Genomic DNA, 285,552 nt, shown 5'->3' on the forward strand with positions numbered 1-285,552 from the left:
CTCCAAAGCCCTGGCCACTAACAGGTATCTTTTCAACCTAAACACTGAAAGGGTATTTCCAGGTTAATAAGTAATAGGAGAAAAGTGTCAAATAGATGAGAAACAACTTCAGCTGTAGAAAGTGCATGACCACAGAAGAATTCCTCTTCTCACCCCCAACTGACACTTTCAGTAGCATTAGCAGCATTGTACAGACTAGCAATACAGCTAGTGCTGAGGTTGTCTCTCACACACCTAGAATGGCAGAGAGACTAAGATTTCAGTACTAGAAATGAAAGCAAATTATGACTATTAAAGTTGGATTTATAAGTGTATACCCTTAATTATACAGCAAGAGCCCTATTAAATATTTACACAGCTAAAGGCCAAAGTAGAAGCACTTCTTATGAACAGTGCTCCTTAGAACCCCCTCTGAAGTCTGAATCAGCCAAAGCCCCCCCTCCCCCCCGGTTGCTTTGATAGATGGACCACAGGTCCATCCTCCTATCACTCTAGAAAATAGGACCTGCTCATGTAGATGAAAAGAAAAAGTTAAAAATAAACAAAAATGGTCACAATGAATTTCACATATCTGGCTGTTCTCAGAAAATGGTAAATATGAAGTATTACAAACCAAAGACGAACACACTTGATGGGACTTAGAAAAAAAAAGATAACAAGACTATATTTTACATGCATTTGGTTTTAGAGGTGCAAGTCAGTCAGCATCCTAGAGCTCATGCAACATCCCAAAATCCAGAAGAGGCTGAAACGCTACTTGTCAACTTTTTCAATTTTGAGAGGAGTAAACCCTAAAGAATGATATGAAATACAGAAAAGTGCAGCCTGATGTACTTTGTGTATGTATTAAAGACACCAATGAAGGCCATAAACCTATTTCTAATTCTCCAAAATTAAACCCCAATGCTTAATATTCAAAGACGCTTTGAGACACTACAGCACACAAGTTTATTAGTGGTGCAAATCTTATAGCTTTCTTCAAGTTTACTTCAGAATTTATAAAACATTTTTTTTGTTTTGGCAAAGAAGGTAAATTTTTCCTGTTGTCCATGAGTGATCAGCATGTAGTAACAGCCTTAGGAAGAAAGCAGGAAAGAATAAAAGGGAGAAAATTATTGAATCTGAGCAAGAACCTACGCCACAATGATCTGCTCTTAGAACAGAGGTTTCATTTCAGCAAGAAGGAAAAGCTGCTGCAGGCTGTGCAGGCAGGAGTACATGAATGTTGAATGAGACAGCTGGGAACTGCTGGAGAGAATCCACTTTTCCTGTGGAGAGTCAGCTACTTCACAAGAACACAGATAAAATGCACAGCACAGCAAACCAGCTACACTGTGAACACAGGCAATTTCTGGGGGGGGGGGGGGGGGGGGAGGGGACAACACTGCCCAGCGGGACAAATACTCCCTACCTACCAGTGGCAATAACCTGCTACAGGACAGCAAAGCCCTTGCTGCTGGGGATGAAAAGGTCTCTTCAAGGCAATAGCAAAGCTTATTTCTGTAAGTGTACAGTGTATTTCATGCCCCCTACCACTTCCATATGCACAACACCAATAAAAAAAGAAAGTATAACAGCATCCATCAAAAATAAACTAGAAACTGTGTGCACACGGAGCAGAGTTGGACATGGAGAAAACAATGCAAACCAAAGCAAAAAATAATTATCAGCCACTGCCAAAGACGCTCTCTGCCTGCTCTTTGAATGCAGATAGAGCAGGAGAGTTTTGCTTTGCTCTTTTATTGTTAGGTTTACAACAGACTGGTACATAGTCTGTAGATCAATGATGGCTGAAAAGCAGCTCCTATGAGGATGCCTGATAATTGCCATTTTCATCAGCAGGACTGCATGCTACTTTTTTTTTTTATTTTAAACATTTTTAGCAAATATTACCTGATTTCCTGTCTTTGGACTTAATGACATGTGCAAAGTCTAAATGCAAAACAGCCAACATGTAGCTATTTTTCAAATGATATGTCTAATGAGCCACTGCAGCAAAGACAGGAGATCATCTCCAATTATCCCCCCCTCCCCCCCCCACCCTCTTCTGTGGCTTAGCAGCACCCCTGCTGGCTCCAGGGAACACCATGATTCTCATTTCTGCACATACCAGAAGATTTGACACTCTCATTGTGCGACTTTCATCCATTATCTGCAGAGCATCAGCCATCCTGATCAGTTAGGCCACTACAGCAAGTGACCACCTTTTCTAAGCAGCAATACGAACTGAAATCAATGACCAAGTTACTAGAGAGGATTTTGCTTCTGGAGACCACCCATAAAAGTGTAGATGTCAGTATACAAAGGAGCAAAAAAAAGGGAGGGGGGAGGGGATAGAAAAGAGAGAGCAAGCTCAACTCCATCTGAAACAGCCCTTTATATTAGCAGCAGTCAAAAATTCAAAAGATTCACAGCTCTGAGGGAAGGCCAATCATGAACTCAGATAATAAAAATAGATGTATTTATATATATTATTAAACCTCACAGAGCAATTACCCATTAAAGAAGCTGCAGCAATCCAGCCCTGGAGAGCATATGCAAACGCAAGAGTTTTGAAATATAGCACAAGGCTCGTGCTTTTCTTTTTCATAAACTCATCAGATGCTCAAAAGGGAAGAGGTAACAAATTACTAACCCTCTCTGAGAAGGGAAATGCAACACTACAGGTTTGGAAGCTGAAAAATTTTTTTTTTTTTTAAATATATTATACTTTTATTATAATTTGCCCATTATCTGTGGTGTTTGCCAATGGTGTACCAGCTTCAGCAGTTACATTCCCTTGAGCAGAGGCATGAGGAGGAATGAACATGAAAAAAAATAAAACAGCATGTTGACAGCTTGGTCACCACTCAATGAAACAACCATTAAAAAAAAAAAAAGAAAAAAAAAAAAACTGATTCGGTAGCCCAAAGTGTGTGCAAATAGAGGTGGGGCGTGTTATGTCTGTGCCTGCGTGCCTTTGGCCTGCTAGCTGGTTCGGTCCAGTCCAGTCCGGCCCACTCCTCTACAGGAATAATCGGGTCAATTGACAGTTCCTGGCACGACTGTAGGGACTTTGCCCAATCCGTGATGCCCATCCTGGCTTTATTGTAGTACCAGTCCAACCTAGAAGAGGCAGTTGGAGAGAGTTAGAGTACAGAAGGCTTAGGTCTGTGATTAGTCAGTCACACATACTACAGACGTGGTACACATGGTGATAAAATTGGCTGTGGTACACTGGCAGTACAGGATTCTTCAGTCACAAAAATTATTACTATATACTAAAAATAAAGTGAAGTTACTCACGTACAGCAGACACGTATTCCACATATGGGTGACATCATCCAACGGAGCCCCAGTATGGAAGCTACTCAGCATTAGGAAGCCTTAGGCAGCATCCCACTACTCCTATGTGCATGTGATCGCACGGGACCAGCAGTATAATATCAAAGCAAAAGAATACAACTCTGAGGGGATGTGAGAATATGTGTCCTGCTGTCCTCAAAGAACACCTGCTACAGGTGAGTAATCTTTGCTTTCTCCGAGGACAAGCAGGACATTGTTTCTCATATATGGGAATCCTTAGCTACCAGAATCACTGAAAACAACAACTCTTCAAGGACAATAGGTGCTTGCAACGGCAAGACCAACCAGAACCAAATAAACTGTAACTATATACAGATTAGATGAAGAGTGCAGCCTGATAAAAGAAAAATGGGCCCAGGAGGGTGGAATTGGATTCTAGACATCGAACAGATTCATAGGACTGTCTAACCAAACCAGCTGTTGCATTGGGTATAGTGCTCAAGGCAGTAATGAGATGTGAATGTGTGGACTGAAGACCATATTGCAGCTCTGCAAAATTTCCTCAATGAAGGCTAATCTCAAGTGGGCTACTGACCCAGCCATGGCTCTAATATTGGTAATAACAAAAGAGAGGGAACAAAGTACAAACTAAAGTCCAAACAAAAAAAAACAGCACCACGGGCCTTTAAAAATTTTGATACAGAAAGTGAAAGTGCCTTGGTGCTTTGTAGCTTTTACTACATGAGACGTGGGGTAAGGAATAATATATTGTAGAGGAATATATTCGAGTTATTCCCCAAGTTTTCCACGTCATCACTGTGACCCCTGACGCAGGTGCTAGTCACCGAAACACGGCCCGTGTCGGGTCTTTTTGTCAAGGCTCATTCATTAAAGAACTGTGTTCCATTTTTAAAGGCCCGTGGTGCTGTTTTTTTTTTTTTTTGGATTTTAATATTGGTAAGCCATAACATGACCCTCCAGAGTTAGCCCCAGACTGGGTGTAAGTGAAATGTTGGACAATCTTTGTTTTCTGATGACTGTCCCCATCCTGTTTGGGTGCACTGTGTTCTAGGCTGCATATTTGGTTTGCTATTCTCTAAACATCTTACGAAAATATAAAATATTATAGAAAATTCTACAGGAATCAGAGAGAAAAGTCTTTTAATTACTCACCCACCAGCACAGCATCAGACATCAGTTTCAAGTTATAACAAACTTACAAAATCTAACATCAGTACCTCTGGTAATTATAAGTAATTAGACTAATTATATATAAAAAAAAGAGAAAAAGAAGAAAGAAAAGTTTGTTCCTCATACAAAGGTCACAGAACAGAGAGAAAAAAGGAAGAATAAATGAAAGAAAGATTCTTAGATATAGAGAATTAGTTTCTATGAAGGTACGAAAAGGGGAGAGCAAACCCCCTCGGGAAAAACAAGCCATTTGGACGGATCTGAAACTCTTTCCAAGCACAACTAGCTTTTCAGTTTCTTTGTCTGCAGCGTGGTTTTATAGGCTGTAGTGAGCATCCACCTGTCCTCTACCCTGGACCAATCATAGGTGCTGCAATTGTAATTGGGACTTTCATATGTGCTGGAAGCTTGCAATTGGTGTCCTTGCCATTCCTCTTTTCAGTAAATTATTTTTGTAACAAGATATACCAGGTAGCTGAGTTGCCAGTTGCCTTAGCAACATTTTCACCATCCGAGCATGTGACCAGCCAGAAATTCCTGCATGTGGCTGATAGGAAAAGAGAGAAGGGGGATGGGAAATAATGCAGCATACCTGAAGTAAAACTTTATAGCTAAAAATTATAGGACAACTGTCTATGGGCTTTAGTCTGCTCCAGATAGGTCAAAGCTTGCATGCACTCCAAGGTGTGCAGTGCACTCTAAACAGGATGGGAATGAGGTTTTGGGAAGCATGTTGGCAGAATGATGACTAATTAAAATGGAAATCCTCTGCATGCACCCTAAGTTCCTTCCTAAGATAGTGCTGAACTACTCTATTATGATGAAACCTTGTGTAAGGTGGATCTGCTACAAGGGCTTGAAGTTCACCGACTGAGCTGAAGTGACCACCACTAAAAAAACAAGACCTTTCAGGTCAGGTCCTTCAGATGACAGGGAATCTAGCAGCTCAAAAGGAGATTTCATCAGCTGCGTGAGGACAACATTGAGGTCCTGTGATACAGTAGGAGGTAGGGGGCTTTGTCAACAGCAAACCTCTCATGAAGTGAATAATTACAGGCTGTACAGAGATAAGCTCCCTCCCATGATAAGCACTGATTGAGCCAAGGGGATCGCTTACAGAGGGGTTTTTTTTTTTTTTTTACATCTCTTAATTAGAAATCTTCAAGAACAAATTAAACTGCCCAATATACAAACAAGTCATATCTGGCCTCTTAGGTACAATGCTAAGCATACCCCTGAGGCTAGTTGGTCTTTAAGCCAGACTCAAAAACATGCATGCATTATTCAAGCAGCTATTGTGTAGGGCTAAAAAGAGGGTCTAGGGCCTTGCCCCTCACACCAGATGGCAAATCTCCTCCACTTAAAAGTATAACACCTCTTAGTGGAATCTTTCTGGATGCCAATGAGACTCTGGAGATACCCTCAGGCAGTTGAAGGTATGCAAATTCTACGCACTTAACATCTAGGCCTTGAAGACCACGGACTGGAGGTTGGTATGCAGAAGAGACCCCTCGTTATGCGTGATGAGAGTCAGAAAATAGTCCAGTCTCCTCGGGTCTTTGGAGGACAACTCCACAAGAGAAGGGAATCAGATCGGACTTGGCCAGTCAAGTACAATGAGGATCATGGTTCCCCGGTTCCATTTGAGTTTCAGCATATAGTTTTCCTTACCAGAGGAACTGGAGATACATGTATATAAAAACCTCCCCCCAATCAAGGAGGAATGCATTCAATGCTAGTTTGTTGTGGGACCTGGGGGACCTCCATTGTTGAGATGAGTGGTGCCCACACTTGGGAAGAGTAGTCTCATGTTGAGAGACTATGCATCATCCTGCTCAGTCTGTCTGCAAGGTTGTTCCGCTTCCCTGTCAGGAATGTCTCTCAGGGCACCATGCTGTGACTGGTGACTCATTGCTACACAAGGGGTAGTATCCTGTACACCCCCCCCCCCCCCCCCGGCTGCTGCTTTTAATTAGATGGGCCACTTCCTCACCAAACAACTTATTTCCACAACAAGGGACATCTGCTAGATGCTCCGACAGCAGATTCAAGATCGGAGACCCTGAGCCAGGAAAACACTGCATTGCAACTCCTAAGGCAGAAATGCGTGAAGAAACAAAGACAGCCTTGCCAAATATTTACTACTACTACTATTTAGCATTTCTATAGCGCTACAAGGCGTATGCAGCGCTGCACAAACATAGAAGAAAGACAGTCCTTGCTCAAAGAGCTTACAATCTAATAGACAAAAAATAAAGTAAGCAAATCAAATAAATTAATGTGTACAGGAAGGAGGAGAGGAGGGTAGGTGGAGGCGAGTGGTTACGAGTCAAAAGCAATGTTAAAGAGGTGGGCTTTCTGTGAAGCATAAGATACTGAAGTCTTTTCAGGTAGAACAAAGTCTGCAAAGGAGAGAGTACTCTGTATTAGAGACTTCGAGTAAATTGTGGAATGAAGTTGATAATCCAATATATGATCGGTTACATTGAGGCCTGAAAAGTTGTTTTGCCAAAGAGTCTAATTTTCTAGCTTCTCCGCCTGGAGGAGCAGAAGCATAAGATCTTACACTACAAGTGTGTTTTAAAGCTGATTCTACAACTGACAAGGTACCAGTTTTCTCAAACCCAGTGCATTTCTGTACCCTATACACTATCAATTTTATCTGGAGAAATTTGAACCATCAGTGGAGTCTCCTAGTTTTTCACCACAGTGTTCTTCATAATTGCATGGAGTGGGACAGCGATGCCTTCTCTAGGAGGAGAGTCAAGATCTAGAACCCGAGTTCTGAATGAGGTTCTTCCTCTGTCTCCAATCTGAAAGGTTTGGCTTGGACCATCTCACAGACAAAGCTAGGAAAATATACATTTTCTGGAGACGACCTATGTCTCTCAGGTGGTAGAGAAGGATCAGATGGGATGCCATATGACTCAGCTGAAAGGTCCTGTGGGTCCTGATCTTTTTCCCGGGAGAGGTCAGAGCAGATTATGCAAAGTACTATTCTTGGGAAGTACATGGAAGAGTGTGTCGACTAAAGTGTTAGCTCTGCATAAGAGGTAGATGAGTCTCCAGGTTAGAAAAAGCCCCTCTGCTGACGATGCATGTGATGGTCGGGTTCATGGTGCCCCTGACAAAATCGACATCGCACCAATGTGACACACTCTCTGATGTATTAATGGGCTGAGGCTGGCACAAGCACCCTGTAAGCCTGTATAGGCTGAATGCAGTAGCCCTGAGCGCTCCTCTTTGAGCATAGTTCAGATTTCCTCCTGTAGAGCAGGCACTGGCACCAGCTCAGAAAATGGTGTGGACGCAGCCTGAAGTAGAGCTTGTGCAGGCACAAAAGATATCAAAGACTCTCGATGAGAAATTAGTTGGAGAGAAGAGCAGTCACTGTGGCATGGATGGTTCCCATGCATTGAGGACATCAGTGCAGGGAATGTGTTGGCAGAGTGCCTGGAGGGAGAACAATGGCAATGCTTCTTAGGTTCTTGATGTGCAGATTCCTTGATGCACGCAGTACTTACAAAGAGGATGTAGAGTCCTTTTTTCTGTCACAGTACCGAGTCTGGTGTTGGATGTTCCTGATATTGATGTTAATGAAGGTTCCACATCAAGTGCTGAATTCCTCATCATGCTTGATGCGGATGCCGACGTCAATGCAGAATCAAAAGGTTTTCAAGCTGGACTCTGTGGGCTTTAAGGGTTCTCATCTGCATTAACAGGCACAATGTGCCAGCAGAAGCTACAACGTGTGTCCCGGTGCTCTGGACCCAAACACTGAACACACCAGTTAAATGGTTCTCTTGCAGTGAGTACACTTCTTAAAGCCAGTTGGCATCCTCGTTGACATGGAGGGAAAATACAGCTGTCACAAGGTCAAAAGGATCTTTGGCTCAGGGAGCTTGAGTAGTTGTGTACATGAAAATGGTCAATGTTTTCCAGGAAAAAAGGGGGGCTCAGAGGCCCCAAAGGGCGAGAAAAAGAAAAGAAAAATGTAAAAAAAAATGAATTGAATAAAGTTAAGAAAAAGAATATGAAGAAAAAATATCCTGAAAATGGGAAGGCACCAAAAGACTAAAGTTTGATGCACTGAGAGATCAGAAAAGCAACCTATTTGCTCCGCGGAAAACAATATATGCTGGTTTTAAAGTGACAGTGCACTTTGGCAGTGTCTGCACCTGGTTCCATGGATGACCTCACACGTGAGATTATTCCTGCTGGTCCTCGGCTAATGTCCACGTCGGGGTTCTGTTGGATGATGTCACCCATATGTGAGGAACCATGCCCTGCTTGCCCTTGGAGAAAATATATTCTCAAGTCATCGGGTTTCTAGAAAAAGCCAACCTCCACCAGTGTTCACAACATGCAGCTTACAGGGAGGTCACCACGTGCATGACATTTTGCAGAAGTGCACAGGCCCCCTAATTCCAGGAGTTGTCACCTGGCAAGGAAAGCAATGGCGATGGAGAGCTCACAACCTGTTCCAGCTTGGAGACCAGGTTCACCATCTCTCCCTCAAGCTCTACACCCCCCCTCCCCATCTACCTTTAACAGGTCACCATCAGCAGCAGTACTGCAGACATGCTGCCTGCAATAAGCCCTAGTGTGCTTGCCACATCCTGTCCCCTCTGAAACAACTTCCTGTCTCTGATGGGGCAGGACGTGGCAGACAGAAGGCAGCATTTGTGCATCACTGCTGCTAATGGCAACCTCTCGTGCTAAAGATTAATTTAAAGGTACATGGGGAGAAAGAATGAAAGGGAGTGTGTGTAAGGATGTAAGGGTGCGTATAGAATTATTTTTCTTAGGATAATGTGTAAAAGGGTGGGCTTGTGAGTGCATGAAGAGAACGTGTTGGCAGGATGTGCATATTGGTGGGTGTGGGAACAGAGAATGTGTGGGCGATGGGGAGGGAATGTGTACCGTGGAGCCTGAAAAGTTACATAAACACACCATTTCAATAACTATATTTTGAAAATGTGCACTGTAGCAAATTCGAAGAGCAACAGCAGTGGAGGTCATGCAAAACCACACAAGGCATGCAGCTAACAGTCAAAGCAAACTTTTACTGAAGATCATAAAAGGACCTGACATGGGCCATGTCTCTCCCTGGTTTTTGTTTTCTTATGTTGCACTGTAATAAGTTACTATATTGCGTAATAGCAAGAAGCAATCACTGGGAAACACAATCGAAAAGTTTTGCACATGACAAAAAAAAACCCCCACAAAAAACAAACAAAAAAAACCCACCACATTTTTGCTTGCAGCATCCCAGTTCTTAGAGGGAACTATGCCCTTCACCCTATTTTTTCTGGTCTGTACCTAAGCCTTACCTTCTCAGCTACCATACTGGGGCACTTCCAATTGTATAAGTAATACTGCAGATTTCCATCCCCAATTCCAAACTTTAGCTTCTCCAGGAACATTTTGTTCTCCATCAGGTCCAGGGCATTAAATACATCAAAACCTTTCTGTCAGAGAGGACCAATAAGCCAACAAATCAGTTATTTCCATACCTTTCCTAGGTGTCACAGTGTGTACTTGTACTGTGGCTGTAGATCCTAGAAAAGTCAGATTGATTCCTTAAGACACTCCCACAGCTGTGAGCATGCCAGAATATTTGATCCCCTGGCTTGGGTCTAAAGAATCGAGGATGAGATTATCTGGAATGGTAAAATTATGTATCATACCTGATAATTTTCTTTCCATTAATCATAGCTGATCAATCCATAGACTGGTGGGTTATGTCCATCTACCAGCAGGTGGAGATAGAGAGCAATCCTTTTGTGGTCATGTGCTGCCGGAAACTCCTCAGTATGTCGATATCCAAGCTCCATCCGCAGGACTCAGCACTTAGAGAATTACACCCACAAAGGGACACTCTGCCCAGCTCACCACCGCCGAAACGGGGGAGGGGAATTAACCCAGCTCATCCCCACACAAGTGGGGGAGGGGAATCCGTCCAGCTCATCCCCGCGGAGCGGGGGAGGGACACCACCCCACCGATGCGGGGGGATCTGGCTTATCCTGCAACCGCAACCGCGGCAGGAGCTGATTGACCCTAACACCGCCAAAGCGGGAGGGAGCGCCGGCAGAATTTATGTCTCAATCCAGCCCCGTAAAACGGAGGGGAGAGGAATGCAGCAGCTCACTGTAACACAAACTCGTCTCAACTCCTGAAGAATCCAATTGAAAAAAACTTGAACACGAAGTCCTCCTGAACAGGAACTGAAGACTAAACTTGAACCTGAAATGCAACCAGAATATAAACAGTACAGATATCTGGGAGGGGCTATGGATTGATCAGCTATGATTAATGGAAAGAAAATTATCAGGTATGATACATAATTTTACCTTCCATATCATCATGCTGATCAATCCATAGACTGGTGGGATGTACCGAAGCAGTACTCACCCAGGGCGGGACATTGAAATCCCTGACCGCAACACTGAAGCTCCAAACCGGGCCTCCGCCCGAGCAGCCACAGTCAAGCGGTAATGCCTGGAGAAGGTATGGGCCGATGCCTAAGTTGCCGCCTTGCATATCTCTTCCAAGGAGACGGACCCGGCCTCTGCCATCGAGGCCGCCTGAGCTCTAGTGGAGTGAGCCTTCAGCTGAATAGGCGGCACCTTCCCCGTGGCCACATAAGCCGCTACAATGGCTTCCTTGACCTATCTTGCCACTGTAGGCTTAGCAGCCTGCAGACCCTTACGATGACCTGCAAACAGGACAAACAGATGATCCGATTTCCGGAAATCATTGGTCACTTCCAAGTATCTGATGATGACTCGTCTCACATCCAGAAATTTGAGAGCACAGTATTCCTCTGGGTAGTCCTCCCTACGAAAGGAAGGGAGACAGAGCTGCTGATTCACATGGAAGCGAGAAACAATCTTGGGCAGGAAGGAAGGCACTGTGCGAATAGTCACTCCTGCCTCAGTGAACTGCAGAAAAGGCTCTCGACATGAGAGTGCCTGGAGCTCGGAAACTCTTCTGGCTGAAGTGATAGCCACCAAAAAGACTGCTTTCAACGTCAGGTCTTTCAGAGATGCCCTCGACAAGGGTTCAAAAGGCGGCTTCTGCAAGGCTCTGAGCACCAGGTTGAGATTCCACGCAGGCACCACTGAGTGCAGAGGAGGGCGCAGGTGATTAACTCCCTTGAGAAAACGTACCACATCTGGCTGCGAAGCCAGGGAAGCACCCTTCAGGCGGCCCCTGAAGCAAGCCAGAGCCGCTACCTGGACTTTAAGGGAACTGAGCGACAGGCCTTTCTCCAGACCTTCTTGCAGGAACGCCAGCACTGAAGAAATTGGAGCAGTGAAGGGAGAAAGTGAGCCTGCTTCACACCACGCTGCAAAGGTACGCCAAACCCTGGCGTAAGCAGTAGAAGTAGAGCGCTTCCTCGCTCTCAGCATAGTGGCGATGACCTTGTCTGAGAAGCCCTTCTTCCTCAGACGCTGCCGCTCAATAGCCAGGCCATAAGACCAAAGGGGGAGGGATCCTCCATCACCACGGGACCCTGATGCAACAGGCCCTGCTCCACTGGCAGCCACAGAGGGTGGTCCACTGAGAGCCTGATCAAGTCCGCATACCAGGGACGTCTGGGCCAGTCTGGACCCACCAGGATTATCCGGCCCGGATGCTTTGCCACCTGGTCTAGTACCCTGCCCAACATGGGCCAGGGCGGGAACACATAGAGAAGCTCCTGTGTCGGCCACTGTTGGAGAAGAGCATCTACTCCCAGAGATCTAGGCTAAGCTGGCCCCAGCGCTTCGTGATGTGCAAGAACGCCTGAGCCGATAACTGCCACTCTCCGGGATCCAAGGTATGGCGACTGAGAAAGTCCGCCTTGACATTCATGACTCCGGCAATGTGGGCCGCCGACAGCTGTTCCAGGTTCGCTTCCGCCCACTGGCATAGATTCATGGCTTCCTTGGCTAGAGGGGCGCTCTTGGTACCTCCCTGGCGGTTGACATAGGCCACAGCCGTGGCATTGTCCGACAGGACCCGTACTGGCTTCAACGCCAGTACCGGGAGGAACTCCAAAAGCGCCAACCGAATGGCTCTGAGTTCCAGGAGGTTGATAGACCACTTTGCCTCTGCAGGAGACCAGAGCCCCTGCGATGTCCTTCCCAAGCAGTGGGCTCCCCAGCCCGTCAAAGAGGCGTCCGTCGTGACGACAATCCACTCCGGGGTCACAAGAGGCATCCCTGCAGACGTCTGTCTTCAGCCACCAGCTCAGCGCCTTGCGCACTGCTGGGTCCAAGGGAAGGCGCACAGCATAATCCTCCGACACCGGAGTCCAGTGCTGCAGCAGAGAGTGTTGTAGTGGTCTCATATGAGCCCTGGCCCAGGGCACTACTTCCATCGTGGCCGTCATAGAGCCCAACAGCTGCACATAGTCCCAAGCCCGAAGCGGAGAGGCTACTAGGAACTGGTCCACCTGAGCCTGAAGTTTGACAATCCGATTGTCCGGCAGGAACATTCTGCCCACTTGGGTGTCGAATCGAACTCCCAGATACTCCAGGGACTGAGTCGGGCGCAGCTGGCTTTTCTCCCAGTTGATGATCCACCCCAGGGAGCTCAAAAGAGCAATCACCCGGTCCACAGCTTTGCCGCACTCTGCATAAGAGGGGGCTCGGATCAACCAGTCGTCCAGATAAGGATGGACTTGTACTCCTTCCTTTCGCAGGAAGGCCGCGATGACCACCATTACTTTGGAGAAGGTCCGCGGAGCAGTAGCCAACCCGAACGGGAGGGCTCTGAACTGGAAGTGTCGGCCCAGGACTGCAAAACGCAGAAAGCGTTGATGAGGAGGCCAGATGGGAATATGCAAGTACGCTTCCTTGATGTCCAAGGATGCCAGGAACTCCCCTGCCTTCACTGCCGCTATAACAGAGCGAAGAGTCTCCATGCGAAAGTGCCGAACTTTCAAGGCCCGATTGACCCCTTTGAGGTCGAGGATAGGCCGTACACAACCTCCTTTCTTTGGTACCACAAAGTAAATGGAGTAACGTCCCTTGCCAAGCTGATTTTCTGGCACCGGAACGACCGCACCCAGGCGGATGAGATTGTACAAGGTCTGCTGCACTGCCACAGCTTTGACCGGAGACTTGCAGGGAGAGAGTACAAACCCGTCTCTTAAGGGTCGGCAGAACTCTAGCTTGTAGCCGTCTCTGATGACTTCCAGCACCCAAGCGTCTGAAGTTACCCTGGTCCACTCGCCCAGAAACGAGGACAGGCATCCTCCAATCTGCACTGGGCCATGGACCAGGACCCCGTCATTGGGTACGAGACCCTGGGGGAGGACCGGAGGGCGCACCTCCGGGACGGCGGTCTCTGCGAAAGGAATGCTGCTTGGGGGAGAAGTTCCTCTTGAAGGAAGAGGGGGCAGAGGAGCCCGACTTGCCCAGGCGGTACCGACGGGCTTCCTGAAACCGTCCTCTGGAGTTACCGGGGCGAGCACTGGCCCGAGCCCTGACCTCTTGTAACCTCTTGCCCCTAGACGTGCCAGATCGGTCATAATTTTGTCCAGCTCGACCCCAAAAAGCAGCTTGCCTTTAAAAGGCAACTTAGCCAGGCGGGACTTAGAGGCGTGGTCAGCAGACCAATGTTTCAGCCAAAGCCACCGCTGCGCAGAGACTGTCTGAGCCATACCTTTAGCCGAGGCTCTCAAGACATCATACAGTAAGTCTGCCAAATAAGCCAAGCCCGATTCCAGGGCCAGCCAATCAGCCCTCAAGGAAGGATCCGAGGGGGAAGCCCGCTGCACAATCGTCAGGCACGCCCTGGCCACATAGGAGCCGCAAACTGAGGCCTGCAAACTTAAGGCAGCCGCCTCGAAGGACGACCTTAAGGCCGCCTCCAATCTTCTGTCTTGGGCGTCCTTTAGGGCCGTGCCACCTTCCACCGGCAACGCCATTTTCTTAGTCACCGCAGTGATTAAAGAATCCACGGTAGGCCAAAGAAAGGCTTCCCGTTCACTTTCAGGCAAAGGATAGAGGCGGGACATAGCCATAGCCACTTTGAGGCTCGCTTCCGGGACATCCCATTGAGCTGAAATTAAGGTGTGCATGGCATCATGCACGTGGAAGGTTCTAGGCGGGCGCTTCGTCCCCAGCATAATGGCGGAGCCAACAGGGGCTGAGGGAGAGACGTCCTCTGGAGAGGAAATCTTCAAAATGCTCATGGCCTGCACTAACAGGTTGGGCAAATCCTCTGAGCGAAAGATCCGCGCTGCAGAGGGGTCATCCGCTCCATCCGAGCGGGAATCCGTCTCCTCCAAGGAATCCCCAAAGGACCGTTGGGAGAACTCAGATACGCTGCCCTCATCTACATCAGAGGAGACAAAGTCCTCTAAGGCCTGGGAATCCACCCGACGGCGTTTACTTCCGGGGGCCTCAACCCCTTTATCGGACAAGGGAGAAGGGGCAGCGTTCTGCATAAGGAAGGCCTGATGCAGCAGCAAAATAAACTCGGGGGAGAAACCCCCCAGACTGTGCACTTCAGCCGCCTGGGCCACAGCCCTAGACGCCCCCTCAACCGGCGCTCGCAAGAGCGGGGGAGAAACATGCTGCGCATCCAAGATGGCGTCCGGCGCGACACTCCGCGAAGGAGCCGCGCGGGAAGAACAGCGCTTAATTTTAGCCGCTTTTTTGCCGTCGCCCAAATCAAGGGCGGCCATGGCATTAACGTCTCCCAGCACAAGGGCGGCCCAAGAAGAAGCCGTCCGAGCAGCGTGGCCGGCCAAGATGGCGGAGGCGAGCAGCGGGGGATGGGCGTTTATGGCGGGAAAAACCGCCGCACCGGAGGAAGACCCGGGACACTGACCGGCCTCCGAACTGACACCCAACAAGGGCGAGTCAGACTTTAAGACCCCCGCTAGAAGCGCATACACGGTCCGGGGAGCGATTCTTCGCGCCCTCGCCCTCCGACGCCATAGGCCACGTGGAGATCAATCGGGGAACCCCCTGCCCGCTATAAAAAGGTAAAAATTACCTGCTTCTCGCTCCGAGCTGTAACGACCTGGTGTCCCAGTGAGTAGCTGCAATAAACGTTTAAATAAACGTCGAAATAAACGCCCTTAAGGACGTTTAAAAATGTTTTTTTTTTTTTTTTTTGGAGCCAGCGGGAGGGGGGAGAAAAGGAGGGACCTGGCGCCACCAGGTTTGCACTTGCTCAAGAAGAGCCCTCAACCCCAGGTACTCAACAAAACCTAAAATTAGGCTTGGAGACCTAGCCAGAGCTGCTGCTGTGTGTGACCACCACCTGCTGAGATAGAGAACATACTGAGGAGTTTCCGGCAGCACATGACCACATATAGGGAGGCAAAAGGATTGCTCTCTATCTCCACCTGCTGGTAGATGGACACAACCCACCAGTCTATGGATTGATCAGCATGATGATATGGAAGGAAATATTTTGGAGGACCAGTCTGCACATAAACAACAAAGATAAGCAGAGACAACCCAAAGGGGGAAGAAAGACTCTGGAAAAAGGTTTAAGTTGTCATGAAGTTTCAATTGGCAATAGGTCGACCCAATACAGCTGTGTTTTGGCAAAATATGCCTATGTCAGGGATCTGAGTAGATGCCAAAGTTGTGTGTATAACAACAATACAACAACATGACCGGAGTACTACAATGACTTTTGGCAGCGTCTGTAGTCCAAAGGAGTGTAAACATCTCAAATGAACATGGGCCAACAGTTTTCAAAAAGGCATAAATACTCAAGTGAACAGACTGCCATCAGGCTAAAAATCTCAAGTGCATGGCACCATGAGTGTAGGTTAAGCTGGACTGAGAAAAGGTGTTCCTAGGGATGTAGACCGATTTGCAAAATCAGTGTGTATTGTTTTCCCCAGGAAATACCTCTTCACAGGTCCTTTTGTATCAGAGCAATTTTCAAGAAGGAAACTATGCACATTTTTTGAAACTTAATTACAAGGTATTGTAGAATTTGCATCTAGGCAGGTTGTTGAAATTACTTCTTCGGCAGTTTTTCCATCTTAAATAGGGAAGCGAGGAGACCAGATATTGGGCAACACCCACAGTAGTACTGGAAGCTATACAGATTATTGCAAAGCTGTGCAATTAGTACACATCCAGCAGTCCTCTTCTCATATCTAAAGTGTGGGGAATGCTCACAGCAAATTATAAAGAAACAAAACTATTCCAGATAAAGAACTATACCCTACAGTCAGTCATGCTCTTTGTTAGAATCTGGGACATATCCTCAAGAGTTTGGGCAGGAATAAATAGACAGACTGGGTAAGCCTACCAGGGTCTGTCTGCAATTATCCACTATGTTATTATCATAGAGTTCAATATGTACAGTCACAAACTCATGACAGCTTTCCCAGGAACATCCCATGACTGTCCCAATTCTCTTTTACCCCTTACTCTTCATTCTGCCCTTCAACCTTCAAAAACAGATCTTAGGGGATAAAGGCTTTTCTCACCAGTTTTGCCAGTATGAGGGCATCGTTCATGAGGTCGATAAGAGGAGTCTTGGTGTGAACGTTATAGAAGGAGTAAGCAGCTTTCAGACTCTTGTGAGTTGGGTGGTTCATGATGGTGGAGGGCAGGGTGTAAAAACTCAGAAAATCAGTCACCTCCCCATCGGGGCTCTAAAGACACAAGTAGAAACACTCAGCTAATACAACCAAAGGAAATGTGTTGCTTAGCTTACACAAGGAGGAAACAGAACAAAAAGGCAGTCATAATAGCACAAGGCCTCTGACAGATCAACTGGTCATCAAGTTGTCAGTTACAATGAGGATCAGTTATATTTAGTACTACTAATACTACAAATCATTTCTACAACTTACTAAAGACTCTCTTCTGTTCTACCACAATGCATTTAATCTATTCTAGAAAATAAACAATTCACAAGTGTATACAAGCAAGCAGAACTCACTCCATAGATTGTGGTCTCAGCTGCGGCTTGTTCACAATCAATTTGCTCACTGAATGGGGAAAGCTTTTGGCAAAAATAAGAAAAGGTACTAGAAGCTGTGCATTATGGCTCCCTGACGACAGCCAGTTAGAGGTGATCAAATGGAAATACAACAAACATTTTATCTGTGTCATAACTAATATATGCAATGCTTTGCCGCCAATCACCGTCATGCTCACATCTCCACACTGAGCCTCACCTCCACTACATAGGTATCGATGATATTCTCCTGAGGGAGGAACCAGTGCTTCACCTCCTCCTGAGTCATGACTGGAGTCAGGTAGAACTGTTTCAAGTACTCTATCAGCAATCTGTGCACAGCTGGCACATGCCTAGTCTCCATAGGTAACAAGCCAGGGGTCTTTGGGGCCTGTGGAAAAGAAATGGGAGATGGGGAAATGCCTTACATTCAATATCTGCTCGTTCACACTCCTGTGCTGGGGATCAATGCAGATTATTCCTGCCATTATTTGACAGAGGACGGTACAATCCTTAGGCTTTCCCCCTACCCCAATGCCTCTTTTACTGACCTCTGGTAGTCTGTATAGTTTCATGGTACGCTGCATTGTCATGTTCCTGCTCAGATGGGAGAACTTCACTTCTATTAGCTTGCGAGGGTTAAGGGACCGATGCCAGTACCTGGGAAAGGAATGGAGAAGCAAGAACTAATTAGGGACCCTTTTACTAAGCCATGTGTCTATGTGCACCAAAATGGAGCTACCGTGTGCCCCTTGTGGTAATTTCATTTTTGGCGCATTGTCTGCTATGAGCACGTGAAAAATATTTTTTTATTTTCTGGCGCACGTCAGCTACGCAGGCCAAGTGGCATTTGGCACACGTAGGTCATTACCGCCCTGTTACCGCGCGAGACTTTACCGCTAGGTCAATGGCTGGCAGTTAAGGTCTCAGATCCAAAATGGACGAACGGCAATTTTGATTTTGCCGCATGTCCATTTTTGGCAAAAAGTTTTAAAAAGGGCTTTTTTACAGGCATGCTGAAAAATGGATTGGTGTGTGCACAAAACCCACGCCTACACTACTGCAATCCATTTTTCAGTGCACCTTACTTAAAGGACCCCTAGGTATCTAGGACTGTGTTTTCTAAACTTCAAGTCAAATACACTAAGTTTCGAGAACCTCCAAACAGCAGAGATTTTGGAATGGACATTCCAAAAACAGAAAATAGAATGACATTTTCTAACTTTGCTGTCTGGTTATTTTATTTTTCTAAACTATGCTGGTCTCAGCTCTGGTTCCGGCTTTTCTCCATCTTCTCTTAACTTGCGTCATTTTTCTCTCCCCTCTTTTTCTTTCTGTCAGCTGTATTCAATTTTTCTGCCTCTTTGTCCAGATTTAATTCATTTTTAGCATCCAGTCATCAATTTCCTTCTTTTTACTGAATCTACCTATAGGTTTCCATCCCCCTCCCTCCTTCCATCCAGTGTCCCACCTTCTCTCTTCCCTCCCACATCTACCGCTGCATCTTTGTTCCCCTGCCACTGCTGCTGCTTCTCCAGACCATCAGCAGAACAGCGAGGCAAACTGAGGCACTTGCAGGGCCATGCATGCACTGTCAGCTCTACCCATCTCCTGCTCCAGAGCAGAAAGTTGATGACAGAGGAACCAGAGGACCAGTAAAGCCAACAGCATGCATGAAGTCTGCAACTTAGGGGTGGCAGCGGGAGGGAGATGAAGGTTTGCTGCCTATCCCAAGAGGTCTCATATACGTCTGTAATAGGAGGTGGCCATGCTATAGAAGCTAAGCAGTGTCCATTGCAGAGTAATTTATCAAGCTTCTTCATATTTAATATAATGCCCATCATTCAACTAATTAAGCCGTTTGCAATTTTAAATATGTACAACATTCTGAATTTATGAGCACATCAGATACATAGAACTCAGTATATAAGGAAGATGACGACAACAACAAATGAAGTCAACATGCAATTAAGAAATACATCCAAAGACGGTCAACCTCCCAGTCCTGCATTCGGCTCCCATAGTAAGAGTAAAGGATGAACTGCATGGTCCATTGAGTGAGAGCCATACCACCACCCCACCTCCATGATTAAACGGGGGCATCACAATCAGGGCAAGTCAGGAATTCACCAACACGTCAATCACATATTGGCAGTTATAAACGATGCAGTCTTGGAAGAGGTTTTCTTTTTTTGTTTATGCAATTTCCAAAATATGTCCTCCAAAACTGAATACTCCAAGTGGGGCCTCACTGACTCGTACAGGGGAACTAACATCTTTTTTTTCCTGCTGCTTATGCCCCTCTATACAGCCTAGCATCCTTCTGGCTTTGGCCGCCACCGTTTCACATTATTTTGCTGACTTGAGAGCCTCAGTAGAGCTGTACCGAATAGCATATTTTGCTATTCGTCCGAATACAAATACCAAACACGAATAATGGGTACTCAGCCTTAACAAAAACCCAAAAACCAAAGAGAGGCCTTTTTTACAGGTGCGCTGAAAAATGGATTGGCGCGAGCTCAAAACCTGCACCTACGCTACTGCAAGCTATTTTTCAGCATGCCTTGGTAAAAGGATCCTTATGGTCCTTGACCATGCAGACTATTGCTACGCACTCTATGCAGGTTGCAAGGAACAAACTCTTAAATAATTACAGACAGCACAAAACACAGTGGCAAGACTCATTAATGGCAAAAACCGTTCATAGCCGTTGCCTTGATTTTCTCTTCTCTCATGCCATCCTCGATCCGTTTCAATCTGGCTTTTGCCCCCTACACTCGACAGAAACGGCACTAAAGTCTGTAATGACCTGTTCCTTGCCAAATCCAAAGGCCACTACTCCATCCTCATCCTCCTCGACCTATCCGCCGCTTTTGATACTGTCAATCACAATTTACTTCTTGCCACACTGTCCTCATTTGGGTTCCAGGGCTCTGTCCTCTCCTGGTTCTCCTCGTATCTCTCCCACAGTACCTTCAGAGTACATTCTCATGGGTTCTTCCTCCACCCCATCCCGCTCTCTGTTGGAGTTCCTCAGGGATCCGTCCTTGGACCCCTCCTTTTTTTCTATCTACACCTCTTCCCTAGGCTCCCTGATCTCATCTCACGGTTTCCAATATCATCTTTATGCTGACGACACCCAGCTTTATCTCTCCACACCAGACATCACTGCGGAAACCCAGGCCAAGGTATCAGCCTGCTTATCTGACATTGCTGCCTGGATGTCCAACCGTCACCTGAAACTGAACATGGCCAAGACCGAGCTTATTGTCTTCCCACCCAAACCCACTTCTCCTCTCCCCTCCACTCTCGATCTCAGTTGATAACACCCTCATCCTCCCCGTCTCATCTGCCCGCAACCTAGGAGTCATCTTCGACTCCTCCCTCTCTGCGCATATTCAGCAGATAGCCAAGACCTGTCACTTCTTCCTCTACAACATTAGCAAAATTCGCCCTTTCCTCTCTGAACACACCACCCAAACTCTCATCCACTCTCTCATTACCTCTCGCCTTGACTACTGCAACCTACTCCTCACTGGCCTCCCACTTAGCCATCTATCCCCCCTTCAGTCCGTTCAGAACTCTGCTGCACGTCTGATCTTCCGCCTGGACCGATATACTCATATCACCCCTCTCCTCAAGTCACTTCACTGGCTTCCGATTAGGTACAACGAAGCAAACACCCACAGAAGGTGAGCTCTCCACAGGAAAACCAACGGTAGGTGAAACAAACAGTGGATCCAATAAAAGTCCTCTCACAATGAGTGTCTTCCCGAACAAGGTCTTTATTAACAGTAGCACAATTGACCCGACACGTGACGCGTTTCGGCCGTGAGGCCTGCGTCAGGGGTTTAGTATTATCTGAAGAAAAAATGCCTTGTGGGTCAGGTGAAAAACCAGCACTAAAACTGCTAAAAGAGGTATACTCGCACACGCCGAGCACCGCTCCTCACACGCATTCGGGCCGAATGCGTGTGAGGAGCGGTGCTCGGCGTGTGCGAGTATACCTCTTTTAGCAGTTTTAGTGCTGGTTTTTCACCTGACCCACAAGGCATTTTTTCTTCAGATAATACTAGACCCCTGACGCAGGCCTCACGGCCGAAACACGTCACGTGTCGGGTCAATTGTGCTACTGTTAATAAAGACCTTGTTCGGGAAGACACTCATTGTGAGAGGACTTTTATTGGATCCACTGTTTGTTTCACCTTCCGATTAGGTACCGCATACAGTTCAAGCTTCTCCTACTAACCTACAAATGCACTCGATCTGCGGCCCCTCCCTACCTCTCTACCCTCATCTCCCCCTACATTCCTACCCGTAACCTCCGCTCTCAAGACAAATCCCTCCTTTCAGTACCCTTCTCCACCACCGCCAACTCCAGGCTCCGCCCTTTCTGCCTCGCCTCACCCCATGCTTGGAATAAACTCCGAGCCCATTCGCCAGGCCCCCACCCTGCCCATCTTCAAATCCTTGCTCAAAGCCCACCTCTTCAATGTTGCCTTCGGCACCTAACCACCATACCTTATTCAGGAAATCTAGACTGCCCCAACTTGACATTTCGTCCTTTAGATTGTAAGCTCCTTTGAGCAGGGACTGTCCTTCTTTGCTAAACTGTACAGTGCTGTGTAACCCTAGTAGCGGTCTAGAAATGTTAAGTAGTAGTAAAAACCACTTTCAAAAATTACATTGGCTACCCATCAAACCACAAATATCCTTCAAGATCTGCACACTGACTTACAGAATAATATTTGGCCTGTCACCGGCATACATGATTGACCTAATAAACCTACCACTGCACAATGCTACCACTAGCGTGAAGTCCTATCTCACCCTCCCCCAAATGTCAATGACAAATACAAAACCACATGCACAACAGGCTTCACCACAACAAAATTTGGAACACCTTATCTAAAGTCCATGAACAACTATTTACAAGTCAGAAAACACCTGAAAGCCTACTTTTACAGATCTTTCCCCAAATAACCAAACATGTCCCATCGCAACACAATGATCCTACACCACTAAACACTCACAAATCACGTGGCAATACACTGTCCTTTCAATCACGCAACATGATTTTCCTTAGGTAACCTACAATCCACTCCTGAACCTTACATAGCCCAACTTACCTAAATAACCTGTTACCCACTGGACCCTTACCAGGCAAACTGTTTTACTTTATAAATAACCTGTAATTCACTTTTGAAGTCTACTATATAACCTGTTTTACTTAAACCAACCTGTAAGACACATTGAGCATACCCAGGTGGGAAAATGTGGGGTACATACAATAAAATAAATAAATAAATAAAAGAATCAACGTGAAATTTGAGATAGAGTGTTTATTTCAGTAGGATTTAGAACAGTAGAGCCACGGACTATTTGTATTCGAATTTAAATCGCTATTTGGTCAAAGAAGAATAATGTATTTGGGGCTGAATTGAACACGAATATTCAGTACAGTCCTAATCTTCAGATACACTCTCCTGAGCCGTGCTTATCTTGCTAAATATAAAAAGAAAATTTCATAGATACTTTCAATTAACAGGTCCATTAAGCACAGGTCCAAAATAAAGTGCTTCTAACTAATAACTTTCATATTCTACAAAGGCTTGTGTGTAAAAGAAGGTCTTTAAGCCAACTTTAAATTTCTTATAAAACTGCAGATCAGAAGGTAAATCATTCCAGAATTATGGAGCAATAACTCCAAACAATGAGCATCTTTCAAACCTCACTACGGTAAATGAAGGGATCCAGGCAGCAGTGAACATTTTAGTGTGTATGGGATTAACAAACTGGCCAAGAAAGTAGGCCGACCAGTAACAGACCTTGCAGAGTAATCAATAGGTAGCCAATGTTCCTCAATCAAAAGTGGGCAAAAATGGTCAAATTTTCTTCATTACACAGTAGAGGAGTGTGGTAGCCGTGTTAGTCCACTCTTAAGGTTATCAATAGAAATCAAACAAAATAAAACATGGAAAAGAAAATAAGATGATACCTTTTTTATTGGACATAACGTAATACATTTCTTGATTAGCTTTCGAAGGTTGCCCTTCTTCGTCAGATCGGAAATAAGCAAATGTGCTAGCTGACAGTGTATATAAGTGAAAACATTCAAGCATTACTATGACAGTCTGACAGGGTGGGAGGATGGGGGTGGGTCGGAGGTATGCATGGGGACATCAAAGCATATCATTGACAGACACCATAAAGCTGTATGTCTCTGTTGATCACCCCACCCCTCACCTATCCACACCCATCCTGTTAGAATATCAATGATATGCTTTGATGTCCCCATGCATACCGCCGACCCACCCCCATCCTCCCACCCTGTCAGACTGTCATAGTAATGCTTGAATGTTTTCACTTATATACACTGTCAGCTAGCACATTTGCTTATTTCCGATCTGACGAAGAAAGGCAACCTTCGAAAGCTAATCAAGAAATGTATTAAGTTATGTCCAATAAAAAAGGTATCTTATTTTCTTTTCCATGTTTTATTTTGTTTGATTTCTATTGATAACTTCATTACACAGCAATTTTACTGCCACATTTTGAATTTGGGATGTATCTGATACAATGCATTAGGAGGATACTCCTGATTTACTTATGACACACGAGTGTAAAAATGTCGAGAGATTCATGGTTAAGGATTCTCTAGTATGAACACATTAATCTCAGCGTATAAACATTTCTTTGCCATGCTGGATATATGCCAAAGATGAAATTTCATCTTACCTAATTTCCTTGAATCCAGCTAGACCAGTGGATCATATTCCCTGACCAGAAGAAAGAGGTACAGAGAAACAAGACAGTTTCCAGTGACATCACCAGTATAAGAAGAGGTGCAGCCTACAACTAGTCAGTATCGCCTCCCCCCCCCCCAACATGATATTCAGCATTTAACTGGTTAGGAATTGCTCCTGGCCAGATAGTGTTTAGCTGGCTAATCGCAAATATTTAGCGTAAGATAACCGTTATCGCCGCTGAATATTCATGTTAGTGCGGAAAAGTTAACCAGCTATATCACGCGATAACCAACGATATTCAGTTGATGGTAAAGGTCCTAGCACTGATGCTCAATAATTTTGTTTGTTTCCAGTAGATGGTAAAGGTCCTGGAAGCTCTCTCAGGCTCCTGAACCAGTGCTTTCTGGTTAAGCTGAGCTAAGTTTCCCTTTGATATTGCTGGAGAGAGGAAATTTGGGAGAATACTTGGTGGTGCTGAGTCCCTTACCTCGGTCTTCCCAGGTATCACTTGAATTCAACAGCTCAGTCTTCAGATTAACAGTGCTTTGTCACTGGAGTACGATACTTCCTATTTTAGTTGGTTATTCCTCTGTCCATTTTCTGCAACTTCTACATCAATCGGAATTGTGGGAGCCTAATGCTACTGATAGTAACGTCTTAGTTTGACCATTACATGATTGGTGCGCATGTAGGATCACCATTACTTTCCCATTCAAATTATTGAAGGTTCTAGAGCTGCATAACCTTAAGAAGCGAATTGCAAAGCCCTACTTTGTTTCTATCTGTTGGTCAACAGACACACAAATTCTGGACTGTATCTGTTGGTACTAAAGGAAATAAAATGATCAGGTAAGACAATTTTTCCATACTGGCCGGTAGACAATTACCTACAACAACAGTGCGCACTCCATTGGAGGGGTAGCATCTTGGGCAGAATATAATGAACGCTCTCTTTCGGAAACTGCAAAGCAGCAACATGGTCCTCTGCAAATCCATGATCAAAGTACATACTTTTCAAAGCACTATTGCTTGGATGCGGCAGCTAAGGAGGAAGCAGACTTTGGAGCTTCAGTTCTCAGAACATGGATGACTGATCTCCTCCCATCTTGAGGGCTGCTTTTCTACATTCCAGAAGTCCTGGACTTGTCTGGTGCACACAAGGAAGAAATTAGATCTTATCTACTAATTTTCTTTCCTTTAGTTCACAGGTTCTCAACCCAGTCCTCACAAGTTATATAGGCCTAATGAGAAGTGGCTATATTATAATGGGCATCGTTGTTTGCCGTTTTTAAACACTATGTAAGCTTTCCTGCATGTTTGCTGTTTGGTACTTAAAGGAACAGCATATGGCAGCTGTTTGTGTCAGTTTGCCCTTAGATAGGGCTTAGCTTTTGTTTTATTCATTTATGCTCCTTTTTCAGGTGAGTCTGTTGCTACATTGTGATAATCAGCTGCTTTTAGCTAGGTTCAAGGGGAAATACAAGGATCATCACAATGTCGTAATTTGTGATGTTTAAGCATGCACTAATCTATGTTTGCAATGTAAGCCACACTAAACCTGAGCTCATGTGGGATAAAAGCGTCATAAATAAATAAACATTGTTTGTATGGTTTAAAAAAACAAAACATAACCCAACTGTGATCAACATTTTTCTAATGTGAAACTATAGAGTTTCTTGTCAAGTTATGTGGGTTACGACTTATTTAATTGGTTTATCTGTCGTTTGTGGAAAATCTTAGATGCTTGGAATGTCCTCCCGCGGGAGGTGGTGGAGATGAAAATGGTAACGGAATTCAAACGTGTGTGGGATAAACATAAAGGAATCCTGTTCGGAAAGAAGGGATCCTCAGGAGCTTAGCGGAGATTGGATGGCAGAAGCGGGGCTGGTGGTTGGGAGGCAGGGTTAGTGCTGGGCAGATTTATATGGTCTGTGCCCTGAAAAAGACAGATATAAATCAAGGTAAGGTATACACAAAAAGTAGCACATATGAGTTATATTGTTGGGCAGACTGGATGGACCGTGCAGGTCTTTTTCTGCCGTCATCTACTATGTTACTATGTGTGTATTTTAAGCCACTATGGGCCTCATTTTCAAAGCACTAGACTTACAAAGTTCCATAGGTTACTATCAGGCTTATTTTCAAAAGAGAAGGGTGCCCATCTTTCGACACAAATCGGGAGATGGGTGTCCTTCTCCCAGGGTCGCCAAATCGGCCTAATCGAAAGCTGATTTTGGGCGTCCTCAACTACTTTCCGTTGCGAGGACAACCAAAAGTTCCCGGGGGTGTGTCGGAAGCGTAGCGAAGGCAGGACTGGGGCGTGGCTAACACATGGGCATCCTCAACCGATAATGGAAAAAAGAAGGGCGTCCCCAATCTCCCCCAGTGGTCACCAACCCCCTTCCCACCCTAAAAAAAAAACAAAAAACAAACTTTTTAAATATTTTTTGCCAGCCTCAAATGCCATACCCAGCTCCATGACAGCAGTATGCAGGTACCTGGAGCAGTTTTAGTGGGTGCAGTGCACTTCAGGCAGGCGGACCCAGGCCCATCCTCCCCCACCTGTTACACTTGTGGTGGTAAATGTGAGCCCTTCAAAACCCACCAGAAGCCCACTGTACCCACATGTAGGTGCCCCCCTTCACCCCTTAGGGCTATGGCAGTGGTGTACAGTTGTGGGGAGTGGGTTTTGGGGGGGGGGGGGTTGGGGGGCTCAGCACACAAGGTAAGGGAGCTATGCACCTGGGAGCAATTTGTGAAGTCCACTGCAATGCCCCCTAGGCTGCCCGGTTGGTGTCCTGGCATGTCAGGGGGACCAGTGCACTACAAATGCTGGCTCCTCCCACGACCAAATGGTTTGTATTTGGTCGTTTCTGAGATGGGCGTCCTCGGTTTCCATTAAGGCCGAAAATCGAGGACAACCATCTCTAAGGTCGACCTAAATTTCGCTATTTTGGCGTCTCCGACCGTATTATCGAAACGAAAGATGGACACCCATCTTGTTTCGATAATACAGGTTTCCCCACCGCTTTGCCGGGACGTCCTCAGGAAAACGTGGGTGCCCTTTTCGGTTATGCCCCTCTATGTAATTGCTTTGAAAATACACCTCTGTCTTTTTAGCTCTTTCAGAACCTTCATGTTTACCCTTTTGATTACACTGCTTAACTATTTACAGGTAGATGTGTCTTTTTACTCAACTCTTCAGCATTTGTTTTGAAGGAATCTGGTGGTGATGTTTTTTTTCTCAGGTTTGTGTTTACATGTTTATATGTTATGTTTATATACAATTTTTCTGTTAGCATGCGTTATATATTTTTTCTTTGGACCATTGTAATCGTTTTTATCTATATATGTTTGTAGACCCTCTGACAAAGGCAAAGCCAGAACTTGGCCAAGTTGGGTCCTTCATCAATAAAAATCTGTTTCCGTGGATCACCTTGTTTTTCGCTACCTCCATCTGTTGGTCGGGGGATAACACCGGTTTGGACTGGTCTAGCTGGAAGATAAGAAATAGGTTTATCTATGGTAACTCCTAGTATTTTAGTTGAAGACTTAATAGGGACCAAGGACTCCTGAAAATGCAGTTACACTGTCCACAATTCCATACTGTGTCTAGGAAGAGTGCCACTGTTAATGGATTATGGAAAATAAAAAGTTTAATCCAAGTTACTAAAATATTCAGTTTATGAAAGATTTCTTCTACTGTTTTAGAATTTCTGGAATTCAAGGTCATTAATAATTGAATATCTGCAGATTTTTAGTGTAAAGCCTAATGACCAGCCAAAAAATATTAAAATATGGTCAATAAAACAATCTTGAGGAACCTCACATACCAATGAATGACTCAAATAAAGATCCTTTCCAATTCACCTTAAAAAAAAAAACTGTTCTCCATATAAGACTAGACACCAACCTAAGGCTAAAATCTCTAATACTTATACTGTACAATCACTAACGTAGTAACGAGTGATCAAGCAAATTAACCGCCAAAAGCAAATCTATAGAAACTAGAAAAAATATCCTTCCCTTTTGTCTAAATTTATCCTCGACAGTGTTGTCACAGTGTTAGATTGAGCATGTCTAGCGAAAAAATGCATTTATATTAAGAAGCTGGACAGCTCATTTGCCACAACTTTGTTGATCATTTTAGACAAAAGGGCAGATTGGAGATCAGGCATTAATTGCAGTCTAAGGAACTTCCCTTCACATCCTTCAAACTTGGGTGAATAAAAGGAGAAATTATGTCTCACTTACTAATTTACTTTCTTTTATTCCCTCCTATGGCACAGACTCCTACCAGCAGATGGAGACTGAGAACCACTAAGTAAACCTGTGTGAGCTGTGCAGTCCCTAAATAGGCAAGCAGATCCTCTAATTAGGAGAAAAATAATAAATGCATCCATTCCCTCTCTGTGCAGACAGCTCTCAGCCCAAACCATAAGCCCTTGTGCTGCTGCCCCTCTCTTGCCTTTTTTTTTTTTTTTTTTTTTTTTAATTAGTTCAAATCTGCAGTGGCATACCAAAAGCGAGGCGGTAGGGGCGGTCTGCCCTGCTCGCTGCAAGGGGGTGCAGGGAGCACCCGTGCGGTTGTCTGCTCCACCAGGTCCCTGCTCCCTCCGACGTTACTTCCTGTTGCGGGGCAGGGAACTGGCAGAACTGAAATCTGCGTGACAGCTCTCAGCACCCCCAGATGATGCGACGGCGGAGGGTGTGCAGCCAACCTAGGAACGCCACTGCAAATTTGTTTTTAAAAGAACAAGTCATATACAAAGAAGTGAAATAACACAAACTATGCAGAGAACTTGGGTTCTTATAGCCACTTGTCATGATCAAACCAATTACGGTTAGTAATTCCTCTAATCAAACCATTCATTTACAACATTTATATCCCACATTATCCCAAGGAGTCTTGAGTTCAATGTGGCTTACAATAATTAGTCGACAGAGAAAACATTGGAAGGTGAACAGAAGTACAAGAGAAATATTGAATATAGAGTATATCTATTATTATTACAGTAGATGAGAACAATGAAAAAATGCGTTATAGCATTACCCCCCCCCCCCAAACCCTTCCCTCCCAAAACCCAAAGAAAAACAACAAACTGATTACGTGGAAATGAAAAACTTCAGTAAACTCTATCCTCCGCCAGGCGTATACAGATGATTCTGAATCATACTCCTTGCCCTCTGTATGAGAGACTATAAATATGGGTTCCATATAGATACATAATTGTGCTCTTTTAACTGAAAGTGCTGCATCTCTCCCCTCCCACAATGCCAGGAGATGAACCCCAGCCTGCTATGACCAAATGGAGGCTACGGTGATACCCAGGAGCCTAAAATGCATTTTTCCCCTACTACAATAAACGTTAGAAGCAGTATCTTCTGTGGCCCGCTCAAGCCTCCCAGCCCCTCCAGTAAATCAAATATTACCAATTCTCCTGTAAAGGAATTGGTATGCAATAAAGTGATACAGACATACTGGTCAGCCATTGCTTTATATGCGAACAGAGGACAATCCCACACTGTGTGATAAAATGTATTCTCTGCCATTGCACCTGACACACATTGGAGAGGCCAATCTTCCTGCCTTAAGCATCTGCACTTGGGTGAAAATGAAGCACCCGGAACGCACACACTCTCAAATCTGCTTTCCAGACCAACTGGGGTATGCCATGAATGGCTCTAGCTATATACCACTGTACCAACGATGTACCCAGGTCAGATTCCTACCTAGCTTTAACCTCACAATAAATTCCTCTTTCCCGTCAAGGGCTGAATTGATTTAAATTGCCCCGATATTGTGAGCCTCTCAGACACCACCAATTAAAAAAAAAATCAATTTTTAACTTGGAGCCCAGCAGCAGTTTCAAAGTATTGGGGTCAAGGGAACCAATGTAGTGTTTTAATTGACAAAAAGCGAATAGAGCTCTCCACTACGGTTCCATCTGTTGTCGGAATGCCTTGAAGTTTATCACTGTCCCCTCTCCTGTGAGCATGTTTGCCAAACTATAGCCCTGAGTTTCCCCAGTGTTGAAATACTATATTTTCCAGACCAGGAGGGAACTGCAGGTTACCCCTAATGGGTAGCTGATTTTTTTTTTTAAACGTTGCAGCAAACAAAGCAAAGGAATCAACCAGTTGAACCATCTAAATTAACACCTCACAGCCCCAAAACGTGAAGTTGAGAAATGAAAACATACAAAACCAATGAAAATGGCAGAAAAAATACACCCGAGATGTGGGCCCTGTGCTGGTCTGGAGGGACTAATAGAAAATAAATTAAGACCTAATTTCTTCCCACAGTATCCCTCCAGACAGGCACAGACAGGCGGGAAGTACTAAAGCAATGATCATTAAGGGTGGGAACCCATGAAGCCCTGCCTCCAAGACTTGGGCCCTAAAACCATATCCTGCCAAGCCTGCACATAGTGACAAGCAAATTTATGCAGCGAGGATAAACTGCCGCTCTACAGAATCTGCCAGCACAAGGGAGCATTCTGTCCAAGCTGCCACATGACCTCTGGTGGAATGAGCTTTAATGAAACAGCAAAAATCAGTCTCTCCTTCAGACAAGAAGCTGATGAGACAGTCTCCTTAATCCTCCTGGCAATAGTGGCTTGGAAGCTGCCTCTCCTTTCCTATGACCACCTATCAGAATCAACAGGGGGTCCAAACGTTGAACACTGAGCTCTCCACCAAGTACATCTGCAGAGCTCTACAAACATCCAGTTGATCCAATTGCCGCTGCTCCATTATGCTCTCCTAAAACTAGCAAATCTACCAACTCATTGACATGAAAGCGTGATACCACTTTGTAGAGAAAGGAAGGCACAGGACACAGACCACCTTCTCCTTAGATGACAGAAAGGGCTCTTTACACAAGATCCAGCAACTCCAAAATCCATTGCTCTGAAGTGACAGCCACCAGAAACACTGTTTTCAAATTAAGAACCTTTTCAGGAGTGATCCAGGAAATTACAGACCAGTAACCTGACATCAGTGCCAGGCAAAAAAGCAGAAACTATTATAAAGAATAAAATTACAGAACACATAGACAAGCATGGTTTAATGGGACAGAGTCGGCATGCGTTTAGCCAAGGGAAGTCTTGCCTCACTAATTTCCTTCATTTCTTTGAAGTGGTAAATAAACATGCAGATAAAGATGAGATGGTTGATGTAGTGTTATCTAGATTTTCATAAAGCTCCTCATGCGAGATTCCTGAGAAAATCAGAGTCATGGGATAGGAGGCAAGGTTCTGGTGTGGATTAAGAATTGGTTACTGGACAGAAAACAGAGGGTAGGGTTAAGTGGTCATTTTCTCAGTGGAGGAAGGTGAACAGTGTAGTGTCACAGGGATCATCAGTACTGGGACCGGTGCTATTTAACATTTATAAATGATATGGAAGTTGGAACGATGAGCAAGGTGATTAAATTTGCAGATGACACAAAACTATTCAAGGTTGTTAAAACACGTGTGGACTGGGAAATATTACAGGAAGACAAAGAATAGGCATCCAAATGGCAGATGAAATTTAATGTGGACAAATGCAAGGTGATACACATTGAAAAGAATAATCTGAATCATAGTTATGAAGAACGTGGTGAAGGCGGTTAGCTTAGCAGAGTTTAAAAAGGGGTTTGACGGTTTCATAAAGGACAAGTCCATAAACCACTACTAAATGGACCCTTGGGAAAAATCCACAATTCCAGGAATAACATGTATAGAATGTTTCTACGTTTGGGAAGCATGCCAGGTGCCCTTGGCCAGGATTGGCCGCTGTCGTGGACAGGATGCTGGGCTCGATGGACCCTTGGTCTTTACCCAGTGTGGCATTACTTATGTACCTGATGCTAGGATCCACCTTGGGGGGGGGGGGGGGGGGGGGAGCGGTGTCAGTGCTCAAGAAAAAGATCTAGGTATCATGGTATATAATATGCTGAAATCTTCTGCTCAATGTGCGGCAGCGGCCAAAAAGGCAAACAGGATCCTAGGAATTGTTAGGAAAGGGATGGTGAATGAGACCGAAAATACTATAATGCCTCTATATCGCTCCATGGTGTGACCTCACCTTGATCACTGCATTCAGTTTTGGTCGTTGTCTCTCAAAAAAGATATAGCGGAATTAGAAAGGTTCAAAGAAGAGAGAAATGACGAAGGGGATGGAACTCCTCTCATATGAGGAAAGGCTAAAGAGGTTATGGCTCTTCAGCTTGGAAGAGAAACCATGCTTCTCTGCAAGGGAACCGTAATTTCTGGACCCGCTTTTGTAGCAAGGGAACAGTTTTTGATTTGAGACCATGTTTCTATGCAGTCATTTTTAGACCTGGACCCTGTTTTTTTTCAGTGAAGGAACTTGTTTGAGCAATGGATGATGGTAAAAGCAATGCTAAAGAAAGTGAACATTAAAGGTGTCGAGCCGAGACCTTGCTTTTCCTGTCAAGGAATCATTTTTGATCAGAGACCGTGGTTTTGCAGAAATGGAACAGTAGTAAGATTCTTGTGCATAGTGAGTTTTTTTTTTTTTTTTTTGGAGTACTGTACATACACCCGTTTGCTCATTTACATTTACAGTACTTTCTTTATTCTTACTCTCATTCTAAGATCCGTTTTGCCTGTGACCTCGGAGTGTGGAGAGTTTCCAGTTTCAGTTGAAGTCTGCTTCACTGTTATTGACTGGAGAAGACAAAGCAGTGTGCTCTGCTTAGTTTTGTATTTCTGTTCACATTGCCTGCTGTAGAAGACAACTCTATTGAGTTTGAACATGCAGTAGATAAGTATGGCTCCCCCGATCAGTTCTGCATTTTTGTTCACACTGCCTCTGTACAATTGCTGAACAGTATTGTATTGTGAAATATACTGCTTTGTATATTTGTGCGCAAATTGACTGCTGTACAAGAAGCACAATCATGCCCTAAACAATCTCTCTTTTCTTTTTGTTGCTGATTAGTGTTAAACAATATTTTAAATACAGATACCCGATGCCTCTTCATGCATAAACTATGTTTTCCATTGTTTTCCGTATTATCAGACAACGGGTTGGTCCCGTTTATGTCAGATAATAGAGATTGATTTAATGGGGATATCCTGAAAATTGGGATATCCTGGGAACAGTGCCTGGCTGGGTGTGCCCTGAGGACTGGGTTGAAAATCCCTGCTCTAGGAATTTCTCCAAATCTTTAGTAGAGGAGTGTGGTAGCCGTGTTAGTCCACTCTTAAGGTTATCAATAGAAATCAAACAAAATAAAACATGGAAAAGAAACTATGATACCTTTTTTATTGGACACAACTTAATACATTTCTTTATTAGCTTTCGAAGGTTGCCCTTCTTCGTCAGATCGGAAATAAGCAAATGTGCTAGCTGACAGTGTATATAAGTGAAAACATTCAAGCATTACTATGACAGTCTGACAGGGTGGGAGGATGGGGGTGGGGTGATCAACAGAGAAATACAGCTTTATGGTTTATAATGGGCTAGGAACCCCAGATCCTTAAATCAAGTTCTTTCTGTTGGGTGTTAAAATATTCAATCATTCTGACTTCAAAGGTCTTACGTTCTTGTATGGTACAGTGACTTCACAGTGAGAATCCTGAAAGGTAACTTTAAAACCATACAAGAACGTAAGACCTTTGAAGTCAGAATGATTGAATATTTTAACACTCAACAGAAAGGACTTAACAAGGATCTGGGGTTCCTAGCCCATTATAAACCATAAAGCTGTATTTCTCTGTTGATCACCCCACCCCTCACCTATCCACACCCATCCTGTTAGAACATCAATGATATGCTTTGATATCCCCATGCATACCTCCAAATCTTTACAAAACCCAGTTATGCTAGATGCCTTGTCCACATCCTTCAACAGCGGATTACATAGCTTAATTGTACCTTGAGTGGAAAAACACATTCTTCTGTTGTGATTTAAATTTGCTATTGATTTGTTTCATCAAGTGTTGATAGTGGCCACCAAGATCAAGCATCCTTAAATCCCATTCAGAGGGCATGTAAGGACATGTTAGCTTCTATCAAGCAGGGACCAAGCCAATGATTTGGCCCAAATGCCTTCTGAGGACGTAACCACACTGGATGGCCCACAGCCTGTACCAATGGCTGTCCTTGGGCGAGTCCGGGCAATGTTCCAGGAGATGGAATGCATCCTTGCATGATACAGTGCAGAGGAATTGAAGGCCTCAATGTCATGCCCGATGAAGCTCCAACCCATCATGGAAACCCATATGACAACTGTTGACTGTTCGATGCCGGTGCATCAAAGGGCATGAGAGCTGGCGCCGGTGAAGATGGTGTTGACTAGTTACTCAGGGGAGGAAGTTTCTTTGGAACTCAGTAGAAGTCCCATCTCTTATTGCTTACACTCAGATCTGGACAGCAGTCCAGTAGACAGACAGGTGTATGCCTATAAATTAAAACCCAATATGGGAAAAAAAATTATGTTTTAACTCAAAACCAGAACAAATCCCCAAGATAATTACTATCAGTTACCGACTTAAGAAACTCTTAGGCATTCAAATCGACTGCGCTCTTTCCCTGGAGGCAGAAGTTAACACCTTAGGCAAAAAAATGTTTCTTCATAATGAGAAAGCTCTGTACCATTTGGAAGTACTCTGAAATCCGTCAATATGCGGTTGGTGCATGCGCTGTTACTATCATCTCTTGATTATTGTAACTTAATATACTTGGGCTACACAAAGACCTTACTTAAGAGACTTCAAACCAATCGGACTAATCTTCGGGCTATCAAAATTTGACTGTCTCCTCTTTTTATATCAAACTAAATTGGAAACCCATTGAGGCGAGAGTGTTTTTCAAACTGGCATGCCTCCTTTTTAAAACACTATAAGGACTGATCCCTAGCTAATTGCTAGCTCATTTCTGCTTCACAACCTCTACCAGAACTAGAAGTTAGGAAGCTGCTAATTTTTTCACTTTTCTCTCATCTATGGGTAAGAAGAGACTAACGCTGTTTTACAAATCTCTTGCCGTTCAAGCAGCCAGACTTTGGAAAGACATTGCCGGAATGTTTTCTCCTTCACAATCATCTCATGTTTCGAAAGAAGAGAAAAACTTTCTTATTTAGGAAATATGTATTATAATTAGATTTCTGCTGATTTCCAAATCAACTATTGTAATTCTCAGAGGAATGTTCTGATCTCTATATCCCTTTAAGATGTTTGTAATCTACTTAGAACTGAAAAGGTGTTAACGGGATACAAGCCCAAATGTAACTTACTGTACTAATTGTTATGCTATGTTACAACTTTTTTTTCTCAGAAAAAGTTATATGTTCTGGTGGGATAGACAGTCGAGGTTTGAACAATTCCGAATCGACTTGCTGGGGTAGGATCCTTACCAAAGAAGAATGATATCATCTCTTGGCTTTAACAACCTTATTATAGAGGAAAAGCTGTGGCCTTAAGAGTGGGTCAAATTATCTCCAATTTTCTTTTTATCCAAAACAGCCTCACAAACGTCATGTGGTTGCACTTTCATTTTGAAGAGAGGAAGTGAAGTCACCATTTAAATCATCACAAAGGCATCTGATGTTTGTCAGCGCCATTTTGAATAATAGAATGCATGGAGTAAAGCAGGAATTTCACAGTCAAGTATAATATGGTGTGGTGTGCTCGTTTTTGTTATAGTGAAAAAAAAATAGTCTGTGGTGGAGCCCCTGATGAAGCCCGAATACCAGAGTTGGGAAGATAGATAAGTGCTTGGCATTAATTCAGCACCACATTCGCGTAACGATTTACCGCCTTTTTGAAGGAATTCACTCAAGGCGATGTACAGTAAGCATAGATCAAACATGAGCAATAGACAATTACAGCAGTAAAAATATTCAAAAACAATACAAAGTATGGCATAGTATACTACTTACAATGTCAACACAATACATAATAGAATATTATAATTGATAGTGAAGAGTTAAGCAAAGATGTAACATATAGATAAGAAAGTAGGAAGAGTTAGAAAGTAAGGTGACTGATTTAAAGAAAGTTGCACATGAGGTTAGAGAGATGGTTAAATATTATTTCAGCTAGGGTAAGAGTGGGTAAACATGTCCTGCTGCAGTATATGCAGCCCGAGTCACTCCTTGTGTGTGTGAGTGAGACTAACAAGTTAGTTACTTCTTCCATTAAAGGCCTGGTTGAAGAGCTAAGCTTTCACCTGCTTCCTCAAGTAGAGATAGATAGTCTTGTGTTAAGTGGAGTCTTTCAGGCAGTGCATTCCAGATTGTGGGGGCTACTCCGGAGAAGGCTCGCTTGCGGGTATCACATCGTGTAATGTCTTTTGAAGAGGGTGTAGTTAGTGAAAGTCCTTGGGTGGACCTTAGTGTCCTTGGCAGTGTGTGGAGGTTCATCCTATTTTTCAGGTACTAGGGGCCATTTCCTTTCAGGGCCTTGAAGATATGACAGTTTTAAATTTAGCCCTGTATTGTACTGGTAGCCAATGAAGTTTTTGCAAAAATGGTGTGATGTGGTCACGTCGCTTGCAACCTTCTATGAATCTTGCTGCTGCATTCTGAATCAACTGGAGCTGGTGCTGGCTCTTTGTAGTCATTGTATAGTGCATTGCAGTAATCCAGTCTTGATGTTATCAAGGCATGTACAACTGGGATAAGATTTACTTTCTCAATGTAAGGAGAGAAGCAGCGTAGCTGTCACAAATAGTTTTTTTTTTTTTTTTTTAGAAAAAAAGGTGCCGGTACTCATTATGGGCGGGATCACATATGGCTCCACCCCTATGATAGCCACAGCCACATTAGCCACACCCCTTATACCAGCCATGGCGCATATAAACAGACATCATTGAAATTATTATACTAGTATAGGAGAAAAAAATAGTGATTTTTTTAATTATAAATAATTTCTGTAAGCTGTTACAGCTCCAATATACCCAGTGCGAAATAAGACAGCAGATGTAAATTCTCAAATTAGACATATTTCAAGCACTAAAATGAAAATAAAAACAAAGGTAGAAAAAATCATTTTACTTTCCTCCTTTCGTCATTATTTCTTGCCCTACATCCATAAGTAAAAGCTCGGTCCTCCTCCTTGGAATTGACTGGAGGAGTTACGTGGATTCTGCTTTTGCCTATTTCCTCCATCCATGTGCAGTTTTTCTCCTCTCTTCCCTTTCCCTCATCTCCATCCATGTGCATCTTCTTTTTTCATCCCTCCCCTCCATCCATGTCCAGCATTTCTCCTCTCTTCCCACCCCTGTATCCATATAAAGCAACAATTCTCTCCTCTCTCCCCGCCAACCCTTCCATCCATCCATTTCCAACATTTCTCCTCTCTCCCCTGCCCTCCCCGCCATATGCATCTCCTTCCTGTCTTCCCTTCCCTCCATCCATGTCCAGCATGTCTCCTCTCTCCCCTGCCCTCTCCTCCCAAGTCCAGTGATTCTCCTGTCCCGTCCTCCCCTGCCATCCATGTCCAGCGATTCTCCTCTCTCCTCTGTCCTCCCATCCATGTCCAGCGATTCTCCTGTCCCCCCTGCCCTCCCCTCCATATCCAGCGATTCTCCTCTCTCCCCTGCCCTCCCCTCCATGTCCAGCGATTCTCTCTTCCCTGCCCTCCCCTCCCATCCATATGCATCTCTTTCCTGTCTTCCCTCCCCTCCATCCATGTCCAGCATGTCTCCTCTCTCCCCTGCCATCCATATCCCCTGCCATCCATGTCCAGCGATTCTCCTCTCTCCCCTGCCCTCCCGTCCATGTCCAGCAATTCTCCTCTGCCCTCCCCTCAAGGTCCAGCGATTCTCCTTTGCCCTCCCCTCAAGGTCCAGCGATTCTCCTCTCTCCCTTGCCCTCCCCTCTCATCCATGTCCGGTGATTCTTCTTCCCCCAGCCTACCAGCCAGCCAGTGAAGCGATAAAGGCTGCCAGCTTCGGACTCGGCAGCACGAACGGTGCAGCGATTGAGAGAGGCTGGCAGCGTCGGAGCTTCCCTCTGCGAGTCCCGCCTATGCGGAAACAAGAAGTTGAAAACGTAGGCGGGACTCGCAGAGGGAAGCTCCGACGCTGCCAGCCTCTCTCAATCACTGCACCGTTCGTGCTGCTGAGTCTGTAAAAAAAATACAAAACCAGTAAGTAGGGGAGTGAGAGGAAGGGTGCAGGACTTGGCGTGGGAAACAAGGTGCCAGTACTCCGTACCGGCACAAGAAAAGCCCTGCAAATAGTAGAAGCAGCTCTTGAAGGTTGCTTGGATTTGGGGAATCAGAGTAGAGTAGTGTTGAATCTAACTGTATTCCAAGGTTCCTGAGGGGCAGTTCGAACTTCCCAAAAGGGATTTTGATGTCAGGTATGTATCCACTTCTGTTAGGGACCTAGAGAAGCTTGGTTTTACTTGGGGTCAGGCAAAGTTTGTTGTGTTTAGCCCAGTCTTGAATGGATGTTAGACAGGTAATCAGTTTAATTCAAGGCGTAGGTTAGTCAGATTCAATGGGTATGAATAGCTGCACATCACCCGCATAGATGTAGAGCTGAATGTCCATTGACCGAATCAGCTCAGCTAGTGGCTTCAGGTAGATATTGAACAGAATAGGTGACAGTATCAATCCTTGTGGTACCCCGCAGGTCAGTGTCCATGGTGGTGATGAGTTGCTGCCAAACATTATGGACTGTTGCCAGTCTGATAGACTGGATCTGAACCAAGCAAGTACTGTTCCATTGATACCTGTTTCTGTCAGTCGTGCTACCGTGATATCATGATCCACATTGTCAAAAGCTGCTGAGAAGTCAAGCTGTACTAACATTGAGGCAAATCCCATCTTGGTTTGTGTAAACGATTGAGTGTTTATTAAGATACTAATTGATATGACGATACTATTTACGAAAATGCACACTAAAACATGGAAGTTTTTTGGACCGAAAGAAACAGACCTGATGTAAGCAGCAAGTTTGTATTAAGCTTCTGTTTTGGTCTCCAAGGTCTTTTCTCCCATAAGAAATAAACACGTAAGTAGTAGTTTGTTGTGTTTTAACACACTACATAATTTTCACTTTCCAGCACTAGATGCTTTTTTCCTATTTGTATTGTTTTTAACTTTGTGTTTGTGTCAGCACAATATTGCTTGTTTTGCTGGCAGTGAATCCCAATGCACCAGAATATACTTGGTTGAGAAGTATTTTGACTTTAGTCATAAAATTCATAAAAACTGTCTGGTTTCTGCCATCTTAGAGTTCAAGAACACTGTTATTAGTGAAACTCTAACAGGTTGCAATAGAAAATTCAGTGGAAACCTAACACTGAAATTTCTCTTCTACTTTATAACCTAATTATAAATGCAAGGCAGGTATCAAAACAAATTCCGCTGTAGAGTGTAAAGACATGCATTCTCTATCCATGGCGCAGTTTTCTCCTGTTTCAGACAGAATGGTACAATCTGTTCTTTCCTGAGACTGGCCAGTCTGCAAAGAATGAGGGCACTTTTGTGAGCCATTCTTGTACATAAAGCAAGGTTTCATGTGCGAAATACAACCTTATAAAGCTGCATGTGCAATATGAAAGTAAAAGTTAAATCCACACAGTCTGTATACTGATAGTTTAAGCTGACGTGAAGAGAGGTATAAAATATAAAACACACATTCCCTGGGGTAAATTTTCAACACCAGAAGCACATGCATACTTTATTTTTGAAAATTCAGCAACAAAACACAGTCATATACTATTTACGCATGCAGTCAGGCCTAACATTATGCTCTCTTACCTACAGGTACCAACAGGTTTGGGCAATACCACACCAGCAGTGTAAACTGCCTGAAATATTCCTTCCATGTGAACTCGTCGTGTGATTTCTCGGATCAAAACTGGCGCCACCCGCTTTGAACGCAATTTCTTGTGAACGCAAAGGAAGTTTATCTCCACCATCATCTTCTCTCTACAAGGAGTGTACACAGAACTTGTCTTTGCCAAATCAGAGAAAAAGAAGCCAAAAAAAACCCAAACAAAAAAAACGTAGATCAGAAATTTAAGACAACGAGATTTCAGGTAGGGCAGAACAGAAAACACAAGATTAGAAGAGAAGGACAAAGGGTGGGGAGTTTGGAAAAAAAAAAAAAAAAACACACCAAAAAGAACAGAAGAGTAGTTCCACACAAAATTTGTAGCATTTTTGAGTTTTAGGCTACAAGTTCATAAAGTCAACAGCTCCTCAGGGATTTTCAGATACCACGACAGAGGTCAATTACAAATTAGAAGCAAAACATCACGAAACTGTTCTAATCTACTCTTCAGCCAGATAGGGAAGATAAGATGTTCATTTTTTAGCTGTCTGATCCCCGCCAGATTCAACTATCTGAATTACATTGATCAGAGAAATCTCCTACATTAGAAAATCCCTGGATTACAGATTTGGACAGATTTTTTGGCCCACTTTTAGCACTAATCCGCACCAGCTATTTGGATTTAAAATTTACTAGGGGATAGACTCAGAAGTTACCTTAGGAAACACTTCTTCACAGAAAGGGTGGTAAATTCATGGAATGGACTCCCGGTGGAAGTGGTGGAGATGAAAACTGTACCTGAATTAAAGAGCTTGGGACAAGAACATAAGATCAAGGGAGTGAAAAGGGAGAGCAGATAGCAGGGATGGGCAGACAGAATAGACCAATATAGTCTGCCTTCTGTTTCCATGGAGGGAAGAACAGGTGAAGGTAGAGGTGGTGGTTTGTGTGTGTGTGTGGAGGGGGGGGTGATAATGGTTCAGGAATAGAGAAGGGTTAGGAGTACAAGGCAGCACAGTCAAGAGAAAGACTTACGGGGGAAAGGCTGAATTTTGGATCAATGTTATGACAACTTCTGATCTATTAAATGGAGACGGTTGTACCTGCTTCAGTATTCATTAAAGAAATTTGAACTTAAATTACATTCAAGGTTAGCTACAATTCAGGAACAGTAGGTTGGGTCTTAAAGATGGTATCAAGGGATATGGAGGACAAAGTGACTTGCTCAAGATCAAAAGAACTATTATTGGAAGAGGAAGGATATGAACCCTGGTTTCCTTGGTTAGTAGCCTGATGCTTTCAGAGCTTTCACTGTCACCCAAGATAAAATTCTGAGCTTTAAGATAAACAGGACATTAACTTCCAGTGAATACCATGCTCAGAAAGGGACAATCAATCAACTTAAGTACCATGAAAGAGTGATGCTCTTCAAAGATGTAATTCTATGATATAGCTCAGTGCAACCAGTGGAGGTTACTGTAGCTGTAAATTTCCTCACAAGCCAATAAAGATAATTATCTGTAGCAGGTATTCTCAGAGGACAGCAGGCTTTATATTCTCACACACAGGTGATGCTGACCGCGTTGCCTGGTCCGGGACTTTTGAGACGCATAAAAGTTGAACTTTGTAGAGCATGAGACATGCTCCACCTTGAATGCCTTTTAGTTATAGTTCTATACTACAGCAAAAAGGTAAAAATAAGGAAGGAGACAACTCCAAGGGGAGGCGAGAGGGATCGTGAAAATATAAGGCCTGCTGTCTTTGGAGAATACCTGCTACAGGTAAGTATTTATCTTCACTTTTTCTGAGGACAAACAGGCCTATTGATTCTCACACGTGAAGAATCCCTAGCATCCAGGCTCAATGAAAACAAACACTGGTCAAGTGGGCCTTGAAACGGCGAGGACAAAACCAGATCAGACTGAAACCATATACATACTGAGTGAACGTGCAGCCTGGAACACAATAAAATGGGGTCCGGTGGGGGGGGGGGGGTAGAGTTGTATTATAGACCCCAAACAGATAACAGATTCTGCAACACTGTCTGTCCAAACTGAGTGTCATGTAGGGTATCCTGCTCAAGGCAGTAATGAGATGTAAATTTCAAGTTTGCAAATTTCTTCAATGGAGGCTGACTGCAAATGGGCTACCGATGCAACAATGGTTCCGACATGAACCATGACGTGACCCTCTAGGGTCAGCCCAGCCTGGGCATAAAGTGAAGGAAATGCAATCCGCAAGCCAATTAGAAATGGTGCGTTTCCCTGATGGTGACCCCCCTTCCTGCTGGGATAAAAAGAAATAAAATTAAAAAATGGGGCGGACTGTCTGTGGGGCCTGGCCTGCTCCATGTAATAGGCCAATGCTCTCTTGCAATCCAGGATGGGCATGAGGTCAGGGAAAGAATGTTGGCAAGATGATTAACTGGTTCAGATGAAACTCTGACACCTCCTTTGGCAAGAACTTAGGGTGTGAGTGGAGGACTACTCTGTTGTGATGGGCCTTAGTATAAGGCACATCCACTACTAAGGCCTGAAGCTCACCGACTCTATGAGCTGAAGAAACTGCCATCAAGAAAATGACCTTCCAGGCCAAGTACTTCAGATGGCAGAAGTCAGTGGCTCGAAAGCAGCTTTCATCAGCTGGGTGAGGACGACGCTGAAGTCCCATGACACTGATGGAGGTTTGACAGGGGGCTTTGATAAAAGCAAACCTCTCATGAAGTGAACAACTAGAGGCTATCCAGAGATGGGCTTCTACATGATAAAGCACTAATTGCACCCTTATAGAGTTGGTCTTAGGACCAAACTTGGAAGGTAGAGAAGGTATTCAAGTAGGGTCTGTGTAGGGCAAGCTAAGGATCTAGGGCACTGCTCTTACACCAGACAGCAAACCTCCTCCATTTGAGAGAATAACACTGCTTAGTGGAATCTTTCCTGGAAGCCAACAAGACCCAAGAGACACCCTCCAAAAGACCCAAGGAAGCAAATTCTATGCTCTGAACAATCAAGCTGTGAGAGCCAGAGCTTGAAGATTTGGATGTAGAAGCAATCCCTCATTCTGAGTTATGAGGGTCAGAAAACACTCCAATCTCCACGGTTCTTCGAAGGATAACTCCAAAAGTTCTGACAAGGCCAGTAAGGCACGATCAGAATCATGGTCCCGCGGTCTTGCTCGGGTTTCAGTAAAGTCTTCCCTACAAGAGGTATTGGAGAATACGCATACAGCAGACCTATCCCTCAACGGAAAAAGGAAGGCATCCAACGCTAGTCTGCCGTGGGCCTGAAACCTGGAACAGAACCGAGGGACTTTGTGACTGATGTAAGTGGCAAACAGATCCACCAAGAAGGTGCCCCATGCTTGGAAGATCTCGTGAACAACAGACTCACCGAGAGACCACTTGTGCAGGTACGTGCCATGCTGGCAAGCCCAATGCCACATTCGGACAGCCTCCAGACACAGAGGGCATGAACCGGTGCCCCCTGCTTGCTGGTGTAAGACATGGCAACCTGATTGTTTGAATGAGAATAATTTGGTGAGACAGCTGATCTCTGAAAACCTTTAGAGCATTCCAGGTCATCTGGAACTCCAAGAGGGCTGTCATCAGCACCTTCTGCAGCCAAGGAATTTGGAATGGAAGTCCGAGAGTCAAGTTGGATTGAATGGTTCACCAGTAAAGGGAACTAACAAGCTCTGGCGACACTCGGATGGCATCTTCCAGACTTCCTGTGGCTCAATACCACTGAAAAGCCAGGGCCCATTGGGCTGATCTCATGTGAAGACATGTAACGAGTGTGACGTACACTGTGGATGCCACGTGGCCCAACCACCTCAACATCTGCCGAGCCATGACCTGTTGAGAGGCTCGAACCTGGGAAGCCAGTGCGACTAAAGTGTCCACTCTCGGCCCTGGAAGGTAAACCCTCTGTGTGTTGAGCAGCGTTCCTAATAATTCCAACTGTCGGGCAGGATGAAGGTGGGACTTGGGGCTTTCAGTGGCCAATCTGGAGGTTTCAGATACTAATTGAGGGTGTATCCTAGACAGACTATTTGGAGAAACCATTGGTCGAAGGTTATAAAGGGGGCCACCTTTCATGAAAAACCTTCAGCCTCTCCCTGACTGGCAAGTTGTCTGGGACAGACCACAATACTATGTTCTGCTGAAGCCAGTCAAAAACCTGTCCCTTGTTTTGGCTGGGGAGCAGCAGGAGTCTTGGGCACAAGCTGTTAACTAGAATGAGCATGCTGGGGCTCAGCCTCAACAGGCTGGCGAGAAGAGGTGGCGTACTTACGCCTCTAATAGGGACCCCTCCTCGACTTGCCAAAAGACCTCCTACCTGAGGAAGCCGATGAAGGCACCCAGCAGGAGAGAGAAGAAATAGTATCTGTGTGCATTTTGATCTGGTCAGCTACCTCCTCAACCTTCTCTCCAAAAAGGTTATCCCCCAGCATGGGGCATCAGTCAACCTCTGCTGAACCTAAGAGTCTGTACGCATTGATAAACTTTGGGTACAGATCCTCGATGTCACATCAAAAGTGTTTTCAGCGCCCCTAGCCAAGAACTTTTGACATGCCTTCTGCTGTTTGTCCAACTGACATAGTAACATAGTATATGACAGCAGATAAAGACCTGAACGGTCCATCTAGTCTGCCCAGTCTGACTCATCTTGCTCCAGTGGGAGTGTGTTAGCCAAGTCTAGCATCTTGCCAAGTTTCATAAGTAAATGTTCGTGAAGAGCTGGTAAGACTGGACATGCAAGATGAGCTTCCTCCCAAAAGAATCCAAGGTTCTAGCTTCTCTGCCTGGGGGCACAGAGGCATAGTCTCTAGAACTCCTGGCTCTTTTCAGGGTGGATTCCACCACCATGGAATTGTGAGGCAACTGAGGCTTATCAAATCCAGGTGTGCTGTAAATCCGGTACATGGTATTGATCTTCTTGGGCAGTACTGGGACCGACAGAGGGGACTCCCAATTCCGAACAAGAACTTCCTGGAGTACCTCGAGCATCTTGGCCCTGGGCATGTCCTCCACTTCCAATGAGGGGAATGTCCACAACCATTTTCTTCACAAAAGAAGAGAATGAAAGGCTTTCTGAAGGAGACTTTCTCCTTTCAAGTGGAAGAGAGTGTTCAGAGGGAATTCCATAGGACTCATCTGAGGAAAAAGTACCACGGATTCTCCTCTGAATCTCATGAGTGCTCCTCCTTGGTGTCAGACAATACTTCCAAGTGGGAGTAAGGACCAAACCTGCCTTGACGTGGAGGAGCCATGTCCTCTAGAATGACATCAAGAAGTTGGCTCCCGCCTTGACTCTGGTGAAGCTTCCTCCACCGACATTGAGGGAGTGCTGGCTTGGGTGGCAGTTGACACTGGGACTGCCCCACAGGCTGAGGTTCAAGCAGGGCTGCAACAGGAGGCAGGGTAGGTGCAAGCACTCCTGATGCCAATGCACACCGTTGCAAAAGGCCATCCAGCAGCTCAGGAAGCAAGGCCTGAATGCATTAATCGAGGGCCGACACCGGGAAAGGCTCGTGTGTTCATTAAGGAGAAGTTGCAGAGCTGTCAGGGATCAATACGGGAGCTGGGTCTTGGCTGCTGGAAGACCAACACATCGGTACTTCTTGTATGGAGGGGGAGCGATTTTCCTGGCGCTGAATACCTCAACACCCCAGAGCTTCTGACACCATGCATCGAAGGCTATTGATGACTATGCTTCTTGACCTTAGCCTGAAGCTCATCAATGAGGCTCCTCGGTGCTGACAAGGATGTCAAACCTGAGTGATGGTGCACAGGGCCCTGCACAGCAGGAGGCTTCGAGGCAGGTAGAGCCCATTTGATGCATCACTGCTCCCATTGTCTATGGATCTAGCAGCAGCCATGCTTACCGACGCTCCCGATGCCTGTGCAATGCCAATGAACAGACTTGGCTCCAAAAATCCTCTGTGGAAACCTGGGTCATCATCTTCATAAGAAGACAGAGTACACAGTTAGCCGGGCAGGTGGAGACCCATTTGATGCATCATTGCTCCCAGTGTCTATGGATCCAGCAGCAGCCATGCTTACTGACGCTCCCGATGCCAACAAACTGACTTGGTTCCAAAACTCCTCTCTGGAAACTTGAGTCATCTTCTTCATAAGAAGACAGAGTACACAGTTAGCCGGTCGGGCCCAATACACTGAAGACACCAAGAATGGGTGTCTTTCCCAAAGATAGTCCAATTGCACTGGGTACAACACTTGAAGCCACTGGTAACTTTCGTGGACATGGACAGAAAAACTTCAGTGGCTAAATCAAACAAAGCGATGGTGCCTAAAAAAGGGACTGGAAAAATAAAGAGGAAAAACCAGGCCAAAGTTAAGGCCTTAAAATGGCCATGTGACGATGAAAAAAAACAAACCAAAAAACCCAAAACATAAGGAAACCTAAAACCATCAAAAAAACAAAGAAAATAAAGGAAAAGGGGTTCCACCAACAGGAACACAATAGAGGAGACAAAAAAAACTGCCAGAAGGCACAAAAAGAAGCTCCTTGGACCGAAGTGTGGAGATAGTGTAAAAAACAAAAAAAAAAAACCATCCCCCCCCCCCCCCACTCAAAAAAAACCCCCACACCCTCTCCTCACCACAGCAGAAAAAGAACTAAGGTGACTGTGATCTCGCAGCAGGCGGGAAGGCACTTGCGCATGTGTGGTGGAGCATGTCTCATGCTCCACAAAGCTCTACTTATGCTTGTCGTAAGTCCTGGACCGGGCGACGTTATTGGCGTCACCCACTTGAGAGATTAAATAGGCCTGCTTGTCCTCAGAAAAATAGTCTTTACTGAGAGTTTATAAACAGATTCACACATCTTCAATCCTGTTGAATGTCTTGTGCTCCTCTTAATCAACATCACAAGATCTGGAACATGCCCAGAAAATCAGCACAAGATAGGTTGGAGGAAGTTGGTGTGGGGGGAGAGGGGGGGGGGGGGGTAAAGAGAACAAAAAATGAAGAACTTGCCTTTAAAAGGTATTAGCATTTTGAGTGATACACAGTACCTTAAGTTGGTAGAGAGGATCTCTATGGGTTGTGGAAAGTTAATGCTTCACTGATAGGTCTTCACAGGTGGTACTTACGTGTCATAGATACGGATGTTGGCCGGTATGGCACTAATAAAGCCCACCAGCTTTTTGCTGGAGATGACTCTCACGCCACAGTGCCACTGGGGCAACCAACCTGGTGGACGTAGAGCCCTAAAATCAAAGAGAGACAGACACACATCAGTAAAAGGTTCTTTTCTTCATCCAGAGGTTCAAAACATGCACCACATTTCTCTTCATTCCCATCCCAAATGGATGTTGCCTCCTCCCATCTGTTGTTCTATTTGCCTCTAAAAACAGTACAAAAGCTGAAGACCAAATATGAACAACTTTAGCCTAATCCAGTGAAACAGACATAAGCAGGATACTCACCACAGGAGAAACTCGGAAGAGTAATCAAACCGGAACATATTATCATCATCCTCTACATAATTCTCATTCAGCAGTGTGTACAGTTCTTTCAACTAGAAACAGACAGGAAACTTTAAGCAATGCAAGAATCACACATCGCTTTTACTGTTTCAGTAACAGGACCTCACTTCAAAGTTTTTGCTCATGGTATAAATTGTCCATATGGGGTTTAAACTGTTGGAATTGCTCTCAGGAAATTTATTTTTAAATTATTCATAATTTTATCCCACAATTATCCAAAAACGAGTTTCGGTTCAATGTGGCTTACACTTAAACAGTTGCTAGAGATTACATTGATTCAATTACATTTACAAGGTTATATGATGTTTTGTTTTACAGTGGTTGGTAAGATAACTTTTAGTGCGTATGGAATACTCAATGGGTTTCTTGAGAAGATATACCTTAGTTCTTTTCTTAAATGAAAAGATGCATTACAGTTAGAGGTTGAGTTGTATATTTTTCCAGAATGATTAGTGCATATTTTACTCACAGAATTTCCTGAACAGGTAAGTCTTAGGTCTTTTCTGAACTGGAGGTAGTTCGCAATTCTTCTTATTACTATGGGAATGGAGTTCCACCATTTTGAGCCCAGGTTGTTAAATCCCAAAGTGTAGGAGGACTTGTACAGTATGTTTTTGCAATTGGGCAGGTGAAGTAGTAGGTAACCTCAGATTCCTGGGTTTGCACGTTTGGTGATAGTTTGATCATGTCTAGCATGTAGTCCAGTGACGTGCCAAACAGTATTTTGAAGATGCTGTACTAGTTTTGAAAAATAGTCTAGCCTTGATCGGGAGCCAGTGTAGCATTATGAATAGTGGGGTTGCTCTATGATTCCCAAACCTGGTCCTGGAGGCACATCAGCCAGTCACGTTTTCAGGATATCCACAATCAATATTTATGAGAGAGATCTGCATGTGCTGTCTCCACTACATGCAAATCTATCTCATGAATATTCATTGTGGGCATCCTTAAAACCTGATTGACTGGGGTGCCTCGAGGCCCAGGTTTGGGAACCACTACTCTATCATATTTCGACTTGCTGAATATCAATCTCGCTGCTGTGTTTTAGACGGTTTTCCTTGCAGCCTACATATGCTGCATTACAGTAGTCTAGTTGGGACAATATCAGCGTCTGTACTATAAGACAGAATGACTGTCTGGGGAATCATTCTCGACAAACATCAGACAAACCAAGTTGCTGCAATTACGTCGAGAAGCTTCAAAACACTATTTTTGTGTTTTGATTGTATAAGATTGTTGATCTATTATCAGATTTTGGTAAGTGGTGATTGATTGATTTATTGCATTTGTATCCCACATTTTCCCACCTATTTGCAGGCTCAATGTGGCTTACACTATGCCGTAATGGCGATTGCCATTTCCGGAATGAGAAATACAAAGTGGTATTGCATTAAATGATGTTCCCAAGACCCACCTTATAGACCTTGGGAGACCAGCTTTGTGAAAAAAAAATATTGTCTGGCCCAGGATTGCGCACCATGTCCTTGAGGGACACAACCCAGTCAGGCTTTCAAGATTTCCACAATGAATTGATTTGCATGTACTGCTTCCATTGTATATCATGAATATTCATTGTGGAAATCTTGAAAACCCAACCAATGTTGCCAATATTGGGATTTTACCATGGAGTTGGGCGATATCTTTATCTTCCCCGCTACCGCAAAAATGGTAGTAGCAGGTAGGGGGTGCTTGGGCTGCTTCCTGGATGTTGGGTGACCCGCGCCAGTGTGAATGGCGATGTGTACAGTGCACTGTGCTGCTGCTGTATGTGTCCCAGCTGCGCTGTCCCTCCGATCTCCGTGCGATCGCCGTGTCCGTGCACAATGCACATATTATAAATTTTTAAAATGCCCATGCGTGCCCCACAGGGAGTGCACACAGTCACAATCACACACTCACATGACAAATAAAAGTAAGAGAAGAAACGCTAGTGCTGCCTGCCCCCTACTGCTGACGTCCCTGGCATTTGCATTGCTATTGGAGACCAGATGAAGCTTGAATTTGAAACTTCCTGGTTTTTTTCGAATTCAACCCTCATTTTAAAGCAATCAATAGTAAAGTGAGGTGGGACAATGACATCACTCAGCTGTTAATCATTCATGCTGTAGTCTTCACTCAAGTCCACTTCCTCACTATTTAAGCTGGCCCATGTTGTGTGCTCAGTATTATGTTAACTTTCTGGCTACTTGTGGGCATGGATTGGGCTGAAAAATTTTTGGACACCTGGCAACCCTGAAACCGGCTGGGCTGTGGTTGCTCACCCCTGGTCTAGCCCCACTGCCATATCACATGATTGTGTTATATGTGCATATTCCCTCTGAAAGGGTGAAGCAACTTATCGTACTGCCATAGACTTCAGCAGCCAATAGCTAGCCTTCCCTTCACTTCTTGCCACTTAGGAGTCCTCTCTGGGACTGTGCTGGCTGGACAGAACCAGGAGTTTGGTTTTGTCTCTATTCAGTTTAAGTTTGACAGTTGTGGCCCAGATTTCCATGAGGACTGAGTCCTTTTTTTGGCCTTATCCAGTATCTCTGTGATGCTGTTGTTGAAAGGCATGTAGCTGGTGACAATATCTGCATATATGAACACATTAAATCCAGTTTCTTGCCAAGTACAGCCATAAGGACACTTAATATTAGCGATATCGAGGAACTCTGAAGGACCCCACATTCAGGGGATCCAGGAGGCTGAAGACTCGGACACACAGGATCTAGTTATTAGAAAATCGGTGAACCAGGCTGCTCCTGCTCCACTTATTCCTATGTTATTGAGCAGGTTCATTAGTACTAGGTCGAAGGCGCTTTACATATCAAATTGTAGTAGTATTATTGATTGGCCTTGGTTTATTATTCTCTGAATTTTGTAATCAGGGTGGTTATGACCGTTTCAGTGCTATAGCATGGCCAGAAGTCTGATTGAGCGCTGTGAACAATTGAGTAGTGTGTTAGGTATTCCATTAATTGTTGTGCTACTAGACCCTCCATTGTTTTGGTCAGCAGTGGAATTGATGTCACTGATCTGTAATTAGTGAGTTCACTGATCCTTCTGGTGGCATCTTTATATGCTGTAGTATTCCACTTTGGCTCTTTTTATGATGTGTTTGCTTATGGCTTCCCTTCATGTGTTTTTGTTCATGTCTCATTTGTTTTTGGACCATTTTCTTTCCAGTTTCCTGCACAGTTTTTCATCTCTAACTGTTCCTCATTGAACCAGGGGCGCAGTTATCGTTTCCTCTTTGTTTTCATTTCCAGTGGTGCTATTTTTTTTGTGTGTTTGTTTACACTTAGTTCATCCCCGTTTCTCAAGAAGTGAATGTTAGTGGGTATTATGTTTGGTCATTCATCATCGTTGACCAGAAGCTATGGTTGTCCACTTTTCCTCTGGTTAGTGCAGTATGTGATGTCCTTGGTTCTCCGTTTTTGTCACTCTCTTTCCACTGAAGTGTGAAAGTGAGTTTGTTATGGTCTGACCACGGCACCTCTGCCCAGTTATGATTCTCTATTACATGGTTAGTTATTGGCTAAGAACCTTAAGCTAGTATGTCTAATTCTTGACCTTTTACATGAGATGAGGTGGCTGGTACCGTTTTGAAGTGCCATTGTTCAGGAAGTTTGTTACAAAACTGGTGTTGGTATGCTGCTTTAGGTGTAGATTGGTATCACCTAGAAGGACATTCGAGAGGTCTGTGCAAATGTTTGATATGAAGTAGACTTGGGCGTTGGACCATCTTCCATGCGGGTGGTAGAAAAGTATACCGCATACTTGATCAGTTAATGTTGAGTGAGATTTTGCATGCCATGATTTCAATCGCAGGGGATATATGTTCAGCTATGGTTTCTAATGTAAAGAAGGATTTATATATTAAGGCAACCCCACCTCCTTTCGTTTTAGTTCTGTTGTGTGCTATTTTATATCCCAGTGGGCATAACTCAAGCAGTACTGGGTCATCTCACATTTGTAGCCACATTTCTTGTGAATAGTATACCTAATGGCTCAATTTCAATCTAGTCTCTAATTATGGTTGACTTGTTCACTGCTAATCTCGCATTTATGTAACATATGTACCCATTCCTTTAGGTTATCAATGTTGATGTTCTTAACAGTCTTTAAATGTCTGTGCGTTCTTTTTTGATGTTGCGACCACTGTGATTGTTATTTGTGCTGATCTTTTTGGTATTAGTTAAGGTGTTTATCTCTTTGTTTTGGTTTTTATAATTTGGTCTTTCCAGCTGCTTGGGGTGGGGGAGAGGGCCCATTGTTATCTTGCTGTGATAAGCATGGGGATTTTGTTCCATTCGTTCTTAGAGGAGCCTTGTAACACCATTATCCATATTATCATGCAGTAGAAAAACCATGACCTAATATTAGCCACAATGGGATGTTGTGGGACTTGCGGCAGAATGATGGGAATTAGGGGTTAACTGCTGAATCCACCAGTGGTCTACCCAAGTTGCTTAGTAAGCTTGACTTTATTCCACAATGGTACAAATTGTGTATTATAAAGACTGAGATAGAGATGGGGCACCGCAAAAGTGGAGGGCAGTGTTTCCTTCTATGTAGTGATTTTGTGGAAGAGCTCTGCTACCTTCACTACTCCTTCTGCTGGTGAAAGACAGACAGAACAAGTATAAAAAAAAAAATCCCACAACCTCCTTGTGACAGGAATCCAATCTATCATATCTTGGGGCCCCGCAGTCAGTTGGAGCTGGACAGAGACCATGAAAAAAGTGCTTGCCTCCCTTTTAGGTAGGATTTCTCTTTCAAGCTGCACTTAAAGATCATAACAGTCCATGAGATGCTATGAATCCTAAATTTACTTTTCAAGGTGTTAAAATTATATCCTGTTCTGTACCCCCCCCCCCATCACTCAGTCCCAGACCCCTGTACTCACCACAGCTCGATCCCCTAAGTCCAAGGCATCCCAGGTAAAGCCTGGTGGAAGAGTGTAAGGCTCTTGGCGGATACTATCCTTGTCAGGCTCAATGGGGCCGTGTGTATTTACTACTTCACCTAGGTAGGACAAAAAAATAAAATAAAGATTTCTCCCCCCAAAATGGGCCAACAGTTACAGCATGCGTTTCAAAACTAGACTCTCTGTGTTCTATTCACTGCACACTATTACTTCGGTCTCCCCATCTGCTGGTAGGAGGGCAACTCGTAGGGAATAGTTTGGCCTTAAGGAAAACATACATATTCAGAGTTGTTTTTATATTGCAGTTAGAAAACTGCCTGTCACCTTAATAATTAGGAATGCTCTAAAGCAGTGACTTCCAAATCTGGTCCTGGAGGCACCCCAGCCAATCATGTCTTCAGGATACCCACAATGAATATTCATTAGAGAGATTTGCATGCAGTGGAGACAGTGCATGGCAAATCTTTCTAATGAATATTCATTATGGGTATCCTGAAAACCTAACTGGCTGGGGTGCCTTTAGGACCAGGTTTGGGAACCACTGCTCTAAAGCTTTCATTAAATTATAAAGCTTTAAATAAAAAAAAAAATTGTATTCACTTCAAAGTGCTCTGTATTAGTTGTCATGCTGGGTTGGGCTCAGGCTCCTGTGAATCACTGCTTCAGACTAACAGGTTTGCAGCACGGGTATATTTTCAATCTTCATAGTTTAGACTCTCAGCAAGAGGATCTGCTCATCACTCCTTCCATGGGGGAGGGGTATAGAAGAAAGCTGACATCAGAGCATGACCCTTTGAACAAAAGTAGTAACATTCTGGAGGGCAGCATACCCAGCTTAGGGACCGGTTGTGTGTCCCAAAATTGGTAACTGCGCTTGGTGGCTTCCTCCATGGTTTTGGCAGGTCCCTGACCTACAGAGAACAGCTCGATGGCCTTCTGTATCTCCTGGATCCTCTCTGCTGGCAAGGCATTTACCTAGAAAAGGGAAAAAAAAAAAGCGAACAATCCAGTTGCAGAAAACCTGCCTGGAGCCCAAAACAAACAGTGAAATGGTGGCATTGTGCTTTCAAGGTGGCATGAGGGTGACCTGCAAAGTACCAATAACAACACTGATCATCTACCTGGTAGACTGGATGGGATATTTTAGTCTTAACCCTCCATTGCCCCAGGTACAAAATAAGTGCCTGTATATATGTAAACCGCTTTGAATGTAGTTGCAAAATGCCACAGAAAGGCAGTATATCAAGTCCCATTTCCCTTTCTCTTTATCTGCTGTCATTGTGTTGCGAGGAAACACGATAGCAAAAAGGGATCTTAACACCTATCTTGTCTGCCCAGGTTTACTCCTAATGCAAGGTCCAAGACCCCAGTTGATATCCAGCTTTCCCTTTACAGAAAAACCAGGCTTTTTTACCCTGAATTAGTCAGCTAGATTATTGGCAGTAGAGCCCAAAGGTGAAGTTGAAAACGAAACTGGCCCTACTCCCCCATCTGACCAAAACGTGCTCTCTCCCAGACTCCTATGATGGTGGTAGCCCCTCCTCACGACCCACCCCCCCACCAGCAGCCCCTTCCTGGGCCTATTGTGTCCTTGGTGGATAGTGGGTGCAGGAAACGTCGCCACTTGCTCCTGCGGACGGCTGGTTCCTCCTTCAAAACAGCTTATGAGGACTGCCGCTGGAGGTCCCGGAAGCCATTCTGGAGGAGGAGCAGCGTATATATTTGTTCCTGCCCCCAAAGAGGCCACTAGACTACTAGGGTTTAGGGTAGGCGGGGGGGGGGGGGGGGGGGGGGGAGTTTTGGTTTCAGCCAAACATGCACTGGCATTTTTGGCCAAAACCTGAACCCAGATTTTGGGTCAGTTTCGGTGCCAAGTCTGAAACTGAAATTTGGGTTGACCTCTAAAATCGGCAGAATCCTATATAATAAAACTCACCCTCAACGTTCTGAGGACACTGACGTCAATGCAGCCAAGCCACTGACGTCACTTCCGTCATGAAGGGTTCGCGGTGGTGAAGCCACCGAAAGCACCAAGTCTCTGGGCCCCGCCCTTGCGTCAAATGTGATAACGTCGAGGGCGGAGTAATGGCATCATGCATCGAGGGCGGAGCAATGGCGTCAGTGGCTTCAGAACCAAGAAGCTCATGAAGGTGCATTCACGAGGTCCGGAGCAATGGCGTCAGTGGCTTCAGAAAGACGAACGGGTAGGAAGGGGGGGGGGGGGGGGGGAGTATTGGGGAGGAAAACCTTGCTAGTGCCCGTTTCATTTGCTCCAGAAATGGGCCTTTTTTTTTTTTTTACTAGTAATCCATAATAAGCCACTTGTCTGATCTACCATTATGTATTCTACTACTATGTTAAGGGAAAGGGCTTTGATTCTCTGCTCCCTGCGTTGCCCTGCTAAGCAAGACCACCATATTGGTAGTAAAATCACATTGCAAGGAAAAGAGCTTTTCCATACATTTGTCAATCTGACAATATATTTTTGTTTCCAAAGATTTTTTTTATAAAATACCCCTCCCACACACACCTTGGAAACTAATAAATATAAACAAATTGCTAGAAAAGTCCACTTTCCTTAAAATGTAATTTACTGCCGATATGATGTTCTTGCTTAGCAAGGCAGTGTAATAGAGGTCAATATACCTACGAATACTAGTGCTAATCATTTCACGCTGTACCATCACACAGGGCCCGCCATTAGTGCTTGATGCCATCCTACATGCAGTACAATGAGCAGAGGAACAGTTTACCTTCACTGGGTGATCCTGTCCAGAATCAAGTTTATCGCTTCCTTTCTCTTTCTTCCGCTTCTGTTTTTTCTTCTTCTTTTTGGCTCCACTCTCATCTCCTGGACTTGTACTATGACGGGGGAAAAAAGAAGAGTTTGCAGTGGGTACCTGGTGTGATTTCAGGAACATATGCAGTCACATGATAGTATCTCCTATGAGACCGTTAGGATAGGAGGCACTAGGTATAATGCAAGCTTCATACACAAAGCTCAAACCATATATTTAATAATTTGATATACTGCCTTACACACTAGTTTTAAAGCGGTTTACAATAACAAAAAAAAAAACCCACACAACAAATAGATAATGACAACTGAAATATCTCAGCCTTGACCAGGCACCTACATGGTTCATGTGCCAGCTGTTCCACTTTAGCTACCAATGTATCTCAAATAATTACCACAGTTCATGAACTAGAAATTAGTGGTGTTGAAGAGGTGCTCAGACAGGACCTGTTGAGATAAGGAACTTCTTCCTGCTGGGGAATTGCCTTAGTTTGAAAAAAGGTAGATTTGGTGCTTTTTTTTTTTTCTTCAAAACAGTTTAGAGTATATGTTAGCATTTAAAACCTTTAACATATCAGTTTAGAACATGGATTCTCAATCCAGTCCTCATACATAAATATGAATGAGAAAATCTACACAAACTACTACCTCCACTATATGCAAATTTACCTAAGACATGTTCATTGTGGACATCTTGGAAACCTGACTGGCCTGGGTATCCTCAGGACTGGGTTTGCAAACCCCTGATTTAAAAGAAACCTGTTTAGAGTTTAACCCTCACCCATCCAGGCTGGATATTTGATTTATAGGCTTTAAGGTCAATTAGGATGATAGAAGGTTTAATTAGGACATCTACAGCAGTCCGTAATTAGCTCAAAAATACGTTTTTAGGTCCTTGAGGAAAACCTAAAAAATAAAAATGAAATAGCATATTACTAGTAATCGTAAGGAACTTTAATTTACCTAGTCCTACTCCAGTAGCAACTTAATTAACAATTCATCAATACTAAGATGCAGGCAGCAGTCCAGCAGCGAGATGGATGCTATCCAGTCTTTTGCACTGTCACATGTTAGATTACTTCTCAGTTGGTGGAGATCATGAGTGTGTACTTGATGCAAAAAGTTCTTAGTACTTCAGGCACAAGTCCAATCCCTGGAGGCTTGAGTACCTGACTTGGGAGGAGATGGGCAGACAGAGATATATGGGGGATACCTTTAGGGACATAGTAGAAAAGTCTTATCTCCAGTCTGGCAACCTCTGTGCTGCCATGGAGGGGAAAAAAAAAAAAAAAAAGAGTCACCTGAAAGGAGAACATCTCCTTGGTGTTGTGGAAAGCGATCCTGTAGCCAGGGCCTATCCTCCAGGAGACACAGTATTCTCTCGCACTAGGATGTCTCTAGGGGCTTCAGGGAAGGGTTAGGATGGCAATTTGTGGATGGAAATTCACTAGGCATATAGACAGCTGAATGTCTGGTGAATGGGGGGATTCACTTGGTCATTTGCCTGACTAGTGTGAAGGTAGCAGACCGCACGTCACCTAGGTAAGATTTTAAACAGTGCTGGGAAGACGCTGGCTGTCTTGGTGCATGCGACTACCAACAACAAAATCTGGGAAGGAGGTTTTGGAAGCCAAAATCCAGAACAATTTTCAGAAGTGGTCCCCATTCCATGCCCAGAACCCAAGAAGCGGGCAGAGCTCTGGAGTCTCAATGCATGAATATAGGATATGATTGTACAGGGTTGAGACCTTTAGATTAGAAATTGGGCACCATTCTGTGGAAAGGGGAGCCTATGCCAAAAAGATGGGCTTCATCTTAACCAGATGGAACCAGGCTGGCACCAACATTTAAAAAGTTAAGCAGCCTATAAACTAGAACCTGTGGGGGGGGGGGGGGGGGGAAGCCAACAGTCGCTCAGGAGAATGTGGTTCAGAGTGGCATATCTTTGATAAATACTATCAACACAGAGAACTTACAGCATCAAGATAGAAAGGTTGCAACAAAGGCAAAGTTACTTGGGAGCCTTTAATGGGAAAACAGAGTAAAAGATGGCATATTATTATCCCTGTCAACTGCTAAGCAGCTTGTAGATACAAAACCCACTCAAATGTCTGCATACAAAAATTAGAAGTCTAAAAAAAATAAGATGGGAAAGAGTATACACTATATGAAGCGGTAGATATAATAGACATCTCAAAGATCTGGTGGAAAGGAGGATAACCAATGAGACACTTAGCAGGATACAAATTATATTGCAGTAATATGAGTGGACCAAATTGGATGGGGGATGCACTATATTGAAGACCTCTTTATAAAGGCAGTTGATAAATTTCAATAAAGAAAAAAATTGAGTCGCGAGAAAAAATTCAGCAGGAAACAGATGGCAAAATAGAATCCTTATGGATAGAAATTTCATTTGTGAAAAGGAAAGAACACTCATAGGGACATCCTACCATTTGCTAAGTCAAAACGGACAGATAACAGAAATTAGGGAAGCTATCAAATTTGGCAACACTATAATAATGGGTTATTTTCATTATCCCAAATATGGTAAAATTATGTATAATCATACCTGATAATTTTCTTTCCATTAATCATAGCTGATCAATCCATAGACTGGTGGGTTGTGTCCATCTACCAGCAGGTGGAGATAGAGAGCAAACTTTTGCCTCCCTATATGTGGTCATGTGCTGCCGGAAACTCCCCAGTATGTCGATATCAAAGCTCCATCCGCAGGACTCAGCACTTAGAGAATTACACCCACGAAGGGACACTCTGCCCAGCTCACCACCGCCGAAACAGGGGAGGGGAATTAACCCAGCTCATCCCCACACAAGTGGGGGAGGGGAATCCGTCCAGCTCATCCCCGCGGAGCGGGGGAGGGACACCACACCCGCCGATGCGGGGGGATCTGGCTTATCCTGCAACCGCAACCGCGGGAGGAGCTGACTGACCCTAACACCGCCGAAGCGGGAGGGGTACAAAGCTGCCCTACAGCCGCACGAAGCGGGAGGGAGTGCCGGCAGAATTTTAAGTCTCAATCCAGCCCCGTAAAACGGAGGGGAGAGGAATGCAGCAGCTCACTGTAACACAAACTCGTCTTAACTCTTGAAAAATCCAAGTGAAAAAACTTGAACACGAAGTCTTTCTGAAGTAACTGAAGACTAAACTTGAACCTGAAATGCAACCAGAATAAAACAGTACAGATATCTGGGAGGGGCTATGGATTGATCAGCTATGATTAATGGAAAGAAAATTATCAGGTATGATTATACATAATTTTACCTTCCATATCATCAAGCTGATCAATCCATAGACTGGTGGGATGTACCGAAGCAGTACTCACCCAGGGCGGGACATTGAAATCCCTGACCTCAACACTGAAGCTCCAAACCGGGCCTCCGCCCGTGCAGCCACAGTCAAACGGTAATGCTTGGAGAATGTATGAGCCGAAGCCCACGTTGCCGCCTTGCATATCTCTTCCAAGGAGACGGATCCGGCCTCTGCCATCGAGGCCGCCTGAGCTCTCGTGGAGTGAGCCTTCAGCTGGATAGGCGGCACCTTCCCCGCGGCCACATAAGCCGCTGCAATGGCTTCCTTGACCCATCTTGCCACTGTAGGCTTAGCAGCCTGCAGACCTTTACGAGGACCTGGAAACAGGACAAACAGATGATCCGATTTCCGGAAATCATTGGTCACTTCCAAGTATCTGATGATGACTCGTCTCACATCCAGATATTTAAGAGCAGAGTACTCCTCTGGGTAGTCCTCCCTACGAAAGGAAGGGAGACAGAGCTGCTGATTCACATGGAAGCGAGAAACAATCTTGGGCAGAAAGGAAGGCACTGTGCGAATAGTCACTCCTGCCTCAGTGAACTGCAGAAAAGGCTCTCGACATGAGAGCGCCTGGAGCTCGGAAACTCTTCTGGCTGAAGTGATAGCCACCAAAAAGACTGCTTTCAACGTCAGGTCTTTCAGAGATGCCCTCGACAAGGGTTCAAAAGGCGGCTTCTGCAATGCTCTTAGCACCAGGTTGAGATTCCACGCAGGCACCACTGAGTGCAGAGGAGGGCGCAGGTGATTAACTCCCTTGAGAAAGCGCACCACATCTGGCTGTGAAGCCAGGGAAGCACCCTTCAGGCGGCCCCTGAAGCAAGCCAGAGCCGCTACCTGGACTTTAAGGGAACTGAGCGACAGGCCTTTCTCCAGACCTTCTTGCAGGAACGCCAACACTGAAGAAATTGGAGCAGTGAAGGGAGAAAGTGAGCCTGCTTCACACCACGCTGCAAAGATACGCCAAACCCTGGCGTAAGCAGTAGAAGTAGAGCGCTTCCTCGCTCTCAGCATAGTGGCGATGACCTTGTCTGAGAAGCCCTTCTTCCTCAGACGCTGCCGCTCAATAGCCAGGCCGTAAGACCAAAGGGGGAGGGATCCTCCATCACCACGGGACCCTGATGTAACAGGCCCTGCTCCACTGGCAGCCGCAGAGGATCGTCGACTGAGAGCCTGATCAAGTCCGCATACCAGGGACGCCTGGGCCAATCCGGACCCACCAGGATTACCCTGCCGGGATGCTTTGCCACCCGGTCTATCACCCTGCCCAACATGGGCCAGGGCGGGAACACATAGAGAAGCTCTTGTGTCGGCACCGGTGCCGGAAAGAATATTTGAAGCGGGGGAGTCAGAGAAACTAAACAAATTCTCTGTAACCTTGGAGGATGTAATGGGTCAGTTCAGCAAGCTGAAGAGTAGTAAATCACCGGGACCTGATGGTATTCATCCCAGAGTATTAATAGAACTAAAAAATGAACTTGCGGAGCTACTGTTAGAAATATGCAATCTGTCCCTAAAATCGAGTGTAATACCGGAAGACTGGAGGGTAGCCAATGTTACTCCGATTTTTAAGAAAGGTTCCAGAGGAGATCCGGGAAATTATAGACCGGTGAGTCTGACGTCGGTGCCGGGCAAGATGGTGGAGGCTATTATTAAGAATAAAATTGCAGAGCATATACAAAAACATGGACTGATGAGACAAAGTCAGCACGGATTTAGTGAAGGGAAGTCTTGCCTCACCAATCTAATGCATTTTTTTGAGGGGGTAAGCAAACATGTGGACAATGGGGAGCCGGTTGATATTGTATATCTGGATTTTCAGAAGGCGTTTGACAAAGTGCCGCACGAAAGACTCCTGAAGAAATTGCAGAGTCATGGAATCGGAGGTAGGGTATTATTATGGATTAAGAACTGGTTGAAAGATAGGAAGCAGAGAGTAGGATTGCGTGGCCAGTATTCTCAGTGGAGGAGGGTAGTTAGTGGGGTCCCGCAGGGGTCTGTGCTGGGTCCGTTGCTTTTTAATGTATTTATAAATGACCTAGAGATGGGAATAACTAGTGAGGTAATTAAATTCGCCGATGACACAAAATTATTCAGGGTCGTCAAGTCGCAGGAGGAATGTGAACGATTACAGGAGGACCTTGCGAGACTGGGAGAATGGGCGTGCAAGTGGCAGATGAAGTTCAATGTTGACAAGTGCAAAGTGATGCATGTGGGTAAGAGGAACCCGAATTATAGCTACGTCTTGCAAGGTTCCGCGTTAGGAGTTACGGATCAAGAAAGGGATCTGGGTGTCGTCGTCGACGATACGCTGAAACCTTCTGCTCAGTGTGCTGCTGCGGCTAGGAAAGCGAATAGAATGTTGGGTGTTATTAGGAAGGGTATGGAGTCCAGGTGTGCGGATGTTATAATGCCGTTGTATCGCTCCATGGTGCGACCGCAGCTGGAGTATTGTGTTCAGTACTGGTCTCCGTATCTCAAAAAAGATATAGTAGAATTGGAAAAGGTACAGCGAAGGGCGACGAAAATGATAGTGGGGATGGGACGACTTTCCTATGAAGAGAGGCTGAGAAGGCTAGGGCTTTTCAGCTTGGAGAAGAGACGGCTGAGGGGAGATATGATAGAAGTGTATAAAATAATGAGTGGAATGGATCGGGTGGATGTGAAGCGACTGTTCACGCTATCCAAAAATACTAGGACTAGAGGGCATGAGTTGAAGCTACAGTGTGGTAAATTTAAAACGAATCGGAGAAAATTTTTCTTCACCCAACGTGTAATTAGACTCTGGAATTCATTGCCGGAGAACGTGGTACGGGCGGTTAGCTTGACGGAGTTTAAAAAGGGGTTAGATAGATTCCTAAAGGACAAGTCCATAGACCGCTATTAAATGGACTGGAAAAATTCCTCATTTTTAGGTATAACTTGTCTGGAATGTTTTTACGTTTGGGGAGCGTGCCAGGTGCCCTTGACCTGGATTGGCCACTGTCGGTGACAGGATGCTGGGCTAGATGGACCTTTGGTCTTTCCCAGTATGGCACTACTTATGTACTTATGTACTTATGGCCACTGTTGGAGAAGAGCATCTACTCCCAGGGATCGAGGGTCCCGTCCTCTGCTGAAAAAAGCGCGGCACTTGGCAATTGGCCGATGACGCCATCAGATCTAGGCTCGGCTGGCCCCAGCGCTTCGTGATGTCCAAGAACGCCTGAGCAGATAGCTGCCACTCTCCGGGCTCCAAGGTATGGCGACTGAGAAAGTCCGCCTTGACATTCATGACTCCGGCAATGTGGGCCGCTGAAAGCTGCTCCAGGTTCGCTTCCGCCCACTGGCAAAGATTCATAGCCTCCTTGGCTAGAGGGGCGCTCTTGGTACCTCCCTGGCGGTTGACATAGGCCACAGCCGTGGCATTGTCCGACAGGACCCGTACAGGCTTCAACACCAGTACCGGGATGAACTCCAAAAGCGCCAACCGAATGGCTCTGAGTTCCAGGAGGTTGATAGACCACTTTGCCTCTGCAGGAGACCAGAGCCCCTGCGCTGTCCTTCCCAAGCAGTGGGCTCCCCAGCCCGACAACGAGGCGTCCGTCGTGACGACAATCCACTCTGGGGTCACCAGAGGCATTCCCGCAGACAACTTGTCTGTCTGCATCCACCAGCTCAGCGCCTTGCGCACTGCTGGGTCCAAGGGAAGGCGCACAGCATAATCCTCCGACATCGGAGTCCAGCGCTGCAGCAAAGAGTGTTGAAGTGGTCTCATATGAGCCCTGGCCCAGGGCACAACTTCCATCGTGGCCGTCATAGAGCCCAACAGCTGCACATAGTCCCAAGCCCGAAGGGGAGAGGCTACTAGGAACTGGTCCACCTGAGCCTGAAGTTTGACAATCCGATTGTCTGGCAGGAACACTCTGCCCACTTGGGTGTCGAATCGAACTCCCAGGTACTCCAGGGACTGAGTCGGGCGCAGCTGGCTCTTCTCCCAGTTGATGATCCATCCCAGGGAGCTCAAAAGAGCAACTACCCGGTCCACAGCTTTGCCGCACTCTGCATAAGAGGGGGCTCGGATCAACCAGTCGTCCAGATAAGGATGGACTTGTACCCCTTCCTTTCGTAGGAAGGCCGCGATGACCACCATTACTTTGGAAAAGGTCCGCGGAGCAGTAGCCAACCCGAAAGGGAGGGCTCTGAACTGGAAGTGTCGTCCCAGGACTGCAAAACGCAGAAAGCGTTGATGAGGAGGCCAGATGGGAATATGTAGGTACGCTTCCTTGATGTCCAAGGATGCCAGGAACTCTCCTGCCTTCACTGCCGCTATAACAGAGCGGAGAGTCTCCATGCGAAAGTGCCGCACTTTCAAGGCCCGATTGACCCCTTTGAGGTCGAGGATAGGCCGTACAGAACCTCCTTTCTTTGGTACCACAAAGTAAATGGAGTAACGTCCCTTGCCAAGCTGACTTTCTGGCACCGGAACGACCGCGCCCAGGCGGATCAGATTGTCCAAGGTCTGCTGCACTGCCACAGCTTTGACCGGAGACTTGCAGGGAGAGAGTACAAACCCGTCTTTTAAGGGTCGGCAGAACTCTAGTTTGTAGCCGTCTCTGATGACTTCCAGCACCCACGCGTCTGAAGTTATTGCGGTCCACTCGCCCAGAAACGAGGACAGCCGTCCTCCAATCTGCACTGGGGCGTGGACCAAGACCCCGTCATTGGGTACGAGACCCTGGGGGAGGACCGGAGGGAGCACCTCCGGGACGGCGGTCTCTGCGAAAGGAATGCTGCTTGGGGGAGAAATTCCTCTTAAAGGAAGAGGGGGCAGAAAAACCCGACCTGCCCGGGTGGTACCGACGGGCTTCCTGAAACCGTCCTCTGGAGGTACCGGGACGAGCACTAGCCCGAGCCCTGACCTCTGGTAACTTCTTGCCCTTAGACGTGCCGAGATCGGTCACGATTTTGTCCAGCTCGACCCCAAAGAGCAGCTTGCCTTTAAAAGGCAATCTAGCCAGGCGGGATTTAGAGGCGTGGTCAGCAGACCAATGTTTCAGCCAAAGCCACCGCCGCGCAGAGACTGTCTGAGCCATGCCTTTAGCTGAGGCTCTCAAGACATCATACAGCAAGTCTGCCAAATAGGCTAAGCCCGATTCCAGGGCCGGCCAATCAGCCCTCAAGGAATGATCCGAGGGGGAAGCCCGCTGTACCATAGTCAGGCACGCCCTGGCCACATAGGAGCCGCAAACTGAGGCCTGCAAATTTAAAGCAGCCGCCTCAAAGGACGACCTTAAGGCCGCCTCCAATCTTCTGTCTTGGGCGTCCTTTAGGGCTGTGCCACCTTCCACCGGCAACACCGTTTTCTTAGTCACCGCAGTGATCAAAGAATCCACGGTAGGCCACAGATAGGCCTCACGTTCACTCACAGCCAAAGGATAGAGGCGGGACATAGCCCTAGCCACTTTAAGGCTCGCTTCTGGGACATCCCATTGAGCCGAGATTAAGGTGTGCATGGCATCATGCACGTGGAAGGTTCTAGGCGGGCGCTTCGTCCCCAGCATAATGGCAGAGCCAACAGGGGCTGAGGGAGAGACGTCCTCCGGAGAGGAAATCTTCAAAGTGTCCATGGCCTGTAACAACAGGTTGGGCAAATCCTCTGGGCTAAAAAGCCGCGCTGCAGAGGGGTCATCCGCTCCATCCGAGCGGGGATCCGTCTCCTCCAAGGAATCCGCAAAGGACCGTTGGGAGACCTCAGACACGCTGCCCTCATCTACATCGGAGGAGACAAATTCCTCCAAGGCCTGGGAATCAACCCGAGGGCGTTTACCTCTGGGAACCTCAACCTCTTTACCAGACGAGGGAGCAGGGGCAGCGTTGTGCATGAGGAAGGCCTGATGCAGCAGCAAAACAAACTCGGGGGAGATACCCCCCAAACTGTGCACTTCCGCAGCCTGGGCAACAGCCCTAGACGCACCCTCAACCGGCGCTCTCAATAGCGGGGGAGAGACATGCTGCGCATCCAAAATGGCGTCCGGCGCGAAACTCCGCGAAGGAGCCGCGCGGAAAGAACGGCTCTTAACTTTAACCGCTTCTGTGCCGTCGCCCAAATTAAGGGCGTTCATGGCATTAATGTCTCCAACCTCAAGGGCGGCCCAAGAAGAAGCCGTCCGAGCCGCGTGGCCGGCCAAGATGGCGGAGGCGAGGAGCGGGGGATGGGCGTTTATGGCGGGAAAAACCGCCACGCCGGAGGAAGGACCGGGACATTCATCGGTCACGAAACCGTCACCCAACAAGGGCGAATCAGGCTTTAAGACCCCCGCATCCCCTCTAGAAGCGCTCAAGCGACCCGGGGAGCGACCCTTTGCGCCCTCGCCCTCCGACGCCATATGCCACGAGGAGAAGAATCGGGGAACCCCCTGCCCGCTATAAAAAGGTAAAAATTACCTGCTGTCCGCTCCGAGTTGTAACGACCTGGTGTCCCAGTGAGTAGCTGCAATAGACGCTTCAATAAACGTCGAGATAAACGCCTTTAAAGACGTTCAAAATTTTTTTTTTTTTTTTTAACAGAGCCAGCGGGAGGGGGGAGAAAAGGAGGGACCTGGCACCACCAGGTTTGCACTTGCTCAAAAGAGCCCTCAACCCCAGGCACTCAACAAAACCTAAAAATTAGGCTTGGAGGCCTAGCCAGAGCTGCTGCTGTGTGTGACCACCACCTGCTGAGATAGAGAACATACTGGGGAGTTTCCGGCAGCACATGACCACATATAGGGAGGCAAAAGTTTGCTCTCTATCTCCACCTGCTGGTAGATGGACACAACCCACCAGTCTATGGATTGATCAGCTTGATGATATGGAATGACTGGTTAAGTGTCTCATCAGGAAATACTAGGGAGTTAAAGTTCCTAGCTCAAAAAAAAATATTTCTTCATGAAGCAGCTGGTTCAGAAACTGACAGGAGGGGGAGCTATTTTAGATATAGTCCTTAATGGCAATAGCGATCATAAAACGAGGAAAATGGTTTTTAAAAAAAGGCAGCTAAAAGGAACAGCTACAAAGGTTAGGACAGAGCTAGATTCAAGACAATGTCTTGCATTTCTATATTTTGTCCCTATAATAAAAGGGAAGACAGAGCTTCCCAAACTGTGGGTTGGGATCCCAAACCTGCGTTTGGAGTCATGACACAGGGGTGGGGGGGCCTCTCCATAAGTGTATTTTTCTGTACCCCTGGGGAATTAAACAATTTTATTTGGCTGGATTATGGGGTGAAAGCCATAAAGAGAGACTAAGCACTGGTAAAGTTTAAATCAGGCATGAATGTTTTAAAATATCTTAGAAGCCAAGACCAGTTGTACTCCATATATTAAAAAACTTGAGAAGGAAGGCCAACATGGTTAAAATGCGAGGTAAAAGGGGCTACTAAAGCCTAAAGAATATCTTTTAAAAAATGGAAAAAGGATCCAAATGAAGAAAACAGAAAGGCAGCATAAGCACTGGCAAGTTAGATGTGAAGCATTGATAAAGACGATTAAACAGAAAACTTGAAAATAAGCTTGCTGTAGAGGCAAAAAGCTCATAGCAAACATTTTTTCCAAGTACATCAGAAGCAGAAAGTCTATGAAGGAGTCAGTTGGAGCATTAGATCATCAAGGACAAGACCATACTGGAGAGACATAGGTGCTCACTTTCAAAGCACTTAGACTTACAAAGTTCCATAAGCTAGTATATAACTTTAAGTTTATGTGCTTTGAAAATGAGCTTCTAAATGAATTTTTTGCCGTGGCCTTTAAAGAACGGTGTTTTTAAAGGTGACAATATGGAAGGACTGAAAGAAACCTCAGTGATCCTGGAAACTGTATTAAGCCAAACATGATAAACTAAGCAATCTGGACCAGATGGTACAAACCCCAGGGTACTCAAAGAACTTGAAAAGAATCTACTGCAATCTATAACCTTTCATTAAAAAAATTGTTCAGGTCATAAAACAAAATTGTTTTTTGTACCTGAAGACTGAAAGGTTCCAAGGGTGATCTGGCAAAAACTATATAAAGAACAAAACGTCTACGGAAAGCAAGACTTAAATGGGACAGAATCAACATGGATTCAGCCAAGGGAAATCTTGCCTCGCCAAATTTGCTACATTTTTTTTGAAAGCATAAACAAACGTGTGGATAAAGTGAGCTAGCTGATGTAATGCATTTAGATTTTCAGAAAGAAGAAAGCTAGTCCCTCATGACAGGCTCCTGAGAAAATTTAAAAAGCCATGGGATAGGAAGCCAATGTGCTGTTGTAGATCAGGAACAGATTAAATGGACAGTTCTCTGGAAGAAAGTGAATAGTGAAGTGCCACAAGGATCTGTACAGGGACTGGAGCTTAACATTTATCACTGATCTGAAAATGGGAACAGGCAAGTTGATCAATTTGCAGATGACAAAACTATTCAAATTGCATGTGAACTGCAAAAAGTTGCCGAGGCCCTTGGAAGGCTGGAAGATTGGGGTTCAAAACAGCAGATGACATTTAAAATGTGGACAAGTGCTAAGTGTTGCACAATGGGAAGAATAAACAAAATTATAGCTACATGATGCTAGCTTCCACATTAGGAGTCATCAAGGAAAAAGATTTAGGCATCATTGTGGACCATACCTTAAAAGTTGTTCTGCTCAGTGTGTGGTAGCAGCCCAAAACACAAACCACGTTGGGAATTATTAAGAAAGGAATACAGAATATCATAATGGCTCTGTCTCCATACTGCATCTTGAGTATTGTGTGCAATTCTGGTCACTACATCTCAAAAACGATTCAGAGGAACTGAAAAGGTATAGAGAAGGGGGGCCCAAAATGACTGCGGGAATGGAACAAGTCTCTCATGAGGAAAGTAAGGTTAGTACTCTTCAGCTGGGAGAAGAGACAACCGAAGGGAGGTTATGATAGAAGTCTATAAAATCCTGAATGACGTGAAACAGGCAATGTGACTCGCTTTTGAAAGAGTAAAAGTACAAAGTTTAGGGGGGCACTCAATGAAATGACATAGTAGCACATTTAAAACAAACAGGAGAAAATGTGTTTTTTATCGAATGTATAGTTAAACTTTGGAACTCATTGCTGGAGACGCAGTAAAAATGTCTGTAGTTGGGTTTTCAAAAGGTTTGGACAAGTTCCTGGAGGAAAAGTCCATAAACCATTATTCATGTAGACCAGAGAAAGCTACTGCTTATTATTCCTGGGGTTAAATAGCATGGAATCTCATTACTTTCTGTGACTCTGCCACATACTTGTAACCCGTACAAGCTACTGCTGGAAATAGGATACTGGACTAGATGGACTCTTGGTCCGATTCAGTAGGGCAACTCTTATGTTCCTATGTCCCACTACACCTCTGCAAATATAGCTCAAAAAATGATCACATACAAGTTTAAGAGATGGAATGTCAATCATACCGTCTCATTCACATAGCAGCATATAAGCAACTGATAAGTTAACTAGAAACTCATTTTTGTGACTTGAGCCAGAGCTAAAGCCAAACTGCGGAAGATCAGAAGGTAAAGATAGGGGTCAGCAAGCTTCTTTTTGACCTGACATCTCTGAACTCCAGCAGCTGTTGCCCCCCCACCACGCCTTGTTTGGAGGCACAGTATTGTTATACTGCTGTTTGGGATCAGTATCTCTACAGTACTTTATATTATGTATTTTAGTCCTCATCTCTAAGGTAGTCTCTCCCCACCCCCATGTCAAAGGCAGTGAAATGCTATCACGGATGATACTTACAGTCAGGGGCGTAGCCAGAAAGCAGATTTTGGGTTGGCCTAGTCAAGAAGTGGGTGGGCACCAAGTGTTCTCCTCCTCCCCCCTCCCTCCCCAATGCAATGAGGACAGTATCAGCAGTTTAGGAAGCTTAGACTGCAAGTGGAAAGCAGTGTTTTCAGCATCAATTGGGGGGGGAAGGGGTCTTCAGCTGGCGAAGCTTGGGATCCCCAGTAGCTAGCACTAAATATGTGCTGCTATTGGGTAGGCCTGATCCCTAAGTGGATGGGCCCCGGCCCACCTGTGGCTACGCCACTGCTTACAGTGTGCATTTGGGAGAAGGCAGCAGCCTGGTATTTTTGCAAATGCATGATCACATGCAGAAGATCAGAAAGAGAAATCCTAAACCCCTTTTGTGCCTACCAGCACAAATCCACTCCACTATGCTGCCCAGTAACTCCTCTCACACTGTACCGAGGGCTTGCAGAGTTAGAGAATGTATATTAGTATTTGGGCACATCGGACAGGCAGAAGAGAGGCTCCAGAGCTGGTTATCTCACTGCTCCTAGAATATTCTTATCACTTTCCCACACTATTCACCCTGTGACCTTACAGGGAATTCTGAGATTTAGAATTAAAATTCTTTCGGAAGACTAACTTTCAGAGGACTACTGGTCAAGCATAAGATGCAAACTAAAGTATTCCCATAAATCTAACCCGTTCCACAGTACTTTGTTTAATGTTCTAATGGGTCCCTTGGATTGCTGTTTGCTGCCTACCAAACCAAGTATGCTATGATAGTCTCCTAGGAAATGAGATGGGAAGGAGCTGATTAAAGTCACCTGGAATAGCAAAAGACACCTTGGTCAAGTCAGCTTTATCCCCAATTCCAGAATTAACAGAACTTGGGTCTATCGATTCATATCACTATAAGCTACCTACTGAAACATTCTGACAATGTGATGGAGAAAGGGACAGTGAGAAGTGGACCTAGGCTCTCCAAGGACAAAACGAGAAGACTTCAAATACTCAAACATTTTTTTTTTATTGATGATAGAAGACTAGACACAGCCTGTGTTTGAGCCAAAGGTCTGCCTCAGGAGTCTTTATGCTTTATCTAGGGAATGAAACTATCCAATGGGTATTAAGCAAACAAGCCATTTTGAAAAATCCTCAGCAAGACGCAGTCCTGCTGTCAAAGTGTATGTCATGGTCCACTGTTGACCTGGGAATTGAACCCAGGTCTCTTTTGCACAAGTCTTCTACTCCCTGCATTTGCTGGAATTTGGGGTGCTGGAGAGATTTCCTTAAGCTCCTTTGAGCTTCTGGCTATGAATGAGTAAAAACAAAGAGTCAGTCATTGCCCTGGCAATGGAAAAACTGCCATAACTGTCACTTCAGATAAGGTGGCTTAGATAGATGGTGCTTCATAAACTCAAATTACTATTGTGATGTATGCTAAACTTATGCTTTCACTGTCACCTGATTTTCCATGCAGAGGTCCCAAGACCTGACCTCACAACCTTCAGGACTCTAATGTTGAGTCTACAGAGCCAGAAAGATTTCTATCTCAAATACTGTATAAATAGTGTGACAGAATAAAAATGCATTTCATTAATGTGATTTTAAAGCAGCAATAGCATTATCCATGCTTATGGTTCAGAAAAGTGTGCATCTTAATTTCTCTCCAAAGTAAAACAAACAACTGCTTAATGTTTAAATATGATTTATGACTTTTCAAAAAAAGGTGTTATGATCAATCCCTAAGAGAAACCCAAGCTTCACTTTAAACTAATATATTGTGCTCCGTTCCAGAAGAATGCTTTGCCTTTCAAATATTTTTTTTATGGTTATGTTTTGCCTTATAAATGCAGTCCTAAGACTGGGCCTGCATCCAGGACACTATAAATCCTGCCAACACAGGATATGGATTTTGGTTTAGATTTTTAACTTGATGCAATGAGAAAACAAGCTTGACAACAGAAGAAACTTGCTCAAAAACCACTATTTTAACCCTTTTCAAACACTGGAATCAGCATAGTGAAATGATCTTCCCTTCCCATGCAATGAAATATTTTAAAGAAAAACAACAACAAAACCTTCAAAAGATGGCAAATCTTGCAATTTTTTGCTCAGTTAATCCTCAAACATTGTTAAACCTGCGCTTACCAGTCAAACTAGAAAGCACAGAGAAGGGCAATAAAATGATAAAGGAGGATGGAATTTCTCCCTGATGAAGGAAGGGCTAAACAAATTAAGGCTCTTCAGCTTAGAGAAGCCCTGACAGAAGGGATATGGAAAAAGATGGAAAAAGATGAGTAGAGATCAATTATTCACCTCCAAGTAGTACTAGTTCTAGGGGACAGTCCGTGAAACTAAGAGGTAGCAGATTTAAAACCAGAGAAACATTCTTTCATTCAGTAAGCATTCAAGCTGTGGAATTTGTTGCAAAAGGATGCTATCAAAGCATCTAGAACTCCTAAGCTCAACCAGAAACTGCAATTCAATTATTGACAATAATAAACTTGAATGAAGGGAGGCTTTATCAGGGAGTGTCTTATTAAAAGACCTTGCAATGGAAAATATACTTGGACTGCTTGAAAGTCAAATGAGAAATAAAAAGCTGCATTTTAGGAGTCCTGGCAGGCACAAATTACTAGCTGCTATTGGCTTTGCCATTCTGTTTATGGATAGTACTCCATCTTTATAACCTGTCACAGGAAAATGCTAAAGGCTGCCAACCAAGCTGGATATGCCATCAGAGGAGGCAAGGGCATGCTTGGCTCGTTTAAGCACTAGTGAAGAAAGACACACACTTGTAGAGCAGGCCAGAGAAGATTTGCAAAAAGACACGAACAGGGACTCTGTACTCCCAGACTTGAGCCCAGTAAAATAATCACAGTCCTCAAAATCTTTGAGAGGTGCAGTGTGTTGGTCTGAACATTAAGATCCTGGCCTTGTACAAAATGATGCACTTAATACTGAACCCAGAATCTACTCATGGAAGACTGAAGCTATGTGATAGTTGTGTTTCAGCCAGTCACTTTTCTCCCTTCCCTCACAAGGGCAGCAGTGTTCTAGTTTTTTTTTTTTTTTTTTTAATTTTGCTGGGTTCAGCTGCAAGATTTCTCTACAATTGGTGCTCACAACAGACTTGTGGTTAAGCATTATAAGTAACAGGACAGTCCATTTTGCCTAATTGTTTGTGGTCAATACCTTAAAAGGCTAGCTGGCAAAAAAAAAAAAAAAACAAACACATTTTGGCAGGTACTCACTGTCCTAAGCTCTTTACATTCTGTGCCCAAAACCCCCACTCATGCTCACTGATATACAGTCTCTCTCTCTCACACATACACACACACACACTCTGTGTCCATCTCACTTACAGAGTCATTTCTCTAGTTTACTCACATCAATGTTTGCTTTTTGTGGTCTTCTGTAGTGCATGCAGTGTTGTGATAAGTGCATAGCATGAGCATCTTGAGTGCATGTCACTGCATTTTAGTGCATGTTCTTAGCATACAATAGAGGCAGTTGTTTAAGTGGGCACCTCAACGCCATACGGCGAGAGCCTATTCTATAATGGCATCTGGGCACCCATATGCCATCATAGAATAGTAGCATAACCTGGCATGTGTGCCTTACACTTATGCGTGAAGTGGCAGCATCGTTCACTCTCCCTTACATTTACACAGAATGCCACTTTCAAGTGCCCATACAGAATAGTGCTTAGTTACTTTGCTGCTGTTTATGTGCGTAAGTGTCCACTTATGTAAAGTGCCAGTATTCTTTCCCCCAAAACCTACCGCTCCTCTCCCCCCTTTCTCTATTTCGGTGGATTGCACTCATTCTCCGTCTCATCAGCTCATAACCTTGGGGTCATCTTTGACTCCTCTCTCTCCTTCTCTGCTCACATTCAGCAGATTGCCAAAACCTGTCGTTTTTCTCTCTACATCAGTAAAATCCGTCCCTTCATCTCTGAGCACTCTACCAGAACCCTTATGCACACTCTTATCACCTCTCATCTTGATTATTGTAACCTACTTCTCACCAGCCTCCCTCTTAGCCATCTCTCTCCTCTTCAATCAATCCAAAACTCTGGTGCACGACTCGTTTTCCGCCAAAGTCGCTATGCCCACATTAACCCTCTCCTTAAGTCACTTCACTGGCTCCCTATTCGTTTCCGTATTCAATTCAAACTTCTCCTATTCACCTATAAGTGCATTCACTCTGCCACTCCCCAGTACCTCTCCACTCGTCTCACCCTATGTCCCCCTCGAGTACTCCGTTCTGTAGATAAGTCTCTCTTATCTGTCCCTTTCTCCTCTACTGCTAATTCAAGACTCCGTTCCTTTTATCTCGCTGCACCTCACGCCTGGAATAGACTTCCCGAGCCTGCACGTCTAGCCCCGTCTTTGGCCGTTTTCAAGTCCAAACTCACCTCTTTACCATTGCTTTTGACTCCTAACTTACTTGCCCTGTCCTTTATCCTCACCTCTTTATTCCCTTAATTGTTATCTGTGTACTGCCTTATCTAGATTGTAAGCTCTTTGAGCAGGGATTATCTTTGTGTATGGTGTACAGCGCTGCGTATGCCTTGTAGCGCTATAGAAATGATAAATAGTAATAGTATTCTATGCATTCATACATGCACGCGAGATGTAAACGCAGGCTCCCTGTTATAGAATTGCCCTTTACATACCCCAGACATTTGGGAGTCAATCTCTCTACAAATATCTAATCCTCCAAACCCTTTTTGGATGAGAAACCAGGAAGGCAACTTAAAGGATCCAAAATCCATCTACAGAAGTCTCCCCCCTCCCCCCCCCAAGTCAGAACACATAGATCATCTTCAGCAAAAACACTAGACAATTAGTAAAGAGGAGGGGTTTCTCAAGTGACCACTAAGACAGTCGAAGCCCAACTAAAAGCCACAACTTCCTGTAAAACAAAGTAGTATTCATACACAGCTTAAATGTGATTATTTCATGTCAGTGGTATTCCATCTCTAATGAATGTACCAGAAAGAGCAAGCTCTGGAGCAGGTGCCTCATAGAAAGCTTGTACTGCTTCCTCATAAAAAAAATCCCATGTTTCCTCAATGCTAGCACATATAAGTACAGCAGACCAATTGATCTATATCCACGTGTGCAACAGTACACTGAGATAATTGCTCTCACACTGTAGGTTGGAAAGGTCAGACCCTAGTAAACAAGATCACAAATAGTGGTGCTGCCCCTCTCTTTTGGCCTCCACTATGATCTATGCCCTATGCCCATTAATGGGAGTCAGCCTACAGCTTGCAAGTCAAATATCCAGTGTACATGAATGTAACTCACCTTGAGCTACTACTGAAAAAGGTGTGAGCAAAATCTAAATAAATGAAGGACACGGGCTATGCCACCGCTGCCTCCTGTGGAGACTCCCTGCTAGAATGGAAACTGCAACAGCCTATATGCTTTGGATAAATGGGGGGGGGGGGGGGGGGGGTGTTGGATGAGACAAGGGAGGAGACTAGAGATCTGGGGTCATCTGAATTTTATGTTAAAATGGGGGTAATACTGGATGAATGTTTGGGAAGCATAAAACTCACTTGCTTCTACACTTTCTCTCGCTTCCCACCTTTGTTTTGCAAAACTTTATTCACAATACCATTATACCTATGGTCTCTAATTGTTCCCATACTAACATTATCGGCTTTTGTCTCACCTAGAACGTAAACCGCAGTGAACCCTGGAAAGGGGGTATTAGAGGTATACAAGAATTGATTTACACTCATTTAGATTTTGTAAATTGTTGCTATAACAAAAAAATGAAAAAAAAAGTCAAATTATAAATCAGGAAGCATCTTTGAAAAACACAGTTTACAAGAAAAGAAGGGTACTCTCTCACGTACTTGACTCTCCTTAAGAAGTTACCAGAATCCCAGAAAAGACTGAGGCAACTGCAAATTATGATTAACAACAAAAATTATCATGATAATTTCATTCAGTCAAGGTTGACTTTGTTTTCTGTTTGTTTTGGATCTATTAAATGAAGCCTCGAGACCATATGTGCTTTCTTGCCCAATAGAGAGGGGCCCAGTATCCTGTTCGTATGCTTTTGTATTACCATATATTTAGGAGGGAAGAAGAGAAAAACAAGTTTCTTTAAATGGGACTCAACAGTCATATACCCTTACAACCTCCTTCTCGTACCTTGGTAGCATTTGCTTGCACAAATGTCTTTTTTTGGGTGGAGAAGATGTATAAAAGCATTTCTGTCTCCTAAACAAATGTAATAAATAAATAATAAACAAAACAGCAACGCCCTAGCTTTCTAGCTCCATACAGATCACTACACCAAAACACAAAGTACTATATTTTATGTTAAAAGAAAAGGTTCAATGTTTTAATAAAAGTGCTTACATATTCATACTCAACTAGCGCAATACATGTCAAACTAAGTTTTAGAGTACAAAATGATACAGAAAAAAAAAAGACATCCCGTTACTAAAGCCACAATAACGAAACGGTAGAAATAAAGAAACCCCATTCAACCCGACCAAGGACGCTCGCCCGCCCTCGAAACTGTAATAGACTGGGCTACCACCCAACCAGCACACGAGATTCCACTAGCGTCACCCTCCCCAGCCAATAGAATTTTGCGATGGGGAGGGAAAGGGAAGCTAGCCCTACTACCACGGCTCCTCTACAAGGAGAGGCTGCGGTAGCTTTAAGAAAACCCGGCAGGCAAACCACACCGTTAGGTACCGACGCGTGCCTTCGACGGCTGCAGCAGCAAGATTTTGGGCTATTTACCCCCTGTTATAACTGTGCTCTTCCTCATTCTCGCAATCGCTACAGTGGTCATGTTCATTCTCCTCCAACTGCTCTTTCACCGTCATCTCACTCTCGTCCGCCATCTTTAATCAGGAACTGAATGAGAGCCCCACCCCGCAATAAGATAGGCTACGATTGGACAGAGGGAAAAGAGTCCGGAACAGTGTCTGCCTGATCTTGTAGTCCTGCGAAAGAGAAGGGGTAGGGAAAAGAAATACAATGATTCCGCATCGTTTATTAAATTTTGCTATACCGCCTTATTTGAGGGCACAAAGCAAGGCGCTTTACAGCGTACCGGTCTTTACTATTTTCATAAGTACAAATTTTTACACAGCTGCTACGTTACCCAATTCCGAGTGGGATATTTTAATTAGCCTGGGCTTTCCGACAGCTTCGACTCGGGACTTGTAGTCTCTGGTGCTAGACATTGAAATCAGTTTAACTACCACGCTGTAAATTTAAAATCAAAACCAGGAAACTTAGTCGCACTAACTTTAACTGTCATAGAATCCATATTTGTCCTAAACCGTCAGCATTTTGGAAAGTCAGAGAATCACCAACAAACCTAATTGCTATAAAAGTTTAGGCTAACGCATTGCAAGACGTAGGATATAGGACATGAACCTCCGGGGGGGGGAGGGGGGAGGCGGCGGCCAGCCAGAGGGCAGCTCGAGCCTCGAGCCCCTCTTTATCTCACCCTCCTATCGAGATCTGGCTTTTACACCGTCCCCCCCTCCTATCTTAGATTTACCCCGCCCTACCGGCTGCGACCTACAAAGAGCGGGATTGGTTATCCGCCCACTCCCGGCGGCACTAGTCCAATGAGCACGCGGTATATTGCGAGGCGAGCGAGTGAGTAGTAGTGACTGATTTCTGTTCGCTCAGGTCTGGGGTGGCTAAGCAGTGCAAGGTGTAGTGAATTCTATTGCTATACAGGTGTGTGTTAGGTTTTGTTTGTTTTACAGGAGTTTCCCCCCAGCCCCCAAAACTCCACTCAGGGTAGGCGCAGGTAGCTCATTTGCAGCCTAAGGAAATAGTACCTGGAGACAGGCCAGCGCCAGTAGGAGCCTAAGGACGTGGAATCTGATCCCCTATCACTCTGGGCCAGGCTGCAAGTACCAACTCCAAAATAAATAAGCACCTGCGTAGTATATTTGACGCCGGGGGGGGGGAAGGGTAGAAATTATGATTTTTGAATTATTACCTTTTTGCTATATTCTCTTCTGAAAAAAGGACCTACAAACTGCAGATCTACCATTTCATAGTGACAGTAGATGACGGCAGAGAAAGACCTGCACGGTCCATCCAGTCTGCCCAACAAAATAAACTCGTATGTGCTACTTTTTGTGTATACCTGACCTTGATTTATATCTACTACAAAAACTCCAGTGCTACTTCTGTTTTATCAAATACACCTTTTATTACTTTTGCGTGATTTCACACAAAAGCAAAAACCAATATGTTATAAAATATATCTTCACCTCATTCACACACCATTCTCCCATCTAACCTAACACATTAAATTCAATGTCAATCAAACATAGTAACATGAATTTACAAATCATACACTTGAACTTCAATTTAACATAGGCATAACATTCCATACAATATCATGCTGTTGGTAACGAACACCAAAATAACCAAGCACCAAACTTTATGTGCTATAGCATTGTTAACGCCTGCCCATTCGCAAGCAATGGTGTAAGTCTCAGGTGTCTCTCAGTTAGTATCATCATACAGCGTGTATAAACACCACTATCTTCCTAGTCCGGGATCCACCACCACTTTCCATAGCACGTCACCGGTCCTTTGTAATCAAGTGTAGGCAATGGGTGAATCAGTGTTGAACCGCCTTCAGGACAGAAATACTGCTTCTACTCAGAACGGTTCCCCGAACCCCCCCCCCCCCCCCCCAGACACTGTGAAATTTATTTTTCAGCACACAGGTAGCGCTTGCACATCCTGGATTTATTGTAGGACACAGCATGCCCCGGGTGTGCCATTTTTTTTTGCTGCGGTAAGCATGTGTTGGTGCTTATATATCCTGTTTTATGTAAGACGTACCTAAATAGATTTTGAGCTGTTTGGGGAAGGAAGTCATATACATTTGTTGTACATTACCCATATTTAGGAGCCCTTTTTACTAAGCAGCGATAAGCACTAATGTGTGCTTACCACATGCAAAAGGCAGTACTGCAGGACGCACTCGGGCATCCCGCGTTAGATCTGGCATTGACAAACACTACCCACACTTTTTTAAAAAATAGGTTTTATTTTTAGCGTGTGGGTGTGTTTGGAGGTGGAGTAATTGGGTAGCGCGGGTAAATTACCACTCACTGGGTTAGCACGTGAGCCCTTACCGCCTAGTAAATAGGTGGTGGTAAGGGCTCACGCACGAATGACCGTGCGCTAATTGGGAAAGTAGCATGTGACCGTCAATGAGGAAATAGAAATTGTGGCCATTTTACAGCCGCGCTAAAAATGGTTCTGGCACGCTGGAAAGTCCTGCGCTACGGATAGTGCAGGCCACTTTTTAGCGCAGTTTGGTAGCTGCTGGCCACTTTTTAGCGCAGCTTAGTAAAAGGACCCCAAGTGTGCTATGTAACTGGGAATGGAATGGGACTTCATATACCGCTTTTCTGTGGTTTTTGCAACTAAATTCAAAGTGGTTTACATTGTATATACAGGTACTTAGTTGCACCTGGGGCAATGGAGGGTTAAGTGACTTGCCCAGAGTCACAAGGCGCTGCAGTAGGAATCAAACCCAGTTCCCCAGGATCAAAGTCTGCTGCACTAACCACTAGCGGACTCCTCCACTTATATCACCAAAGTAAAATAACATCTACATAAGTATCTATTATAAAACTTATTTACGTTGTATTAAAATATTTGTAAACTTTCATCAAACTTCCATGATACTTAATAAAGGTGATATCGATGTATAGAGAAGTAATAGTAATTTATTTCATTTTTATATGGCCTCTCCATACCAATGCTCAAAGTTGTATTATTTAGACATAACAAACAATGACCTGTAATTTGCAATATCTGGAGTCTCAGGGATTTACACAAGACAGCCAATAAGTAACACATTCTGTAGGATATATGGCCATTTACATGGGTTAGGCGTAATTTTTTTTTTTTTAAATTGTGGCTTAGGAATTTTTTCAGACTGGAGGACTGGAATTTTTGAAAAGTGACTGTAAGTGATTTGTGAACTGCCCCAAGGACCTCCCTGCAGCTTTTCAGTCAATCTAGAATGAATATACATACAAGAGATCTATTTCCATGAGCTACCTCAATCATGGGGCCTCTTTTTTTTCTATCAATGTATTTTTTTTTCTATCAGTTTATGTATTGTTGATTTTTATATTATAGCAATCCTGCACTTAAATGTGTAAATCTGTTGCAGTTATTTCCAATGAAACCACTTCAACCGACAGTACAGTGTTTAGTAATGTACAGATCGCAGCACATAACGGAATTCCACCTCTTATGCCCCTCCTCCGCTCCTCTCAAGTTTTGACCCCTCTCTGTTTTGACTGTTGTTGAAATGTATTCCAGATCGTGTTGAATTGATGTCACAGTGCTGTAATCTTGCTCATATGATAAGTATACCACTTGTGTGGATGGGAGCCTAACTTCTTATCAATAAATGGCAATCGTGCATATATATGGCAACCAGAACACAGAATACTATAGATTTCCCCAGGTAAGGATCGTCTTCCTCAAACAACACATTCAAAACACAATATCTAGGGCCTATCATTACTTCTGTTTTCAGAATCTTAGCGTGTTCACTGTCTCAGAAGTTTTTCACCTGGACCAACTCCCCTCCCCCCCCCCCCCCCCCCCCCCCCCCCAATATGGTAAAAATTTCCCTTCTGATTGTGCTTTCTCCACCATTTTGGAATCTCGCAGAGATTTCAAGAAGCAAAAGATAATGTGTGGAAAGAAAACTTTAAATTGGCAAATTCCTAGCTCTAGCTCTATTTTCCATAAATTCCAATTTTCTATGTATTTGACATATTGTCCTTAACCACAGAAGACATAAAAGTAGTCGTCTTTGTTTCTTGGCTCTGAATTGTCTTCACCGATTTCTCAACCATAGACAACCTCTGTTCCTGCTCAACAGTTTTCACAGAAGAAATCTCAGTGAAGCTGCAGATCTATGCCAAAACTCTTCCAAGGAATGCTTGGAGGCTGATGAAGACATGGGAATAGGCTCAATCACACACTTAATTGGAATTGACAAAGACGGCTCAATTAGACTCAGAATTTTAGTGGCAACTGGAAGAGCTGTGCTAAAAGCACCCCTACTGGATCCTTCCGGTAGGTCAGACCTGCCTACGCCAGTGACATTGTGCTCTTCCACATTTGAATAGGTTGAGAGAGTGGGGTTTGATCACCCACTGTGAAAGAGGTTTCAGAGGGAGATTCTGGGGTCTTATTACTCATGGTTTGTAGTGCACTTAATTGATTGTCCATGGGCCCTTGTGCTGTTATGATCTTCTTCAGGCCAGAGCCTTCCTTCACTGTCTTCTGTTTCACCAGTGAAAAACAAAATGGAAAAGAATTGCTCACTTAGCTTTGAAGGGGCTGGACCTGCCATTTGGTCACGCCACTTCGAGCATACGGCCATATTCCTGTGGCCGCGTTTCACAGTAGAGGCTGTACTAAGTACTGCAAGAGTCCTCAGTAAGATGAACTGCCCAGCTGACTCGGTTCCTCTTTCAGGTTCAGTTCTTCTCCCTCCTGTTCATTTTAAAAGTAGTACCATGTAACTTCCTAAGTGTTCTGTACTCTTTGTACTTTTTTAAAGAGTAAAACATTGATTTATGTTTACCTGTTCTACGTCATTCAGTATTTTGTAGACCTCTATTGTATCCCCCCTCAGCCATTGCTTTTCCAAGCTGAAGAGTCTTAACCTTTTAAGCCTTTCCTCATATGAGAGGAGTTCCATCCCCTTAATCAGTTTGGTTGCCTTTCTTTGAACCTTTTCTAATTCTGCAATTTCTTTTTTTTTTTTTTTTTAAAGAAACGGTGATCAGAATTGCACACAATACTCAAGGTGTGGTCACACCATGACGTGATACAATGGCATAATATTCTTTGTCTTATTTTCTTTCCCTTTCCTAATAATTCCTAGCATTCTGTTTACTTTTCTGACTGCCACCACACACTGGGCAGGAGATAGCGTATTGTTCACGATGACACCTAGATTTTTTTTCTTGGGTGCTGACTTGTAGGGTGGAACCTAGCAACAAATAACTATGATGTGGATTATTCTTCCTAATGTGCATCACTTTGTACTTGTCAACATTAAATCTCATCTGCCATTGGATGCCCAGTCTTAAAGTCTTTGTGCAATTTTTCACAATCCATATGTGTTTTAACAACTTTAGTAGTTTTGTGTCATCTGTAAATTTAATCACCTCACTTGTCGTTTCCATTTCCATATCATTAATATGTTAAATAGCATTGATCCCAGTTCAGATCCCTGGGGCACTCCACTATTCACTCTCCTCCACTGAGAGAATTGGCCATATAGCCCTACCCTGTTTTCTATCCATCAACCAATTCCTAATCCACAACCAAACATTGCATCCTATCCAATTGGTTTTAATTTTCTCAGGAGTCTGTCATGAGAAACTTTGTCAAACGTTTTCTGAAAATCTAGATACCCTACATCAACTGGCTCACCTTTATCCACATGTTTATTCACGCATTCAAAGCAATGAAGCAAATTGATGAGGTAAGACTTCTCTTGGCTGAATCCATGTGGACTCTGGCCCATTAAACCATGTTTGTCTATGTTTATTCTTCATAATAGTTTCCGCTATTTTGCCTGGCACTGATGTCAGACTTATCGGTCTGTAATTTACACAAGGATTTCCTATTTTCCCTCATATCCTGAATTCTTTTGTTATCCATTTGAAACGGTGAAGTAGCAAGTTCCACAACTGAGTCTGTTCTATGCAGATTCATTGTTTTATCTTCACTCAAGTTCCCCCCACTCCACCAAGGTGTACAGTTGGGCTGCCCTTTAATATGTCAATACATTAGAGACACCTAGACCCTATGAACCGTAGTTTGGTATCATACCTCCCACCTCATTCTAGGAGACCTCTGCCAGATGTAGGTGAAGCTCCTCCTTTGTACTATTTTCCTGGGACTACTAGTGGGAGGGATATAGAAACATTCTGCTGAAGTTGATTTATTTTATTACACTTGCCAATTCGATCCATCCATGACAACTTAATTGCCATCCAGATATTCAAATTGAGGAACCTTAGCGCTATAGAAATGTTTAATAGTAGTAGTAGTAGAAATACCGGTGCCAGAAAAGAGATTCAAAGCTCACGTCAGAGAACTGAATGAAATCTCTATAAACCTGGAAGATGTAATGGTGTATCAAATCGCCTGGACCGGATGGTATTCATCCCAGAGTACTGATAGAATTTAAAAATGAACTTTCAGAACTATTGTTAGTAATCTAAAAAAAGGTTCCAGAGGTGATCTGGGAAATTATAGGCCGGTGAGCCTGACATTGGTGCTGGGCAAAATGGTAGAGACTATAATAAAGAACAAAATTACAGAGCATATTTAAAAGCATGGATTAATGAGACAAAGCCAACATGGATTTAGTAAAGGGAAATCTCCCTTATTTCTTTGAAGGGGTGAACAAACATGTGGATAAAGTTGAGCTGGTTGATTATTGTGTATCTGGATTTTCAAGAGACATTTGACAAAGCACCTCATGAAGGGCTCCAGAAGAAATTGGAGAGTCATGGGATAGGAGGTAATGTTCTAGTGTGGATTAAAAACTGGTTAAAGGAAAACTGAGAGTAGAGTTAAATAGTCAGTATTCTCAATGGAGAAGGGTAGGTAGTGGGGTTCCCCAAGGGTCTGTGCTGGGACTGATGCTTTTTAACATATTTATAAATGTTCTAGAGATGGGAGTAACTAGTGAGGTAATTAAATTTGCTGACAACACAAAGTTATTCAAAGTTGTAAAATTACTAGGGGATTGTGAAAAATTACAAGAGGACCTTATGAGACTGGACATCCAAATGGCAGATGACGTTTAATGTGAGCAAGTGCAAAGTGATGCATGTGGGAAAGAGGAACCCGAAGTATAGCTGTGTAATGCAAGGTTCAACATTAGGAGTCACCGACCAGGAAAGGGATCTAGGCGTCATCGTTGCTCAGTGTGCAGCGGCGGCTAAGAAAGCAAATAGAATGTTAGGTATTATTAGGAAAGGAATGGAAAACAAAAATGAGGATGTTATAATGCCTTTGTATCACTCCATAGTGCGACCACACCTCGAATATTGTGTGCAGTTCTGGTCACCGCAACTCAAAAAAGATATGGTGGAATTAGAAAAGGTGTAGAAAAGGATGACAAAAAGGATAAAGGGGATGGGATGCCTTCCCTATGAGGAAAGGCTAAAGCAGCTAGGGCTCTTCAGCTTGGAGAAGAGACGGCTGATGGGAGCTATGATGGAGGTCTATGAAATAATGAGTGGAGTGGAACGGATAAATGTGAATCACTTGTTTACTCTTTCCAAAAATACTAGTACTAGGGAGTATGCAATGAAGCTACAAAGTAGTAAACCTAAAACAAATCGGAGCAAATATTTCTTCACTCAGTGTGTAGTTAAACTCTAGAATTCATTGCCAGAGAATGTGGTAAAAGCAGTTAGCTTAGCGGGTTTTAAAAAAAGGTTTGGATAGCTTCCTAAAAGAGAAGTCCATAAGCCATTATTAAAATGAACTTGGGAAAAATCCACTGCTTATTTCTAGGATAAGCAGCATAAAATGTATTGTACTGTTTTGGAATCTTGCCAGCTACTTGTGACCTGGATTGGCTGTTGAAAACAGGATGATGGGCTTGATGGACCTTCAGTCTGTCCCAGTTTGGCAGTACTTATGATCAAGGAAAGGTTGTTTGAAGAGCTAGCTCCTCCGTGGTTATCTTCACACCGTCCAGGTACAGTATTGCCTCCTTTGCCCATCTGAAAGGAAAGACTTCCTTGAGGGCTCTCTGCTCTTCCCCCAGATAAATGAATCTTAAAAAAACTCTGATTTGCTTGTGTTCATTTTGAAACCTGGATCACAACTAAACTTTTGTATCTCTTGTACTGGCACTGGTTTGGGTTTGAGTGGGAGGTGCTTCGTGTGGGAATTGAAACGGAGAAGGATTGAGGCAGATAAAGACCATATGGCCTATCCAGTGTTCCCATCCAGGCCATCTTCTATCCCTTCCATTAGAGATCCTATGTACTTGTCCCAAACTTTCTTGAAATCAGAAAGTCTTCATCGCCACCACTTCCACCAAGAAGCCATTCCAGGAATTCATCACCCTTTCAGTGAAGAAGTATTTCTTTAGATTATTCCTGAGTCTGTCCCCTTTTGCCTTCACCCTATTTCCCCTCATTCCAGAGCTTCTTTTCAGTAGAAGGATACTTGCCTCCTGCCTTTCTTCCAAAGTATACATATTGAGATCTTTATTTATTTTTTTAAATTGCATTTGTATCCCACATATTCCCACCTCTTTGCAGGCTCAATGTGGCTTACAATACATCATGAATAATGGAAATACATGATAAGATAGCTATTTGAGTGGAGGAGTGGCCTAGTGGTTAGGGTGGTGGACTTTGGTCCTGAGGAACTGAGTTCGATTCCCACTTCAGGCACAGGCAGCTCCTTGTGACTCTGGGCAAGTCACTTAACCCTCCATTACTCCAGGTACAAATAAGTACCTGTATATGTAAGCCACATTGAGCCTGCCATGAGTGGGAAAGTGTGTGGCACAAATGTAACAAAACAAAAAAAAAGATAGTAGTCTAACCAGCAGATATGCTAAGTCTTTTCTGAATACTTGTGGAGAGGTTTACATTTGTTGGTCTTTGTGGTATGCCTTGTTAAAGATGTCCTGTTTGTTTGTCCTAATTAGATTGTAAGCTCTGTTGAGCAGGGACTGTCTTTTCATGTTCAAGTGTACAGCGCTGCGTACGTCTAGTAGCGCTATAGAAATGATAAGTAGTAGTAGTATTCCCATATGCTGTATATGCATGTTAGATGTCACACATTTCCAAGATTAGTGTTAAACCTCACCCTTATCATTAATCGTATCGTTACCTTTTATAACATGTCAGCTAAATATAAGAATCCTCATTCCCCCTCTTCTATGCTCTGCAGTTTTGGCTGGCAGAAACTTATTTGAAAATAGAATCAACTAAAAATCAAATAGTGGATTTGTATAGGAATAGAATTTGCATGAACAAGCAGTGAAACAGGTTCCTCTAAACAGCGAGTATAAACAAGCACGCAACTTATGCATACAAACAGCTTTCAGAGAAAATTCTCAAGAAATCCATAAAAACTGCAAATAGGAAAAAAAAAGCTCCAACAAGCTCCCTTCTGTTGTCTTTTTTTAGAACCATAGAGCTATCGCTGTCATCATCAGCTAAAAAACCCCTCCAAAGATGCATCAACACTTTGAAATCTGAGATAAATCAAATGTGAAATTGCAACCAATACTTAATGTGCTGCAGTGTCTTCTGTCCTCTTTCCATAATCAATGGTGACCAACATTTTGGCTTGTTGCTTCAGGATATGTGGATTATAATTGAATACTCCAGATTCCTGGCTGGAAAGAGAAAATGTTGATGCATCCTTGGAGGGTTTTTTTTAGCTAGTTATGACAGCAAAAGCTCCACTGTTCTAAAAAGACTATAGATGGGAGCCTATTGAGGCTTTTTCTTCCTATTTGCAATTTTTATAGATTTCTTGAGAATTTTCTTTGAATGCTGTTTGTATGCATAAGTTAAGTGCTTGTTTATACTCACTATTTACAGAAACTTATTTGGAAACAATTTATGCTTTAACAGGTGCTCCATCCGCTTTCATCAGGTGGGTTTCCTAAATTAACAAGGTAACTGTTCAAGTTTCTTTTGTGTCTTTATGTTTTGTTACCAGAATTTAATTCCTTAACATTAATTGTGACAGTCTTAAGCAATTTCCTCATCTTCACATTTTCCTCACCTGTCTGCCAAGTTCCAGCCACCTTCACCTCATGGGGTTCTAACGTATGACAGTCAAACTTTGACTTACATGTCCATCTATATCTTCCCACAAAGCCCAGCCAAAGCATACTGTTGCTGCATCCTCCATGCAGCTCCTTCCATTCAGTAGCAACACCACCAAGCCAAGTCCCCTCTCATCAGCAGTAGACCCCACCCCTGTTTTCACCTGCCACCTCTGCTACTCCTCACCCCCACAATCCTCTGTTAATCCACTGTACTCAAAACCCACTTTTCTACCTCTTTCATACCAGTCTCCACCCCTTTATACATCCCTTCTGTTTGTCCTTTCTTTTCTGAAGGCTTAAGTTTCTCACAGCTTCTTTCAGCCAGTCCATCGTATTGATACCAAAATCAAACAGTTTCATTGCTAGTAGTGTTCAGTCTTCTGCTGTCTCCTTGTGTTGCGGCATTTTTCTTGCCTGAGTTCCTCTGGCTTCTCTTTCCACCGTTGGTTACCTTCTATCTGGTCATGTGCACCTGCGTGTGTATTGGTGGCTCTTTCACCTCTTCCAAGGCCAGCCTTTTGAATTTCACTTATTGCCTCTACTAGTGTGCTAGCCGACCAGGTGACACTTTTGACAGTGAAGGAGAGGCCAAATGCAAATAATCACAGGTTGTGATTTAACCAAATGATCCCTTCTACGAGTTCAGTCATGTTTTGTAGATGGCCACAGAGGGGAATTTATTTAAACATGCAGACAGCTGCATATCCATGTAAAAATCTTTGAAAATTGCTCTTATTGTTGGAATGGATTTAATTGAATTAAATAGTTGAAGTGATTACTTATATTGGGCCCCGCAAATTCCCGCACTAAGCGCTAAACCTGAATATTCAATGCCTGGCTGTCACAGGCACCCTTTCAGTATTGGCTGGTTTGAACATAACCAGCTAGGTCAATATTCAGACTTAGCTGGTTATGTTTATACCGGCCAAAGATATCCCATTTATTTATGCAGCCAAATATAGCTGCTAAAGGGCTGAAAATCGACAGATAGCTGGTTATATCAGCAGGTATAACCTGCTAACTGGTGATATTCAGCGGGAGATACTGGCTATCTCCCTCTGAATATCGCCAGATAGCTAGTTATGGGGCATTTAACTGGCCAGGTGCCAATTCTGTACAGTTAAATGCTTTTGAATATGGGGGGGGGGGGGGGAGGTGTGGATTGTGCTTAACCATAATCCAGTTCAAGGCAGAATATAAAAACACAAAACAACACCTAATGTGCCACAGAAATCAGATGGATACACAATTTCACAAATACAAAATATAATAACTAAAAATTAACCCTCTCCTCAGTTCTAATCCATATAAAATCACATTAATACAAAATTCTAATAGTCTAAAGAACCTCAACCCCCTCATCAATATGCTCTATTTATTTATGTGTCTATAACATCTTGGCACAAAGTTATTTAAAGTAGTTTACAAAATGCATCTTCTTTGTGAGTATCCTCCACACCCAGAAGATACTGGTCTATAATATGCCAGTTTTCACCTTTCTAGCTAAGATCAATTGATTTAAAGCATTCTTCATTTTTTCATATGTGTTTGTGTCTAGATCAGCCATTCCCAACCCAGTCCTTGGGGCATACTTAGTCTCATTAGGTTTTCAGAATGTCCACAATGAATATGCATGCGAGAGATTTGCGTGCACTGCCTCAATTGCATACAAATCTAACTCATGAATATTCATCATGGATAGCCTGAAAACCTGTTGGGACTAGGTATGCTCTGAGGACTAGGTTGGGAATGACTGGTCTGTAAATCCATGAAAGCTGAACTGAAATATTGGGCAGATTTGCACGTTTTTCAAGCCAGGCCTTGGGACACACCCAGCCATTGAGGGTTTCAGGATACCCACAGTGAATATGCATGATATAAATTTGCATACAATGGAGACAGTGCATGCAAATCTACTTCATTAAGGATATCTTGAAAACCAGACTGGCTAGGTATGTCCCAAAGATTGGGTTGAGAATCCCTGCCCTATGTAAATCAAGTGCTGTCATTAATAAAATCTGTAAGATTGCTATATTTGGTTCCTCACTCTGTTCATAAAATTCTGCTATTTGTAATACAGCCTTATGTACTAATGAATGATATTAACAGCATAAGCAGAGGAACAGGGTAGGCCACTGGGGTCATGATCTCCCCAGTATTTTTCCCAACAGATCATCAGCTCCTAGAAAGCTTGGGGGTAGGGCCAGAGACTGGTTGGTTTGGTCCTTCCATACAAAAAACGTGTTCCGTTGCCCCTATGTTAGTCAATGTTTTTGACAAAATTTGGACTTTTTGGATTTGGTGGCCATCATGCTATAGTCTGTAGCCACCATTGTTTTCTAGTCACTGGGCTTATTCCAATCGAGGCTGAGTTTTTAGCCCTCTGCAGGCAGTGAGGAACAAGCCGCACCAAGATATGGCTAATGTGAAAATCTAAAATATAACAAAAGGAAAGAAATACGTTTCCTTGAGATCTCCATTGGTCTTCATGTTTCCAGTTTCATCAGTTCTGCTGAACGTTTGAAATAACAAAAATGTGGGTACACATGGGCTATGAGTATAGGTGCCCATAGAGATCCATATTAAGGGGATGAGCCTGAGGTAGTCTTGGTTTACTCCTTTTGCATATGGAGAGATGTAGTCCTGCTTTAGAGAAATCACTAGGAAATTCAGGATTGCATCACCCTGCATGCAATGGGGCAAAACCAAGCCTTTCCCTTTTGACATGGAACTATATGGTCACCCTAGGCATGAATGAAGTCTTGTCAATGAAACAGGTTCTTTATGTTTTGCAGGGCAGAATGTTCCTGGTTGGTCTTACAGGTGGGATTGCTTCAGGAAAAAGCACGGTGGTGACTGTGTTTCAGGAGCTGGGCTGTGCAGTGATTGATGCAGATGTCATAGCCCGACAAGGTTTTTAAAAATGTCTTATTTTGTAGGTGTGTTTGCTAGAGTGAGAGCATCTGTTGTGGAAGGCATATCTGTATATGTGTCTGTTTAGATTAAGCGTACACTTGCGACCACATACCCTGACTGTATGTGCCGTAAGGTAGGTTGTAGAAGGAAAGCAGGAATCCATACTGCTACTAGTGGTTCTGGTTCCTGCCATCTTCATAGTAGTGAAGGGATTGGAAGGAGCAGCAGGAGTCTGGGATGCTGGTGCTCCAGATGTCTGCCTGCCCTGTGGCACTTTTGGGAACTTTTGGTTGGACTGTGGAAGGGATATATGCATCCATGCAATTCTTCCAGTGTGTACTTTATACGGCAAATGCATTTTGTAAACGCCTATTTGAGAACACTCACACGGTGCAAGTAAGTCTCTCTGAGTAACTCTAATCTCTTGCTTGGATAGATTTCTGGTGGAGAAGGAACATGCTAACCCTCTTAAATTATGCAGAGCATAATTTGCTTTGTTCTTAATTTTTCCTTTATAAATTTTGCAGTGGTTCAGCCCAATGAGCCAGCTTACCAGCTGATCGTGCAGAAGTTTGGAAATGAGATTCTTCTAGAGAATGATGAGATAAATCGAGAAAAGCTAGGCAGCATCATATTCTCTAGCTCAGAGAAACGGCAGCTGCTGAACTCAATCATCCACCCACGCATACAGAAGGCCATGCTGAAGCAGATAATGAAATACTTTGTGCTTGGTAAGGCAACCAATGTATGCAGGAGATTATAATATGGCACTGGGAGATTTGTCAGCCAGTCAGATTTTCTCCTCTTTATGTTTTTGTTTTGCAAGTGTTTTTTGCATGTAAAGGTAAGAGATGACTGTTCTGTCTCACAAGATCAATAGAATTTACATCTCCAATTTTATGTTTATCAGTGGTTGCTATTCTGCCTTATCTGGTGCACAGGTCAAGGTAGTTGTATGTAAATCTTACCCTCTTACCCCAAAATTAAATGTGAAATCTGTTTGGCCATAGAAAATCACTCAACTTCATGTGGCGGTACTCTTGCCTTTTCAAAAATAATATGAATAAAAAGTTGAGAACTGGCTCGAGGTCACTACAATAACAATTTTAAAACAAAAGTAGTACAATAAGATGAAATCAGAAATCAAAATAGTTCTTCAGTAGATAACAAAACCTCCACTTTTAAATGTAAAAAAAAAGCCTAATAAGAGCCGGCCCCAAACAATTCAAGAAAGACCTTACGGACCAAGTAAACTATAGTCTCCAAAGTGGTTTATTCCCCACGAATAAAGGAAACATCCTACTCACTCCTCTGCCAAAAGACGTCAAGAAAAGCATAATTATCGACCAGTTGCATCTATCCCGCTCATAACCAAAATAATAGAGGGCATAGTTACGAAACAACTCACTGATTATCTAACTAAACACTCAATTCTACACGAGTCACAATTAGGATTTCGATCAAATCACAGTACCGAAACTTTACTAGTGGCGGCAATGAGCTCATTCAAAAAAACAATTGCTACTGGTAAGAACATACTCGTACTACAATTTGACATGTCAAGCACCTTCGCCATGGTGGATCATGGAGTACTACTTCATAGAATACTTCGGAGTCGGAGGCCCAGTCCTCAAGTGGTTCGAGGGATTCCTCACCACCAGATCCTTCCAAGTAATTACTGACGCAGAAAGATCACCTCCATGGACACCAGAATGCGGAGTTCCACAAGGTTCCCCCCTCTCACCAACCATTTTCAACCTAATGATGATACCTCTAGCCAAATTATTAGCCGATCAAAACCTTAACCCTTATATATATGCTGACGATGTCACGATCTACATCCCGTTTAAACACAACCTAAACGAAATCACCAACGAGATCAACCAAAGTTTCAGAACCATGCATAGTTGGGCAGACTCATTCCAGCTAAAACTCAATGCCTAGTACTCACTTCACAATACAACACAAACAATTACTCCACTATAACCACACCATACTGCACCCTACCTATATCAGAAAACCTGAAGATTCTTGGAGTCACCATCGACCGAAACCTCACTCTTGATACCCACGTGAAGAACACGACAAAAAAGATGTTCTACTCGATGTGGAAACTCAAAAGAGTTAAGCCTTTCTTCCCGAGAAACGTTTTCCGTACTTTGGTACAGTCTATGGTAATTAGTCACCTGGACTACTGCAACACTCTCTACTCTGGCTGCAAAGAACAAACTATTAAGAAACTCCAAACAGCCCAAAACACCGCAGCCAGACTCATATTTGGAAAACCCAAATACGAAAGTGTGAAACCCTTAAGAGAAAAACTTCACTGGCTTCCACTCAAGGAACGCATTGAATTCAAGATCTGCACGATCGTACACAAGATCATCAACGCAGATGCCCCACCGTACATGTCTAACCTTGTGGACCTACCGCCCAGAAATGCCAAGAGATCAGCCCGCAAATTCCTCAACCTGAATTTCCCCAGTTGCAAAGGACTCAAATATAAGCAGGCATACGCCTCTACCTTCTCCTTCAGAAGTACACAGATATGGAATGGGTTACCCCCAGCCCTAAAAACCATGGACAATCTAAGCAACTTTCGCAAATCTCTGAAAACACATCTCTTCAATAAAGCCTACAAAAAGAACCCTTGAAGACATAAATTCACCCCTAATCTATCCTATCTAACACTATCCTCTCTAATTCCACATCCATTTTCTGCATACTTTCGATTGTATCCATTATTCTGTCATGGCTCTGTCATAACAACACTCTGTAAGCCACATTGAGCCTGCAAATAGGTGGGAAAATGTGGTGTACAAATGCAATAAATAATAAAAATAATAATAAAATCAGTCAGTGGCCTGACTTGTTTTTGCATGACTGCCGGAATCAAGGGCCTATGTTGAGACAAAATAAAGTATTTCGACAGATCAGAAAAAAGGGAGCAAGGAGGTTACTCCCTTCCCCCTCCTCTTTTTCCTGACATTATTGGGCTCATTTTCGAAAGAGAAGGATGCCCATCTTTCAACATAAATCGGAAGATGGATGTCCTCCCAGGGTCGTCCAAATCGGTATAATCGAAAGCCGATTTTGGACGTCCCCAACTGCACTCCGTCGCAGGGACGGCCAAAGTTCAAGGGGACGTGTCGGAGGCGTAGCGAAGGCGGGACTTGGGCGTGCCTAACACTTGGACGTCCTTGACCCATAATCGAAAAAAAGAAGACTGTCCCTGACGAGCACTTGGACGTTTTCACCTGGGCTTATTTTTCTTACGACTAAGGCACAAGAAGGTGCCCGAACTGACCAGATGACCACCGGAGAGAATTGGGGATGACCTCCTGTTACTCCCCCCTGTGGTCACTAACCCCCTCCTACCCTCAAAAAACATCTTTATAAATATGTCGTGCCAGCCTCAGATGTCATACTCAGGTCCATGACAGCAGTATGCAGGTCCCTGGAGAAGTTTTAGTGGGTGAGTGCACTTCAGACAGGCGGACCCAGACCCATCCCCCCCCCCCCCCCCACCTGTTACGTTTGTGGAACAAACAGCGAGCCCTCCAAAACCCACCACAAACCCACTGTACCCACATCTAGGTGCCCCCCTTCAGCAGTAAGGGCTATGGTAGTTGCGTACGGTTGTGGTAGTGGGTTTTGGGGGGGCTCAGCACACAAGGTAAAGGAGCTATGTACCTGAGAGCAATTTATGAAGTCCACTGCAGTGCCCCCCTAGGGTGCCCGGTTGCTGTCCTGGCATGTCAGGAGGACCAGTGCACTACAAATGCTGGCTCCTCCCACGACCAAATGGCTTGCATTTGGTCATTTGAGATGGATGTCTTTGGTTTCGAAAACGCTGAAAATCAAAAACGACCATGTCTATGGACGTCCATCTCTAAGGACCACCAAATTTAAGGATTTGGACATCCCTGATGGTATTTTCAAAATGAAAGATGGACGTCCATCTTGTTTCGAAAATACAGGTTTCCCCGCCCCGGATGTTTTGCAAGGACGTCCAAATCGAAACGTGGACGTCCCTTTCGAAAATGCCCCTCCACGTCTCCCAGACATAACCTATGGGGAGGTTTGACAATATGTAAAGAATAAAAACAAATTACAATGGAAGAAAATTGTAAAATTGTTCTTGCAAAAATATATATATTACAAAAAAATAATTAAACCTCCCACATTGAGCCTGCAAAAGGTCGGGAAATGTGGGATACAAATGTAACAAATAATAAAAAGAAGATAGGGTCCAGATTACCTTGGAATACATAAAGCAGAGAGTGTGAATCTACTATGTAAAAGGGCACCCACTCACCACATTCAGTGCTGCTGCAAAAGAAAGAACCCAGCAGATAGGAGCCATGTACAAACAGACTATGCACAAAGCATGAGGTGTTTGAGGGTATATATTAGTCTCCAAAGACAAGCAGGTAAAATATTCTCACGTGTGGTTGATGTCATTCACGGAGCCTGGTGCGGACACTGCCAAGTTCACTGTCCCTTTAAATCTTTGATGTAGTGCCTGTACTGTGTGTGCACAGGTGCCTCCCCACCGGACGCGTGAGCATGGGACCAGCAGTCTATTGTTTTCCACGGAGTAGAGAAGTTGATTTTTTAAAATCTCTCCTCAGTGTGTCAAACATTTGCCTTTTTTGTGCCCTCCCTTTTAAGGGACTTTTTTTTCTTCATATTCTTCTTTTTTCAGTATTGTTGTTCAAAATTTTTTTTAATTCTCAGTTTTCATCCTTTCTGAGCCCTTGTTTTGCCCAGGAAACATCAGCTGTTTTCGGGTACGTAACTACTTGAGCTCCCTGGACCATAGAGCCTTTTGACCTAGCGTCTGCTGTCTTTTCCTCCATATTTATGAGGGTGCCGAATGACTTTAAGAAGTGTACTCAATGCAATAGGACAATTCCAGGCACAGCCCCCATAACTGGTGTGTTCTGTGTTTAGGTCCAGATCTCTGTGACATCTGCCTGTGCGTGCAAGTGAAGATCCTTAAAGCCTGCAGATTCCAGCGTGAAAAACATTTTGGCTGTGCATCCACATTGAACATGGCAGGGGATTTGGTACTTGATGTGGAACCTGCATTAGTATTGGCATCGACAACGGGTGCACGGACGTAGAATCAAGAAGGTCCAGCATTGGACTCATTACTGTGTACCAGTAAGGACTCTACGCCCTTGTCGTCGGTGCTGTTTGCATAGAGGGACATGCAGCCTAAAAAACATAAGAAGCATCGCCATCGTTCTCCATCCAGGCACTCTACCAACACCTCCCCTCCATTGACATCCTCGTTGCACAGAAAGTGTCCATGCTGCAGTGACTGCTCTCCTCCTCTCCAGCTCATTTCTCACTGAGAGCCTTTGAGGTCTTCAAGATCTCCTACGCCTACACTCAGGCTGCGTCCACACCGCTTTCTCAGCCGGTCCTGATGCCTACTCTTTATGAGGAAATCTGGGCTATGCTCAAAGACGAGCTTTTAGGGCTACTGCATTTGCAGTCCTATATAGGATTATAGGGTGCTTGTGCTAACCTCATCCCAGCCTATCGATGCATCAGAGAGACGGTCAGCGGAGAGGTTCCGCATGCAGGCTTGGCATTGACTGTCCAGTGCGGCATGAAACCAATTGACGTATACGTTGATATCACCAGAGGAACTTTCTTCAACTTCGGAGACTCATCTGCCTTGATGCACCTCAACGCAGAGCCAGTGCTCTAGTTAACACACTCTTCCACGTACTTCCCATGAGCATTACTTTGAAGATTCGGACTCTGACTTCTCCTGGGAGACGAATCAAGACCCACAAGACTTCTCAGCTGAGGAGTCCTATTGCATTTCATGTGATCTTTCTCTGCCACCTGAGAGACATAGGTCTCCTCCAGAGATTATTTCTTTTCCTGGCTTTGTCCGTGAGATGGCTCAAGCCACATCTTTCAAATTGGAAACAGAGGAAAAGCCTCATTCAGAACTTTTTGAAGTTCTAGATTATGACTCTCCTCCTAGAAAAGGAATCACTTTTCCATTTCATTTAGTTATGAAAAATACTCTACTCAAGAACTGGGAGACTCCACTGACAGTTCAGGTAGTCCCAAAGAAAATTTATACAATGTATAGGATACAGAAATCCACTGAATTTGAGAAAACAATTACGCCATCGTTCCCTAGTTGTGGAATTTTCCTTAAAGCGCACTCGCAGTGCAAGATCTCGTGCTTCTACTCCTCAAGGAAGAGAAATGAGAACATTACACTTTTTTTTGGGGGGGGGGGGCAGAAAACTTTTCAGACTTCAATGCTAAGCAATTGCATTTTGGATTATTAACTTTATTCCGCAATTTACTTAAAATCTCTAATTCAAAGTACGCTATCTTTTGTGGAATTCCTTCCCCTTGACAAAGATGAGTAATTCCATAAGCTTCACAGAAAACTTCTTGACTGTCGTGAATATCAGGCAAGACAGGCCTTTGATTTCTCTTCCTGTCTCTCTTGGTTCATGGTCTCTGACCTCAAATCTTCTATCCAGGAGTATCTAGAAGATGTCCCTTGTCGTGGAGAACTTGTTTGGCAACAGTCGAGGAAGTGGCTGATCTGATTTTACAAACATACAGATACTATATCCAGGCCCCAAACTGCTGCTGCTTCTTCTTCTTCTTCTAAAAGGTTTGCAGGAGGACATTAATGGCCTAGTATTCAGACCCGTGGGAGGGAGCCTGGCCAACTCCTGTGGTCGGCAGTCAGCCGGGATGTTTAATGCCGGGCCATTTCCAGTTGCTGACATTGAATTTCCGGTTTATTTTTGGCTGATTTAAACTGACAGAGTTAATATTCAAAGATGGCCGGTTTTATATTCAGAGATATTCCAACTATTTACATGGCCTGATGTGGCCGCTTACAGTAGTTGGCTATGCACTGAATATTCGGGAATAGCTGGCTATCTCTTAGCCATTAACAGAGAATATTCAGCAGGGGATAGCCGGTTATCCCCTGCTGAATATCGCTGGATAGCCAGTTAAGCTATTCCTGGCCGTTTAAATGGTTTTGAATATTGAGGGGGGGGGGTACTAATCACCATTACACTCCACCTCAAAGGACTATGCCCCAACACTCGCATCCAAGGCAGCAGCGGAGTCAAAAATCCCAGATACCCTCTCAGCCTAAGCAATAGCCTAATTTTTTGACTCCTTCCTAGAGAGCATTGTGGTCATAAGGAGGCCTCTCATAACCTCAAACCATTGGGTGCTACACCCCATTCAGCATGGCTGTTCTCTGCATTGGCAAAGAAGACCTCCTGACCATCCACCAAGAGAGTCTCATTTCAGCTCCCTCCAAATGAAATTATTTTGAGAAGAGCTCTTAGCCCTACTCTGGCAGAATGCAATAGAACCAGTTCTTCTGCTGGACAGGGGTCAAGGGTTCTTTTCCAGATATTTATTCATACCAAAAACGATGGGAGTACGTCCAGTTCTCGATCCTCAAGACTTATTTTCTACTCAAAAATTTTGCAGTGTGTCCCTTAGGTCACTACTTCCCATGATACAACTCAATGATTGGCTTTGCTCTCTAGATCTCAAGAATGCATGCATGCACATACCTATTGTCCCTGCACATAGAAAGTTCCTCCACTTTCACTGTGGAACTCTGCACTGTCAGTTGTAGGTTTTATCATTTGGCTTGGCCTCGGCTCCTCAGGTCTTCACGAAGTGTCTAGTAGCTGTAACACTTCGCAGGTGGAACATACACATTGTCCCCTACCTGGACAACTGGTTAATCAAGGCAGCCTCCCGAGAGTCAACAAGCACCTCCATTCAGTCTGCCATAAGGCTCCTGGAACTCCTTGGATTACATTTTCAACCAGTTTAGACCTTAGAGTTCATAGGGCTCTCTTCGATACTACTCAGGGATGAGCCTTCCTTCCTGAACCAGGGGCAAACAATGCACTACATCTCACCACTCAGATGTTCAAGTCCTCTGAAATATCTGCTCATCAGATGCTCTGCTTACTCGGTCACATGGCTTTAACCGTCCATATAACAACATTGGCTCATCTTCACTTCCGAATTCTTCTGTTGATACTTTCCTCTCCGTGGTCCAAAACCACAGGATTACTATTGGCTCATATTCAAATCACACCACAGCTACACCACTCTACAGTGGTGGATGGTGTCCCAGAATCTTACCCGGGGCCTTCCGTTCCAACCCCTTTCACATCACAAGGTCCTCATCACAGATACCACCATGACAATTTGGGAAGCACATCCCGCCAAATGGAGGGGCATAATTGAACGGGGCGCCCAAATTTCCCTGAGGGTGTCCCCACAGGACGGCCCTGTGAAGGGGCGGGGAAATCGCTATTATCGAAACAAGATGGGCTTCCATCTTTTGTTTCGATAATACGGTCGGGGACGCCCAAATCTCAACATTTAGGTCGACCTTAGAGATGGTCGTCCCCGATTTTTGGCGATAATGGAAACCAAGGACGCCCATCTCAAAAATGACCAAATCCAAGGCATTTGGTCATGGGAGGAGCCAGCATTTGTAGTGCACTGGTCCCCTTCACATGCCAGGACACCAACCAGGCACCCTTGGGGGCACTGCAGTGGACTTCACAAATTGCTCCCAGGTGCATAGCTCCCTTACCTTGTGTGCTGAGCCCCCCCCCCCAAAAAAAAAAAAACCCACTCCCCACAACTGTACACCACTACCATAGCCCTAAGGGGTGAAGTGGGGCACCTGCATGTGGGTACAGTGGGTTTCGGGTGGGTTTTGAAGGGCTCACATTTACCTGCACAAGTGTAACAGGTGGGGGGGGGGGGGGGTGGGCCTGGGTCCACCTGGCTGAAGTGCATTGCACCCACTAAAACTGCTCTAGGGACCTGCATACTGCTGTCATGGAGCTGGATATGACATTTGAGGCTGGCAAAAAAGTTAAAAAATTTTTATTTTAGGGTGGGAGGGGGTTGGTGACCACTGGGGGAGTAAGTGGAGGTCATCCCCAATTCCCTCTGGTGGTCTGGTCAGTTTGGGCACCTTTTTGAGGCTTGGTCATGAAAAAAAATGGACCAAGTAAAGTCTACCAAATGCTCGTTAAGGACGCCGTTCTTTTTTCCATTATCGGCTGAGGATGCCCATCTCTTAAGCATGCCCCAGTCCCGCTTTTGCTACACCTCCGACATAACCCTGTGAACTTTGGTCATCCCCGCGACGGATTGCAGTTGAGGACGCCCAAAATTGGCTTTCAATTATGCCGATTTGGGCGACCCTGAGAGAAGGACGCCCATCTCCCGATTTGTGTCGGAAGATGGGCACCCTTCTCTTTCGAAAATGCCCCTGATAGGGTTCTTGGTCCCAGCATGAGAAACATCGTATCAACCTGGAATTGTGAGCTGTTTGGAATGCTCTCAAAACCTTCCAGGACTGTATTCTTGGTCAGGTAATACTTGTTCGTATGGACAATCAGATAGCAATGTATTACCTGAACAAACAGGGAGGGACAGGTTCTTACCATCTTTGTTGACAAGCAATCCAGATAAGGACTTGGGCAGCTTCTCGAAACATCTCTATAAAAACTGTTTAGCTATCTGGCAAACAGAATACTGTAGCAGACAAGCTGAGCAGAGTCTTCATCCTCACAAATGGTCCCTCAGCACGTCTGTAGTTCGTCGAATATTCCAGCAGTGGGGGACCCCGGTGATAGACCTCTTTGCTTCTCCTCAGAGCAACAAGTTCCCTGCTTTTGTTCCCAAATATATGCTCTCAACTGTACAGTCCCAGATGCCTTCTTGCTCCACTGGGGAACAGACCTTCTATACGTTTCCCCCCCCCCCCCCCCCCCCACTACCTCCTCATAGGGAAAACTTTTCTCAAACTGCGTTAAGACCAGGGGACCATGATTCTAAGAGCTCCCTACTGGCTGTGTCAAATCTGTTTGCCCCTTCTCCTAAAGTTATCGTCCAGGGAACCATTGAAGTTTGATCCTTTTCCAACCCTAATAACACAGAACGAGGGGTTGGTCTCTCCTTCATCCAGACCCTCGCTCTCTAGCCCTGACAGCTTGGTTCCTGATTACATAGATTTACGTTCCTTCAACCTTCCTGACGCAGTTTGTAGAATACTCCTGGCCTCTAGGAAATAATCTGCGTGAAAATATTACAGCTTTTAAAGTGGAAAAGATTTTTGTTCTGGTGCTCGGCCAGAGCACTTGATCCTGCTATGAGTTCTCTACCTACCCTTATAGAGTACCTCCTCCACCTTTCAGATTCTGGCCTCAAAACTAACTCAGTCAGGGTACATTTGAGTGTCACCAGTGCTTTTCATTCTAACGTTGATAATAGCCACTTTCAGTTCTTCCCTTAATAGATTCGTGAAAAGTTTGATTCATACCAGAACTCCTATCAAACCACCTCCGGTGGCATGGAATCTCAATGTCATCCTAACAGCTCTTATGAAACCTCCGTTTGAACCGCTTTGTTCCTTTTCTCTAAAGTTCCTTACATATAAGGTAGTGTTTTTAATAGCTCTTACCTGTGCAAGAAGTATTGGTGAGCTTCAAGCCCTTGTGGCAGACCTACCTTACACCAGGTTCTATCATGACAGGGTTGTACTCTGAACCCACCCCAAATTCCTTCCTAAAGTGATATTGAAGTTCCATCCATCTCAATCAGTCCATTGTATTACCTCTCGTCTTCCCTAAACCACACTGTAATCCTGGCAAAGCCACACTGCTTTCTTTATTTCAAGTGTGCTCTAGCATACTATGTAGAATGGACAAAACCTCATAGGAAGTTCTCCCAGCTTTTTGTGTCCTTAAACCCTAACAGATTGAGGATTCCAGTTACCAAACATACAATCTCAATTTGGCTGGCTGATTGTATCTCCTACATGAATACCTGGCTGAGTCACTGCTCTCAATGTAACAGCCGTGGCAGTTTCAGTAGCCCATTTCTGCTCTGTCTCCATTGAAAATGTTTGCAAGGCAGCAACATGGTCTTCCATTCACACCTTCACTGGAGCAGCATTCTAGGTGGGATAGCTAGTTTGGACTAGCAGTCCCACAGAATCTTTTTACTACTTAAAATTCAATTCCGCCCTACTTGTTTCCACCAGGCTAATTTTCTGTTTAGTTGTAAAATTGATTTATGTTGTGAGCCTGGTAGCTAGTGAGTCCCACATGTGAGAATTATTATGCCTGCTTGTCCTATGAGAAAGCTAAGTTACTTACCAGTAGCAGGTGTTGTCTAAGGACAGCAGATATATATTCTCACATCCCTCCCGCCTCCCCTTGTAGTTGTCTCCTTAGCTTTAGTACTGGACTGCGCTCAAGCATCAGGCAGTAAGGCATCCACGTATGCGCGGTGAGGGCACTGCTTCAAAGATTTAAAGTGACAGTGCACTTGGCAGTGTCTGCACCAGGCTCCGTGGATGATGGCACCTACATAAGAGAATATATGCCTGCTGTCCTCGGAGAACACCTGCTACAGGTAAATAACTTAGCTGCATGTTCAGACCAGTGGGTTGGGAACCAGAAAGCCCAGGTTTAAATTCCACAGCAGCTCCTTGTGTCCTTTGACAAGTCACTTAAATCTCCATTGCTTGGAGAAAGCAGTGGAAAATCATTCCTATATTGTGCCAAGAAAACCATGAGGGGGGAAGAGGGTCCCTCATTGTGTGGTCGCCTGAAGTTGGCTGAGCTGGAGGGCACATCTGGATTAACATGTTCAACTCAGATCAGTCCTTCATAAGTATAATATTGAAACCAGTTGGGAGCCATATATGACCAGCTTCTGCCAAAACAATTAGGACCATCACTAACACAGGTGTAATTAGGAGCAAGGGGTACCAGAGCAGATCCTAAATTATAGAGGCAACCACAGTGCTAACAAAAAACAATTGTTCAAGTTAAACACCCAAATTACTAGTTCTGAAGGATGCTTCTGCCCCAACCCATAAGTACATAAGTAATGCCACACTGGGAAAAGACCAAGGGTCCATCGAGCCCAGCATCCTGTCCACGACAGCGGCCAATCCAGGCCAAGGGCACCTGGCAAGCTTCCAAAACATACAGACAATCTACATGTTATTCCTGGAATTGTGGATTTTCCCAAGTCCATTTAGTAGTGGTTTATGGACTTGTCCTTTAGGAAACTGTCTAACCCCTTTTTAAACTCTGCCAAGCTAACTGCTTTCACCACGTTCTCCGGCAACGAATTCCAGAGTTTAATTATGCGTTGGGTGAAGAAATATTTTCTCTGATTTGTTTTAAATTTACTACACTGTAGTTTCATCGCATGCCCCCTAGTCCTTCTATTTTTGGAAAGTGTGAACAGATGCTTCACATCCACCTGTTCCACTCCACTCATTATTTTATATACCTCTATCATGTCTCCCCTCAGCCGTCTCTTCTCCAAGCTGAAAAACATTCACAAAATAAATTCAAAGGGATTGATATTCAGCAGCACTCATCTGTGTAGGGAGTGGCTCCTGCCTGGGTAGGTGTTACTCAGCAGGGCCAGCTATGGATTTTCTGGATAAGGCGGCTGGAAATTATCACTGACTGCCCCGGGAAATGGTGCTGGGATGGTCCAGACAGCTAAGGTAATGGCAATATTTAGTTCGCTAATGGGGTAAGTAGCTGGATAAAGTTAGGACAGTAAAAAGGCTGTCCACCCGGGTAACAGTCTGTGTTGATGACCACATTGTACCTGGATATTCGGCACCGGTATCTGGGTCCATTTTGGTGCTGAATATCCAGGCATAAAAAGCCTGTGGGGGCTGACATTTCAAAGTGTTGATCACCAAGGGCTGAATATTGAAGGCATAGTTCATATCTTACAGAACCTCTTCTCAAGTTGCTTGTATATAAGGCTCAGTAGCATGCTAAAACTCCTGCACCTACAGGTGATATGACAGCTGCCCTCAACTTGGGCTATGTACAGCTCAAAGCTTTAAAATAAAAAAAAAAAAGAACTTAAAATATGATCTTTTTTTTTTTTTAAATGCCCTGTGTAATGAGAAGAGTAATATGTGGAAGAGCAAGCTAATTTGAAAGCTAGGAAGGAGAAGGGGGGGGGGGGGGAAGGTGAGACCTAACTTGTATATTGGGATCCTTAAGTATTTTGACATTTCAACACAATCCTGAAAAGGGTAGTGAGTGTGGAAGGCTCAAGTTCTTTGTCTGCAGAAAAGGAGTCAGCATTCCCTGAGTAGCAGGTTTTTTTTGTTGTTGTTGTTTTGCATTTCTTTTTTAATGCATCCTCCAGGATTTAGAGAACCATTGAGCTGCTTTTGTTGGGATTTCCCAGCTTATAATGTCATGTGCCTTGGGTGTTCTTATATCAGCCCTGATAAGAGAAAAAGGCTCACAATATTTGTGATCCTTTAAGACTTGTTTTACTCCTGATAAACATAACAAATACCGCTGTCAAACTCTGAAGAAGCCAAAGTGCCAGATAAGGCCAGCTGCATGTCAGTAAGTGCCAACAAAGATAGAAAGATGCATCTGTAGAGGAGTCTATTCACAGCTTCTAGTCCTGAGCACTTTGACAGTCAAGTAGCTTGCTGACATACCAAAGAGAATGCTTTCAGGATGCAGAAGGAGTACAATATAGGTTTTAGCCGTTGAAGTATAAATGTATCATTTACTTTCGTTTTATGGTAGATAAGTCTCAGGAGCATGGAACACTTCTGCAAAGTCACTGCTATTAAAGTTGGAATCAGTAGGGAGGTGCTTTCATTTTTTTTTTTCCATTATTTATCACATGCTAGCATGCTCTAGTATGCATTAAATCAGTGGTTCCCAAACCTGGACCTGGAGACACCCCAGCCAGTCAGGTTTTCAGGATACCCACAATGAATATTCATGAGAGATTTGCATGCAGTGGAGGTAGTGCATGCAAATCTCTCTCATTAATATTCATTGTGGATATAAGAAAGCCTGACTGGCTCGTCTGCCTGCAGGGCCAGGTTTGGGAACCACTGCATTAAATCATGTTAACATACACACAGAAACAGCAATAAAAAATTTTGGCTGTACCTCCCTAGGAATTCATGACCCGTGGACTCGGTTCACTGGCAGTCAGAAATCTTTTTAAAACTGACATTGGCGTTGAATATCTGGTGCTAATTTGTTCTGTGCTATCTGCTGGAGCTTATGCAGGTCCCAGCAAACATTCAGCCGGGACCCATGTAAGATATTTATGCGGGTCCCAGCTGGGACCCATGTAATGATATGTGGCTAGGTCCCCCCCCCCCCCTAGATAAACATCCAGATGTCCTGTCCCCCCAAGGGATCACGATGGGCCAGCCTAGCCACCCGATCCCTTGTAGTAATGGACAGGAGCAATGCCTACTTGCTCCTGCCTGTCAAGGCTGCCTCTTCAAAATGGCTGCTGTGATATCTAGCAGCAGTCTCATGGCAGCATAAGCTATCTAGCAGCAGTCTCATGGTAGTTAAATAGTACCATAAGATACTATTTAACTACCGTGAGACTGCTGCTAGAGGCCATAGCAGCCATTTTGAAGAGGCAGCCATGAAGGGGAAGGAGCAAGTGGGCATCACTCCTGCCCATTTCTCAATAGACTACCAGGGATTAGACAGGTAGGCCTGTGGCAGTCCTGGGGGGGGGGGGGGGGGGATGGTGTCCAGGGGGACATTCTGGGGGGGGGGGGAATTGGGACTTGGAAATTATGCAGGTGCTGGCTGCTATTCAGTACCAGCAAGTGCATAGTTGAATGACCAAAGTTAGGATTGCTATTTTTGCAAGCACCAGCAGTGAATATTGCTGTGAGCTGTCCTCTGACTCCATCCTGGCACTACTCCTTTCGGGTCAGAGCCGATATTCAGCAGCATTGCCTGAATAAGTGCTGCTAATATTGGCAGCTGGCCTGCAGAATGTGATTCAAGCAGACAAAACTTTCTCCTGCCCGCATAAATCATTTTTGAATTTTGACCGGTATATGTCCAGATTTGGAATATAAACTTGTTGTAGCAAATAGATTATATCCATGGTTACATACATTGATAGTATAATATATACTACCAATGTATGTAACCATGGCTACAATATATTATGTACTATATAATATATCCATATATAGTATATAATGTATACATATCAATACTAGTTCATGGCAGGGATACGTTATTGCAGAAGCATTGCTACTGAAGCACAGTCTTTGCTATTTTATTTCTTCCCCTCCCAGGTTACCGCTATGTTATTCTGGACATCCCACTGCTGTTTGAGACAAATAAACTGAAGAGGTTTATGAAACACACTGTTCTGGTTTACTGGTATGTCGGGTTAGTTTGCCAAGTCCTCATGAAATGATCTTTTTAAGAGAAATCAGAAAGATGTGATGAATTTATAAGATAATGAGCTGCGACAGACTGTGATTTTGTGCCTTCACCTCCCCTTTTGTGTGTTTTAAAACATTTTATTATAATTTCCAAAGCTAAATGCAAAATCATACCAAATATAATAATAACCAAACACAATAAACCAAATAAATGATTCTTGAGAGGATTTCTTTGGAGTTTTAACACATAATCCCACTTAAAGAGCGTATCGTGTTCAAGACCAGCACGATTGTTCATAAAATCATTTACGGAGATGCCCCGACCTACATGCTAGACCTTGTGGACCTCCCACCCAGAAATGCTAAAAGATCTGCCCGCACTTTTCTTAATCTACACTTCCATATCATCAAGCTGATCAATCCATAGACTGGTGGGTTGTGTCCATCTACCAGCAGGTGGAGATAGAGAGCAAACTTTTGCCTCCCTATATGTGGTCATGTGCTGCCGGAAACTCCTCAGTATGTTCTCTATCTCAGCAGGTGGTGGTCACACACAGCAGCAGCTCTGGCTAGGCCTCCAAGCCTAATTTTTAGGTTTTGTTGAGTGCCTGGGGTTGAGGGCTCTTTTGAGCAAGTGCAAACCTGGTGGTGCCAGGTCCCTCCTTTTCTCCCCCCTCCCGCTGGCTCCGTTAAAAAAAAAAAAAAAAAAAAATTTTGAACGTCCTTAAAGGCGTTTATTTCGACGTTTATTTAAACGTTTATTGCAGCTACTCACTGGGACACCAGGTCGTTACAGCTCGGAGCGGACAGCAGGTAATTTTTACCTTTTTATAGCGGGCAGGGGGTTCCCCAATTTATCTCCACGTGGCATATGGCGTCGGAGGGCGAGGGCGTAAAGAGTCGCTCCCCGGATCGCTTGGGCGCTTCTAGAGGGGATGCGGGGGTCTTAAAGCCTGATTCGCCCTTGTTGGGTGACAGTTTCGTGACCGATGAATGTCCCGGTCCTTCCTCCGGCGTGGCGATTTTTCCCGCCATAAACGCCCATCCCCCGCTCCTCGCCTCCGCCATCTTGGCCGGCCACGCGGCTCGGACGGCTTCTTCTTGGGCCGCCCTTGAGGTTGGAGACATTAATGCCATGAACGCCCTTAATTTGGGCGACGGCACAAAAGCGGCTAAAGTTAAGCGCCGTTCTTCCCGCGCGGCTCCTTCGCGGAGTGTCGCGCCGGATGCCATTTTGGATGCGCAGCATGTCTCTCCCCCGCTCTTGCGAGCGCCGGTTGAGGGTGCGTCTAGGGCTGTTGCCCAGGCTGCGGAAGTACACAGTCTGGGGGGTTTCTCCCCCGAGTTTGTTTTGCTGCTGCATCAGGCCTTCCTTATGCAAAACGCTGCCCCTGCTCCCTCGTCTGGTAAAGAGGTTGAGGTTCCCAGAGGTAAACGCCCTCAAGTTGATTCCCAAGCCTTGGAGGACTTTGTCTCCTCCGATGTAGATGAGGGCAGCGTATCTGAGGTCTCCCAACGGTCCTTTGCGGATTCCTTGGAGGAGACGGATCCCCGCTCGGATGGAGCGGATGACCCCTCTGCAGCGCGGCTTTTTAGCTCAGAGGATTTGTCCAACCTGTTGGTACAGGCCATGGACACTTTGAAGATTTCCTCTCCGGAGGACGTCTCTCCCTCAGCCCCTGTTGGCTCTGCCATTATGCTGGGGACGAAGCGCCCGCCTAGAACCTTCCACGTGCATGATGCCATGCACACCTTAATTGCGGCTCAATGGGATGTCCCGGAAGCGAGCCTTAAAGTGGCTAGGGCTATGTCCCGCCTCTATCCTTTGACTGAAAGTGAACGTGAGGCCTATCTGTGGCCTACCGTGGATTCTTTAATCACTGCGGTGACTAAGAAAACGGCGTTGCCGGTGGAAGGTGGCACGGCCCTAAAGGACGCCCAAGACAGAAGATTGGAGGCTGCCTTAAGGTCGTCCTTTGAGGCAGCTGCTTTAAGTTTGCAGGCCTCAATTTGCGGCTCCTATGTGGCCAGGGCGTGCCTGACTATGGTGCAGCGGGCTTTCCCCTCGGATCTTTCCTTGAGGGCTGATTGGCCGGCCCTGGAATCGGGCTTAGCCTATTTGGCAGACTTGCTGTATGGTGTCTTGAGGGCCTCAGCGAAAGGCATGGCTCAGACAATCTCTGCGCGGCGGTGGCTTTGGCTGAAACATTGGTCTGCTGACCACGCCTCTAAATCCCGCCTGGCTAGATTGCCTTTTAAAGGCAAGCTGCTCTTTGGGGTCGAGCTGGACAAAATCGTGACCGATCTCGGCACGTCTAAGGGCAAGAAGTTACCAGAGGTCAGGGTTCGGGCTAGTACTCGCCCTGGTACCTCCAGAGGACGGTTTCAGGAAGCCCGTTGGTACCGCCCGGGCAGGTCAGGCTCCTCTGCCCCCTCTTCCTTCAAGAGGAACTTCTCCCCCAAGCAGCATTCCTTTCGCAGAGACCGCCGTCCCGGAGGTGCTCCCTCCGGTCCTCCCCCAGGGTCTCGTACCCAATGACGGGGCCTTGGTCCACGCCCCAGTGCAGATTGGAGGACGGCTGTCCTCGTTTATGGGCGAGTGGACCACAATAACTTCAGACGCTTGGGTGCTGGAAGTCATCAGAGATGGCTACAAGCTAGAGTTCTGCCGACCCTTAAAAGACGGGTTTGTACTCTCTCCCTGCAAGTCTCCGGTCAAAGCTGTGGTAGTGCAGCAGACCTTGAACAATCTGATCCGCCTGGGGGCGGTCGTTCCGGTGCCAGAAAATCAGCTTGGCAAGGGATGTTACTCCTTTTTCTTTGTCATCCCAAAGAAAGGAGGTTCTATACGGCCTATCCTCGACCTCAAAGGGGTCAATTGGGCCTTGAAAGTTCGGCACTTTCGCATGGAGACCCTCCGCTCTGTTATAGCGGCAGTTAAGGCAGGAGAGTTCCGGGCATCCTTGGACATCAAGGAAGAGTACTTGCATATTCCCATCTGGCCTCCTCATCAACGCTTTCTGCGTTTTGCAGTACTGGGCCGACACTTCCAGTTCAGAGCCCTCCCGTTCGGGTTGGCTACTGCTCCGCGGACCTTCTCCAAAGTAATGGTGGTCATCGCGGCCTTCCTGAGGAAGGAAGGAGTTCAAGTCCATCCTTATCTGGACGACTGGTTGATCCAAGCCCCCTCTTATGCAGAGTGCGGCAAAGCTGTGAACCGGGTGGTTGCTCTTTTGAGCTCCCTGGGGTGGATCATCAACTGGGAGTAAAGCCAGCTGCGCCCGACTCAGTCCCTGGAGTATCTGGGAGTTCGATTCGACACCCAAGTGGGCAGAGTGTTCCTGCCAGACAATCGGATTGTCAAGTTTCAGGCTCAGGTGGACTAGTTCCTAGTAGCCTCTCCTATTCGGGCTTGGGACTACGTGCAGCTGTTGGGCTCTATGACGGCCACGATGGAAGTAGTGCCCTGGGCCAGGGCTCATATGAGACCACTACAACAATCTCTGCTGCTGCGCTGGACTCCGATGTCGGAGGATTATGCTGTGCGCCTTCCCTTGGACCCAGCAGTGCGCAAGGCGCTGAGCTGGTGGACGCAGACAGACAAGTTGTCTGCAGGAATGCCTCTGGTGACCCCGGAGTGGATTGTCGTCACGACAGACGCCTCTTTGATGGGCTGGGGAGCCCACTGCTTGGGAAGGACAGCGCAGGGGCTCTGGTCTCCTGCAGAGGCAAGTGGTCTATCAACCTCCTGGAACTCAGAGCCATTCGGTTGGTGTTGTTGGAGTTCATCCCGGTACTGGTGTTGAAGCCTGTACGGGTCCTGTCGGACAATGCCACGGCTGTGGCCTATGTCAACCGCCAGGGAGGTACCAAGAGCGCCCCTCTAGCCAAGGAGGCCATGAATCTATGCCAGTGGGCGGAAGCGAACCTGGAACAGCTGTCAGCGGCCCACATTGCCGGAGTCATGAATGTCAAGGCGGACTTTCTCAGTCGCCATACCTTGGAGCCCGGAGAGTGGCAGCTATCTGCTCAGGCGTTCTTGGGCATCACGAAGCGCTGGGGCCAGCCGAGCCTAGATCTGATGGCGTCATCGGCCAATTGTCAAGTGCCGCGCTTTTTCAGCAGAGGACGGGACCCTCGATCCCTGGGAGTAGATGCTCTTCTCCAACAGTGGCCGACACAAGAGCTTCTCTATGTGTTCCCGCCCTGGCCCATGTTGGGCAGGGTGCTAGACCGGGTGGCAAAGCATCCCGGCAGGGTAATCCTGGTGGGTCCGGATTGGCCCAGACGTCCCTGGTATGCGGACTTGATCAGGCTCTCAGTCGGCGATCCTCTGCGGCTGCCAGTGGAGCAGGGCCTGTTTCATCAGGGTCCCGTGGTGATGGAGGATCCCTCCCCCTTTGGTCTTACGGCCTGGCTATTGAGCGGCAGCATCTGAGAAAGAAGGGCTTCTCAGACAAGGTCATCGCCACTATGCTGAGAGTGAGGAAGCGCTCTACTTCTACTGCTTACGCCAGGGTTTGGCGTATCTTTGCAGCGTGGTGTGAAGCAGGCTCACTTTCTCCCTTCACTGCTCCAATTTCTTCAGTGTTGGCGTTCCTGCAAGAAGGTCTGGACAAAGGCCTGTCGCTCAGTTCCCTGAAAGTTCAGGTAGCGGCTCTGGCTTGCTTCAGGGGCCGCCTGAAGGGTGCTTCCCTGGCTTCGCAGCCAGATGTGGTGCGCTTTCTCAAGGGAGTTAATCACCTGCGCCCTCCTCTGCACTCAGTGGTGCCTGCGTGGAATCTCAACCTGGTGCTAAGAGCATTGCAGAAGCCGCCTTTTGAACCTTTGTCGAGGGCATCTCTGAAAGACCTGACGTTGAAAGCAGTCTTTTTGGTGGCTATCACTTCAGCCAGAAGAGTTTCCGAGCTCCAGGCACTCTCATGTCGAGAGCTTTTTTCTGCAGTTCACTGAGGCAGGAGTGACTATTCGCACAGTGCCTTCCTTCCTGCCCAAGATTGTTTTTCGCTTCCATGTGATTCAGCAGCTCTGTCTCCCTTCCTTTCGTAGGGAGGTCTACCCAGAGGAATACTCTGCTCTCAATTTCTGGATGTGAGACGAGTCATCATCAGATACTTGGAAGTGACCAATGATTTCCGGAAATCGGATCATCTGTTTGTCCTGTTTACAGGTCTTCGTAAGGGTCTGCAGGCTTCTAAGCCTACAGTGGCAAGATGGGCAAGGAAGCCATTGCAGCGGCTTAGGTGGCCGCGGGGAAGGCCCATACCTTTGCCAGGCATTACCGCTTGACTGTGGCTGCTCGGGCGGAGGCCCGGTTTGGAGCTTCAGTGTTGCGGTCAGGGATTTCTATGTCCCGCCCTGGGTGAGTACTGCTTCGGTACATCCCACCAGTCTATGGATTGATCAGCTTGATGATATGGAAGGTAAAATTATGTATCATACCTGATAATTTTCTTTCCATTAATCATAGCTGATCAATCCATAGCCCCTCCCAGATATCTGTACTGTTTATATTCTGGTTGAATTTTAGGTTCAAGTTTAGCCTTCAGTTACTTCAGGAGGACTTCGTGTTCAAGTTCTTCTTTCACTTGGATTCTTCAAGAGTTGAGACGAGTTTGTGTTACAGTGAGCTGCTGCATTCCTCTCCCCTCCATTTTACGGGGCTGGATTGAGATTTAAATTCTGCCGGCACTCCCTCCCGCTTCGTGCGGCTGTAGGGCAGCTTTGTACCCCTCCCGCTTCGGCGGTGTTAGGGTCAGTCAGCTCCTCCCGCGGTTGCGGTTGCAGGATAAGCCAGATCCCCCCGCATCGGCGGGTGTGGTGTCCCTCCCCCGCTCCGCGGGGATGAGCTGGACGGATTCCCCTCCCCCACTTGTGTGGGGATGAGCTGGGTTAATTCCCCTCCCCCGTTTCGGCGGTGGTGAGCTGGGCAGAGTGTCCCTTCGTGGGTGTAATTCTCTAAGTGCTGAGTCCTGCGGATGGAGCTTTGATATCGACATACTGAGGAGTTTCCGGCAGCACATGACCACATATAGGGAGGCAAAAGTTTGCTCTCTATCTCCACCTGCTGGTAGATGGACACAACCCACCAGTCTATGGATTGATCAGCTATGATTAATGGAAAGAAAATTATCAGGTATGATACATAATTTTACCTTCCCTAGTTGTAAAGGATTAAAATACAGACTAACACACGCGTCCAGCTGAAAAGTTCCTACATGAGCACACAGCTGTGGAATGCACTACTAACTCGCCTGAAAACAACGAAATAACTAACTTTCGCAAATCTCTTGAAAACCTACCTCTTCAACAAGGCCTACCACGAGAATCCATAACTAACTATAACACACCACCATTCCACCCTTATTCTGAATGTCTTCCTTCTATAACTGCTTGACTAAATCTTCTTGTCATCCTTGATATCTTTGTAACACCAACTGTATCTTTTTACCCTGGAATGGTGATGCCATAAGAGGTCTTTGTAAGCCACATTGAGCCTGCAAATAGGTGGGGAAATGTGGGATACAAGTGCAATAAATAAATAAATAATGATCCAGTAACTCCCTCTTGCTTTCCCATTTATGAACCATAAAGCCCCTGTCTTATTTGCTCATGCTTTGTAAATAGGAAGACACAATGCCACCCTAAGTTGACATGCACATCACAATTGTTTTTCCAGTGATTTACAATAACCTTTAGAGCAACTGAGACTAAATAATAAGAGACATTTTGTAGCTTTACCGCATACAGTTTAAATTTCTCCTTTTAACCTACAAATGCACTCGATCTACAGCCCCTCCCTACCTCTCTACCCTCATCTGCCCTTACATTCCTACCCATAACCTCTGTTCTCAAGATAAATCCCTCCTGTCGATACCCTTCTCCACCACTGCCAATTCCAGGCTCCGCCCTTTCTGCCTTGCCTCACCCCATGCCTGGAACAAACTCCCTGAGCCCATACACCAGGCCCCCTCCCTGCCCATCTTCAAAGCCTTGCTAAAAGCCCACCTCTTCAATGTCGCCTTCGGCACCTAACCACCATACCTCTATTCGGGAGGTCTGGACTGCCCCTGCTTGACATTTCGCCCATTAGATTGTAAGCTCTTTGGAGCAGGGACTGTCCTTTTTCTTAATCTGTACAGCGCTTCGTAACCCTAGTAGCGCTCTAGAAATGTTAAGTAGTAGTAGTAGTAGCTTTTGGAGTAGCAGCAGGAAGAATCACAGACCTCCAAATAATTGCCGTAAGAGACAATGGAACATCACCACACAAGATGTCTGTGATTCTTTGCCACACATCCTTCCAGTATACTTGTAAATTAGGGCATTCATACACCATATGTATTAAAGTCCTCACCAACCCTTTACAAGACCAGCAGGAGTCACTTGCATCGTCCCTATGGTTCCATAGAGAGGAGTGATCAAGGCAAAAAAATGACTACATAAAAAATGCTGAAGAAGTTAAATGTGCACCATACCACCTGTCCCTGTGCTTCTGTCAAGCCATTCTGCAATTCAGACTCCCACACCTGCTGCATTCCAATGCAAACTCTCTTAGACATACTTTGTAAGTAATTGTAAATGGCAGAAGCTGCACCCGCTAATACCATACATTTTTTTTTTGTTACATTTGTACCCCGTGCTTTCCCACTCATGGCAGGCTCAATGTGGCGGGCAATGGAGGGTGAAGTGACTTGCCCAGAGTCACAAGGAGCTGCCTGTGCTGGGAGTTGAACTCAGTTCCTCAGGACCAAAGTCCACCACCCTAACCACTGGGCCACTCCTCCCAAATAAAGTAGAAAGCTACCAAGTACCAGAAACTTTTTTTTAAAATCCACTTTGCATCCACAAAGTGCACTCTGCAGCTGAACCCTTGCGAAAAACTGGGAGTCCTGCAGCTGATATTCCTCTTGCAACATTGGGTTTTAAACATCTTGTTTATTTATAACTTTTATATCCCAGGCATTCTCAGGTTTAATGAGGTTAACAAGAGAGTAGTAGTAGCATCAAAAAATTGGATATACATAGTATTAGCTATAGCATAAGGTGGAATAATCATAATACAGTTATGATAGATTCCAGAAGTAAAGAAACAATTGAATAACCGATATGATATAAGAGGGAGGATTATTATAGTCCTTTAGTAATACCAAAAATAATTGATTAGTAAGTTCATTTTCTGTTAGTAGAGATTTTTTGGAGAGGAAAGCTTTTAAAATTTTATGGAACTTCAGATAATTATTTTGCCATTTAATGGGTTTAGGTAAGGAGTTCCACCGCTTAGCACTCTGATAAGTGAAATCAGCTGACTGAACTGATTTATATACTATATTCCAGTGGCGTAGCCACAGGGGGCCTGGGTTCGGGCCCCCAAAGTCTGCTGGTTTGGCTGCCTGGCCTGCTTCCCCCTCCCCTGTGCACATGTTCAGTTTCATTAAAACCCAGCATGTGTGCCGGAGCAGGAAATCAGGGCAGGCAGCACAGCACAGAATATCACCACAGGAAGTCTTCTGCTGACAGGGCTTGGGAACTCCCTCCAGTCCAGGTGTGTGGGGTTGCAGTGGGAGAGGAAAGCAGCGGGGAGGTGGGGCAAAATAGTCCTCCCACTTTGGGCTCAGCCCCCCCCCCCCCCCCCCCCCCCCCACAATCAAGGTCTGGCTATGCCTCTTCTATATTCTTGCATCTAGGGCAGTGAAGTCCCAAGCCCCAGGGACAGCATTTCGTGAGGGGAGTTCTAAGATCTTGCATATATTCAGGGATTAGGCCATATAAAATTTGGAAGATGAAGGTGCAGAGTTTGAAGGTGATTCAGGCTTTGATTGGAAGCCAGTGTAATTTGAGTAATAAAGGTGAAGCTCTATTTTATGCAGACATTGTCCCAAAAACTATATCTGCCGTCTCCTCCAGACTACCCAATGCACTGGCTTGCCTGCTACTAACACCCTTAGATTATTCCATACAGTCAACATATAATTATCATTTGTATTTTTACCCTTCATCTCCTCAAGCCTCTGGAAAGCAGCTACAGTGGCCTTCATAATAGGAATCTTCCTCACCTTTGAACAGGAGCCCATCCTTGCCAAATAAGAAAGGGGGGTTGGTGACGCTAAGGCCTCTTCTACCTCCAGTCGAACTGGCTTATTTTTTAAACCATTTCCTAAAAAGCAGTAACCACCCTGTTGCAATATATAAGCATATTTATTGGGAGAATACACAATAGAATAAAACATCTCTGTTGTATTCAAAGGTTTTGCAGGAAGGAAGCAAAGCAGTAAGGTCATTGGGTGTCTTACTGCTTCTGCTTTCCAAATCTGGCCTTGGCTTAGATGCAGCACAGTGCTGCTGTGATATTAAGCATTCTAAAAGCCTTTGTGCTGTTGGTCAGTTCTTTGGCAGATCTATGCATATGAGACATAGCAAGAAACTCTTGGTGCTGTGTTGGCATCACTTGTTCCTTCTGTTACTTCATTGACCCACCAGGATGCTGTTGGTTCTATAGACTTGGAACGCTGACTTTTATTCTGCCTTGTAGTGGATAGGATAGAAGGAATCTTGTCAAATTTCAAGCTTTTGTACTGTGAGATGTCATCTTACCTTACTGGCTAATGAATTAGTCGTAGAATTGGATGTTCCTCAGGGTACTTTGAGACTAATCTTCAAATTCTGACCTGGTTTTGATAAGGATATATTTTTTCATTAGTAATCTGAAATATACACGCAGCTTACCTCAGAATAATTGAATATGTTTGTAGTTCAACATTTGGCTACTGTACCATAACCAGTAACTTTTCAGTATCTTCTTTCATGGAAGACTGGTTGAGCCTTTGTTCTTCACCTTTCCTCTTGTAGTGACCCCCAGAGCCAGCTGTCCCGGCTGATGAGACGTAATGGCCTGTCAAAGGCTGAAGCAGAGGCCCGCATCCTCTCTCAGCTACCACTAGATGAAAAGCGTCGGCTAGCTGATCATGTGATTGACAACTCCGGGGACTGGGAAAGCACTCGCCTGCAGGTTCTTAAACTCCACGCGAAATTGGAAGAATCCCTAGATTTTCTGCTTCTCAGACTGGCTGCCGTAACCACACTAACAGTTGTAGGTGGGCTTCTGTGCTTCTTCTTGAGACAATCTTTAAGAAGTTTTTTTTAGTGAGATGCCCAGTCTGCAGGCCAGAACTTTTCATTACACATTAAACTTATTTTTCTTTTTCTAACTACACTGGATCATTCCTTTTGCCCCCAGCAACAGACTTCTTGTTCCTCTGGGTGGAATACAGGCTGTGTCATCCCTATTGGAAAGTTATTGCCCAATGCTGGAGCTTAGTAGCACAAATCAACAAAAGCTCAACAGATAAAAAGCACAAATCGAATGCCATCTTGTGAATTTTGAGACTTTTGGTGAGGTGGGATTAATTGTCTTAAGGTGTCCCACTGGTAATTAAAGTCAAAGTATAGATTGCATTTTGACTTAGAGGTTGATATGTAAAAGGAATTCCTTTTCATCCTGCTAGACCAGTCCAGACAAGTGGGTTCTGTCCAGTGGTGTAGCCAGACCTGACATTTTGGGTGGGCCCAGAGCTAATATGGGTGGGTACTGTATATATTTATGAGTAGTATTTCTTGGGATACTACAGAATAATACCCTTTAATTCACTGGATGATGGATTTCTCTGCCCTACATCAGCATAAAACACATACATACTTAATTGAAAAACCACATTATCCTATATCTTAAACTTGATCAGACACAAGTCTACTGTAATGGCAAACATCTCAACACATATGACTGACAGTATTCTGCAGTATAATTACAGCAATGGAATATGTCCTTCAAACTTTGCTTTATAACAAATGTAAATGCCTGATTATGCTGTATTCATAAAACAGGTAAATCCATTGATGTCTACTACTTTTTCTCCCTTCTGATGCTGACAAAATAAAATTACCACAGTTTGGAACATATCCTTCAACTTTGTTTTATAATAAATATATATGCCTTATTAAGCTACATTAATCAAACAGATAAATATACCGTACAATTTTTCCTTCCTCTAGCTCTACTGCTTTTTCTCCCTTCTGAGACTGACAGTCACCAGTCCAAGTCCCTGGGGGTCCTGACGGTGTTCCTTCCACCCCCTTCTCCTTAGAATGGAGCAAACTTCTGTTTTTTTTTTTTACCTGAGCACTGTAGAGACCAATCCCACCCTAAAAACCCACCAACATGAAATATAAAACCTTTTTTTTTTTTTTTCTATTTTAACCCTGGGCACCCAGAAACCCACCATCATCACTGAGCCCATCCCCGCCCAGAAGATCACCAACATACAAAACTGTTTTTTTGTTTTTTTTTTTTTAAATATATATTTTAACCCTGGGCACAGTCAACTCCACCCATAAACCCACCAACATCACTGAACCCATCCCCACTCAGAAACCCACTAACGTTAACATTAAATACAAAACTATTTTGTTTGTTTTTAATTTTAAGTCTGGGAACCCGCCTCACCCCCACCCAGAAACCCAACAACATTAAATACAGTAATATACTCCCCCCCCCCCGGCAGTGAAGAGTCCACCCCACCCAGAAGCCCACCAGCACTACACATAAATGTTATTATTTTTTTGTTACATTTGTACCCCGCGCTTTCCCACTCATGGCAGGCTCTATGCGGCAGGCAATGGAGGGTTAAGTGACTTGCCCAGAGTTCACAAGGAGCTGCCTGTGCCGGGAATCGAACGCAGTTCCTCAGTTCCCTAGGACCAAAGTCCACCACCCTAACCACTAGGCCACTCCTCCACTCCACCTTTATTTTACCTGGTCTCGGGTGGCTGAGGCCTGGAACTGTAGACTGAAGGCTGATGAGGGCCCAATGACAATTCTCCAGCTGAGTCCAGGGAACCGGGAGTCCGGGTCTGAGCTCAGTGCTACAGGCACACTGTGGAGGAGACACCTGGCTAAGCCGCAAAGTTGACAGATTTTTCCCTTGTGTGGTAGCATTAGTGCCATGGAGGCAAGGGGGAGGGGACTGGGCAGGCACTGGTAAGAGCAGCAGCAAATCACGATGCAGGATGAGCCCTCAAATACTACTACTACTTAACATTTCTAAAGCGCTACTAGGGTTATGCAGCGCTGTACAGTTTAACAAAGAAGGACAGTCCCTGCTCAAGGAGCTTACAATCTAAAGGACAAGTGTACAATCAGTCAAATAGGGCAGTCAAATTGGGGCAGAAACTGGGAGGGAGGGGGAGGGGGGGAAAGACCCTGGAACTGGGTGGGTGGGAGGGAGGGAGAGCGGACCATGGAACTTGGAGGAGGGCTGGGCCCTGAAACTGGGAGGGAGGGGGTGCAGGCGGACCCTGAAACTGGGTGGAAGGGGGCCCCTGGCACACACTCTCATTCTCACATACACACTCCCGCACACAGTCTCTCTCTGTCACACACATTCACTCTCGCTCTGTCACACACATTCACTCTTTCTGTATCACACACTCACTCTCACACTCCGAGGAAAACCTTGCTAGCGCCCGTTTCATTGGTGTCAGAAACGGGCCTTTTTTCCTAGTAAATAAATAAATAAATATTGGTGCATACTAGCTGCAAAAAAGCCCTGGGTAAAAAACTGAATGTCACCTTATGTGGTTGACTTCTGAGTTAATGCATAATCCTTTGTATCTCAATATTCAGTCACTGTTAATGTTGTCTGTTGTGATAGCCAAAAAATATCTGGATTTTCAGTGCTCTATCCAGATATGTGATCAGTTGCAGAACTTAGCCTGAAATGGTGACAGTGAGCTGAATATCTGTATCGGTTATCTGGACAGCCTAGAACAGCCTTATTGTTGTAAGTTATCCAGATAACTTAGACGGAGCGTGGACTGAACATTGCCACTCTCGGGATAAGTTCTGGGACTGACCTGGTGTCGGCTGCACTGAACCAGCACTATACAGATTCTGCTGAGAAGATCTATAAGGATAATAGTATCCAAATGGTGCCTTGGGATATCTCAGTCAATGGCATTTATCCTGACAGTAGTTCTGCTATCCTGATCAATGATTTTGACTATTGACTCATTTGGTTTTTGGAAACACTCAAAACTGAGAGGTCAGTAGAATTAAATACCACATACCAATAAATAGTAGTAAATAAATTGTAGTAATACCAAAAACAAAATGTTCATTATGATTATGTCCCAAATGTATGGCTGAACTTTGTTTTTTTTCTGAAAGAAACTCCTAATTAATTCTAAACAAGGACAAAATGGGGTAGGAAAAAGCCACAGAGCATAAACATCCCTGTTTTTCATAGGATGCCAGTTCAATGACTCACGTTAACAAAATTCAAGGCTGGTTAATGCATAATGTTTTGGCTGGTCATCTCAGTCTGGCCTAAAGTTATGCATTTAGGAAGAAGGCCAGGTGGTGATCTGTGACTATCCAGATAACTTTCCACCCAAAATGGCTGTCCTAATTAAGTAGATAACTCACCCGTTTTAGTTTAGGACCACATATTCACTGGCTGAAAATCCGGCATAAAGTCCCGGCAGTGTTCACAGTGGTCAGAGCCAATATTCAGTGACTTTGCCTGGCTAAGAGCACCTGAATATTGGCAACCAACCAGCTCAGTGTGGTTTATATTTGTGAGTGACATTGCAGAAGGGTTAGAAGGTAAAGTTTGCCTTTTTGCGGATGATACTAAGATTTGTAACAGAGTGGACACCCGGGAGGGAGTCATAGGTGGTCGGTGGCCCAACTGTTTGGGGAGGCTAAAGGGGGCAGGGTTAGGGGTGGGGCCAGGGGTGGAGCTTAAAACCATAATTGTCTGATAACACAGAAAAAAAATAAATAAAAATAAAAGTCACAATACCTTTTATTAAATTTAGATATTACATATGTATCATATGTCAAAGAATAAAGTGGTTGCACAAAGCATATACTAACCACAATCGCTCAACTGCAAAACACTATGCACAACTTTGTGCAAAAACACACTCAGAACCTTACTGTACCATAAATATTACACTGGGCAAAACCTAATACACCAATATACCACCCATACGGAAAATGCAGACCGTCAACAATATGAAACAAGGGATCATAATATCACAGTTCTCATGTACAGCCACAAAACACCCTAATTCATGTTTAATGTGGGATAAAATGCCATAAATAAGTAAATAAATATAAACTTTTAATGTTGAGCACCTAATTCTCAAAGTGGACATATTCCAAACACTATAATGAAAATAAAATGATCTTTTCTACCTTTGTTGTCTGGTGACTTTGTTTTTCTGATCATGCTGGCCAAGTATCCGATCCTGCTGCTATCTGTCCTCTTAACTCCGTTTCCAGGGCTTCCTTTCCATTTATTTCTTTACTTTCCGCCTTTCTTCTTCATTTCTTGTCCTACATCCATAAGTAAATGCTGGGTACTCCACAGACTTGACTGTCCAGTGGATCCAGCTTCTGCCTATTTTCTCCATCCATGTGCAGTTTTTCTCCTCTCTTCCTTTTCCCTCATCTCATCTCCTTCCTTTCTCTTCCCTCCCCTCCCCTCTATGTCCAGCAATTTCTCCTCTCTCCCTGGGCCCAGCCCTCCCATCCATGTCCATCCATGCTCCTCTCTCCCCTGCCCCCTCCAATCATCCATATCCAGCAATTCCCCTCTCTCCCTGGGCCCTGCCCTCCCATCCATGTCCATCCATGATCCTCTTTCCCCTGCCCCCTCCATTCATCCCTATCCAGCAATTCCCCTCTCTCCCTGAGCCCTGCCCTCCCATCCATGTCCATCCATGCTCCTCTCTCCCCTGCCCCCCTCCATTCATCCATATCCAGCAATTCCCCTCTCTCCTTGAGCCCTGCCCTCCCATCCATATCCAGCAATTCCCCTCTCTTCCCTGCCCCCCTCCATTCATCCATATCCAGCAATTCCCCTCTCTCCCTGAGCCCTGCCATCCCATCCATGTCCATCCACCTCTCTCCCCTGCCCCAACTGCCCACCCTCGTCTCCCCCCCAAGATCCCTTTCCTTTTTTTTTTAAATTTACCTCTGAGTCCGGCATCGCAGCGTCAGTGAAAGTGCTTTCACTGGGAGCACTTTCACTGATGCTATCGCTGCGCTGCCGGACTCGGAGGTAAATTTAAAAGAAAAAAAAAGGAAAGGGATCTTGGGGGGGAGAAGAGGGCGGGCAGCTGGGACATGGGAGCAGGAGGGCTTGAGAGGGAGGACAAACACTGCATTGGTGGGGGGGATGAGAGAGAGAGCTTGCCAGCGGCGATCTGAATTAGAGGGACTGCATTGCAGGGAGGGAGTGAGAGGGATAGACGGACGCTGCATCGTGGGGGGGATGAGAGAGACGCTTGGGGCTTGCGGCCTCTTATACTGGGCGCCTATGGAGGGAGTAGAAAACATGAAAAAGAATCTGTGAAAGCTAGAAGATTGGTCTAAGGCTTGGCAATTAAAATTCAGTGCGAAGAAATGCAAAGTGATGCACTTAGGGAGTAGAAATCCACGGGAGTTAGGTGGTGAGAGTCTGATAGGTACCGAAGGGGAGAGGGATTTTGGGGTGATAGTATCTGAGGATCTGAAGGCGACGAAACAGTGTGACAAGGCGGTGGCCGTAAGTAGAAGGTTGCTAGGCTGTATAGAGAGGGGAGTGACCAGCAGCAGAAAAGAGGTGTTAATGCCCTGTACAAATCATTAGTGAGGCCCCACCTGGAGTATTGTGTTTAGTTTTGGAGGCCGTATCTTGCTAAGGATGTAAAAAGAATTGAAGCGGTGCAAAGAAAAGCTACGAGGATGGTATGGGATTTGCATTCCAAGACGTATGAGGAGAGACTTGCGGACCTGAACATGTATACCCTGGAGGAAAGGAGAAACAGGGGTGATATGATACAGACGTTCAAATATTTGAAAGGTATTAATCCGCAAACAAACCTTTTCCGGAGAGGGGAAGGCGGCAGAACTAGAGGGCATGAAATGAGATTGAAGGGGAGCAGACTCAAAAAAATGTCAGGAAGTATTTTTTCACAGAGAGAGTGGTGGATGCTTGGAATGCCCTCCCGCGGAACGTGGTGGAGAGGAAAACGGTAACAGAATTCAAACATGCGTGGGATAAACATAAAGGAATCCTGTTCAGAAGAAATGGATCCTCAGGAGCTTAGCTGAGATTGGGTGGCGGAGCTGGTGGTGGGAGGCGGGGCTGGTGGTTGGGAGGCGGGGATACTGCTGGGCAGACTTATACGGTCTGTGCCAGAGCCGGTGGTGGGAGGCGGGGATAGTGCTGGCCAGACATACGGTCTGTGCCAGAGCCGGTGGTGGGAGGCGGGGCTGGTGGTTGGGAGGTGGGGATAGTGCTGGGCAGACTTGTACGGTCTGTGCCCTGAAAATGACAGTTACAAATCAAAGTAAGATATACACAAAAACTAGCACATATGAGCTTGTCTTGGGCAGACTGGATGGACCGTGCAGGTCTTTTTCTGCTGTCATCTACTATGTTACTATCCAGCTCATAATCGAAAGTGATCGCCGGCCATTTCCCAACACAAATCGGGAGATGGCCGGCGATCTCGGAAAAGCGGCGAAATCGGTATAATCGAAAGCTGCTTTTTTTGACAGCATCGCCGCTTTCCCGTCGCCTCGCCAGCAAAAGTTCAAAGGGGCGTGTCGGCGGCGAAGCAAAGGCGGGACATGGGCGGGTATGGGCATGGCTACCAGATAGCTGGCTTTCGCCGGTAATGGAAAAAAAATACAGCGTTAAGCAGTATTTCGCCGGGTTTACTTGGTCCTTTTATTTTCACGACCAAGCCTCAAAAAGGTGCCCAAACTGACCACATGATCACCGGAAGGAAGTGGAAATGACCTCCCCGTACTCCCCCAGTGGTCACTAACCCCCTCCCACCAAAAACACCCCACTTTAAACACTTTTTTTTCCGGCCTGTATGCCAGCCTCAAATGCCGTACCCACCTCCATGACGGCAGAATGTGTTCTGTCCTCCGACAGCCTTTTCCTGCTTGTAATGTGGCTCTGGGGTGAGTGTGACACCTTTTCTGTTATTTGCACTGCAGAGTCACATCAGCAATGCATTGTGGTGGTTGTAGGTATTGGTAGTTGGTAGGCTGTACTCCCCTGGTGCTTTCCCCCTGCTTACTGGGTCAGAGTGTGCCCTGTTTTGTTTCCTGTTGTAGTCCATGCGGTAGTGGCCATTTTTGTAAGCCAGTTTTAGTTCCCTTTCCTGTGTTACCCACGTTAGAGAACATAGTTCTTACCTTGAATGGTGCTGAAAGAGGGCATTGTACACCATTGTGCCAGCTCTGACCTACTGCTAATCTTTGTACCAGGGGATTCTGCCAGTGGGGCACAACCTCTGATCTGCAGTTAACTGTGAGTGAACGTGCTTATTCAAATAAAGGACTTTTTCAAAGAGATTAGTTTTCAGGTGTCAACTGGTGTGCCAAAGTTATACAGCAGCAATAAGTCCTAGAGGCTGTATGCAGGTCCCTGGAGCAGTTTTAGTGGGTGCAGTACATTTGTGGGTAGTGGGTTTTGTGTGTGTGTGTGTGTGGGGGGGGGGGGGGGGGGGGGTTGGAGGGCTCAGCTCCCAAAGTAAGGGAGCTATGCACGTGGGAGCTTTTCTGAAGTCCACCGCAGTGACCCCTAGGGAGCCCGGTTGGTGTGCTGGCATGTCAGGGGGGCCAGTGCACTAAAAATGCTGGCTCCTCCCATGGCTAAATGCCTTGGATTTGGCCGGGGTTTGAGATGGCCGACATAACTTTCCATTATCGCTAAAAAACGACGCTGGCCATCTCAAACCCCGGCCAAATCCAAGGCATTTGGCTGGCCGGAACCGTATTATCGAAACAAAAGATGGCCGGCCATCTTTTTCGAAAATACGGGTCTGGTCAGCTGTTTGCGGCACCGCCAAAATACATCGCCGGCACCATTCGATTATTCCCCTCCACGTTACTATGTTAAATCATGCTGAATATCTACCCCTATGATAGAAGAGAAGCATGATTGTGAGACCCATGTGAGTAACTGAAGGATCCTGTCATATTTGCTGGCACGACTTGCAAAGTGGTGTCTTGCGCCATTTTCTTCAGTTTTAGATTTTGCTTGGTGTTCTTCTTATATAATTTTGTGTTTCAGATTAGATGCTTGGCAGAATGTTAGAATTTTTTTTTTTAGGGGGGGAGAGAGGGGTAGAAATATTTCTTTAGTAGTTCATTCCCCAGAAATAGGGGTTGAAAATCTTTTATAATTTTCCTTAAGTTTTCTAGTTTTGGACCATATGTTACTACAAGTGGTATATGTAATGTTACAGCTTTATAGGTCAGAGCAAATGTAGTGATATCATGTAGTTTGACAGTATATAATAGATTATGCATGAAGGATGGAAACATCAGTACAGTTTGTCTGCTTATTTTGGGGGCAAAGGGTATGGAAGTCATATTAGCAGTGGGGGCAGGGGATCCAGTTCAGCATTAGCACTTGGCTGTTCCCCATGCCCACCCCAGATTAAGCCTAAAATGAAAACGGGAGATATTAAAGTGGTTGCATCTGTCAGTTTATGTATACCGATGTATAAATGATCACTGCACAATGTACCTGTAGTGTTTACAAAGTTAATACCTTCCAAGATGTAATCCAATGTTGCTATTATTTGGGTTTCTGCCAGGTACTTGTAACCTGGATTGGCCACTGTTGGGGATCCTGGGCTGGATTGCCCATAGGTCTGATCCAGTGTGGCTATTCTTATGTTCATTTTGAGTTTGATTGTGGGATATAATGCATTGAAGGAATTGTAGAAATGTTTAAAGTTTTCTTTTCCTTCAGTCCAAGTTATAAAGATATCAACTATGCACTGTTAATATATGAAAGGTTTGTTGTGATACCTATTTAGGAATATCTCCTCCAATTCTGACAAAAAAACTGGCATACTGCAGTGGTCATAATTTATAAATAGATGTCATTATTGAAGCTGAAGTAGTTGTGGGTTAGGATGAATTTAGTTATTTTTTTTTTATTTTTTTTTTTTTAAACAATTTCTGCTACGTATTCATGGTCCAGAGGGGAAAGAAATATACATGGGCAGCAAGGCAGGAAACTGGGCTAGGACTCACAGACAGACAATACTACACAAAGCAGGGAATGGACAAGCTAAAGGACAGGAACTGAAAGCTGCCATGCAGCCACTGAAACAGGGCACAAATACTGACAGACAAGAGACAAGACTGAAAGCTGCAGAGCAGCCACTAAGCAAGAGTCACAGACAAACAGAAACTAGACAAGGAATACAGACCAGAAACAAGACTAGGGAAGTAAGCAAATAAACCTAAGCTAAACTACACACAGATAACTAGAAACAGACAAGGAACTAAACAAGAAACCAGACTAGGCAGAAGTGCAACAAAGCACCAACAAACCAGGGACCTTAGACGATGCAAAGGCAAACTCAGAAGGTTCCAGGTGGTAATAAACCCATCTGCAGCTGAAACTCAGCAGCAGGAACCATGAGGCAGCTACGGGTGAGGCTAGCTGCCAAACTTCAAACCAAGTCTGGAGGGCTAGAATATCTGGACTGGACCGGACCAGAAAGAAAGTCTGGAAAGTCTGTGGCAGCCACCGGTTCTGGCCACCAGAGGGCAAGAGGAACACAAACCAAGACACAGGCAGAAAGCATACTGAAGCAAAGAGAGGCTTAACACACACAGGTGTAGTATAGTGGAGTAATCAGAGCCATGCTGGAAGCAGCCAGCACACAGAGACAGAGACAGAACTAACTCAGGAAGAACAGACAGAAGCCAGCTCAGAAGCTGACCACCAGAAATAAGGTGAGTCTGAGAGGGGTCACGACCACAATCGTGACAAAAAGACAAAGGTCACTCTGTGTTGGATGTGAGAAGAGTATATGTACAATATATGTGACATATCATGACAATATTATGAATGTGGTAAACAGAAAGCAAAACAATGCAATATGAAGCAGTAACCTCATAAGCACACCAGGGCTATTGCATACATATCTTTAAAATATCAGTCAACATGTCTGATCATTGAAAGCACATGGGCTCAGCACAGAACTCGAACAGACCAATGTGACGTATAAGGGTGCTGAAAATAAATTTGCTCGGTACAGTGCTGAATATATTTGGAAAAATGCGATTTGAAAGCGCAAAACCCCTCCGTGAAAAACTGCACTGGCTCCCAATCAAAGAACGTATTGCTTTCAAAATTTGCACCCTGGTTCATAAAATCATCTACGGCGAAGCCCCGGGATATATGACAGACCTCATAGACCTACCAACCAGAAGCATATCCGGATCAACACGGACATATCTAAATCTCCACTACCCAAGCTGCAAAGGACTCAAATACAAATCAACATATGCATCCAGTTTTTCCTACATAAGCACACAACTGTGGAACGCATTACCAAAAGCCATGAAAACAACATATGACCACCTAAACTTATGGAAATCACTAAAAGCTAACCTGTTCAAAAAGGCATACCCTACTGATCCAACCTAAATGCCTGAACTCTGCAACACAACGAAACCAAAGCACGTAATAGACATAACATAACTCTTTTGCTCTACAATTCCCTAGTGTGTCTGTTCCACGTGAACCTTATCCTACCACAACATCACTTTGTATTTGTTCATACTGGAGTTGGCGAACGCCTCTCCGGTACTATGTAAGCCACATTGAGCCTGCAAATAGGTGGGGAAATGTGGGATACAAATGAAATAAATAAATAAGGAAGCATTGGTAAAACACACTACTTTTTTTCATAAGGAGTTTATGAGATGTCCGTGATGAACCCACAGAGGTGAATACTGTGTGTGCAGGATATAACATTTTGGGTGTATTGGCATGTTGATAAATAGAACAGTCATAAATATTTTTGTACCTAATATTTTTTTTCTTACATTTGTACCCCGTGCTTTCCCACTCATAGCAGGTTCAATGTGGCTTACATATTATATACAGGTACTTATTTATACCTGGGGCAGTGGAGGGTTAAGTGACTTGCCCAGAGTCACAAGGAGCTGCCTGTGCCTGCAGTGGGAATCGAACCCAGTTCCCAAGGACCAAAGTCCACCACTCTAACCACTAGGCCACTCCTCAACTGTGAGGAAAAGATAGGACTGTTTGTAGTGATGCCAAAATCGGGCGGGAAAGGCCACTAATCATAACGCTGACTTACAGATGAATATTAACACAATGAACAAAGCTATCCGTAAAAACAAAAGTGCAGATCAAAATAATCTCGAGAAGGACTGTTTGTACAAAGTTACCTTTAAAACAAAATGAGATAACGCACTGGTTGTTGGCTCACTATTTATACAAAAGTGGCAAACTCGAAAGTGCTGCCTGCGCTGGTCCATTATAGCCAAATGCTTAGTGAGGGATGCTGATGTGTCCATGATGTATGTTATACATCAAAATGTGATTGGACACTGTTAGTGAGGCAGTAGCATAATGTGACATTTTAAGTGTATCATCAGCATGCTGATAAACAGAACAGTCATGAATATTTTAGTACCAAATATATAAAGACAAACTGAGACTGTCTGCATTAATGCCAAAATTGGGCGGGAAAGTACCGCTAACCGTAATGCCAACTTACAGATGAATGTTAACACGATGACCAAATCTATCCATTAAAACAAGAGTGCAAACCAAAATAATCTTGCGAAAGACTATTTATACAAAGCCTTACCTTTAAAAACAAACAAGATAACACACTGGTTGTCGGCTCACTAGTTATGCAAAAGTAACAACTTGAAAGTGCTGCCTGTGCTGGTCCATAATAGCATATCACTTAGTGAGGAATGCTGGTGGTTATTGCTGTACAGAGACTCCACATCCATTGTGACAAGGAGAGTGTTAGGCAGTAGCTGCTCAATGAAGAGTTAGATAGGATCTTGCGTTTTTGTTTGTGTTGTGTAGTGGTAGATCTATCAAGTCAGCCATACATTCTGGAGTGAGGCCGATGATTATTCTGTGGACTAGGGTGCATATCTTGAATAATATGTGTGCTTTGATAGGTAGCCAGTGTAAGTTTTGGAGTAGTGAACTTTCTCTTTCAAATCATTTTTTTTCCGAATATAAGTCTAGTTGTGTGTTTTGTACAATTTGTAGTCTCTTTAATGTTTGTTCCTTGCATCCTGTGTAGATTCTGTTGCAGTAGTCTACCTGGGTGAGGACCATGGTTTGGACAAGTGTGCGGAATACATCTTTGGGGAGATAGTTTTTATACGCTTGAGTTTCCACATGGTGTGGAACATTTTCTTAGTGGTGTTTGTAACCTGGCCATCGAAGGACAGATTGCGGTTGATGGTAACTCCTAGAATTTTTAGATTGCTATTGGGATGGGTGTTCCCATGGCTTTGATGTTTGTGAAGCGTTCTGTGTTGTGTGGTGATGCTAGTATTAGGCAATGTGCTTTTTTCCCTGTTCAATTTTAGTTTGAATGCTGAGGCCCAGGTTCCCTTGGTGTTTATGCTGTTTGAGATCTTGGTGATAATTTTTGACAGATTCTTCTTGAAAGGGATGAAAATTCTTACATCATTGGCATATATGAAGAGGTTGTAGCCTTGTTTAGACAGTGATTGAGCAAGGAGTGCCATCATTAGATTTAATAGTATTGGAGAGAGTGGTGAGCTCTGGGGGACCCAACAGTCTGTTCTTCATGGGGAGGAGACTGTGGTGGTTAGAAATGCACTGAACCATTTGAGCACCTTTCCTCCGATGCCGATTTTTTATTGGGAACCGACCTTCCCTGAACATGAAGTTGAGGTGGTGAGGTAAGATGTTCGATGAATTGGTCAGGGGATGCTTTCAGAATGTAATTGGGAAATGTGTCTAGCATGCAGTAGAGAATTTTAATTTTTTTTATTTATGCATATTTATAATCTTTACAAGCATTTACATCTTGAACATGAAAAACAGAAACATATATCTAAGGAAAAATTAGAATTAAGGTAATAAATTATATCTTATATTAGACCACTATATAGAGGGGGAGGAGTTCATTATAAACTCAGGAGATGAGATTTAAGAAGAAATTTGCAAACAATAAAGGCTTAACACTTTCATCCACCCTAATCAGATTATTTACTCTTCCCATCTCTTAGATCATGACCATGCAAATCCTACAAATCTTATACTCTTTTTGAGTCTATAAAATGTCTTAATTGTTCTGAAAGAAGAAACACATATTTTATACCCAGATATTTAACATTGCATTTACAGGGGTAATTTAAATTAAGTGATGGTCCTAAAGCAATAGTATTAGCACATAATGCCAAGAAAGCTTTCCTTCTTTCCTGAGTTTGCTTTGTCAAATCTGGGAAAACCCATATTTTCCCCCCATAAAATAATGTTTGTAAATTTTTAAGTGCCAATCTTCTCACAGCCTCCATATCCTGTTCAAATATGAAAGAAACAAGCAAAGTTTGTCTTTCAGTTGCTGTGATTAAAGACGTTTCCAGGATTTCCGTAATGTTTAATTCTCCTTGATCTTGTGGTAACTTCTCCTGTAATTTCTCCTCATTTTTCTTATTAGGCAAATAATAAATTTTATTTAACGGAGAATTTTCTTACTGCTTGTGCTACTATCTCTTTTGTGAGTAGAGGGAAGTTCCTCATGGTTCTGTCCACTGGAGTTCCTTCAAAGGGGTAATCCACTTTGTCAATAAAAATATCTAGGTTGGTATCAACTTGTGTTAAGCTCTTTCTTAGACTGAGGATCTTTTCCTCGAAGTGTCTGGCCCACTTCATTTACTGATGGGGGTTCATTGTTTTTGTTAGTGATTTGGCATTTAGTAAATAGTTTACCAAATTGTATAATTTTTTTCGTGTCTCTATAATCTGTGCCTACCAGTTTTTTTTATAGAACTTTATTTTAGCCTGTCTTATTTTGATTTTCTATCTGTTTCATGCTTCCCTCCACATGATTCTGTTGGTTTTATTCTTTTTAGCCAGGTTTGTTCTTGTCTTCTGCCGTGTGATTTTAAAGCTTTCAGGTCTGCATTGTACCAAGTGATTTTGTCTGTTTTTTGTTTTCATGTGTTCTATTTCATCTAGTATGATTGTGCTCTGTCCCTATCTGATAGGAATTCTTCAGAGTCAGTTCTTGGGGACCATTGATTTTCATATAAAGCTGTCCAAAATTTTGTTGGATCAATTTTACCTCGTGATTTGTATCATATTATTGTCTGAGGTGGCCGAGTTCCATGTTCTTTCAAGTAGAGGGTTAGGTTTAGTGTAAAGTGGTTGGACCAGGGAGTTTCAGTCCATATGAGGTTCTGTATTTTGAAGTCCATATCTAGAGAGAATCTGTATGCGAGTAGGTGGTCTAGGGCATGGCCTTTGACATGGGTTGAGGTTACTGATGGTCTTTGGAAGTCCCATAGTTGAAGGAATTCATAGCAATCTTTGGTGCTATTTGTGCTTTGGTCTTCTGGATATGCATGTGTGCGAGATGAAGTACATGAAGTTAGTTTGAGCTGCTTTCCAGTTTCCTAGGGGTCCGTAAAATAATATGCAGCACAGGTGGTTGTGTAGGGTATTGTCGGTTATTCTAATCGATGCTATTTCTAGTTGTAGGGTTATGGATTCCTCTATGGCTTCCACTGTTAGAAAGGATCTGTAGATCAGATCGATGTCACCGCCTCTTCTTTCCATTTCTAGTCCAATGCAATATTTTATAACCAGGGGGACAAAGGTCCAGGATTATGGGGCTTCTTTGTTCCGAGGTCTTCATCCAGTATCCAGTCTTTTATTATTTCTGTTTTGTTTACCATTGATCTAGCATTGATGTATCCCACTGGTATTGGTAGGTAATTGTCATTTATAGGCGCCGCTTTGATGATTTTTACTAATTGGCGTGCCACTTTGAGCCCGCAAAAAGGTGGGAAAATGTGGGATACAAATGCAAATAAATAAATAAATTTGAGATTTTCGATAGTTTGGCTGCCTTCTTGGTTCTGTTGTGTTAGAACCAATTTTGAGTGATCTCTGTTGCTTAGGTCAGTCTGACCATCTTTTTGAGCATTGCTTGAATGGTATGCAATGTTTATTGATGGGTGATTCCAGTTGCTCCTGGGGTGGTTAGTAGTGTTAGAGTGGTTAGCCCGACTAGAATGCTTGTGATGTGCATTTTGCCCTTTGTGATGAGTGGGTAGGCCAGTGTTTCTGGTCTCTAGTAATTAGAAGGGAGTTGTGTCTCCTGTGCTGTAGAGGTGGTGAGATTCCAGTTGTTGTGACTCCTCCATCTTTGTGGGCAGTTTTTGGTCCCCTTGATGTGGAAGTTGAAAGTTCCTGCAGGTTATTCTCTCTTTTTAATTTAATTGATTGGGTTTTTTATTTCTTTATTTTTTTTAAATATCTTATTACCCTTTCTCTTTTATCTTTTTTTCTCTTCCCTTGTCTCCTCCTACGTTTTTCAGCTTAATATGTAATACTTGGTAGCAATAATGAAATAGTAATTGAATATTCACATGGCTGCCTGAGCCAACAGTCTCGGCAGCCATTTTTAAAAAGTAATGCATGAACAAGACATCATCGCCAACAGCGGGCAGGAAAGACCAAGGATCTTTCCTGCCCTGAAGACTTAACTACACCACCAGGGCGGCCTCAGGTATGTGCCAGGAGGGCACCCTGCGGCTCGGGGGAGGGGAGACAAGGAGTCAGATTGTGGCAGTGGTGGGGAGTAGGAGGGAGCTCCATGGGGCCCCTGGAGGCGCGGGGCCCTGTGTGACCGCTCCTCTCATCCCTGCCTAAGACCAGCCCTGTGGGTTTCTGCCAGGTACTTCCTGGATTAGCCACTGTTGGAAGCTGGATACTGGGCTAGATGCACCATTGGTCTGAGCCAGTCTGGCTATTCTTATGTTCTTATGACTGTTGTGTCCCATCAAGCATTTATCGTAGTAGTGGAAATCTCAGGAGGATTTGGTGAGAGACTTGATAATCCCTTGAAATGTGTTGGAGGAAGGGATGATTTTAGTATAAAGAAAGTTGTAAAGTGTAAAAGGATACAGAGGGAGAGTTAGTGTTTACAAGGGGATCAGTTTGGAACTTACATCAATTAAAATTTTCTGTAAAAGTTTAGCTTTCATTTAGTTTGGATTGATTTTAAGACAGATTTTGGATTTTTGTATATTTAATTGTCCTCTAATTAGGATTGGTTTTGTAAAATTTGGTGGTACAAACGGGGCTTAACGATCATGTGCAAGATTGATAGGATATTTCCTAGAGGGTGGGCTGGCTTGAAACCCTCAGCTCAGTGTGCGGCTGCGGCTAAGAAAGCAAATAGAATGTTAAGTATTATTAGAAATAGAATGGAAAACAAAAATTAGGACATTATAATGCCTTTGTATCACTCCATGGTGCGACTGCCACATCTCAAAAAAGATATAGTGGAATTAGAAAAGGTACAGAGAAGGGCAATGAAAATGATAAAGGGGATGGGAAGATTTCCCTATGAGGAAAGGCTGAAGCAGCTAGGGCTCTTCAGCTTGGAGAAAAGACGGCTGAGGGGAGTTGAGGTCTATAAAATAATGAGTGGAGTGGATCAGGTAGATGCGAATCATTTGTTTACTCTTTCCAAAAATACTAGGACTAGGGTGCATGCGATGAAGCTACAAAGTAGTAAATTTAAAATGAATCAGAGAAAAATTTTCTTCTCTTAGTGTGTAATTAAACTCTGGAAGTCATTGCCAGAGAATGTAGTAAAAGCAGTTAGCTTAGAGGGGTCTAAAAAAGGTTTGGATGGCTTCCTAAAGAAAAAGTTCATAGACCATTATTAAAATGGAGTTGTGGAAAATTCGCTGCTTATTTCTAGGATAAGCAGCATAAAATGTATTGTAGTTTTTTGGGAACTTGCCAGGTACTTGTGATCTGGATTGGCCACTGTTAGAAACAGGATGCTGGGCTTGATGGACCTTTGGTCTGTCCCATATGACAATACTTATGTACTGGGAGGACTTTGTGATGGATATAGAATGTACTACAAACAGCAACAAGGAAGGCAGGATCTAAGCAAGATATACAGTAGTAAGAAACATGCTGTAAAGATCCCTACTGGAACCTCAAGGTGGCAGTGTTGGTTAAACTGACTGGTGTTATAAAAAAAAAAGAGAGAGAGAGAGAGAGCCACAGACTAGAGACAATCTGAGCATGAGAGGGGCAGGTGTGCAGTGCAGACAGGTTACGATTGGGTCTAGATTCGATTGTTCTTTCTTGATCAAACACAGTAGCAGCAGTGGTACATTACCCTCTCCCTCTACCACCTTCCTTTTCCTTAGTTACATCTTGCACTACCAACGTGGCTAGAATAAGCAGATTCTTTAATGGAATGAGCACACACAGCTTAATTAGATTCTGTACTATCAATGTTTTTGTCATTGTTGCAGTGAAGGAGTATGGATTCCTACCACTAGAGTGGTGATTGGATAGTACACACTGCTGGGATGGAGAGGAGAAAGATATATATATATATATATATATATATATATGTGTGTGTGTGTGTGTGTGTGTGTGTGTGTGTGTGTGTTACTTACCTTGGCAAGCCCAAACACAGTATGCTTCCATCATGCAGATGTGCCACAGCCATTCCAGAGCCAACGCAATGAGAAAGGATAAGGAATCTCTGTTATAGAGAGAGATGACTGACAAACCTTCCTTCATTGGCTTGGAGGAATGTTTCTGAGAGACAGAACCAGAAATGTGGCAATGTTCTCCTCTGAAGATGAGAAGCTCTTGTTTGGAAGGAGTTGGCAGTCCATCACCTGTATCTTCTGTGACCAGAGACTTGCTTTCTGCAGATTTATGCTGAGAATATAAGTGTTTGCCATACTGGGACAGACAGAAAGTCAATTAGGCCCAGTAACCTGTTTCCAACAGTGGCCATTCCTGGTCTCAAGTACCAGGCAAGATCCTAGAACAGTAAAACAGATTTATGCTGCTTATCCTAGAAATAAGCAGTGGATTTTCCCAAGTCCATCTTAATAATGGCTTATGGACTTTTAGGAAATTATCCAAACCTTTTTTAAACCCTGCTAAGCTAACTACTTTTACCACATTCTCTGGCAACAAATTCCAAAGTTGAATTATAGGTTGAGTGAAGAAATATTTTCTCCAGATTGTTTTAAATTTCCTACTTTTTACCTTCACTGTGTGCCTCCTAGTATTTTTGAAAAGAGTAAACAAGCGATTCACGTCTACCATTCCACTCCACTCAGTATTTTATAGACATCTATCATATCTCTCCTCAGCCGTCTCTTCTACAAGCTGAAGAGCCCTAGCTGCTTTAACCTTTCCTCATAGGGAAGTCCACCCACCCCCTTTATCATTTTCATTGCCCTTCTCTACACATTTCACATGACAAGCAAAGGGTAAACTTGTTGACCAGAAATGTTTTGATAGAATTTAAGCCATTTGTTCTGTAGTCATCTCTGAGCTGTCCTGAGAGAAGCCATTTTTGGAAGAAGGGTTACGTTTTACATTTCACACAGAAAGGAGAAACAGGGGTGACATGATACAGACGTTCAAATATTTGAAAGGTATTAATCCGCATACGAACCTTTTCCAGAGACAAGAAGGTGGTAGAACTAGAGGACATGAATTGAGGTTGCAGGGGGGCAGACTCAGGAGTAATGTCCGGAAGTATTTTTTCACGGAGAGGGAGGTAGGGATACGTGGAATGCCCTCCCGCGGGAGGTGGTGGAGATGAAAATGGTAATGGAATTCAAACATGCGTGGGATAAACACAAAGGAATCCTGTTTAGAAGGAATCTTAGTGGACATTGGGTGGCGACGCCGGTATTTGGAGAATAAAGCCAGTGCAGGGCGGATTTCTACGGTCTGTGCCCTGAGAAAGGCAGGGACAAATCAAACTCGGATATTGTCACGGTTGTGCCCATGTTCCTTGCTCTCAGTCACCTCGCCCCCCCCGGTGGTTAGACCTGGTGGCTACTATGGACTGACTGCTTGCTGTTTCCCATGTTCCAGAAGATATTCCAGTCCGGTCCGGCCCGGCCAGATTGCTTTGGGAGTTTTTTGGAACTAAGCAGTACCCATACCTGGTGAACTCCCTTGTAGGCTGCCTTTATTAATCACCTGGGAAGCTTTCTAGTTTGCCTTGCAACAGAGGTCCTCAGAGGAGTTTCCTTTGGTGAGAGTTAGTTGCAGTGCTTCTGTGCTATTTCCGGTTGCAGCTTTGACCCTGCTTGTTTCCTGGTTTATTCTACTGTCTGCTGCCTGCCTAGACCCGGCTCGTCTCCTGGTTTATTCTACTTCTTGCTGCCTGCCTTTGACCCTGTCTGGTTCCTGGAATATTTCTCTGCTTGCTGCTGTCTGGGAGCCCGGTGTGGTTTCTGGAGTGTTCTGCTGTTTGCTGGCCGGCTGCTGTACCCTGCAGTTCGGACTTCCTGCCCGATCCGGTAAGTCCTGCCAGCCGCCTACACCCAGGGGCTCAATTCCTGGGGAACGGCGGTCAAGCGCAGGTGAAGTTTGGCTGATCTCCTGTCCTGCTTGCTCCAGCTTGCGTCCTTGGCTGCAGTTTCTGTCTGGTTGTTCCAGTCCTGGGTTTGCCGGTACGTCTGTTCTGTCTTGTCTTGTGTTTGGGTGATTCTCCTGCCGCTGCTGCTCCTCGGCAGTGGCCCAAGGGCTCACTAACCCAGTGGTTTCACGAGAAGCCTGACAGATATACATATAAAGTATTACATACCATGTAAAATTAGTTTATCTTGTGGGGCAGACTGGATGGACCGTTCACCAACACCTCAGTTTAAAAAAACAATCAAAAGAAGTCTTCTATATATTTCATAAAGTAATGCCTAAGTTGAAAAATTAAAAAATAATGTGCTACGAGGTTTTTTAGACCTATGATGAATACCACAACCCCAGGGAAAGACACCGAAATTGTAGTAGGCGTTTGGGTGTTTTCAGGTCTTTTCCTTGTTTTATCTAATATAATAATTTGCTCCTGCAACGTTCCAATGTCTCTCACTGCATTCGTAACCATCTCCTGATGCCACTCTCTCGCAGTAGAAGCTTGCTTGCCTGATGTCAGGAGATGTTACTACTCTCTGTCTCTGTGGCCTCCAAGTGCAAGTGCCCCAGTCCTTCGTACGTGGCAGCTGCTGTTTAAAAAGTTTTACCTCCTACTCGGCTGGCAACACTCAAGTCCACCAAGTACAGATGCCGCTTCAGACAGGCTGTGGTTCGCTGTTCCTGTGGTCCCACCCTTCCGCAAACAGGAAATGAGGGCGGGACCAGAGGAACAGCGAATCACAGCCTGTCTGAAGCGGTGTCTGTACTTGGTGGACTTGATTGTTGCCAGCCGAGCAGGAGGTAAAACTTTTTAAACAGCTGCTGCCACGTACGAAGGGCTGGGGCACTTGCACACGTCCTTCTTGCACTCGGAGGCCACAGAGACAGAGGAAGGGAGGCACTGGGCAGCGGAAATCGGAGAAGGGGGTCCTGAGATGAGAGAGAGGGGGAGGAGGTCCTCAGATGAGAGGGGGGGAGGGGGTGGAGGTCCTCAGACAAGAGTGGGGGGTCCTGGGGGAGGGGAGAGGAGGAGGGGGTCGGGAGGGGGAGGAGGGGGGTGATGAGGAGGAGGAGGGAGAGAGGGGAGGAGGAGTGGGGAGGGGGCCCTGGAACCTTGCTAGCGCCCGTTTCCTTTCTGTTGGAAACGGGCCTTTTTTACTAGTTGTAAATAACATCATATGTCTTTGTACAGTTACTGGACGTTTCATTCATTTTTATATTGTTTGAATTTACAAAATCTTTGGGAATAAGGATGGGAAAGAAAAGTGTGAGGATGGTGAGGGGACGGTACCAATATGATGAGGATGGAAAAGATTTGTCTAGGGATGGGGTCCAGGCTATGTCCCTTTGCATACCTCTAGTCCAAGTTCATCTGGCTCTAGCTTTCAGTTGGAAATGGAGGATCGGTTCAGATTAAGTCGGCAATAAGGGCAAGAATTCAGTTCAGGAGAAATGTATGCAGCTGGGGCAGTGCCAGTTTGATGATAAGGAAGATTTGAATTCTGTGATTTATCTAATTCTCCCTGAAGGTAAACAAAGCACAGAATAGCTAAGCATTCTGTTACTGCTAATTAGTCTGCATAAATATTCTAGGTTTATTAAAGTGACATTGTCAATCCCCAAACAGACCTTCAAATAACCTTCATGTCAGGCTAACAGCCTAGCCTCCTGCTGTCATGATGTTTTGACCCAGTTCTCTCATTCCTGCCCCTTTATATTCAGATTGTCGTTGCCCTGTTAATGCTGATTCAGAATTAAAGGTTTACAATGCTTTCACCTTTTATTTATTAGACTGTATTAACCGCCTTTATGAAGAGATGTACCCAAGGCAGTGTACAGTTTGGCATAAAAGTTACAATTTTGTTAATACTGAAATGAAACATAAGCATAAATAGAATCAATAAGGTAATCTTGGAGAAGGCAAATTGAATCCTAGAACTAGGAGTAACATCATAGAAGTAGCAGAGATATACACAATTACACAGCACAGTAAAGTAACTGTATAATAGAAGCATGAGAGAATAAATGATACATCATAATAGGCAGCATGGAAAGCACATTCATATAACATAGATACGCTATCACAATGTCAGCACAATACAAATGAAATACTTTAATAGGGACACATAAAAATATTTAAATAACATGATAAACAGTGCAAATGACACATTTGAGTATGCATGCATTAGAACAATCAAATAACATAGCTGTGATGCTCTTAGTGTCAGCATGATACTATTATTCCAGGGAGAATTCTGCACAAAGAAATTCGCACACGCGCGCACACACACAAGCATGTTAGGCTGCTTCCTGTTCCTTTGGAGTAAGTACACACAAGAAATCCAATATGTTAGCATTTAACTTTCAAAAAGGAGACTGATAAAATGAGAAGAACGGTGAAAAATAAAACTTAGAAGAGGAGCTGCAAAGGTCAAAAATTTACATCAAGCTTAGATGCTGTTCAAAAATACCATCCTGGAAGCCCAGGCCAAATATATTCCATGTATTAAAAAAGGAGGAAGGAAGACCAAACGACAGCCAGCATGGTTAAAAAGTGAGGTGAAGGAAGCTATTAGAGCTAAAAGAAAATCCTTCAGAAAATGGAAGAAGAAACTGAGTGGGAGAAAAAGATTGCGTTGGAGGCAAAAACATATAGTAAAATATTTTTTAGGGTTATGAAAAGCAAGAAGCCGGCAAAAGAATCAGTTGGACCACTAGATGACCAAAGTGTAAAAGGGGCAATCAGGGAAGACAAAACCATAGTGGAGAGATTCAATGAATTCTTTGCTTTGGTCTTCACCGAGGACGATTTGGGAGAGATGCTGGTGCCAGAAATGGTATTCAAAGCTGATGAGTTAGAGAAACTGAATTAAATCTCTATAAACCTGGAGGATGTAATGGCGCAATTTGGCAAATTGAAGAACAGTAAATCTCTTGGTCTGGATGATAGTCATCCCAGGGTACTGACAGAATTGAAAAATGAACTCGCGGAACTATTGTTAGTAATATGCAATTTATCTTTAAAATCAAGCGTGGTACCGGAAGACTGGTGGGTGGTCAATGTAACGCAGATTTTTTAAAAAGGTTCCAGAGGAGATCTGAGAAATTATACACCGGTGAGCCTAATGTTGGTGCCAGGCAAAATGGTAGAGACTATTATAAAGAACAAAATTACAGAGTATATTCAAAAGCATGGATTAATGAGACATGGCCAACATGAATTTAGTAAAGGGATATCTTGCCTCACCAATCTATTACATTTCTTTGAAGGGGTGAACAAACATGTGGATAAAAGTAAGCCGGTCGATATTGTGTATCTGGATTTTCAAAAGGCATTTGACAAAGTACCTCATGAAAGACTCCAGAGGAACTTGGAGAGTCATGGGATAGGAGGTAGTGTTCTATTGTGGATTACAAACTGGTTAAAAGATAGAAAACAGAGAGTAGGGTTAAATGGTCAGTATTCTCAATGGAGAAGGGTAGATAGTGGGGTTCCCCAGGGGTCTGTGCTGGGACCGCTGCTTTTTAACATATTTATAAATGATCTAGAGATGGGAGTAACTAGTGAGGTAATTAAATTTGTTGATGACACAAAGTTATTCTAAGTTGTTAAATTGCAAGAGGATTGTGAAAAATTACAAGAGGACCTTACGCGACTGGGAGACTGGGCGTCTAAATAGCCAATGACGTTTAATGTGAGCAAGTGCAAAGTGATGCATGTGGGAAAGAGGAACCCAAAAGCACTATGAAAAGCAAGGTTCCACATTAGGAGTCACTGACCAGGAAAGGGATCTAGGCGTTATCATTGATAAGTTAAAACCCTCTGCTCAGTGTGTGGCGGTGGCTAATAAAGCAAATAGAATGTTAGGTATTATTAGGAAAAGAATGGAAAACAAAAATGAGGACAATATAATGCCTTTGTATCGCTCCTTTGTGGGACCACACCTTGAATATTGTGTTCAGTTCTGGTCACCGCATCTCAAAAAATATATGGTGGAATTAGAAAAGATACAGAGAAGGAAGTTGAAAATACTAAAGGGGATGGGATGACTTCCTTATGAGGAAAGGCTAAAGCTGCTAGGGCTCTTCAGCTTGGAGAAAAGACGGCTGAGGGGAGATATGATAGAGGTCTATAAAATAATGAATACAGTGGAATGGGTAGATGTGAATCACTTGTTTACTCTTTCCAAAAATACTAGGACTAGGGGGCATGCAAAGAAGCTACAAAGTAGTAAATTTAAAAGAAATCGAAGTTTTCTACTCTCAGCATGTAATGAAACTCTGGAATTCATTGCTAGAGAATTATTAAAAGCATTTAGCTTAGCAGGGTGTAAAAAAAGGTTTGGCTGGCTTCCTAAAGGAAAAGTCCATAGACCATTATTAAAATGGACTTGGGGAAAATCCACTGCTTATTTCTAGGATAAGCAGCATAAAATGTATTGTACTGTTTTGGGATCTTGCCAGGTACTTGTGACCTGGATTGGCCACTGTTAGAACAGGATGCTAGTCTTGATGGACCTTTGGTTTGTCCCAGAATGGCAATACTTATGTACTTATTTTCTAGGCTCAATTTCCTTTGAGCTGCACGGCCCTCTGTATAGCTACGCAGCAGGAAGCGCTGGGGCCCAAGGTGGCAGAGGAGCAGTCCAATGTGCTGCTGGGCGTCTCCTCCTCGTACTGCACTGAAGCCAGTGAGTGTGCAAGGAAGGAGGGAAGTAGCAGGAAAGCAGACTGTACAGAATTCTGCACGGGAAAGGCAGAATTCTGTGCAGTCTGCACAAATTAATGCAAAATTCCCCCAGCAGTATACAGTGAAACACCTTAACAGGCAGCAGAGGGGGTAAGTGCAGTCGAGCCATAAAGATGGACATGCTAGGTATGACAAAAACTCATTGGTATAAATAGATGGCGGCTAAATTGAAGGCAAGTTTTATATACAGTTGAATAAGGGATGAGGAACTGCTCTTAGTTACAGGGTGTGCGGTGCACTAGTCCAAATGCAGAGTGAGTGGCTTGGGAGAAGAGCCAGGCTTTTACTCACTTCCTGAAGGGCACCAGATCACTTGGCTTGGGAGTGGATCTTATCCATGAATCCCCAGAGCAGGTGCAATATGGGGAGCAGGAGTCCATTCATCTCCCTCACAGTGCTGCAGTTCACACAGGATATTTCAGCCCTAGATCTATCCGGCCCTACAGGTGAGAGAATCTTATACCAATCACATGAGCCTTCCAGTCCTAGAGGTGATAAGCGGTATATCCCCCCCGACTCATCCCCTGAGCTCTCCAGTCACGGAGATGACAGTCTTCGTATACTTGTTCCTATTCACCAGACCTACAGGTGACAAACTGTATCCTTGTGCCAATTTACTAAGGCATAGTTTCAGAAGTTGAAGATTCTCTGTCTTGGTTCTAATCAACTGTGTCAATTCACTGAACCACAAAGCCCTAGAGGTGAGACCGTATCTCCTCGCTTATGCACTGAACTATCCAGTTCTCAGTATACTCACACTAACGTTATAGGAAGTGACTAGCATAGGTCTGGACTCTCATAGCTTTAAAAGGTATGTGAGATTCACATGCTTCAGTTGTTTGTTCTTAATTTAGGACATCAGCTTATAAATAGCATAAGCCTAGGAGTCATGTTCAGGATCAGGGCTTTGCACTGAACTCATCCGTTCTTCAATTTGCAAATTTGACAACCAGATTAAGAACTTAAAGAAATCGTGACTCTTCCCTTGCACAGAGAGCAGTTCCCACAAGCCTCACTGTGTTCATTTAGTCACTATGCCACTTCTGTTTGTCTGCCAAAGTAGCTCTCACTGGGCTGAGGATGTTCTGGTGAAATCAGGACCTCGCTTCTGATTGACGTCATAGGCCAGGGCATTCTGAAATGTTGGAATTTACCCTGGTCTATAGCAGGATTGGTTGGGTTTCATAAGGCTACCATATTTTTGCAGAGATCTAAAAGAGGATATATCCCCATGCTGCACTGTCGCCTTGCTCAGCCTCCTCCCCCCTCCCCACTCATCCCAATGGTGCTCAGTCACCTTGCTTTGCCCCGTCCCTCATCGCCTATCATCACCACCACCACCACCACAAGGTGCTCAGTCACCTTGCTTTGCTTCCCCTCACCCCCAACTTCCCTACCGAGCAACAAGCCAAGAATAGCAACTTATCAGTGCCAGTCGTTTGGGGTCAGCACAGCAGCCGCAGTGGTGAGACCATGCTGCAGGCAGCAGGCAGGCAGGCAACCACTGGGGGCCATTGTCAAAGGCACTGTGACTGGCACCACAGGCAGAGCAACAGTGAGGGATTCACAAAGCAGCAAAGGCATAGCAGTGGCTGGCGGCAGTGGCGGTGGCTCTGGGAGCATATGTGGGGGGGAAGGGGGTCGGCATCAGATGTGCATCTTAAACTGATTTCACTTCAGGTGGAGCACACTGACTTACAGGTATCATGAATTCAGTAATCTACTTGAGCCCAAAATAATGCAGAGCTTGCCCCCCCCCCCAATGAGGAGTCCATGCTACGCAACATCTGTCTCACCATCCATAACAAATTTGATCATTAGAGACCTCCACTGCACGAGGGATTGAGATTCATCTGTTGGCCAACAGGGCAAGATGCTCTTTTTCCCCATCAATGCCGTGTGCTTCAAAAAAAACCTCAGTCCCTTTGGCAAAGGATGCACCACAGTAAAGACAACAAATACATTTTTGGGATGTAAACACCAACAAACTCCCCACTTCCCAGAAACACGGTGAAACAGATGCTTCCAAAATGTTATAATCTGAGGGCAGCACCAAAACATGTATCTTACAGTAGCTGGTGATGCCAAATATTTCGAACAACATGCATTAGGTCTCAATGCTGCTCTGTGTGCCTATAAGAGGAAATATGCAAACGCATTAACATTTTCTATTGCAGTTCCCACAGCTGAACATTGTCCACAAGGCGATAAGTACCTGATAGACATGCCTTAATTTGTTCATCACTAAGATCAGTGCCCAGCTTCACATTCCAAGTGTGTGCCAGTCGTAATTATAGTCTTGTAATTACTCTTGTAGATATTTGTGGTGATATTTGAACAGTACAGCGAGTTGTACATCCAAACATAGTGCTGTAGAGAAACACCCCCACAGTAACAGCAGAGGAAGGCAAAGAGACTACATAATGCCATAGTTGAAAGTACGCATAATAATTTTGAGCAGGTAACTTATATTCAGTGCATAGGGTTTAACCTTCCCCTCCTCCGTCACCACGTGATGCAAATAGACCACACCCGTGCAGGCCCACCCTTGGAACGGGGTCATGGAGAGCCCAGGCACAAAAGTTTGATTCCGCTGAATAGGAAGCAGAAGGGATGTTGAAGGCGCAAGACCTTGAAGCTCGCACAACCACTGCCAGGTTTGACGTAAAGGTTTGCCAAAGAGCAACAACAGCAGCTGGGATCCCACTTTGATAAATTGGTGCATGAAGGATGTAGCTGCAATAGAGAGGTCTTACCAATGCTGTTTCTGCAGAAGTAAAAGAGAATCTCGAGGTGGTACGATACCAGTTGTTGATATGGTGCATATTGCAAGCCAAGGAGAACAGACGTGCAAGCCACCTTTTTCTCTAGGCAAGCAAACATGCTCAAATGGAAGTCGTGCTTTTTTTTACCAGCCCATAAGTAAGTAGATAGTTTCCTGAGTTGCTGGCGTGACTTGCGGGAGAGGACAAAAGGTATAATTTGAAAAACATATAACCATTTAGGAACAACTAATGTGTTATACAAAGCAATTTTACCCAATAATGATAAAGGATAAGAGTGCCTGCAGAATACTTTAAGTAGTGGTACTAGAGACAAGAAGTGGATTAGTATTAAGAACATAGAGCAATGTAAGATTTCGAGGTATAATAATCCCCAAGTATTTAATACAGTCATCAGCACACAGTAAGGGAAAGTCCCCTACCCATTCCCACCGTATTGATAACTGCAATGGTAATGCCACAGATTTTTGCAAATTGAGGGTAAAACCTGACAAAAAACCAAATTCATCTGTAACGTTCGCTAGTCAAGAGAGAGAAGGTCTGATATTGTTAACATTAACAAGATATCACCTGCAAAGACTAATAATTTCAGCTTCCCAGCGCTCAATTGCATTCCTGCAATTGCCTCGTCCCATACGATAGTTTGCAGTAAAGGTTCTAAATATAAAAGAAAAAGGAGAAGGGAGGGGCTGGTCTGTCCTTTTTGCTGGGCCCTTCGTTTTTGGCTCAGTAATATGTCTACCGGATGCTATTTTACCCATTTTGGAATAAAGATTGTGCACCTACTATCATGGCCATATCCACTTAGAGGAGCGGCTGCGAGGGTCAAAAATTTACATCAGGCATGGATGCTGTTAAAAAACACCATCCTGGAAGCCCAGGCCAAATATATTCCGCATATTAAAAAAGGAGGACGGAAGACCAAACGACAGCCGGCATGGTTAAAATGTGAGGTGAAGGAAGCTATTAGAGCTAAAAGAAAATCCTTCAGAAAATGGAAGAAGGAACCGACTGAAAATAATAAGAAACGGCATATGGAATGTCAAGTCAAATGCAAAGCGCTGATAAGGAAGGCTAAGAGGGACTTCGAAAAAAAGATTGCATTGGAGGCAAAAACACATAGTAAAATTTTTTTTAGGTATATTAAAAGCAGGAAGCCGGCAAAAGAATTGGTTGGACTGCTAGATGATCAAGGAGTAAAAGGGGCGATCAGGGAAGACAAAGCCGTAGCGGAGAGATTAAATGAATTCTTTGCTTCGGTCTTCACCAAAGAAGATTTGGGTGGGATACCGGTGCCAGAAATGGTATTCGAAGCTGATGAGTTGGAGAAACTTAACGAATTCTCTGTAAACCTGGAGGATGTAATGGGGCAGTTCTACAAACTGAAGAGTAGCAAATCTCCTGGACCGGATGGTATTCATCCCAGAGTACTGATAGAACTGAAAAATGAGCTTGCGGAGCTATTGTTAGTAATATGTAATTTATCCTTTAAATCGAGCGTGGTACCGGAAGATTGGAGGGTGGCCAATGTAACACCGATTTTTTAAAAAGGTTCCAGAGGAGATCCGGGAAATTATAGACCGGTGAGTCTGACGTCGGTGCTGAGCAAAATGATTCAGACTATTATTAAGAACAAAATTACAGAGCCTATTCAAAAGCATTGATTAATGAGACAAAGTCAACATGGATTTAGTGAAGGGAAATCTTGCCTCACCAATCTACTACATTTCTTTGAAGGGGTGAACAAACATGTGGATAAAGGTGAGCTGGTTAATATTGTGTATCTGGATTTTCAGAAGGCGTTTGACAAAGTACCTCATGAAAGACTCCAGAGGAAATTGGAGAGTCATGGGATAGGAGGTAGTGTTCTATTGTGGATTAAAAACTGGTTAAAAGATAGAAAACAGAGAGTAGGGTTAAATGGTCAGTATTCTCAATGGACAAGGGTAGATAGTGGGGTTCCCCAGGGGTCTGTACTGGGACCGCTGCTTTTTAACATATTTATAAATGACCTACAGATGGGAGTAACTAGTGAGGTAATTAAATTTGTGATGACACAAAGTTATACAAAGTCGTTAAATCATGGGAGGATTGTGAAAAATTACAAGAGGACCTTATGAGACTGGGAGACTGGGCATCTAAATGGCAGATGACGTTTAATGTGAGCAAATGCAAAGTGATGCATGTGGGAAAGAGGAACTTGAATTATAGCTACGTCATGCAAGGTTCCACGTTAGGAGTCACGGACCAAGAAAGGGATCTAGGTGTCGTCATTGATGATACATTGAAACTTTCTGTTCAGTGTGCTGCTGCGGTTAAGAAAGCAAATAGAATGTTAAGTATTATTAGAAAAGGAATGGAAAACAAAAATGAGGATGTTATAATGCCTTTGTATCGATCCATGGTGCGACCGCATCTTGAATATTGTGTTCAATTCTGGTCGCCGCATCTCAAAAAAGATTTAGTAGAATTAGAAAAGGTGCAGAGAAGGGCGACGAAAATGATAAAGGGGATGGGATGACTTCCCTATGAAGAATGGCTAAAGTGGCTAGGGCTCTTCAGCTTGGAGAAAAGGCGGCTGAGGGGAGATATGATAGAGGTCTATAAAATAATGAGTGGAGTTGAACGAGTAGATGTTGTGAGCTAGTCACCCTTCCAGGCTCTGGCCAGGGCTGACCCTCCTTAGCTTCCTTCACACACAGTCATGGTTGGGCTCTACACTTCTCAGTAATTCACCAGGCCTCTGCCTCAAACACAGGGGAGTTCTCTGCCTCCTCTTCACCTTCCACAAATGTTCACCAACACCAAGCTTCTTATAACTAAAGGTTTTATTAGTTGCCATTTAACATAATCTTCATGGCTTATTCCTTCTTTAACTTAAACATTTCTTCTTCAATTCAAACATTTCAAGCAGTTCCTCAAACTTTCACAGTTCAAACAGCCAAACAAAAGCATTTACTTTTCTTTCTCAGAGGGCAGGGCAGCTGCCACCATTTCAGCAGAGAGCTTCAAAAGTCCACAGAGTTCAGCCAGTACCCCCAAAGGGATCTTTTTCCTCCAGCTGCCAGGTCTCCAGCTCCTCTCTCTTCTCTTTCACCACTCAGGCAAGTATAAGGTGGTTAATTAGCTTCTCCACCACTTTAGACTCATCCCCCTAATTCCAGGCAGGATCCAGCCCCTAACCACCCACACCTGTTTCCAGCCCAGGACTCTTCTTGGTCCTAGCAACCTCCACCTGGACATTCCCCTACTGGCTCCCTGTAGTGACTCATCCTGGACATTTTCCCCCATTTCTATGGGAATAGCGCCATCTAGTGGCCTACCCAGGATAGGACAGCCCCTTATTCTTCACAATGTGAAGCGTCTGTTTACGCTTTCAAAAAATACTAGGACTAGGGGGCATACGATGAAGCTACAATGTAGTAAATTTAAAACAAATCAGAGAAACTTTTTCTTCACTCAACCTGTAATTAAACTCTGGAATTCGTTGCCAGAGAATGTGGTAAAAATGGTTAGCTTAGCGGAGTTTTAAAAAGGTTTGGGCGGCTTCCTAAAGGAAAAGTCCATATACCATTATTAAATGGACTTGGGGAAAATCCACTATTTCTGGAATAAGCAGCATAAAATGTATTGTACTGTTTTGGGATCTTGCCAGGTAGTTGTGACCTGGATTGACCACTGTTGGAAACAGGATGCTGGGCTTGATGGACCTTCCCAGTATGGCAATACTTATGTATTTATGTACTTATCTTCTGCCCTATCTTCATGTTTCAGCTGTTTGTGCTGTATTTACATTTTCCACCGTGGTTCTATTGAAGATCAAGTTTTTCAATGTCTCTCTTATATTCATACACAGAGGCTCATTTTCAAAGCACATAGACTTACAAGGTTACTATGGGGCTCATTTTCAAAACAGAAAAATATTTAAAAAAACCGGCACAAAACGTCCAAATCGCTATTTTTGAAACACATTTTGTAGTGCATTTTGCAGTGCATCCAAATCACAAGGGGTGTGTTGGGGTGGAATTTGGGCGTTCCCACAACTTGAACGTTTTTCTGCCATAATGGAACAAAGTAAAAACGTCCAGGGCTAAAAGTTGGACATTTTGGTCTGGACCTGTTTCAATAATGACGTAATCATAAAAAGGTGTACCAAATGACCAGATGACCACTGGAAGAATTAAGACATGAACTCCCCTTACTCCCCCAGTGGACATAGACCCCCTTCTACTTCTTAAAGATGTGAAAAGTACAGTACATACCAGCATCTATGGCAGCTTCAGATGTTATGACCAGTCCTATTAGAGCAGCAAGCAGGTCTCTGGACTAGCCTAGTAGTTGGTTCAGTGTACTATAGAGAAAGGGACCCAGGCCCATATCCCATTTAATTACTACACTTGTGGTGGAAAGTGTGAGCCCACCAAAACCCTAGTATACCCACATATGTTTATCCACTTCTACCCTAGCTGAGATAATATTTAACCATCTCTCTGACCTCATGTTCAACTTTCTTTAAATTAGTCACCTTTGATGGAATTTAGGACCTTGCTTTTGTTCAGTAAGTTATGATGTTCAATTTGTTGTGTATTGAACTTTATGGCCACGTTTTAACATGCTGGATCATCAATAAAAGTTGTTAAATAATAAATTAGTCATCTTACTTTCTAACTCCTCTTACTCTCTTACCTATCTATATGTTCCATCTTTGCTTATGCTCTATACTGTCTATTAAAATGTTCTATTATCTAAAGATTTAAGCCCAAAAAATGCAGGGTCAGGCACTTAGGTTGCAAGAATCCGAGGGAACGGTACAGTATAGGGGGTGAAGTGCTTCAGTGTACGAAGGAAGAGCGGGACTTGGGGGTGATTGTGTCTGAGGACCTTAAAGCTTCCAGACAGGTAGAAAAAGTGACGGTCAAAGCCAGAAGGATGCTTGGGGGCATAAAAAGAGGGATAACCAGCAGGAAAAAGGAGGTGATTGTGCCTTTGTATAAGTCTCTGGAGACCGCACCTACGAAAAGATATAAACAGGATGGAGTTGGTCCAGAGGGCGGCTAGAAAATTAGTAAGTGGTCTTGAACACAAAAAATATAGGGCAGGCTTATGAACCTCAACTTGTATACGCTGCAAGAGAGGAGGGAGAGAGGAGACATGATAGAGACGTTTAAATATCTCAATGGCATTTATGTACAGGAGGTGAGCCTTTTTCAACTGAAGGAGAGCTCTGGTACAAGGGGCATACGATGAAGTTAAGAGGGAATAAGCTCAGGAGTAATCTAAGAAAGTATTATTTCACGGAAAGGGTGGTGGAGGCGTGGAATGGCCTCCCGGTGGAGGTTGTGGAGTCGAGGACTGTGTCAGAATTCAAAAAGGCATGGGATAAGCATGTGGGATCGCTTAGGAAAAGGAACAGTTAGGGGTTACGGAGGATGGGCAGACTGGATGGGCCATTTGGCCTCTATCTGCCGGCATGTTTCTATGTGTTTGCAATGTAATGCAGCATACTGTGCCATACTTTGTATTGTTATTTGAATAATTTTACTGCTGTAATTGTCTATTGCTCATGCCTGATTTATTCTTACTGCACACTGCCTTGAGTGAATTCCTTCAAAAAGGTGGTAAATAAATCCTAATAAATAAATAATATAGGTGACACCTGCAGATATAAAGGCTATTGTAGTAGTGTACTGTTGGGTACAGTAGGTGTTTTGTGGGTTTTGGAGGGCTCCCCATACACTATAAAGGGAGTAATGGTGAGATGTGTACCTGGAACCTTTTATGTGACGTCCACTGCAGTGCCCCCTAGGGTGCCCCACTGCGCTGCTGGGCTGTCTATGGTGCCAGTCTACTAAGAATGCTGCCCTCCCCCCCCCCCCCCAGATGTCCCAAAGGATTGTTTTTGTGTATTTTTCCCTTGGATGTTTCTTTTTCCCCCGAAAATGGTCACAAATGAAAAACACACTGAGCACAAAACATCTAGGAAATGGGCCATTTTTAAAACAAAAAGATGGCCATGCTCAGCACTTGATTTTTGGACGTTTATCCAAAGTTGTAATTAGACGTCATACTGAATATGCCCCTCCACGTAACTTTGTAAGTCTATGTGCTTTGAAAATCAGCATCTTAATATAGCAGTGTGACACCTGCTTGGCACTGTAATGAAAATCTGCTCTTAGGAGTCTGTGTAGTATTTATGATTTAGTGTGATGCTTGTGTGAAAGGTTCATAAAGGTCCCCTTTTTAGCTCTCTGTGCTGTATTCTTGCTTATGTGATTACTATGAGGGCGAGCTGATGATAACTCTTCAGCTGTCCAGGCTGTATGCATGCTTTATTCATATCAGTGACTATCTTATGGTAAAGTGGTCACTGAGCAATGACCACAGGTTGGAAGGTGTAAGATGACAGTTTATAACATGGTTACTGAGAATTAGGAATGACGTGGAACAGAAGCTCTCAGTAGGGATGTGCATTTGTTTGGAAACAAAATTAAAATGAAAATCCTCTGAAGAAAAAACAGTGTGTACACCCCTAGTTCTCATCTGCTAGCCTCAATGGCATAGCCACAGGTGGGCCTGGGTGGCTCAGGCCCACCCAACAGTAGCACATGTTTAGCGGTAGCTGGTGGGGATCCCAAGCTTCACCAGCTGAAGACATCTCTCTTAAAGTAATTAAAACGCTGCTGTCCATGATACTGGCACCTGTGCATACTCAGTTTTCAGCACATGCCTACTGCAGACTGCCAAGGTGGAAAGAAGTGTTTTCCCGCCAGCTCAGATATTTTTCTGGTGGGGGTTGGGAAGAACACTTGGTGCCCACCCATTTCTTGCCTAGGCCCACCCAAAATCTGTTGTCTGTCTACGTACCTGGCTAGCCTGCTTCCTTACCTATCTCACCTTTTCCTGTGTACCTGTCTCCTTTGCCTGCCTTCAGATTCCTGTGGGGACACTGGGCCAGTGTCCTTTTTAACCTTTATCTAGAATAGAATCTAATATGATTCTTTGTCTGTGACCAAGGCAAGCGGCTGAGCACAGTGATAAATGTGGGAGCCTGAAAGGTAGTGATTCAGACAGACTGCAGCAGGGAACATTGAATTAGGAATTAGTTTAAAAAAGGTTTGCAGTTAGGTGCAGTTTACTGGAATTTCAGTAAGGCAAACCCATTCATTTTGTACTCTAGGAGAACCTTGGGACCAGAACACAGAGATGTGTCATTTCAAAGTATGAAACTAGATTTTATTGATTGCCAGAAAGCACATAGATTAGGAATGTTAGTGAATACGATTGTGCTAACCCCTGACATGAGCCTTGGGGGTGGAGGGGTAGAGGTTAATGTAGGGATGGGCAGCCTGCCATTCATTTTATGTGGCCCACGAGACCATGGGAAGTATACATATAAAAAGTTATTAACCAGATTTTAAATACTGTATTTCACAAATAATAGCCACTGTAGCAGTTTGTTTCCATCATTTTTAGTTAAATATATAAATAAGTAAACATTTATCACAGAAGAGCTGTGGAGCTCTGTGCATTTACGGTTCCGATATTATGTAATGTTGCAGCCCGCCAGGGATAGTACTGACATTCACGTAGCCTTCTGGTATGAAGTTTGCCCACCCGTTGGTTAATATCTGCCCACCAGCAACGATCCATCTCCTTACCATCCATCAGTGGACTTCAGCTTGGAAAAGAGACGGATGAGGGGAGATATGATTGAGGCCTACAAAATCCTGAGTGGTGTAGAATGAGTAGAAGTAAATTGATTTTTTACTCGTTCCAAAAGTACAAAGACTAGGGGACACTCGAGGAAGTTACATGGAAATACTTTTAAAATAAATAGGAGGAAATATTTTTTCACTTAACAAATAGTTAAGCTCTGGAACTCTTTACCGGAGGATGTGGTAACAGCGGTTAGCGTATCTGGGTTTAAAAAAGGTTTGGACAAATTACTGGAGGAGAAGTCCATAGTCTGCTATTGAGATGGACATGGGAAGCAATTGCTTGCCCTGGGATTTGTAGTATAGATTGTTGACACAATTTGGGTTTCTGCCAGGTACTTGTGACCTGGATTGGCCACTGTTTGGAAAACAGGATACTGGGCTAGATGGACCATTGGTCTTACCCAGTATGGCTACACTTATGTTTTTATGACTCGCCTTCCCAGTGCCTTGAGAAATCCTGTGGTTGTGTGCTGTTTTGATACACTGTCCTTGTTTAGGTTGGGAAAGAGGGCAGAGTTTGAGTTCCCTCCTAGGCCCTTGTGTTTTGGCCCTGTGGTGCATAATGATACTTAGCTAGCTTGCACGAGAGGCCTGGCAAATTTGCATGCAAGCAGTTGTATGGACAGTCTTGCAGCCCTCCGCCTTGGTTCAGCAGTGTGAATCATAGTGACCCTCTGCAGTTGCCCGCCCGCCCCCCCCCCTTTCAATGGATTCTTTCAGAGTTTTAAGAAGTACTGTTTCTCTTCAGCTGCGTGATGCAGTGGGTGTGAGAAGGGGGAGGCAAAGCACGGATATAAGACAGAAGTTCCGGAGATGTAATTTCTTAGAAAATCTTTTTGTACAAGCTGTGCAAACTTTCTGTAATTAAAGAGATACTTGGAAGGATGAGAATCTGCTGTTTTCACTGTAACAGCTGCCTGTGTTCCTACAGCCCTGAAGCTTTGACAAACAACGTGCCGGAATGACATTTTACTTATTAAATTCCACAATACATCACCTTCTCTTTCTCCCCCACTCCCCTTCTCCTAGATACCCAGCTTCTACCCCCACGACCCCCTCCCCTTCTCAGCCTCACAGACTGCCCTCTGGTTACCTGAGACCCAGCATCTATTTTTGGAGAGTAGGAAGAGGAATTGTTTAAGAGAGGAAGGAAAAGGGAAACAGGGCAAAGTTTGCCTTTGGATCCATTATGGGTGTTCTGCACTGACTCCCCTCCCCCACCCTCACCCCAACAGTTAAGTGATGAAGCAAGATGCCTTTGCTGATAAAGCTGCTTCCAGTACTGTTTTTACAATAGCAGATGGTTTCAGAAGAGCAGAGCATGCTTTGACTCAAAGGTGATGCATCCTACTATCCCGGATAGAAATTGCATTTGCACTGCATGTGTAAAAAGGTACACTTTATAAGCACGTGGTTTACATGTGTACACATTAGAGGTGTGCACGGGGATGGGGCCCACGGGAATCCATAGTACTGATGACATGAGATGCATTTATGTTGTGGATGGGGTGGGGGTGGAAAAGAATTGAGTAGAGATGGATCCAGAGTGAATGGGGATGGTACCACACATGGATGTCGGTCATGGATACCATGTGCATTCCAGGGATGATTGAGAGGATGTGGTTCCCAGTCAAACCTTGTGCGGTATATGTATGAATCCCATAGCCTTAAAAATTAGCACTGTGACTCAGACACACAGCACAGGGTAGCATGAAACCAGGAGGCCATCAGCATCCCTACTCAGTATTTAATGCATGTATAATTAGGAAGAAAGAGGTGTCTTGTGGTTAATCAGGCGTGCTATCTCGCCATCTCTCAGGGGAGGCAAACTGTAAAGCAAGGCCTCTGTAAGGATACCTGAAGTGACACTCACGATTAACTTTGGAACACCTGCTTGCATATAATATTTAACCAAGCATTAGCACAGAAAGGCATTCTTTTTTCTGTTATGTGCTTGATAATGATTAAATTGTGGGTGAGATGCATGTTTCCTTTTCCCCCCAAAATTTATGGTTGTTACCCTCTTCTGCCTGCACTATTGCAGCAGTATGAGGATTTAGCTGAAATGGGGAAATGGATATAAAATCAGTGTTTTAGGACACATGGGTGGCAGTGCTGTGCAGAAAGACCTGGGTTCAGTTCCCAGCTGGGGTCTTTTGCTGACTGGCACAACCAGACCTGGGAATACCATGGAGGAAATATGTACAACCCCTGATGGGGAGGGGGAGGGAAGAAGAAGAAAAAGAGGTATTTGTAGTCATTATGTAGTGACAACATTAGGGCTTCAGTTGTAGACAAAAAGGGCAAAGAAATGGGGAGCCAGGGGAGGCTGTGGGTGGGCCAGGAGCAGGAGCAACAGGAAAAGAGGAACTGAATTAGGAAATAGAGTAACTGTTCTCTGCTCTGCTCCAGGTGCACCCCTTCTCCTCCTCTCTGCAGGCTGCCTGGAAGAGAGGGGCTGAAGCAGAACACCCTGAAGCAGAAGTAACAGAAACTGTGTTTCTGGACATTGTCCCAGAAATGAAGTCTCTTGACTGACACCTACTGACAGACCTAGGAATTATTATTACAGGGTTTTGGAAGGAGCCCTTAGGGGCAGTAGAATGCCTTTTTATTTGGGGGAGCCAAGCTCTGCCCCCAACCCCACCCATGCTCCACCCCCAGCTCTAGCATCTCCCCTTCCCTAACCTACCATCCCATAATCGCCCCCCTCCCATGGCATCCAGTAGCCTTCCCTACCTCTGAACCCCTTCACCAGCATTTCTCTCCTCCCCTCCTCCATAATCTCCAGCATTTCTCTCCTTTCCTAACCCCCTTCCCCATGGTCTCCAGCACTTCTCTGCATCTCCCCACCCCCTTCAACATGTTTAGTCCTTACCTCCCTTCGCCTGGGTGGCAATGCTCCAATCTGTACAGCACCAACAGCATAAAGGCTGGCAGGTGTGGGGTCTTGAGCATCTGTGCATGCTCAAGGCCTGCCTGCTCCCTTCTCCCCTCCCCCCCCCCCCCCCCCCCCGGCAAACTTCTATTTCAGAGGAGGCAGAAGCTGGTAGGCCTGAGGCATGTGCAGATGCTCAAAGCTCCACACCCACCGGCCTCAATGCGTTTGGTACTGTGTCAGTTGGAGTATCACCACCCTAGAGGAGAAAGATAAGGTACTAAACTCATTTGGGGGGGGGGGGGTTGCAGGGAAGATTGAGAGCAGGGGTGTAGCCAGACAACAGATTTTGGGTGGGCCTAGGCAAGAAGTGAGTGTTCTCCACCCCCCCCCCCCAAAAAAAAATATTTCAGCTGGCGGGAAAACACTTCTTTCCGAGGAAAGGGGGAGTAGGAGGAGTAGGCTCTTGAGCAACACCAGTAGGCAACGTAGATAGGAACAATCTCTTTATTTCAATATACACTCGACTCAACACAGCCGTGTTTCGGCGCTACAGACGCCTTTCTTCAGGAGTCAATCAAAGAAGGATGACATCTTGTGATATATAGATATACGAATATTAAGCTCAAAGAGAATAAAGCAAGGCTTCTGCTACAATTGAATAAGCTGAGCTTTTTTCCTGCATCGGCAGTGGATTACAATTGTAGCAGAAGCCTTGCTTTCATTCTCTTTGAGCTTAATATTCGTATATCTATATATCACAAGATGTCATCCTTCTTTGATTGACTCCTGAAGAAGGCGTCTGTAGCGCCGAAACACGGCTGTGTTGAGTCGAGTGTATATTTAAATAAAGAGATTGTTCCTATCTACATCGCCTACTGGTGTTGCTCAAGAGCCTACTCCTCCTACTCCCCCTTTCCTCAGATTCTACTTTTCGTAGGAATTTGTGTACCTCCACCCTTGTGGTGGTTTGGCTTGCTTGAAACACTTCTTTCCACCATGGCAGTCTGCAGCAGGCATACAGTGAAAACTGAGCATGTGCAGGTGCCAGTATCGTGGAGAGTAGCATTTTCTTTACCATTAGGGGGAACATTTCAGCTGGTGGAGCTTGGAATCCCCACCAGCTACCGCTAAACGTGTGTTTCTGTTGGGTGAGCCTGAGCCCTAAGGGGGTGGGCCCTGGCCCACCCAGGCCCACCTCTGGTTACGCCACTGATGGAGAGAAGGAGAATTTGAAGCAGTATTCTCTCTAAGGGCTGAAGTTGACATAAATTTCCTGTTGCATTACTACCAGCTTTTCTATCTGTTCCCCCTCCAGGGTTCCCTTGGCCACCTGATACTGCAAGTCATTCCTTTTCACAAAATAGGGGGGCGCTAGCTTAGCGGGTCCTTGTTGCCCACAGGATTCCCACCACTGCAACAACCCTAGCTCGTGCTGCCCAGTAGGAGTAGCCTAATGGTTAGTGCAGTGGGCTGAGAACCCACTGCAGCTCCTTGTGACCCTGGGCAAGTCACTTAACCCTCCTTTGCCCCAGGTACAAAAAGATTGTGAGCCCACTAGAGACAGAAAAAGTACTTGCAATTAGTATATGTAAACCGCTTTTGTAGTACCCACAGAAAGGTGGTATATCAAATCCATGACCCTTGACATATGTAAACACTCGCAAGGAAGCTGAAAAGAATTCCATGAGCCATGCTCTGCATGCTTTCCCTTCTTGTTTGCCTGTAGTTTAACTACGTTTATAAAGTACTCTGAATTATTCTCAGCTACTAGATGTATAGCATACCTTAGAGGGAACACTGCTTCCCCTGTACAAGCACCGTTAGTAAGGGCACTATTGAACACAGCAGGGAAGGATCCCATCATTGTCTACCAGCTGTCTCCCTCAATACCTCTGTTACTGATGGTGTTATGCACACTGCAATACACTTCAGGGAATTATGTACCAAAAAAAAAAAATCAAAATAATACATGGCAAAACAATGCAGCATATTAAACAGAAAAGTATTTGCAGTATTCTGGACATATACGGCTCTCAGTCAGCCCTAGCTCCCCAGTCCAGCATCTTCCTGTTGGCAATGTAAACAGTGATATTCAGCAGCATTGTAACAGAAATCCTGAGGTTACTGGCAACTATAAAATAATTTACATATCAATGTTTTGGGGAGGTTGCCAAATGGCCACCAGGCTTTAGCTCAGCTAGTGTCTGAGTTACCAAAGGTTACCACATATTATCTGTATTTGCTGTACCTAATAGAGCTGCAGGATGAGAAATGAGGAGGCCTACTGCTGCTCCTTGAAATCTTGGACATATCACTTAACCCTCCATTGAATCAGGTACCAAATATCAGGGCCGCCAAGAGACTGGGCCAGGCCTGGGGCAAGGCTGCCCCCAGTGCCCCCCACCACCACCGCGCCCCCCTGAGGTTGTCGTCGCCGCCTCCCCCCCTCTGTCCACCACTGGGCCGGGCCCCCTGAATTCAAATCATAGCACCTCACCTCGACCTCGCTCTGTGTGAAAGAAGTGCAGCAGCGGCAGTCTGCAGATCACCTCCCTTCGGGCCTTCCCTCCCTGTGTCCCACCCTGGCTAGTGGGGCCATCATTAGGTTGAAGAGGATCGGTGATAGCGGTGATCTTTGTGGTACTCCACAGTCTGCTTTCCACGGCAATGATATGTTTGAGTTTGATTTTACTTGATATGTTCTTGTGGTTAGGAAGCCCTTTATCCGGTTAAGTATGTTTCCACCAATCCCGAACTTATCTAGTAATCTTATTAATATATTATGGTTTTACCATGTCGAATGCACTAGACATGTCGAATTGGAGGAGGAGGATGTTTTTGCCTATTGCTATTTCCTGCTTGAATTTGGCTAGGAGAGTGAGTAGTACTGTTTCTGTGCTGTGGAGGGGGCGAAATCCTGACTGTGATTCGTGTAATATTGAGAATTTGTTTATATAATCTGTAAGTTGTTTGGCTACCATGCTTTCCATCAGTTTGACTGACAACGGAATGGATGCTACTGGACGGTAATTAGTGATTTCATTTGTTTTTTTCTTGGTGTCTTTTGGTATTGGGGTGAGTAGGATATTGCCATTTTCCTTAGGGAAGAGACCTTGCTGAATCATGTAGTTTAGGTGGGATGTGAGGTCTGCTATGAAGCAGTCAGGTAGTTGGGACAGGTATCTAGTTTACAGTGAGTGTTGGAGAACCTGCTGATCGTCTGTGCAACTGCATTGACGGTTCCACCCATTTAGATGCCCAGTCTCCAAATCTCTCTTTCAATAATCGGGACACAGGCAATAAAAGTCTGCACTATTTTTCCATATTTTGGACACAGACTGAAGGAAGTCTGCCCAGCACCGGCCTCACTTCTCTACTACTGGATTTGCCAAATGGGTTACATGAATAATTAGCAACAAGTTTTGTTTTGATTGCATTCTTTTTCCATTTAAGAATCCTTTGTGTTCATGCCATGCATTTTTTAATTCTGTCACTGTTTTCATCTCCACCACCTTCATGAAAAAGTACTTCCTGATATTACTCCTAAGGTTTGTGTCATCTGCAAATTTGATCACCTCACTCATCATTCCCATTTTCAGATCATTTTTAAATATATTAAAAAGCACCGGCCTCAGTACAAATCCGTGCATTGCTCCACGGTTTACCTTCCTTCATTTAAAGAATTGGCCATTTAACTCTATTCTGTTTTCTATCTTTTAACCAGTTCCCAATCCACAACAGAACACTGTCAATCTCTGTAATCATTTTTAGGTTTTTGGGTTTCAGTAGGTCCAAATTCTAAAGCTATCCAAAAGCCAAAAAGTTTGCAAGCTTTTTTCTTCTCATTCCTTATCCGCAGGATTATTAACTAAACCCCTATAAATGGTCACCTAGGAGCTGTTCCACGTTTGAACATTGGCTGAGCTCTATGGATTGAAGCCCTCTTTAAACACACTGTGCCCATAGCTGCAGAAGAGCAGGAGAATCCTGTTCCAGGTCTGGGACAGGACAGACGCTATTACAGCTGGATTGTCCAAGCTTCTCCCTGCATCCCTGGCTGTCAAAAGAGACATGGACAGGAGCTTCCTACCTCCTCCTCTGTGCATCATTCCATTTTAATTGAAGTTTGTTTAAGCAGGGAGCTGCCTATTCAGGGAGCACAGAAGCCAAATATTTAGCTGCTGCAAATTGGCACTCCGGATCAATTCCTGCCTGGCTGTCAGGCGCTGACTGTGCCATTTCCCACCTCGGCTCAGAGGAGCAGAATGAGAATTCTGAGGCAATTCACAGCTCTTGCAATTTCGCCCTGACCTGGCCACCTGCCTACTTCAGCGAGGCGTCCATCGCCAAGCACGTTTCTCATCAGCTTCTCCAATCCATCAGCCACCATGCTGTAGAAAGGGACTGGGGTGGTGAAGAGACAACATGTGCAATGAGAAAGTTCTTGAGAGCTGGTAATGCCTTTGTGAGGTGCTGCAAACTGATTGGAATGTTCTCACTTTGTCCATTTTTTTATTTGCTTTCTTGTGGGATACTTCGTTTGATGACACACAATGAAAAAAAAAACCCCAATTGAACACTTGGCTTCTGTGTATATGCCATATTCCTTGTTGAAATGTAAAAGAACATCTAAGTGCAAATTCTTCTCCCCCCAGCCCCAAATTAAGTACTATTAGTAGTAGTACTTATTTCTATAGTGTTCCTAGTCATACGCAGTACTGTACATATATAAACAAGTAAGAGAAAAACGTTGTGAAGCAGGGATCTCAATCAATCCAAGACAGACAAACAAGCCAAATAAGAAATTAAGGAGCTTCATTTACTATAGGAATGGTTAAAACAACATGAATGTTAAACAGATGAATTAAGAGTTAAAAGCAGCATCAAAAAGGAGGGCTTTTAGTGGATTTGAACAGGGCTGGTGCTAGGGCTTCTGGGACCTATAAAATCAGTACTCTCCTTCCCCCCACACAGCACATTTTATTTATCTTCTCTTTCCTTCCCTCCTCTGTCTAGCATTGCCCCTTCTCCCTTCCCTCCCAGCCACCCATTCAGCATCACCCAGTCTCTCTCCCCTTCCTTGGTCCAACATGTCCTTTACTGTCCTCGCTTCCTCCAACCCACCTGTTCAGCATTTCCCCACAAATCTCCTTAGCTCCCTCCCTCCTGCTGTTGCCACCCCCACTGTCATGCCTATCGGTTTGTAGCAGCAAGCAAAGCACCAATATTTGCAGTAGAGCCTTTCAGCCCAGGTGTTCGCAACATGCAAAGGTCCTGCTGGCCCACCTTCTGACATGTACTTCCCATTGACAAGGAGGTAGGACCAGCAGGGCCATTGCAAGCTGGTAAGCACCTGCACCTCTGTATCACAAATTCCATATTACCCAACAATTTATTTATTTAGATTTTGCTCACACCTTTTTCAGTAGTAGCTCAAGGTGAGTTACATTCAGGTACACTGGATATTTCTCTGTCCCAGGAGGGCTCACAATCTAAGTTTGTACCTGAGGCAATGGAGGGTTAAGTGACTTGCCCAAGATCACAAGGAGCAGTAGTGGGATTTGAACCGGCCACCTCTGGATTGCAAGACCGGTGCTTTAACCACTAGGCCACTCCTCCACTCAGCAACATTCCATGTAGAATCACCAATAATAGGAACATTCCACGTAGAACCTCAAACAGTAGCAACGGAATCGCAAATAGTAGCAACATTCGGTGTTCCACTGCACTAACCACTAGGCTACTCCTCCACTAGCAACATTCCATGTAGAAGTCTGCCCTTGCAGACATCAGACTCACAGAAACAGAAGCCTGAGCGGCTGCGTTGCTGATCTGCAAGGGCAGGCTTCTACATGGAATGTTGCTAGTGGAATAGCAACATTCCATCTAGAATCTCCAATAGTAGCAACATTCCATGTAAAATCTCAGATAGTAGCAACAGAATCTCAAATAATTTATTTGGATTTTGCTCACACCTTTTTCAGTAGTAGCTCAAGGTGAGTTACATTCAGGTACTCTGGATATTTCTCTGTCCCAGGAGGGCTCACAATCTAAGTTTGTAACTGAGGCAATAGAGGGTTAAGTGAGTTGGCCAAGATCACAAGGAGCAGCAGCAGGATTTGAGCCGGCCACCTCTGGATTGCAAGACCGGTGCTCTAAGCACTAGGCCCCTCTACAATGGAGATGTCCCTCTTACAACACACCATACAAAAAAATATGAAAAATTGTGATTATTATCTCAGGAACAGTACATACTCCTTCCACTGCCAGACACTTTGTTTAATGCACACAGGTTTCGGTTTGTGTGGTGACTCTATGGGATGTGGAAAGCATTAGTCGTGATCATTTTTTTTTCTTGAGTGCCAAGTGCCTGCATTCAAATCTTTGCAAAATAACACAAAACCCTGCAAAAAGATACTCAAAACCTATATAGCAAACTTACCAAGCTATAACAGCCCTCACCTATCTGTGAAAAGACAATGTTATAAATATTACACTGGGTTCTAGAGCCTCAATACATCTACTACTTGGAAAATACAACATGTTATACTGTTACAGATTCCTACACAGATAGTACCTGCTGGTTTGGGGTGGGCAACCATGGTTCTTGAGGGTCACAACTCAATCGGATTTTCAAGATTTCCACAATAAATATGCATGAGAGCTATTTGCACACAATGGAAAAGTACATACAAATCAATCTTGTGTATATTCATTGTAGAAATCTTGAAAACCTGTCTGGGTTGTGGCCCTTGAGGACTGTGGATGCTCAGTCCTGTCCTAGCTGAATTCTTCACCTCAGTCACATGTGCAGAATATGGACATACCCTCTCCTAATACAAAATAAGGGACAACAATAAAAACAAAAAGCATAAAAACTGATATGAAGATTCCCCCCCCCCCCCCCTTTCCACCCAAGAAAGCCAGACTCCATAAATACTGCAATACTGGTAAAAACAGATACAGAAATGCATTTTCTCCTGTACTCTGTTAAATACAAAAATAGAAAAGATCTATATTTTCCAATGCAGACATATCCCAATACTTAATAAATATTAAATAATATTTTTCATTCCTACCTTTGTCTGGGCATTTTATTTTTCTAATTGGGCTAGGCCCAGTCTATTTTCCACTTTCCTTATGCCAGTCTTCTTTTAAATTCTTTTCCAGATATACCTTTCCATTTATTCTCTCTCCTTTTGTCTTCTTCCTTTCCTTCTCTACATCTGTCTGCCACTGATGTTTCTTTTAACGTTGTATTTTTTTTGCACTTTTATCTTCTCTGCCTTTATACCCACCCATTTGATTTTCCCTTATTCTCTCCTTCTCTCACTTTCTAGTCTTTACACTCTCTCTCTTTTTACCTCTCATCTATCTACTGGCTTTTTCCATCTTTCTCTCATCCTTCTCCAGCACTCCCATTGCTCCCTCTGTCTCTCTCCTTCTCTAGTTTCCTCTCCTCTTCTTTCCATCTTTCACTCACTCCATAGTCCCCAGTTTCTTTCCTCTGTATTCATTCTCTCAGCCCTTACCTACCCCTCCACTGCCTCTCATATCTTCCCCAATTCTATCCCTGTCTCTCCTTCCATCCCTTGCCTCCAGGCCATTCTTTTATCTTTACCTCATCTCCTATTGCCTCTGTTTCATTATCTTTTTAATCCCATTTACACCCTCACTCAACACCTTCAGAGATCCATCCCCTTCCTCTCTCATACCCCTCCATAGAACTCCTATCCCTTTTCAATGCCTCTCATACTCTCTCCAGTCTTCCAGGTCATTCACATGTCTCAACCTTTTCCCACACTTCTTCCCCCTTCTCTTATTCCCATTTCATACCTTCATACATTCTCCCAACCCATCAACAACCCCCTACTCATTCCTACCAACTGCCAGGTCCACACTATCTCCTTGAGATTTCCACTCCATCTCTCCCATTCATAATTTATTTAATTTATTTGTTAAACTGACAAATCATCAAGAGATATCAAAGTAGTTTACAAAATATCAGAGAGTTAAATGGAACACATGTATAGACATAATGGCAGTGCAAGGAAGGGTAAGCATAACACAATAAAGCAGAACCTGATTCCCTGCTTTGTCCTCCAACACACTCCCAGTCAGTCACAAAGTCCCAGTAATTTGCTGCTTATTTCCTCTATCCCTCCTAGTCCCATCCATCTTCTACTCTGTTCCTTTTCTCCCCATTTCACCACCTAATCTCATCCACCTTCTACTCCTTCCAGTCCCATGCATCGTCTATTTTGTTCCCCTTCTACCTTCTGTGCCTGAATGTAAACTGCTTGGATAGCTTTCAGGCTTGCAAGCAGTATATAAGAAATTAAAATAGAAGAGGGAGGAATGTAACGGGATTTGATATACCGCCTTTCTGTGGTTACAATCACAGCAGTTTACTTCTAATATACAGGTACTTATTTTGTACCTGGAGCAATGGAGGGTTAATTGACTTGCCCAGAGTCACAAAGAGATGCAGTGAGGATCAAACCTAGTTAGGCCACTGCACTAACCATTAGGTACTCCTCCACTCCAAATGGAAATGCACCATGCATGAAAGTACTGCAATACCATGTTGATGCATGGAGTGGATGAAGCAAGCTCCAGATTTGTCTCCCTGTCCCCAAAATCCATTCAAAGTAAGGTCCCTGGATAGGGATGTATCAGATATTCAACTGATAAGAACAGATGCTACATTTGATCTTAGCCAATAGGCTGAGGAGACTGATGGGGTATTTGTTTACATTCCCCTTGTCCCCACCTCACCCTCTGGCCCCATCCTCCTCCTACTCTGTTCTCCTCCCCCTTCCTTGAGTCTCATCTATCATCTGCTCTTTCCAGGGTCTCCTGTCCATTTGACATTTCTTCTCTCTCCATGTCCACCATCCATTCCTGCTATCTGTTCTGTTCAGCATCTCCCCTCTGTATCCCTGTATCTACCCTCTTCCCCAGAGAGCCTTCCCTTAGCTGTGTCCTGCCTCTTTTGATGCAACTCCCTCTTTCTGCGAGGGCCACACATGTCTGAGTGAAGGTCTTCTGGGTCATCTGAAGGCACTCCTTGTATTGCTGACATTATGGGTGACCCAGGCAAGTTTAGAGTACTGTTGGATGAGGAGGAGAGAAAGTGAGAGAGGTGCAGGACCGAATGAGGGGTGAAAAGAGAAGGGACAGAGTAGGGATGGCGTAACTGATAACATGGTGTGCAGCAGCTTGTGGTGCCTTTCAAAGGTCAGCATCTTCCCTTCCAAGATTACCATGCTTGCTGGGTTGTGCAAGCCCTGGATTTGAATAGTGACAGAGACATGGAGCATGACCTACTGACTCAAGAAGTGTATTCCAGGCATATGGCATAACAAGATGGAAGGAATGGAGTTGGAGGTCGAAGAGAAGAGTGCAGATAAGAGTGACTTACCTGAAGAGGGATGTAGGGAGAGATTAAAATGAATTCATTCAGTATTTTTCTTCTCTTTAAGGCAGTAAAATAAATTGGTGGAAGGTAAGTCATGCAGTAGAATTTTGAACTGAATGAAGGGGAGAGAGATGATTTAGTGAGAGACCTGTAAAGAGTTGGTTACAGTAGTCTAAGCAGGAATTGATGAGAGCATGGATAAGGGTTGTGGTAGTGTATTCAGAAAGGAAGGGATGAATGTTGGTGATGTTATAGAGAAAGAAATGACAGGTTTTAGCAGTCTGTTAAATATGTGCAGAGAAAGAAACAGAGAGAAGTCAAAGATGATCCCAAGGTAACAAGCCAAGGAGACAGGGAGAATGACAATGTTATCCACAGAGATAAAGAATAGGGGAAGTGGAGAGGCGCTGTCCTAGGGAAAAGACTAGAAAATACCCTGATCTGGTCACTAGAGGGAGCCAAAAGGGGTAGGTCCATGTAATGACCTGAAGGGACAGCTAGGGAGTGCTCATGGTATAGGACCTGCCCTTCCCTGAAGAGGCCACCAGGGGGAGCTCTCAGAGTAGGTGAGGGATAGGTGGAGAGAGTTCTGGGCCTGGACCTTTCTGGAACCAGGGGGAGGGGCCTAAAGAGGTGGGGAGGTTTATTAGCCACCCTATAAAGAAGAGGAAGGAGGGGAGGAGATGGGGACCTGGAAAGCCTGCTGGAGGAGAGCACCTGGAAGTGGAGAAAGAAGGAGCCCTCTAAAAACCAAGAAGGTACTTACCTGGTATGCCTTTTGGTAGTAATGGAACTGTGTATTATTGGAAGTTGAATGATATGCTGGAAAGAAGTTGTTCCCCACAACACTGGAGCAGGGTGCTAATAAAGGGGATTTGCATCTGGTATAGAGTGAATTTGCATATTGATGAAAGCTGAGAAACCAGGGTTATATTCCCAAGAAAGGTTACAGGGCACCCATCAGGGGTACCGGAAAAGTGGCCTGTTACTAGACGATACAGCAGGGAGGTATGTCCACGAACTGGTGGTAAATGAGGGAGTCACCCTGAGTTAAAGGGGAAGTCCAAACATTGAGACTAAGTTTACAGGCTGCCATAGAGGAGCCTTGTTTCTGGGCCTTTCTCAGAAGCAAAGTGCTAGTGAGCCCTGGCTGAGGGATTGTGATGATGGACAGGAGCTAGAAGAGGGCCTTCAGCACATGAATACCCCTGGGGGATTACAACGTAAAGATGGTACTGAAAACCATGAGAGGAGATGAAAGCACCAAGGAAACAAGAATAGAGAGTGAAGGGGTCCCAAGACAGAGTTTTGAGATACACCAACTGATAGTGGGATAGCAGTGGAGGAGAATTTACCAGAGCGTACACTAAAAGTGCAATAAGAAAAAAACCCAAGACAGAACAGAGCCATGAAATCTGAGTGAGGATCATGTAAAAAGTGTCAAAACCAGCATATAGTCAAGGATCTGACCAGGAACATGTCACTGGAGACTTTGGAAAGGGTTGTTTCTTTAGAATGGCTATGGAAAAAATCAGGTTGTAATGGATCAAAAATAGTTTGAGATGAATGTGCTGTTCACTGAATTGGATCCAAAAAGGAGAAGGGAGATGGGATGATAGTTGCAAGGGCAGTTAGGGTCCAGTGCTCTGACCACAGCATGCTTGAAGTCATCAGGAACAGTTGCAGTAGAAAGTGAGGGACTGAGAATATGACAGTAGAGGAGACAGAGCCAAGTAAATAGGTGGGAAAGGGAATCAGAGGAACAGGAATGAGTTTCCTCTTCTCTGATTTTAGAAAAGGAAGAAAGAGTTGCAAGGGCTGAAGGAAGGATGTGAGAATGAAGTAGGGGTGGGGGGAAGGGAAATAGAGGTGACCTGGTGGAGAACTCAAAACTAAGCTTATGAACCTTGTCATGGAAGTACTCAACCATAGTCTGGGCAGAAAGTGAAGGGGGGGTGTTGGAAGTGGAGGCATTCTAAGAAGGAAGTTCAGTATGGCAAAGAGATGGTGAGGGTTGGAAGCAAGAGAGTTTGTCAAATGGAAATAGTACTGTTTGTTTGGGGCAAGAGCAGACTGAAAGGAGGTCAGCAAGAATTTGAAATGTGTGAAGTCAGCATGGACATGGGATTTTAGCCAAAGGCACTCTGTAGAATGAGCACAGGACCATAAGTAGTAGATCCTGGAGGTCAGCCAAGGCTGCAGTTTGGTATGCTTCATAAAACAGGGAATGGGAGGCATGAGAGTGTCCAGAGAAGAGGAGAGTATATTGTAGGAAGAGACTGCCTCATTAACGGTCTTGAATAACATGGTGAATGAGAGGAGAGATGAAACAGTGGTCAATAGCTTGAAGATTCTTAAATGGGTTAGTAGTGATTGGACAAGATTGTAGAGGAGGGTGATTAAGTGTGAAAGTTATCAGAGGGGGGAAGAATGGAGGTGAAGAAGGTTGTCACAAGGTGAAAGTGGGAAAAATACAGATATAATCTGTTCTCAGTTACTTCTCACTCACTTACATGCTCTCCCTAACCATGTTAGGCTGGCTAAACATGGGCCAAACCCATGACTCTTCCTCATGACATGGAGCTCCCTGGTCACCTTACCTTCAACATACTAAAACAGAGAGAAGTAAGTACCCAGAGCTCCTGGTTCCAAGGAGGACTGTGTCAGACTCCACAGATATGATCCATGACATTGCTGGTCAAATAAGAGAATAAAAGCAATAGCAATAAGATCGAACTACAAAGGTTATGTTATTTCTTTTTGGGTGCAATGCTTCCAAGGCCACGTTTGAATTCCCATGCAGGCAGTAAATGAACAACAACATATTATTCTCCACTGAAGCTCTTTAGCTTGGAGAAAAGACAGCTGAGGGGAGATATGATAGTGGTCTTTAAAATAATGAGTGGATGGGAACTGGTAGACGTGAATCGCTTGTTTACTTTTTTCTAAAAATACTAGGACTAGGGGGCATGCAATGAAGCTACAAAGTAGTAAATTTAAAATGAATTGGAGTAAATATTTCTTCACTCAATGAATAAGTAAACTCTGGAATTTGTTGCCAGAGAATGTAGTAAAAACGGTTAGCTTAGCGGAGTTTAAAAAAAAGATTTGGATAGCTTCCTAAAAGAAAAGTCCATAAGCCATTATTAAAATGGACTTGGGGAAATCCACTTCTTATTTCTAGGATAAGCAGCATAAAATGTATTGTACTGTTTTGGGATCTTGCCAGGTACTTGTTCTTATGTTGGTAGCCTCTCAAATTCAAGAAGCCCCATTCAACAGGTATGAAATGGATGATTCTGATGGTATTTTAAAGTGAAACAAATAAAAATCTGCCGTGGATCCTCTTTACAAAAAAAAAAATCTTCTTGACTTATTTTCCAGTGTGAAGATCAGAGGACTGAAAAAAAAAAAAGATATCCTTAAAAATAAATCAATATGAGGCTTTAATATATGTGCACTTGGTGTCTGTGTGTGCTGAGGGATTATTAGTAACCTTGATTTCCAGCTCTGTGTCCGTGCGCTGCTATGAGAGCCAGGTCCCCTGGGGAAGAGAAGAGAAATTAGGACGCCCAATCCCACTTCTGATTGACACTTGGGTAAACATGATAAAAGCAGAATGGAGTAAGATCAATATTCTGTATTTCGATCACGAGTCTCAGACATGGAACTGCATTACAGGGGAAATTAAAGCTTCCCATCCAGAGACCTAACTTAATATCAGTATCTGAAACCGACAGGATTAGTGATACCTGCTCCTGGCTCTTGACAGAGTTTCATTGGTAATAAAGCCAAGACAGGTCTTATGGCAAAAAGGAACTCTCCACATTACTGGCAAATGTAAAAAGAAATAGTTTTTGGTGTCTCTTGATAACAAGTATGTGTTCTTCCTTAGTGAAACCAGTTAGGTGTTTATCACCCGAACAAGGGAGTTCAGTTTTATTCACAGTCTAAAATAGGATTTTGCTCCACCTACTTGGAATCAGAAGTCTTAATGGCTAGATTGCTAGCTTAGGCTCTTTTATTGAAACTTAGCGTGCGGTGAATGCTGTGCATCCTATGGGTCAAGTGGCACTTATCACACGCTAATGTCCGTTAGCACGTGCTAAGCTGTAGTAAAAGGGCCCTTACTCAGTTGTTGATATGGGAAAGGGAAATGGGACTTGATATACCACCTTTCTGAGGTTTTTGCAGCTACATTCAAAGCGGTTTACATATATTCAGGTACTTATTTTGTACCAGCGGCAATGGAGGGTTAAGTGACTTGCCCAGAGTCACAAGGAGCTGCAGTGGGAATTGAACTCAGTTCCCCAGAATCAAGGTCCACTGCACTAACCACTAGGCTACTCCACCCTTCAATTTGATTCTAATAATTTTGGATCTTTGTGACGACTTTAATTCAAGCAGCTGAACTTTAAAACATTTTATAATCAATTATTACCACAGTTTTATTTTGTCTTAATACAAGTGGTTAAATGGAGGCAAAGGGAGGTAAATTACTTTCTCATGATTGTACAGTGAACACTTGACTTGAGAACTGAAGCTAGGATAGAATTTCCCAAATGTGTTCAGGAGGCCTCAAAGAGATATTTTCCCTTCATCCTTCATGTGTTGTATACACCACCCTGGTGTTTGTAATGAAGAGTAGTATCTGGATTTTCAAAAGGCATTTGACAAAGTACCTCATGAAAGACTCCAGGGGGAAACTGGAGAGTCATGGGATAGGAGGTAGTGTCCTATTGTGAATTAAAAACTGGTTAAAAGATAGAAAACAGAGAGTAGGGTTAAATGGTCAGTATTCTCAATGGAGAAGGGTAGTTAGTGGGGTTCCCCAGGGGTCTGTGCTGGGACCGCTGCTTTTTAACATATTTATAAATGATCTAGAGATGGGAGTAACTAATGAGGTAATTAAATTTGCTGATGACACAAAGTTATTCAAAGTCATTAAATAGCGGGAGGATTGTGAAAAATTACAAGAGGACCTTACGAGACTGGGAGACTGAGCGTCTAAATGGCAGATGACATTTAATGTGAGCAAGTGCAAAGTGATGCATGTGAGAAAGAGGAACCCGAACTATAGCTACGTAATGCAAGTTTCCATATTAGGAGTCACTGGCCAGGAAAGGGATCTAGGCGTTATCGTTGATGATATGTTGAAACCTTCTGTTTGTGTAATGGTGGCCAAGAAAGTAAATAAAATGTTAGGTATTATTAGGAAAGGAATGGAAAACGAAAGTGAGGATGTTATAATACCTTTGTATCGCTCCATGGTGTGCTCGTACCTCGAATATTGTGTATAATTCTGGTCACCGCATCTCAAAAAAGATATGGTGGGATTAGAAAAGGTATAGAAAAGGGCAATGAAAATGATAAAGTAGATAAGATGACTTCCCTATGAGGAAAGGCTAAAGCGGCTAGGGCTCTTCAGCTTGGAGAAAAGGCGGCTGAGGGGAGATATGATAGAGGTCTGTAAAATAATGAGTGCAGTGGAACGGGTAGACATGAATTGCATGTTTACTCTTTCCAAAAATACTAGGGGGCACGCAATGAAGCTACATAGTAGTAAATTTAAAATGAATCAGAGAGAGTGTTTCTTCGCTCAACGTGTAATTAAACTCTGGAACTCGTTGCCAACGAATATAGTAAAAGCAGTTAGCTTAGTAGGGTTTAAAAAAGGTTTGGAGCACTTCTAAAATGAAAAATCCATAAGCCATTATTAAAATGGACTTGGGGGAAATAAACTTCTTATTTCTAGGATAAGCAGCATAAAATGTATTGTACTGCTTTGGGATCTTGCCAGGTACTTGTAACCTGGATTGGCCACTGTTGGAAACAGGATGCTAAGCCTGATGGACATTTGGTTTGTCCCTTCATGGCAATACTTATATACTTATACATTACAAGAAACAAATAGAGGAGTGTGGTAGCCGTGTTAGTCCACTCTTAAGGTTATCAATAGAAGAAGGGCAACCTTCGAAAGCTAATCAAGAAATGTATTAAGTTATGTCCAATAAAAAAGAAATAAAAAGAATAAATATAATAGGGCTTTAATATATATATGGATGTCCTGATTTCAGGCCCTCCCTACTTCTATCTAATACCCAACCAGAACTTGTCCCTTTGCTATTTGGATATACTGCAGTGTTGGATATCCCTATTCTGCCTTTGCAAAATCAGGATTTGGACATTTCAAGCATATGGATATCCATTTCAGCCTTCTGTGATGTCCATATGCTTCGAAAATGAGCTCCATACAATATTCTCAAAATAGGCACCTACTTGGTCTCTCTGCCTAAGTGATCTGATATAAAATTACCCTCAAAGAGAGTAACAGGCTGCCTAGAGTGGGAGGCCTAGTTTATAAAAATACATAGGTGTCTATCAGGCTTATTTTCGAAAGAGAAGGACGCCCATCTTTCGACACAAATCGGAAGATGGGCGTCCTTCTCACAAGGTCACCCAAATCGGCATAATCGAAAGTTGATTTTGGGCATCCCCAACTGCTTTCCATCATGGGGACGACCAAAGTTCCCAGGGGCATGTCGGAGGTGTAGCGAAGGCGGGACTTGAGCGTGCCTAACACATGGGCGTTGACGGCCCATAATCGAAAAAAGAAGGGCGTCCCTGATGAGCACTTGGATGACTTTACCTGGTCCTTTTTTTGTTACGACCAAGCCATGAAAAGGTGCCCAAACTGACCAGATGACCACCGGAGGGAATCGGGGATGACCTCCCCTTACTCCCCCAGTGGTCACTAACCCCCTCCCGTCCTCAAAAAAATTCTTTAAAAATATTTTTTACCAGCCTCAGATGTCATACTCAGGTCCATCACAGCAGTATGCAGGTCCCTGGAGCAGTTTTGGTGGGTGCAGTGCACTTCAGACAGGCGGACCCAGGCCCACCCCCCTACCTGTTGCACTTGTGGTGGTAAATGTGAGCCCTCCAAAACCCACCAGAAACCCACTGTACCCACATGTAGGTGCCCCCTTCACCAATAAGGGCTATGGTAGTGGTGTACAGTTGTGGGTAGTGGGTTTTGGGGGATTTTGGGGGGCTGAGCACACACAGTAAGGGAGCTATGCACCTGGGAGCAATTTCTGAAGTCCACTGCAGTGCCTCCTAGGGTGCCCGGTTGGTGTCCTGGCATTTGAAGGGGACCAGTGCACTACGAATGCTGGCTCCTCCCACGACCAAAGGGCTTGGATTTGGTCGTTTTTGACATGGGCGTCTTTGGTTTCCATTTTCGCCGAAAATCAGAAACGACCAAATCTAAGGACGACCTAAATTTAGGTTGACCTAAATTTCCAAATTTGGGCGTCCCCGACCGTATTATCGAAACTATAGATGGACATCCATCCTTGTTTCAATAATACGGGTTTCCCCGCCCCTTCACGGGGACGTCCTGCGAGGATGTCCTCAGAAAAACATGGGCATCCCTTTCGATTATGCCCCTCTATGAGTCTCATTTTCAAAACAGAAAAACATTCAAAAAGCATGACAAATCTGGATTTGGACATTTTTTTTCCACATACGTCCAAATTGCTATTTTGAAAATGCATTTTAAGACATTTTTCTATTCAGTTCATCTGAACTGTGCCCAAATCACAAGGGGGCGTGTCAGGGGCATATTGGAGGAGGGATTTGGGCAATCCTAACACTTGGATGTTTTTCTGCCATAATGAAACAAATCAAAACAGAAGTAGAGCTGCAATACAGAGAGATGACTGCTGCTGTAGGCATCTATTGGTGCAAGAGAAATCTCATTTTTTCTCTTTCTACAGGAAGAGTCTCATATGTCTTAAACAGCTGATCACACTTCACCTTACGGTGAATCTAAACGCTGTGTGTGTTCTTAATCATCGACTCTCCTTCCCCCACCTTTCTAATGTTTAATAATCTGATACCTACTAAAGCAAGCAAATCTTAGTTGTATCAATGGCTGCGCTTTACTTATCTGTTTTTTTTTTCTTTTCTTTTTCTACAGGAGGAGTCTCATATGTCTTAAACAGCTGATCACACTTCACCTTATGGTGAATCTAAACACTGTGTGTGTTCTTAATCATCAACTCTCCTTCCCCCACCTTTCTAATTCTTAATAATCTGATTCCGCAAAATGTCCAAAGTTGGATTTAGACATATCAAAAATGCCCCTCTGTGTGTCTTTATAAAACTGTTCCACAAAAGCAGCTGAAATTGTAGCTAAAATGAAGCCATATACATTTACACAAGAAAACTGTGACTTTGCCTGTTCTCCATCCACAGTCTGCCCCTGAACAAGACTGTTCCGGGGTTGTGTAAAAGTATGTGTGTTCTCATCACTGTGTACATTTTTATATGGGGGTAATTTTATAAGGGTGATTTTATGGGCAAAAAAAGCTTGTATACAATTACCCCATACCCCCTCATTATATAATCTTGCAAGTACAATTTTACACTCAGCCAATTTATGCATGCTACTCAATTGAGTAACGAGCTACTTAGTGATGATAATTGGCCGATAACAACCAATTATCATCACTAATTCACAATAATTGGAATTTATGTGTGTTCCTTTTTAGGTGTATTCTAAAAAGAGGCATGCGTAAATTCCAACGTGTGTAGCTGAAAAGGGGCAGTGGTCATGGGAGGAGTGTAAGCGTGTTGGGGGCGCCAATCAAATTTACATGCATTGTTATAGAATTCGGGGGAATGCGCGTACATTTAGGCACAAGTATTTATACCAAGTTTTCAGTGGCGTAAATATACACATGTCCCCCAGCCTATGTACTATTCTATAAATCACATCTTACAGTAGACACGGTTTATCGAATAGAACTATGCGCGTTATTCCAATGCACCTACGTTTTTTAGACGCAATTTACTGAATCTGGCCCTCAGTGTGCAAAATTGCTTGCACAGGTTATAGAATACCTTCATTTGCACACATAACCTAATTGGCAAATTACAGCAAATTAGCACTAATAGCCAATTATTGGTGATAAATAGAGTTAATTGGTGCTTATTAGCACTAATTTCAGTTACGTGCGTAACTACACTTAGGTGCCCTTTTACTAAGCTAGGTAGGTGCATATCAGGGGCATTTTCGAAAGAGAAGGGCGTCCATCTTCCGACACAAATTGGGAGATGGGCGTCCTTCTCTCAGGGTCGCCCAAATCAGCATAATCGAAAGCCGATTTTGGGCGTCCTCAACTGCAGTCCGTCACGGGGATGACAAAAGTTCATGGGGGCGTGTTGGAGGCATAGCGAAGGCGCAACTGGGGCTTGCTTAAGAGATGGGCATCCTCGGCCGATAGTGGGAAAAAAGAAGGGCGTCCCTGACGAGCATTTGGTCGACTTTACTTGGTCCGTTTTTTTTCACGACCAAGCCTCCAAAAGGTGCCCAAACTGACCAGATGACCACCGGAGGGAATCGGAGATGACCTCCCCTTACTCCCCCAGTGGTCACTAACCCCCTCCCACCCTCAAAAAAAATTAAACATTTTTTTTGCCAGCCTCTATGCCAGCCTCAAATGTCATACTCAGCTCCATGACAGCAGTATGCAGGTCCCTGGAGCAGTTTTAGTGGGTGCAGTGCACTTCAGGCAGGTGGACCCAGGCCCATCCCCCCCCAATCTGTTACACTTGTGCTGGTAAATATGAGCCCTTCAAAACCCACCCGAAACCCACTGTACCCACATGTAGGTGCCCCCTTCACCCCTTAGGGCTATGGTAGTGGTGTACAGTTGTGGGGAGTGGGTTTTGTGGGGGGGGGGGGGGGTTGGGGGGGCTCAGCACCGAAAGTAAGGGAGCTATGCACCTGGGAGCAGTGCCCCCTAGGGTGCCCGGTTGGTGTCCTGGCATGTCAGGGGGACCAGTGCACTATGAATGCTGGCTCCTCCCATGACCAAAGGGCTTCGATTTGGTTGTTTTTGAGATGGGCATCCTCGGTTTTCATTATGGCCGAAAACCGGGGACGACCATCTCTAAGGTCGACCATCTCAACATTTAGGTTGGCCATCTCTAAGGTCGGCCTAAATGTTGAGATTTGGGCGTCCCCGACCATATTATCGAAATGAAAGATGGATGCCCATCTTGTTTCGATTATACGGGTTTCCCCACCCCTTTGCCGGGACGTCCTTAGAGATGGTCATCCCCATTCAATGATGCCCCTCTATGCGCACCCAATGCATGCCAATTGAGAACTACCACCTGGCCACCACGTGGCCTGGGCAGTAATTTCATTTTTTACGCGTGCCCACTATGCACACCAGAAATTTTCCAGCGCGCAGTGCTAACCGGGCGGTAATTGGCATTGTACACATGCTGACAATTATCACCTGATTAACGCGTGAGACCTTACCGCTAAGTCAATGGGTGGCAGTAAGGTCTCAGACACAAAATGGACACACACCAATTTTCATTTTGCCGCACGTCCATTTTCGGTCAAACCCCCCCCCCCCCAAAAAAAAAACCTTTCTTGCAGGTGCCCTGAAAAATGAACCTGCGCATGTCTAATACATTCGTCTACATCAGCGCAGGCCACTTTTCGGCACCCCTTAGTCAGTATTATCTAACCTTTCTGCAAGAATTCTATAGCATGCAACTGCAAGGGGGTGTGGATGTGGGAGGGGCATGGACGGGTCAGGAACGTGTCCAGCACTTATATGCAAAGGTTAGAGAATACCGACAGCTACGTGCACAACTGTAACATTTAGATGTGTCCATGTTTGTGCAGCGCTGCGTATGCTTTGTAGCGCTATAGAAATGCTAAATAGTAGTAGTAGTAGTAGATGTGGATATTTACACCAACCACTGACATGGTGTAAATGGCTGCACCGAAATGTTGCTGAGCAAATATTGACTTATGCGAGCTCCAGCGAAACAAGATTTTTGGTTTGTTTGAGGTTAACACTGGCAGCGCGCTGAAGACAGGATAGTGTTAAGGCTGAAAGCTACTAAAAGACGACATATGAATTAGAAGTGTATATATTCTTCTGTCAGATAAGTACTAGTTGGTGCACCATTGTTTGCTATGTCTTTTTGATGCAGGTCTGCTTAATGTTTTTCGGTTTATATATATATATATATATATTTTTTTTTTTCGGGGGGGGGGGGGGGGGGGGTAGTTCCCTGTGCAGTTTGATTGTTATTATAATTGATAAAAGCACTTTCTCTCACAGTTTCATGCTTTTAGGAAACTTAGGGAGGATTTTTTGGAATCAATGGTTTTTCTCTTTTTGGAGGAGTTCTTTGTATTGGTTCTTTTTTTCTCCCTTTATGTATCAAGGAACCAATGTTATGATCTTGCTCCATGTGCAATACTCCAAGTACTCCAAGTGGGGCCTCACCAACGGCAACACCAGTAATTGGGAAGCAAAGCCAGTGCTGGGCAGACTCTATGGTCTACGCCCTGATCGTGACTGAGTAGATATGGATGGGCTTGAGTGTAAATTTTAAGGGGCTTCGACTTTAGCTTCAGAACTTTTAGTACAAGAACAGTGCTAGGCAGACTTCTACGGTCTGTGCCCTGAGAAAGGCAGGGACAAATCAAACTCGGGTATACATATAAAGTTTTTCATATCATGTAAAATGTGTTTATCTTGTTGGGCAGACTGGATGGACTGTATGGGTCTTTATCTGCTGTCATTTACTATGTTACTAGGTTACTATATTCAGTTGAGGGGTACCTGTTAGTGATACCATCATTCAATACTGAATTTCCTCACTGGGAAGCCTTGAGGTTTCTATTGTTTAATATACAGGTATAATCTCAAGGAAACTGTGAGAGAATATAAACTTATTACACAAGCTGGTGGTGATTTGTAGCATTGATGGTATACCAGTTTGATTTTCCATAGTATATATATTTGAAGTATTTTATAATGGCAATTGTGCACATAATTGCCAATATAAAATTCAGGCTTAGTGTGTAGCACCCCAGCGCCTAACTTTAGGTGATCTATAGAGAATTACCCTCTTTAGGGCCTTATTCTATAAAGGTTATGGTCCTAAATTTATGCTTCTAAATTATGAACGTAATCTATGTTCCTACATAAATTTAGGAGCATAAATTTAGTATAAATTATGCTCCTAAATTTTAGCAGTGTAAATTTTAGGACCATAAATTTAGGAACATAATTTCTAGAATAAGACTAGAGAGGTGTGGTAGCCACGTTAGTCCACTTTTAAAAGTAATCAATAGTAATAAAACAAAATAAAACATGGAAAAGAAAATAAGATGATACCTTTTTTATTGGACATAACTTAATACATTTCTTGATTAGCTTTCGAAGGTTGCCCTTCTTCATCAGATCGGAAATAAGCAAATGTTGGTAGATGACAGTATATATAAGTGAAACATCAAAGCATTTCAGTGACAGTCTAACAGGATTGGGGTGGATGGGTAAGAGACAGGTAGATATGCATGGAGACAAACAGAGCATTACAACTTTATGGTTTATAATGGGCTAGAAAACCCAGATCTTTGTTAAGCTTTGTTAAGTCCTCTCTGGTGGGTGTCAAAATATTTGATCAATCTTACGTCAAAGGTCTTACGTTCCTGTATTGTTTTAAATAAGGCTCTAAGGGGTATGTTTAGTAATGTGCGTTAGCATTTTTAACACGCCTTTAAAGTTAAGGCGCGTTAAATGCTAAAGGCGCCTATACATTCCTATGGGCACCTTAGCGTTTAATGTGCATCCACTATCAACACGCGTTAAAAATGATAACACGCCTATAGCGCACCTTAGTAAACATACCCCTAAATGTCTAATATTCTGAGATAATCATTTGGGATTATAATAGAATATATGCATGACCTGTTTGTGTATTGGATGAATTAAGACAGAAATCAATAACTATTTTCACTTTCAGAGGTGGCCATCACCATCATTTGAACATAAGAATAGCCATACTGGGTCAGACCAATGATCCGTGTAGCCCAGTATCCTGATTCCAACGGTAGCCAATTCAGGTCAAAAGTACCTGACAGAATCCCAAATAGTAGCAAGATTCATGCTACTGATCCCAGGGACAAGCAGTGGCTTCCCCCATGTCTCTCTCAGTAGCAAACTGTGGACTTTTCCTCCAGGGACTTGTCCAAACCTTTAAAACACCCAGATACTACATCCTCTGGCAATAAGTTCCAGAGCTTAACTATTCATTGAGTGAAAAATTATTTCCTCCTGTTTGTTTTAAAAGTAGTACCTTGTAGCTTCCTTGAATGTCCTGTTGTCTTTGTATTTTTTAATTGATTTATGTTTACCTGTTCTACACCACTCAGTATTTTGTAGACCTCAATCGTATCCCCCCTCAGCCATCTCTTTTCCAAGCTGAGTCCTAACCTCTTAAGCCTCTCCTCATATGAGAGGTGTTCCATCCCCTTAATCATTTTGGATGCCCTTCTTTGAACCTTTTCTAATTCTGCTATATTTTTTAAAGACGTAGTGACCAGAATTGCACACAGTTCTCAAGGTGTGGAGGCACCATCGAGCGATACAGAGACATTATAATGTTCTTTATCTTATTTTCTAACCCTTTCCTGACAATTCCTTGCATTCTATTTGTGGGTTTGTTTTGTTTTTTTGGCCACCGCTACACACTGGGCAGAAGATTTCAGCGTATTGTCTACAACAACACCTAGATCTTTTTCATACTACTAACTAACATTTCTAAAGCGCTACTAGGGTTACGCAGCGCTGTACAATTTAAACATAGAAAGACAGTCCCTGCTCAAAGAGCTTACAATCTAAAAGACAAGAGAACAATCTAAAGACAAGTGAACAATCTAGAGGACGTGCTCACCCCCAAGGTGGACCCTAGCATCAAATAACTATGATTTGGATTATTCTTCCCAATGTGCATCACTTTGCACTTGTTCACCCGCCTTCGCTGTTCTGCCTGCTGGAGCACCTGGTGACCGGTTCCTAGCCTTGATGGCACAATCTTATCTTCTGTGACTCGGCAAGTCAAGATCTGATTTTGCCCTCTTTCCTCTTTCTCCTTCCTCTCTCTCTCTTCTTTTCCCTCCCTGCTGCTCATCTGCTTAATTTTTGTATTTATTCTCCCTTCCCTCTTGCCATCAACTGTCATTGTAATTCTCTTCTAAGTTCATTGTAAGCCGCTTTGGGGCTGCGTTCCGTGGCAAAAGGCGGGGTATAAATGATCTAAAATCTGAGGAAGAAGGGCAACCTTCGAAAGCTAATCAAGAAATGTATTAAGTTATGTCCAATAAAAAAGGTATCATCTTATTTTCTTTTCCATGTTTTATTTTGTTTGATTTCTATTGATAAAATAAATAATAAATCTCATCTGCCATTTGGGTGCCCAGTTGAAGAAGGAAGGGGGAAGATGCCAGACTTTGGGGGGGGGGGGGGGGGGGGCACACCATCTCAGCCCTCGCCTCAGGCAGCAGATTGCCTTGGGCCGCCCATGTTCTTACTCTCCAATATTCAGCCAGTGGCAAGCAGCACAGTTAGCTGCTGCCAAAGGCACCGACCCCGGTTATTCAATGCCAGGCCATTTCCAGTGACTAGCACTGAATAAATATCGGGGGGGGGGGGGGGGGTTGTTGGCTGGCTGTGACTTAACCAGCTATGCAAATATTCAGTTCTGGCCAGTTGAGGGCCCCTTTTAATAAGCAGCGGTAAGCCCAACACAGGCATACCACTTGCTAAACAGGAAGTACTGCTGGGCTACTGCAGCAGCCCAGAGGTACTTCCCACCCCTAGCACGCCGTCATATCCGGCGCTACAAAAGTATAGCCAAGTTAGCACGGGAGCCCTTACCGTCAACTTAATGGGTGATGGTAAGAGCTCCCTCCCAAAATGGCTCCGTGGCAAGTTGCCACACAGTCATTTCCTGCAGGAAGGAAAGACTTCCCTTTTACCTACCTCAGTGCATATGAAAAACACACGCCGATGCCAGCACAGGCCCCCTTTTGCCACTGCTTGGTAATAGGGGCCCTAAGTTAATAGCGGGCAAAGACAGGACTGCTATGCCAGCCAGCGCTCGAATATTCACACTGTATCACGCTAAGTGCTAATATTTCGTGGAGATAAGTGTCTATCTTGTGCTGAATATTAGTGCTTAGCTGGCTGTGCTATTTAACCGGCCAGGAGCTATTCCTGGCCGGTTAAATAGCGCTGAATATTGTTGGGCTGTTAGTATGTAAGAGTTACTCAGCCTTCAAGATTCATTTCATTTAATTTATTATGTTTTATAGACCATAATTTCTTTAAAATAATCAATATGGTGTACAAAAAAAAAGTCAATTCAAAAGAGTAGTGAGACCAGCAAGGCACCTCCAATAACAAAAGGAAGATGGAGATATACTGGAAAAGCTTTATTACCCAACACGGAACCGTGTTTCGGCAAAGTGCCTACCTCAGGGGTCTTGATATGAATGTTGATAGACTGGGGTCCTAAGCACAGGCTGTCTTTAGAAAGACACTCTGTGGAAAAAACACAATGCAGGTAATTGCTATGAAAAGAGTAGCCAGTGCTTAGGACTCCTTCTGGTACAAAAAGAAGCCAAACCCATACACAATTGAATATAGACAAACTAGACAGACAGTTTATAAAAACTAAAAATGTACCCTATTGATATAACAATTATCAAAGCATTGTCAACAAAAAATAATTTCATTCCACATTTATTCAGTCATTTGACCCAAAGCAAATCTCAGAATCTCATGTTTTACTTTACGTGCTTCCCACTAACCTTTACCAGGGCCGGTGGAACGCGGTAAGCAGCGTATGCATGGCAGAGAGGTGCCAACATTCTTGAAGGCCGACCTTGTGGTGTGGTGGCCTTTGTGGTTACAGGGACAGGAAAGAATCCCACTCTTTCCTGCCCTCTTCCGGTATTCCATCTCTTCTTTGCTCTTGTGCGCTGTATTTTAAAAATGGCTGCTGAGGCTTCTGGCGGCAGACTCGAAGTCTTGGCAGCCATTTTGGGAAAACACAGCGGCACCGCCCACAGCACAGAAGAGCAAAGCAGAGTGCACTGGAGATGGAGTAGTGGCAGTGGGAAGAAAAGAGTGGGATTCTTTCCTGCCCCCACTGCCGCAGAGGCCATTACACCACCAGGGCAGGCGGCAAGGTAGGACTGTAGTATGTGGGAGGGGGATGGTGGCATTACTGCGGCGGTGGAGGGGAGGGGGCAGGTTTTGGCACAGTATAAGTCATCACAAGGACAAAATATAAAAAAACAACTGACTGCATTTGGGGCTTATAAGCCCATTATATTAAAACAAATGAGAGATCTGCATGAAAGAAAATATTTATTTTTATTATGTTGACTTATGAAAAACACTTGTCCCTGAAACATGCTAAAAACAGAATAATCCATTTGTACAAAAGAGATTAGTTGAAGATGTGATTCCATGTGCCCCAATGAAAGAAGAGTTTAATTTTATTTCCAATCTTTATAACACCGGGCTTCCCAAGGCAGATTACAACAACAGTTAAGGTGAACCTATCAGTAAACAGGATATCCTCACTGAAATTTGACCATGTATTACTGTATTGTATAGAACAGTGTAGAAAAGGGAGCACAAAATACAGCCTTTATTAGTACTTTTTCTACCAACTATAATCATTTTTAAGCAGTTTTAGTGATATTCAATTTTATTTCACGATATTTATATCTACATATGGGAAGCTTTCAAATAAATTAAAAAACTGTTGAGTAAAAAAAACAACTTTTGTTCACCTTTTGAGGCACTGGGCTGAAAATGGTGCGGGGTGGAGAAGGGGAGAGGGGAAGAGAGAAAGGAGATGCTGGACTGGGGGAGGGGGCACCAGAGACCCTGGCACCGGCCCTGACCTTTACATGAAAGTTTTTTCCTCTTTGTATTTCATACTGTTTTGCTATTTCTGTACCCTGAGCTAAGAGTCAGTCTACTGCCTTATGGATTCGGTTAGAAACCCTAAGCCTTGGCTATATAACACTATGGACCTTAAAATCTGTAGATGAATTTTGTAACTTGTGTTGAGAAGCACTGTCGGACTACGCTGGGATACTGCGATGGAGATGGAATTCTCCTGGACCTCTTTTTCTTTTGTACTCTCTGTTCCAGCATTTCCAGTCATTTTCAGACCTACTGTGTCTGAGTGTTGCTTCTTTGCCTACTTTTGTCCCTTGGCCCTCAACATCAACACAAAGCTCTTTATCGGCATGGCTGTACCATGCGCTATCAGGGAGGAACATTCACTTTTCCTACAATACAAGAATTCTGAAATGAATGAGCATCCTCATTGGGGATTCCAGCGCACTGTGTGCAAAAGAAAGCTCACAAAAAGTCATGGCATTTCACTTTCTATATGGGAGCAGTGTATCATAGAAATAATAATCCCATTTGTATAACCTTGCATTCCAGCAGCATCTTAACACACTGTTTTATATCCATTGCCATAACGAACTGCTGAAAAATGGCGGGTGCTCAAAGAAATACCAAATGGCTTATGTAAGTCTTCTTTATACCTTGATTTTGAGGGATAAAACTTGGCTGATAATCTCAGTTTGTTTTTCTTCTTGTCTTTCTCTTTCCATCCCTTCTGGTCCCCCTGTTCTTACATAATGGATTAGTCTATTGCTTTCTCCATGCACAGCTGTGTTCAGGATAAAAGGTATTGGCTCATTAGCCAGGTTAGGGATCTGTTCTCCAAAGCAATGCTTCTGAAACCTTGCCTGGGGGACCAGCAGCCAGTTGGGTTTCTGGAATATCCCTAATGAATATGCATTATTTAATGTATTTTAGGTTGGGTTATTTAATATACTGCCTTTCAATAACAGTATCAAAGTGGTTTGAAATCAGATTCAAAAATGGCTAACAGAACTAGTCTATCAGCAACCAAACTCAAATAACATAACAGTGACAGAAACAACAGGTGGGGAATGAACAGCATGACAATTTATCTTCCATATGTGGACCAAAACAGGACACATAAGGAATACAACTACACTTTAGACGGTCTAGATATCTGTCTCTAACCAATCCACCCTAATAAAATCCTTAAATTTCAGACAAGGAATATGAGTTTATTTCCAAAAGCCTGGTTAAACAACCACGTTTTTAAACCCATTTTGAATTTTGGAAAGGAGACTTCATGTCTGAAATCCTGAGGGAGAAAATTCCAGAGCTTAGGAGCACGAGAAAGATTTGCTTATAATGGAAGTAGCAGGCAAGGAAATCTATTCATGCATATTCATTGTGGATATCCTGAAAGCCTGACCTGCTTACCGGTATTCCAGGATTGTCTAACAAAGCACTGCCCTATTATGTGACTTAATCTGTGTATGACTGTATCACGTTACTGCACTCACCTGAGCCTGGTCAGTACTTTCCTGACCTGCTAAAAAAATGTTTTGCCTGATTAAAACATCCTGCCACTCTGAGTGGAATTTCTTTCTCATAATCACTTTTGCTTTATGTACTGGTAATTTACACTAAACTCTTAAACAACTGAAACTTTTCCTTTTCTCTGTGAGACAGAAAAATCATTTCGTACTTCCTCAAGCCTCTGGCTCTTTTCCATTTATAATATATGTAAAAGTGGTAAGACTTATTGTAGTTTCTTTCCTAGGCACTGTTAAGCAAACTCAGCATGTGATATCTGCCAGTCAGACAGACAAACAGTGGCAGCGAGATCTTGGACAACTTCATTCATCAATCTCATGTTTTGTCTTCCTTATCTATGACAGGTAGCACTGGTACAGAGTTTTTCCTCAGTCACATTCTGGTGGCTTGTAGTATTTTGTGTCCTTAATGTTTGCTTATTAAAACAGCAGTTAAGCCAGGCTGGATCCAGACCAGAAGTTGACTATGTCAAAATGCATGTATTAGCCTTTAGCATTAAGACAGAGCATACAATAACTGAACATTATTAATAGTACCCTATACTTTGGTGGTCTTATTTCAAAGGTAAGTGGTTTTGTAAATTTTTAATAAACAATAATGTGCAGTTTTCTTACCTGGGTTTATACATTTTGTCCTGTGAGAACTCATTGATTTTTATGAAGTTGTGCTTTAATCAAAGATGGCTGCCAAGTCCAGGCCTGGGGTTTAGTCATATCATCAGTACTTTAGGCTGTTTTAATTTTGTTATGTATTGTTTTGTTTAAACCTTTCTGCTTTTATCAGGAAAGACATACTTTCAAGTGTGAGAGAGAATTGTTCCTTGCAGGACAACTCAGTTGGTTCACCACCATATTCTCAATGCTGCTACCAAAAATATTTATTTTTTGTTTATTGTTTATTTGTATTTGCTATACCGCACAAATCTGACAAACAGAGTGAGGTGGTGTGTAGAAAGTGACTAGCTCCAGTCTCAAAATGGCTTCTGCGACCACCATTTGGTAATGAAAAGGCAGGATTGACTGGGCATTACTCCTGCCCAGACTACTCACTAAACCATCAAGAATGGATAGAAGGCCTGGGGGGGGGGGGGGGGGGGTCAGACCTACAGGTAGGTCCATGAGGGGCAGAGGAAGATGGGCGGATTTTACGCGCAGAGACTCAAAGGGGCTTTTTCTGGAGGTGGGGAGCAAGCATAAAATTTTGGTTCCAGCCAAAAAGGCACCAGCATTTTCAGTCAAAACCGAAACAAGGCCAAATGCAAATGTCAGGCTGATTTCAGCGCCAAGCCAAAACCAAAACCGAAATTCGGCCGACCTCTAATTTTTTGCAAGTGACAACACAGATTTCCCTAAGGAATGAATTATTGCCATTTGAAAAGGCACATGAGGGCAATTCTGTAAAGTAGGCCAAAATTTAGGTACCCAAATGCAGCTTACTGAGCGCGTATGCCATAACATAAATCAAGTGTCTAATTATGGCACTTTAGCACATGAATGACAGCTTTCTATAATCTACATATATAAATGTGGGACCTGCCCATACTCCTCCCCTTGTGAATGCCCCGTTGCATTTGTGCGCTACGCAGCTTCACACTTATGTTATAGAATACCACTGAGGGGCCCTTTTACTAAAAGGTTGGTGGGTGGCAACAGGCTTGTCACACGCAGTGGCGTAGCAAGGGCGGGGCGGTGGGGGCGGTCTGCCCCGGGTGCACGCTGCTGGAGGGTGCAGAGAGCAGCCGCGCGCCTGTCGGCTCCACTGGTTCCCTGCTCCCTCTTCCCCGGAACAGGTTACTTCCTGTTCTGGGGCAGAGGGAGCAGGGAGCCAGTGGAGCCGACAGGCACGCGGCTGCTCTCTGTACCCTCCAGCAGCTAAGAATGCACCCGGGGGGGGGGGGCTTGATGCACCGGGGAGGAGGGTGTCATTGCGCCGGAGGGGGGGGGGGGTGTCGTGCTGCACCTGGGGGGGGGGGGGACAGATGCTGCTGCACCCGGGGGGGGGGGGGTGCACAGCGGCGATCCGCCCCAGGTGGCAGCCAACTAGGATCGCCACTGGCCACACGCCAATCCGGGCTACTGCCAGGCTACTGCAGGGGCTAGGTGGTAGTTCTGGATTAGCATGGGAGTCTTTACCAGCAGGTTAGCGTGGGAGTCCTTACCGCCACCCTAATAGGTGGCAGTAAGTGATCCCCCCCTCCAAATGGCCGCATGGCAAGTGGTTCACTTAACTGCACGGCCATTTCTTTTCAAGAAATAAAGACAGCATTTTACCCACTGCGCATCAACAACATGCAGGTTAGTGAAAGGACCCCTGAGTGTGCACATAGCACTTATGTGTATGAATGTTACATTCATGTGTGTAAGTGTTAGTATTCTATAATCTACAGTTTCCTTTTACAAGTACTGTCTCCTGTAGGCTCACAGTCTAAGTAGTACACTGTACTACTGTCGTACCTGGGGCAAAGGAGGGTTGTGACTTGCCTGGGTTCACACGGAGCTGCAGAGGGAGTTGAACTTGGTTCACCAGGATCTCAGCCCACTGCTCACCATCAGGCAGCAGCAGGAATTGAACCCAGTTCCCCAGGTCTGCAACCCGCTACACTAACCATTAGGCCACTTTATTACGTAGTGTGTTGACACTGTAAGTAGTATACTATGCCATACTTTGCATTGTTATTTAGATGTTTTTACTGCTGTAATTGTCTATTGCTTATGTTTGACTTATTCTTGCTGTACACCACCTTGAGTGAATTCCTTCAAAATGGCGGTAAGTAAATCCTAATAATGAAATAAATAAATAAATCTTAGCATGCAAGTGTCACTTACATTTAGGCCTTAACCCCTGATATTCAGCCGGTAACAGGCAGTGCAGTTAGCTGCCGCCGGCGGCACAGACCCTGGATATTCAACGCCAGGCCATATCCAGCGACTGCATTGAATATCTGGATTCAGTTTTGGCTGTTGCAACTTAACTGGCTAAGCAAATATTCAGTTTTAGCCGGTTAAGTTAATAGCATTAAAGATAGTCCTGCTATTTAAGCAGCCCATCTTAACCACTCAACTTAGCCGGTTTAGTGCTGAATATTCACACTTAGGGTCTCTTTTACAAAGTTGCTCTACCGATTCCCAGTGCGGCAATTGAGAAGAAGCCTGTTCAATTCCTATGAGCTTTCTCTTATTTGCCGCGCAGGAATCGCTAGCATGGCTTTGTAAAAGAAGCCCTTAGCTAGCTAAGTCGCACAATACTTCTCACCCATTACTTCCCTCACCCTTAATTGTCTTGTCTGTCTGTATTATTTAGATTGTAAGCTCTTTTGAGCAGGGACTGTCTCTTTGTATCAGGTGTTCAGCGCTGCGTGCGTCTGGTAGCGCTATACAAATGCTAATAATAATAATATAGCCGGTTAGCAGTTAGCCGCTAAGCACTAATATTCAGCCAAGATAACCAGCGATCTCACAGTAAATATTAGCGTTTAGCTGTTCCTGGCAGGTTAAATAGTGCTGAATATCAGGCCCTAAGTAAAAAAAAAAATAAAACATATATGATAAAAAACCACAGTAAGCAGTAACATATGGTAAAAAAACAAATAAAATGAAAAGATAAAATGTGGGAATGAACATATTTTTTTTACTTAATTTTTCTTTGTTTGCATATGTATGTTTTTATAGACTCCTGATGCAGGCCTGACGGCCGAAACACAACAGTTGTGTCGAGTCTTTTCATCAATAAACAAGCTTTTTAAGATTCTTGTCTCCAGGATTTGTATTTCTGTGGTCAAACATCCCACTCTCACTTATACTTGTGTTTTCCCGTGGGACGTTCGAGTTCTCAGCTTGGCTGCGGATTCTTCTGCACAGCTAGGTACAAACATTTACACTAGTGTAAATCCAGGCACCTAAAGTTAGGCACATAACTGCGGACCTACAATTTGCTGATATAGAATTCATGTTCAGCGCACATCATCCTGGTGCCCAACTTTAGGTACATTATAGAGAATTATCCCCTTAGAATATAAATGCAAAGGGGGGGGGGGTGCTGGGGCAGGGTGTGGGAGAGTCCCATATTGACAGAATATTGTACGTTACATGCTATAATGTCATATCTAGGGGTGCATTTATGCCTGCTATCGACACGGCATAAGTAGGTACGCCAGCTGTTGGCATGTAAATGCTGACTTATGTTAATATACTATAAGGGAATCTGGGCACTTGAAAGCTGTTATAGAATTTGCGCTTAGCGTGCTGCATCTTGACGCCTAACATCTGGTGTCCTTTATTGAATTGCCCCTGTAGATGGTAAATTTATCACAGCAAACAAAATAGAGGGACTTCAAAGCAGAACAAAGCAAATCCACAAGTGGAAAAAAGCACAGAGGGCCTTTAGAATTGGGTTGGCGTAAAGATGTGTCTTTCTTAAGGGAGCCGAAACGGTTCATGTTTCAGCGAAATGCCTGAGTCAGGGGTCTAATCAAACAAACATTGAAATACACAAACATTCATAAAAGTGTACCATGTGAATTCACTACACTGAAATAGCAATAATGAATATAATAATATTTTTATTTATTTATTAGGATTTATTTACTGCCTTTTGGAAGGAATTCACTCAAGGCAGTGTACAGTAAGAATAGATCAAGCACAAGCAGTAGGCAATTAGAGCAGTAAAAATATTCGAACAATGCAAAGTATGGCATGGTATACTACTTGATCTATAACTATCTAATCCCAAGGATAAACGTATGTAATGACCCTGACCTCCAGTGCTGCAGTAAATTTCTTTATCAAACAGACCTCAATACCTCCACCCCTGGTCTAACACCTATTGGTGAAACCGAACCTTTATACAAAGGATTCCAGGGATTCTGTGGGGTTAATTCTTATCATAGGTCATAATTTTATTCAAAAATGCTGTTTGTATTTTACCAATAAAACTGCTTAATGCTGCATTGGCTGGTCTTAATCACCACATACTTTCACATCTTACATAAAAAATCTCCTAACTCAAATATTTGCACGAGATACCCCTTATCACAATACTTTCATTTTCTATTTTCATAATAATCCACCATTTACTTTCGTCCCTTAAAAAATGCACTTAACTGAATTAAATTTGATCTTCTCCAGCCGGCTGGTGCATACTCTGGGCCCGTGAAGTTTCTGGTGGTATTTTCTCTGACCTGGGGATCTCTTCGTGACGCCGTAAATTTCCTTAAATTTCAACTTAATGTTGTCAACTCTGTTCCTTCTTTATTTCTATATTGCTGTTTTATTTTCGACAAGCACGTCTTGTTTCGCGATCTCAATCGCTGCTTCAGGAACTTTTTATTTTAATTTTTATTCCGATGTTTCAATTGCACAAGATGGCCGCGGTTTTTTATATGACGCCTTCAAAGACGTCTTCCAATCCCTTTAGTTCTTTTATTTAAAGGGGCTACTAGTAGAACGCCTTCCATTCAATGTTCTTATTCAGTCCTCTGGGCATAGTTGTTTTAAATTGATAAATCAATCTTTGTTCACGCTGCCATAATTGTTGTTTAACATCCCCCCCTCTCTTACCCTTATCAATTACTTCCAACACTATGAATTGCATTTGTTCAAAAAAATGGCCCTTTTCTGCACAATGTTGTGCCATGGGTGCTTCTGGTTTTTTATGCACTATTCCATGTTTATGCTCTATTATCCGTGTTTTAAATTTTCTGGAAGTATGTCCTATATAGATCTTGCTACACGGGCATCTACATGCATATATAACATTTTCTGTTTCACAATTAGATTGACCTCTCACCTTAATTGATTGTTGCCCATTTTCCCACTCTAGAATCGATCCTTCTAGAATGTTTGGGCAGATACTGCATCTACCACACTTTTTATGGATGCCCATACTTATATGATCTTCCGTCCATACGTCTGATTTACAGAGAGTGTCCTGCAAATTCGTGTTTCTCTTATATGACACCATCAATCTTTTTTCTTTGAATTCTTGCTGTGTTTGAAGTATACCCCAATGTTTTTTCATTATTTTCGTTATTTTGTCGGCTGGAGAAGATCAAATTTAATTCAGTTAAGTGCATTTTTTAAGGGACGAAAGTAAATGGTGGATTATTATGAAAATAGAAAATGAAAGTATTGTGATAAGGGGTATCTCGTGCAAATATTTGAGTTAGGAGATTTTTTATGTAAGATGTGAAAGTATGTGGTGATTAAGACCAGCCAATGCAGCATTAAGCAGTTTTATTGGTAAAATACAAACAGCATTTTTGAATAAAATTATGACCTATGATAAGAATTAACCCCACAGAATCCCTGGAATCCTTTGTATAAAGGTTCGGTTTCACCAATAGGTGTTAGACCAGGGGTGGAGGTATTGAGGTCTGTTTGATAAAGAAATTTACTGCAGCACTGGAGGTCAGGGTCATTACATACGTTTATCCTTGGGATTAGATAGTTATAGATCATAGGAAGCCAAGGTACCCAAGTAAGGAAAAATAGAATGGTATACTACTTGCAATGACAACACAATATGTACTAGAACATTATAATTGGTATTGAAGGGTAAGGCAAAGTTGTAACACATAGATGAGTAAGAAAGTAGGAAGAATTAGAAAGTAAGGTGATTGATTTGAAGAAAGTTGCACATGATAATAATAAACCAGTGTCAGAGTTACATAAATAAAGCATAGTATAAAAAATGAAAATATGAAAAAGTAAAATGAAATCAGCTATACATATTAAAACTTATGGAGAGGGAACACCAGACTGAGGCTTGGAACACCACTGGTTGAATAGTGAATACCATCCAAAAAACCACAGGAAGCTGTTGGGGTTGGGAGGAAACACAGGGCTGTGAGCAACTAAATAAAGTGAAAGGGGAATGGGACTTGATATACTGCCTTTCTGTGATATTTTGCAACTACATTCAAAGCAGTTTACATATATTCAGGTCCTTATTTTGTACCAGGTGCAATGGAGGGTTAAGTGATTTTCCCAGAGTCACAAGGAGCTGCAGTGGGAATCAAACTCAGTTCCCCAGGATCAGAGTCCACTGCACTAACCACTAGGCTACTCCTCCAACTCCTGTGAGTATGGGTAGGGATAGAGGAGATTAATTGTGGGGATGGGTGATGCAATGGGTCTTAGCAGGTACAGGTGGGTATGGGTTAGATTCCATTGGGGATGGGTGAAATTTCTGTCCCTGAGCAACCCTCTGCTAAGGACAAAATACCTGTAAATAACATATGTAAACCACTTTGGTTGTACCACAGAAAAGCAATATATCAAATCAATGACACTCTACCTGGTTTAATTCTTCCCAATCATGACGTTGCCATTTTTACTTAAAACCTCTCCTTTGGTTTTAGTCCATGGGGGTAATTCTGTAAGACGGTATTTTAATCCTTTGCACCCATTAGTACCCACTTATGTGTGTAAATGACCTCTTTAAAAAATACCAACCAGTGTACAAGTTCATGCATTGTTCAAAAGGTGTGCACTTTGATAGTGAGCGTGCACATAGGTGGAGTTTGTACAAGTATGTGTGTACATTATAAAATACTATGCTTTATATGTGTTCTCACTAAAATCTAGTCATGGATATTTATGTCAGCTCTAGGACTGGTGTAAGCTATTGCACCTTAAATGAAAGTGTGTTTTTGGACACTTGTACAAGTATTTTATAAAGAAAAGTAAGCGCCTACTTTTCTTTATAAAACAGGCTTAATATAGACACCTTACATAAGCACCCTGTTATAAATTTACCAGCAAGTGGATAAAAGCACAGAGGGCAGTCGCTGGTCTGTTTCTGTGAGTCCTGACTCTTGACGTCCTGCATGCATGTCCTGTACGTTACCTGGGGGTGGCGGTGGAGTCGAAATAGAGGGGGGCAAGGCTAAATCTGTGGGGGCCCACGCCCCAGTGGTCCCACCCAGCTACGCCCCTGCTGTGAACTACTTTATTGAATAGCATTTTTATTGAAATTGCAATGAGAAAACCAATACAGCCATGACATCATAAAAGAATTTTTTTGAAACTTACAATTGATCAATAGAAACCAGAATTTCACAACAAACTTTATAAATTGTATAATTATCAACTGCTTTAATCCACTATTATTTGATACAGTGTTGTTGCATCAATTTAAAAAAAATCTTTTCCTCCTTCGTCAGTTTAAATCTCACATTTAAAAGCATTTGTTCCTCTCAGACATACGCTATAGAGAGTGTGGGGGAGGGGGGGAGGAGATCCATTTTAAAAACAGCACTCTTCTGCAATCTCCTTCCCACTCCACCTCATCCTAGAAGAAATCCTGAGCGGAAAACTTGTTCACGCTGCATTCTTTGTAGTGCTTGTAGGAGGTACTCTAAATCCTTCACCTGCTCTTATTACATCAGCGAGAAGGTACAGTAGGGGTGCATAATACAGTCCTTGCACCAGCTGAGTGATTTATGAGCTATAATTAATTGATTCTATTTGCCTTTTGATGGCAGGAGGTGGACATTTAAAGTGTTTAAATGAACTGGTGGTGATAAATTGCAAGTCCATTTAATGCAATAGTTTTTAGCTGCTCTTTGGCGTGACATGACATCTCTATTCGTACTGGAGAGAATTGTTCAATGTTTCCCTACATAATATGGTGCCAAACTCAATAAAAGGTTAGATGCTTTGCAGTCACTCAGCAGTAAACATTGCAGTAACTACAAATCTACCTTTTTTCTCAGACTTTTTTTTTTCTCCCTTTTTCCAGTTGATCGGCCTGCATAATGATTGCCGGAGGCCCTGGAACATGAAGCCTCTTCTTGGTGAAGTTAAGAGCATGTTGAACAGCTCAACCTGTTCAAATGTTTTGTAGGTGTGGAAGAGTGTACCCTAGATGAAAAGTCTTTTCGTACTGAAGTACTTCTCAACATCAAGAATGAGCAGTTGAGACTCAAACCTCACTGTAATATTTCTGGTTGACTATCGCACCATTGGTAAAAAGCAGGGATTCTCAGTTCAGTCTTCAGGCCAGCCAGGTTTTCAGGGTCTCCACAATGAATATGCATGAGATAGATTTGCATACAATGGAGGCAGTGCATGCAAATTAATCTCCTGCATATTTATTGTGGATACCCTGAAAACCTGACTGGCCTGATGTGTCCCGAGGACTGATTTGAAAACATCTGGTATAAAGTTAAGCTTCATTGTAGCACCCTGGCTAGCAAAATCACCACAGATATATAGGAACTAGAATACAATGGTAGCATGAAACTTATCTCCACCACTCACTGCCCCTTCCCTTCAGCAATACCGCAAAAAGATATAAACAGGATGGAGTCGGTCCAGAGGGTGGCTACAAAATTAGTATGCAGTCTTGAACACAAAAAATATAGGGACAGGCTTATGAACCTCAACATGTATACCCTGGAAGAGAGGAGATATTATAGAGACGTTTAAATATTTCAAGGGCATTAATGTACAGGAAGTGAGCCTTTTTCAACTGAAGGAAAGCTCAGGAACGAGGGGGGCATACGATGAAGTTAAGAGGGAATAGGCTTAGAAGTAGTCTAAGAAAGTATTATTTCACAGAAAGGGTGGTGGAGGCGTGGAATGACCTCCCGGTGGAGGTTATGGAGTCGAGGACTGTGTCAGAATTTAAAAAGGCATGGGATAAGCATGTGAGATGGCTTAGGAACAGGAAGAATTAGGGGTTACAGAGGATGGGTAGACTGGATGGGCCATTTGGCCTTTATCTGCCGTCATGTTTCTATGTTTAACTCTGGCTTGACCCTTACTTCTCACAAAATGAGATGTGTGTAAACCATAGAGCAAATCTCAAAATACATAGAGTTAGTTGACAGTATATTTAGCCATACAAAGACCATCAATGAATAGGGGAAAAGGACCTCAGAAACCACTACTGCAAATAATACTTTTTTTTTTTTATCTGCTAGTTTTTATTTGTTCCAATCTCATTCATTAGTCCAAAAAACCCTCTAAATTTTCTCTTAAACAAATACTGCTCAACAAACCATAAATGTCCCTTTATATGCACTTCAACTATAAAAATTCAAATCTTCTGACGTAAACATGCCACTGTAGAATGGATGTGATTCCAGTGAATGATGACACAGTGCTCTATATTATGGAAAACTTTAAACTAATTATTTAACCCCTGGAGAAGCCTGACAAGGAAGATGAAACGGGCCCTGTTGGGTGAATTGAAAGATTAAACGTTAAGTGCATGTTTACATTGAAAGATCTGAATTTTTATAGTTGAAATGCATATAAAGGAATATTTATGGTTTGTTGAGCACTATTTGCTTAAGAGAAAATTTAGGGCTTGTTTTTTTGGACCTATGAATGAGATCAGAACGAAAAAAAACCTAGCAGATAAAAAAAATAATTATTTGCAGTAGTGGTTTCTGAGGTCCTTTCCCCCTGTTCATTGATGGTCTTTGTATGGCTCAATATACTGTCAACAGTGTAAGACCCTATATATTTTAGGGTTGACCCTTCTCACACCACTGAGCATCCCCTGTATCTGCCCTGTGGCTAGGACTGGATATATACAGTGAGATTTGTCTTATAAATTTACCATGTTTATAACATTATAATAGACAGTGAGAACTGATAACACGCTCGACATGTAGAAGTTCTTTTGTGGCCCACTGAGGGGAAAAAAAGTTAATTCCTCCTGGACATATTATCAGCACTGAGGATACATAAAGTCACTCTCTTTTGGCTGGTTTGCAGACACTTTCTCTTCTCCTCAGCATTTCGACACCCAGCACTTATTGTGATGGAGAAGTGCCAGAAACCTAGCTCTCTGTGCTGAGGTCAGGCATTGGGGATTCACGCTCGGGCAAACACCAGAAACGTCAGCATTATGGTACTCCACAAACAAAAACTGTGCTTAGCTAGGGAGCTGCCACAAGTGTGGTCTGTGGAGACCCATCCTGCGGGGGGATATAGTTGCATGTACACTTCATGTAAGTGGTGCGTTAGTATGTTTAGAGGAAAGTTTTCCAAGGGTTGCAGTCCATGATGCTTGGTGTGCTGTAGTAGAGGAAGACACAGCTTTTCCGGGCATCAAATATTGAATTTTCTTTGTAGGAACAGAACAAAAGGATTGAAGTGCATTGGTAGAACTGTGTATGGGAGTGGGGGGGGGGGGGGGGGGGGGGGAGCTGGTTCTCAATATTAGATGAAAAGGTATGCTGAAGGGACGTATGCATGTGGGGATGGGGGGGAGGGTTTCAGTACTAGAATATCAGGGCAGGACGGAGGTGCATTTTCAGAACTGCTAAATATGGGGGTATCTCATTCTTACATTAGAAGGGGGGGCTGAGGATAGGAGGGGAGGTGATGCAGGATAGGAGTGAGGTGCACTGACAGGGCTTTATTTATGGGTCTCAGTACTGGAATAGCAGAGAGTTCTGCAGGACATGAGTGAAGTAGGTTGGTGGAGATGTGTGAGGGTGTCTCAGAGTTAGATTAGTAGGGGGAGCTGCAGAGCAGGGTGCATTAGTCGAACTGTGGAGAAGGGAGTAAGACTGCAATATACTGTTTAAACAAGTATCTCCATAATCTGTGGAAATGTTTATTTTTATCCTCTCCTATTTTTTTTTTCATTTTGTCACCAACTGGTACTTACTTATTTGAATGACAGCCATTGTCTGTTTACTCTGCACCTGCAGATGAAAACTGGGAGAGTCTGTAAGCCCTATGCATATGCATATACTGTGCAACACCTTTTTCCGCCTCGGATGAATCATCAGGGGTTTCTTTTCTCATGTTATTTATCAAATCCCTCCAGTATCAATTCCAGCAACAGCAGGCAAACACTCAGCTTCCCGGTGATAGAGTGTGTTGCATTTTGTTGCAAACATCGGTGCATTTTTACAGGATTTACTTTCACAGTCTTGCAGTGCAGCAGCTCCCAACCAGTTCAGCACTCTTGCAGGAATGGACCATAGGAGAGACAATTTTGTTCATTTAGAAGTCATCAATTTGTGCTATACCAATCCTTTTCCTATTCCCCTTCAGTCTTCTGTGCAGTGCCTGTCTCCTTGCTTTGCCTTTTTCCTGAAGTACTTGTCTATCTTCCATCACTCCCCCCCCCCCCCTTCTCCATTCTCTCTGCCTTCTCTTCTTTTTACCTCTCTCCCCTCTCTCATTAATTCCAGGGGAAGTTTCAGCTGTCAGTGACCAGCAGTCCTGGAATTCAAATTAGAGAATCTAAATTTTTAATTTCTCAGAATCCATCAGAGAGCTGACATCCCCTCCTAATATTAGCAGCAGCTTGGCTCGCGCTTCAGGGGCGTTTGACGTCCCAAGCATACAAGACAAAAAAAAAAAAAGAAATAAATGAAATCAATAAAAGAGAAGGAGATTTATATAAAAAAAAAATCAGCTCATAAGATAGAATCCTGGTGAGTAGCTGCCGCAGTGGTGAACTTTTGGCTCCTACATCTGACCTGGTTCTAGAGTTTAATTTTGTCCTTATGCTGAAGACAAGATGCAAAGAAAAAAAAATATACATGGCCTAAGATAGTGAAAGTGAACGATGACAGGGAAAAATTAGAAAAGCACATGAGGACAAAACACTGTAAAAGGGACTTTTGGTGGGAGGAGAAAAAGAAAGGCAATTGCCTGGGGCCCTCTTTGTAAAACTAGATGTCACTGAAACAGAGCTTCAGGATACCTGGCACTGGCTGGTACCCACTTCCCAATTCCTGCCCAGAGCCCCAGTGTATCCTACAGTGGCCCATACTCTCAGTGTAATGTCAGGAAAGGTATGAGAAATATAGAAAGCAAATGAAGGGGCTGCCGAGATCTGTCCTGCATCCTGATTGCAGTTTACTGGAGGGAAGAAAAGAAGGTGAGCAGGGTCAAAGCGAGGGGAAAGGTGGGATGAGGGCAGCGGAATCACTCCTCTGAAGATTTGGCTTTGTTGGGTACCTTCCTGTCCCCTTTCCCGGGAAGTGCTGGGCACTTGGCTTGTAAGCAGGGAAGTCTGCCTGTGCGTGGGAGGCTGCAGCCTGGGGCCTGTAAAGCTACTGTATTGATACTCAGAGTCCTGCTGGATCCCTCATCTCCAGGCAGGACGGCTTCCAATTAGAAGAGAAAAAGCTTCTCTTTTCTAGGTGCTGAAAGGTGATATTACTGCTGACATGTGTCAATATTATATCTTCATGGCCTTCGGATTTTATAGAATTTCTATTCTATGCCTGGGCCAAATCCACCTGGAGTCTGCATTGCTCAAGTTGATGGAGAGATTGTCCTTAGCAGACATTAAATAAGGGATTTTTCATACACTGGGACATGACTACTTCTGGATATTTAAGTTTCTTCCCCAGTCAGAGGCAAAAAGCTTCAGCCCAGCAGACAGCTCAGAAAGATGAACACATCAATAGTGAATAATCATTCTTTCCTAATTAGATTATTCACATACATACAGCTGCAGCTCAGATGTGTTTTTCTTTTGGGAAAAATCTGGAAGGGAGCTGTGAGGCTGGTACTCTAGCTCCTATGTGGGGTACACTCATCCAAAGAGAAGCGACAATACAGAAACCTAACAAACTATGGAGTCCTTTTACTAAGCTGCAGTTAAAAGAGGCCTGCAGTACTGTGGGCCTGTGTTTTTGGTGGGCGCTTGCCATTTTTTACCGTGCCTGGGAAAAAAGGTCTTTTTAATGGGGGCAGTAAATGGCCGTGCACTAAAATTAAAAGTAGCGCACAGCCAGCGGTGTACCAAGGCGGGGCGGTGGGGGCGGTCCACCCCGGGTGCACGCTGCTGGAGGGGTGCAGAGAGCAGCCGCATGCCTGTCGGCTCCGCTGGTTCCCTGCTCCCTCTGCCCCGGAACAGGTTACTTCCTGTTCCGGGGCAGAGGGAGCCGAGCGGCTGCTCCCAGCAGCCAAGAATGCACCGGGGGGGGGGGGGGGGGGGGGGGTGATGCGCTGGGGGGGGGGGTCATTGCGCCAGGAGAGGGGGTCGTGCTGCACCCGGGAGGGTGCGCATTGGCGATCTGCCCTGGGTGGCAGCCAACCTAGGATCGTCCCTGCGCACGGCTATTTACTGCCTGAGCCCTTACCGCCACCCACTGACATGCTACATGCGATGTGGCCACGCTGCCGATTACCGCCATGAACGCTTCCCGCAGTAGAAAATAGAGAAATATTTTGTACTGTGGGAAACAGTGTGCGCCAACTTCGAAATTACCGCAAGGTGGGGCACGCTAACTGGGCAGTAGTGTCAATTTGGCATTTGCTACACATGCAATAGCCCTACCGCTGGACTTTGTCAGCATTACCGTACCAAAGCCGCTAGTGCGGCTTGGTAAAAGAGGCCCTGTATCTGTGGTTCTCTGGACCTGCCCTGACAGCAAAGGTCAGTCTGGATTACAGGACACTCCTTTGTCTTTGGGCAGAGCAGTAGCCTCTTGGTCTACATCTGGAGCTGGCAAGAAGACAAGTGGTAGGGTATTTATTTAGATTTTGTCCATACCCAGGGCCGCTCTTAGGCAGGGGCGACAGGCGCGGTCGCACAGGCCCTCACGCCTTCAGGGGCCCCGCGTTGCTGCCTGTCGCTCCCTGCCATATCGTCGCTCAGTTGCTTTCCTTCCAGCTGCCCTGTGTTTAAAAAGTCATAGCGGCGGCAGCAGCAGCAGCAGCAGCGAAAAAGCAGGCTCGCCTCTAGCCTTTAAGCCTTCCCCTTCTCTCTCAGCGTGCACTGATGTAATTTCCTGTTTCCAGTTTCCGCAAAAGCGGCACAGTGCACGCTGAGAAAGAAGGGGAAGGCTTAAAAGCTAGAAGCGAGCCTGCTTTTTCGCTGCCGCTGCCACCGCTACAACTTTTTAAACGCAGGGCAGCTGGAAGGAAAGCAGGACTGTGGAAAACTGAGGGAACAGGTGGGGCTGGGGTTGGGAACTGAAACTCGGGGGCTGAAAATGGGGGTAAACTGGGGGCTGGGGCGAGTCACTGGACATGGAGGGGAGGGCAGAGGAGAATCGCTGGACATGGATGGGATGGGAGGGCAGGGGACAGAGGAGAATCACTGGATGTGGATGAGAGGGGAGGACAGGGGACAAAGAAGAATCACTGGGCATGGATGGGTGGGGAGGGCAGGGGAGAGAGGAGAGTTGCTGGACATGGATGGATGGAGGGGAGGGCAGGAGAAATGCTGGACATGGATGGAGGTGAGGGAAGACAGGAAGGAAATGCACATGGATAGAGGGGAAGGGAGAGAGGAGAGGGCAGGGGACAGGAAAATCAGTGGATGTGAATGAGAGGGGAGGACAGGGGGCAAAGGAGAATCACTGGACATAGATGAGAGGGGAGGGCAGGGGAAAGAGGAGATTTGCTGGACATGGATGGATGGAGGGGAAGGCAGGGGAAATGCTGGAGATGGATGGAAGTGAGGGAAGACAGGAAGGAGATGCACATGGATGGAGGGGAGAAGAGAAATTCTGGATATGGATGGAGGAGAGGGGAGAGTTCAAATGCTGGATATGGATGGAGGGAAGGGAAGAGAGAGGACGTGAGTTGAAGTGAGATGAACATGGATGGAGGGAGGGGAGGAGAAACAGGAGAAATGCTGGACATGGATGGAGGAGAGGGAAGAGAGAGGGAGGAGATGCATACTGATGGAGATGAGGGAAAGGGAAAAAGGAGAAAAACTGCACATGGCTGGAGAAAATAGGCAAAAGCTAGATCCACTCTATACCTCCTCCAGTCAAGTCCGTGGAGGACCCAGCTTTTACCTATGGATGTAGGGCAAGAAATGAAGAAGAAAAGAGGAAAGTAAAGAACTAAATGGAATTGAAGCCCTGGAAGTGGAGTTAAGGGAGCAGATAGAGAGCAGCAGAATCAGAGACTGGGACCAACATGATCAGAAAAACAAAGTCACAAGACAACAAAGGTAGAAAAAATCATTTTATTTTCATTTTAGTGTTTCGAATATGTCCAATTTGAGAATTTACATCTGCTGTCTTGTTTTGCAATGTATAACAATGTTCTCTTTTTCTGGTATTGTGCTGCATGCAGAGTCTGTATGCTAATTTGGTTTGTGTCATTTTGGGTATACTGGAGCTGTAACAGCTTGCAGAAATTATTTATAATGAAAAAAACCCCAAGTTATTTTTCTTCTCCTATACTGGTGTAATATTTTCAATGATTACTGTTTATATGCGCCATGGCTGGTAAACGGGTGTGGCTAAATGTGCCAATATTGTCCAGTTCAGCACACTATTATTTATTTATTTATTACATTTGTACCCCGCGCTTTCCCACACAAGGCAGGCTCAATGCGGCTTACATAGTAACAATAAGAAGAATTACAAGTCATAAGAAGAATATACAATTTGTAGTAAACGTAATATTAATGGGGTTAACGGATAAGTAAATTGAACATAGGAGGAATGAGGTGTAGAAGGAAATGGGCATTAGGAGGTAGGCGTAGGAAGATGGAAAGGAATAGATGGAGAGGAAAAGATTAGGGATAGCAATAAGGATAATGGGAAATAAGATCAATATATAATAATCATTGGTAAGGATCATGTGGGCATGCTTTAGTTAGTTGAATCATTAGGGTAGGCTTCCTTGAATAGATGGGTCTTCAATGCTTTTCTGAAGGGCAAAAGGCCGTTGATTATTCGGATTGGTCTTGGTAGAGCATTCCAAAGCTGGCTACACAGAAAGGAAAAATTGGTTGCACAGAAGGATTTGTACTTAATACCTTTGCAGTTGGGAAGGTGTAAATTAAGGTAAGTACGGGAAGACGTCAGACTATTAGCAGCCAAGTTCATACAAAGTTAATTATATTCAGTGGAAAATAAATCTGTTGGCTCAGGCTGCTTGCTATCTGAATATTCAATCACTGTTTCATTATTGCTACCAAGTATTACATATTAAGGGGATTCATTTTAATTCATTTATCTAGTCCTTACGTGCACATGGTTTTGCTTTTTAAACCCAAAGGTTTCCTAGTATAGCATTTTTCATGTTTGAATTAGTTTTTGTATACAAGTTTTGCTTGATTTGTCTTTATTTGAAATCAAAGAAAATGTTTAAAACATATCTTGTCAACAAGGGGCGGGGCTAGGTGGGGCAGGACTGAGGGGGGGCCCCAGCGAACTGGTCTGCACAGGGCCCCGCATTTGCTAAGACCGGCCCTGCCCATACCTTTTGCAGTAGTAGCTCAAGGTGAGTTGCATTCAGGTACACTGGGTGTTTCTCTGTTCCTGGAGGGCTCACAATCTAAGTTTGTACCTGAGGCAATGGAGGGTTAAGTGACTTGCCCAAGGTCACAAGCAGCAGCAATGGGATTTGAACCAGCCACCTATGACCGGTGCTCCAACCACTATGCTACTCTTCCACTCTGCAGTGGCATCATCTTCTGCTTTTTCTGAAATCATCAATTGGCTACCCCAAATCATCAATTGGCTACCCAGGTGTTATAATCATAGATTTGGGTGGCAAAATGACATATATTCCACAAGTAATTAACATTATTGAGTGAGATCTTGCCAGTTTGGCAACAAGCCTGTCTGCTATCTGTCTGGCTACACTGGGCCAGGTCTAAGCTTTAGGATAAAGGACAGAAAAATACAGATTGGTAGGGTTTGAAATATTTGGCATAACTGGGCCACCACCAGAGTACTGGGGGACTTCTAGAATGATCTTACATACCTTTTGGATATCCTCCTTAATTAATTTCATTTTAACTTAATACAAAGTCTTATAATCCACACTTTCAGCCAAAGGCCATACAATACAGAGTACAAATGGATCAAGTAACAAATAAAATTATTTGGCCCGATATTCAAACTGTGGCAGTTAGCCCGGCTAACTCTTGCGGTCAGTACTGAGCCTGGATATTCAATGTAAGGCCATTTCCAGTGACTGGCATTGAATGTCCAGCTTATTTTTGGCCGGTTGAGATTTAACTGGCCAAACTGATATTCACATGGTATTCATATGGCCAAATATGGCTGCCAAACTCACGCTGAAAATCGGCAGATAGCTGGTTATATAGTGGAATATAATCGGCTAGCCACTAATCATGAATTTTCAGCGGGTCATGACCAGCCATGTCCTGTTGAAAATTTGCAGATAGCTGCTTATGGGGCATTTAACCGGTCAGGTGCCAACCCTGGCCAGTTGCTACTACTACTTATCATCTCTATAGTGCTACTAGATGTACACAGCGCTGTACACTGGACATGAAGAGATAGTCCCTGCTTACAATCTAATTAGGACAGACAAACAGGACAAATAAGGGTAAGGGAATTACTAAGGTGGGAATGATAAAACATGGGTACTGAACAAGTGAGTAAGAGGAGTTAAAAGCAACATCAAAAAGGTGGGCTTTTAGCCTAGATTTGAAGACGGCCAGAGATGGAGCTTGATGTACCGGCTCAGGAAGTCTATTCCAAGCATATGGTGCAATAAAATAAAAGGAACAGAGTCTGGAGTTAACGGTGGAGGAGAAGGGTGCAGATAAGAGAAATTTACCTAGTGAACAGAGTTCCTTGAGATAAGTGTAGGGAGAGATAAGAGTGGAGAGGTACTGAGAAGCTGCAGAGTGAATGCACTTGTAAGTCAAGAAGAGGAGTTTGAATGGTATGTGGAAAGGGATAGGGAGCTAATGAAGTGACTTGAGGAGAGGGCTAATATGAGCATAGCGACACTGGCAGAATATAAGTCATGCAGTAGAGTTTTGATCAGATTGAAGGGGAGAGAGATGGCTAAGTGGGAGACCTGTGAGAAGCAAGTTGCAATAGTCTAAGCAAGAGGTGATAAGAGTGTGGATAAGGGTTTTGGTAGTGTGCTCAGAACGGAAAGGATGAATTTTGGTGATATGATAGAGAAAGAAACGACACGTTATAGCAGTCTGTTGAAATATGTGCAGAGAGGGAGAGAGGGGAGTCAAAGATGACCCCAAGGTTACGAGCTGATGAGACAGGAAGGATGAGAGTGTTATTCACACAGAGATAGAAATGGGGGAAGAGGAGAGGTTGGTTTAGGGGGAAAAGATAAGAAGCTCAGTCTTGGTCATGTTTCACCAACCCATTCAGTTATGAAAGCCCGCCTTCTATAATTACCCTAATAAATCCCTTCCTTCTTCTTCCTTTAATTAATCTCTACACAATACTAACTGTACCTGATATACTGGAATAACTATGTTAACAATACTATGTAAGCCACATTGAGCCTGCAAATAGGTGGGAAAATGTGGGATACAAATGCAATAAATAAATAAAAAATGTTTAGTTTCAGATGGCAGTGAGACAGTTAAAGCAAAAGGGCTGCAGAACTCTAGGTGTCAACATTTCAAAATGAATAGGGTGTTCTAAAAAGTGGCACATATGATTTTGTCTTATTGGGCAGACTGGATGGACCGTGCAGGTCTTTTTCTGCCGTCATCTACTATATGTTACTATGTTAAATGCTTTTGAATATTGGGGGGAGTGACTTCTAGAAGGAGCTAGAGCTCTTTTCATTAACTAAAGCTACTCACTTGAGCCAGTTAAGCTAATTTATTGAGACAGGGGGAGGGCTGGGGAAAAGCTTAGTACCCTGAGTCTATAGCGGAACATCTGAGCCAAAGATAGGACAAGAACATGCAAAACTGTGTGAGCCAAAGTACAACCACTGCAAAGTAGGGCTGTGTCCCTCCACCAGTTCCCATGGTGATGCCAACTTGATTTCACAGCAGCATTGATCTTGTGAGCAGAAAAAGAGGCAGAGAGAGTAGAATGGGGACCTAACTTGGAAAACAAGGCCGGTTGCTCGTTAACCCCTTAGGGAAATAGCAAACAATACAAATTCACAAAATAAAAGCTATACTCAACATATGCTCACATGAACTAAATCATATTGATAAATGTGGTAGGGAGAAGATATTCAGTACATAGAACCAACCCAGCGATTTTTAGAACTAAACTTTGTGAAATTCGGCCCTGTTTACTAAAGTGCACTAGCGTTTTTAGCGCGTGCTAACCATGTATATGCCCATGGTTAGTGCGTGCTAAAAACGCTAGCACACCTGTAGCGCTGCTTAGTAAACAGGGCCCTATTTTATGTTTAAATCTTTTTATTCAAGACAACATCATTTAATACAGATACAGCTTGTAACTAACAACCATAAATTTAACATGTCATCCGCGCAACTCCATCCAATCTCTTATGTCAGAGTAGTACAATTTTCACTTTTTCCCCCCCCCTCCCCTCCTTCCCCGTCCCTCTCCTCCCATCCCTCCCCTTCCCTCTGTTCTTCTTCTTCCCCCCCTTATGTAAGTTATTAGTTACAAAACGTTTCTAGATTAAGACATCCAATTCCATTTCTTCTTTACTCTTTGCTTTACCCTCCCATCCTTCCCCCGGAACTGACCATAACTATAGGAGATTTAGGCCAAGACCTCTCAATGTTGCCTTCCTCATATTGGAATGTGGGGGTCTCCCAACTGGTTAAGTACAGCACTACGAGCCCGAGGCGCAAGCACATGTATGTAACTTTTCCAAATCAAATATAGTTCTCTTTGTCTTTTAAATTTCAGGTAGGTGTCTCGTAATTCCATCAACAACAAGGTGTGGAATCTATTGCGCCATTGCCAATATGTAGGAGGTTCTCGTTTGACCCAATTGACCATTATGCATTTTTTACCGATTAAACATGCTTTATATAGCAATAAATTATGGTGAACAGCACTGGCCCCCATCACAGCGTCCAGACCCAGTAGAGCAGACTCCGGCCGCAATAGAATATGTTTATTCAACACATAGCCCATAAATCTAAATATTTTAGCCCAGAATCGTCGGATCTCCCGGCATTCCCATAGAGCATGATAAAAAGTACATGGATCTTTTCTACATCGCTCACATATAGGTGAATCCACTCCCCCCATTCTATGTAGTCTCATTTTAGATGTATAGGCACGAAAAATCACCCGCCCTTGGCATTCTCGCAGTTCTGCGCTACCTATTAACAGGGCCCTATTTTAATGGCTGATCACAACGGCTCTCTCCACATCATGTCTTCTCCATATAGTGTTCAAGTGACCTTGTCCAATAATAAATATCACAAGTAAAAAATAATAATGCTTGTGTAAAAGTCTCATGGACCCAATAATATAATTCAATCGACCATTACTATATTCTTAAAAATTAGGTGCTCAAAAAAGCATATGAGAAAGCGCTAAAATATGAATTACAAAAAGCCGCAAATTTTGGCTTATCTAATGTAGTCAGCTTGGAAAAATTCTTCGGGAAGGGAGAAGAGCAAAGAGGAGCATTATTTAGCATTAGGGTTTTAGCACTGGAGTGATGAAAGAAGAGCAGAGGACCTAGTGACGTCCACTCAGCAAATTGAATGCCCCTTTAAAACTGCTGTAGGTATGGCCTTAAGACAGATCTGCTTACATCAAATTAAATTAGGATTAGCTCCTTAATGCTTTTTTCTTAGCTTTTTAGATAAATGGTGACACAGACCTGGAACTCCTGATTACTATCTGCTCTACCCAAGACCAAATTCTTGCATTTAGATTTATTATTTGCCATCTCCAAGGCAAGTTACATTTAAATACATGAGTTATTTCCCTGCAATCTAAACTGTACCTGAAGCAATGGAGGGTAAAGTGTCTTGCCTAATGTCACCAACAGCGTCACTGTGATAAGGAGGATCTGAACCCTGGCTTCCTTCGTTTGCAACCCATTTTCTCTAACCAGTAAGCCACTTCTCCACTTGTTTTGGCAGAAGTGTATAGGCCAGTAGGGTATATAAAAAGGGACCCCTACCCCACTACCACAAAGAGCAACACATGTGAACTTTCCCACATGTAACCAAAACTGTTTTATTATGTTCTCTTGCTATATTACTATCATGTTTATAATGTTTTCTTATTATATTACTTTCTTGTTTCATTATCATGTAACCCCAAATCCTTTTGTAATACTAAATGTCTACTCTCTTCTTTTCCACTATTCATGATGTATTGTAAGCCACATTGAGCCTGCAAAGAGGTGGGAAAATGTGGGATACAAATGCAACAAATAAATAAATATTAGCTGCTCCTGCTGTCCCATAATATACCATGGTAATCCAAGAGGGATCCTGATGGAGCTCTCCTGCTACTTAAAAAAAAATTCCCTTTTTAAGTTTTGTCCTTTAGGGCTTGTATATTTAAGTTTATTTAAAATTAAACAAGTTTCTTTTCTTTCTATATGATTGCCCTGTTTCTGAGCAAGGTTTACTTAAGTGGATTGTAATTTTTAAAATTTGCATAAATCGTTCTGCCATTTCACTGGGTGTGATTGGCATGCAGCTTAAACCAGAGTCAGAACTCTTGAACCAAAATCTTCTTTAATGCAGTGATCAAACAAGGAAAAATAACTTACAGTTCAGATGTGCTGGACAAAAGGTTTTTTGCCTTGCAAACTGGGAGTTTGTTCTCCACCAGTTCTCTCTCCATGCAAGCTGGGAGTAATTCAACAACCTGCTGAGTAGAAATGCTGTTTGTTTTTATAAGAAGGTCATACAACAAAATACAGCATAACCAGTTTCACTTCACAGAGGAGAATGCTGCAGACTAACTCTTACAGACCAGATGAGAAGAGAAAGGGGGGCAACTAGCCCAGCATGAACAGACACCAAGGCAAACCAATAGAAAGAGTCCCATAAGACACAGGGATCTGGGACATATGCTCTGAAACAGCCTATTACAGAGAGCTACAAGATTACAGAGATTTGTAGTTCAAGGGCACAACCTTAAAGGTACAGGCAATGTAATCTGTTACACACAATACTTAACATATATCCATAAACAGCAAACAGCCTGCCTCCATGCAAACGGGGGCAGAATATAAATAAAACAATTTTAAAAAATGTACTTTCTATGTAGGAATTGCCTTTAAAAGGGGAACTCTGGACCTGAAAGTAAGACATTTAGTAAACAGGGCGTGGAGTGGAGTAAACAGGAGTGGATATCATAAGAAACTTACATAAGCATCTACACAGCCTTAACATGCATTCTCGATGGTAGCTCAATTTGTGACTATCTGATTTTTCCTTTTAGTTTCTCTTGGTTTTTGTTCTTATTCCTCCAAGTCTTCCTGGTTTGGCTCGTCCTCCTTTTTCTTATCCTTCATCATACCCAACGTATGCACAGATCTGGCAACTGAGCCTAAAACCAATCATACATGCACAGTTTCACTAAAGCCGAGCATGCAAGCGACGTGAGAGGAAGCAGGGCAGGAAATAAGCAGAGAACAGCGCTGGAGAAAAGTTTCAGCTGGCGGGGCCCGGATCCAGGCCCAGGCCGTCTGTAGCAATGCTACTGAGGTAGTGTAAGGGAGTGAGTGGTATAGCAGCAAATGTCCCTGAGAACACTCCCTCATTGATGTGGCAGTTAAGCCACCTTACGGCAGCTGGTGCTAACCTGCCATGTCAGAGTCTGAGTCAGAGGGGCAGGTCTCAAGCCGGGGGGTGGTTAAATGCCCTGGAGTTGAGTAGACTAGAGAGGCCCCAAAGGAATAGGTCTCCAGGAATGAGACCTCGAATACAGAGCAAGGGTGTAGCTAGGTGGGGCCACGGGGGCATGGGCCCTCACAGATTTAGCTCTGGCCCCCTCTACTTTTGACCCCCCCTGCCACCGACCCTCCCCCGCCACTTTCGATCTCCCTCCCCCCGCCGCCGCCAGGTACCTTCGCTGGCGGGGTCCCCAACCCCTGCCAGCTGAAATCTTCAGCGCCGGTCTCCGACGCCTTCGCTGATCTGTTTCTGTGAGTCTTGACTCCTGACGTCCTGTGTGCATGTAACGTGCATGCAGGAAGTCAGGAGTCAGGACTCACAGAAACAGACCAGCGCTGAAGAAGACTTCGGCTGACTGGGGTTGGGGACCCCCACCAGCAAAGGTACCTAGTGGCAGCGGCAACGGGGGAGGGTTGGTGGCGGGGGGAGGCGGGCTACACTGTGCCCCCCCACCTCGGGCTCTGGACCCCCCTCCTGCTGAGGTCTGGCTATGCCCCTGATACAGAGATCTCCTGGAGGAGAACAGTTAGTGAAGGAATCCTCCCAAGGTGTTGGCTGGGCTGCAGTACCTATTGGGGAGACCTAGGGAAGCAAAAAGTAGCCCTATTTCCAAGGTTTGCACCGGGGGGGGGGGGGGGGGGGGGTAAAGAGTAAATACCCAGGGGTTATAAAAGAAAGAACAGAAGACTGCAAAGGTAAAAGAGTATTACTTTAATGATGAAGACTCAGACTGCACTGTTCCAACTAGAGCCAGGCCTGGATTTATAAATGAGTGACTGAAATTATGCTGTGGAAGCCTTGCAAAACAGGACTGCTGAAGAGAGGAGAAACCATTGTTACCATGATTGTAGCCAAGCTAAGCAGGGCTGCCGAGAGGGGGGGGGACAGGGGGGACAAAATTCCCCGGGCCCGAGCCTCCAGGGGGGGGGGGGGGGGCGGTGCCGCCGCCACAGTCCGGCCCGCCCGCCCTCCGTCGCTCCCTGGCATTGAACTTAAGTGCCTCACCTTCGAAAGCGCAGCAAGCAGCGGCAGACCACTCCTTCCGTGTCCCATCCTCGCCTGACGTAACTTCCGCGAGGGCGGAACACAGAAGGAAGGAGTGGTCTGCTGCTGCTTGCTGCACTTTCGAAGGTGAGGCGCTTAAGGTCAGTGCAGAGGGCCCGGGGGTGGAGAGAGGGCCCGGTGGCGGGTGGAGGTGGGGCCCGGCGACCTCGGGTGGGGGGGGGGGCCAGGGGGCAGCCTTGTCCCGGGCCCGGCCCAGTTTCTCGGTGGCCCTTATGCTAAGCCCTGAGTCTGTGACAGAAACAGACTGCTATTTTGTTTGCCAGTTCAGCAATAAAGTTTCCTTTTTATTTACACTGCACCCTGACAATGCCTGTGGGGCTCCCAGTCAACGTTTCCTCTAAGGAGTGGCTGGGTGTTTCCAAATTGTTTTCCGTGCGAGCAACAAGTTTGAAAAACCAGCAATTTTTGAGCACCAGTATTAGCAATACATTTCTGTATATAGCACAAACCTCGCCCCCCCCCCCCCATTTTCGTGAACAACCATGTAAAATCTGTGAGCAACACTCCTAAAATGTGTAAGCAATCACTCAAGTTCTCCGCTTAGAACGAACATTGCTTCCAGTCTGTCCGCCTGCCACGCCTGCCACAGGTAGGTATATCAATATTGATATAGAACTATATATATATATATATATATATAGATTTTTATCTATTTCTACACATACACATGCTTTCAGAAGTACATGCTGTAGATATTAGTACAGGTACATATTTTCTCCCCAAAATATGTTAATAAAAAATAGTTTTTCCATTTCCCCCTAGTTTTTCTTTTAATTCAATATGTCTCTTTGGTTGCTTTTCCACATCTGTCATCTTGATTCATGTATAGTACTCTGGGAAACCAAATAATGAATCATCCTAGGCCGATTATTTCAACTTCAGGATCAATCAGTGGCCACAAACTGCTTTCTGCCTTTCAAAGTTATTCATCATCTTGACCTGTCTACCTGTCACTGCGTCTGTCTGTCCATCCACATGTCTAGCCTTGTAGATGATATTGGGAAACTAGAGACAAACAAACCACTGAGGCATTTGAGAAGCGAAATTTATAACCTAGCCTTAAATATTAGCTTTAAAACTATTGGCGGTTACTAAAACAGTGCTGTGGTATTTGGGGGTATAGCTATCTATATTCCTACAGCAATATAACCCCCAGTCTTGTTTTGGTCCGTTTGTGAATTGTATATTGTGAGCACTGAAGTCACTGTTTAATGACTAGGAGCCTATTTTTCTGGATAAAATACTGGTATATATAGAGGCTCATTTTCAAAGCACATAGACTTATAAAGTTCCATAGGTTACTACGGGGATCATTTTCGAAAGAGAAAAATGTATTTAAAAAAGTGGCATAAAAATGCATTTTGGACATTTTGCTTGCCAAAACATTCAAATCACTATTTTCGAAACCTAATTTGCAGATGTTTATCTATGTATTTCATCTGCAGTGCGTCCAAATCACAAGTGGGTGTGTTGGGGATAGGATTAGGCTGCTCCTAACACTTGGATGTTTTTCTGCCGTAATGGAACAAAACCAAAACATCCAGGACTAAAACTAAGACATTTTGAGCTAGATCTGTTTTAATAATGACAAACCACATAAAAGTGACCAGATGTGGACGTAGGAGACGGGAGGAGCCTGCGAGCCAGCAGCCAATGCCTCAAGGCTTCCTAGACAGTGCCTGCTGGTGCCGCGCTTTTTTTTTTTTTAAACATTTTTCGTCCTTAGCGCCATTAGCGCTTCTTCTTTTTGTAGCGCCGGCCCTGCTGCTCAACAGGAAAAGCAGCAGTGGCCGGCAATGGGGGCTGGCGCTGGCATGCAGGGCGGGGCCTCGTCGAAGAAAAGAGGGAAAACATGGAAGGATGGGGAGAAAGAGGGAAAACATGGAAGGATGAGGAGAAAAGAGGGAAAACAGATGGAAGGATGGCAGAGAATGAGGGAAAACATGGAAGGATGGGGAGAAAGAGGGAAAACATGGAAGGATGGGGAGAAAAAGAGGGAAAACAGATGGAAGGATGGCAGAGAATGAGGGAAAACATGGAAGGATGGCAGAGAAAGAGGGAAAACATGGAAGGATGGGGAGAAAGAGGGAAAATAGATGGAAGGATGGGGAGAAAAGATAGAAAACAGATGGAAGGATGGGGAGAGAAAGAGGGAAAACGGATGGATGGGGAGAGAGACTCTGGATGGAAGGATGGGGAGAGAAAGGGGAGAGACTGGAAGGATGCAGAGAGAAAGGGGAGAGACTGGAAGGATGTGGAGAGAGAAGGGACACTGAACAGAAAAGGGTAGAGTGATACAGAGACACTGGTTAGAAAGAGGGAGAGAGAGACATTAGATGGAAGGATCAGGAGAGAGGGTAGATGGATGGAAGGATGGGGAGAGAAAGAGGGAAGACGCTGGATGGAAGGGTAGGGAGAAAGAGGTGACACTGGATGGAAGAATGCAGAAAGAAAGAGGGGAGACTATTGGAAGGATGGGGAGAGAGAGGGGAGACTGGAAGGATGGGGAGAGAAAGAAGAGAGCTGCTGGATGGAAAAGGAGAGTAGTGAAAGACTGGAGAATAAGAGGAAGGGGCATGGGGAGAACAAGGGTGAGAAAAAGATGAAAAGCCATAAGTAGATGAAGGAAATTAAAGAATGGATAGTAAGAATGAATTGAATCAGGACAGAGAGAGAGGCAGAAAAATATTGAAGAAAGCAAAAAAAAAAGGAGAGAAAAATGAGAAATGGCCAGGAAACCCTGGCAGAAGAGTTAAGCGAAAACGAAGGAAAGCAGAATCTAGAGACTGGGAGCGACACAATGAGAAAAAGTAAATGGCCATACAAGAAAGGTAAAGAAAATAATTTTATTTTTAATTTAGGATAAAGTAATATGGTACCCGTGTTAATGAAGTTTCAGAGACCAATACTTCCTTCCTTAGGTCAGGAGAGGATACCATAACAACATTATACTGACCTGAGGCAGGAGGTTTTGGCCTCTGAAAGCTCACTGAAAAGGATTAGGCTATTAAATAAATTGTCTGAAATCGGATGCACTGAAAAGCAGCACTTTACCCTGTGTGACAAATGCATCTGAGTGTGACTAAATTTTGCTGGGGGAGGGGGGTAGAGAGAAAATTTTGTGCCCACCCACTTTGGGTTCAGGCCCATCCAAAATTGGCAGTCTGGCTACGCCACTGGTTGCCGCACGGCAACAGGCTTATTGCGCGGTAACCCAGAACGACCACCGGCCCAACGCAGCTGGTGGTAGTCCCACCTCAAAGTGTGCACCATTTCTGGTGCTACAGAAAATAATTCCATCATTTCTAGTGCGATGCTAACCCGGCAGTAATTGCACAGCGCCGTGTGCTGCCCGGTTATTACTAGTTTAAAGTGGGAGCCCTTAGCACCACCTCAGTGGGTGGTAGTAAATGCTCCCCCATCCCCCCGCATGGCCACATGGTAATAATAAACTTACTACATGGACATGTCTTTTTAAGGGGCTTTTTACCCGCTACCATAATGCCCTTTTTACCACAGTTTGGTAAAAGGACCCCTATATTTGCTATTCGGATTCTGGACGTTTTGAACTAAACGTCCGAAGTAGTTCTTAGACGTCATTTCGAAAATGCCCCTCTATGTAGCTTTGTAAGTCTAAGTGCTTTGAAAATACACCTCATTGTGTCACTCATGCCTACATTACAGGTGTAGATATTTACACTAGCCCTAAAATTGGTGTAAATACCTGTGCCTAGGTTTTTAAAGAATGCATGTAAATTATTAGAGTTTATAATCTATGCCAGTAAGCGTATGTTCTGCCCAAACTCCAACTACGTGTATGACCACTGGTAAAGTACACATGCTTCACTCTGAGCGTGTCCTTATAAAATTATGCCCAGATGATAGATTCAATTTACAGGTACATATGACTGTACACACACATACAATACAATACTAGACGCCATTTATATTCCGCAATTTCCAGCTAAGTGCTTAACAAAAGAATATAAGATTAGCCATACTGGGTCAGACCAATGGGCCATCTAGCTGAGTATCCTGCTTCCAACAGTGGCCAATCTGGGTCACAAGTACCTGGCAGAAACCCAATTAGTAGCAACATTCCATGCATGCTACCAATCCCCAGGGCAAGCAGTTGCTTCCCCCATGCCCATCTCAATAACAGACTATGAACTTTCCTCCAGGAACTCGTCCAAATCTTTTTTAAACCCAGATATGCCAACCTCTGTTAACACATCCTCCAGCAGCGAGTTCCAGAGCTTTATTCTTTGAGAGAAAAAATATTTCCTCCTATTTGTTTTAAAACTATTTCCATGTAATTTCATTCAGTGTCCCCTGGTCTTTCTAGACCTCAATCATATCCCCTCTCAGCCTTCTCTTTTTCAAGCTGAAGAGCCCTAACTTCCTTAGCTTTTCCTCATATGGGGGAGGAGTTCCATCCCCTCTATCATTTTGGTTGCTCTTCTTTGAACCGTTTCTAATTCCGCTATATCTTTTTTGAGATACGGCGTCCAGAACTGAACGCAATACTCAAGGTGAGGTTGCACCATGGAGTGATACAGAGGCATTATAATATTCTTGGTCTTATCTTGCATCCCTTTCCTAATAATTCCTAGCATCTTGTTTGCTTTTTTGGCTGCTGCCGCACACTGGGCAGAAGGTTTCAGCATATTGTCTACAATGACACCTAGATCTTTTTCTTGAGAGCTGACTCCTAAGGTGGACCCTAGCATCAAGTAACTATGATTCAGATCATTTTCTTCCCAATGTGCATCAGTTTTCATTTGTCCACATTAAATTTCATCTGCCATTTGGATGCCCAGTCTTCCAGTTTCCTAAGGTCTTCCTGCAATTGTTCACAATCAGCATGGGTTTTGACAACTTTGAATGGTTTTGTGTCATCTGAAGTTTAATCACTTCACTCGTCATTCTGTTTTCTAGATCATTTAAAAATATGTTAAATAACACCAGTACAGATCCCTGTGGCTTTCCACTATTCACCTTCCTCCATTGAGAAAAATGACCATTTAACTCTACCCTCTGTTTTCTGTCCAATAACCAATTCCTAATCCTCAGAAAGACATTGAGGGGCATAATTGAATGAAAACGTCTATCTCCATGGGCGTTTATCTCCGAGAACGGGTCCGTGAAGGGGCGGACCGAACCGTATTTTCGAAAAAAATAGACGTCCATGTTTTATTCAACAATTTGTGAGCTGGGCGTTTTTGTTTTTCAGTGATAATGGAAAGTGAAAGCGCCCAGCTCAAAAACGAATAAATCCAAGGCATTTGTTCGTGGGAGGGGCCAGGATTCGTAGTGCACTGGTCCCCCTCACATGCCAGGACACCAACCGGGCACCCTAGGGGGCACTTTTACAAAAACAAAAAAAAAGGTAAAAGAGCTCCCAGGTGCATAGCACCCTTCCCTTGTGTGTTGAGACCCCCATATCCCCCTCAAAACCCACTGCCCACAAGTCTACACCATTATTATAGCCCTAAGGGGTGAAGGGGGCACCTACATGTGGGTACAGTGGGTTTGGGGGGTTGGACGACTAATAAGCATTAAGCAGCACAATTGTAACAGGTAGGGGGGGATGGGCCTGGGTCCACCTGCCTGAAGTCCACTGCACCCCCTAACAACTGCTCCAGGGACCTGCATACTGCTGCCAGGGAGGTGGGTATGACATTTGATGGTGAAAATAAAAGTTGGGAAACATCATTTTTTGTGGTGGGAGGGGGTTAGTGACCACTGGGGGAGTCAGGGGAGGTCATCCCCGATTCCCTCTGGGGGTAATCTGGTCATTTAGGGCACTTTTTGGGGCCTTATTCGTGGAAAAACAGGGTCCAGGAAAAGTGCCCTAAATTCTAGCTACAAACACATACTTTTTTTCCATTATCGGCGAAAGGCACCCATCTCTCCTCGGCCGATAACCATGCCCCAGTTCCACCTTAGCCACGCCTCCGACACGCCCCCATCAACTTTGTACGCTTCCGCGATGGAGTGCAGTCGAAAACGTCCAAAATCGCCTTTCCATTATACCGATTTATTCGTTTTTGTGAGATAAACGTCTATCTCCCGATTTGGGTCGAAATCTAGGCGTTTTTCTCTTTCAATTATAAGGTGGATTGCCTTCTATCGTATGACTTTTTAATTTTTTCAGGAGTCTCTCATGAGGAACTTTGTCAAAAGCGTTCTGAAAATCTTGATACATTACATCCACTGGTTTACATGTTTATTTACACCTTCAAAGAAGTAAAGCAAATTGTTCCCTTGGCTGAACCCATGCTGACTCTGTCCCATTAAACCATATTTGTCTATGCGTTCGATAATTTTATTCTTCAAACTAGTTTCAGCTATTTTCCCCAGCACTGAAGTCAGGCTTACCAGTCTGTAATTTCCCGGATTACTCCTGGAACCCCTTTTAAAAAATTGGCGTTGCATTGACCACCCTCCAGAACGTCAGACTCACAGAAACAGAAGCCTGTGCGGCTGATCTGCAAGGGCAGGCTTCTACATGGAATGTTGCTAGTGGAGGAGTAGCCTAGTGGTTAGTGCAGTGGAACATTGAACGTTGCTACTATTTGAGATTCCGTTGCTACTATTTGAGATTCTACATGGAATGTTGCTGAGTGGAGGAGTGGCCTATGGGTTAGAGCACTAGTCTTGTAGTTCAGAGGTGGCCAGTTCAAATCCCACTGCTTCTCCTTGTGATCTTGGGCAAGTCACTTAACTCTCCATTGTCTCAGGTACACACTTAGATTGTGAGCCCTCCTGTGACAGAAATATCCAGAGTACTTGAATGTAACTCACCATGAGCTACTATTGAAAAAGGTGTGAGCAAAATCCAAATAAGTATATACTCCAACTCTCCCATCTTATATTTTAGGCTTGTAGCATTTGTATATAGACAATTCAAACTGTGTTTCTTCCTAGCACCTACAATCTGCTTTGAAGTTGACAGGGATAATTTGCATCCTTTACTCTGTTTTCCATTAAACACTCCAGGCTTTCTTTCACCATTAGTGAAACCCCTCTACAAAAGATTTAACAGTAGATTAAAACAGATAAACTTTATAAAATTATTCTCCTAAAAATGATCTAAACCATTAAGTTTTAAGTTTCCGTCTAAAACTCATGCAGGTTCCTGTCTGATGGTGACTGGCAATGAATGCCAAGCCTTAGCCACTTGATAAGAAAATAAAAGAGAATAGATTCATTTGCACTTTATATTCACTGCAGGAGGAAAGTGAATATTCAATTGATTTACTCTATGAGAAACCCTGTGTGATGGTGAAAAGGATACCAAAGATGATGGCACCATACCATGATAATACTAAATATTAATGTACATAATTTCAATAATACATTGACCTCAATAGGCAGCAAGTTCAAACTTCTCAGAAAACAGGACACCTGCTCCCATTTGCGTGCATGATCTGGCCAAGGTATTTTGCAAAAATGCTGCCATTTATGCAGGTTGTTCTTAGGGCCTAAAACTGGGCAGTTCTTTATAAAGTTACCTTCCATAGGGGGTCCTTTCACTAAGCCACAGTAAAAAGCAGCCTGTGGTAGTGTGGGTGCATTTTTTTTTGCGCACCAGAGGCCGTTTTTTACCACGGCTGGGGAAAAAAAAGGCATTTTATAATTAGGTAGTAAATGGCCATGCACCAAAATTAAAAGTAGCACGTGACTATTTACTGCCTGAGCCTTTACTGTCACCCAGGGGCGTAGCCAGACTTCGGCGGGAGGGGTTCCAGAGCCCGAGGTGAGGGGGCACATTTTAGCCCCCCCCCCAGCCGCCACCACCACCACCATCAACTTTGACCCCCCTGCCGATGACCCTCTCGAAACCCCTCCCGCCGCCAACCTTCCCCTGCCGTTGCCTACCTTTGCTGACAGGAGACCCCCAACCCCCAACAGCCAAGGTCCTCTTCTTCCTGCGCAAGGCTTCGTTCTGACTATTTCTGACATCAGAAACAGTCAGAACGAAGCCTTGCGCAGGAAGAAGAGGACCTCGGCTGGCGGGGGTTGGGGTCCCCTGCTAGCAAAGGTAGGTGATGGCAACGGCGGGTTGGCAGTGGGAGGGGGGTCGAGAGGGTCATTGGCAGGGGGGTCCAGGGACAAATCTATGGTGGCCCAGGCCCCCGTGGCCCCACGTGGCTACACCACTGGGCCATGCACCAAAATTAAAAGTGGCACGTGAATGAATGTGCAATAATTTTCATTTTGCCGCACGTCCATTTTCGGCAAAAATTTTCAGAAGGCATTTTTTACAGGTGTGCTGAAAAATGATTCTGCGCGCGCGCACAAATCACGCGTCTACAATACCGCAGGCCATTTTTCAGCATGCCTTTGTAAAAATGCCCCATAGTAGATATATGGTCCATTCAGTCTGCTTGAGAAGATACCATATGTAATTAGTTTATGATGTGATACTTCATATGTATACCTGATCTCAGTGGCGATCCTAGCCGGCATGACACCTGGGGCAGATCGCCGATGCGCCCCCCTCCAGCGAAATGACACCCCCCCAGGTGCACGCTGCTGGGGAGGGGGGGTGCCGCAGCGCGCTCCTGTCAGCTGAGTTCGCTAACTTCTCTGCAGCTCCCTCTGCCCCGGCCGGAACAGGAAGTAACCTGTTCCGGGGCAGAGGGAGCTGCAGCGAAGTTAGTGAAGTCAGCGAACTCAGCTGACAGGCGCGCGCCGCGGCACCCCCCCAGGGGTGTGCACCCGGGGTGGACCGCCCCCCCCCCCCCTTGGTACACCACTGCCTGATCTTGATTTGTCCTTGCCATTTTCAAAATGGAAGATAAAACAACAAAGCAGACCTTGTAAAAAACAATTTTTATTAATAGATTAAAAGCTCCCAGAAATTTAACATAAAATGCCTGACATGGCCATGTTTTGCCAGTATAAAGTGGCTGCGTCAGGGGCAGTGGGTCACCAGCTGTTATAAAATTCCAAAAATAGCCTGGCTGGTGTAATGTTAAAACATATGCAAGCTAGATTCTGGGATCAGTCTCTCATAAAAATGCTGTGATTGTAGTGAAAACATATGTTTTAACAGTTAACACCAACCTAGCTCTTTTTGGAATTTTATATCAGCTGGTGACCCACTGCCCCTGACACAGCCATTTTATACTGGTGAAACACGGCCATGTCGGGCATTTTATGTTAAATTTCTGGGAGCTTTTAATCTATTAATAAAAACTGTATTGTTTACAAGGTCTGCCTTGTTGTTTTATCTTCCATATTGGATTTGGCGGACCACCTGCTGTGCTGCTTTTTGACTCTAGCCATTTTCAGGGCATAGATCATAGAAGTCTGCCTGGCATTCCCCTTGTTCTAAATTTCTGAAGTTGTCGAAGCCTCTGAAAAGCTCCACTCCAGCCCATCCAAATCTATTCAGCCACAATCAGGGCACAGACCTTAAAAGTCTTACCCAGCACTGTCTTTGCTTCCCATGCATCCAGCTTCTCCTATATAAGCACACAACTATGGAACGCATTGCCAAAAGCTGTGAGAACAACCTATGACCACCTAAACTTCAGGAAATTACTAAAAACCAACCTGCTCAAAAAGGCATACCCCACCGATCCAACATAAATACCTACATCCTGCAACACAGTAAAATCAAAGCTCATAATGGACAATATATAACCTTCCTCCCCTCGATCCCATTGTACCTAAAACACATGTACCATTACTCAACCACCACATCATCTTGTATTTGTTTCTACTGGTCTACGCGAATGCCTTCACGGTACTATGTAAGCCACATTGAGCCTGCAAATAGGTGGGAAAATGTGGGATACAACTGTAAGAAATAAATAACTATTCATTTAGTTTAGGCCTAAACTAAATGGATAAGTTTCCCAGACAGCCGTTGAATATTGTTGCTATGTAGATAATTTTTAAAGCCCATCTTCAATCTGTCCCAAACCTGGCCCCATATTATATGAATAGTATCAGGTCATTCAGTTAGATACTATCAGGGCTGGTGCTGCCATTAGGCAGGACTATGCAATTGCCTAGAACAGCAGTTATTGGAGAGGGGTTGCCAAAGGGCAGCTGGATTCAAAGCAAAACAATAGGTCCCGACAACCACAAACTCAAACAATAGGATGTACCAGCAGGGAGGGTGGGAAGTTTTCAAATAGCCCATTTACCTAGATTATGCTGGGAGTGTGGAGTTGGGGTGAACTTTATTGGGGGGGGGGGGGGGGGGGGCAAGGACCTGAAACTTAATTGGAGGGGGCGCAAGGCTGATGGCTTGCTTTTGGGCACTTAAAACCCTTGCACTAACCTTGGGTAAAATCTATATATCGGCCAGTATTCAAACGGGTCAATATTCAGCTGAAGCATTTAAATATCTCTATGTATTCAGTGCTGTTATCTGGATAGCGAGCAGTGCATAATATATGTAGAAGTGGTGATCATTGCTGGTTCTATGGACAGTTGCAGTATTCAATTGCTCTCAATATTTATTTATTTTGCATTTTATTTATTAGGATTTATTTGCCACCTTTTTTAAGGAATTCACTCAAGGCACTGTACATAAGTCAAACATAAGCAATAGACAATTACAGCAGTAAAAATATTCAAACAACATTACAAAGTATGGGATAGTATGCTACATTACAATGCCAACACAATTCACAATAAAACATTTTAATAGACAGCAGAGGGTGTAAGCAAAGATGGAACATATAGATAGATAAATTAGAGTAACAGGAGTAAGAAAATAAGGGACTAGTTAAAGAGAGTTGCAAATAAGATCCAAGCTTTCACCTACTTCCTGAAGTAGAGATAGTCTTGTGTTAAGCAAAGTCTTTCAGGGAGTGCATTCCAGAGCGTGGGGGCTACTTCAAAGGCTTGCTTGTGAGTTTCACATCATGTGATGTCCTTTGGAGAGGGTGTGGTTAGGGAAACTCCTTGGGAGGACCTTAGTGACCTTGAAGGTGTGTAGAGGGAGATCCTGTTCTTCAAGTGTTCAGTTCTGGTCGCCGCATCTCAAAAAAGATATAGTGGAATTAGAAAAGGTACAGAGAAAGGCGACGAAAATAATAAAGGGGTTGGGACAACTTCCCTATGAGGAAAGGCTGAAGTGTCTAGGGCTCTTCAGCTTGGAGAAGAGACAGCTGAGGGGAGATATGATAGAGGTTTATAAAATAATGAGTGGAGTGGAATGGGTAGACGTGAATTGTTTGTTTACTCTTTCCAAAAATACTAGGACTAGGGGGCATGCGATGAAGCTACAAAGTAACATACATAGTAGTAAATTTAATTTGAATCGGAGAAAAAGTTTCTTCACGCAACGTGTAATTAAACTGTGGAATTTGTTGCCAGAGAATGTGGTAAAGGCGGTTAGTTTAGTGGGGTTTAAAAAGGGTCTGGACAGCTTCCTAAAGGAAAAGTCCATATACCATTATTAAATTGGACTTGGGGAAAATCCATTGCTTATTTCTGGAATAAGCAGCATAAAATGTATTGCGTTTTCTGGGATCTTGCCAGGTATTTGTGACCTGGATTGGCCACTGTTGGAAACAGGATGCTGGGCTTGATGGACCTTTGGTCTGTCCCAGTGTGGCGATACTTATGTACTTATGTAAGTACTCTGGGCCATTTCCTTTAAGGGCCTTGAAGGTCAGGCAGAGAGTTTATGCAAAAATGGTGTGATGTGGTCACATCCATTACAACATTCTATTAGTCTTGCTGCAGCATTCTGAATCAATTGGAGCTGGTGCAAACCCTTTGTAGTCAGACTAGTGTAGAGTGCATTACAGTAATCCAGTCTTGATGTTATCATGGCATGCACAACTGAAACAAGGCTTGCCTTCTCAATGTAAGGAGACAGGCAGTGTAGTTGTCACAAGTGAGAGAAGCTGCTTTTGAAGGTTGCTTGGATTTGGGGGATCAGAGTAAGTGTTGAATTGAGCTGTATTCCAAGGTACCTGACTTGTGATGAGGGGGAGTTCATAATTTCCTAAAGAGATTTTGATGTCAGGTATGTCCAGGGGTGTGCTGGTAAATTTTTAACAACAGGCTCTTTCTCCGGACGTAGCCAGCTCTGCAGTTGGAAGGGCCAGGGGTGGCCAGGGTGGGGGAGCAACACTTGCCTCTCTTTCCTCCCTCCCTTCATGTGGGCACGCTAGGCATACCTTTGTTGGCAGCCAATAAATGGACTGCCACCACTCCCAACGTCTTGCTCTGAGCAGCACGCTGGAACTTCTCTCATATGCTCGAGAAGTCCCAGCCTGCTTCCCAGAGCTGGAAACAAGGAGCGGGGAGCAGCAGTAGTCTATTTACTTGGCTGGCAGGGCTCAGCATCCCCACCAGCAAAGTAAAAGTAATTCAGCAGGGGGCCCAAGCCCACATTTTGGGAGCCAGTTGTTTAAGTAGCCATGGAGGGCCCTACTTTAACAACCGGCTCCCAAAATTCTTAAAAACTTAACAACCGGCTCTTGTGAGCCTGTGAGAGCCTGCTCCAGCACACCACTGGGTATGTCCCCACTTGTGTTAGAGACCCATATAAGCTCAGTTTTACTTGGATTCAGGCGGTTTGTTGTTTTTAGCCCATTCTTGAATTGATATTGGACAGGTAGTCAGTTTATTCAGGGCTGTGGGTAAGTCAGGTTCAATGGGTATAAGTCTGCATGTCATCCGCATAGATGTAGAACCAAGTGTCCATTGACTAAACAGCTTGGCTAGTGGCTTGAAGTAAATATTGAACAGAATAGGTAACAGTATCTATCCTTATGGTACCCCACAGGTCAGTGCCTATGGTGGTGATGAGGTGCTGCCGAACACTATGGACTGTTTCCTGTCTGATAGATAGGATCTGAACCAGACAAGTACTGTTCCACTGATACCTGTTTCTGCCAGTTATGCTAGCATAATATTTATTTATTTATTTATTTATTTATTTATTTATTTATTTATTTATTTATTTTACAGTGCTTATATCCCACAATTTCCCACCTCTGGCAGGCTCAATGTGGCTTACAACATTTGAATAACAAATAGACAGGGTACAATATTTGGAAAGGGGGAAGTAGGGTAGAGAGGTAAAGATAAATAGATGGGTCAGTCCTCAATAGTAGTGTCAGTCCATACTGGTGGCTTCCTGAGATTAATGAGGGTGGACAGGATCTCTGGGGTAGGCTTGCTCAAATAAACATGTCTTAAGTGATTTCCTAAAAATCAGATGATCCTGAACCGTTTTCACTGACTTTGGTAGGGTATTCCACAAGTGAGTGCTGACGTAGGTAAAGGTGGAAGCATACATGGTCTTATATTTCAGCCTTGAACATGCAGGGTAATGGAGGGTTAGGTATGAATGGGCAGTCCTGAGTGAGTTTCTTGGTGGTAGGTGGACAAGGGCGTCCATGTACCACAGTGTCAAAAGCTGCTGAGAAATCTAGTAGTACTACCACCGAGGCAAATCCCCTGTCTCAGATTCTGTGAAGATCATCTAATAGGGATACAAGGACTGTTTCTGTTCCATAACCTGAGTCCAAATTGACATGGATGTAGTCAGTTTCTCTCTTATAGCCAATCATTGAGTCTGTCTGATAGGGGTGTTATCTCAATACTGCTACCTCGGTATTCTGGGATATCTACCTCTTTGTAGAATAACAAGTCTAGTATGTGACCCTTTTCATGCGTTTGCTAATTGATCACCTGTGCGAATCCTAGTGCTATCATTGTGTCCTGGAAGATAGCTGTGGTGGTATCTGGTGTTTCAAATTGTAGATTGAAATCTCCCATGATCACCATCCTAGGATAATTCAGGGTCACTTGTGTAATCAAATCAAGAAGTTCTTATTGGATAATGTGTTGTTACGAGGTGATCGGTATACCATGAGCAGCCAAATTGGCTTTTCCTCTTTTAGCTGGCTTAAAAGAGATTCTGAATCATTTAGCTGGGGGATGACAATTCTGTGCAGTTTGACTTTATCTCAAACCAAGACTGCTACCCCTCCACCCCGTCTTCCTGATCTTGGTTGATGTTGGATGTTGAAGCCTGTTGGGCATAGTTCATCCAGTGGTAAACCTCTGCTTTCTTCTAGCCAAGTTTCACTTATTCCTAAAATGTAAAGATGGAAGACATCATGGATCACTGAGGATTTCTTTGCAGCTGATCTGGCATTCACCAGTTCTATAGTTCCCAATGGTGTTCTGGAGGTGCTGGGGATAGTTCTGGTATGGCAATGAGGTGATCTTTTAAGTACTATTACGTAGGTGTTTGACCTCTTGCAGTTTTTATTTCTCTTTGGTTGGTGGGGATTATAGTTTCCTCTCCCACACACTACTGGGATCTCCAAGCTCTCTTGGTCTCCTGGGCCAAGACACATTCCTTGTGACAGAAGTTCCTTAGGCAGATTTCACTGGGTGGCACTGCAGTCTACTCTATGGATCAGCAATCTTATGAGTTGGCAATGTAGGATTAAAGGCTGTGCAGTTTAAATTAGTGTTCTCCTTTGAACCGTAGCTCGAATTACAGCTTCAAAATATGCACCTTCTGATGGTCCAACTTTGTTCTAAAACCTTTGTTTGGAGACCCTCTTATACTCTTGTGATATTTTGACTGATATTGAGCTTCTCTATTCATTTTATTAGTCACATTTTGTGTTACAACTGTTTGGGATATATTCTATAATGGCAGCTTGGTGCATGGAGGCCATTATAGAACAGACACTCCCTGCATGGCATTCAGGTACATAACAGGAAATGCTCAGTTATAGAATTGCCCCCTATTATTGATGAAAATTGGCGGAAAGGATGCTTAGGAGGGAAGTTATCAATGTGGGCTATCATTCAGATATGTTATTTTACCAGTAACTCATGATATTATAGCACAGACCCTATTTTATGCAATGATATCTAGTTACCAATAACTGGGGTTAAGATTAAAGTAAACATCTTAATGGTAGCCCACGATAACTTGCCCTCCAAGACATATTATTTTACTGTTAACCCATGAGGTCTAACTGCATAATATGGGACTTGTGCTAAAATAGCATGAGTTAGTGCTAAAGAGTGGTGGCCTTACCATTAAGCCACTTGAGGCGGGGGGGGGGGGGGGGGCCTCAGGTGGCACTCTTTAGGGAGTGGCATATTCCCTCACACCGGCTGTGATCTGGCATCTCCCCACTTCCTTCTTCAGTCCCCTTCCCCGAGCCTACCTTTGCTTATTAAAAGTTGGTGGCAGCAGTGATTCCCATTGGCTGCCCTGCCGCCAGCACCAGCCTCTTTCCTCTACTGCAGACCACCTCTGACATAACTTCCTGTATCCTCAGAGGTGGGTCACAGTAGAGAGAAGAGACGGAAGGGGGAGATGCCAGACCATGGCCGTGGGGGGGGGGGGGGGGGGGGGGACCATCTCAGCCTTCGCCTCAGGTGGCAGATTGCCTTGGGCCGCCCCTAGTGCTAAAATATCATCTTAATGGTAGCCCTTATGCATGTGGTGACTGCTGTCTACAATAAGTGCTTTTGATTATGAACTCAATAATTTGTAAAAACACACAGCTTAGTAACATAATAACATGATTATCTAGTATTTAAAAATAACTAAACAAAAATGCATCAGTGTAAGTTAATGTAATGATGCTTCAATAAAACATCATCGAAAAATACTGAAGCAGAACAAAATGTTCTGTGGCTTCTCTGGGGTGAGCTGGTGAAACAGAGCAAATGCGAAATGGTGGATTACCTCATATTTCCTTGGCTTCTTCTTCTTTTTTTACCCAGCTTCAGGGTTTTCCCTTGGCCTCTTCTCTTTTATTCTTGGGCTAAGTGGTACTAATTAACTTTCCGTCAATATTTCTTCCTCAGTGTTGTATAATTTCTAATTTGTGCCTTGCTGTTTCATATGCTGATCCTTGTGCAGTTTGTTAATTTATAAATAAAATATATTATAAAAAAAATACTGGAGCATATAGACTACAGGATATCAGAGTATGATGCGGGGGGGGGGGGGGCAGACACTGTAACTGGTTAGTACGTGTTGGCTCTTTAGGCAGTCAACATTTAAAAAATTAAGAATGCTCACTGCTGCCAGCTGAATGCTGTAAGACGTCAAGGGAGATGCAAAAATGATGAAATTAAAAGGAGCAGTTACAAGGGTTAAAAGTCCGTATGAGACATGGAGATGATTTAAAAATACCATCTTGAATGCTCAGATAGTGCGTATTCCACACCTTGATAAAAAAAAAAGACCCAATAATTGCTAGCATGGTTAAATGGTACAGTAAAAGAGGCAATGGAAGCCAAGAAACCACCCTTTGAAAATGGAAAGTAGAACCTAATAAGGAAAATAGGATATAAAATGTATTTATTAGGATTTATTGACTCCCTTATGAAGAGAATCACCCATAGCAGCCTACAAAATATTAGTAACACAGCCCAAGAAAGGTAAAATGAGGTAAAACCGTAAATAATGGGCCCGATATTCAGCCAGCAGTGATGAGTGTTTTGCTGACCACTGACAGCATTATCCCTGGAAATTCAATGCCGGGCCATGTTCGGGCTCCAGCATTGCATTTCCCGGTATACAGAGCTAGCGAATACATAACAGCTTAAAGGAGAGATTCTGCACGTTACTGGCCATGGGGAACCACACAAAGGTAGGACTGACTTTTATGCAATTACCTTAACCAGTCAAGTGCTGACTCCACCCTTGAAACAGCCCTAAAATAGCTGGTTTTGAGTTGGGTGCTAACCAGACATTTTCAGCAGCATTATCCGGTTAAGTACTACTACTACTTAACACTTCTATAGCGCTACAAGGCATAAGCAGCGCTGTATACTACACATGAAAAGACAGTCCCTGCTCAAAGAGCTCACAATCTAAATAGGGCAAGCAAACAGACAGAACAACTAAGAGGTAAGGGAAAGAGGTGGGGGTAGAAGGGTACAGGGCAAGTGAGTACTGGTTAGGAGTCAAAAGCAGCCTTAAAGAGGTGGGCTTATAGCCTGGATTTGAAAACGGCCAAAGACAGGCTCAGGAAGTTTATTCCAGGCGTGAGGTGCAGCGAGATAAAAGGAACGGAGTCTGGAATTAGCAATAGAGGAGAAGGGGACAGACAAGAGAGTTTTATCCACAGAACGGAGTACCCGAGGGGGGGAAGCGTAGGGAGAGATAAGAGTAGAGAGGTACTGGGGAGCGGTAGAGTGAATGCACTTATAGGTCAGTAAGAGAAGTTTGAATTGAATGTGGAAATGGATAGGGAGCCAGTGAAGTGACTTGAGGAGAGGGCTAATGTGAGCAAAGCGACTCTGGCGGAAAATGAGTCGCACAGCAGAGTTTTGGGACTGATTGAAGAGGAGAGAGAGATGGCTAAGTGGGAGGCCGGTGAGAAGCAGGTTGCAATAATCTAGGCGAGAGGTGATAAGAGTACTGCTGAATATGACTGGTTTAGCCCTGAACAAGCGTTTCAACTAGCCAGGAGCTGGTTAAATCGCTTTGAATATCGACCCCAATATTTTTTCAAGTACATCAGAAATAAGATGTCCACCCCTCTGTAGTGCTGGCACATGGAGACCCCGGGCCCGGCTCAGTCTCTCGGCAACCCTGCTCCCCTCATCTGTCTTCCAGTCAAGAGCTCCTCATTAGGTAGTTCTATGACATCCTTTAACTTTCCTTCAACAGCAGATGTATTATCAGCACTTGACTCTATTTCTTAACTATTTCACCACAAGACCCTCTCTCTTCGCATTACATAAACAAATTCATTGATTCTCTCATTTACCCATTATTCTCCATAGTCCACCAAAACTTAGAAACCGGTTTTATTCCCACAAATTGAAAAATTGTCTGCATATTCCCCCCCCCCCCAAAAAAAAAAAAGATCAGAAACTCAGTCCCACTACCCTATCAAATGATCATCCAGTCTCTCGGATCCCTTTTGTCTCCATCTTGTTCTTCGCAAACTAATTGACTACTTGGAAACAAACAATGTTCTCCACCTCATCAAACAAGTTTCAGAAAAGCTCACAGCACTGAAACCACTCCTCTTAGACTAACTACCAATATGTTTCACTATCTAGATCAAGACAAAATCATTCTTCTTCTGTCACTAGTTTTATCAGCGGCATTCAACCTTGTTGATCATTCTATTCTACTTCAGCGCTTAACTGACCTATCTCAAGTACTGTTTTCACTTGGTTCCAGAATTACTGTTATCTTCAAACTCCACTGCAGAATAATGCAAGGTTCCTTACCATCTCCAATAGAGGCTGACTGAAACTGCTTTTTTCAGTTTCAGCCAAAACCGAAACTACCACTGAAACTTTCTAACCACTTTCGCCCAAAACTGAAACTGCAGCCAAAACTTATTGCCTGGTTTCGGCTTTGGCCGAAAATTAAAGTTGGGACTCCTTTAAGCTGACCAGTATTTGTGCTTGAAAACAATCACTGCAGGATCCTCTCTCGTAAAATCTAGCTTCTGCACGCCACAAGTTTGATTAAAATGCAGCATCTTCATCATACCCAACAGAGCCTGGAAATTCTTTAGAATCACCCAAATAGTATCCAAGCCAGAATATATATACATAATAATTTAAAAAAAAGAAACATCATATTTGCAGGGCCAGCAAAAAGCGTTAAGCAGGGTATGCATGACATGGGGGTGCCAACATTTGAGGGGCGCCAGAAACTTCCATGCTTACCCGGGCGCTGTGCTCCACTGGCCACTACCGCCGCACACTACAGCCTTCCCAAGACCTTGAAGGCCACCCTGGTGGTGTGGTGGCCTCTGCGGCTACAGGGACAGGAAAGAATCCCATTCTTTCCTGCCTTCTGCCGCTACTTCATCTCCGCTTTGCTCTTCTGTGCCACGGATGGCCCTGCTGTATTTTAAAAATGGGTGCTGAGGCTTCCAGCATCAGTCTTGTGAGACTTCCGCAGAAGTCTCGGCAGCCATTTTGGGAAAACACGCCAGCACCGCCCGCAGCACAGAAGAGCAAAGCGGAGAGCGCCAGAGACGGAGTAGTGGCAGTAGGCAGGAAAGTGTGGGATTCTTTTCTGCCCCCCCCCCCCGCAGCCACGGAGGCCACTACACCACCAGGGTGGACGGCAAGGTAGGACTGTAGTATGCGGGAGAGGGATGGCAGCATTACTGCGATGGGGGTAGGGGCAGGTTTTGGCACAGTATAAGTCATCACAAGGACAAAATATAAGAAAACCAATGGACTGCATTAGGGGCTTATAAGCCCATTTAGTTATGTTAAAACAAATGAGAGATCTGCATGAAAGAAAATATTTATTTTTATTATGTTGACTAATGAAAACCACTTGTCCAAGAAACATGCTCAAAACAGAATGTACAAAATGTACAAAAGAGATGAGGTGAAGATGTGATTCCATGTGCCCAAATGAAAGAAGAGTTTAATTTTACTTCCAATCTTTATAACACCAGCAGGCTTATTTTTGAAAGAGAAGGGCGTCCTTCTCTCAGGGTCACCCAAATCGGCATAACCGAAAGCCGATTTTGGGTGTCCTCAACTGCTTCCTGTCGCGGGGATGACCAAAATTCATGGGGGCGTGTCGGCACCGTAGCAAAGGCGGGACTGGGGCGTGTTTAAGAGATGGGCATCCTCGACCGATAATGGAAAAAAGAAGGGCGTCCCTGACGAGCACTTGGCTGACTTTACTTGGTCCATTTTTTCTTGCGACCAAGCTGTGAAAAAGTGCTCGAACTGACCAGATGACCACCGGAAGGAATTGGGGATCACCTCCCCTTACTCCCCCAGTGGTCACCAACCCCCTCCCACCCTTAAAAAATAAAAACAATTTTTTTTTTTTGCCAGCCTGTATGCCAGACTCAAATGTCATACCCAGCTCCCTGACAGCAGTATGCAGGTCCCTGGAGCAGTATGTAGTGGGTGCAGTGCACTTCAGGCAGGTGGATACAGGCCCATCTCCCTCTACCTGTTACACTTGTGGTGGTAAATGTTGAGCCCTCCCAACCCCCCCCCCAAAACCCACTGTACCCACATCTAGGTGCCCCCCTTCATCCCTAAGGGCTATGGTAGTGGTGTAGAGTTGTGGGGAGTGGGTTTTGGGGGGGCTCAGCACCCAAGGTAGGGGAGGTATGCACCTGGGAGCAATTTGTGAAGTCCACTGCAGTGCCCCCTAGGGTGCCTGGTTGGTGTCCTGGCATGTGAGGGGGACCAGTGCACTACAAATGCTGGCTCCTTCCACGACCAAAGGGCTTGCATTTGGCTGGGTTTGAGATGGCTGGGCCCGGTTTCCATTATGGCCGAAAACCAAAGCCAGCCATCTCTAAACCCGATCTCAAGATTTAGCCGGCCCCAACCGTAGTATCGAAAGAAAAGATGGCCGGCCATCTTTTTCGAAAATACGGTTGGCTCCACCCCTTTGCGGAGCCGGCCCCGAAGATGGCCGGCACTGTTCAATTATGCCCCTCTTCATAACCCTCCCTATCTTCAACCCCCTAATGTGCCTGAAACATACCTACCTTATTCGACCCTAACATCACATTGTATCTGTTCCTTTACCGGACTTGGCGAACGCCTTTACGGTACTATGTAAGCCACATTGAGTCTGCAAATAGATGGGAAAATGCGGGATACAAATGTAACAAATAAATAAATAAACATATACAGTAATTTTTGTTGTATGGTCCATTAAAAAAACATGTCTGTTTACTGCCATTCTCCTGAAAACGCTTAGCATTGTGGTTTTTTTTTAACCTTTGTAGTAGTGGCCCAGGAAAACAGGGAAAGCTTTGAATGGACAAGGCGATGAGACAGGTTTTAGAGCATTTCAAAGGGATAAAGAGATAGGCAGCAGTTGTATTCGCAAAGGTTTGATCCCAGTGTTAATGTTCTGGAGGTGATCATGTCCTGTTGCTAACAGCACACCACAGCCTCTGCTTTTGCACCTGTTAAACATCTGAAGCATTCAACACCTATATCCCAGTGGCCTAGTGGTTAGGGTGGTGGACTTTGGTCCTGAGGAACTGAGTTCAATTCCTGGCAAAGGCAGCTCCTTGTGACTCTGGGCAAGTCACTTAACCCTCCATTGCCCCATGTAAGCCGCATTGAGCCTGCCATGAGTGGGAAAGCGCAGCGTACAAATGTAACAAAAATATACCCCTCCAGGTCTCTCTCAGCCACGCGCAGACAGCTTAACGCACTGTGATTGGCTGAGAGAGACCTGAAGGGGTATAATCAAAAGGGAGGGACAGCCAAGTAAGTGGAGCTGTGGCCAAGTGGTTACATCATGGCTCTTGTAATGCAGAGGTGGCTGGTTCAAATCCCACTGTTACTACTAAAAAAAACTGTGAGCAAAAACCTACGTAGGTTACTTACGTCAGACGGGGGCGGGCCCAGGAGGAGAGAGATGCGAATGAAGACTGAGCGAAGGCATCAGCTGAGCTGTTCTTCTTGCTCGTGCAGCGCCTTCACACCAGGGGCGTATCTGCGTGGGGCCTCAGGGGCCTGGGCCCCCGCAGATTTCGCCCTGGACCCCCCTACCGCTGCCAACCCTCCCCCTCCGTTGCTCGCCTACCTTCGCTGGCGGGGGACCCCAACCCCCGCCAGCCGAGGTCCGCGTCCTCCTGCCGCTGCCGGCTGCCTTTGGTCCTTTAATTCTTCCATTGAAGCTGGCGCCGACGAAAGTTTCTTTTGAGTCTGACGTCGCTGCACGTTGTACGTGCAGGACGTCAGACTCAGAAATTGTTTCTGAGTCTGACGTCCTGCACGTACAACGTGCAACGTGCAGCGACGTCAGATTCAAAAGAAACTTTTTCGTCGGCGCCAGCTTCAATGGAAGAATGAAAGGACCAAAGGCAGCCGGCAGCGGCAGGAGGACGCGGACCTCGGCTGGCGGGGGTTGGGGTCCCCCGCCAGCGAAGGTAGGCGAGCAACGGAGGGGGAGGGTTAGCAATGGCAGCGGCTGGGGGGAGGGGGATCGGCAATGGCGGCGGCGGCGGTGGCGGCGGCGGCGGGGGGGGGGCTATAATGTGCCCCCCCTCTCTGGCCCTGGCCCCCCCTACCGCCGCAGTTCAGATACGCCCCTGCTTCACACAGAGGTGAGAGGCGCTGCACGGGCCCGGTAGGAGGGGGGCCCGGTGGAGGGAGGGAATGGCGGCGGCAACCTCGGGCAGGGCTGGGCGGGGGGGGGGGGGGAGGGGGCAAGGTTGTCCATACAGGACGCTCCTGATGAGCGCCTTTGCCCCCTCCCGATCGTTTTTTGATGTTAGTTTCATTTTTATTTTAGGCATAGGGAAGCAGGGAGCTCACTTTTCTTTTTAAACATGATTTTTATGGTGCAGGGGCCAGCAGGGAGATGACAGCTCAGGCCTTAATGACAGGTCTGAGCTCACGTTAAATTTCAGACGGTAGATGATTCGTTGCAATTGTCAGTATGGTTAGTGCATTCCGAATTGTCCACATTACAATGGTAGTTTCTCATTTGCATTCTGTTTTCGTTAGCTGCTAGCTTCGTCGGAAAATGGCCTTTGATGCATGCTACGGTTCGTTAAGGGTCAGTAAAGGGTCGTTAAAAGTGTCGTTAAGGTTTAGTGCATCTGGGCCTAGTCTCAATATGGGCCTGCACCTTAACATGAAGAAGATAAAGAACTTGACAAGTGCTAAAATCAATAATAGAAAGAGTGGACCACTTCAACTTACTTAGATCAATAATAAATAGTGAAAGCAGTAATCAATAATGAAGAAGTCAAAAAATCCAATAACATATTGCTTTTGGTGGAATGGATATGAGGGACCTATGAGGGATCTTTAAGTGCAGACTTAGCTCTGCATACAAAGATTTTACTTCTCCAAGCCATGGTATTTTCAATAATGTCATATGGATTGAAAGTTTATTTATTTATTACATTTGTACCCCGCGCTTTCCCACACAATGCAGGCTCAATGCGGCTTACATAGTAATTTGAAATACAAAGTCATATAATAGAAATTTCAAAACATTATAAGTTGAGCTTGACAGTGTGTGATAAGTTGATCTTGATAATGTATGCTTAGAATAAGAGAAGGTAGACGGATAGGATAGTATAAATTTGGGAGAAATGGGGTAAGGAGGGATAAAAAGGGGAGATGGAGAAGAGAAGGATGGGATGAGTAGAGGGGGAATGGGGGAGGAGAGGTAAGTAGAACCAATGATGGGGTCGTTATCTAAATCAGAACAGAATTGGGAGTGGAGGTTGGTGAGATTATGTTGGGACATTAGGGTAGACTTGCTTAAAGAGATGAGCTTTCAGCATTTTTCTAAAGGGTAAGTAGTCATTAATTAATCGGATTGGTCTGGGTAAAGTATTCCATAACTGGCTGCCCAAAAAGGAGAAACTGGATGCGTAGTAGGTCTTGTATTTAATTCCTCTACAATTGGGAAGGTGTAGGTTGAGATAAGTTCGTGAAGAAATAGATCTATTTCTGGAAGGGAGGTCGATCAAATCACTCATGTAGCCGGGGGATTCTCCATGTATGATCTTATGGGTCATTGTGTTGATCTTGAAATTTATTCTTTCTTTGATGGGGAGCCAGTGGAGCTTCGCTTGAAGAGGTGATGCACTTTCGAATTTCGATTTGCCAAAAACAAGTCTGGCTGCCGTGTTTTGGGCAGTTTGGAGTCTCTTCAGTATTTGGGTTTTGCATCCTAAGAACTCACTGTTGCAGTAGTCAGCATGGGTAATAACAGTGGACTGTATCAGGTTCCGGAAAGTGTTGAATGGGAGGTATGGCTTCACTCGTTTCAATATTCACATCATATTAAACATTTTCTTCGTGGTGAATTTGGCGTGGTTATCAAAAGATAAATGGCTGTCTATCATTACTCCAAGTATCTTTAAATTGTCGGATATGGAGAGTTTGACATAATGGGTGTTGAGAGTAGTCGGGAGGTAAGGGCAGTGGCGTAGCCAGACCTGACATTTTGGCTGGGCCCAGAGCTAATATGGGTGGGCACTATATATATATATATATATATATAGGCATGAGTAGTGTGCCCTACTTCTAGCATTTTTCCTCTCCCTCCCTCCTTTCATCCAGCATTTCTCCTATTTCTCTCTCCATCTGACCAACCAGGGTCTCCCCCTTGCTCACCTTCCTTCTCCCCAACAGCTTGTCTCTCCCCTGCCCTTTTCCATGTCCCCTCTTTCTCCCACCATCTTTCCATTCATTTTTCTCTCTATACCCCTCATCTATCCAGCATCCCAACTCTTCTTTCTTTCCATCCAGCTTCTCCCCTCTCACCTCCATCCAGCATGTCCCCTTTCTCTCTCTTTCCCTTCCACCAACATCTTCCCTCGCTCTCCACCTTCTGTCCAGTGTCTCCCTCCTTTCATCCATCTCCTCTCTTCCTCCTTTCATCCAGTGTCTCCCGTTTTTCTGTACCCATTCAACATCTTTGATCTCTCTCCCCCCCCACCACAATGCAACATACACCTTGACACACTTTCTTCCTCCTCCCCTTCCAAACAAAATATTTTTTCTATGCTCCTCCACACCAGCATTTTTTGTTTCCACATACCTTTCATTATTATTATTATTACATTTGTACCTCGCGCTTTCCCACATGTTGCAGGTTCAATGCGGCTTATATAGTAAATACAATTACAGTCATGAAAAGAAACATACCAATTGTAGTAAACGAGTAGTTGTAGGGTTTGATATAAATGCAAGCTAAGATGGGATAACAAACAGAAAGGAGATAGGGAAGGCTAAGAAGTAAGAAGGATGGTAAGGAAAGGTAGAGTGATGTCATTATGTGAGCGTTTGCTCTTTCCTATAAAAAAATGGAGTCAAAGCAGAGGAGAGCGCAACATCAAGTCCGAAACTGGAGATGATTTGGGAGTTGGTACACAATGAGGCAATATCGGATCACTAAAAGTATGCAAGGATCCCTGCTTACACTTTTGTACTAGCCAAAGTCCGAAGACGAAGAGCCGTGTCATGAGGGATTTGCATTTTTCATGGGAGAGAGAAAAAAATACAAGCAGCTATCCATTGCGACAAAGTACGTTTTGTGAATGGGTTGCCAGATAGCGTTAAAATTCCCCAGCCTAAAAACAGCGACATCCCCAATCCCCATCTTGCTCACCTATGTGCTCTGCCTCTACCTCCACGTGTGGCACTAGTACTGCTTAGCTGGCCAGCCCGGGCCCTCTTTCTGCTTCCCCCCCGCTCGCAGCAGCCTTCAGGCATGCGCTGTTGGTCTGCCGGTCCTCAGCCATTGGAACAGGAAATTGACATCAGCGGGGCAGAGAACGGCAGAGCCGACAGCACCTGCCTGAAGGCTGCTGTGGCCCCGAACTTCATTTTCTTCTTTTGCGGAGCGGCGGCGGTAGTGGCGGAGCGGAGGATCATCTCAGACTTGGCAGGTGGGTGGGCGAGCCTGAGCCAAGATTGGGTGGGCCTGGGCCCAACCAGGCCCACCCGTAGCTACGCCCCTGGGTAAGGGGAGTATTGGGAGAAGAGAACCAGGCACTGTGTTTTTTCTTTATTTAATTTCATTTTAAAAGCATTAGCCCAAGATGTTAGAGTGGTAATAGCAGTATTGATTTTGTCGTGGATTTCATATAGATTGGATTTAAAGGTGATATACATTGTGACATCATCAGCATATATGAAAGGATTTAGGCCATGCTTGGCTAGTAGTCTGGCCAGGGGGATCATCATAATGTTGAAAAGTATCAGGGAGAGTGGAGAACCCTGTGGTACTCCACATTCTGATGACCACGGGGATGATAGATTTGTAGTTCCTTTGACTTGGTAGGATCTAGTGGTAATGAAGTTATTAATCCAGTTGATAATGTTTCCACCGATCCCAAGTTTGTCCAAGAGATTGGTGAGGATGGAATGGTCAACCATGTCAAAAGCGCTAGACAAGTCGAATTGTAAGAGGAGGATGTTGTATCCGTTTGCTATTTTAAGTTTGAATTTAGATATTAAGGTTAGAAGAACTGTTTCAGTGCTGTGGGCAGAACGGAAGCCTGACTGGGACTTGTGAAGGATGGAGAATTTCTGGATATAGTCATTAAGTTGTGAGGTCACTCTGTTTTCCAACAATTTGGTGATTAGAGGTATGGATGCAATAGGACGATAATTGGTAATGTCATTCGCAGGTTTCTTTGTATTCTTTGGAATAGGTGTTAATAATATGTTACCATGCTTGGTGGGGAAAGAGCCTTTTTGAAGTAAAAAGTTTAAGTGGGAGGTGAGATCAGACATAAAGCATGAAGGGGCGCTTTTCAAAAGATAGTTGCGACAGGGGTCGAGGTGGCATTGTGATCTAGAGAGTTTTGATATGGTTATGATGACTTCTTCGGTAGTAAGGGGGGTAAAATTAGTCCAGTAGCGGTCAGCAGGTGTTTCATCTATTCCAAGGTCTAGTTCATCAAGGAATGTGTCAACATTGAAGTTATCTTTAGAGATTGAATAACGAAGACCAACAACTTTTTCTTTGAAGTATTTTGCCAATTGATCTGCAGAAGGACGATTTAGAGGTGATGATGTCACTGGATCTGTGTTTAAGAGGTTTTTTATAAGTTGGAATTGTTTCTTCATGTCTGTGCCAAACGTTGATATTTTATGTGGACTGAAAAAGCAATATAGGAAGAAAATCAATGCCTTCAAATTATGGTGCTGGAGAAGAATATTGCATATTCCATGAACTGCCTAAAGAACAAATCAATTGGTACTTGGAAGCTCAAATGACAAGACTTTGACTTTCATACATTAGACACATTATGCAAAGTGAAAGATCATTATAGAAAGACATCATGCTTTGAAAAGGTTGAAGGTCAATGCAAAAAGAGGAAGACCAGCAAAGCGATGGATTGATACAACAACAGCAGCTATGGATGCCACTCTATCAACAACCAGCTGCCTGAATGAAGACCGACCTCAATTCAGGGCAACCATCCAATGGGTTGCCGTGAGTTGACACTGACCCGATGGCACTTGACAACAGCAAATCCTCTGCAACTATGCTATGTCCTTTTAAAATGTATTACCATTTTAGCCTCCACCACCATCTCTTGGAGGGTGTACCACACATTCACTACACTTTCTATGAAAAAATATTTCCCAGTGATACTCCTGAGTCTATCTCTTCAGAATTTTATATCATGAGCTCCTTGTTCTTGAACTAACTTGTCCAATAACTCATAATGATGCTGCACACTTCTATGTGCTCAGGTCTTCTGCTCCTCAGCCTAGTGGAGGAAAGAGTAAATAGTTTTTGTGCAATAGAAATATCTAGTGACAGAGCCAGATTTACATCAAGTACACTTCTAGATTGGGAGAAGCTGTTCCCCTCTGAACTCCATGTGGAGCAGAGCAGTTAGAAGGGTATTTGGTGCACTAGGGGACCTTTTTACAAAGGCGCATAAGGCTCTACGTGCATCCAGCACGCACCAAATCAGCATTACTGCCTGGCTACCGCTTGCCCCAGGTGGTAATTCTGAATTTAGAGCGTGTCAAAAACACACAGTAGAAAATATTTTCTATTTTCTACCGTGTGGCACTTACCCATTGGTAAATGGCAGTGTACGCACGGCATGCCTACTGCTCAGGTAGCACATGACACCACTATGTCAGTGGGTGGCGGTAAGGTCTCAGGCCGAAAATGGATGTGCACTGGTTTTTATTTTGTCACACATCCAATACGCGCTTGTACTGCTGCAGGCCACTTTTTGCTGTGGCTTAGTCAAAGGGCCCCTAGGTGAATATTCAGTCTTATGCCCCACCTCCTGAAATTTTGATAATTAAACTCAGTCATGATCCTCTCAATACAGCTGTCCTGCAACAAATCTGTAAAAATGCATAACTGGACATTATACTTTTAAATCTTACAGTTAAAGGATATGCTGATGGATGTTTGAATGTGTGTACTGCTCAAGCTCTATTGTTTTGCTTTGACTGCTGCTGCTTTTTGCTTCCCCTCAGAAACTGGTATTCTAGGCAATCACCTAGTCTTGCCTATTGGTAAAGCCAGTGCTGACTTGGAAGACAAGTGATATGTCCTCTTTCTGTGCCATGGACCACACAGAGGCATTCCTTGGCACACGTGGAGGGGTGTACTGACCTGGTTTTACAGCCTGCCTCACTGACACTGACATGACTGTAATTACTGTGGATTCTTTTGGATTCGTATTAGGTAAATTAGACTTTTATTAGAGGTTCTAAAATACACAGTGATTAAGTTATATACAATGATTAAGCCGTATAACTGAAAAGAAACAATACCTATAAACAATCATTACATCACTGGTCCCTTCATCCAAGCAATGCTAGGAGTTTGTAGACCAGGAAAAGTAATAATACACTATAATATAAACAATACCTATCATTACATCACTGGTCCTTACATCATCCAAGCTTTTTACATCAGCTGAGAGAAGCCCCTTTTTCAGTGAAGCTAGAGTCTCATGACCAGGAGTCTGGCTCTATGCAATGCATCCATCCATAGATGAGCTTCTGGCTTCACTGTAAGAGGCCCCCCTTTTTTTATAGGATTAGAAGTCATGTTCAGAGCTAAGGAAAATGACAGAATGCTTGAGAATTTCTCTGTTTTGGAAAACAAGCCATGCTGTGGGAATGTGGTCACATGTTTCTCAGTCCAGGTGGCCAGTCTGAACTCGAAAAAGGCTCTACCTCTCCCTTCACATACCAAATTAATTAGAGCTGTGTCTTATCTTTCACACAAACAGAATTCAAAAATACAGACCCCCGAGTGCAATATCAGTCAAGGCAGAGTTGAAAAACAATCTTTAAAATTCACTTCTATTATAAGGGCCATTTTTGATATGACATCTAAATCCAATTTGTCAAAAATCCGAATAGGAAAGAAGGTTTTTTCAAAAAAGAAAAATGTTTATCTTTTTTTTTTTAAATACAGTTTTGAAAAACGTTATGTGATTTGGATGGGGTTTTTTTTAGTTCATTTAAAAAAAAACCAACCCAACGAATAGTTGCAAAACAGAGAGATTCATGCCGTTGGGATGTAGGAGGAGCCAGCATTTTTAGTAGACTGGTCCCTCAGACATCCCAGGAAAACAATGGGGCACCCTAGAGGGCATTTCTGTGCATATCATAAAAATGATCCCAGGTGCACATCTCACCTTTGCTCCCTTATCTTGTCCCCTGAGCCTTCTAAAACCCACCCAAAATGTACTGTCCCCCACTGTACACCACTACAATAGCCCTTATGGGTGAAGGGGGCACCTATATGTGGGTACAGTAGAGTTTTGATGACCTTTGGAGGGGTCACAGTTTCCACCACAAGTGTGACAAGTAGAGGGAGAAAGGGACCTGGGTCCCCCCACTGTGTACTGCACCACTACACTACTCCCGGGACCTGCATGCTGCTCTAATAGACCTGACTTTAACATCTGCAGCTGTCATAGAGGCTGGTAAGTCATATTTTAATTCACATTTTTTGGCTGTGGGTGTGGGTCAGTGACCACTGGGGGGGGCATTGGGGGGTCACCCCTGATTCCCTCCAGTGGTCATCTGGTCATTTAAGGCACCTTTTGTACCTTATTTATTCTGAAAACAGGTCTTGAACAAATCTTCTTTGTTTCAGTCCTGGATGTTTTTATTTTGTTCCATTATGGCTGTAAAACGTCCAAGCATTAGGCACACCCTAATCCCACCTTTGAAATGTCCCTTGTGATTTGAACGCACTTCTGACAGTCTTCATAGAAAAACGTCTAAAAATAGGTTTCAAAAATACTGATATGGACATTTTTGTGAGAAAAACGTCCAAATGCTGCTTTATGTCACTTGTTAGATGTTTTTCTGTTTCGAAAATGAGCCCCATAGGCATTCTTTCACCACAGTGGAAGCTGTTCCATGTTTACTACACCTAATGGGACATCCTACCCTTCCTACTGGACTGCTTAAGAACCCATGTTTTCAGAGCTCCAAAGGAGTCCTGACTCAGGGGCGTAGCCAGACCTCATGGTGGGAGAGGGCCAGAGCCTGAAGTGGGGGGGGGGCACATTTTAGTCTACCGCCCCCCCCCCCACCTCCTTGCCGCTCCCCCCCCCCCCCACCACCCTGCTGCACCCCACAGCAGCAAATACCTTTGCTGGAGGGGATCTCCAACCTCTACCAACTGGTTGGTAGAGGTTGGAGATCCCCTCCAGCAAGCTGGAAGCCTTCTCAAGCGCCGGTTTCCAGCGCTGCCGCGTTCCCTGCCCTGCTCTCTCTTTCTCACGTCCTGCACGCTCCTTTAAGTGAAAATGAGCATGCCTGGATGAAATTTGGGGGGGCCCAGGCCCGCGTGGCCCCACGTAGCTACACCACTGGTCCTAATGCATAGTGTCTGGCCAAGACTGTGGGCAGCTTTCAAACTGTTTGCACTGATACAAATTCCATACATTCATTTTTACAGCTTGCACCTGTTTTCAAAGTGAAAGAATGAAAGGACTTTCATGCTGAGAATTGCTTCAGGTAAGAAGTACACACGGTCTCATGCATGTGCTTCCATGCATGCCTTTCTCCTCCGCTGCTAACTCCAGATTCTGTGTCTTCTGCCTTGCAGCCCCATGGGCCGGAAACAGTGGTGCATCTTGTTCCATCTCTGTGTTCAAATCCTGCTTAAAACCCAGTTCTTTAAGATTGCTTTAAAATCCAAAACCCCTGAAGCTTCCTGATGACCCATATTGCTATAATACTGGTCATTATTAGAAATTATTTGTTGTGTTTGTGTGTTTCAACTAGGCTGTAAGCTCCACGGAGCAGGCACTACCATGTATACCTCTAGCTGTATAGAAAGGTTAAGTCTTTTCTGCCTGGGCTTTTCTGTCCTTCTCCTGGGTCTTCTTTCTTTTTTTTCTTTTTTTTTGTAACTTCTTTCTTCTCCTTCTTGACTTCTGAGTGCTCTGCTGTTTATTTATCATTTTATTTTAAAAAACAACAACACTTTTTAAAGCAATCCATTGAGTCTATTAAATGAAACTAATTTAGGGCATCCTAGGTGGTCCATTTTTCCTCTGCTTCCTTGTTCTGACTCTAATCCCAGTGGCAGGATCTCCAAGTCATAATGAATATTCATCAGACGTATCAGCTTACATCTTATCTATGAACTGGCTTATATTGCATTTTTAAATGTACCTTAATAATTAAGACCTGGATTGAGACTTTCAAAAGACTGTTGTAGATACTCAAGGGGGGGAGGGGAATGGGAGTGGGGTGTTTTTATCTGGAATGGGGCACGTAGTTGTTCTGCTCCTAACCCTTCCCCCGCCCCAAGTCATGCTACATAATTGAATCCCTGGGACTTTCCACCTCTCCCTATTACCTTATAAGCAGCATATAGGGATAACAGACCATCTTGGACAACAGCAAAGATGACAAGACTAACTGCCCTCATGGATACTGAAGTGAAAAGTCAATACATTAGCGCAAGAATTAGCAGGCAGGAAGGAGCAAGAGGCACCGTGAAATAAAAGCAGGCCCCCATCTTCTCCTCTGTCTTCAAACACTCTCTCATTGTTATAGGCTCAGTTTCTGGAGCTGTCTGGGCCCACTGTGCTCCTCCCTTGCCCCTCCTGATGTGAAGTGATTGATTTTCACGCCTGTTATTACATTCTGCAAACCATGCCTGCTGAGATACCCGCTCCTCATTACAGGCTGGTTCTAATGGCAGAGAGCTTCATTAGGCCACCACCACTGGGCCGCACATCCCAGCCCCTGCCTGGCAGGCACATCACATGCTGCTCTCCATCAGCAAAAACACCAGATGAGGAGGGGAGAGCCTGGGAGTCAACAGATATGAGGGGAGAGGGCTGCATTCCTTTAGCTATCTCTAGTACCTTTCTTTGCATTTTCAAAAGATTAAAACAGAGATTCCGTGCAGAGTTCAAGTTTGCGATCCAAACAATTCACTACTCCGTATTAGAACTTGCTATGTCAAGTTCTGACGATTCATCAAGAATGCACAGGGGCATCTTTATACCTTCTATAGTATTACTGCAGAAGTTTTCTAGTATGATTTTAATTTTGTTTTATTTTTTTTTTATTCATGGTTTCTATTTTGTTTATTTGTTGGTTTTATAGTTTAAATTTGTTATTGATTATGATGTTGTACTACGCTTAGGGGGTCTTTTACTAAAGATTAGCTCGAGTTATCTGAAACAGGGCCCATGAGAATAAAACGGGGCCTGCACCAGATAACACGAGCTAACTTTTAGTAAAAGACCCCTTTAGTGATTTGTCGATAGTGTGTAGTAAATTGGCAATTGATAGCTGGCGTAACCCCCCTTTCCATTCTTGGTGGGGCACAACTCAGGTAGAGGCAAGGGTCCACTTTTAGAGGCTGAAGGAATTAAATGCTTCTGCAGCATCTGGGACAAATTCTTTGAGATGGGACTAGCAGATGCAGGAAGGCCTTAGCTTTAGGGATCACTCTCAAAAATATAGGCCTGTCTAGGTTTCTGCTCCAAGTCAGACAAGTTTTCTTAAAATTCAAAAATTAAACAAGAACTGAGTAGAAAAAATTGAATCGTACAGAAACACAACATCCAAGAAGCCCACAGTTCCAGGTTATTTAGAGAATATCCATTTCAAACTGCCTGAGCACTCAGGGTCTGGAAATCTTTGGCCTCACACTCTTTTCTCTAACTCTAGTAAACTCCTTGTCTCAATCTTCCTAGACAGCAAATCCACCATATACCTTTTGTGAAAACAGTGATCCAAGACCAGGCCATTCTCCCTTTGTCTGGGGGCTACTGTAGACTGCTCCAGCGAGTCTCCTTCTGATTTCCCTTAAAACTCTCTCCTCTTGGATGGGAAGGCCACCTCATCTCCCTTCTCGGTATGCCCCTAAGAGCAAAGACTTTCAGGACCATTTTCAAAAGAGAAGGACGCCCATCTTTCGACACAAATCAGAAGAGGGGCGTCTTTCTCACAGGGTCGCCCAAATCGGCATAATTGAAAGCCGATTTTGGGCGGCCCCAACTGCTTTCCGTTGTGGGGATGACCGAAGTTCACGGGGCGTGTCGGAGGTGTAGCGAAGGCGGGACTTGGGCGTGCCTAACACATGGGCATCCTTGACCCATAATGGAAAAGAAAAGGGCATCCCTGACGAGCACTTGGACGACTTTACCTGGTCCTGTTTTTCTTAAGACCAAGCCACAAAAAGGTGCCCAAACTGACCAGATGACCAACGGAGAGAATCGAGGATCACTTCCCCTTACTCTCCCAGTGGTCACTAACTCCCTCCCACCCTCAAAAACCCCATCTTTATAAATATTTTGTGCCAGCCTCTATGCCGGCCTCAAATGTCATACTCAGGTCCATCACAGCAGTATGCAGGTCCATGGAGCAGTTTTAGTGGGTGCAGTGCACTTCAGGCAGGTGGACCCAGGCCCATCCCCACTACCTGTTACACTTGTGGTGGTAAATGTGAGCCCTCCAAAACCCACCAGAAACCCACTGTACCCACATGTAGGTGCCCCCCTTCACCTGTAAGGGCTATGGTAGTGGTGTATAGTTGTGGGTAGTGGGTTTTAGGGGGGTTGGGGGGCTCAGCACACAAGGTATGGGAGCTATGTACCTGGGAGCAATTTCTGAACTCCACTGCAGTGCCCCCTAGAGTGCCCGGTTGGTGTCCTGGCATGTGAGGGGAACCAGTGCACTATGAATGCTGGCTCCTCCCAAAACCAAAGGGCTTGCATTTGGTTGTTTCTGAGATGGGCGTCTTTGGTTTCCATTATCGCCGAAAATCAGAAACGACCGTGTCTAGGGACGATCATCTTTAAGGACGACCTAAATGTCAAGATTTGGGCGTCCTCGACCGTATTATCGAAACGAAAGATGGACGTCCAGCTTGTTTCGATAATACAGGTTTCCCCGCCCCTCCACCAGGACGTTTTGCGAGGACGTCCTCAGCAAAACGTGGGCGTCCCTTTCGCTTATGCCCCTCCATGGCTGCCTCTCAGGGGTCAACGATGTCTTCTGGCTTTGGAGTCCTCTTCTGGGCCCCCAGCTGTGGAAAAAACATGGCAGCACCTGTCTCCAGGATCCCTTCTACTGAGCACTCTCCAGACCTGTAAGTTCCTCATTTTAGTACACTATACAGAACATAAAAATACCTAGCAGGTCTCTATACTGGTACAAAATGACCCCCAGCATTTCTATCCCTTGTCTCCCACCATATCAGGACATGGGTAGAGCCACCAAGGGTGCAGATATTGGTATCACATGGTTCAGGGAATAAAGATATTCACAGGCCTTTCTATCTACTGTTATCACATACTGGAGGGTATAAACCCCATCCTTAGGCATTTCTATCAATGTATCACACACTGCAGGGAATAAAACTAATTCCCAGTTATACCTTCTATCTCACTGTATCACACACTGTGGGAAATAAAGACTATCCCTAGTGATATTTATTCCTTCTATCTCACTGTATCTCACATTGAAGGGAATAAAGACTATCCCCAGGGATGGACCATGCAGGTCTTTTTCTGCCGTCATCTACTATGTTACTATCTGCCTTATTTTCGAAAGAGAAAGACGCCCATATTTTGACCCAAATCGGGAGATGGGCTTCTTTCTCCTGTGGGCGCCCAAATCAGTATAATCGAAAGCCGATTTTGGGCGTCTTCAACTGCAATCTGTTGCAGAAACTGCCAAAGTTGACGGGGGCGTGTTGGAGGCATGGTGAAGGCGGGACTGGGGCGTGTTTATCGGCCGAGAAGAGATGGGCGTCCTCAGCCGATAATCGAAAAAAGAGAAGCGTTTTTAGCGTGAATTTGGGTCACTTTTTTTGACCTTTTTTTTCACAAACAAGTCCTACAAAAGTGCCCTAAATGACCAGATGACCACCGGAGGGAATCGGGGATGACCACCCCTGACTCCCCCAGTGGTCACTAACCCCCTCCCACCCAAAAAAAACAACTTTAACAACTTTTTTTTCCAACCTGTATGCCAGCCTCAAATGTCATACCCAGCTCCATCACAGCAGTATGCAGGTCCCTGGAGCAGTTGTTAGTGGGTGAAGTGGACTTCAGGCAGGTGGACCCAGGCCCATTCCCCCCTACCTGTCACACTTGTAGTGGTAAATGGGAGCGCTCCAAACCACCCCCAAAACCCACTATACCCACATCTAGGTGCCCCCATTCAGCCATAAGTACTATGGTAATGGTGTAGAGTTGTGGGGAGTGGGTTTTGGGAGGATTTGGGGAGCTCAGCACCCAAGGGAAGGGAGCTATGGACTTCAGAGGTAGTTTGCTTTGTTTTTTTAATTGTTACAAGTGCCCCCTAGGGTGCCCGGTTGGTGTCCTGGCATGTCAGGGGGACCAGTGCACTACGAATCTTGGCCCCTCCCACAACCCAATGCCTTGGATTTGGTCGTTTGTGAGCTGGGCGCCTTTGGTTTCCATTATCGCTGAAAAACGAAACTGCCCAGCTCAAATCCACACAAATCCAATGCATTTGGCTGGCACAAACCGTATTATCGGAAAAAAGATGCACGCCCATTTTTTTCAAAATTACGGTTTGTCCTGCCCCTTCACGTACCCGTTCTCGGAGAAAGATGCCCATGGAGATGGGCGTTTGCGTTCAATTATGCCCCTCCATGTTATCTATTTGAATGTATCACACATTGCAGGGAATAAAGTTCATCCCCAGTAATATCTACCCCTTCTATCTCATTGTATCATATTGTGCAGGGATTAAAGACCATCCTCAGACCTTTCTATCTAACTGAATCATACATGGCACAGAATAAGGGCTATCCCCAGTGATATCTCTCCTTTCTATCTCACTATACACACTGCACAGAATAAAGACCACCATCAGGCATTTCCATGCCTTGTATCTTGCTGTATCACATGGTACAGCCATAGCCTTAATGGGAGAGAAGCCTTTAAAATGTGGGCTCTAGGACTGGAAAATGTCAGATGAGCTGGTGGAAGTCAGCAGGTGTGTATATATATTAGAAATCTGTATTATGAGCCAAGAAGATGAAACCAACTCTCCGCCCACCAACATTTTCACACCCTGAAACCTCTTATAGCATTTCCGGTTTTTTTTCCATAACACATTTTGCTTCCTTCCATCCCTCTCTCTCTCTCATTTTTGTGGATTTCAGAATCTCTCTAACCTGCCAGAAGTCATCAGCTGCTGCTGCCTGATCCATGTTGGTTCAGTCTCTCTCTCTCTCATGTGAGATGGTGTGGGCACGGGGGCTGCAGTGTTTAACCTAGTGGTGCAGCAGTCTCTGGGCTCGAAGGAAGAAGCAGATACCATTGGCATCTCTTTCTGTTCTTCGCTGCTTCTTTGGCACCACTGCTGACTGAAAATGTGCTGTACCCCCTGTTCAGAACTTGCCTGGCATCTCTCAGGCTCCTTTTCCCTTCCATTAATTTGGATGTTGGCATGAAATATGAAATCAACTGCTAGAAGACATTAACATTGCAGGGAAAAGCCTCAAAGGGAAACGTGTGTTTGTTTCTCTCTATATATATGTCCTTGGGCTGAGAATGTGTATTTGCATTTATAAGTTTGCACATCATCTTTGTATGTTGAAATGGGGGAAGGGGTCATCAGTCTTCATTTTCTTTGAATTGGTTACAGATGATTTGTTTTCTGAGTGGGGAAGCAGTAGGCTGACTGAGACTCAGAATCCATCTCCCAGAGCCCTCCTGCCAATGTGCAGAAGCCAAAGTCACTCTGAGCCTTTCAGCTCTGAACCCTCATCTTCTGCATGCATTCTGGGAACTTGCTCACCCCAGGCAGGGGACCCACCAGACATCTCACAGGTTTATTTCATCTCTCATTCCAAATGAATTTCAGTAATGTATACCAGAAGGAAGGCTGCTGCATTATTCCAGGCCCCTCCCCTGAATACTGATATTTTGGGGGTGAATCTGGGGGGGGGGGGGGGGGGGGGGGGACTGTAAAGTCAGTCTCTGCCTATTACATTCTTCTCTTTTGAAGCACTACTGATGTGACAGCAGGGTGAGCATCCAAAGTCATTTGGCTCCACATGGAAATTTTTTTTAGGAGCCGAACCAGAATGCTGCTATGCTTGCTGGAGACTGATAAATTGCTTGTATCCTTTCGGAGCTAAAAAGGCCAGAATTTCCAGTCAGTCTATCACTTCCTCTTTCTCCTCTTTTCCCACTTGTCAATTATTTCACAGGGTTAAGTGGTGTGGACATTTGCAATTTTTGTTATGTGTGTGCATCTGTATGTATGAGGGGGAGGGGGAAGTTCTCTTTGGGCCTCTTTTACTAAACTGCGCTAGTGATTCCCGGCACGGTAAAGTTGACAAAACCCATTCATTTTAATGGACTTTGTCGACATTGCCACGTGGGAATCGCTAGCTCGGTTCGGTAAACGAAGCCCTTTGTTTCAAGCAGTAAAATAAATACCTAACACCTCTCCCCCCAATTCTTCCATCACTGCCAAGCCTACATGCTGATAAATATATCCTATATAATAATTCTCACCTCCAACAGGATGTGCTTGGGACCGTGCCTGCCGGAAGTGGTCTGCTAGGCAGGCATGCTCTGACCTCATTGACATCAGTGACAGACAATTTGGCAAAGCAAAACAATCTGAGTGCTGGCCATTAGGACACAGGGTTGATAGGAGAGTTTTAAAAGACTGAAGGAACCGAAAGTGTTAAATGGGGGGAGGGGGGGGAGTTCTGAACCATTGAAAGACATGAACATTTGGGAACAATCTGAATGCTGGCCATTAGGACACAGAGTAGATAGGAGAGTTTTAAAAGACTGAAGGAAACGAAAGTGTTAAACTGGAGAAGGGGGGGGAGTTGTGAATGACTGAAAGACATGCAAATTTGGGACAGGAAAACAATCTCAATGCTGGCCATTAGCACACAGGGTACATAGGACAGTTTCAAAAGACTGAAGGAAACAAAAGTGTTGGGGGAGGGGGGGGGCAAGTTCTGAATGAATGAAAGAAATGAAAATTTACGAGAGGAACACAATCTGAATGCCGGGCATTTGTACACAGGGTAGATAGGACACTTTTTTTTTTAAAAATGAAGTACGTGAAAGTATTACATCTTGGGGGAGGGGTGAGGAGGAAAGCGGTAGGGTATCCGGATACTGGGCGTTAGGGCCACGGGGGTACATAGACTTTTGAAAGCCTTAAGGAACTCAAAGTGTGGTAAGGAGGAGGAAAAGGAGGGGAGGGAACGGGGTGAGGGGCATTAGGAACAGGGGAGGGGGCCCTGTCACACACTCTCATTCTCACACACACACACTGTCACACAGACAGTCTCACTCTGTCACACACCCGCACATTCGCTCTGGCTCTCTCTCTCAAACATACACACTCCCAGGAAAACCTTGCTAGCGCCCGTTTCATTCGTTCCAGAAACAGGCCTTTTTTACTAGTTGTTTAATAAAATAGGATAGTAAGATCCAGCAATGGTTTGGATATATTATTATTATTATTATTATTATTATTATTATTATTATAAAAGCTTATAGCTTGCTATTCCAATATACACAACTAGTTACAGTGTGCCATACATAATAAAATAATACAACATAAACATGCACTACCCTAACTGCAAAGGTCTAAAATACAAACTAATGCACGTGTCAAACTTTACCTACATGAGCACACAGTTATGGAACACACTATCGAATAACTTAAAAACAATTTACAAACTAATGAACTTCCACAAACTGCTGAAGACCTATCTCTTCAACAAGGCATATTACAATGACCAACCAATGTGAACACATATTGTTTGGTCATGGAGGAGTGGCCTAGTGGTTAGGGTGGTGGACTTTGGTCCTGAGGAACTGAGTTTGATTCCCACTTCAGGCACAGGCAGCTCCTTGCAACTCTGGGCAAGTCACTTAACCCTCCATTGCCCCATGTAAGCTGCATTGAGCCTGCCATGAGTGGGAAAGCACGGGGTACAAATGTAACAAAAAAAAACTCCTCCACATATATTCAGAACTGTCTTCAATCTCTGCTTATTATACTATTATTTTGTTATATCACTATCATACTGCCCAATATCCCTCTGTAACACTAAATGTCTAATTTCTAATATCTTTCCATTATTCATGATGAATTGTAAGCCACATTGAGTCTGCAAAGAGGTGGGAAAATGTGGGATACAAATGCAATAAATAAATAAATAAATAAATAAAATGTCCTGCTCCCATTTGCATGGAGATCTAACAGTAGACACCCCTCCGCTTCAGAGAAGCCTTGAATTTCATTGGAATCTAAAAAGAGATATTTTTACCTTTCAAGTCTTTACACAAGAGAAACCATATACACGCAGAGGTGTCTTGCCCACAGTCAATAGTCTGTACGACTCACCGGGGTCACCATTCAAGGAAGATCCCACTGAGAGAACTTTCCCAAAGTACTGATGAGTGGGTTGCTCAGAAATGTGACAAGAATGGGAGAAACGGAAAGATTCTCTGAAGACTCTTGAACAACTGTACATCCCACACACTTACATCCCTGCAGCGCTCAGTACTGCCTCTCACAAAAAGATTTGCATCTGGATGCATCTGAAAAGGCCATAGAAGCAGTGGCCTACTTGAAAGCTGTAGACTCAGATGGGCTATCTCATATGGGATTCATCTTTGGCAAAAAGTCAAGTTAGCACCACAATCCAATCATACCATTCCACGTTTAGAACTGTGTGGAGCAGTGCTAGCAGTAGAGATAGCAAAAATGATACTCAATGAAATGGACATTCAAATCGACACAATTTTTACACTGACAGTAAAATTGTCCTGGGATACATCTACAGTCAAACCAGGAGCTTTTACATGTACTTCAGCAACAAAGTTGAACATATACAAAAGTCAACATGATCAGAATAGTGGCATTAAGTGTGCCACCAGATCTGTGCCACCATCTCGTCTAATGGAAACCACATGGTTGTCAGGACCAGACTTTCTTTTAAAACCTGACCACACATCTCCAGTGACAGAGAACACCTTTAAACGTATAGATCCTGACTGATGCAGAGATCCGTCTACAGATGACTATTCTTGCCACCAACACTGCATCTTCATCTCATCAACCAGATGAAAGAGCAGACATCTGCCACCAAAGGCCTTCAGAGACATCAATGACAACCTGGGAACTTTGACACAGGACTTCCCTGGAAGACAAGAAACCATCACTGAGCCAGTGATCCACACCACAAAGAAATGAGGACTCTATGGACCATAGTCCACTCCAGATACTTTTTCTCTCTCTTTTATGTTGTTTGTTGTCTGTCTCTCGTTTCAGCTCCTGCAAGACTGTAAGTGAGAAGTCACCTAAGCTACAGTGAGCTGGTGACAAACAAGACATTGTCAACCTTCAAGATCCAGCTTTCTTTATGGACTTTGCAAGGACTTTGTAGTATTGTTAAGACTGGGTAGTGAGCCCTTGTGCCACGACTGAGCATGGTGGTTGAAGAGCAGCGCCGCACTCGGTCAGGTAGCCAGACAACCCCTAGCTTCACCTGGGACCATCGTTCCCCAGGAGTTGAGCTCCCAGGTGCAGGTGGCCACCAGGACTTCGGAATCTGGACTGGGTTGGGCAGCAACTGGCCTGGCTAGTGGTAAGAGCGGGCGTAACTTGGCGGGTAGTCAGGTACAGTTCAGAGATCAAGGCAGGCAGCACTACAGTGGGAAATCAGGTACGGTCCAAGGGTCAGGGCAGGCAGCAACACAGCAGGTAATCAGGTCCGGTCCAAAGGTCAAGGCAGGCAGCAACACAGCGGGTAGTCAGGAACGGTCCAAAGGTCAAGGCAGGCAGCAACACAGCGGGTAGTCAGGAACAGTCCAAAGGTCAAAGCAGGTAAAGCAGACGAGTAGTAGTGAAGCACACGATACGAGCACCAAACCTCTAAATCAATAGAAGCTGAAGCAAAGATGGTGGTTCAGGCCAGCTCTTAAATAGGCCTCCAATCAGAGGATCCTGGTCTCAGCTGTGAGACAAGAGCTCCCATAGGGCACGCCCAAAAGATACTCAAGATGGCTGCCTCCTGGTAAGCTACCTAAGATGGCTGCTCCTCAAATGATCCTTCCAAGATGGCTGCCCCTCAGATGATCTTCCCAAGATGGCTGCTGCTCAGATGATCCTTCCAATATGGTCGCCGCCAGAAGAACAAGGTAGGGTTGCAACAAGTATTGATAGTTGGAAAAGTTAAATACTAGTATCTACTGATACCAGGTAGGGAGTGTCTGCCCCCACTTGCATAGAGGCAGGGTGCATGTTGTTTATATCAGATTGTATTACCTGTAACAGTTTACAGTGCTTGTATCCTTAAGAAAGGCAGGAAGTGGTGCTCTCTGATAGGCTTTTCCTGAGCACATGTCCAAGTTTCTTATGCCTTATGGAACTTTTCCTATTGGTTGGCTCTTGTTCCTGGTTATGCTGAGTTGTAGCCCGCCTCTTTTCTCTCTATTGAGATTAAGAGAGTGTCTGCAGCATGCTTTTTCTAAGAACTGTAAGCTGACTTGCTGTACCTTGTTGCATACTCCCCCTCTAAGCTACTGTAAAATAACCAATTTTTTTACCCAATTTAAAAGTATTCACAGCATCTACTCTCACAGCTTGGTGCTGAGATCTCCTGACTCCCCTTGTATACAGGATGAGCTGGTAGAGAACAGACTACCAGTTCTGTAAGGCAACGACTGTCCAGCACATCTAACTGTAAGTAGTTTTCTTTTGTTTGAATTTGCACTAAAGAAGATTTTGGTTCAAGAGTTCTGAATCTGAATGCTAATCTCCTGGTTAGAGATAGTCGATCAGGAGACAGAGCAGAACATAAAACATTCAATCAAAAACAAAACATAATGCAGCATAACATGTTTATCCACTCCTACCCTAGCTGAGATAATATTTAACCATCTCTTGACCTCATGTTCACCTTTCTTTAAATTAGTCACCTTATTTTCTAACTCCTCTTACTCTGCTACCTATCTTTAAGTTCCATCTTTGCTTGCACCTTACACTGTCAATCAAAATGTTCTATTACGTATTGTGTTGACATTATAAGTATTATACTATGCCATACTTTGTATTGTTATTTGAATATTTTTACTGCTGTAATTGTCTATTGCTCATGTTTGATTTATTCTCACTGTACACCAACTTGAGTGAATTCCTTCAAAAAGGTGGTAAATAAATCCTAATAAATAAATATAGTGATTCACTTTGGAGTTCATTTTCAAAGCACTTAGACTTACAAAGTTATGTGGAAGGGTATTTCTGGTGAGTTTTGGAGGGCTCACAGTTTCCACCACAAGTGTAACAGGCAGGGGGAGGTATGGGCCTGGGTCCACCTGTCTACAGTGCACTGCACCCACAACTACACTACTCCAGGGACCTGCATGATGCTCTAATGGACCTGGTATAACATCTGAGGCTGCCATAGAGGCTGGTGAGTACTATTTTTATTCACATTTTTTGGAAGTGGGAGGGGGTCATTGACCACTGGGGGCATGAGGTCATCTGGTCATTTAGGGCACCCTTTTGTGTCTTCATTAGAAATCCAGGTCTAGACCAAAACGTTGGAAGTTTTCACCCTAGACATTTTGGTTTTGTTCCATTATGGCTGTAAAACATCCAAGTGTTAAGCACCAGGGCTGCCGAGAGACTAAGCCCCCCTCCACCGATGACGCCCTCTCCCCCTCGCTGACGCCCTTGCCGCCACCGCTGCTGCAGTCTCCGGTCTCACCTGCCTGTCCTCGGCTCCGTCCACCATCGAACCCCCTACATTAAAATCGGCAGTGCCTCAGCCGAGCTCCGTTTGGAAAGGCAGATCGCCTCCCTTCGGGCCTTCCCTCACTGTGTCCCGTCCCCGTCTGATGTAACTTCCGGTTTCCGCAAGGGCGGGACACAGGAAGGGCCCAAAGGGAGGTGATCTGCCTTTCCAAACGGAGCTCAGCTGAGGTGCTGCCGATTTTAATGCAGGGGGCCCGGTAGCGGATGGAGCCGAGGGTAGGCAGGTGAGACCCTGGCGCCGGACCCCCCCTTGGAGGCCTGGGCCCGGGAATTTTGTCCCCCCTGCCCCCCCCTCTCAGCAGCCCTGTTAAGCACACCCTAATCCCGCCTTCAAAATGCCCCCAATGCACCCCTTGTGATTTGGATGCACTGTAGATGAAATGCATAGATAGACGTCTGCAAAACAGGTTTCAAAAATACCAATTTGGACGTTTTGAGAAGAAATCTGTCCAAATGGTGCTTTATGACACTTTTTGGATATTTTTCTCTTTTGAAAATGAGCCCCATAGTACTGTATGGAACTTTGTAAGTCTAAGTCAACATTTTTCAACCAGTATGCCATGACATATTGGTAGGCCACAGGAGATGAGGGTGATTTATTAGTAAGGCCAGTTTAATTTGTGCTGGAATGGAGTGTACCCTTTAAATGTTTTCTTGTTTCTAGCATGTAACAGAGAGAGCGAACTAAGTACAAAAACAGGTCCAAGCAGAAAAACAGCACAAAGGGCCTTTAAAAGCAAAGGGAACACAGTTCTTTCATCAAAAGAATCCTTTAATAGTAGAATTTGATTGGAGGAAGGCCCGACACGGGCCGTGTTTCGGTGCTACTGCACCTGTGTCAGGGGTCACACCAATGACAAAAGAGGCTTCAACAGACTAATTTCAACCGTCTGATGTTTCTCAAAGTGTTCCTCCGAATGTCGTGCAATGCAAGGCTCACGCACACCATTAGTGTGAGTCTCAATAAGATCAGGTCTTCCTCCAATCAAATTCTACTATTAAAGGATTCTTTTGATGAAAGAACTGTGTTCCCTTTGTTTTTAAAGGCCCTTTGTGCTATTCTTCTTGTTTCTAGCAGTCATTGGCAGCAAGTGGCAATTTATATAACCTGTTCATGCCAACCCCAGAGCCTTCTCTCTGATGTAAATTTTTGCTTCTACATAGGTGGGAAGTGTCTGAGAAATGACTCCAGGGTTGGCGCAAGTAGGCTGTCTGAATGGCAGCTCACTGCCACCAACTGCTAGAGACAAGAAAACTTTAAAAAGTACACGGGGGGGGGGGGGGGGGGGGGGGTCAAGAGAGACAAGGGGAGATGCCTGGTCACCGGCTGGGGAGGGGAAAGGAGGGAGAGATGCTGGACTATTTGTAGAGATGGGGGGAAGGGGGAAGAGAAGGTAAATGCTGGATTACTTGTGGAAGGGGGCAGAAGGTAAAATGCTGGACCATGTGTGGGGGTGCGGGAGGGGGTAAAGAAGGTAAAGTGCTGGACTATGTGTAGGGGTGTGGGAGGAGGTAAAGAAGGTAAAATGCTGGACTATATGTGGGGGTGTGCGGCCTTAACAATTATAGTATTGTGTAAGTGTGACATGAGACAAAAAAAGGTTGAAAATCTCAGGTCTAAGTGCTTTGAAAATATGCCTCCAAATAAACTTGTATTTTGCAAATGTACCAGAATGATCTCAGTAAACATTTACCCAGGAGCTCTTCCCCTCACTATGGGTAGAATGTGTGTTAAGAGGCTGTTAGTGCATTCTTTATTGTGTGTATGACCCAGGCCATTTTATAAATGCCTATTTCTGTATGTAAGCTGCTGTTGCACTTGTATAAATGGCTTTTAAAGTTGCCCCCAGGAGCTGTTGGAACCAAAGAGTTGCCTTTGATGCTGGTGTTTTTGTGATTCACTCAGTTCACAAAGGACCATTAAATTGGGCAAATCAGCTGTGCAAACGGGTTTGGAGAGGTGTAATACACTTTGGACAGATGTGTTTGTGAAGAACTGTTTAGATTTATTTATTTTTATTTTTGTTACATTTGTACCCCGTGCTTTCCCACTCATGGCAGGCTCAATGCGGCTTACATATACAGGTACTTATTTGTACCTGGGGCAATGGAGGGTTAAGTGACTTGCCCAGAGTCACAAGGAGCTGCCTGTGCCTGAAGTGGGAATCGAATTCAGTTCCCCAGTTCCCCAGGACCAGAGTCCACCACCCTAACCACTAGGCCACTCCTCCACTCTGATGCTGATACTCCTGATGCTGGCAGTTGCTGAAACATGGCTGCATCGGGACTGTGCATTTTAGCAATAAATCCTGGAAAAGCCAACTGGTTTTACCATTCTGTATTGGTTGGGAGTTCCTCCAACTGACTTTGTCCATCTTGATTCAAGTCTACATATACATTCCAGTAACTACCGTCTGCCAGAAGACATGCATACTGCAGTGGTTCTCAGCCCAGTCCTTAGGACACACCCAGTCAATCAGGTCTTCAAGATGTCCACAATGAATATGCACGAGAAGGTTCCACGTACGAATAGCCATACTGGGTAAGACCAGTGGTCCATCTAGCCCGCTATCCTGCTTCCAACAATGGCCAATCCAGTCCACAAGTACCTGGTAGAAACCCAGTTAGTAGCAATATTCCATGCTACCAGTGGCTTCCTCCATGTCTATCTCAATAGTAGACTATGGACCTTTTCTCCAGGAACTTGTCCAAACCTTTTTCAAGCGCAGATAATCTAACCGCTATTATCACATCTTCCGGCAATGAGTTCCAGAGCTTAGCTATTCTTTGAGTGAAAAAAATATTTCCTCCTATGTGTTTGAAAAGTATTTCCATGCTTTCAGTGTATACAGATATCTCTCATGCATGTTCATTGTGCACATGTCCTGAGGAATAGGATAAGAACCCTTGCCCTAATGAACGTGCATGAGGTTGATTTGCATGCACAATTTTTCCTGAATATTCATTAGGGGTATTCTGAAACTGAAGCACATAACTTTCCAGGATTTTTTCAATTATTGTTATGTGAGTGCATGTGCATATGTATGTGTTGCTTGCCCCCAGTTTGCCTCTTTTTAGATTCCAAATTGTCTAGCCCAATTTTCTTTATTATCCAAGAGTCTCTCTAATTTATGCACTGTCATTCTATGCTTTGTTGACCTACAATTTTCAGCCCCTGTGTCCAAGGACCATCTCCAGTAAGTTTAGCAGAATTCTTTCCATCTCTTCAGCATCGCTGCAAAGAGAAATGATTTGCCACTGAGGGGAAATCCTAAATCCACCTGCATTCAAAGCACACCCTTTGTAGATTCTCAACCTGCTGACTTCGTATAACTTTTCTGATCTTAAAACGGTGAAGGGTTAAGCCTTTGCAAAGATGATACATTTTGGAAGGCGGCTGTCTTCCTATGAGACCATCACTCACTCTCTCAAAGAGGGGATGTTGATGGATATTCCCCTTGGATTCTGGCACACTTGGTGAACGCACGTACCTTTCTCTTCCATCCCCAGGGAAGTCTAGTTTTGAAAAACCTGCCCAACAAAAGACCTCGGCTGTATCTGGAACAAGCTCCCATTGTAGCAGGCACAGTAAAGAGAATATTATTGAGCTGTGCTAAACAGTGATAAAGAGTCTGCATATCAGATTCTTTAAATGTCACAAGACGACTCAGTAGCCATGCCATTATAACTCACATAAAGAAGCAATCTGGTATGAGGCACACTACCACCGACTGAATTGTCTCCGACAAGTCATCTGACTCCTTTTCTTCCTCTTCTGTGACAGAATCAACAGGAAACAGTGAAAGAACTTGATTGTGGCCGCCAGAAGAGGACAGCAGGCTCTGAATACACTTCAGTCTAGTTCTGGGATGCTATATTAGAGAAAGGATCTATGAAACAGAGTGCAAAGCCATGAGGAGAAAAGCCAAAGGTCTGGTGATCCCTAAAAATCCATGGTTTATTTAGTCTCACATTAATAAACCGTCTTTCCCAGACCTTGCAGAGGACAAATTAACGCCTATGTTTACTAAGCGGAGCTATGGACGCGTTAGCGTATTTAACTTAGATTGTGAGCCCTCCTGGGACAGAGAAATATCCAGTGTACCTGAATGTAACTCACCTTGAGCTACTACTGAAAAAGGTGTGAGCAAAATGGAAATTGAAAAAAAAATGCACATAAATGGGTTATGCACGTTAAACACTAATGTGCCCATAGAAATGTATAGGCACGTTAGCACGTTAGCATTTAAAAACGCTAACGCACCTTAGTAAACATACCCCTAAGTTAGTATATGGTAGTTTCATACTGGGCTTCCTAAATGACTCCATGGCTTATCCAGCCCTCATTTTACTTGACTGCTTCTCTGTCAGAGTTCCCCAAACCTGCCTTGTGAACCCCACGAACAGTTGGATTTTCAGAATACCCACAATAAATATGCATGAGAGAAACTAGCTTGAACTAGCTTTTCAAAGTATGCAAACTTATCTCATTCATTATTTGTTGTGCATACCTTAAAAACCTGACTGTCTGGGAGTCCCTAGGGCAGATTAAGCTCTGATCTATGGACTTGCAGTCCTGCTTCTCTTAGGAAATGGATAAATATTGCTGCTTCAAATTACAGTTGCCATCTGCTATGGATATTTGCCTTAGGTTTACCGCAGACCCTAGACTTTGTGGTGTGGCCCCCAAGCAACTGGAACAAGTTGCCTGGACCACTGAACTTGCTTTTCCATGATACTTTTCCATGGGGTTAAAACTTTATTTTTTTTTTTTATGAAGTACTGATGTTCCATAACTTTTTTTCTTTGCCTGTAAACTACTATAGCAGGGGGGGGGGGGGGGGGTTCTGTTAGTATCTGTGGATTGTTGCAAACCACCTAGAACCTTTTTTTTGTTTTGTTTAAGCAGAATAAAAGTGCCAATATGAAATTATACACAAAGTGGAATTTAGAAAGGACGTCCAGCTCAGAATATGGACGTCCATTTCTCACATATTTTAGAACAAGATCAGCTGACATACAGCCTGTTCTAAAATACAAGAAAATGGACATCCAAGTACTGGCTACGTCCAGCATGAGCATCCGTTTTACAAACTGAAAACTCCAAACTATGAATGAGGTAGAACAAGGGACAAAGACGTCGTTGTGGCAGAAGAGGAACATCCATATTGTAGAAAGGCCACACAGGTGTCAATGTGAAGGAGTAGCCTAATGGTTAGAGCAGCCAGTTGAGAACCAGTGCGGTTCAAATCCCACCGGAGCTGTTTGTAATTTTCTTTTCTTTTTTAAACTGTGAGCTAGACAGTTGCAGGGGGACAGAAATGTAACCCATCCCCACCTGTCCCCGCAAGAATTTACTGGTACCTAAAAAAAAAATTCTGGTCAGCTCTCACAGCCTGTCTCTGGGTTTGAGTCACAGCACTGTAGGCAAGGAAGGAACAGAAGCTGGAACTTGGAACACTCAGGTGCACACATGTAAGATTCGTCTTTGATTCGCTGGCAATGTGTACTGAGAGGTTGCCTCTTGCACGCGCCAGTAGGTCAGGTGACCTCTGATGTTCATGCCTGTGTCAGAACTGAGGCCTGTGAGTTTAATGGAAGGCTTTCTGCATCTGCACTGTTAAAGCAAGGAGGAAGAGGAGGCAGCATTCAAAGAACTTGGTACTTGGTAGGTGAGAGGCTGGTGCATCTCCAACCCCCCCCCCCAAAATACCTGGTGGCCCAAGTTGGCTGCCACACCAACCCCCCACCTGCCCTGGTGGTGTAGCGGACCCCTCACCCTCCCACCTACCTCTGTGTATTCCCTTATATGGTTAGGAAACTCCGCCCAGAACATCCCAGGATTCACTGGATAGGGCTGGGTGCTGCCATTTTGAAGGTGACACTGGAAAGAGGAGGGAGTGTGCCACTCCCTCCTCCAACAAGGAGGTACAGGGGATGGGTCCACTACACCACTAAGGCAGGTGGGTGTTGGAGTGGCAGCCCACGGGCCACCAAGAATTTTTTTGGGGGGTTGGGGGGGTTAGGGGTGCTGGAGATCCACTGTACCTCCAGCCCCCATGTCGCTTTTCCAAGGGGGAATGGGGGCTTGGTGTGGTACTATGCCATCAGGGCCTCCAGCCCCTGTTTGACAGGTTGGGCTTTTAACAGCCTGGACCTGTCAAACAAATGCGGGAGGATTGTGTCTGAGTGCATGCTCAGGCACAATCCTCCCGCATTATCGCCGGATGATCAACGCTAATAACGTGCATAAATTTGCATCTTATTAGCGTTGATCATTGGGGAGTTAATTCCCCACGCTGTTCCAGCGCTATTTTTAGGGCACTGTTTCTGAACAGCATAGGGATTTGATCATCAGGGCATGGGTGCAGTAGCAGGAGGAGTGCATATTGGTGTTACTGGGCTTAGTGGGTTGCATCTGTGGTGGTGGGACACCTGCACAACGATCATGGATGTGCTGAATGCTATTGTGGCTGATGCTTTGCTGGATGTGGATGAGAGTTTAGAGGGGAGGCCTAGGAGGAGATACTCCAATCCCAGAGTATTTAGGCCAAGGACCCGCCTCATGGATCTCACTGACCAGCAATGCCTTACTAGGTACCGCTTTGATAGGGCTGCCATACAACACCCCTATAACCAGCTACAACCCCTCCTCCAGGCCAGGACATGCAGGAATAATCCAGTGCCAGTCCACCTTAAGGTTACTGCCTCCCTCACCTTTCTTGCCACCGGCACTTTTCAGTCAGTGCTAGCAGTCAATACAGGCCTCACTCAGCCTGCCATGTCCAACTGTCTTGCCCAGTTCTTCAATGCCTTCCTCACCCACATTAGACTACTTTCCCCACTACTGACCAGGCCCTCCAGAACACCATGGCTCAGTTCTAAGCCATTGGCCACTTCCCCTCAGTCACTGGTGTCATTGACTGCAGAGAATTCACGTACTGAGTAATCCGTCTGCCGCTGCGCACTGCACCAACGATAGGATAGGTTTTTTATTCCTATCGTTGGTGCAGTGTGCAGCGGCAGATGGATTACTCAGTGCACGGTCTTTTTCAAGACCATTTTTAAGATCCTGTCTGCAGATTTTTTTAATTGGCACTTTTTTTTGAGCATTGAGATTTTTTGATTATAACTGATGATAATCTCAATTCACTGTTTACTTTAATCATCAGACTCCTGATGTAGGCCATCTGGCCGAAACACAACATAAACATAGTAAAACATAGTAGATGACGGCAGAAAAAGACCTGCACGGTCCATCCAGTCTGCCCAAGAAGATAAATTCATATGTGCTACTTTTTTATTTGTACTGTCCTCTTCAGTGCACAGACCGTATAAGTCTGGCCAGCCCTATCCCCGCCTCCCAACCACCAACCCTGCCTCCCAACCACCAGCTCTGGCACAGACCCTATAAGTCTGCCCAGCACTATCCCCGCCTCCCAACTACCAGTCCCGCCTCCCACCACCAGCTCTGGCACAGACCGTATAAGTCTGCCCAGCACTATCCCTGCCTCCCACCACCAGCTCTGGCACAGACCGTATAAGTCTGCCCACCACTAGTCCCGTCTCCCAACCACCAGTCCCAGCACAGACCGTATAAGTCTGCCCAGCACTAGCCCCGCCTCACAACCACCAGCTCTGCCACCCATTCTAGGCTAAGCTCCTGAGGATCCCTTCCTTCTGCACAGGATTCCTTTATGTTTATCCCACGCATGTTTGAATTCCGTTACTGTTTTCATCTCCACCACCTCCCGCGGGAGGGCATTCCAAGCATCCACCACCCTCTCTGTGAAAAATTACTTCCTGACATGGAAATCATTGAACCATGTCTGTGTAATAGCAACTATATCCAAGTCTTCCTCAAACATCAGGGCTTGCAAATCTTGACCCTTTTTACTTAATTGTGCTCACAACGTTGTGTCAAGTCATTTGAGTCATTTTCTATGTATAATTGATTTATTATTATCATTATTATTTGTTTCAAAACCATTAAACGTTATATATTTTAATTTTAGCTTGGTTTCAGTCTTTGGATAGCCTGGCTTATATTCCCACCTTTCTTTATTGTCATTGACTGCATACACGTCGCACTCAGACCTTCTCCCCTCTCAAAAAAAAAAATCTTTCAACATTAGCAACTGATAATTTGGAGGGCAGCTGTTCTGGATATGAAATACTATGAGCTACGTATTTCCAAAATACACTCCTATCTCTGTATCCTTCTACACAGAAGTGCAAACAAAATATTAGACCAGATACAGCAGAAATTCTACCTAAAAGTCTGACAAGCTCATTTTATTTTGCACCTGACACAGCCAGTGTCTTTGGAGAAACATGGCCATGTCAGGCACAGATGGTTGAAATCCTCGGAGCTTTTTACTGAATAAAGACTGTGTTGTTGTTTTTTTGTTTTTTTTTTTACAAGATCTGCCTCTTTGTCTTATCTCCCAAGAGGTGACAGACATAACAGGACTCAAACCAGTGAGCTGTGTGTTCCCAGACCTAGGCACTAACCACTACTCAATGCTGATTTGTTTGAACATGGCCCCTGATCACCAGCCTTTCTGCCTGTAGTCTGATGTGCCTTCTTCCCCCACTGTCTGAGAACCTCTAGTACAGATAGGTTTCCTATCAACCCCCCACACTGTCCAAGTTTGATGGAGAGAGGGTGAAATAGAGATATCAGCCAGAACATTTTTATTCCCCAAACCTCACCTGATTCCCAAGCCTGTGTGGAGGTGTCCTGGGTCCCAGGCCATGTATGTTCTCCTTGGGAAGAAGCCATGCTCCATAGGGGTAAGGTTTACGGGGACGCATCCAGTGGGCTGACTCCAGTCTTGCACTTGACAAACCGCTTCAGCTGCCTCCATTTCCTTCTGATTAGGGTTACCATATGTCCGGATTTACAAGGACATGTCCTCTTTTTGAGGACATGTCCGGGCAACCGGGTGGGTTTTGCCAATCTGCCCGTTTGTCCAGAAATCCGGACAAAAGGGCAGATTGCTAGCCTCCCCTCCCCTTACTTACTACTGCCCTGATGGTCTAGTGACCTCTTCCACCTTCGGGGCAGGAAAGAGCCCCCCTCTTTCCAGCCCGGAGTGCTGCCCTGCATGAATCCTTCCTGTTGCTGATCTCGGCAGTGATTCAAAATGGCCGCCGAGAGTTGACATGACCTCGCGAGACTTCAACTCTTGGCGGCCATTTTGAAGGTGCCGAGATCAGCAACAGGAAGGATGCATGCAGGGCAGCGCTCCAGACAGGAAAGAGGGGGCTCTTTCCTGCCCTGAAGAGGTCACTAGACCACCAGGGCAGTAGTAAGGTAAGGGGAGGGGGTGACAGGGAGGGAAAAACGTGACAGGGGGCGGAGCGAGGCCGTGAAAGGGGGCGGGGCATGCATCCTTTTGGGAGGACAAAATATGGTAACCCTACTTCTGATGTCCTCATATCTCAGTTGGCTTGGAGGACTGCATTAAGCGTGTGGGCTATTGTCACCTATTCTTTCTGCTTGGTGTAAGCACAGATAGTTTGTCCCTTTGGAGTAAACAAATTGGTACGGCGTGCCACTACCTCCTTCACTAGGAGCTTTATCTCAGCATCGCTGAAGTTGAGCTTCCTGCTAGGGTCCTTCTTTTAGGTTGCCATTGCAAGTGGGGGCTGTAGAGGTTTGAAAATCCAGAGATGCACATTTTTATAGGACGCTTTAGTCGTATCAGCTGCGGGCACTTAGATGTTTGGGGAATAAACATTTTTTCATAATGGCTCACACATGAAAATGTTTTGGGGAGAATGATGTTTAAATAAAGTGTTGTAGATGCCATTTTTGACCCTCAATGTTGCCTTAATGTTACTAAGGGAGAGGAGATTTATCATCAGCCAGGAATCCCAAACACCTGGAAACTGACGCATGCTCTCCATTCTGTCCCCACAACATCAGGCAGCTGAACCCTGGGACAGGGCTGCCAAGAGACTGAGCTGGGTCTGGGGCAAGGCTGGCCGGTTGCCCCCCCCCGCCCTCACCCCCCTAAGGATCGTCACACCCCCCCCCCAATCGCTACTGCTGTCGCCTCCCTCTCCTGCTCCCAGGCCGTTGGCGCTGCAGTCCCCAGTCTCCACCTGCCTACCCTCAGCTCCCTTCTGTCTGCCACCTGACCCCCTGCATTTAAATTAAAAAAAAATCTCTAAATCAGCAGCACAGCGCCACCGTGCAGCGCTTTCTTTGCGAAAGCGGCAGATCGCCTCGGGCGGGCCTTCCCTCACTGTATCCTGCCCTCACGGAAATAGGAAGTTACATCAGAGGAGGGCGGGACACAGTGAGGGAAGGCCTACCCAAGGCAATCTGCTGCTTTTGTACAGAAGACGCTGCGCTGCTGCTTTAAAGGTTTTTTTTTTAATGCAGGGGGTCGGATGGCAGACAAAAGGGAGCTGAGGGTAGGCAGGTGGAGACTGGGGACTGTGCGCTGGTGGCCTGGGAGCAGAAGAGGGTGAGAGAACCCGGCGCCGGGCCCTCCTTGGAGGCCCGGGAAATTTTGCCCCCCTCTCTGCGGACCTGTCCTGATAGCCATGAGCCAGCTGGAGTCCCCATTTGCCACTGTCTCCAGGTAAACAGAGACCTCAGAACCTACTCTTGTTGTTCTGGTAGGGAGATGACCTGAAATCTGGTCTGCCCCATGTTTCTGCTAAAAAAAGGACTCCTTGCTTTTTGCAGGACCTGGCTACTGGACAAGATACAGCAGAGGCACTGGTTAGCAGCAACACAAGGGACAGCAGTGAACTTTGCAACACACCGTTTTATCCTATTTATGTATTTATTATTTTAATGCTGAAAAGAAGTAACTGTGGGGATATGTGCAGTTTGTACCACAGTGGACACGTCCTTTTGTGGCTGCCTTCATGAGAAGCTGAGTGGGGATTGTAGGCCCTTGGAATGAGTCTGTGCACCATGTGCTCCTCAGGGCTGAGGTTCACAGGGTCCACATCTGGAAGATTCTCTCCAGGTTTGCCCTTCACATCCTCAACATTTCCACATGTGTAATAAACTCCACTAAGCTTGGGGCATATGGCCAACCATTCCCAGCATTGAGGTTTACAATGTCCAGTATTGTGTGCTTGTATCTTTGCTCAAAGCCCACCTCTTCAATGCTGCCTTCGGCACCTAACTCTCACCTCTCAGGAAATCCAGACTGCCCCAATTTGACTACCCCTATCGGACTGACTGTTCACTTGTCCTTTAGATTGTAAGCTCTTTGAGCATGGACTGTCCTTTATGTTAAATTGTACAGCGCTGCGTAACCCTAGTAGCGCTTTAGAAATGTTAAATAGTAGTAGTAGTAGTTTCCCTATCCTGGCCCTCGCGTTCAGTAGACCTGAGGCCAAGGTCCCTCTCCTAGCTTTAGGATTCCTGAGGCTGATGCTGGGGCCATACAGGACCTTCGTGGTCCCCGTTCTGGCCTGCTAAACACAAAATAAACTCTAGTTTGTGCAATGGCAAAGGAGGCCTGCTGGTTTGTATCTGACTGGTTGCTATTATGAGGCAACAGACGTGTATAATAGTTCCTTTTCTTCCTCCTATATATATTTCCAATATTTATATATAGTTGTTTCCCCTTTCCTCAACCTTTCTTATTGAAGTTGTTTTAAAAATATAAATATGTAGATAGGAAGCAGTTGATTGCACATCATCCTAAGCCTTCAACCATGCTGGAGGTGGGCAAAGCAGCTTTAGTCTGGACACTGCCTAGAAACACAGCTGGTTGGTACCACACTGGTGGCTAGTGTGAGACAACAAACCTTTGCTTAGATTAACTATATGCAGTCTGGCAAATGGGTTTGAGTCTGAAGGGTAGAGGGAATATATGGGGCTGGACTCCTGCTGCAAGCTGGTTGGCAAAGACATGGTAATACTTAGGGCAGGCCAAATGTGGCAGACACCAGTAGCTGCTGCCCCCTTCCTGGGGGTGGCAGTGCAAAGGTCTACCTAACCTCTTTGTTAAAGGACACCTGTGATGGGAATTTGGTTCCAGGCTCTAGCAAGGAGCAGGACTAGGGGCCCAGCGTGCTGGTTTCCACAAATGTTTATGTCATTTACTATCCAACCTCATTAACCTCAACTGTCCTACAGACCAGATCTCTGTAGGCAGCATTGTTATAGAATTATGCACAGATTGTGAACCCCAGGGGACAGATGGCTACAAAGTGCCATGATGATGTAGATGGGTAGTCAGCCTTATCCTGTGACCCACAATGCTGTTTCTCTGAACTGCTTTGTCTTCTCAAGTTCAGGTTACTGTAGCTACTTATGGAGAGATAGGCATTGTTCAGCTCAGCTGGCCACCCTCCCCCAACTTTTAAAACAAATAGGAGGAAATATTTTTTCACTCAACGAATAGTTAAGCTCTGGAACTCTTTGCTGGAGGATGTGGTAACAGCGGTTAGTGTATCTGGGTTTAAAAAGGGTTTGGACAAATTCCTGGAGGAAAAATCCATAGTCTGCTATTGAGACAGACATGGGAGGGAACTGCTTGCCCTGGGATTTGTAGTATGGAATGTTGCCATGATTTGGGTTTCTGCCAGGTACTTGATTCCATGCTGCTATCTGTGTCATGTGGAATGTTTATTTTATTCGACTCAATCCTCTCTATTATTGCGATACAATTTGTACCCTGTTAACGTGGAGGGGCATAATCGAACGTCGCCGGCCAAATAGATCGTCGGCGATCTATGTTGGCGGCGGCGCTACAGCTGGCCGGAACCGTATTATCGAAAAAGATGGCTGGCCATCCTTTTTTTTCGATAATACGGTTTAGCCCGGCCAAATGCCATGGAGTTCGCCGGGTTTGAGATGGCCGGGTTTGTTTTTCAGCGATAATGGAAAGTTATGTCGGCCATCTCAAACCCCGGCCAAATTCAAGGCATTTGGCCGTGGGAGGAGCCAGCATTTTTAGTGCACTGGCCCCCCTGACATGCCAGGACACCAACCAGCCACTCTAGGGGTCACTGCGGTGGACTTCAGAAAAGCTCCCACGTGCATAGCTGCCTTACTTTGGGAGCTGAGCCCCCCAACCCCCCCCCCAAACCCACTACCCACAAATGTACTGCACCCACTAAAATTGTTCCAGGGACCTGCATACAACCTCTATGACTTATTGCTGCTGTATAACTTTGGCACACCAGTTCACACCTGAAGACTAATCTCTCTGAAAAAGTCCTTTCTTGAAATAACCACGTTTACTCACAGTTAACTACAGATCAGAGGTTGTGCCTCACTGGCAAAGAGTCCCCTGGTACTAAGATTAGCAGTAGGTCAGAGCTGGCACAATGGTGTACAATGCCCTCTTTCAGCACCATTCAAGGTAAGAACTATGTTCTCTAACATGGGTAACACAGGAAAGGGAACTAAAACTGGCTTACAAAAATGGCCACTACCGCATGGACTACAACAGGAAACAAAACAGGGCACACTCTGACCCAGTTAGCAGGGGGGAAAAGCACCATGGGAGTAGAGCCCAGTACCCTACACCCACCACAATGCATTGCTAATGTGACTCTGCAGGGCACCTAACAGAAAAGGTGTCACACTCACCCGAGAGCCACATCGCAACCAGGGAAAGGCTGTCGGAGGATACAACACATTCTGCTGTCATGGAGGTGGGTACGGCATTTGAGGCTGGCATACAGGCTGGAAAAAAAGGTTTTTAGTTTTATTTTTTTAGTTTGGAAGGGGATTGGTGACCACTGGGGGAGTATGGGGAGGTCATCCCCCATTCCCTCCAGTGGTCATCTGGTCAGTTGGGGCACCTTTTTGAGGCTTGGTCGTGAAAATAAAAAGACCAAGTAAAGCTGGCGAAATACTGCTTAACGCTGCTTTTTTTTTCCATTATCATCGAAAGCCGGCCATCTGGTAGCCAAGCCCATGCCCGCCCATGTCCCGCCTTCACTAATCTACCGACACGCCCCCTTGAACTTTCACCGGCGAAGTGACAGGAAAGCGGCGATGCTGTCAAAAATGCTGCTTTCGATTAGACCGATTTTGCAGCTTTTAGGAAATCGCCGGCCATCTCCCGATTTGTGTCGGAAGATGGCCGGCGATCACTTTTGATTATAAGCTGGACAGTGTCCCGTTGATGGTCCTCTTTCCACCACGCTGACAATATACAAATCCTTTGCAAACTGGACCCTTCAGATCTCACACAAGTCCATTCCGTCAAGGCTGATCAAAGTGACAGAGTGGCTAAACCCCACCAAATCAAAATCCTTCTTTTCACTAATCGCCCAGGCCTAACACTCATAGCACCCATCCAGCTTTGTCCAACTTTGGTCCCTCTAGTCCACACTGTAAAGATATTAGATGTCCTTTTAGACTCTTCGCTTTCTTTCCTCCTAAAAATTCCACTACAGTTTGCCGCTCATTTTTCAAGCTGTGTCTGATATGCTCCATTAAATCCTTGCTACATCTGTCAGCAATGAATATTCTCACACATTTCCTAATACTCAGTCAGCTTGATTACTGTAATGCTTTGTACAAAGGCCTCCATGTAAAAGATCTGCATCGCTTGCAATTAGTCCAAAACACAGCCATTAAACTAATCACCGGACACCGTAAATTTGATCGTGCTACCCCCTCCTCCCCTCCGAGCTGCACACTGCCTCCCAATCTCTTCTTGTATAACTTACAAGCTATTGTTACAGTCTGTAAGATCCGCATGGCCAGCAAACCAGTTTATCTGTTTTGCTTCCTTATTCCTTACTGCCCTTCCCATACACTTAGGTCTTCTCAACAGGATCAACTTGTCGTTCCATTTGTTCATGAAATTAGGCATGCTGCCACTTGGCAATCCATTTTCTCTGTGCAAGCCCCCAACATTTGGAACAGGCTACCAGGCAGTCTATGATTCTCACCCTCCCTGTAATCTTTTAAAACTGATCTGAAGGCTTTCCTATTTATACATGTCTTTAATTAACCTTCTCCCTCCATGCTTCTTGAAGGCAATGGTACTGTGGAAGACACAATGTCCCCCCACCTTGTGTTGCCCTCTTTGCTTTTTTTTTTTGTTGTCGTCTCCTTTTTCCTCTTTACTCTTTCTTCCCTCCTTACATTGTAAGACATTTTTGATGGGCAGGGTATAAGCCTTTAATAAACTTGAAACTTAAACAATCAATGAAGGGTCAGGACCATGTGAGGCCATCCATTTGGGTGGTAACTTGGACTCTCACAGCCCTCTGTGGTCAGTATACTGTTCTCCTTGTACACTCCTTTGACAGATACATGTGTGATGTAGGGGTTAGGGCTGTGGCCCTTCAATGGAGGGACTGTAGGTTTGATTTCTACAGTGGGTCTTTTTGGTCACTATCTTATTTATCCTTCCATAGCTGCTGCAGTGTCCGGGGTAGATGTGTGTCACAAGCTAGCCACTTTTGTTTGGGTCAGAGGAGGATGCTGTCCAACATTTATTTATTTATTTGTGGCATTTATACCCCGCTCTTTCCCGCTCAATAGCAGGTTCAGTGCGGCTTACAAAGTGTGGTACAACGTATCACGGAGATAATACAGGTTTGGGAACAATGTATCACGAGATGACATAATTATATAGAGTAGGTTCAGTGCAGCTTACAAAGTATGGTACAAAGTATCGCAGGGATGATACAAAGTATGGAACAAAGTGTCGTAGAGATAGAGTAAGACAATAGTAAGAGATGTGGGGAAGGGGTTGAAGTGTGGGTAATACTAGTGTTGTGGAATTATGTGTGGAATTATGTTTGAGAATTAGGATGGGTCATTTGGGTAGGCTTGTTTCAAGAGGTAAGTCTTCAGCAGTTTTCAGAAGGGTAGATGTTCAGTGGTTTTTCGGATGTGTCGAGGTATGGCGTTCCAGAGTTGGCTGCCTATGACAGAGAAGTTGGATGCGTAGTATGTTTTGTATTTGAGGCCTTTGCAGTTGGGAAGATGAAGATTGAGATATGTTCTAGAAGTTCTGGTCCAGTTCCTGGCTGGAAGATCGATCAGGTTGGACATGTAGCTTGGAGATTCGCCATTGAGGATCTTGTGGATCATTGTGTGGGCTTTGAAGTTTATACGTTCCTTGATTGGGAGCCAATGAAGTTTCTTACGAAGTGGTGTTGTGCTTTCGAATCGTGGTTTGCCAAAAATTAGTCTAGCTGCTCTGTTTTGTGCGGTTTGGAGTTTTTTTAATGATTTGGGCTTGGCATCCGATGAAGATGCTGTTGCAGTAGTCAGCATGGGTGAGCACTGTGGATTGTACTAGATTGCGGAAAGTTTTCTGTGGAAGGTATGGTTTCACTCTTTTCAGTACCCACATCATGTTGAACATCTTCTTTGTCGTTGCTTTTGTGTGAGTTTCTAAAGTAAGGTGTTTGTCTAATGTTACTCCTAGGATTTTTAGATTGTCAGATATTGGGATTGTAACGTCGGGGGAGATCAGTGTGGTTGGGAGCTGAGAGGCGTGTTGTGATGAAAGGATTAGGCATTGAGTTTTTTCTTTATTCAGTTTCATCTTGAAAGCATTGGCCCAGGATGTTAGAGTGTCCATGGCAGTGAATATTTTCTCTGAGATTTCTGTAAGAGTGGATTTGAAAGGAATAAATATTGTGACGTCATCCGTGTAGATGAAGGGATTTAGGCCATATTTGGATAGGGATTTGGCCAGGGGAATCATCATGAGATTGAAGAGGATCGGGGATAGGTGTGAGCCTTGGGGGACTCCGCATTTTGAGGACCATGCGGGCGATATTGATGAAGTTGATTTGACCTGATAAGATCTGGTGGTGATAAAGCTCTTTATCCACTTAATGATGTTTCCCCTCCCCCCTTCCTCCTTCCTTTCAATGTCATCTCATAGGTTTGGATTTGGCTGCAAATACATTGTAGTGGATTTGTGGGTTGTGGTCACACTGTCATAAAGGTAGCTTTGTGCTCAGGCCTTGATCCAGGATGATGCTGTTATAGGGGTGCAATGTCAGTGGTATTTACGTCAGGCCGTGAAGCACTCCCTCATGCACCAGATGAGGTCTGGATCTTTCTGTCATATTTTATGGTACTGGCGCCTGAGCACCTCAACATAAGATCATGTGTAGCTGTACTGGGACAGACCAAAGGTCCATCAAGCTCAGCATCCTGTTTCCAACAGTGGCCAATCCAAGTTACAAGTATCTGGCAAGATCCCAAAACAGTACTATACATTTTATGCTGCTTATCCTAGAAATAAGCAGTGAATTTCCCCCAAGTCCATCTTAATAATGGCTTATGGACTTTTCTTTTACAAAGCTATCGAAACCTTTTTAAAAACTTCTTTTACTACATTCTCTGAGTGAAGAAATATTTTCTCCAATTTCTTTTAAATTTACTACTTTGTAGCTTCATTGTGTGCCCCCCAGTCCTAGTATTTTTAGAAAGGCTAAACAAGCGATTCATGTCTACTCGTTCCACTCCTCTCATGATTTTTTAGACCTCTATCATGTCTCCCCTCAGTTGTCTTTTCTCCAAGCTGAAGAGCCCTAGCCGTTTAGCCTTTCCTCATAGGGAAGTCTTCCCATCCCCTTTATCATTTCCGTCGCTCTTCTCTGTACCTTTTCTAATTCTACTACATCTTTTTTGAGATGCGATAACAAGAATTGCACACAATATTCAAGGTGCAGTCACACCATGGAGCAATACAAAGGCATTATAAGGTCCTCATTTTTGTTTTCCATTCCTTTCCTAATATCTAACATTCTATTGGCTTTCTTAGCTGTTGCTGCTGCACACTGAGCAGAGGGTTTCAATATATCATCAACAATGACACCATGCATCATTTTGCACTTGCTCACATTAAACGTCATCTGCCATTTGGATGCCCAGTCTCCCATTCTCGTAAGGTCCACTTGTAATTTTTCACAATCCTCTTACAATTTAACAACTCTGAATAATTTTGTGTTGTCAGCAAATTTAATTACCTCACTAGTTACTCCCATCTCTAGATCATTTATAAATATGTTAAAAAGCAGCAGTCCCAGCATAGACCCCTGGGGAACCCCACTATCTACTGTTCTCATAAGAACATAAGAACACAACATGAGTAACCATGCTGGGTCAGACCAATGGTCCATCTAGCCCAGTATCCTGTTTTCCAAACAGTGGCCAAGCCAGGTCACAAGTACCTGGCAGAAACCTAAATCGTGATAGCAATCCATACTACAAATCTCAGGGCAAGCAGTTGCTTCCCATATCTGTCTCAATAGCAGACTATGAACTTTTCCTCCAGGAATTTGTCCAAACCTTTTTAAAACCCAGATACGCTAACCGCTGTTACCACATCCTCCGGCAAAGAGTTTCAGAGCTTAACTATTCGTTGAGTGAAAAAATGTTTTCTCCTATTTGTTTTAAAAGTATTTCCATGTAACTTCCTGTGACAGATGGCTACAGGCATACTGGGGTGGGGGGAGGGGTGGGTATGCACACTCAGGTGCTATGTGAGCTGAAGTAGCCAATGGGGACAGAAAGTGGCATGGTGGCCTTTCTGTGGAGCCCAGATGTGCCTTGGGATAGTTCAATGTGCTTTAGTGAGCTGCTGCCAACATTCTCCTCAGTATATAGGCGTAGGGCAGCATGCTGACGCGGGGTGGGGGGGTGGGAGGGAGTCCATTTATGTGCAACCCCTCATTTCTGCATTGAAGGATTAATGACAGAGGCCCCATAATTATTTGTCATTGGATATTCCGGGCATTCTGATGTCATGTATATATATATTTTTTTTTCATTTTTATGAAACTTTCAATAACGTGTATTGCATTAACAAAGGGACCTCACTGTGTGTGGTGCTTGCACATGAGTGGTACTGTGATCCTGGGGGGGGGGGGGGGGGGGGGGTACTGCTTCACATTCACCTTTCCAGGCTGCCTCAAATGGATCTCCATGCCCTCATGGAGACATTGTGGGGAGGCAGCTGGTGGTGGTGCTTGAAAAATTCTCTCGTCTGCCTGAGGACCAGGAGCTCTGTCTCTGGCACTGAAAAATTATGTTCCCTGTACAGAGATATGACCAGGCATACCGAGGAACATTCTTCCACGTGCAGGAGGTACATACACACACTTACAACATGGAAGGAACATGTTGCTGTTACCATCGACGTGGGGACCAGAACCACAATTACACATTTTGCGTTGTTTATTTCCTATTGGTGGAGCATTTATCTCGAAATGTCTATGATGTTTGCATTGTGTCCTCTTTCTAGACATTATTCTTGTTTTTTTTTTAATAGCAGAACACATTTATTTTGTTCTTCCATTATGGACTCACGTTTTCAAGTGTTTTTCCGGTAAACGTTTATTTCACCATTTGGACAACCTATCTTTAATGTCCCTGTTGATACACCATTTCTGATTCATAGGTCAAAGCACTTTAGAATAAATTAAAATATCATAAAGTAAAGAAAGTAACACTAATTAAAATAGGAAAGGTCACACTCACACAACACAAACAAAAAGAGAGCAAGAACCAAAAGTAATTGTGTCAATATACAAGTACAGCTAACATCAATCAGAAGGTACAAGAGAGGTCCCAAATGCAAGCTGAAAAAAGTGTGTCTTAAGAAGGACTTTAAACCTGTTGAATGATAATTCTGACTGGATGAGTATAGGAAGATCATTCCATAGAGCAACGAAAAAGAATACCGAATTTCTGGTTGATTCATGGTAAGTTTTTTTTTTGGCAGGGAAAGAACCAGTCAATGGGCATCCATAGAACTGAGAGTACAGTTAGGCGTGTATGGAACCGTCAAGGAGGAAAGATAAGATGGTGATCCAGAATGAAAAGCTTTATGTGCTACACATAAAACTTTAAATAAAAAACAAAATTTAACCAGTAGCCAGTGAAACTTAATTAATAATGTTGTTTTGCTTTACATAAAAAGCAAGCAGTGGAATTGTAAAGTTTGTAATCTGTGTATTGATGTGAAGGGATACCACAGTACACAGAAATCAGAAATGCATGAACTAGCGTTTGTAGAGAGGAAAAGTCTAGAAATTTACTGAGTATAAATGACAAAGAGTATAGACACCTGTTTTAACTACTTGTGAGATCTGTTTTTTGAATGAGAGATGGAAGTCCACAATCACTCCTAAATACAGAAAAGAATCTATTATAGAAATTGGAGAAAGTGAATGGGAATTGATATACTGCCTTTCTGTGTTGTTGTTTTTTTTTTTTTTTGCAACTACATTCAAAGCAGTTTACATAGTACATACAGGTATTTATTTGCACCTGGGGCAATGGAGAATTAAGTAACGTGCCCAGAGTCACAAGGAGCTGTAGTGAGTCTCAAACCCACTTCGCCAGGATCAAGGTCCACTGCACTAACCACTAGACTACTCCTCCAGATTGGTAAATTAAAAAGTAGGAGACCCTGTGATTCAGCAAGCAGTTGTCTTCAAGGGGTTTAGGACCAATTTGTGGCCTTGGCCAGTTGGATAAGGCCAAAAGACATGGTTGGCACAGATCTAGATTAGGTGAAACTGGAGATGTAGGATAGATCAGTAACAAATCATCTGCATAGAAAAAAAAACCCCGTAAAGTTTTGAATCAATGTAACTAATGCGCTCAGAAAAATATTTAAAAAAGAGGGGACAAAATGAAACCTTGCAGAACTCCACAGTAAAGGAGAATCTCAGCAGAGGCAGATGTTGAAGTAATAACTGAAAAGGTGTGACCTTCTAGGTAAGAAGGAAAACAATTAAATACAATACCAAAGAGGCCCCACAGCTTGAAGGGAGGAGAGCAGTAGTGTGTGATCAACCAAGTCAAACGCCGCTGAGAGGTCAAGCGAAATTACAAGAATAATGTCTCCAGAGTCAAGAGAGGAGTGAATTTTATTAACAAAAGCCATAATAGTGATTTCTGTGCTATGCAAGGCCTGGAAGCCAGTTTGGTGTGGATGAAATACAGACAATTGTTCCACGCAAGTATAAAGTTGGTTGAAGACTATTTTCTCCAAATTTTCTCCAAATTACTTGAGCGTGCTGTTCACCGCCGCTGCCTTGATTTTCTCTCCTCACATGCTATTCTTGACCCATTACAATCTGGTTTTCGCCCTCTCCACTCAACCGAAACTGCGCTTACTAAAGTCTCCAATGACCTATTACTGGCTAAATCCAGAGGTCAATATTCCATCCTCATTCTTCTTGATCTTTCTGCTGCTTTTGACACTGTTGATCACAGCATACTTCTCGATACCCTGTCCTCACTTGGATTCCAGGGCTCTGTCCTTTCCTGGTTCTCTTCCTACCTCTCCCTCCGCACCTTTAGTGTTCACTCTGGTGGATCCTCTTCTACTTCTATCCCTCTGCCTGTCGGCGTACCTCAGGGTTCTGTTCTTGGTCCCCTCCTCTTTTCTATCTACACTTCTTCCCTTGGTTCATTAATCTCATCCCATGGCTTTTCCTACCATCTCTATGCTGATGACTCCCAAATCTACCTTTCTACCCCTGATATCTCACCTTGCATCCAAACCAAAGTTTCAGCGTGCTTGTCTGACATTGCTGCCTGGATGTCTCAACGCCACCTGAAATTAAATATGACCAAAACCGAGCTTCTCATTTTCCCCCCCAAACCCACCTCCCCGCTCCCCCCGTTTTCTATTTCTGTTGATGGCTCTCTCATTCTCCCTGTCTCCTCAGCTCGAAACCTTGGGGTCATCTTTGACTCTTCTCTCTCCTTCTCTGCTCATATCCAGCAGACCGCCAAAACCTGTCGTTTTTTCTTTACAACATCCGTAAAATCCGCCCCTTTCTTTCTGAGCACTCTACCAAAACCCTCATCCACACCCTTGTCACCTCTCGTTTAGACTACTGCAATCTGCTTCTTGCTGGCCTCCCACTTAGTCACCTCTCCCCTCTCCAGTCGGTTCAAAACTCTGCTGCCCGTCTCATCTTCCGCCAGGGTCGCTTTACTCATACTACCCCTCTCCTCAAGACCCTTCACTGGCTCCCTATCCGTTTTCGCATCCTGTTCAAACTTCTTCTACTAACCTATAAATGTATTCACTCTGCTGCTCCCCAGTATCTCTCCACACTCGTCCTTCCCTACACCCCTTCCCGTGCACTCCGCTCCATGGATAAATCCTTCTTATCTGTTCCCTTCTCCACTACTGCCAACTCCAGACTTCGCGCCTTCTGTCTCGCTGCACCCTACGCCTGGAATAAACTTCCTGAGCCCCTACGTCTTGCACCTTCCTTGGCCACCTTTAAATCTAGACTGAAAGCCCACCTCTTTAACATTGCTTTTGACTCGTAACCACTCGCCTCCACCTACCCTCCTCTCTTCCTTCCCGTTCACATTAATTGATTTGATTTGCTTACTTTATTTATTTTTTGTCTATTAGATTGTAAGCTCATTGAGCAGGGACTGTCTTTCTTCTATGTTTGTGCAGCGCTGCGTATGCCTTGTAGCGCTATAGAAATGCTAAATAGTAGTAGTAGTAGTAGTTCTCCATAAATTTTGACACAATTCAAAGGTTTGAAAGTAGGTGATAGTTTGCTAGAACAGAGGGATCTAAAGAGGCTTTTAAAGGAAGAGGTTTAACCACAGCATTTTTCCATGAAAGGGGGACAAAGCCAGTTGAAAGACTGAGAGCGATCATAAGTAATATTAAAGGCAAAAGCCCATGTTTAGGTAATTTGAGCCAAATGGAAGGTAATGAATCAAGCTAACAGGTAGCAAGTCTCAAACCATTGAAAGCTTTGGTAAACAAAGTCAATGATGGTAAAGTGAATGCATTCCATAATGAGGCTGGTACATACTCAGAGGTTACCTCGGGAGATCGAGATGAACCAAGAGTATTAGAAGAAGATACTGAACTACTGTACGAAGAGAATCAACCTTGTTTGAGAAGAAAGCCAGTGAATCAGCAGAAAGGAAAGATAGGGTCTGATTCAGGGGTTTATGGCAAGTGAGTTGTAACATAACTTTGAACTATTTTTTATTCAGATTCATGGAATCGTTGATAAGCCTAGAAAAATAAGCCTTTTTGGCTGCCTTAATTTGACAAGTATTAGAACCTGCTAGATTTTTGGGTGTACGATGTTTATGCCATTGGTGTTCAGCCCTCTGGGTTTGTTGCTGAAGAAGCTCCAGCCGCTTGTGATACCTGGGTTCCCTGTGAAGTACCTGGTTAGAGAAAGTTGGACAATAAACTGCAGAAAAATGAGAGTGCAATGTCTTATTCCAACAGAGATACTTCTCCTCTAGGGGGCCAGTAAGAAAGTCCTGAGGAAAAAAGGTAAAGAGAGGTGGGTACATAGAAAGGTCATGAGAAATAAATCCTGAAAAAGATTTTGGAGGATGTCCATGTAAAGAAACAGAAGAAGACTAGAAAGAAAATGGAAGGAGAAAGTCAGTAAAAAATGATCGGACCAAGGTAAAAAAAAAAAAGAGTTAAGATTAAAGGCTGGCATGTGCTTAGCGTGTGTAAGAACACAGAAAAGCACCATTTCCATATGTATGTGACTATGCCCTATTGTATATGATAGCACATAATTGCAAGAGGGTATACATGTGAGTGGAGCTTAGGAGAGATATGGATGTCTGTCCAATATATGTGCACAACTTATAGAATACTATCCCCTCGATATTCAGTGCTATTAAACCGGTCAGAGCAGCTGATGACCGGTTAAACAGCGCTTTGCTGGCTATCCGCCAATATTCAGCGGGGGATAACTGGTTAGCATCTGGCTAACCGCAATTTTTTAAACCAGGTTTCGCAGCCATATTTGGCCAAGTAAAAGCCTGGTATATCTTTGGTCAGTTTAAAGATAACTGGTGAAGTCTGAACATTGACATAGCCGGTTATCTTTAAACTGGCCAAAAATAAACCGAATATTCAATGCCGATCACCGGAAACAGCCCAGCACTCAATATTCGGGTTTACCTCCGACTGCAAGAATTAGCTGATCTAACTCCTGCAATCTGAATATTGGCCCCTATAAGTACATGCTTTTTATGCACTTAGGTATGCTCTCTACCCCTGCCTTTGACTTGGCATAAATGGTCATACCTATATTTAGGCATGTCATTGAACCTTGGCACACAGATGCAGTGGTGTTCATTGGTCGGCTGCCACCCGGGGTGGATTGCCGCTGTGCAACCCCCCCCCCCCTCCCCCGATGCAGCATTATTGTCCTCTGAGTGCAGTATCATCCCCCCCCCCCCCAGGTGCAGTGTCATCATCCCCCCGGTGCATCACCTCCAACACACCCCCCCATGGTGCATTGCTCTTACCTCCTGGAGTTCTGGGAGCAGCCGTGCAGCTGTCGGCTCCACAGGTTCCCTGCTCCCTCTGCCCCAGAACAGGAAGTAACAGAGGGAGCAGAGAACAAGCAGAGCCGACAGCCACTGCATCGTGCACCCGTGGCAGACCGCCCTGCCCTCAGTACACCACTGCACAGATGCTATTATAGAATTGGCACACAGCATGTGGCATCAGCTGCCTAACTGGAGGCGCCAAGTTATGGAATTGACCCCAGATTTTAAATATATGCCTTAGTATGTTAAAAAATAGTATGGCCTGTAAAGATTTATACTATTAACATTATAAGGTCAAATTGAATTCAATACAGCCTTACATTCCCTGACAAAGTCATTCTTTAAAGGGCAAATTTCAAATCCATTTACCCAAAGGGCAATTCAGTCAGCTGAACTGGCCTGTCTGAAAATTACTCTACTCTGCCCAGCTACGGATGCTTGCGTTTCCATAGTGATTGTATTTCTATCCAGATTAAGAAGAGCCATTCCAGAGGGAGGTGAGGCACATGTTTAGATTGGGGGGAGTTGAATAAATGTGTGCAGAACGGAATTTTCAAACCAGCATGCAAACTTTCTCCTTGGAGAGAGAAAATCAGGGTGGGGATGAATGGCATATGACCGGAGAGGTGGAGTAAAGAGGAAGAGAAGGAAGAAATGGCGCAAAAGGAGATGAAAAGGGATGGAGAGCAATTCTGTATATGATGCATCTGCATTTAGGCATGTTTGATGCTTGTAAATGCAGAATAGGTAACACTTATGCATGCGCTTGCCCAAAGTGCTGGAAGCTTGACGTAAGTGGCATAGCATGCAATGGAAAAGCAAGTTACATGTGGGAGAAGCATGGGCGGGACGTGGGGTTGTCAATCATCAACATGTGCGTTGATTGACAGATCTAGGCTTGCTCTCTTCTGCCTGCCATTGACTTGGCATAAACGAATGTGTCTTCTTTTTGGCACACCAATGCAAGTTTGCACTAATATTCTGAAATGGCATCAGGGCACCTTCATGGTGTTATAGAATTATTCTTCATCGACTGCAATTGAACATTTTAAATATCAAAATTTCACTTTTAATGATAATTTTTACAAATAGTGACACTCACTGAACATTGTGCATCCTCGTGGGTTACATTTAGAACTGGATTGGTTATCGCTATTGTGAGACTATGTTGTGATTGGCTCCTCGCGATCATCTAACTGAATTAATTATTTGAGAGCGTTGTCACCATTTTGTTTTGTCTAGCTTGTAGAAGAAAATGCTTGTGTTAGAGGTATGTAATGCCACATTGTTTGATGGATACTTATACATTTTTATAGCTTTTTTACATTGATGCTAATATATTAATTTGTTTTAGAACCTTTCCCCGATGAAGCCTTTGTGATGAAACATGGTGAAATATGTTGGCGTTTTGGTCCTGGCATTTGGTCTGTTCGACCCTTTTAAGATAAGTGTCTCTATTTGTAAAATGATCATTAAAAATTAAGTTTTGATATTTAAAACGTTCAATTGCAGCCAATGAGGAGGTTGGTGAGCCATGAGCCTGTGTGCTCATGTGAAAAGAGTCAACGCTGAGGCTGTTATGTTTAGTGCCCCTGCTTATCAATTTGATTAAGGGACTTGTTTGAGTTATAGAATTATTGGCACTCCCTGCATCAGGGTGCCAAAATGGAGGCACCAATTTACAAACTTGCCACCATAGACAGATATCAAATGAAGGGGAGGAATTTGGTCATCTCGTTCATCGTTCCTATTTCCAAGTCTTCCTATATAATAATTCTCACCTCCAACGTTCTAATGTGCCTGGTACCGTGGCTCCCTCGGGAGGTGGTCTGCTAGGCAGTTTAGAATGCACTGACGTCAGTGATGTCACTGACAGCAGATTCCAACGCAAGGGGAGAAGTAATCCCTACTCCTCCCCCTGCCTACCAATCAGCTCTCAATGCCCCCCCTCCGCGCAACACCCAAGCCCCTCCGCCCCGGCGCAGCACCTAAGCCCCTACCCCCCTCGACGCATCACCCAAGACCCTCCCCCTGGCGCATCACCAAAGCCCCTACCCCTCCCCCTCTCGGGCACATCAACTCCCTCGCCACTTGCAGCCGCCAATACTAACGCTGTCCGGACGCTGCTGCTTCTGTGGAGCAGCAGCGGCCGGTACAAAAAGAAAAAAGCCAAAAAAAGATTTTTAACCTGAAACGCGGCTCCGTAGACAGCCATCTGGCATTGGCTGTCGTCACTGCAGCCGCTCCTCCTCTCCCCTCCACGTCACTGCCCCTGCAGGAAGACCCCGGAGGAGCGCAGCGACGTCAGAGGGGAGAGGAGGAGCGTCTGCAGAGATGACAGCCAATGCCAGATGGCTGACTATGGAGCCGTGTTTCAGGTTTAAAATCTTTTTTTGGCTTTTTTCTTTTTGTACCGGCCGCTGCTGTTCAACAGGAGATGCAGCAGCGGCCGGACAGCGTTAGTAATGGCGGCTGCGGGTGGCGAGGGGGTTGATGTGCCCGGGGGGGGGGGGGGGGTAGGGAACAGGGAGGTGGGGAGGGGGTCCTGAGACCAGATGGGTGGCTGCAGGGGAGAGCAGGGGAGACAGAAGGGACGCTGCAGGGGGGCAGGGGGAGAGGAGGGTCACTGGACCTGGGAGCTGCAGGGGGAGAGGAGGGTTGCTGGACATGGGTGGCTGCAGGGGGAGCAGGAGAGAGAGGAGGGCCGCTGCACATGCATGGCTGCAGGGGCAGAGGAGGGTTGGTGGGGAGGGGGTCCTGAGACCAGATGGGTGGCTGCAGGGGGGGGCAGGGGAGACGCTGCATGGGGGGGGGATTACCTTGCTAGCGCCCGTTTCATTGCCTACCGAAACGGGCCTTTTATGCTAGTTTATAAATAAGTTGAAGGGTACCAACTGGAGTGCTGATCCCTGGGACATGCCACTGTTCACCCATCTCTATTTAGAAAAATGTTTCCCATCTTTTAGCTTGTTCCAATTCAATGTGGGACCCTATCCTATGATTTTTTATTTTTTGTATTTTTCTCAGATGGAGTTTCATGATGGACTTTGTCAAATGCTTTTTGAAAATCCGGATACACCAGGATGGTGGCTTTTGGTGACCTGCAAAGACTGTGAATTTATGGTGATGAGTCTGTTTTTAATTTGTATGTAGTCTCTGATTGAGTTCTTTCCTATCAAGTTTTAGTGCTCTTTACTATTTTTATACTTTGTTTTTAGATTGTGAACCACTCTGATTTTTCTGTAGAAGGGCGGTATATCAAGTATTTTAAACCATTAAACTGGCTCATCTTTATGCACATGGCCCTTTTTGTCAGTCTTGAATAGATGACTGTGAGTTCTATCAAGTAGGGCCTGTCTGTTATGTGTTTGTGTATACTGCTGCATATCTCTAATAGTGCTATAATGATAATTAGTAGTACACTACAATCTCAATTATCCGACATGATAGAGTTATATAAAATAATGAGTGGAGTGAAACAGGTGGATGTGAAGCGTCTGTTCACACTTTCCAAAAATACTAGGACTAGGGGGCATGCGATGAAACTACAGTGTAGTAAATTTAAAACAAATAGGAGAAATTTTTCTTCACCCAACGCATAATTAAACTCTGGAATTTGTTGCCGGAGAATGTAGTGAAGGCGGTTAGCTTGGCAGAGTTTAAAAAGGGGTTGGACGGTTTCCTGAAGGACAAGTCCATACAACGCTACTAAATGTGGGAAAAATCCACAATTTCAGGAATAACATGTATAAAATGTTTGTACGTTTGGGTAGCTTGCCAGGTGCCCTTGACCTGGATTGGCCGCTGTTGGGGACAGGATGCTGGGCTCAATGGACCTTTGGTCTTTTCCCAGTATGGTATTACTTATGTACTTATGACCTTTGCTAAACTGACTATCCAGCTTATAATCGAACGAGAATAACGCCCAAGTTCCGACCTAAATCGGGAGATGGGCGTTCTTCTCACAAAAACAAATAAAGCGGTATAATCGAAAGCCGAACTTTGGACGCTTTCAACTGCACTCCGTCGCGGATGCGGACAAAGTTGACGGGGGCGTATCGAAGGCGTGTCGAAGGCGGAACTGGGGCGTGGTTATCGGGCGAACAGAGATGGGCGCCCTTCGCCGATAATGGAACAGTTTTGAGCTAGAATTTAGGACACTTTTCCTGGACCCTGTTTTTTCACGAATAAGGCCCCCAAAAGTGCCCTAAATGACCAGATGACCCCCAGAGGGAATCGGGGATGACCTCCCCTGACTCCCCCAGTGGTCAGTAACCCCCTCCCACCACAACAAATGATGTTTCACAACTTTTTACTTTCACCCTCAAATGTCATACCCTCCTCCCAAGCAGCAGTATGCAGGTCCCTGGAGCAGTTGTTAGGGGGTGCAGTGGACGTCAGGCAGGTGGACCCAGGCCCATCCCCCCCCCCCTACCTGTTACAATTGTGCTGCTTAATGCTACTAGTCGTCCAACCCCCCCAAACCCACTGTACCCACATGTAGGTGCCCCCCTTCACCTCTTAGGGCTATAGTAATGATGTAGACTTGTGGGCAGTGGGTTTTGAGGGGGATTTGGGGGGCTCAACACCCAAGGGAAGGGTGCTATGCACCTGGGAGCTCTTTTACCTTTTATTTGGTTTTTGTAAAAGTGCCCCCTAGGGTGCCCGGTTGGTGTCCTGGCATGTGAGGGGGACCAGTGCACTATGAATCCTGGCCCCTCCCACGAACAAATGCCTTGGATTTATTCGTTTTTGAGCTGGACGATTTCATATTCCATTATCGCTGAAAAGCAAAAACGCCCAGCTCACACCTTGACGAATAAAACATGGGCGTCTTTTTCTTTTAAAAAATACGATCCGCCCCGCCCCTTCACGGACCCGTTCTCGGAGATAAACGCCCATGGAGATAGGCGTTTCTGTTCCATTATGCCCCTCCACGTGGCCTACCTGACAGACCCCCTGGTGACATCATCGCATTTATTTCTATTAAAAATCTTTGTTTTAGGACAATTTCTGAAAATTGGGAACTCTATGCCTTTTGTTTATGCATTGTTTGAGGGGTTTGTGCAGTGTTTTCTGTATTATCCGACTTTTCACTTATCCGACAATGGGTTGGTCTCGTTTATGTCTGATAATCGAGACTGTACTGTAATAATAGTAGAAGAGAGAAAAATGGAAAATGTGCAAGTAAACCCTAGAAAACTTGTGATAAGAAGGCATATGAGGAAAGGAGACTAGGACCAGTGTGACTAGAAAGATAAAATGTTCAGACAACAAAATATAGCTAAAAGCTTTTTATTTTCACCTCAGTGTTTAGAATGTATCAGGGTTGGCAGGGTGCTTCTCGTACCTTGTCTCATACAAGAGAAAATGAATTTCTGTTTGTATTGCTCCAGCTTTGCATTACATGCAGAGTCTGGCTTCCTGAGAACCCAATTTCCCTTTTTATCTGCACATTTCAAATTTTGGCTTCTTGGTTGAGTAAGGGTCTCTACTGTGGTTGACCTAGGTAAGGCATTTTACTAGCCAGTGTAGCTTCTGTGTCGGGGATCTAGCTTGGTTTAATTTTTCAGTAGGAGGAATATTGGTGTTGTAAGGCCTGATGCAACATTTACAATGCTGTATTTTCAGACCTAGGGTTGTTGCTTTTTGAGTTCTGGGTGCTTTTATTGGTCTAGTATGAAAGGCTTGCAGGCACTGAGTGTATTTTTTTTTTTTGCAGGGTTTTGCACTTCATAATGTGACTGGCAGTGGAGGGAGTTTGGGTGGTTTGCTCCTGAGCGACCTTAGGAATTGAATACTTTTTATAGTGAGGTGAAAGGGGAAATGTCCATTTTTGCAGTTCTGTCAAGGTCATGATCCAATGTTTTTCTGGTCAACAATATTATTAAGTGGTTCTACAGCTTCTGGCAGATAAGCTGTGCTGCCTTTTTGTCCCTCTGTATACAGGTCTTCTAACATTAGAACATCTCTCCCAACCATAAGATGAGAAAATATTTATTGATGCCAAATGTTAAAGAGGGTAGGACTGAGGTTATGCTTCTGCCAAAACATCTGCATATTTATCTTTATCCTACTGTTTATAGGGATGGTAACCATCGAAGTAATAGCTTCTCCTGCACTCCAAACTCTCTTATTTATTTATTTTTTTATTTATTTACATCAATTTATATACCGTATCTTATTGCTACTGCAAGACAGAACGGTTTACAATTTATAAAAGGAAGCAATACAATAAGTACAAATTAGACAGACATTAGAACTCCAATCATTACAGGAAAGCACAGCAAACCCACAAACTAGCTACATAAGATGAAAACAATATAACTCATGATTAATACACAGGAGAACACCGCAGATACTAAATTAAATACATAATATAATATACACAGACAGATAATACAGTTTTGACTTAGTATATATTACAGATGCCCATTTATAACCTTTCTTCCATTATTCTAAATTCTGATCTACATACTCGATAAAGTAGAAGGTTTTCAAAAGTTTCCGAAAATGAAAGTAAGATTTCTCAAGTCTGATCTCTTTTGGAAGGCCATTCCAAAGAGAGGGAGACAGATAGAAAAAAGCCGAATTCCGTGTAGATTCCCATCTAGCCCTAGCAAGAGGAGGAATCACTAACCTGTTATCTGTCAGGGATCTAAGGGTTCGTGTGGCAGTGTAAGGAATAGTTAGATTTGACAGATAGTCAGGATTTAGTGTATAAAAAGCCTTATGGGTCAAAACTAAGGCTTTAAACTTAACTCTTGCTTCAACCGGAAGCCAATGCAGTTGATGTAGCAAAGGTGTTACTCTGTCATCCCTCCGGGCCCTACAAATCATACGTGCTGCAGTATTCTGTATTCTTTGTTCTGGTCCTGGTGACAGAGCTGCCGAGAGGGGGAGGGAAATTGCCCAGGCCTAACCTCCAAGGGGGGCCGAGCGCCGGGATCTCTCTCTCTCTCTCTCCTGCTCCTGACAGGACCCGGGTGATCTCGTCCCTATAGGAGCAGGAGAGAGAAAACTCCAGCACCAGGCCCCCCCTTGGAGGCTGGGGAGAACCTGGAGGAGCAGACACTGCAGGCCTTCCTCCAGCACTGCTTGCCAAACGGCTGCTTTTCCTCTCAGTCCACACGTGCTCGGTTTTGAAACTGAGCATGTGCTGAGAGAAAAAGCAGCCGCAGGGGCAGGCAATGGGCAGAGTGAAGACTGAAGAGCAGCGCTGGAGGAAGACCTCTTCTGCCGGTGGGGCCTTGGGATCCCCACCAGCCAAGGTATTTGCATTGCAGTTGCAGTGGTGGCAGCGGCAGCAGCTGCAATTCAGGGGGGCAGCAGTGGCGGGGATCCTTGGGGGGGTGTGGCAATGGTGATGATTATGGGGAGGGGGGGTGGCGGCCCTGTCCCGGGCCTGGCGGCAGTGGCCCTGACCCAGGTCCAGCGGCGGCCCCACCTGGTGATATGAGTAGCAGCGGGACAGAAATGTGCATACCAGTGTTGTATGCAGTAAAGGCAGGAGGCCATGTTGTGGCATGTGTGACGTGTGCCAATGTTGCTTTGGCTTGGCCTGGCCTCCTCCATCCCTTAATTGCCCCCAAAATACTTCTGTCTAGAAATGCCACTGGACATAGCTACATTGGACAGTAGGGGTGTGTGGGAGGCTCATGCATACTGAGCAGCTTGAATAAGTCATTTATCTGCAGTGCAGCCTGTGGTCCAGGAAAGCAGAAGACTCCAGCATAGACGGTAGGATCTAACCAGCAGGGAGGAAAAGAGAAAGATGCAGCTAGGGGATGGGGTGGGTGGGGAGATTAGGCAAAAGAGAGATTGCTGAGGCTGAAGGGGTAGAAAAAGAGGTGCTGCTGAGGCTTAGATGGGGGGAGGGGAGGGACTTGCTTGGGCTGGAGAACAGAGGGGGATCCTAGGTTAAGGGAAGAGAGGATGCTGTGGGGTGAGGGGAGGGGAGAGGGGAGAAGGCGATGGACAGATTGAAGGGAGAGAATATAGGAGAGCTGTGACAGAGATTCTGCCACCAGTAGAAACAGTGCTGTCTATCTCTTCTGTAAAGCTTTCCTGAATTAAATTTTATGTGTTTTGCCCTTTTGGTGTGGTTTATTTATGTATTGCTTTGGTTTTATGGCGTGCTATTTAATGCTGATATTATTAAGTGTGTTGAGGATGACGTTCAGATGATGCATTTGGATAATATTGGCCTTCAGCCACATAAATCTAAGATTTTAAAAATATCCACACTTCCTTTACACTGGTAACTGTGTCAGTATAAAAACTGCTGTGTGACGAAGGTTGCTAAGATAAAATGGGAATGGGGTTAAAGATGTGATGAGGGTGTGTTGACAGGTTTGATCATATAACTATATTTTTGAATTCTATCTGGCTACATTAGTGCTGACAAATTAGTATGCGGAAATGTGCACAATATTGTATACATATTAATACACAGGATTAATTTTCAAACTATTATTGGATGAATGGTGCATGGGGAAGGTTTGCCTTGGGTGTCCAACAGCCTTGCGTCGGCCCTGAAAGTAGGCTTGCTGGCAGGGCTTTTTTTGAGGGGGTACTGAGTACCGGCACCATGTCCGTTGTCTGCTAAAATTGACCCATGGACTCCAAGTTTCAATGAAAGAGCTGAGGCTCTACACACCAATTCTGCCTTGTCATAGATTCTGTGACTGATTGCAGGGGGCCTGGCCATTGTAGGGTGGGTCCCTCAGTGATCACCCCACCCCTGAAGGGTGGCCTGGAATTTGAGTACCGGTACCTTTTTTGCTAGAAAAAACTCACTGCTTACTGGTGACTCTCCAAGGTCCCTTTGTAGTGGTATTCTGCCACTAGGGCATTCAGCTGCTCTGTGTCGAGAGGGAGGGTAGGTGAGTCTGCAGTTCCACCTATTGGTTAAGTATGAAAATAAATGAAAATTATGATAGGGTTAAATATTTCAGCACCTTTCAATGTGATCGGGTGAATTGCTAGCCCATGTTGGCTTTCACTCCAAATCTGGCCCTGATCAGCCCATCAGAGGAAAGTTACCATGTCTCTGGACAGACATACAGACAGATGGATAGATTCAACACATAAGTACCATGTGTTAAGAAGCACTGAAACTGTCTGCATCCAAACAGTCTGAGCTTGTCTCTTAAACAATATTCACCATGTCCAAATGTAATTACTCCTCTTTCACACCGCACATGTTCCAGTGGGGCAAATAATCTCTGACACAATTGACCATTCCCATTCATTAAATTTAAAGAGAGTGATATCAGTTGAGTCTACAGAAGTTGTTTTGTACTAGGTCACTAATTAGTGGAGAATTACAGATGCTTCTCTCTCACTGAAAGGACCTGAACTCATGACAAGGGCCCTGTTATCCTGGCTTCCAATATACATTGGCTGACTTTGCCTGTCCAACTAACTGCCAGGACTCATTGTCGATCGCTCTTGTGTTTGAATTAGCTTCCTCTCCTCCTTATTCTCTCCTTAGGCATTACTGGGACACTTGAACACTCCTCTCTGTGATCTTTGTGTCTCCTGGACTCCAACCAGGCAACAGAAACGTCCTACTACTTACTCCCTGTGAGCCCTCCCCTCAGCCCCTCAGAATAAAAGCATGTGAGGCAAAATGGAATAAATCTACTCATTCATCCTTCTAACACACGCATTAATCGCTCAACCAGAGCCTCCCTGCCCAATTATGCAAGCTAAATAACAGTCATCTGTTTCACCCATTGATCGTGCAGGAGATGCTATTAGCCAAACCTTTGGAGAGGAACCGCAGTACGGATGCACTCCATGGACCAAAGCGCATTGGTGAACCCCCACCCTAGCCCTTCACACATGGAAACCTTTTGCTCTTGTCAATTTTCCAACCACAGCAGGTAGATGAAATGGAGTCTCTATACTGGGGAGGGGGAGGAAAAGGTGAGCAATGAATGTGGCTCTGTCACTGCAAAAGATTTAGGGCATTCTGGTATGCAGGAGATAAGAAAATAGGAAGTGTGATAGACTCTGCACTTGACAACACTCTGCATATAGCTGGAACCCTTCCTAGGAGGTGACCCGAGTCTTTAGACAAGCATACACTGACGTTATAGGTAAAATCTTTTTAAACTGGGAAAGATGTGAAGTATAATAAATACATTTCAATGTCAAATATCATTACGTTTCTTCAGTGGCATCTCCAGATGAGGGAGGCAAAGCAAAGTGACACTTCTGGACATCACACCTACATCACAACCCTTCCTCCCCACATTTAATTTGGCTATAAAACATAGTACAAAAAGCTTCAGACAATATTTTACAAAGAAGGAAACCTCCGCTCAGTTTCAGCCACCCAGTAAAACTATCATTCAATGAATTCTTCTACCTGAGAGTGAACTTTCAGTTCTCTAACATATTCTTCACATTCACCCAACAATGAAGCTAGGCCATTTCTGCTTACAACTCACCATACAAAATATCTAAACACTAAAACTGTGGTATAGGAACAACACACTTCACAAAGTATCTAGTACTGCCATAACAAAAAAAAAAAAAAAATACTCAAATCCTATAGAGTAAATACCATACCGAAATAGCACTAACTTCAAGGGCTCAAAGTGCAAGACTAGGGTGAAAGGTTGTGGCTGTAGTCCTGGACAATGGTGTATCCATTCAAGGTGCGTATGGTGCATACACACCCCCTGTCAGACAGTTTATCTGCATTCTTCCTCCTGCCCTCCGCTGAGGAGAGCAGGAGGGAGAATGCAGATAAACTATTTGAAATCTCTCACTTCCCTTCCCTTCCCGACCCTGTAAAGCTCTGTAATTCTCCCTGCCCGCCTGCCCCCTTCGCTCTTGCCTTCAAATTATCTCCACTCCAGTCTTCGACCAGCCAGCGGTAGCAGTGTTCATAGGCTGCCTGCGCCTGCACCAGGACTTTCTCTCTGAACTGTCCCACCCCTTCTGATGCAACTTCCTGTTCTGTGAAAGGAGGGACGGTTCAGAGAGAAAGTCTTGGTGCAAGCACAGGCAGCCTATGAGTGTCGCTGCCACTGCCTGGGCAAAGACTAGAGTGGAAGTGATTTGAAGGTAAGGGGAGGGGGAGGAGAAATGCACCCCCTGTGAAAAATTCCTGGGTATGTTGCTGGTGTTGGATGTGGCCATAATCATGGGCAGGAGCCCCAACAATCCCCTGCTGGACCACAATGGATTGAGCTATGCTCAGGGGCTTGTGGGGATTGGAGAAGGTGTCCTGTGGGAAGAGCATGGATTACAGAGGGGAGGGTGGGTCTGTGGGAACGAGAGATAATTTCCATTTTGTGTCATCTCCCATGACAACAGAAAAGGGAGGGGGGGGGAACACAAACAAAATGGTATTTCCCCTAAATGACATGGAAAATGACATGAAACAGAAATGTGCTTCCTTCTGTGTTTTGCAAAATACATTTCCCAAAGCTAACACATTCCAATAAATGTGAAAGAGAGGCAATAGGAAATGGAGTAGAGAGAGAAGAATGGCCTGGAGGCAAGGGAAGGAAGGAGAGGCAAGGATTCAGCTAGGGCTGGTGAGGGGATTAGAGGAAGTGGAGGGCAGATGAGGGCTGAGAGGGTGAGTACAGAGGATGGAAATGGGAACTAGAGAGCGGGTAAAAAATGGGACCGGGGAAGGAGAGAGATGGCGACAATAGGAATACTGGAGAGGGGATGAGGAAAAACTGGTAGGTAGATGAGGAGAAAAAGAGACTAAGGAACTAAAGGGTTAGAGAAAGGGAAAATAAGGGGTAAAATCCCATATAGGTGTTATCCATATTTGATGAGGAAATCTTGAAAACCCAACTGGGTTGTGGCCCTTGAGGACCATGGTTTCCTCCCTTGATATAGAGGCAGAGAAGTGAAAAGAGAAAGATCACTTCAAGACAGATGTAGAGAAGGAAAGGGGAAAGAGAAGATGGAAGAGAAATGTGAAGGCTAGCCTGGAAAAGAAGTTAGGCGAAGACCAACATAAGAAAAGTGGAACAGTCTGGGATCAACCCAATTAGAAAAGAAAAAAAATTATTGGAACGGCATAACGTTCATCAAACATGAAAACCCAGCTAGGTCCGTCCCCAGAAGACTGTCACTGTGTTAAACCCTCCCTGCCTATCCTCATGAGGCAGGACTCTCTTCTAATAATCCCCTGGGGGAACTCGCCCAGAATCTCTCCACTTATCAGTTCCCCTGGGGGTTACATTTATATTAATAATTATGTTTTATAACATGGAAGAATAAACAAAAACAGCGAAGATGACACTAAATAACAAAAAAGTGAAAAAATGGAAAGGAAGATGAAAACAGGAAAAAACATAAAAAATGTGACAAAGAAAAAAACCAAAAATATACACTTAAAAATAAAAAAATAAAAAATGAAACACAAAATGTGTGTGTAAACAAAATTAAAAATCAGAAAAAGACGACACAAGAATGATGCAAAAAATAAAAAATTAATTAAAATAATATAATTTATTAAGGTGATATGACTCGACACAGCTGTGTTTCGGCCAAACCGGCCTGCATCAGGAGTCTAAATAAAACAAATTCATTTTAATTTGAAACATCTCAATTTTTGTCTCTTATACTATAGATTAATATACAATAGAAACAAAAAACAAACAACAAGGAAACAAATATAATACAGTAAATAGTCGCTATAACAAAGAAGATTCATGAATTAATTACATACTTATTAAGAACTGTAGAACAAATGAATATATATATTTCCAGAACTTAATTTTCATTTTATCTATCGATAAATCTCATGTTGTAGTATGAACTAATTATATCTATTGTAAAAGACAGAATTTCTGCAGGTGTTCAGACTTCAATTTATATATATATATAATATGATCCAAATTAATAATCATTATGAAATTAAATTATTGAAAGTGAACAATGTTATATATAATCTTAATATGCAATACATATTTAGAGAAAGAAATTTTTTATTTTTTACCTGTTACACCATGTGTATGTTCTCTGGCAATGTAAATTCTTGTAAGGAATTCAATAAAATGTCATTCAATAACACTCTACCTTTAAAAAGGCTGTGTGCGTAGTTTAATAACAATCTATATGGTAAAAGAGGAGAGAATATGTTAACTGTAAAAATAAATATTCTAATTCTTACTATAGTTCTATTTATTTCTTTTTGTAAATCATGTATTGTTTTAAACATATTTCTGTTTATTAGGAAATGCATATATTTGTAATAATGGCAGGGAAAAAAGATTTCTATGATATATATATCAAAAGTCTAGGAGACGGAGTGGTGTGTTTGCAGATAAAAGTCTTGTAAAGATCGTATGTATTGTCTTATAGCAGAGCAACAGTATGCTGTTTGTAATAATAACGGAACACGGTATTCTTGTAGCATATATAACGAGAGTCATAAAGATCAAATAATCTATCTACAGAAAAAAGTCTTATAAATATCATTTATATCATCTTGCAACTGGATATAGGTATTACGGGTCTATTAGCGGAACAATGAATTTGAATGATAAAGATTATTAAAGATTTTTCTTATGTTTGACTGCGTAATGTGTGTTTTTTTAAATTGTAAAGAAAGTAGGATCTCTAGAATAAAAATACAAATAGCTGCTACGATATATACTCTGAATATAATTTGGTGCCTTACCATAATGAAGAATTCTGTTGTGAAAAGTGTAGCTATATCTTATGGAGCAGAGTTTCAAAGCTACTGGCGTTCACCGGCAATCAAATTAAATGACGTATGTATTTTCTTTTATAGGGATGAATCCACTACTGCAAACGTCACTGTTTACGTCATATCCGCATTATTTAAAATGGCTATTCCCGCCAAAAGTAAACTGTAGCCGATCCGTGTCACTTCCTATATCTTGACTTACTTAAATACAAAAATTTTTTAATACCTCAATCAAATCATAAATGTAAATTCTTTCGTATAATCAAGATAGAACGAAAGTAATAAACCAGACTCAGTAAAGTATTATAAATTATTTATTAAATAAGTACTTGTGTTGTGCACTACCTTTTGGTTGTAAAATTAATAAATTAATAATTAAATAATTAAACAAATTGATTCTAATCATAATTGAACCATCAACTAGTGGTTATTAAAAATTGAACGTCATTGAAATGTTTAAACGGTGATGTGGAAGGGCATTTTTGAAAAGACGTGCAAGTCAGAAAATGAACATCCAAACATGGACATACCAAAAAAATCATCTGATAACGGAAGCAGAGCAGTGGACATTCTCATGCATTCCAAAATCATCATAGAGAGGTCCATAATTTGAACATTCCCAACACAGACATGGTTATAGAAAGGAGTTATGAAAAATGATACATTGATGATTGACAGTGGGTTGTAACTGGGTGGTAGGGGTGGTGAGGGGTAATACCACCCAACACAGAGAGCATGAGGTCTTTGGTTGCCTGAACCCTCTGTCAGGACCCGTGGAGTTAAGGAGGTATCCCACTTGGCATTAAGAACAAGGGCTTCTGCTTAAACCAAAGAAGAGACATCTCTGCTCAGGAGGAGAGGGTGAGGTGTGGACGCTCCGGGGAGAGAGGAACCCCTGTGAGTGAAATAGGAAGGCAACCTGTTTGGGCTGGAGGTGGGTGAAGGGAACTGCACTTCTCGGGGAGGATGGAGTCCTCTGTTCGGTCCAGCACCTGGGAAAAAGCCCAGCAGTATGTCTGTCTTGAAAGTGATAAGGCAGATCGCAGCCCCAGGTTGTTCTGCCAGGCGGGATAGGAAAGAGCTGCTGGGCACCAGACGTTCAGTAGCAGGAAACTGAAGGGAGGACTGTGGATTGAGATACTGTACAGAACTACCCCTACCGAGTTTGTGACTGCAGTCAAGAATTGTTTTTCTGGATTCATATATTTTCTGTTAACTATGTTCAATATTTTTTTAGTAGAATTCAACATTTTTATGAAAAAGATTCTGATGTGTGCAGAGTTTGTGGTTGGACTATCTTGGAAACTTAAGAGGTGGTGGCAGAACCTCCCCTCTCTCCCCCAGCCTATGTCCAGATCATCAGACACACCACCTTTTGTAAGTCCTGGTCCAGATGCCATACCTAAAGAGGTTTGCCAGCATCCAGGACTGTGTGAGCAGGGCCAGGGTTACAATACATTGGCCATTGTTGGAAACAGGATACTGGGCTAGATGGACCATT

General features: G+C 44.3%; 2 protein-coding genes and 1 non-coding gene across 12 annotated transcripts; 1 reads left to right on the plus strand and 2 right to left on the minus strand.

Annotated features, from left to right (window-relative positions):
• Window positions 1-876: 876 nt before the first annotated feature.
• NMT1 (N-myristoyltransferase 1) lies at window positions 877-75,187 on the minus strand. Of its 2 annotated transcripts, none has more exons than XM_030220651.1 (12): window positions 74,988-75,187; window positions 55,087-55,195; window positions 53,164-53,308; window positions 52,313-52,431; window positions 47,362-47,453; window positions 47,026-47,142; window positions 39,894-40,064; window positions 17,965-18,073; window positions 17,634-17,804; window positions 16,938-17,105; window positions 9,810-9,947; window positions 877-3,105 (listed from the first exon to the last, which is right to left on the minus strand). In XM_030220651.1, the coding sequence occupies exons 1-12, from the start codon at window positions 75,089-75,091 to the stop codon at window positions 3,085-3,087; spliced, it is 1,464 nt and encodes a 487-aa protein (XP_030076511.1). In that variant the 5' UTR covers window positions 75,092-75,187; the 3' UTR covers window positions 877-3,084. The 2 variants fall into 2 exon arrangements, with proteins under 2 accessions (XP_030076511.1, XP_030076512.1); XM_030220652.1 differs by lacking the exon at window positions 74,988-75,187 and adding an exon at window positions 74,385-74,453.
• Window positions 74,632-114,314, plus strand: DCAKD (dephospho-CoA kinase domain containing). 9 transcript variants are annotated; one of them, XM_030220656.1, is made up of 6 exons: window positions 75,132-75,209; window positions 78,573-78,720; window positions 87,900-88,017; window positions 88,548-88,751; window positions 103,223-103,310; window positions 113,162-114,314. In XM_030220656.1, the coding sequence occupies exons 2-6, from the start codon at window positions 78,664-78,666 to the stop codon at window positions 113,454-113,456; spliced, it is 762 nt and encodes a 253-aa protein (XP_030076516.1). In that variant the 5' UTR covers window positions 75,132-75,209; window positions 78,573-78,663; the 3' UTR covers window positions 113,457-114,314. The 9 variants fall into 9 exon arrangements, with proteins under 9 accessions (XP_030076519.1, XP_030076518.1, XP_030076516.1 ...); XM_030220654.1 differs by lacking the exon at window positions 75,132-75,209 and adding an exon at window positions 75,917-75,944; XM_030220655.1 differs by lacking the exon at window positions 75,132-75,209 and adding an exon at window positions 75,955-76,338.
• A 45,234-nt stretch (window positions 114,315-159,548) lies between these two features.
• LOC115482319 lies at window positions 159,549-159,738 on the minus strand. Its single transcript, XR_003944070.1, has one exon. It is a non-coding gene; the product is annotated as a U2 spliceosomal RNA (small nuclear RNA).
• Window positions 159,739-285,552: the final 125,814 nt, after the last annotated feature.

The sequence above is a fragment of the Microcaecilia unicolor genome, chromosome 12, assembly GCF_901765095.1.
Source record: "Microcaecilia unicolor chromosome 12, aMicUni1.1, whole genome shotgun sequence".
Taxonomy (NCBI): Eukaryota; Metazoa; Chordata; class Amphibia; order Gymnophiona; family Siphonopidae; genus Microcaecilia; species Microcaecilia unicolor.

Coding starts and splice junctions, on each gene's coding strand:
- NMT1 (XM_030220651.1), bottom strand. CDS start 75,091: ATGGCGGACGAGAGTGAGATGACGGTGAAAGAGCAGTTGGAGGAGAAT. Junction 53,309..55,086: donor GACAGGATCACCCAGTGAAG/GTAAACTGTTCC, acceptor TCCCTTTTCTAG/GTAAATGCCTTGCCAGCAGA. Junction 47,454..52,312: donor ACTTAGGGGATCGAGCTGTG/GTGAGTACAGGG, acceptor GTCTGTTTCTAG/TTGAAAGAACTGTACACACT.
- DCAKD (XM_030220656.1), top strand. CDS start 78,664: ATGGCAATCGTGCATATATATGGCAACCAGAACACAGAATACTATAGA. Junction 88,752..103,222: donor AATGAAATACTTTGTGCTTG/GTAAGGCAACCA, acceptor TTCCCCTCCCAG/GTTACCGCTATGTTATTCTG. Junction 103,311..113,161: donor CACACTGTTCTGGTTTACTG/GTATGTCGGGTT, acceptor TTCCTCTTGTAG/TGACCCCCAGAGCCAGCTGT.